General features: G+C 43.3%; 2 protein-coding genes and 1 long non-coding RNA gene across 9 annotated transcripts; 1 reads left to right on the plus strand and 2 right to left on the minus strand.

The window, feature by feature from the left end:
• Window positions 1–1,432: 1,432 nt before the first annotated feature.
• REV3L (REV3 like, DNA directed polymerase zeta catalytic subunit) lies at window positions 1,433–190,074 on the minus strand. 3 transcript variants are annotated; one of them, XM_053305716.1, is made up of 32 exons: window positions 189,632–190,074; window positions 158,735–158,924; window positions 145,490–145,564; window positions 132,876–133,036; window positions 127,173–127,269; window positions 125,596–125,690; window positions 124,972–125,076; window positions 114,539–114,623; window positions 114,291–114,439; window positions 107,385–107,510; window positions 106,520–106,760; window positions 96,372–96,511; window positions 91,700–95,831; window positions 90,385–91,304; window positions 90,055–90,137; window positions 87,970–88,095; window positions 85,414–85,612; window positions 81,709–81,820; window positions 63,470–63,585; window positions 60,440–60,558; window positions 57,453–57,571; window positions 46,335–46,476; window positions 35,703–35,947; window positions 33,878–33,986; window positions 26,069–26,275; window positions 22,064–22,173; window positions 21,107–21,221; window positions 13,612–13,749; window positions 13,181–13,371; window positions 10,896–11,142; window positions 9,479–9,688; window positions 1,433–2,551 (listed from the first exon to the last, which is right to left on the minus strand). In XM_053305716.1, the coding sequence occupies exons 1-32, from the start codon at window positions 189,768–189,770 to the stop codon at window positions 2,411–2,413; spliced, it is 9,384 nt and encodes a 3,127-aa protein (XP_053161691.1). In that variant the 5' UTR covers window positions 189,771–190,074; the 3' UTR covers window positions 1,433–2,410. The 3 variants fall into 3 exon arrangements, with proteins under 3 accessions (XP_053161691.1, XP_053161604.1, XP_053161779.1); XM_053305629.1 differs by having other exon boundaries at window positions 90,061–90,137; window positions 189,632–189,891; XM_053305804.1 differs by lacking the exons at window positions 1,433–2,551; window positions 9,479–9,688; window positions 10,896–11,142; ... (2 more) ...; window positions 21,107–21,221; window positions 22,064–22,173 and adding an exon at window positions 27,930–27,988 and having other exon boundaries at window positions 26,168–26,275; window positions 189,632–189,891.
• Window positions 47,119–53,245, plus strand: LOC128349965 (uncharacterized). The gene is made up of 3 exons (XR_008319099.1): window positions 47,119–47,441; window positions 50,456–50,611; window positions 52,979–53,245. It is a non-coding gene; the product is annotated as an uncharacterized LOC128349965 (long non-coding RNA).
• Window positions 190,075–229,874: 39,800 nt separating the features above from the next.
• On the minus strand, window positions 229,875–285,061 carry TRAF3IP2 (TRAF3 interacting protein 2). Of its 5 annotated transcripts, XM_053306024.1 has the most exons (13): window positions 285,001–285,051; window positions 269,003–269,131; window positions 264,463–264,512; window positions 263,544–264,266; window positions 258,504–258,693; window positions 257,141–257,322; window positions 256,341–256,429; window positions 253,683–253,751; window positions 249,905–250,021; window positions 245,126–245,200; window positions 239,730–241,542; window positions 235,191–235,323; window positions 229,875–233,586 (listed from the first exon to the last, which is right to left on the minus strand). In XM_053306024.1, exons 2-11 carry the CDS (start codon window positions 269,029–269,031, stop codon window positions 241,396–241,398), a joined length of 1,671 nt encoding a protein of 556 aa, XP_053161999.1. In that variant the 5' UTR covers window positions 269,032–269,131; window positions 285,001–285,051; the 3' UTR covers window positions 229,875–233,586; window positions 235,191–235,323; window positions 239,730–241,395. The 5 variants fall into 5 exon arrangements, with proteins under 5 accessions (XP_053161999.1, XP_053162170.1, XP_053162240.1 ...); XM_053306195.1 differs by lacking the exons at window positions 269,003–269,131; window positions 285,001–285,051 and adding an exon at window positions 279,789–279,890; XM_053305936.1 differs by lacking the exons at window positions 229,875–233,586; window positions 235,191–235,323 and adding an exon at window positions 265,178–265,377 and having other exon boundaries at window positions 235,508–241,542; window positions 285,001–285,050.
• Between the last annotated feature and the right edge of the window lie 3,297 nt (window positions 285,062–288,358).

A 288,358-nucleotide genomic window follows, 5' to 3' on the forward strand; every position in this document is an offset into this window, starting at 1 on the left:
ATCTTGGGGTTGTGGTGGACAGCTCGTTGAAAGTGTCGACTCAATGTGCAGCAGCTGTGAAAAAAGGCAATTCCGTGCTAGGAATCATTAGGAAGGGGACAAACTAAAATTGCTAATATTATAATGCCCTTATACAAAACTATGGTGTGGCCACACCTGGAGTACTGTGTACAATTCTGGTCACCGCATCTAAAAAAAGACATTGTAGAACTGGAAAAGGTGCAGAAGAGGGCAACCAAGATGATCGGGCCTAGTGCACTTTTCTTCTGAGGCAAGGCTACAACACCTGGGGCTATTTAATTTTTTTTAAAAGGTGACTGCGGGGAGATATGATAGAGGGCTAAAATCTTGCATGGTGTGGAGAAAGTGGGTAGAGAGAAATTCTCCCTCTTACATAACATTAGAATGAAATTGATTGCCAGGAAATCTAGGACCAACAAACGGAGGTACTTTTTCACACAACGCATAAACACAATTTGTGGAATTCTCTGCCACAAGCTGTGACAGCCAACAACCTGGATGGCTTTAAGAGGGGTTTGGATAACTTCATGGAAGAGAGGTCTAACAACGGCTACTAGTCGGAGGGCTATAAGTCACCCCCAGCCTCAAAAGCAGGATGCCTCTGAGGACCAGTTGCAGGGGAGTAACAGCAGGAGAGAGGGTGTGCCCTCACTCCTGCCTGTAGGCTTCCAGTGGCATCTGGTGGGCCATTGTGTGAAACAGGATGCTGGACTAGATGGGCCTTGGGCCTGATCCAGCAGGGCTGTTCTTATGTTCTATGTACATAATGGACTACTAAAAACATTCTTCAATGAAGAAAGGTAAAATATATTCTAAAAGTAGAAACGAGGGCCAACGTCCCACATAGCCTCTTCTCATGACAGGTGAGAAGGGCTTCAGAGCGGGCTGTGGGGAAGGCGAGTTAGACATACTTTCCCTGCAGACAATCACTGCTCCTGTGCTGGATGCATTCCCCACGCGCCCAGGAGTGGGGAGGGCTGGGATGTGTCATACTGGCCCCTAGGAATACCATAATCAAGTGCACAGTGCTTCATGGGGATTCCCCCATACCCTCCCTGGGCTCCCTGTAGTTTGGTAGCCATGGCTGCCAGATGATTAAAAAAATGAGGTTTTTAAGGGAGTGAGCACTTCCGCAACCACGTTTTAAAGGGTGGCTGTTTAGGTGGGTTTGCTACTATGGTGTATCCGAGATCGGCCCTATCCTGGCAGTTCACACACACGTGCAAAAACAGGCTGGGCTTCCTTCGCCCAGTTTTGCACGGACGTGTGAATAGCTTCGAGGTGTATTAACTCTGTTCTGTGTATCATTCCCATGAATCATTCCTGGATATTTCAGAAAATACCATAACAACTGATTTGGTTCAAATGTCTATATAAGGCATTTGTTAAAAAAAAGTATATTAGATTACAGTTAAGTTTAAAAATGCACATACATTTATTTTATTCAATTTTACTATGGTTTCCATGAACTTTTAAAACAAAATGATTTCCAATTTAAAAAACAATACACTGACCACATAATTTCTTTTAAATTTTATACAGTTATACAAATATTCTAAATACACTTTCTCAAGATGATGGCAAATAAGATTTAACTGTACATTACATACTGAAATAGTAAGCATATTTAGAAGCAATAGAAATGTTTATACAAAAGCAAAAATGGAATAAAATTTCTTATTTAAAGTATTGCAACAGTCCCACAGGTTTGTAACAAAAATGTCTTTGCACAGTTCCTCACAATGCCCCATTAATAGCTAAAGCAAGACAAGTGATTTTTCTTTTTAATAGAAAATGTTTCAAAAATGCTACACATACTACTGTTTGCACAGTCTGGTCAAAACAACAAATCTACTTGGAATCAAGCAAAACTTAATACCCCAACCAACTTTAAAATTGTCTGTATAAAATCCATTGCACATTATTTTACTCAGTTGTTTGAAAAGTAAAAAAGTGTATTTACAAAATATTCTGCAGTCAAAATTATAAAGTGAGTGATATATCTATAAGTAACACATCCTGATATTGACAGTTCAACAACACACAATGATATTTCCCCCAAGAGGTTTTCAGTACTTCAGAAGCTGACTGGGAAGTAAACTTCTATTTTGAAATGGATTTACAAGTTGTTAACACACAGCTATTTCAACATCCGCATTATAAAACAGTATGTTAAAAAGGCAGAATAATGAAGATTGTAAATCTTAAAAAGTGTATTAGATTAACAAGTGTATTTTTAAATTTACTTAGGACAAACATTCATCATTTTCAGAATATGCCAACAGTTAATGAAATCCTGGACAAGATGGAATTGAAGGACCATGCATGATTGTTTTAGAGTAGTAAACATGAAAAAAAATAGCACCTGAAATCCTGTGACATAAGTAATTTAAAACTGGTCAAGTAACTGGCGAAGATATGGTGCCTTGGATAATTCTCTGCTCACTCTAGAGACTTTGAAAAGTACTGGACAGTTCAATGAAACACAAGGTATCTGTCGATCCAAGCAGCCTGTACAGTTCTTGCATATCTAGAGGTACAAAGAACAGATTCATGTAAAATACATTTTTACTGGGAAAATTATAACCAGATACAAGGCAGTTGTGACTAAAGTTGTAACATTATGCATACTTACTTGGGAGTAAGCCCTACTGAACACAGTGAAAATCCTTCCAAGTAACACACAAAGGACTGCAATCATATTTTAATTTTCTTAGTCAACCAAAGAAGTACCCAAACTACTTCATAACAGTCAATTTTTTGGTACAATTCCCCTTTAAAGAAGGGGTCAACTGGGCCTTTTCACATAGGAACTACCACAATCTGGGTGCCACACCTGAGTTTATCAAGTTGTACTTTTTGGTAATACTGAAGGCTGAAGTATCAAATTAACAGTTGGTGGTGATTATAGGTTTAAATGGCAGAATTTTAGCCAATTCTTACTGAAAATTGGATAAAGTTCCTTTGATAAAAAGGGGACTTCAGTAGTATATGAGGCCAAATTAATAGAATTAGCAGATGTATAGATTAGCCAGAATCAATAATAATAATAATAATTAATAAAAAAAAATTGATTTCTATACTGCCCTTCCAAAAATGGCTCAGGGAGGTTTATACAGAGAGATAATAAATAAATAAGTAAATAATAAATAAATAAATAATAAAGGATGCTTATAGGTAACAAGGTTCTTGTGTAAGATCTTGGGTAAAAACAGGTTGCTCACCTGTAACTGATGATCTGGTAGTAATCCGTTGATATCCATTAGAGTGGGTTCTGCGCCTGTGCGGAAGCCTCTCGGTATTGAGTTCTACAGCAATTCCACGGCGCCTGCACCCCGCCCCATGTGACCACATGGCTATTTAAGGCAGGAGGAAGTGCAGGCACCTCAGTTCCTTGTAGACCGACGAAGCAGTCGAATAAGTAGGTAAGTTCTACTATAGTGAGGTAAGTACTACTGCGGAGGGGAGGTCCGGGAGGGCCTAATGGGTATCAACGGATCACTACCAGATCATCAGTTACAGGTGAGCAACCTGCTTATCTGGGTCGTGATCTGTTGATACCATTAGACTGGGTGACTAGTTAGCTCCGTAAGGAGGCAGGAGCAGTAGAATCATTGCAACACCCTTTTTAGGACAGCTCTCCCAAAATTCGCCTCCGCAGCAGACCACAAGTCTATGGCGTAGTGTTTTACAAATGGCTGCTCAGATGACCAAGTAGCAGCCTTGCAAATATCCTGAAAGGATTTGCCAGCCAGGTGAGCGGCTGAAGCGCCATATGCCCTCGTGGAATGTGCCTTGATGGTCTTTGGGGGCTCTATCTTTTGTAGGGAGTATGCCAGATGGATGGTCTCCCCCAGCCAGTGTGACAGTCTCTGTCTTGATAATGTCTGTCCTTTGTTCTTCCCTTTATAAGAGATGAACAATCTCTTAGATAACTGGAAAGGTTTAGTCTTAGAAAAGTAGTAAAGAAGAGCCCTGCGAACATCCAAAGAATGCAGAGCCTTTTCCAGCGGTGTGGTTGGCGATCTAAAGAAAGTGGGCAATATCACATCCTGGTTGATGTGGAAGTCCGACACAATTTTAGGTAAGAAGGAGTTATCAGGATGAAGGAGAACCTTGGGTAGAAACGTGCGTAGGGGACATATTTATTTATTTTATTATTATTATTTACTACATTTATATCCCGCTCTTCCTCCAAGGAGCCCAGAGCGGTGTACTACATAAGCTCACTCACCCTGCGCGCAGTGGTGATTGCTACCAGGAAGGCAGTCTTTAAGGACGTTAGCTTCAGTGAGGTCGATTGCATGGGTTCAAATGGGGGCTCAGTGAGAGCGGAGAGGACCAGTGAAATACTCCACTGTTCAAGCGGTTTGCGGACAGGAGGGTACAGGTTAGCAAGGCCTTTCAAGAAACTTCTGCAGGAGGGATGGGAGAACACCGTCCTGCCATCCCACCCTGGATGTCTAGACGATAAAGCTGCTAGCTGTACTCTAATAGATACATTTGAGAGTTTTGCCTTTTTAAGAGAGATCATATAAAGTAGAAGCTCATGGACAGTGGCTTCCTTAGGGCGAAAAGCATGACGAGAAGCGTAGACAGCAAACCTCTTCCACTTGCTAGCATAATTCCATCTCGTAGATGGTTTGCGTTGATTCAGCATGATCCGTCTCAGGAATCGAACCTCCATGCTGTCAGTTGCAGGGTTAGAACTCCGGGATGTAGCAGGCACCCGTTTTCCTGAATCAGGAGGTCTGGTTGGCTGGGAAGTCTCCGAAAGTTGTTCGAAATCAGTCTGAGTAAATGCGGAAACCATGCTTGGTGGGGCCACCATGGTATGATCAGGATGCACTTTACATGGCCTGTCAGTAGCCGTGCTACAACTCTGCCTACTAGTGGTAGAGGGGGGAATATATAACTCCAACTTTCCGACCAGTCCAGTTGGAAGGCGTCTCCCAAGGACTGAGGGTCATGAACCGCTCTCGAGCAGAATAGCTTGCACTTTGTGTTCTGCCACGTAGCAAATAAGTCGATCTCCGGATGACCCCAAAGTCGGAATATCTCTCGCAGGCAGGTGTCGTTCAGCTCCCATTCATGTTGGGTTCCCGTCGAGAATGAGTGACTTAGGCCATCTATTATTATGTTGTCTGTGCCCTTGATGTGGATGGCCAGTGGCGTAATACTGTTCCTGATGCACCAATGCCAAATTTGCAAGCTGAGGGCGCAGAGAGATCTTGAGACTGTCCCTCCTTGTCTGTTCAGGTAGGCTATAGCCGTCGTGTTGTCCAGCTGTAACTGTACAACCCGGCCCCGTAGCATTGGAAGGAAGGCCTTCATTGATAGGAAGACTGCTAGTAGCTCTAGAAAGTTTATATGTAGCTGGCTCTGTGCGCGCGTCCAGAGTCCTTGAGACGTGGTGGCATTCCAATGACCAGCCCTCCCTAGTAAGGAAGCATCTGTCGTGACCCAAACTGACGGAGACTGTGTCTGAAAGGGTACTCCCCTGAGTAGGTTGGCCCTCTGGGTCCACCAGGACAATGTGTGTAAGACTGGTATGGGAACCAGTAGGCGCTTTTCTGGGCTGTCCCTCAGCAGGTTGAAGGAAGAGAGGAACCATATCTGCAACTTCCTCATCTTCAGACGGGTGTACTGTACTCTAGGCTTGCAAGAGGCCATTAGGCCCAACAGGCGCTGTACTCGACGAGCTGGTTGTGAGGAGTCGTTTTGAAATTGGTGCACTAGACACGCTATGGTTTGGTAATGATCCTCTGGAAGAAAGCTCCCACCCCCGGGGTGGCATCCAGCACAGCCCCAATGTACGTCGTGATGGGCACTGGTGTGAGGTTGGACTTCTTCCAGTTGACCTGTATCCCGAGGTCCTGGAGAAGGCTCAACAAATATTGTATCTGTGAAAGGAACTCGCTTTTGTCCCAAGACGACAGGAGCCAGTCATCGAAATATGGATACACTTTTAGCCCTTTCATTCTCAGGTGGGCCACCACCACTGCCACGCACTTTGTAAAGACAAGTGGGGCAGTGCAAAGTCCGAATGGTAGTACTTGGTACTGGTAAACCGCATTTCCTACAGTTAATCAAAGATATTTCCGGAAGGACGGATGGATCCCTATATGAAAGTAAGCATCCTTTAAGTCTAACGTCACCAGCCAACGCTCCTGGTGTAGAAGCGGCAGGATATCCTGTTACGTTGTCACACAGTATTTCTTTACTCGGACGTACTTGTTTAGATGTCTCAGGTCCATAATTGGCCGTATCCCTCCATCCTTCTTCGGAATTTGAAAATAACGGGAGTAGAACCCTTCCCGTCTTCGTGCCCATCACACTGACACAACAGCTTTCTTGCGCAAGAGTTCCTGCACCTCTTGGAATAAGGCCGGTGTCTCCTTTGTGAAGTGAATGCCCCGAAAATGTGGGTGAATTTTCAACTCCATCGTAACCATGCTTGATGATTTTTAGCACCCAGCGATCTGATGTTATGTGGCGCCATGCTTGCGCATGACTTGCCAACCTGATGGTGTTGGTGGCTATTGGGAACGGCTGGGTGTTGTATGCCGGTCCCATTTCCCCCAATGTTCTGGGGAGGTGAGCAAAGCTGCGGTACAATGTAATGCGATGGGCTGTCCTGATTTTCAAAGTCGCTGTTTTCTTCCGACGTTTTTTGTTGACTAGATCGAAACTTGCCCTTTTGTTGGTTATTACACTTGTTGTAAGGCTGGTATGACTTGCGGTAATTCCAGCGGTCCTGTTGTCTATACGAAGGACGCGGACGATAGAATGACCTCTGTCTTCCCCCATATGATGTTGAGGTGGATGCAGAGGTTGTAAATGTCTTGGCTGTAAATTTGGATTTTTTCATTTTCTCCATGGTAGTATCAGTCTCTTCAGAGAAAAGGCCTTTTCCATCAAAAGGCAATCCCTCTATTTTGTCTTTCATATCTTGCTGGAGGGAGGCAGATCGAAGCCAAGTAAGTGATGGATCTGGATTCCGATTCTGCCAGATGTTTGGCCATACTCAGTTGCTGGCAGGTGAGGTCAGCTGCCTTCTGCAAAGTCTTGCGGAATCTATGTTTGAACTCTTCTGGAGATAGTGCATCCAAATCCTTCTCCAGATCTTCCCAAATGCAATAACTATATTTCGCCATGCAGGCCAAGTAATTTGCCACTTTCACAGAAAGGCAGGATGTAGAATAAAGCTTTCTCCCCATAACATCAAATTTCCTCCCTTCTTTATCTGCTGGGGTGGTGTGTCTCCTCCCTGATTTCGAAGTGGTTGCACAATCTATGACTAAGGAGTTTGGAACTGGATGTTTAAACAAATGCAAGTTATCTTGCTCCTGCACCCGATAGAGGCCCTCTAGGCGCTAAGATGTGGGAGTAGAAGTGTGTGGTACTTGCCAAGCACATTGTGCTGCGTTAGATATTATGGGTAGCAGTGGTAAAGGGACGGGCCGGGCAGACTGAGATCGCTGCATGAAATTGTAGACTGGATCGTCTATGGTTTTTAGTTGAGAAGACAGATCCAGACCCAGAGCAGAAGCCATCTGCTTAACATGCGAGTGGTAGGCTTTTAGCTCTTCCGTCGGCGAAACATGGGCTGAAGTCGTCACATCTGGAGAAGGATCCGCCTCTACAGTTTCCGTATCAGACTCAAAATCGGAAGAGCCATGGTGACTATCTTCCGAGCCATCTTCAGAATGGGTTTGACACGAAGATGGTGTCCCTGGAGAAGCAGGGGGTGGAGGAGGTAGAGTTGGCAAGGGTTCAGTTTGTACTGCCAAGGTGGTAAACGTGTGAACTGTCGTGTGGGAACCCCTGTTGGAAATAATAGGTCAAGGGGTCTGAGTGGAAGCTGCTTTTAGCACCCTAACAGGCACAGCCGGCGCATCTCCTGCTGATAACGGACGGACATGGAGTGGTGTAGCACTCAAATCCAGCTGTCGAAGAACTGATTCTTCTCGATGCAGAACCGCAGAGTTCACAGGCCTCCAACAACGGTCCTCCTGGAAGTCATATGACACCCCCAGCGAAGAGGCACCTGGAAGGGCTGTTTCGTTCGATGGTGATACGGCATGGCTAAACCCGCAAGTGTGCCATGGAGTAGGCGTGGCGAGCTGCGTAGAAGTCAATAGCCCAGTAGTCGGGGTTGAAACAGGTGCCCTACTATCATCAGAGTGTGGAAGACCCTGAAAAGTTGAAGGGATTGTAGCAGTCGAATTCAGCATCTTCAGGAGAGGGTCCAAAGAAGTGGGCTCCGCATTCGAGATATCTCCCTCTTCTAAAGACAATGTCAATGGAGCACGGAACCGAGGAATTTCAGTGGTGAGGTTAGCAGGCATGTTCAATGTTGACAATTGTTCTCCATCTCTCGACGTCGAGGGGATCTAATTGGAGTCATTGCGGGCCCCAGATCCCGGGCTGATAGAATTGCGGGCATCGGGTTTTTCGGCGGACGCCATTTTATCACCCAGCCTTTTCAAGGGCTTAGGCATCTTTTTGGCGCGCATGGAGGTTTAGACTGGGCCGAACCCAGGGCCCTCACGCCTTGAGGAGACTTTGCCGAAGTGGAGGGTGCAGTTAATGCATCATCATATAGAGCTGCATGTAGACGAAGCTCCCTATTCCTCCTTGTCTGCTTGGAAAAAGACTGGCAGACTTTGCAAGTCGAAGTTAAATGGGCCTCCCTCAAACATAACAGGCACAAACTGTGGCCGTCCTGAGAGGGCAACTTGGCTCTACCTTCTTTTTTCCCTTAGGGGTGTCCATTGTACTCACACGAGACAAGCTGAGGTCAAATAGCCAGAATCAGTCCGATCTTTCAGCGGTTGAAAACGGCGCGCAACGGGAGGTCCAGAAAACAGTCCGAGGTCAAGCCAATATCTGAGCAGTCCAAATCACAGATCCAAAGAATAGTCAACGAACAGTCCGGGTCAAAACGGTCGTAGAACTTTTTTAAAAAAACATGAATTTGCAAGGAACCAAAACAAAGGAGCCGCAGAAATCATGAGTGATCCCTACGGCGGTCGAAAAGGAACTGAGGTGCCTGCATTTTCTCCCGCCTTAAATAGCCACGTGGTCATGTGGGGCGGGGTTCAGCTGCCGTAGAGGAGCTGTAGAACTCGATACCGAGAGGCTTCTGCGCAGGCGCAGAACCCACTCTAATGGTATCAATGGATCACGACCCAGATCAACATATTCTGATGACAATTAGTATGTACCGCAGCATGTCTAATGGCATCTTCTCATAGCTGTGTAATTCCTCTTATAAACACTCAAGTTATTTTTATGTGAATTTGTGTTATGTAATTTTAGAAAAATGATCACACATTTCTTAAAAATTAACCTAAGACGAGCTCAGTTACCTTCGGTACTGATTGTTTTTGAATTCTGTTCAGTTTACTAAGATAAAATTTAAGTTGATGTGTCCTGCTGGTTTTCTCCCTACCTTGACCAGGTGTTCATGTTTCCGCTCCAGCTCTCGAATGCCTTGATTAAGAATCACAACTACATGCTGTGGTTGGCTCCGACATTTACTGCAGATTCCATGCTGAGTCAGTTCATTACACACAGGACAATGTAGAGTGGTGAAATACTGGGAAATTGTTCCTTTTCGGCTTTCCTGATCATTGTGGGAAGTGGTGGCAGCTTTTTGAATCTATAGGGCAAATCACACACACAAAAAACTGTGCATATAAATAACATTACCTGGACAAAAATAAAGCTATCAATTTTATGCTTTCCCAAATCAATATTTGCTGAGCCTTGGCATCATGTGTCCTTCAAAACATTAAGAACTGCAAATGAAGCTCAATCAATATTTTCTAACCTAGAGGGGTTTTCTTCAAATCCTCACTGGTATGTTTCCCAGACTATGGGAAACACCTATATCAGGCAGCAGCAATATAAGAGGAGGATGAAAGGCATCATCTCTTACTGCGAGGGAGATGGCAATAGTAAACCCCTCCTGTATTCTGTCAAAGAAAACTACAAGGCTCTGTGGTCGCAAGGAATCAACACCAACTTTACGGCACAACAACTTTACATATACTAACAATCCTGCCCACACACAAAGTTGTATATATCTGAATAGAAAAAGACAACACTGCTCATGGCAGCACAGGATATACCAGCAATGTGTGTTTCAACTCTTTATAAAGGTAAAGTGTGCTGTCAAGTCGATGTCAACTCCTGGTAACCACAGAACCCAGTGGTTTTCTTTGGTAGAATACAGGAGAGGTTTACCATTGTCATCTCCTGAGATGATGCCGTTCAGCATCTTTCTATATCGCTGCTGCCTGATATAGGTGTTTCCCATAGTCTGGGAAACATACCAGCGGGGATTTGAACCAGTAACCTCTAGCTTGCTATTCAAGTCACTTCCCCGCTGCGCCATTAGGTCAACTCTTTATACCAGGAGATAAACCCTAGATAGCAACAGAATACTATTTCCAACTGGGGGCAAAACAAACAAACAAACAAACAAAGTGTGTGTGCATGTATACACACACACACATAGTACAGCAGCATCTAGGCCAGGGAAAACACTGTGCTTGCAATGCTGTCTTGGCTAATTAGCTGCTCTTTTCAACTTTAAAGAGCCACATCATGCTTTGCTGGTGGTTGGGAGAGGGAGTAAGCAGATGTAGAGCAAAAAGAGGTAAGAGTGGAGGCAGACAAGTTGGTAGTCACCCATTCCACAGATATCTGCAAGGCTGCCCAACTCCAGGAAAGGCATATATCTCGCTGCTCATCATCTGTATTCATCTTTTGATTTGTATTACAATAACTTGACAAAAAGTACAAATTCCTATCCTTTCATAGCTGCAGCCATGTATTGGATATACTCTATTTCACATACTTACCCTTGGTAATTCACGATACCAGCTAAAAACATCTATTCCAATAAGTGATAAGATCCTAGCTAGAGGAGGAAGAATTTGCTTGGTGATGTAGTAAGCAGCATTCAGCCTTAGGCTAGGGTCCTGTAGAACCTCAATGGGCCGCCTAACCAACTGTATGAGAGGCAATCCTGGCATGCCATACACAATGACATAGGGTACCCTTTCTCCAACTCGAGGCTCAGACCGCCGGTCATGTGCAAGCATCCTCCTGTTTGGAGAAACAAAATCTATCTTAAACTCAATTTTTTTTTAATTATTAAAGAGAGTTAACTAAAACATATGAACTGCAGTCAACAAATGCAACCACATCTATACACTTTCTTTATTATATGAAACATTTCATTTTCCATTAATAATGCCACATATTGCTACAATCTTTCCCTTCAGTTCTTCCAATTAGCACAACTATATCAAACACAAAGGAGAGAAAAAAACCACATCTTGCGGACCCAGACAAAATACAGATGGAAGCATTCTTCTGAAAAATCTCTGGAACTCCTGGTTTAGAGAAAAGAATGTGAAGTCCCTTATCTTCAGACAATGGCTACTTCCCACTTCTATTTCTGATGGGATAATAGGTCTGAAAACTCCCAGCAAAAAAAACGTTCTGAAACTCTTTATTCCCTGAATTAGACAGCTCTTTCTTTATTGTCGGGGGGGGGGGGCGGCAAGGGGTAGAGGGAGCACCATTGGGAGCACCCTAGCATAAGCAGCTATTTTATGTCACTAAGGAAAATTCAATCTCGAAGTGTTGTGCTGTTGTGCTGTGCACTCCCTTGTTGTGCTGAGCTAGACAAGTGGAGAAACAACCTGAAAAGAGGGGGCAGACAAAAGAAATGTTAATGTGTTGGAGAGCATGGGAGACCACAGTAGCCTCTTAAATAAACTCTTTATTTAAGAATAAGTATTTTCCAAAGTTAGCCCTGCCATGGGCTAACTCACTGTGGTTGACTGGCTGGGAACCTCAGTGCTCCCCTTGCTTGCTGTGGGCTTGCACAAAGCACAGCCTTGGGTGCTGTGCCAGCAGCACCCCATCGCCTATCCTTGCCTTCCACTAGTGGAACCTCAAGAGGAACCCCAATTTCTCTTTTCTCCCAATCTGTGAGCACTCTTGCTTTCTGCCCCCAATTTGGCTCACATAGCTATTTCTCTCCCTTTACCTGCATAGGCATCATATCTCCCCGCTCCCCCTCCCTGTGTGTGTAACCTCAGGAAACTGCTTATGTTCTTTGTACTATCAAGGTTGTCAACTACTTTCATTTGCACTGTGCTTCGGTGATATAAACAACTATTTCTTTGCTAAAAAGCACTCTGTTGCTCTTCTGGGATACCTTCATGTTGACATTTGACTTTGTCCAGATTGCAACCCCTTCTTGTGTACATGTGCAAGATTGCTTTTTAGAGCCAATTTCCCCAACTCTAATCAAAGCACAGATCTGAATGTAGGTACTGTACATGTGTCTCAGCAAGTGACACACACGTGTAGTAATAGATCGCAGATACTTTGTTTTTGTACTCAGATATCTGGTGAGGTGTAGCGATGGAGTGTGCTATAATTAGACCAGACAAACATGTATTTCTATCCTAATTCAACCATGAACTTCACAATATTATGACTGGCCCTCTACAGAGATTGTTTAGCTGTGAGATTCAGGAACAATGTATTACGGCATTCAATTTCAGTCTTTTCTGATGCTGCTTCCAGGAAGAAATCTCATTGACTTCACAAGGGCAATATTTTAGCAGAAATTTTACATTTATACCTTGGTTTTCACTCAAGATTGACTCCAAAGCAGCTTATAGTTATTCACACAACAAGGTACAATTAGGTATAGATTGGTGTGCATGTGGAGTGCCATTTCTTCTGGCCCCCACAGTTGATTTATACAGTTTAGGAAGTTGGCAGTTGATTTATACAGTTTAGGTTCTTCCCTCAAAAGGGAGTGCACAGAGACAGATCCAGTGACTGGCTGATGGTAAAGGGGTCAACACACAGAAGCAACTTCTCTGTTGATCTGCAGTTTTTTGGTCCTAGGTGTAGTCCAGGTTTGAGACTCCAAAGGGAAGGAGCAGAAGGAACTTCAGATATTCTCATGGACTGGTTGATAGTAACGAATGATCTACTTTTTATAATTTTAACACAATAAAACCTTTTTACACTATTGAAAGGAACCAATTTGTAAAATGTTTATTGAACCCACAATGAGGCTGATTCAATCTTACATTGCCACTATGTGCTTTATTACCTTGTGATTTCTAGAGCAGGTACACAGGATCCAGGTCTATACGCAGAAATTCCTCTATACTCTTTTGCAAAGATGAAGTCCTGCATGCTAGCCTTCCCTTCTAATAACTTCATGCATTGGTTTTGCACATACTGCTTGATCTGACTGATATCACGTGTTTCAAACAGCAGCTTGATAGACCGCTCAAGTATCTGAAAAACAAAACAAGTGTTCAAGAATCACTTGCTGCTAAAATCGATCCAAAAGAGTTGAAGTTATTCTGAAACACTGAAGACATTTTTACTCTTACCTGTGTTCTCTCTTCTCTGCCCCTCCCAACATCTATGTTTTTTCAGCCTTTGGAGTTGTTTTCCATGTATAGAACTGGTACTTCATGCAACCAAGAATGTTGAATGTTTTAACACAATATCTTACTAATATTATAACTTTACCTTGGAAACCGCAGGGCAAGAATCTCTTCTGACAGTCTCTATACCCTTTGCATCAAATATTGGGTCCTTCTGGTCCAGTGTCTCATACATGTAACCAACATATCTCTTCTTGGTTTGTAGAATGCATGGCAAATAGACCTGTGGTGTAAAAAGCACGTTTTAAGTCTAGCAGTAGAAAACCATGTGAGGGCTCACCCTACTTTAGCCTACATTTGTTGCCACCACTCAGATCTGATCAGGCAGGATCTGAGACCAACTTTCACTCCCCGCCCCAGCGCCCTGTTTGTGAAGTAGCATGGGAGCGGGGAGGCCTCTCTTCAGCTGATGTGATGGATGAAATAAAACATACTTGTTAAAACAAAGTAACAGGATTTTATTATTTAACAAAAGTTATTTAAGTGTGGTGGTTACGAGTTCTAAAGGTGCATAAGCATAATTATTTCAAAGTGTTGTCATAGCTTACAGAGAAGTTTATTTTTATTCATGTATGCATGCATTCAATTTATATACCACCCTTCCTAAAGTGGCTCAGGGCTGTTTACATTAAAATCAGACACATGTAACAAAACAAAAACCAGAAAGCATTTAAACCAGATTAAAATTAAAACCAGATATCATTAAAAGCCAGGTTAACGGTCTTTCTCCACTCCTTGGTTACAGCGTTTCTGCTCAGCCTCCCTCCCAAGGACTCTTGATTCACACATGGAGAACAGATTCACTCCTGCCTCCACCTAAGCCCTACTTCTCTCTTCACCAGGGAAATCTCCCCTATTCAGGACTCTTCTCTCCCCCCATGCCTCTGGCTCTTCACCATCTAACCAGCTGATTTCTCTATCACCTCTCTCTAATGGCCATTTTTCCTGCATTCCAAGCAGAGTTTCCTTGTCCCTCCTGCAGGAAGTTCACTTCTGCAGCTGCTGTCACTCAACCTCCTACAGACTTACACAATGCTATGAACACCACACATAAATTTACCAATCAATACTAAAAACTGCAAACTGTCACAAATGCCAGATTTCAGTAGGACTAGATATTCTTTATGGAGATAATCTGAAGACTTAAGTCAAATGGAGGTGACAAGAGATAAAATTCTAGGGCTTATCAACAAATTAAAAATGAACAAAATTACTTGAGAGTTCTTGCTCAAGTGTAAAAGGAGCATTGATCACTTACCGTGAAGGCTTCTTCTTGCTGCTGAATTTGACATCTTATGTGGGTTATCCTTCCCACATGCTCCAGAGGGCAGGAGAAATCAATTAAGGAAAGCCTTTAAGAGACTGGGAAGAATAGCCCCTCACTGTTTGGTTTAGCCAAGTCTAGGTTCAGAAAAGAACTTAGTACACTGACAGACTGAAGGACAGAATAATAGTACAGTACACCAGTAGCCGTGTATGCCTGAATTTGAGGGTGATATCCTCAAATTCAGCAGCAAGAAGAAGCCTTCATAGTAAGTGATCTTTCTCTGCTGCTGGATGAGGACATCTCAAGTGGGATATGCCACAGCTGAAAATGGGGGTGTCACTGGCTACTGGGGCAGAAGGACATGTTTGTTTGTTTGTTTGTTTGTTTTTACATTTTATATCCCGCTCTTCCTCCAAGGAGCCCAGAGCGGTGTACTACATACTTAAGTTTCTCTTTCACAACAACCCTGTGAAGTAGGTTAGGCTGAGAGAGAAGTGACTGGCCCAGAGTCACCCAGCTAGTATCATGGCTGAATGGGGATTTGAACTCGGGTCTCCCCGGTCCTAGTCCAGCACTCTAACCACTACACCACACTGGCTTTCAGACATGTTGACATGTCTGCCAAAGGAGCCCTGTGAGGACCTATGAACATTCAATTTATAGTGCCTGGTAGATGTGGATGGAGATGACCATGTGGTTGCTCTGCAGATTTCTTCCAAAGGTGTGTTTGTGTGGAAGAGAGCTGGTCTTGTGGTAGCAAGCATGACTTGTCCCCTTAACCTAAGAAGGATCTGCCCTGGTTGCATACGAAAGGGAGACTAGAAGTGTGAGTGCTGTAAGATATTCCCCTTAGGGGATGGAGCCGCTCTGGGAAGAGCATCTAGGTTCCAAGTTCCTTCCCTGGCATCTCCAAGATAGGGCTGAGAGAGATTCCTGCCTGCAACCTTGGAGAAGCTGCTGCCAGTCTGTGTAGACAATACTGAGCAAGATGGACCTATGGTCTGACTCAGTATATGGCAGCTTCCTATGTTCCTATGTAGAGAATGCGGCAGAAGTAGCAGCTGTCCTGGTGGACTGATCAGTCAACCTGAAAGGAGTAGGGATGTGCTGGATTTTGTATCCCAAGGTGATGCCGGCTTTTATCCACTGTGCAATGGTAGGAGAGGATATTCACTGGCCCATGAGGATGGCAGAAAAGAGATGAAGAGAGCTTCTGCAGCTCAGAACAAGGCAGTCCTAGACAAGTAAGCCTTAAGGCAAAGGTGGACATCCAACTTGTGCCATTCCTTTTCTTTAGTGAGAGTCTGATTGGGACAGAAGGACAGAAACACTACATCTTGAGAGCGATGGAATATGGAGGTAACCTTAGAGAGGAATATTGCGTCTGGAATTAGTCTAATCGCATCAGAGAAGAAAATGCAGAAGTTGGGATTGGCAGAGAGGGCCCGCAGTTTGGACACCTTCCTACCCAATACGATTGCTATGAGGAACGCTAATTTGAAAGACAGGATCTGGAGTGGCATGGAGCAAAGAGGTTTGAAGGGTGGGGCGTGAAGCACTCTGAAAACTTTATGGAGATCCCAGGAGGGGAAATCTGTGTACGGTGGGAGGTGAAGACAGAGTTACATTCCGTAAGAACCGTTTGAGGTGGGGATGTGAATACAAGCCTCAAATTTTAGATGGAGAGATCAGGTTGGCCAGTGCAGCCATGTGTGTTTGATGGTATTTGCCTTGAGGTCCTTGTCCTGGCAGTCCTGAGGAACAGTAGGAGTTCAGAGATCCCACATTGGACAACTACAATGCCACATTGGCAGCACCAACGCAGAAATACCCTCACGTGCTTTGGTAAATTATGTTGGTAGAGGCTCTCCTGGAAGTGTAGCCGTGGAGTTTCAAGATGTTGCGTTTAGTCTCCAGGCAGCAAGCCTGAATCATTCTGGGTCGTGATGTAGTACTGGGCCCTGGCTGAGGAGATCCCAAGACACTGGGAGAAACCAGGGACTGGCAGCGAGGTGTAAGATCTCTGGAAACCATGGCCTGAGGTGCCAGTAGGGAGCCACTAAGATCACCTGCATTTTAAATAGGTGTATCCAGTGGAGGAGGCAGCCAAATACTAGAACTGGTGGGAAAGTGTACAGGAGTATGTTGGGCCATGGGATTGACAAAGCATCTACTGCCTTGGCTCTTGTGCAAGGAAAATGGGAGAAAAATCATGGCAGTTTCTTGTTGGCCAGGAACGCAAACAGATCCAGCTGGGGGGACCTAGTTCCCTGGTGAGAAGCTTTAATGTGTGCTGTTTCAGGCTCCATTCCACTGCGTGGATGTCCTGTCTGCTGAGCTAGTCTGCCAGGCTGTTCAGAGACTTGCTGACATGGTGTGCTATGAGGGATGAGAGATGAATTTCTGCCCTTTGAAGCAGTAGAGTTGCCTCCTCATGGAGTGATTTTGAATGTGTACTGCCCCAGCAGTTTACAGATGCTTTGGCTGTGATGTTGTCAGTCCTGATCAGCACGTGGTGGCATAGGAGAAGTGGTTGGAGTCCTGAAACGGTAGGGATGTGCACGAACCTGTTCGGAAGCTCTTTTATGGGCCTCTGAACAGGTTTGAACATTGGGGGGTTCAAAGGCAGGTGTGTGTGTCTCACTTTAAGGGCAGGGGAGGGTGCACTTACCCCTCCATCCACTCCCCCCCCCAACGGCGGTTGGTATTTTTAATGTCCTACGGGGCGGCAGCATTCTTCCCTGCCAACCCATCTGCTCTTATGTGTTCTTATGTTCTTATCCTCGAGGCCGAGGATAGCCTGAATGAGGGCTCTATGTTGGTAGTATCTTCCGGCGTATTTGAATCGCAGCAGGTGCCAGCTGGTCATGTGGATAGGTATGTGTAAATATGCTTGCCCTGTTGGGGAACCAGTTCTGGCTCTATTGCTGAGATGTCTAGTAGGTGTTGTATGGCAAGGAGAAGATCATTATGTTTCTTGTGGGAGCGGGACTGAAGAGTGGGGAGGAAGTGGTCATTGGGGCGGGCAGTCAACTATTTTGCATCCTGGAGAATGGTGACCAGAACCATGTTGTCTGAGATGGAGACATTCCAGGTGTGGAAGAAGTCGGAAAGTCAGTCTCCCATGCCCTGATGTGACAGGTCAGGAGGCTTGTCGGGGTTTTGGTTGGTGACCAAATTGCTGTCTAGGCTGATTGTGGTTCTGGTAAAGGTTTGTTGTCTGTTCCAGTTAGGGTGTTGATGTCTTATGTCTCTATCTCTGGGTTGAAAAATGGAACGAAAGAGTTGATAAAATTTCCATTGTGGGAGCCTGTCTTCCCTGAACAGAGCTGATGAGAGCGCCTTTTTCTTGTCCTTAGTTTCTACCAGGATTTCTTGTAGGGCCTCATCCTTAAAGAGCTTGGAGGATGTATATGGGACTGTAGCAAAGGTTTTTTGGGATGCCATGTCAACTTGCCAATGCTTCAGCCATAATGCACACCTGGCTACTATAATGGATGCTGTGGATTGTGAAGCAAATCTTACTGTGTCCAGTGTGGCATATGCTATGAAGGCTTAAGCAGGGTTTGCCTCTTGTGAAGCACTTCTGTTGGTGATGTTTGCAGAAGCTCATCTGTCCAGAGAAGAGATGCATGTGCAATAATGGATGCTGCTGTGGAGGCATGGATGGAGCTGGAAGCAGACTCGTGCCATTTTACAGTTGGGGTTTGAGTTTTTTCCTCTGTGGGGTCCTTCAGTCTAGAGTCCCCATCACAAAGTAAAATGGTGCCTGATGTCAAAGCCGCCACGGGAATGTCGACCAGTGGAATCTGGAACATGTCTGAGGCTGTGGGTATAAAGCTGTAAAATTTATTCACCAGTGGAGCAGTCTTTTTAAAGAGCAGATGGGGACTGCCATTCATGTTTCACTGTCTTAGAAGGAAGGGAAACAATTCATGTGCTGCACTAGTAGGAAACACCAAGGCCTCCCTTGAGGGGAATGATTGCTCTTGTGATTTCGCTTGCTGTAGGTCCAGTGTATGTATGGCCTTATGAAATAGATGGGAGAAGTCATCAGATAGGAATAGTTCGCGTGACTGTGAGGAAGGTTCTGCTGTTTGGTCATCCAACCATCCCCCTTCTTCTCTTGAATCTGCTCCCAGATCAGGATTATCTGGAATGTCCACAGGAGTATCAATAGGGACTTCAGGCCCTGAGGGCAATAGTGGGTCAGCGGGCCTTGCAGGGTGTGGGTTAGGGAGTCATGATCAGAAACAGCTTATGAGAGAGATGAAGAAGCCTGTTTATTTTTGCACTTAGCCTGTTTTTAAAAAATCTGATGTTTTAGATTTCTTTCTGTGCTTTCTTATGCTTCTAAGTCTTCCTTGTGTTTTTAGGGGCATTATCAGAATCAGATGAGGAAGATGACTTAGAAGAGGAGCAGGATAAAACCTCCCGGGCTTTGGAGCATTTTTTAGATGATTTATTCTTGGCATGCTGTTGGAATAATTGGTTAATCCTCCCCTTAAATCAAGATTGCCAGGCCACAGGTACCTCCCCCAGAAAATTTAGCAACGCTGGGTTTTGAGTCCCTTGGGGGTGGGTAGGGGAAGCGAGACCATCAGGCCCCGGTCTAACTGGTTTAGGTGCAGCTGGGTCAGGAGTTCCTCCATCCCTGATTGGTGTAGGGGTTGCTAGCTGCGGCAGCTATACAAGTGCTGGCGGATCCCCAGTATTGTCATTGGGCTGCTGGCCTCTTGGTGGCTCCGAGGAGAAAGGAAGCGCCAGTGAAGTTGAAGTGGCTGGGAGCTGAAGGGGAGGATCGCTCACATTCGCAGGGCCTTCCCTGCCCATTCTAGGATTGCTTGGCCCGCCATGAGGAGGGCCCACTGGAGGCTCCTTGTTTCATGCCTGCTGCTTAGTGCTTGTGGTGGTGGTGTGCTGGGGCCAAATGGCAGGCTGAAAGCTGGAGGTCTTCTTCCCCTTCAGCATAAAGATGTGTTGCACGTTGCTCCCCAATCGCTCCATCGAAGGTAGGGAGAAGGAGAAATAAAGCTTTTTATTTTTATTTTTTTTAAAAGGGCAGCATGAATGAATAAGGGCAGAATGAAGAGGAAGAGTGGGTTACAGGAAGGAATAAGCACGGACAGGCTAGTTGGTAAGGGGGAAAAACTAACAAACCAACCAAGGGAAAACTTAGCTAGAGGCAAGGGAGACCTTCTCAGGAGCTGGTGCAGAACAAGCTGAACTGGGAGGGGCTATCCTTCCTGGCCTCTTAAAGGCTTTCCTTAATTGTTTTGTCCTGCCCTCTGGAGCATGTGGGAAGGATAACCCACGTGAGATGTCCTTATCCAGCAGCAGAGAACTGCAGATTTAACAAAAATAGGTAACTTGTACCAAAACTGGCCTCTATACCAGTGGACTGGAAAGTAGCCAATGTAACAATTTCAAAAAAAGTTTTGAGAAAATTGTAGGCCAGTTAGCTTAACATCTGTAAATTGATGGAAAGTATTATTAAAAATAAAATTATCAATTGTATAGAAGAACAAGACTTGCTGACAACAAAGAAGAATTGCTTTGGCAAATAGAAGTCTTGCCTCACTAACCTTTTAGGAGTTCTTTAAGAGTGTCAACAAGTATATGGACAAGGGTGACCAACATTGTATGCTTGGACTTTCAATTTTTTTGAAAAAATCCATTATGTAAGGCTCCCGAGTAAATTTAGCAATCATGGTATAAGAGAAGGAGTTGTCTTACTGATTGGTAACTGGTTAAAAACAACAGGAAGCAGAAACAGGAATGTGTGGACAGTTCTTACAACAAAAGGAAGAAAGAAGTGGGTTCCTCAAGTATCTGTATTGGTACTGTTGCTTTTTAACTTTAGGGATGAGCAATGAGCTGGCCAATTTTGCAGATGATACTAAATTATTCATGATGGTAAAAACCCAAGTGGACTGTGAAAAGTTCCACAAGAATCTCTACATACTGGGTGAATGAGCAACAAAATGGAAAACGCGGTTCAACAGAAATAAGCATACAGTGATGCACACTGGGCAAAGAATCCAGCTTCACATACATTGATGGGGTCTGACTAGAAAACAGATCTTGGGGTTGTGATGAGTAGTCAAGGAAGATGGCAATGCAATGTGCTGCAGCTGCGAGAACCACAATTCCATGCTAGAGATTACTAAGAAAGGGATTAAAACAAAACTGCCAGAATTGTAAAAACATTGTGTCTCCTGGAAAGGCGTCTAGCTACATCTTGCCAGCTTTCTAAGAAAGATAATTAACTAGCTCCATCCTGTGCTGTGTAACAATGCAAGTGTTCTGTTACCTTTTCAAACTTCAGTTTTACTGGTTTGGGGTTGGTAGCTGTTACAGCTTCAGCAATTTCTTGGCCAATCTTAAATGACTGCTCCTTGGTAGCTCCTTTCAGAAGTACAAACATGCTGAAATAAGAGTTTGACAATCAGGAATCCAATATAAAACTTTGTCTTGAAAGCATTAAGCAGTATGGTGACATTTCTGCTTATTTAGACTGAAAACAGAACATCTATTAAGTAAGCAACTGATATGTTGCGATATGTCCTTTAGATAAAAACTACTGCTGTGTATGTTTGCCTCTTTTGCAGGAGTAGTTGAGTGTTTTCATATAAATATATTTTGAGTTCAACTATGCTCAGATACTCTGCAGGTGTAATTGCTGACAATGAAGAGGCGCCTCCAGTGCCAGCCATGCTAATGTCAAAGCCCTCTTACTGGCTCATGAAGAAAGAAAGCAGCTTTCATGTTAATTTCTTGAGATTAAGAAATATGACCCTTCTATTGTGTGCTTTAAAACTTTAATACTAGTTCAAAGGCTCCCACGTATCACACATCAACTAATTTACAGCATGGGAAGTAAAAGCAGCTTATTGCCTTAATTCAGATGTTACATTCCTGGTCCAGACTACTGTTTGTTGGATTGGAAATGAATGATGAACTGAAGTGCTCCCACCTCCTGGTTTCATAGAAGACTTCCTGGTTTGTTAAACCACAGTTTGCAGTGACATCCAAACAGGAAACCATCCCTACAAACCAGGATTGCAAACCATTGTTTCTTGTCTGGATGTCACTGCAAACTGTAGTTTAACAAACCAGAAGATCTACAAAGAAGTTGGGCATATTAGGAGGCGCTTGAACTCATTCCCAATCCAATGAGCCATGGTCTGTTGGACTGGGAATGTAACATCTAAACTGAATTGTTAGGGTTGACAAGCTTCCCAAAATGAGATATTAGTTTATAAATTACCTGTCTGTGTCCCCATATACAACTCGTGCTCCCCATTTTTTTGTGTCATTCACCAGTTTTATTGCTCGTTCCAAGGTCTCTCTGGCTTTGTGCACAATACTATCACCAATCTGTAGATACAAAGATATTACAGAAAATGCTTTACTAGAGCACTGAATTTATACAATCTCCCCCCGCCACCGCCAGATTGATCACATATACCACAATCACAATGGTCACAATCAGAACTGTATAAGAGTTCTGTATAACTAGCTGAGCCAGAGCAGAGCACCTGCAACTAGTTCTCCCTGCCTCTCTGCCCCACTTTCTCTCCCCTCCCCCGCCTTAAGTCACTCCATCATCTGGGATGGTGGCAGAAGTGGCAAAAGCTCCTTCCATGGGCCCTCTTGCCGCCCAAATGACAGGTCGGGCAGTTTTAGGCCCATTTCAGGGCTATCTAGCTATCTTTTGTGAAACCTTAACATTGCTGCTCTTGTTTAAAACAAAACAAAAATGTCCGAAACATGTACAGTAGTATTTGTATCCTGCATTTGAGGCGGTCTGTGTCCAGGTTTACTTTTTAAAAGAACCACACATACAGACATTCGCACAAATGCACGTACATGAGTATTTGCATACTATACAGTATAGTGTCTGAATAGTTCTTCTGTGCTCCATTCCATTGCCTTGTACCTCATTATTGCACTATTTACCATTTGTCACTTTCCCCATTTAAAACACACACCAAGTAAGGGATTTCTTCTAAGTATTCCCAAATGGGGTCCCTTCACCTGCATAAAGGTTGTTTTATGTACATAGATGCTGGTTCTTAACATTAAGAAGTGCTTCTTTCCAGTACTCTATTTCCGTCTGCCCCCTTTTTTCTTTGTCCTTCTCTACTGCTCCCACAACACACATGAAATAAGTGAATGGATAGATCAGTGTTCTCCATGAGATGCAAGGTAAATATTCATGTTCTTTGATTGGTAGGAATAATAAAAAATAATAAATAGAGTACTGTTTCTAAGCTAGTTGCAGAGATTGGCTAAAAATAAGAGTAAAAAGTCAACGAGAGGGATTAGTGAATGACACCTGGGCTCACTTCCCATTCCTGCCGGGCCTCCAGTATCCAGTCATGATAAAAACGTACATGAACTATCATCATTTTGAGGAGGGGAGAAGAAATTTTCCCTACAGTTTTCTCTTAAAGAGGAAACCAGTGTTTCACAAGTGGGTCTTAAATTCTGTTTTAAGAGACTCTGTTTGCATTAAGTTCAGATTAATTTTTTATTTATTATTTAACTTATATACCGCTCAAACTTTCATCTCTGGGTGGTTAACAATGACATAAAAACAATTAAAACAAATATAAAAGGTTAAAACATTTTAACAATTTAAAAACAGTATAAAATTAAAACCTAAAATTTAAAAAGCTGAAAAAGCTTGGGTGAAGAGATGGGTCTTCAGATGTTTTTTAAAAATAGTCAGAGATGGGGAGGATCGCATCTAAGCAGGGAGCGTATTCCACAATTTCGGGGCAGCAATCGAGAACCATCTCCGTGTGGCCATAAGACGAGCTGGCGGTAACTGGAGACGGACCTCCTCAAGTTACCTCAATGGGCGGTGAGGAACATAACAAAGAAGGCATTCTCTTAGATACCCAGGGCCTAAGCCGTTTAGGGCTTTATAAGTTATAACTAGCATTTTGTATTCTGCTCGGAAACCAATTGGCAGCCAGTGTAGCTCCATCAGCAAGGGTGTAATGTGGTCTCTCCAAGATGACCCGGAGACCAACCTGGCTGCTGCATTCTGAACCAACTGAAGTTTCTGGACTACGTAAAAAGGCAGCCCCATGTAGAGCACATTACAGAAGTCCAGTCTGGAGGTTACCAACAGATGTACCACTCTTTTGAGGTCACTGATCTCGAGAAACGTACCTGTTCCTTTTGGGGAAGTGTGACCCCATCTAGAACAGGTAGGTCAAAATGGTCTCTGGAGTTCTGACCCAGCACAATAAGTACCTCCGTCTTATCTGGATTCAGCTTCAATTAATTCTCCCTCATCCAGCACATTACTGCTTCCAGGCAGGCATTCAGGGAAGATATGTCATCTCCTGAATAAGTTGACATGGAGAAATAGATCTGGGTGTCATCAGCATACTGATAACATCCCGCTCCAAATCCCCTGATGATCTCTCCCAGCACTGTCATGTAGATGTTGAAAAGCACTGGAGAGAGTACAGAGCCTTGAGGGACACCATACTTAAGCTCAGATTTTGAAGAGCAACAATCTCCCATCATCTGGAATCTGTCCGAGAGGTAGGAGCGAAACCACTGTAAAACAGTGCCTCACACCCCCAACACCCTCAGACGTTCCAGAAGGATACTATGGTCGATAGTATCGAAAACCGCTGAGAGGTCCAAAAGGACCAACAGAGTCACACTTCCTGTGTCAATACCCAATTGGAGATCATCCATCAGGCCAACCAAGGCAGTCTCTACCCCATAGCCCGCCCGGAAACCAGTTTGAAATGGGTCTAAATAATCAGTTTCCTCCAAGACCGCCTGGAGTTGAGAGGCCACCACCCTCTCAAGTACCTTGCCCAGCCATGGGAGGTTGGAGACAGGCCTATAATTGCTCAACTCTGAGGGTCTAACGTAGGCTTCTTTAGAAAAGGTCTAATGATTGCCTCCTTGAGACAAGGAGGCATCCTGCCTTCCCTCAGAGAAGCATTTATGATTTCCACCAGGCCTCCTACAACAGCTTCCCTGCTAGATCGAACAAGCCATGTTGGACAAGGGTCAAGAGAACAAGTGGTAGGCCTCACCGCTCCAAGCAGCTTGTCCACATCCTCAGGAGTCACAAACTGAAACCGATCCAGTCGAACCACATAAGAGGAGTTGTCAGACACCTCCAATTCAGACATCAAATTAATTGTGGCGTCTCCGTCTAAGTCGGCCCGAATCCGAGAGATTTTATCCGCGAAAAATTCTTTAAACACATCACAGCAGCTAACTGATGACTCCAAATTCTGGTTCAGGGGAGTGGGGGCAGATACTAGTCCCCTCACAACCCTGAACAACTCTGCTGGACGTATGTTCGCAGAAGCAATAAAGTCAGAAAAGAACCGCTTCTTCGACGCACGTATTGCCTGAGCATAGATCTTTAAATGTGCTCTATGACATAATCTGTCGGATTCAAGTCAAGTCTTTCTCCACTTGCGTTCCAGCCACCTAGCATGCCACTTCAGCCCCCATAGATCTTCTGTATACCAAGGGGCCAGTTTTTAAGCAGGTTGGAGGGGACGCTTAGGAGCAATCGTGTCTACTGCCCTGGTGAGCAAGTTGTTCCGATTCTCAGCCAGGCCATCAACAGGATCACTGGCAGAGCCAACATTAAATCCCTCCAAGGCATCTTGGAATCCTACCGGATCCAATAACCTCTTCGGGTAGATCATTCTAATAGGCCCCTCACCCCTGCGGAGGTGGGAAGTGGCTGTAAGTCCGACCTTAACCAGATGGTGGTCCGTCCAAGACAATGGGAAGGTCATAGGTGTTCCCAGGCACGGAACACCGCCCTGATCAGAGTAAAAGACCAGATCAAGCGTGTGACCTGCATTATGCATCGGTCCAGAGACCACTTGGGATAGGCCCATAGTTGTCATGGCCACTATGAACTCCTGAGCCGCCCTGGACAAATTGGTCCTGAAATGAACATTGAATCCCCCAGCACCAAAAGTCTGGGAGACTCCAATACGAGTTCCGCAACCAAGTCTGTGAGCTCAGTAAGGGATTCCGTTGGGCAGCGGGGCGATCGGTACACCAACAGAACTCCCAATCTATCCCTGGTCCCCAAACTCAAGTACACACATTCAATATTTTAATCCAGATTATTTTAAAAAGAGAAAATGATAGCTGAAATTTAATTTCCCCCCTAAATTTACCTTAAGAATTCATTGCATTATAGTAAAGACTACTTTATTTTCTTTTTTGTGAATCATCTTAGCTTTCTATTTTTGTCGCTCACCTCTATGCATGGCATCCTTCCAGAAAAATTAGCAGCAGTATAACCAAATGTGACATTTGCTATAAGTTTAAGGCCAAGCTGACGTGCCTCAAGCATTCTAGTGATAGCTCTGTCATGCTTATAAGCTTTCATGGACTGCTTCACCATTATTCTAGTCTTCAGAATTTCTTCCAACATTCTTGGCAACACACCCTTTCTTACTGAAGGCTGCAACAAAACAGAAAGGAAAAAAACTCATTAATTTTTTTTTTAAACAAAAAAGTGCTTTGGTTACATAATGGTTAAAGGTTGACATTATATAGGGACAGAAATTCCTGTACAGTTAACCTGAGAAGGATTTTCAGAATTCTATCATTACAAAGCACACACAAAAATCTATTTATCATATAATCGACTTATTTGTCCAGCCTATGTCAAATTTGTAATGGATGTGGTGAAGGGTATAATTTGACCACATTTCAGAACATTCTGTGAAGAATGGCTGTGTTAAAGCTATTTTTAAAGTTTGCTTTAAACTGGACCACTCACATTATTTGCAACCATTTTTTCATCCAAAAAACAACAGCAGCAGGTTGCTTACCTGTAACAGATGATCTGGTAGTGATCCCATTGTTTATTACTGATGTGGGATCATTATCCAGATCATTAAGTTGCTCCTTCTGACAGTCCCAATTGTGTCAAAAAGTCAAAGGTTTTGCAAAGATAGTTTGGTGGTAAAAATCGGTTAGGCACCCCTAAAGTTATGAGATTTCAAAATTCCTACTATAAATCACTCATTTAACTAAGGTTATGATATTACAACTTATGACAGCTTGGTATATTTAAGCTGCCCTAGTGGAACCTGCTTTTCAAAAACAAAAAAGTCTATTGGTGAAGTGAGCAGCCTGTAGCAGTATGTATTTGCAGATGGGGAAGAGGAGCTGCTGCATCTGTATACCATGTGTTTCTGCACACACTACAGAGCACGTGTTTGTGAATTATTATTAGTTATTTTAAACAGTGCCACCTGTGTGCATGGCAGTGTTTTTGCACATTACTTGTTGTGGTCCATCTATGTTGACATGTGCCTGATGTACTAGCTCATTTGTGTGCTACTGCACTGTTTGCATGTGGTGTGTGTCTTATTGCAATGTTTATCCAAGACATGTTGCTGCACACTATGGCACATGTTTGCATCTGAGGTTCTAAGAAATGTGAAGTGTGGTGATGAGAGTTTGAATATGGCATGGTGTACATTTGCATACCAAGACAGGCATTGGCATTTGCCATGTGCATGTCTTGCAGTGCACTTGTCTGCCATGGCATGTGTCTGCATGTGGCATGGTATCACCTGAAGCAGTTCTTTGTCATGTAGGGTGCTCTGTGGTACACACTTCCATGTGGTGTGCTGCTATGCCTTTTCATGAATTTGAATTTTGTGGTGTATTTGCATGCTTCATACTTGTGATGCATTACAATGGATATCTGTATGTAATGTGCCTATTTGACATGCTGTAGCATACACTTGCCTTCTGAGGTGCACATCTGCCTATTGTTTGCAGAAGGACAAACAAGATTAATATATTGCAGACTTGATGTAAAGATTGAGAGAGCATGTATGAAGTACTTTTAATACCTTAAAGCACAGATACTAAGCATTATAGAACCAAAGTGAAGTTAAATTCCCTCTGCTTCCAAGTAACTCAATGATTTTTCCTTCCAAAAACAAGGATATTCTAGAATTAAAAACCCTTGAGTATAATAAAATACTACAATGTCCATGCTTTTTGGTACTTGTGAATTCATGTTGAGGCACCCCCATCCCAGTTTCCATATATTACAAACAGTAAACATGTTATCCAGTTTCATATATCGTGCTCACTTAAAACTTAGCCTTCACTTCAAGCATTCCCTTAGTCTTCCAGCCCCAATCCTCTTCCTCTGCAGGTTGAAGGCAGCAATGAAGATGGGATCAGCAGCACAATATCAATGTTTAAGAGAAGACACATTTTAAAATTCTAAACTCTTAATTCTGAAAACCAATCACTTGCATATCTTAAGCTGCAGAGTATTTTTAAAACAATTTGTTCTAGTAAGAACTAATCTGCCTACTTTTCTTTCACTATCCCTACAACTGGACTAAATTTGGTCCACATCAGTTAGGCAGTTTACAAGTTAGCGCACTTGCACCTCAAACATTCATGCATCTGCAATCTTGAATTGAGGTGGATGACATAATCACAAACTATGCGTTTGAGGTGTCCCTATAACTGTACCAAATTTGGTCCAAATCAGTTTCCACTTGCATCTCAAATGTTCACGAGTCCACCATCTTGAATTGGGGTGGATGACATCATCACAAACTACGCCATTGAGCCATCCCTATGTGTCCCTACAGCTGTAGTAAGTTTGGCTCAAACTGGTTAGGTGGTTCACAAGTTAGCCCACTTGCGCCTCAAACATTTACACATCTGCCATCTTAATTGGGGTGGATGACATCATCACAAGCTACACCACTGAGGTGTCCCTACAACTATACTCAATTTAGTTCATATTGGTCCAGGCTTTGTGAAGTTGATGGGGAGGGGGGCACAAAATGCTGGGTGATCTCATAAGCCTCCTGGAAAATAGGCTAAAAACTTGGTCTACTTTTTGAATTTACTAACACTTTAATTCTGACAACCAACCTCATGCATAGTTTATCAACTGCCATCAAGACAGCTGTGTCTAGCAGTATCTGTTACATCAGCAAGGGAGGAGGGCAACTCCATCAATCGAAGGCAGTTAGTAGGATTCTAACTGCCACTGAGCCAAAAGTCTCTAAGAAGATGTGCATGGCAGAAACTGCCAGAATCAGCACTGTCACCAGTGAAGGAAAGAGGATACTCCAAGTCCCTTTTCATGACGAGTGACTACCCAGTCCTAATACCATACTGTAACTAAGCTTAAGGATGTGTACTTGAAAGCCTCTAGTGGTGAAATGTGTTGGGCTCCAATAAATGCTTCACAGCACCTTGAGATTCTGTGAAGAGGAATTAGCAAAAAATCACCCATTTCCCCTTGTGTGAATAGAACTTCTATTCATGGACATACTAGTTGGCATTCAGTATGTTGCTGCATCTTCAGGACCAAAATCTACCAGACCGCCAGACCGTAGTGGAAAACGAGACCACCCTGCCTGGGACAGAAGATCATAGCATTGAGGGAGGTGAAGATGGTTGCCCCGGGATAGATGGAGGAGAAGAGGGAACTATGGATGTGTTGGACACCATGGAGTGGGAATGATGCAAGTCATTTTGTCATGTAGCATCTTGCTCAGGACACAAAAGCAGCAGAAACAGGGGGAAAGGTAGAATGTTTGGTCCTTTCATGGAATCTGGAATGTGCCCAAGCTGACTTAGTTGAATTGATGAGAACTGACAGCATGGGGAGTGCTGCTTGTTGAGTCACAGAGGAAGGCAACATAAACTCATATAATGGATCTTTGACTTCGGGAATTTGGAACTTTAGCTCCAATCCCAGAACTCTGGCTATTTCAGTTACTTGCACGTAGTAGGATTTAATCTACTCCTTGGTAGAGTCAGGAGGCGGGTTAGGGACTTTCTCATCTGGTGATGGATCAGAGGGATTTTCCATTAAGACAGAGTCTGCCTCAGAATCAGAAGATGAGGTGGCAAATGCAGTTCATGGCAAAATGGCAAATGCAGTTCAGTGTTAGCAAGTGTAAAGTGATGCACATTGGGACGAAAAACCCCAACTTCAAGTATATGCTGATGGGATCCGAGCTGTCGGTGACGGACCAGGAGAGGGATCTTGGTGTCGTGGTGGACAGCTTGTTGAAAGTGTCGACTTAATGTGCGGCAGCTGTGAAAAAGGCAAATTCAGTGCTAGGGATCATTAGAAAGGGGATTGAAAATAAAATGGCTAATATTATAATGCCCTTATACAAAACTATGGTGCGACCACACTTGGAGTACTGCGTACAATTCTGGTCACCACATCTTAAAAAGGACATTGTTGAACTGGAAAAGGTGCAGAAGAGGGCAACCAAGATGATCAGGGGCCTAGAGCACCTTTCTTATGAGGCAAGGCTATACCACCTGGGGCTATTTAATGTTTTTTAAAAGGTGACTGCGGGGAGACCTGATAGAGGTCTATAAAATCACGCATGGTTTGGAGAATTTGGAGAGAGAGAAATTATTTTCCCTCTCATATAACACTAGAACCAGGGGTCACTCTATAAAATTGATTGCCAGGAGGTCTAGGACCAACAAATGGAAGTACTTTTTCACACAACGCGTGATCCACTTGTGGAACTCTCTGCCACAGGACGCAGTGACAGCCAACAACCTGGATGGCTTTAAGAGGGGTTTGGATGACATCATGGAGGAGAGGTCCATCAATGGCTACTAGTTGGAGGGCTGTGGGCCACCTCCAGTCTCAAAAGGCAGGATGGCTCTGAGAACCAGTTGCAGGGGAGTAATGGCAGGAGAGAGGGCAAGCCCTCAACTCCTGCCTGTGGCTTCCAGCAGCATCTGGTGGGCCACTGTGAGAAACAGGATGCTGGACTAGATGGGCCTTAGGCCTGATCCAGCAGGGCTGTTCTTAGGTTCTTAGGTATAGTCATCATCCATATTTGTGTTGCAGGAGCTTGAGGTTTATCCTGCCCAGTTGGGGCATAAATGATCTGAACATCTGGCAATGCAATGTGAATATGTGCATCCCAGTTAGGAACTGGGGGCTGCTCTGTAGAAGACTGTGAGGGAGGAGGTGGATCCAGAGACCTCTTAAAAGAGGTATCATGTGCCTTCCCAAGAATATAATTTTGGGGAACAGAGTTGGATCTCAATTTCCGTAGTTTCCATAAGCAAAACTCATCATAGTTGTAAGGTAAGTCCGTGGAGGGCATATAGTAGGGAGTCCTGCACCTCCCCATAGTACCAATATAACCATGGTCTATGGCTCCAATGGAGCTCCAGTAATCCATGCATCTATTTAGTGAGGAGTAAGCTGGGTCTGGAAAGTGGTATTGCTCCCTACGAGGTATGTCGGGAGGAAAGGATGTTGGAGTAGCTCTTGTTGGAGAAATGAGAGTCTTGGGAATAGTTGAGGCCAGAATCCATGTTGTCTTCGATATCCAAGCCATGCAGCAAGAAACCTTTGAAAGTTGGCCCAGATGGGGTTGCACAGAAAGAGACCAGAAGGGATTCAATGTCCTGTAGAAAGAGTAGCTCCTTTGACATGGATAGTGTTGTAGCTAAATCAATCCCAATATTGATTGCCATAGAAGGCCTCTGCATCAAGATGTAGATGCAAGAGCCGTGGGAACCATCCTTGACCTGTTACTGTGATCCGTATGGCATTCATAATCCTGGGTTCTACGTCTGCACATCTCTAAGTGCATCGCATGCCTAGCATTACTATTTATTTGATGGTTAGAGTGCTGACTCCCTCAGTTCCTTTCTGCCCGCCTTTGTGTTTGCCTCAGCAAGATTCTTCTCCACACTGGATGGTTGAAAATTTCAAAAGGTACTGGTGACGGGCGATCTGAAGTCGAAGGCTGGGTTAACATCAGTGTCGACATCCAAGTTGAAGAAGGCAATTGCACCGGTACTGAAGGCAATGCTGGTATTGACACCGGGGTCAAAAACAGTGCCCGCAACTGTACCAAAGTTGATGCCAGAGTCAAGGGAGGTTCTTCAGAAATTATAAGTAACTCTGGCAAGGAAGATGTTAAAGATTTTGATGTGGCCAGTGTGATGTGCTGGGCCACGGAAGGAGAGGGAGTGTGATGTTGAGCTTGAAGAGTTATAGCTTCCAGAGTTGGGCTCGTTGTCGGAGATCAAGACAACAGCGGAATAGCTGATGGATGAGTTTTGCTCTCAACAGTCATCAATTTCGACCAATGTGCAGTCTCCGGCATCAAGGTAGTCAATGTTGACGAGGAGGTCTTACAATGCTTGGACACCCAAGTAATCTTTTTGCTGTTTCTACTTTTTCTAGTGTATATGATGACCACACTTAGAAGGGCCATGTGGCTTCTTAAAGACCTCCTTAGAGCAAGCCAATTCAGCATGTTTGGAATGGGAGGCTCTCTCTGGCAACAGCTTAGGCCCCAACGTTGACTGGGCATGTTGACTGTCAGATGATACCTATGGGGTCACCGGTAAAATGGAATGCAGCATAGGAGTAGCGGGGTGCAAAGCACTTTTGTACATGGCAGCCCTCAGTTGCAACTTCCTACTTTCTTGAAAGTAATTTTACTTGCTTGCAGAACAAAAGAAATTTTACAAGTACAAACGTTGTAGTCCTCTCCTAAACACAATAGGAGGTTTTCCAATAGCCCATTAGGACAAAACACTAACCAATGAAGAATCCTTAAAACAGTCAGAGTCAAAAGCAAAAATGATCAAAACAAACTTTTTTCTCTTTTTAAGAACTGAGCTCGAATGAGGAACAAACCTTCAGCGAGGCGAATGCACTGGCAGTCGAGAAGGAACTGAGCAAATGGCACTCTGCCATCAAAAACACTGAGCGCACCTCGCATGCAAAGGGCAGAGCTACAGAGCATTTGGGGGAGCTGTGAAATCCTTCTGCAGAGGCTACTGTGTAGGTGCATTAAGCATGTTGGGAATGATCCTAGATCACTTCAAAGTTCATATGATTTCCTCTGAACATGCTAAATATTTAGTTCATTTTAAATCAAGAGCCAACTTGTTGCAAACGTCAATCCTATGCATTGTAAGTTTGATGTTCTGAAACGTATCCTGCTTCTCCTTTCTTTTGCTGATTTGTATGTGTCACCTCAGAAGACAGACACTTACCCAAATTCCTCTCTGCCCCCAGTCTTTGGTCTTTCTCCCCCAGTCTTTGGTCTTTTCTCTGATTTTCTATCAACCTTGTTCCCTCTATTTACAGTCAGTCTACTAATTGATGCCATTTCCCCTATTCCAAATGGAAGCATATAGATAAACCAGGGGGTCAGCTAGGTTTCTATTGCGCAGGCACGGCGGCCTCCAAAATGGCCACCACGCCAGGGTGAAAGGCCGAAGAGCGGCCAAAGAGCAGCCAAACAGCCGATTTATGGCAAAAGGGAAGCCGGCAGGGGGAGAGGGAACCTCCACTGACACACCCCCCCACACACACACTGCCTCAGACAACTCCCCTGGAGGGAGTAAGTTTAAAATTTTTTAAATTTAAAAACCCCAACCCCCTCAACAGAACCTCGTGAACCCCCACCAGACCAAGGGGTGCTGGACCGAACTGGTCCGGTCCAGTTCAGGTCCAGTTTGGACCCGAACCGGACCAGGCAGTTCCATGCACACCCCTAATGCAAACTAAAAGCAGGGTGTGAAAAATTTCTCTGTGGAGGTGGTTGCAGTCTACTGAATGCCTTCCTGAAGGAGTAATACAAGACTTGTTTTGGGGCTGAAACTTAAGTTTGATTTGTTTCTATTTGTTCCCATGTAGACTAACAAAGTATCCATGCTCTACAAAAAGAGCTCTCCATGGTTTCAAGAAGGCGTTTTTCCTAGCTCTGTCTGGAGATGCCAGGGATTAAACCTGGGACGTTCTGCATGAAAAGCAGATATGCTACCACTGAGTTACGGCCTCATCCCTTTTTACTGTGTTACTCTAACTCAACAGCAGTGCCTGTGCAGCATCAGTGCTTCTCACGAAGTGCTGATGCTTCATTAGTCTGCATGTCAAGCTTTTTTTTTTTGCTGGAAAGGAAAAGCAGACAACAAATATAAAATGTATTTAAGCAACAAAAAGCAAAATCACATTATTTTTGTCAATGAAACATTTCCATTTTGAATAAAGTATTACCTTGACAAAGGCAACTCCACTGGGAGATACTGTGATATCATGCCGAAGCTGATATAGCAAATCAGGACATACTCTCAGAGAGGAGCAGCCAAATTTAAATTCATCATATCTAGAAAATAACAGAAAGGCAAATGAGCAGATAGGACTTATGTCCACATGACACATTGCTCAAGGAAATAAGGCAATATTTTTTTTACTTTTAGGCAGCAATCCTATATTTCTCAGATTCATGCCCCAGTCACTCCTCTCTCTGCAACATCATCATCATCAATTTTATTACAGCCATTGGCCAGCAGAAATAGAAATAACAAACATATTATTATTATTACATTTCTATCCCGCTCTTCTTTCAAGGAGCCCAGAGCGGTGTACTACATACTTGAGTTTCTCTTTCACAACAACCGTGTGAAGTAGGTTAGGCTGAGAGAGAGTGACTGGCCCAGAGTCACCCAGCTAGTATCATGGCTAAATGGGGAGTTGCACTCGGGTCTCCCCGGTCCTAGTCCAGCACTCTAACCACTACACCACGCTGGCTCTCATATATATCCAATACAACAATACTAAAACACAATAAAACAAAATACAGTCATTCATTAAAAAATTAGTTTAAAAAGCATAAACAGCTCCCACAGTTAAGCACATAATTGAGACCTTAACCTAATGGCAATATAAAAAAAGTTTGCTACAATTTTTGTAATATCAGAGCTTACATACGCAAGACAGTAATATGTATAAAAATGCAACATCTATCTTGTTTCTCTTGTGCTGTCTTGCCTAATCTCACGTCTTTTCATCTTGAGTCTTGTCTGCCTCTTGTCAATTTTTAATTGATATATGTATTTAAGGGATTTTTAGCCTGCCTTTCCATTAAAAAAAGTGGGCGGAGACAGCATAATCAAATTTAAAACAAAAAAAGGAATATAGAGATTAAAACCAGAATAAACAGCAGCATATAATAAAAAGCATGCTGCTTAATTAAAAGCCTTGGAAAATAGGATGGTCTTAGCTTGATGTCTAAAGGACAGTAGCAACTGTGCCAGGCAAGATTACCTAGCAAAGAAGCTTGAAAGTGGGTGGCGAGGGGAGCAGAGAAAATAACCTCTTTTCATTAGCCACTCTAATTTCTTATTCCCTTCCATATAACTACATCAGGATCCACTTTCAGGAGCATGTGCAAAGGCCCTGAGATTCCAATTTGGAATCTTAAGAGTTGTATCTAAAGCTTGCATTCAGTTTATGGAAGGTGGGGAGGAGATTCCCTCCTCCCCTGCAGCTCTCCGCTCCCAATTCCTAAGGGGTTCCAGGCACTCAGGAGTGGTTTTTGGGGAGTTGCATGAGACTGCAACCAATAGAATGCTGAATTTGTGATGCCATTTGTATAATTTATTGTGAAACCAAACAGCTTCCTGCTAACTGAGCAAAGAGGCACCTTCTTCTGTTATCTTCCTCAATAAATCTTTAATACTCATATCTTTTGCTCAGATCTCCCCTTATTTACTTCCTCAATCCCTTTCTGTGTATGTACATACGTTCATTCATCACACAGCCAGATGCAAATGCATTTTGATGCATTTCCAAAACTTGTGTGCATGTCATGTCATTTTGAAATGCAATTTGAAATGCAATTTCAAAATGCACCCAGGAAGGGGGCGTCTATGTGTGTGCGTGACACCCAAAAAGCTGACACCCAAGTTATTTGAAATTCTAATAATAATCTACGGGCACACAATGGGCTAAATTTATTCCATTAAACTTCTGAAGTACTTTGGTAGTGGGGGGAAATGCTAATCTAACTGTATCAGTATTTTTTTAAAATCATACTTACTTCCCCAAGTTCTCAATATGTCCCAAGCACGTGGAAAAACAGTAGTTGTATGCTATCACTATAGATGGATATAAAGACTGGAAATCTAGTACAAGGACAGCATTACTGTAGAAACGGGACTCTGGCTCCATTATTAAAGGAATACACTGCGGGGCTCTCATTTGAGCTCGCTGCTGGACGCTGGGTGTTACAGCAATGTAATTCATTGGTTTAGCAATACGTAACATCATTGACTCCACACGATACTATCAAAGGAGAGAAAAGTTAAGGATTACTAATCAAACCTAAGTACTACTTGTAAAATTCAACACTGTGCTGGAAATATTATTACATTTAATATTCTTAGGCAAGGCTATTGATAACGGGATTTGTAATTTGTATTTCCCAATTCTTTGTCCTGACTCAGATTCAGAATGTGGGAGAAATACTGTGAGATGGAATAGAACGGAGTAGGAAGGGACCTTGGAAGTCTTCTAGTCCAAACCCCTGCTCAGTGCAGGAGACTGGCCATTCATCCTCTGCTTCAAAATCTCTAGAGAAGAAGAGATGGCAGGCTTTTCCACTGCTCTTACAGTCAGGAAATTCTTCCTAATATAATGTCTAACTTAGATCTACTTCCTTGTAATTTCAATCCATTGGTTTGAGTCTTCCCCTCCGGAGAAACAGAGAATAAGTTCACTACTATGTGACAACCCTTCAGATATCTGAAGATGGCAATTATATCACCTTTAATCTTCTCGTGATCTGGATGCTATACTTCTGTTAATATAACCTAGGATCTGGAGTTATACTGGGTAACTATCTGATTGCTCTAATGAACTCTTGCTCAGTGAAGAACTTTACACAGCTCTCAATTGTTCAAGACCTTTCCATTCACATACATAAAGATCTCCATTCAAACAGAGCTGCACAAAGGTATTACTCTTATGTGGGGCCCCCAGGGTTGGCACTGAGAATGCTTTCTGACAGTAGCAGCAGTGAACAAAGCTATACCCACTGACTCTAAGACCTCTAGCAGTGTGTCTAGTAGGAAGATGCCTAGGCTTCAGGGGACAAGAATGAATGGAGACAGGAGCATGGTGCGGAGAGAGTAGTCAGAGAAAACATTTTTTTAAAAAACCTCACAACACTAGAACCAGGGGTCACCCCATGACACTAATTGCCAGGAAATTTAGGACCAACAAAAGGAAGTACTTTTTCCACACAGGTTTAGTGAAATATGGTTTCGATTTCTATATGTTGCTTTGTGTGGGGATTAGTGAGTTTAGCATGGCAACTGTTGTCAGGTAATTAGATTGACAGGAGGTTTTCTACAGATGTGGAATGAGTGCTATAGTATCAGTTCAAAGTTAACTGTCAAGGACGAAGCTGGTATAAAGGGACACAGACTGAAGGATAGTAACTGGTTGTGCTTTGAACTGTGTATTTCTTGGAAAGGACCATCTTTTGTTTTTCTTTGTGAGACATAAATCCTCTTTACTTTAAAAATATTTGGACTTTCTCTATTGGAGTAACCCCCCCCCCCGCCCCAATCAAGGGCAGTAGATATTATAGGAGAGGACTACTGAAGATAAATGGTGGCAGTGGATACAGAATGTGTCACAGACACTAACTTGGATAGCTTTAAAAGCAGCTTAGACAGGTTTCTTTTTGCTGACATAACCAAGGGTACCCATTGTGGGTTCTCTCCTCCCACATGCTCCAGAGGCAGGGCTATGTTGATGATGAGAGCCTTTAAGAGCCTGTGGAGGAGGTCTCCCACTCAGTTCTGTTGACAAGCCATGGTAGTAAGAGAGATGAAGCATTAAAGAATCTTATATATATATGCATGAATGAGGGGGAGGGGGTGGGGAGAGGGAGAGCCCAACGGTGCAGCAACAGTGAAAGCCACCCTATGTGCCCTCCATTACACCAGCAAGAAGAAGAAATGTTCATGGTGAGTACCAATGTTATATTCTCTGCTGGAGCAGGAGGGCACCCATTGTGGGAACTACTACAGCTCAAACCCCTGGGGAGGAAGGCTAGGTCTACTGGGGAGGCAGTACCTGCATGAGGGCCCTTCACTCGAAGGTGGCAGTGGCTGATGCATACAAATCCAGCTTCTAATGACAGGTAAATGTAAAGGGTGTTTTCTAGGCAGCAACCTTTTGATTTTCCTCTAGAAAATTGATAGAGAATGCTGCTGAAGTTGCTGATGCCCTTGTCAAACACAATGTAATTTGGGAAGGCAGAGGGAAATGTTGCAGCTCCTGTGCCAGAAAAATGCATGCTTTAATCCATCAACCATCGATACAGATACTGACTAGTGTCTAGTGCACGGAATGGGATTTGCATTCCTTTTCAAGCTCAGAAAGAAGCGCAAATCCCTAGAATGTTCCATTGGAACAACCGGTCGAGCCAAGTGAAGTTGATTTGTATGATAACAAGCCAACCAAAAACCAAGGAGATTGCAAGCTAGAGAAGCCAATGCCAAAACCAGCCAAGAAGGGAAAAACAGGCCTCCAAAATCGCACTTAGGACACGCAAAATCTTCCGAATCAGAATGGGGTGATTCCGTTTTGAGTTGGTATGTTTTGAGCTTGAAACATTCTGCACATCCCTAATACTGACTGTCCCATTGTGGCTGGTAGGAATGAAATGAAAAAACTAGTCTAATTTGCGGAATGGGGCTGTTCAAGTGATGTGAATCTGATGTGTCAGTTTGATGTCAACTTTGTGCCACTGCTTTTCCTTGGGATGAGTTGGGCGAAGACAAAATGAGGGTAAGTAGACATCTTGTGATCTGTAGAATGCTGAGTTGATCTTAGGAATGAACATCTTATCTGGTGTCACGTGAACCACCTCAGGAGAAAAAAATGCACAAGTCTTTGATAGAGACGGTATGCAGCTCCAAGACTCTCCTCACAGATGTAATGGCAATGAGGAATGCCAACTTAAGCAAAATAATCTGTTAACAGAGCCGAACACATGGACTCAAAGGGAGGCATGCATAGAATCTTGAGAACTGTGTGTAGCTTCCCAGATGGGAATTGATGCACAGAAGGCAGAGCCAGGCAAGATGCTCCAGAGAAAATGCTTCAAATGTGGATGGTGTAACAAGATAACAATGTTTTGGTGGAAGAAACAGGCCCATTGCTTCTTGAGTGAGTTTGGTTTCAGGCCTTTGTCCAAGCCATCTTGAAGGAAAGTTAGGAGCTCTTTGAGCCCACACAGGTGCAGGTGAACTAAACTGCATGTCATCCACTTTAGGAAAGACTGCCATGGTAAATGTGGTTAAGTAGAGGGCTTCCTTGATGCTAAGAGTGTTGTTGACCCTAGGTCAGGGCTGTTTAACTTCCTTTCTGCAGATGTTGGCCCACAACTCCCATAATCCCTGGCTAAAAGGCACTATGGATTATGGGAGTTGTAGTCCAAAAACAGTGGGGGGGGGGGCTAAGATGAGCAGGCCTGCCTTAGGTGAATAACCCTTTTTTGTCATTAGGTTTATTTATTTAACATACTTCTATACCACCCAAAACTTGCATCTCTGGGCAGTTCACAATTAAAATCATCCAAACAGTAAATCAATTAAAATCATTAAGCATTAAAATCATTAACATTAAAATAATTTAAAACCCCACATTACAAATATTAAAACTATAAATCTAATTAGAAGCCTGGGTGAATAAATGTGTCTTCAGTGCCTTTTTTAAAGTTGCCAGAGATAGGGAGGCTCTTATTTCAACAGGGAGTGCATTCCAAAGTCCAGGGGCAGCAACTGAGAAGGCCTGTTCCCGAGTAGCTGTCAGACAAGTTGGTGGCAACCGCAGATTAACCTCTCCAGATGATCTTAACAGACGGTTGGGCCCATGGAGAAAAAGACAGTCTTTTAAATACCCAGGGCCTAAGCTGTTTAGGGCTTTATAGGTTATAATCAGCACGCTGTATTTTGCCCGGAAAGGTATCGGCAGCCAGTGTAGTTCTTTCAACACAGGAGTAATATGGTCTCTCCTAGATGACCCTGAGACCAACCTGGCTGCTGCATTCTGAACCAACTGAAGTTTCCAGATTACATACAGAGGCAGCCCCACATAGAGTGCATTGCAGTAATCCAGCCTAGAGGTTACCAGCATATGTACCACTCTTTTAAGGCCATTCATCTCAAGAAACGGACGTAGCTGGTGTATCAGCCAAAGCTGATAAAAAGCACCTCTGGCCACCGCCTCAATGTGGGACAAGAGGAGAAATTTGGATCCAGAAGCACTTCCAGACTGCGTACCTGTTCTTTCTGGGGGAGTGTGACCCCATCTTGAATGGGCAGATCAAAATCGTCTAGTGAGTTTTGATCCTGCACAATAAGTAAAGTAAAGTTGTGCCGTCGAGTCGGTGTTGACTCCTAGTGACCACAGAGCCATACGGTTTTCTTTGGTAGAATACAGGATTCAGCCTCAGTTTGTTATCCCTCATCCAGCCCATTTACTGCCTCCAGGCAGGCATTTAGGGAGGTTATGTCTTCTCCTGATGATGTTGACATGGAGAAATAGATTTGGGTGTCATCAGCATATTGATAACACCCTGCACCAAATCTTCTGATGATCTCTCCCAGCGGTTTCATGTAGATGTTAAACATCAGAAACAATATGGAGCGCCCTGAGAGATACCATATGAAAGTTCAGATTTTGAAGAACAACAGTCTCAAGAGACACCACCTGGAATCTGCCCGTGAGGTAGGAGTAGAACCACTGCAAAGCAGTACCTCCCACCTCCAATCTCCTCAGATTATCCAGAAGGGTCAATAGTATCGAAAGCTGCTGAGAGATCCAAAAGGACTAACAGAATCACATTCCCTTTGTCAATTCCCAATTGGAAATCATCCATCAGGCCGACCAAGGCAGTCTCCACCCCATAGCCTGCCCGAAAGCCAGTTTGAAACGGATCTAGATAATCAGTTTCCTCCAAGACTACCTGGAGCTGGGAGCCCACCACCTTCTTAATCACCTTGCCCAGCCATGGAAGGTTGGGGACAGGCTTGTAGTTGCTTAACTCAGAGGGATTCAAGGCAGGCCTCTTCAGAAACGGTCTAATGATTGCCTCCTTAAGACAAGGAGGGACAAGGTTGAATTCCAATGCCATGTGGCAAGCCGCAACCAGGCAGAATTGTGGTGATTTACTGGTCGCTGCATGAGCTAGTCTTCTTGGACTGGCAGGAAGAGAGAGGAGAGCTGATATTGTGGTAGTGAGCATCAACTGTTTCCTTTGCTAAGCACTGGTCCACCCTGGTTTGCAACTGAATGGGAGACTACATGTGAGCACTGTAAGATATTCCCCTTAGGGGATGGGGCCACTCTCGGAAGAGCATCCACATGCTTGCATGCAGAAGGTTCCAATTTCCCTGCCTGGCATCTCCAGACAGGGCTGGGAGAGACTCTTGCCTGTAACCTTGGAGAAGCTACAGCCAGTCTGGGTAGACAACAGTGAGCTATATGGACCAATGGTCTGACTTGGAATAAGGCAGCTTCCTATGATCCGGAGTGGGGTGGGGGCAACATGGCTAGCTGAAGTATGTCTGGAAATCATGGAAAACGTAGGATGATATGAAAATGGTGTCTGCTTCTCTAGACATAATTTAGACCAGAATCTGGTCAGGACAGGAACAGGCAGATAGGTGTATAGAAGGTCCCTGGGCCAAGCTGTTAACAGTGCCTCCACTGCCTCCACTGTCTCTCCTGAAAAATGGGAGAAAAATCTGGGTTATTTATTTGCTGGGGATGCTAAGAGATCTATGCTCAGTGTCCTGAGTGACCCAGCAAACATTTGAACGTTTAAGCTCCATTGTGCAGGGTGAAGGTCTTACCAACTCAGCCAACCTGCCTTTGTGTTGAGAATCTCACTGATGTGATTATTGATGCCAGGTATATTTCTCCCAATGAAGGAACTGTGATGCTTCCAGATGCAGGGACCTGGATCTTGTCCCTCCTTGCTGACTGATGAGGGTTTTGGCTGATACACTGTTGATCCTGACTAGGAACCCCAGAATGGGGTGCTTAAATTTCTGGAGAGCAAGGTGAATGGCATGAAGCTCCAGCCAGTTGAAGCTGTGGCTCTGTTTCTCACCTGTCCATCTGCCCTGGGTGTTCACTGCCAGCTTGAGAGGCAATGTGCCCCCCCATGCCTGAAGTCTCACACCTGTTGTAATTAGAACTCCGTGGGGCTCCAGGAAGGACTTACCCCAGGTCAGGTGGTCTTGGCATGTCTACCAAGCGATTCCCTCGTGGTGGGGTGGAAAGGGAATTGGACCTCTACATTTTTTTTTGGCCACAATGGCCACTTTATGGGGGACTGGAGCCCTAGGTAGAGACCGTAGGTACAAGTGGGCCCATGGTACCAAATTCATGGAAGCCACAATCAGGCTTAGGTGGTGTGCTAAGGACTGGAGGTCTGCTGCTGACAGTTCAGGAAGGGAAAGCACAAGGGATTACAAGGACTGTATCTGGTCTTGCAGAAGGAAAAGGCAATCCTATATAGTGTCTATCCTCACCCCCAGGTGTTGAATCTGATGAGCTGGGTGAAGGTGGCTTTTCTTCTGATTGATAAGAAAGTTTGCTGAAGCCAGGCAAGGGAGGCCTGATTGTACTTGTTTGACTGATGGAGAGCAGAGCAGGATGTTGTCTAAGTACACACAAATTCAGATTCCTCTGAGGCACATGTGAGCCACCAGGTTTGCTAAGAGCTTCAACAGCCTCAATACAGATGATAGACTTAATGGTAGAGCTATGTATTGAAAGTGTTGTCTCTAATAACAGAAGTGGAGTAAAGGTCTGCTGTCTGGATGAATTGGAATGTGAAAGTATGCTTCCCTGAGGTCTATGAAAGTGAGTACGTCCAGGTGCTGAAGAGCTGCTGAGATGGAGTGAAGTGTCTCCATCCATTAGAAACTTTTTTTAAAAAATACAAATGTGCTGAAATATTTGAGATTAATTACCACTCTTAGGGATCTGTATTTTTTTGGAACAGTGAAGAGTATAGAATAGAGCCCTGTTCTACGTCGATGAGCTAGAACCGGTTCTATGGTCCCTCTGTTGAGAAGGTGCTGGATCATTTGGAACAGATCCTGGTGTTTTAGTGGAGAATGAGACTTTGGTGATGGGTGAAATCTGTAGTTTGGTCAATGAAATAGCTCTATTTTGCAGCCCTGTTGTATGGTTTGAAGTACCCACTTGTTGGATGCTGACTGCTCCCAGGCGTGAAAGTAGCCCATAATACATGCCCCTCACAGGGGAGGCCAGGAGTCAGGATTGCTGCCTAGCAGGCTTGGCTTGGGAACTGAAAGACATATGGAATTGGTCCTGTCCCTGTTACCTGGAGGAAGAGTGTGATCTGTTTCAGAAAGGGAATTGTGCCCAAAAGGTCTCCCTGGTGTGAAAGGAAGGGCGTTATCTTTTAAAGGTTTGGGCAAATCTCCCCTGCTGCCTTCTGTTCTCCTCTTTGGAGCAGTGGGAAGGACCTTCTGCTTGTCCTTAGTCTCCACTAGAATATCTTTAAGGGCTTCATCCTTGAACATCTTAGAGTCGTGAAATGGTATTGTAGCAAGTGTCGGGGGGTGCTTTGGAGGTAGTGTCTACCTGCCAGGGTTTAAATCAGATACTACATCTGGCTATCACATTAGCCCCCAATTGCCCTGGCTGAAAACCTAACACTATCCAGCATTGCATTGGTTGAGAAGGCCACAGCCCTTTGAATCTTTATCAGGGAACGATAAGCTTGGAGGGGTCAGATGAAGGGTTGTTAAATAATTCATCTATCCAGAGAATGGATGCTGAAGAAATAAGGGAGGCTACAGTGTTTGCTCTAATGACTAGAGCTGTGGTCTCATGGGCTTGGCACACAGATGCCTCTGCCTTTAGGCCAGTGGGTTCCTTCAGGGTGGTATTGCCATCCCAAGGCACAATAGCTCCACTGAGGAGAACCACCACTGAAGCATCGGTGAAGGGAACCTTCAATAATTCCATAATCTCTGCCATTCCTGCTTTAGAGTCTGCAAGAATCCTTCTAGAAACGGTAATTTTGTCTGTACTTGCTTGGTTTTAGGCAGTACTCTGAGGCACTGTGGACTGAAGGCCGAGAGTGACAATAACTTTGGATAAAAGAGAGTTAAAGTCTTCTGAAAGAAATAATCTCTGAGAAGGATATGATGAATTGGCATCCTGGTCATCTGGCCATTTCCTTCATCTGAAGTGCTAGAATAAGCCTACTCAATTTAGCCCCCGCCCAGCCGTTTTTGGACTACAACCCCCCTAATCCCCAGCCACAGTGGCCAATAGCCAGGGATTATGGGAATTGTAGGCCAACATCTACAGGAAGGCCGAAGCAGAGCTGCCATATGCTAGAGTCTGGGTGGGGAAGTGGAAATTGTCTGTCTTGTCCGTATGGACAAGGGAGACCCAGACATACCAAAAGGAGAGGATGGGGCAAGCAGATTGGGAGATTTGTCCCGATAATTCAGAGGTGTGGGGAGAAGGCTGGGTTGGATTGGAAGGCTCAGAATGTTTGTACCTAGTGAACTGTTTCTGCTTTCTAGCTGGGCAACCAGCTGGTGTGTCTGCAGTAGCAGAGCCATGCCCCAGGCCACTTGTGCCAGATTGCCTGGCCCTCTCCAATTTTTGGCCTGTAGCACTATTCCCTGGAGCCAGAACTGCCAATTGTGAGGCACAGACTGCTCTATAGGGATAGACAGGGCACGAAGGAGAGTGGCCCAAGGGATCTCCAGGGGCCTGCCAGGAAGGCTCAGGTCTCACTGAGTCTGGAGGTTCATCTTCTGCTTGCTGCTGCTGAACAGGTGCTGGGAATGGTGAAGTTGTTGGCATCTCTCTCTCAGGCAGCTGGGTAGGACTTGGAGGAATGCCCCTGTGCCATGTTTGCTGCTGTGGAGCGAAGGACTCAGTGGCTGTGTCAGCTAGGGCCAGGAGCTCTGAGGCAGACCCGCTCTTGCTGATTGACACATCCTTTAGTTTATTCTTTTGCTGGAGCCTGGCCTCCTTTGCCGGAGGCCTGCTCAGTGGTATGATTTTTCATCTGAGAGAAGTGCAGCTGGAGCTGAGCTTCCCTCTTATTGGTTGGCTGCAGAGAGGAAAGTCAGCAAGAGCCCAGAGGTGTTCAGTGAGCTCCCTCTAGTGGCTGTAATAGTGGCAGGCAGCTGAAATGTCAAGGTTTTCACAGCAGGAGATTCTTGCTCTTCTTGTGTTGGCTTCTAAAAACCAACAAATTTTGGATCCTTCAATGTTCCAAAGCTATACCCAGAGAAGGGAAAGGGAAATGAAGGGAATGGGAAATGGAGGGAACAGATCAGATGAGGTAGCAGACTGAAAAAGGGAAAAGGGAGAACGATATAAAATTGTAAAAAGAAAAGAAAAGAGAAAATAATAATAACAGTAGAGATAGGCAATGGAAAGTGTCACGATAAGAATATAGGCCTCAAAAGCAGCAAAAGCTGAAAAGGAGTGGTTTTCTGGAAAGTAGGCAGGACTGAAGAACTGAGTGGGGGACCTCCTCCACAGGCTCTTAAAGACTATCATTGACACAGTCCTGCCTCTGGAGCATGTAGGAAGAGAACCCACAATGGATGTCCTCCTATACTAGCAGAGAATCATTGAGGTCAAGTCTATTAATGGCTACTAGCCTTGATGGCTGTAGGCTACCTTCAGGTTCAGAGACAGGATGCCTCTGAATACCAGCTGCAGGGGAGCAAAAGTAAGATAAGGGGCATGCCTTCATCTCCTGCTTGTGAGCTTCCCAGAGGCATCTGGAGAGCTGTTGCGGGAAATGCTGGATGACATAGACCTTGGGCCTGATCCATTAAGGCTCCTTTTATGTCAGAAGCCCTCTTCAGGTTTACAAAAAACTGTATTCAAAAACTGGATATGCTGTACCCAAGAAAATGAGGAATGGAAACATGCTGGCTAGCCATGCATCCCTCTCCATCCCAAGCAAATACTCTGTAATTGTAAACCCCTGCTCTTCCAGTGTTCAGAACTTGTCTGCAGAAGTGCTGAACTTTGGTAGTTTCGCCCAAGGCTCCAAGCTTGCCTCTGAAGACAAGCACTGAACAAGAGGAGAGTAGTGCTCAAATAGTGTATTGGTGTCAGGGTGGCATAGCTAGTTGGCTCACTCCCACTCCTCCTATATCTGGGGGGGTTCAATGCACCTAACTTTTGAACACTTGAAGTCTGCCTGTTAGAAACATCCTGCTCCAAAGAACAAGATCGTTGCACAGGAGAAGAGAGTGGGTCAGAGTTAGTAGCAGTTACCAGAGGGAAATTCTGTAAGAACTAGAGACATGCAGATGAAAAGAAGGGATATCCTAGAACTGATTCAAAAGAGAGGGTTTTTTTTCCTGGTTAGGTCCCCTATTGGTAGTCTGTTTAGGAAATTTTTACCCTCTTCAAGCAGACAGACCTGCAGCCAAGATTGATAACATTTCACAAGGGCTGTCCCTTGAAATGTGTGTTCTACCTATAGTGCAAGAAGAAGGCACAACTCAATAGTCAGATCACCTTCTTCTAAGTAGGTGAGAACAGAAAAACTTCAATTTGCCATTTAGAAAAAAAATTAAAAAGGCACCTCTTAGGCATTTTGAAAGATTTAAGGAATTCCTACCTGTGATCCCCTTGTTAATACATGCAAGAACTGAATTCCAAACAATCTTGCCATTTCACTTGTTCTGCCAATCAAGTCCACTTGTTCCAACAGCTGTAGATTCCCACGAACACGACTAATATAATAATCAACCATTTTCCACCTTAAAAGTCAAACAAACATGCAATAAATCATAAAGTTTGAAAACAAAGGAAATTCTGGGGGGGAAAGAACACTAGAAAGTAATGTTGGTACTTACTGTAAAAATTTATTCTTCTTGATGTTATGGAGGCCATCCAGTGTGGGTTATCTCCTCCCACTACTCCAGAGAGGCAGGACTTACGCTAATGGGAAGGCTTTATAATAGAGGAAATCCTTTGGTTTTCTTCCATACCCAGTATGGCCAAGAGACCAGCCCAAGTGGGAGATCAAACAATGTATAGAGAGATTGTGGTGTGCAAAGAGGTAAGGGACATACAAAATTAGGCAAATACGCACAAACAGCATAAATAGTGAAGTGGTTGAAACAGGAAAATAGATTAATAGTCTTGCCATGAAAATGCATGCTTCAATCCATTTTGCAATTATAGCTTTGGATGCTTTCTGACCTATACTGGAGTAGGTGTGTGTGAACCAGTTCAAATTCGAACCAATTCACACTTGGACTGGGCCGGTTCCGATGCTTGACCTCGGATCAAACAAGGTCCAGTTCAGTCCGAGCTCTAACTGAACCTTTCAGGCCAGCTTTGGCTCAGTTCAAGGGTAGTGGTGGGCATTAACATTGGTTTGGAAAAGTAATGACTCACCGCCAAGGGCTGCGGTGGCCGGGGGGGGGCGCCCTCTGGCAGTGGGGAGGTTAATATGTATAAAAGATGGACCAGGTCAGAGAATTACTGTGTTCTTAGTAAAGGTATATAGATGTTTCCTGACAGAGAACACAAAGATCTCAGAGATATGGAATGCTGAAGTAACTGCCACCAGGAAAGTCATCTTAAGCTAGAGAAGCCTGAGAAAGTGCTTCATAGGGCCAAGAATGTAAAGCCCATAGAACTTTAGGAGGGCTCATGTTAAAAAATTGTGACAAAAAGGAAAACTGAGGAGTGCTAATACCCACAGAAAGCACTTGAGGTGAGTGTGGTTGGGATAAGACTGATAACAGAGTAGAAACCTGCCTACTAAGCATGTTGAGGGCACAGGCCTTCCTGAAGGAAGTCCACAATAGTTCTTAAGACTATACTATACTTATTTTTGTAGTCTATTTTCCATAATGTATACTACTTGGTGGAGGTCCACCAGGTAACTTCACATTCTGTGTAGAATTTCTACAGAATCTCAGAATGGCATCAAGGACTCAGGCTGAATATCTGTATTTGCCTAGTTGTCTTCACAACCTCCAGGTAGTTAGACTGAATCTGTGGACTGAACTCTGTATTAGCTGGCTCAGAGCTTGAGAGAGTGGGTGGTCAACAGACCTATTAGGTTGGAGAAGCCAAATGTATGGATCAGAATAGTGCCACTAGAATCACTTGTGCCTTTTCACGTCATATATTTAAAATGTGAGTTCTTGCCACTAGTTGGGATGGTGGGTAGGTATAAAATAGCTTATTTGGCCAAGTTAGAGTTAGGACATCTGCTGCTATGGCCCCATATCAATGGAAATCGAGAGATGAAGAGCAGGAGCTTAATGTTCTGTGGTGATGAGAAGAGATCTACTCTGGGCCAGCCAAAGCAGTCCTGAATGGCCTGAAAAATATCTGCCATCTTGCAGTTCACTCTGTTGGCATGTGGGGATTTGCAAAATGGCCACGTTTGTCAATCTGCTTGCCCACCTGACCGGGCTGCCTCAGTTCTTGTGCTCCTCAGACCAATCTGAAGTGGCTGTATCCATTCTAGAGATTTCAGAGCCTGGACTCAGAGTGGCACACCAGGTGGAACGGAGCCTTGATACAACTCTTTGGCCCTGTGGGGTATTCTGATCGTGCTTCACCATGACCATTGAGCTCTCACTCTCCAAGGACTTGTGGGTGGTGGTGATGGTACCGGCAACAAAGGAATGACATGTTGCTTTCTCGAAATATGAGTGCAGTTTGCCATATTGCTTCTGTCCTTTGAAACACTAGAGAAGAGAGGGTGAGGAGGGATTGTGGCCCCTGTCTTCCATGGCATGTAGCCAGGGAGGGTCAGAGTCAAGTGGCTTTTGCAGAACACTTGTCTCACTTGAATTTTGGTGCCTCTTCAGACTAGTCTTTGCCTTGGAGGTTTGCTTGCATGTAGGAAGCCTTCACAGGCTATTTAGAGGCCATGGGTTTGAAGAGACCATGGATGCCATGAAAAGCAATATTAGGAGAGGAGGATGCTTGAACCAAAGTAGAATAACTAATACAGGAGAACCTTGTTATCCATGGATTCGGTATCTGTGGATTCATGTATCCGCGGTCAGGTAAAAGACACCTGACCTCGGCATACGCGGGGGGGGGGGGAAGGGGGAGGGACATGTTGATCTCATGTATCTGCAGGTTGGGAGTGAAAGTCATTTCTGGCCACCATTTTGTTTGTCAGAGCCACAAAATAGATCTGTTTAAGTAAAAAGGAAAAAAGCCCCTGGTGGCGCAGTGGTAAAACTGCTGCCCTGTAACCAGAAGGTTATAAGTTCGATCCTGACCAGGGGCTCAAGGTTGACTCAGCCTTCCATCCTTCCGAGGTCGGTAAAATGAGTACCCAGAATGTTGGGGGCAATATGCTAAATCATTGTAAACCGCTTAGAGAGCTCCGTCTATAGAGCGGTATATAAATGTAAGTGCTATTGCTATTGCTAAAAGACAAATCAGCAATTTTCGGCCGATTTGGAGGCATTCTAGGACACAGCATGACTTGCGGGGAACAGCAAACCAGAGTAAGGAGCTACCCCCCCCCCGCATTTCTCCCCAACTAGGAACCTAACCCCCACGATCCCATAGCCCCAATGCCTCAATATTCGCAGTTTCCATATCCGTGGTTGCAGCCAGGAACAGAACCCCCGCGAATATTGAGGTCCACCTGTAAGGGAAGGAATCAAGTAATCAACAAAGAGAACAAAGGGGAAAAAGATCAAAAAGCAGAATGTTACTAGAGATAGGTTGCACAAATCAAGGAGACATGAGTGAGGTCATATTTGGAGCAGGCATGAAATGAAACTAAAGAGAGCGTTATCCTCCCTCTATTATAAAGGTTTCTCATTAATGTAAGTCCTGCCTCTCTGGAGCAGTGAGAGGAGATAACCCATGCTGGATGGCCTCCTACATCAACAGATAATTTAGGCAACACTTTATCCTCAATAGGGTAGAGAACCCAAAAGGTCAAAGCTGATAATGCTACTCATTGAAACAAAACTCCAAAGAGTCTGGGGATCAGTGAGTTCATGCTACACTGTGCGCTACACAGATTATGTGAGATTGGGCCCAAAGTGTGCAGTTACATTTCTCTGTTGAAAGATCAGATAAGCACTGGCTCAGGGGAGTGAATTTTCATCTTTTCAAAGAATTCTTTAGGTGATCTGTATGAAACTTTTCTATGTCTAAATTGCCAGTTTGTCACTAGGCCTAGAGGTCTGTTGAGAGCAACAGCAGCCTTGCACTTTCTGTTGAGGTAAACCACATCTGGAAAGTTGGAGAAAGGGGCAGGGTCTTAGTGGCAGTCTCAAATCAGTTCCTATTATATAGCATGACTCCTACTGGCCTAAGAGGCCAGTATAATCTTGTCTGATGGAGAATCATCTTCTGGAGCAATTAAATGTTTTGTTATAGATTATTCTGCTTCATTTGTCTATAGAACATAGGATTAAATTTTTTTTTTTAAAGTTGAGTGTTTACTATACCCCATTAATTGGTTGCATTATGGGCTAGGAAAGCAATGTAAATAAACAATTTGCTTAAGGCAGTGTGCCTACTTTTTATTCAATCAGATTGTTTTATAAACGTCAGTACTTCCAGTTATAAGTCATTCTTATTGCTGGTTTTTGTCTCCATTGTGCTGCCAGGATACATAAGAAGGTGTCAATAAATAAGATTAATTTAAGTATAGCATCAAACAGGTTGCTCACCTGTAACTTATGAACTGTTAGTGATCAATTGACATTCATAAGCCTGAGTTCTGTGTCTGCACAGGACCTCGCAGGTGGAATTTCCCAGTTCCTCATGGCACTCGTGCATCATCCCTTGTGCTCGGCAACTGTTTATTTCAGGGGATGGAGGACCATTCCTTTGGTTCCCAGATGACCGCCTTCAAGCAACGATAATCCCATAGAGTCTTTCAAAGAACCAGTTAAGTCTTTTAACTTACTTTTAAACTTACTTCAAATTTACTGCTGCAGGGAGGATGGAGGGTCTTATGAATGTCAACGGATCACTTACAAATAAGAAGTTACAGGTGAGCAACCTGTTTATCTGCAGCACAATCCATTGCCATTCATAAGCCTGGGTGTTTAGGGAGCATTTCCAGGTGGAGGATGCAGTAACTACTGCAAGACCCTCTTGAAGACACCTCTCCCAAGGTTTGCTTCTGCAGGAGAGCATAAGTCAATCACACAGTGCTTCACAAAAAGGGAGTTCTGATGACCAGATGCAGCTTTATAAGTGTCCTCTGATGGTATACCTGACATCTCTCAGGTATATCATCAGGGGACACTTGTAAAGCGGCACCTGGTCATTGTTATGCTGATGTTGCATAAGCCCTAGTGGAGTGGGCTCTCACTGTGCGTGGTTGTTCTACCTTCTGAAGCTTTAATACTAAAGAGCATTTAAAGAGATCAACTCTACCAGCCAGTGGGGCAGGTGTTGTCTTGATACAGGGTTGGCCTTTAGACCTACAAAAAGTTGCTTACTCTTATGAAAGCCCTTAGTCCTTTTAAAGTAAAATAACATGCTTCCAAAGCATGCAAAGATGTCTCCAGAGGTGGTGTTGGGTTTCTGAAAAAAGTGGGCAGTACTATATCCTGATTCAGGTGAAAATCTGATACCACTTTAGGATGGAACAAGGGGTCCATCTGCATAAGCACCTTGTCAGGATAAAATCTAGTGTAAGGTGAGTCAATCCTTAGAGCTGTTAACTCGCCAACTCTCTTTGCAGTAGTTATGGCCGTTAGAAAAGCATTTGTCAAAGAAACTAATTTCATAGAAGTAGCAGCCATTGGCTCAAAAGACAGCTCAGTCAGAGTTGAAAGAACCAACAATAAATTCCATTCTTCAATAGGCTGTTCTACTGGAGGGTATAACTGATTTATCCCCTTTAAAAACCTCTTGCATTCTGGATGAGAAAACACAGTCTTGCCATCCCAACCCCTTATGCTTTGAAGATATCGCTGCCCAATGAACTTCAAGGAAACATTTGCCAAACCACTGTTTTTTAAGCTTGTCAGATATAAAAGTACTTGTTTGACCATTGCCTCCTCAAGAACGAAACCCTGTACACTGGCATAGGCCTTAAATCTCTTTCACTTGTAAGTTTAATTACATCTAGTGGAAACTTTTCTTTGATTTAAAAGTATTCTATCTAGAAGCTGACTCTCCATGCTGTCAGCTTTAGAGTTCTTAGACTGGGATGTAGGATCTGTTCTGGGATAGTAGATCTGGATATTGAGTCAGCTGCCAGTATCTGCGAGTTGATTGTCTGAGTAGAAACAGAAACCATGTTTAGCACAGCCACCAGGGGATCAGCAGTGTGCATGTCACATTTTCTTCAATAACTTTGGCCACTACTTGGCCCAGCAATGGATAAGTTAGAAACATGTACAGCAGTCAGTTTCTCCAACTTTGTTGGAATGCATCTCACACTGAACACTTTCCTTGGCCCACTCTGGAGCAAGATCTGAGGCACTTCTGTTGCAAACAGATCCAATGTTGGTTTTTCCCAACAGTTGAATATTTTTGTTATGTATTTCAGATGAATCTCCCACTCGTGGTATTGTAAGTCCAGTGTTACTCTGCTTAAATTGTCTGCCAAATTACTGTCTCTTTTAAGTGCAAGCAATGGGGTAAATGTGATGAGCAATGCACCCATTCCACAACTCGACACAGTGTGCAGAAAGATCAGGAGACTGTCCCCCCATGTCTGTTCAACTAGGCAGTGGTATTGTCTAGTTCTATCTGTACCATCCTGCCTTGAAGTATAGGAAGGACTGATTTTAAAACCTGGAACATACCAAACATTTTTTTTAAGAAGTAAAAAAGTGAAGTTTTATTTGCTGTCTTATCCATATTTCCTGTGTTTGGCATTCCCTGCAGTTCACCCACCGCAAACCCAAGAGGAACAGATTAGTTGTGATCCATGCAGCAGTAGTTTAATCCTGGAACAGAACTCCCTCCAGTAGATTTCTGTTCAGAGTCCACTTTCTCAAGGAGTGTAGGACTGAGGCAGAGATATGCGGGTTCATCTGTTAACTGTCTATATTGGGTCTGAATACAGAGAGGAACCATAACTGAAGAGAGCACATCTTCATACGGGCATATTGGACAACAGCATTGCACAAGGCCATAAGCCCCAGCAATCTTTGAATGTGATGTGCTTTCTGTGTCAGTTTCCCCCAGAAACTTTGAACCAATTCTCTTATCAACAGGCACCTTTCTTTTGGTAAGTATGTCCTTTTGTTTGTGTGTCCAAGATAGATCCAATGTATGGTATTCTCTTCACAGGTTCCAGATGTGCCTTTTGCCAGTTAACCTGGATTCCAAGGTCTTCCAGAAGATGCAGTACCGATGTTATCAGAGAACACAACTCATCTTCCTCCTTTACTGTTATGAGCCAATCGTCGAGAAATGGAAATATTGTAATACCTTCTGTTCTCAGATGTGCTATGACTGCAGTCATGCATTGTTTTTTGAGTGGTTGACAATCTGAACGGGATCACATTGTACGGGAACACTGCATTTCCTATGATAAACCTTAAGAACTTTCTGTGATTTTTTTTGTATGCCTATATGGAAGTATGTGTCCTTCAAATCCAGGGTTGCAAGCCATTCCTCCTTGTAAAGGAGCGGCAGGATTCCTTGCAGCGTTATATAAAACTTCCTGGTAAAATTTCCTGGTGGTTGTTTAACCACTTTAAGTCCATTATGGGATGTATTCCACCATCTCAATTTGGAATTTGAAAGTAATGAGGGTAGAAGCCTTCTCTCTGACATATCCACCACAGAGGAGCATTTTCACCCTTTCCCAACAAAACCTTCACCTCCTCTATTAATGTAAAAGTTGCTGGAGTATATCTTATGCCTGTATAAACTGGCAGGATTTTGAACTCTATCGCATAGCCAGTAGTGACAATACACAGTAACCATGATCTGATGTTTTGCCATGCAGTTGCATAGTGTGAAAGTCTTGTATAAGTGGAGGTTTGAATTGAAACTGGTGGAATGGCTGGAGCAAAGATACTGTTTATTGGGATCTTGCTGTCTACTGTGGGAACCATGCTGTTGCTTTTGCCATAACTATGCCAAGAGCAGTCATTCTTCTGTACCTGATCAAGAACCTAATCTTTTAGAGGTTGGTGTAGAAGTACTGAGCATCTCCCAGGCTGACTGAGCAGCTTTGGATATAACTGGGAGCATAGAAAGCGCAACTGGCTGAGCTGATTGGGATGTTGCCATACAATCATATACAGGATCTTTTACTTTAAATACAGGTCTATTTTTAAAATGTCTAGCCCCAAAGATTCAGCCACCTCAGATACCTGTACGTGCTAGGCCTTCACTTCCTCGGTGGGGGAAATGGAAAGCTAAGCTGGACATTTTCCTCTGGTGAAGGATCAGATGGGTGCTCAATCTTAGCAGACTCAGCTTTAGAATCTAATGAGGAGCCATAACCATCTTCTGATGGTGCTATTTCTTATTCCTGCACCCCCCTGTGCAGAAGTTACTGTTATTTTTGAATGGCTGGTTCCACATGTCTGGGTAGCACAAGACACAATCTCTGGTGGTCTAGTTACTTGAGATGAACCCAGAAATGTAGTGGTTATTGTTATTGGTGCTCATGTAGTAGTGGAGATAATCACTGATGGTAGGGTGACTTGAATGGGACCCAAGGATGAGGAAACTTCAATAGGTATTGGGGCTTTAAAGACTGGAGCTCTCTGATGTGTTTGAGAAGCTCCTAGATCTATTGAATGGAGATGATAGCCTCTCATATGTTCCACAGAGAAAACCTATTCTGCTTTCCACAGGTGATATTCTTCACAGTTGTATGGAGTCTTGGAGATGCAGTACAGGAATAATTGCTGCCTTAATTTCACTCTAGCAATTTGCCGAAATGCAATTTGATGTTATTCGCGATTTGGCAAATAACAGGCACAATCCCTTTAAAACCAAGGGCTCACACAGCCTCTTTAAAATGGAAGAGAACAGATCTGTACCCGCTCCTCCTCTGCTCACCACGTGTAATGGCAGTGCTCCCCCTAACAATGACCGCATGTCAGCAGGGCATCTCCAAGCTGCCCCTGCATGACGCTGGCACACACATGCACGGTGGCCATTTGCGTGGCGGCACTGCACAGGGGCAACTGGGAGATGTCTGGCCGGTGTGCGGTCATAGCTGAAAGGAATGCCACCATTAAGGAAGTAGTGGTGAACAAAGGAGCAGGTATGGACCTGCTCTCCTTCAATTTAAAGGGGCTGTGTGAACCCTCAGTTTTAAAGGGATTGTGCCCATGACTCGGATGCCAAATTTCACTTTAGCACATCCTTGTCCCACTCTCTAGGAGCTCTATGGCTGCATGAGCAGCCATATGTTGCAGACTTGTGCAACATATTGCAGCAAAAGGTACACTGGGAATAATCCCTACCAGCACCCTCAGTTAGAAAAACTATTTCTGGTGTGTGTGGTAGATCAAGGAGCGTAAAATATTGTGGGTGACATAGACTGTGTATTTGGCACAGCCACATCATCATCAAATTCTCTGTCAACTTCCAGTTTTTGGCTGAAAAAGCCTTTAAATGTGGAGGCAGATAGAGTACTCTCCATTCAGTCAAAGAGAGATAGTAGGGATTGTGTAGTCATTTGATCCAATGCACTCCCCATCTCTTGAAGTGGATTCTGTTCTTCGACACAGACAATCAATACCAAAGAAGACACCATGTCTCAGGGTCGAGGCACTTCCTCCTTCAGTGTCAAAAAGGTGTATGATGCGGCATCCCTTCTTTTGATGCCATGGGCAACTGCTCTTTCAGTGTAGGAGACATGGCTGTTGAGGACAACAACTTCTCTTGACATCAATGTGTATGCTCTCTCAATGCCAAGGGAGATTTCTTCCTCTGTTCAATTGGGCTCAAGCTCGGCATCGACTTCTCTGTCGACTGTGTAGTGGCCGTGTCTCATGCCTTCGATGTTGATGAACTGTGCAGTCCTGATGCCAAAGAGGAAGAGATAATTTCTTCAAGACCAGTAGGGGATGGAGTTTGAATGCCCATGCCCAAAGTAGAGGTGGTGCTTCAATCTCTAGGCCGCTTAGCCAAAGGGGAGGTAAGCAACTCCTCCTCCAATATTTTACATTTCTCCTTATGTTTCCTATGGTATGTTGATGAGGAAGAATGTCGACTTCAGCAGGATGCTTAAATGGAAGCTCCACTTGGTGTCGAAGACTGGGACTGAGCAGCCACTGCAGTCCCCGACACTGATCTCAATGTCAACATTGATAGATGGTTATGGAGATCGAGGCATAGGAGTTGGTGGTTGAAGTGCCTGCTTGTAGAATGCTGCGTGAAGACCAAGCGCTCTATTCTTCAGAGTCTGGCAAAAAAATGACGTAAATATTTTGCTGTGTTATAATTCTCACCCAGGAACAAAAGGCAGGAGTCATGGTGATCTGTAGATGGCAATTTGTGCCAAACTCAGTACACCTTTTAAAAGTCTTTTAAATGTCCATTAAAAAAAAATCAAAATCAAAAGCCAAGCTGTAAATCCCAATTGCAGATGTCCAACAAGAAAAATAATAGTCAAGAAGATGCAGTCCAAGCTGAAGCCAAAACTTATAACTAAAGCTGTCCAAGTTCACTCATAGAACCAAAGACCGAGGAGCACAGTATGATGAGGTGAACGCTAAGGTGGTCGGAAATAAACTCAAGGAATGGCGCTCCAACTGCTGAAATAAATGTTCACCGAGTGTGAGGGGTGGTGCCACAAGGAGCTTGGAAATTCCACCTGCGAGGTCTTGCACAGGCCCCAGGCTTATGAACAGCAACAGATCATGCTACAGATCTATTTATTCCAGAAACATGAACATACACTATTTTCAGTGCGACCACCTCCTATCTCGACAAACTTATTCTAGCAGCTGACAAGCTTTTTGATTCGATCAAAGAAAAAAAAAAGTTTGGTAAAGAGAGTAGCCAATTTTGTACTGGTCTATCAGGTCGATGTTCATCCACCACTTGCACAACTATTTATGAACAGTTCACACTACTTGTACACATTTTTTTATGATGTGACATTTTTGATGATATTATATGATATGAAACAGTGAACTGTTTCTTTCTACCTCCTAGAAATCAGGAGATAGTCTTAAATTCAGTCTTGTTCCTTTTGAGTAAATACAGGTATAACCTGTATTTAACCTCTACTTTTTAAGGGGTCAGCTTAAAATTCAGAATAGTCGATTTGGGTAATTATGGTAAATCCATCTTTATTGGCCCCACCCCTCGTATATTACTATCTAACAAATGAATTCAACTGCCCTAGTCATTGAGAATGAATAGCAATTTGTTCATTAATACTAGATGTTTAAATGAACCAGAAAAGAGACTTGACCATGAAATTATGTTATAAAAGAGATGGGGCAATGGATCACTTGAACAACAGGAGTACTTCTCACATCAGCATTGAGTCTGTTGAAGTAATCATTTGATCCACCTCAGATATCCAATCAGACAAAGGAGTTGATCAGCAAGAATGATATCCAAACTGCAAAGCTAACATGCAAATTCATCCTAAATGACTGACAACTGAATGACACAGAGCTGAATTATGCACTTGGGACTGGCAGCACAAATGTATTATTTCCCTCCATCAGTCAATTTCCTTTCATTTTTGCCTTGTTAATTAAAGATTTACCCCCTTTTTGATGTGTACTAGATTTTTACATCAGCAAACATACTTTAAAACATAAGAATAGACAATTACCTATAGATGTCTGCCTTGTTGTCAAACCAATCAGACAGAACACGAGGAGTAAACAGTGGAAAGCGTTGATGGAGTATATGAAAACTCACATTTTCAAAGGTATAGTTAGTTAGAGCCACCTGGAATAAGAGAAGATTTGTGATAATAATTGCAGGTTTTATATAATTGTTCACCAAGAATGATCTTAATATCGTATTTGAAAGAGTAAATTTATGAACTACAATGAACTGGGGCATTACTTTGTCACTGCACATTTTAGAAGGAAAGCTGTGTTCATGTCGATAGAAAAACAGGTTGCTTACCTGTAAGGGATGATCTGGTAGTGGTTCCATACATTCATAATTAGTGGGTTCTGCGCCTGCGCAGATCAGCTTCGGGCAGAATTAGTTAGCTCCTCGCGACGCCTGCAACCGCTAGTTGCACATGACTGCAGTACCCTCTAGTGGCGGTTGGGCGTCCCTTCATTCAGTTTCTTGATGGCTGACCAGTAAGCATGGCCCACAGCATTGTCCATTTCCTCCTGGCACATGGCGGTACAGTAGCTTGACACATACGCAGTGGGGATGGACGGGAGGGTTTTATGAATATATGGAACCACTACCAGATCATCTGTTACAGGTAAGCAACCTGTTTATCTGGATAGTGGTTCCATACATCCATAATTAGTGGGTGAATTACAAGCTTCCCAGATGGTGGGGGAGTGCGTTGCAAGTTACTGTGGCACCCTCTTCAGGACCGCCCATCCAAATTCAGCGGCGGCCACCGTTCTTAGGTCTATAACGTAGTGCTTTATAAATGTCTGATGTGAGGACCAGGTGGCTGCCGCACAGATATCACTGAACCGAATGCCAGCCAGGTGTGCCGCAGACGTGGAATAAGCTCTAGTAGAGTGCACCTTAATCGCAGCTGGTGGGCGGATCCCGTTGGTCATATGCCATATTTATCAGTTCCACCAACCAAAAGGAGAGTCTTTGGCGGGTGGCAGGGCATCCTTTGTGTTTCCCCTGCAGGTCCACAAACAGAAGACGTGTCCTACAGACATGCAAGGTGGCCTTTAAATAGTAGAGAAGTGCCTTACAAACATCTAGCGAATGCATCGCATGGTCCAGTGTTGACGAAGATGCACGACAAAAAGTAGGCAGCACCACTTCTGTATTTAGATGAAAGTTCGAAACAATGTTTGGTCTGAACTACGGATCTAGGTGCATGACGACTCGGTCCAGATATATCTTCGTGTATGGTTCATGTATATGGAGTGCACCTAGTTCACTCACACGCCTCGCCAAGGTTATTGCCACTAAAGAAAGAATTTTTAGAGTTATGAGCTTCAACGTTGCTGCAGCCGTCGGCTCAAATGGGGGTTCTGTCAATGATGAGAGCACTAAAGAGAGACTCCATTTTTCCGCTGCCAGCCTAACAGGCAGATATAAATTATTGATACCTCTTAAAAAGTCTTTACATCTTGGGTGTAGCCCTTAAAGCTACAACCCCCCCCCCCGTGCCGAGCCGCCGGACCGGTTCGGAGGCCTCCAGAATGGCCTCCGAACCGGTCCGGGCACACCCCTAGTCCCATCCGTCGTGGTGTGCTGATACAGCAGCCATATGCACTTTTATGGAAACATTCGCCAGGCCACTTTGCTTTAGGGTAGTCAGATAGCGGAGGACTGCCCTTAGGCTAGCTTCCTTGGAGCTATATTCCCTGGAAGCGGCATGTGTGGAAAACCGACGCCATTTTGCCTTGTAATTGCGTCTAGTGGATGCTTTTTGGGTATTAAGGAGTATCTTCCTCAGAAGCCTATCCTCCCTGCGGTGAGATTCAGTATGGACAAGCTGGGGTGCATTATCCTGCTGTGGCCCTGTGTTATCAGATCTGTCCAGTGAGGGAGTCTTTTGTACCTTCCTTGGGACAGTCTGAGTAGCTGTGTGAACCATGGTTGCCTTGGCCACCACGGCGCAACTACAGTCGCACGTGTCTTGTCATGGAGGAACTTGGCCACTACCCTGGGCAACAGAGGTGTCGATGGATAGGCATAGAACAGTTCCCAGCTCCACTGATCGCCTTTGGACCTTGACCTTTCTCCCATCCTGGAGCAATACTGTTCACATTTTTTGTTCTCGGCTGTTGTCTTAAGTCCATTCCCAGTTGTTGATTAAGGAGAGAGACAGAAATCGTACTAATCCACAGGAGTTTCCAAAAGAATTGTCAAAGTCCGTTTCCAGTAGTCAAAGGGCCAAGCTAAGAGTAATAAACTTTTCTCCGAGGAGCAAACTGTTTCCGAGGACTGATCGCTATGGCAATCAGAAAGAAACGGAATGAAGGGATGCCCAACCACCACTAGAGGGTACTGCAGTCATGTGCAACTGGCGGTTGCAAGCGTCGCGAGGAGCTAATGAATTCTGCCCGAAGCTGATCTGCGCAGGCGCAGAACCCACTAATTATGGATGTATGGAACCAGTATCTAGAGCAGATGTTTCTCTCACAGAGGAAAAGAAAGGAATGCGTCAGTTTCCTGCTTTATGAACCCTCAATGGTGCATATATACTGTACTAGGTCTTGTTCTCATCGAGGTGGTAAAGCTAGGTCTAAGTTTTCTCTGTGGAAAGAAACCTTTTGCATGGAAGATGTGCCCGTCAGCAGTCTGATGTAGTAGTTATGCAATTTGGCCAGGAACTCAACACGAAATCTGGTTGAGTGGGATGTCATATAGAATAATTGCTCAGCCAAATCAAAGGCTGCAATCAACATATCCACAGAATTTACATTTACTGAGCTGATAGTTTCATGAACTGTTCCTAAGGGAAAGGAAGAGATTTTAAAAATGTGGGCACTACATGAACAGAAAATATTACCGAAAAAAATAAGTTTGTTTTAAAAAAATACTTTGAAGTTGTAGATGGTATGTAGAAAGTGGAGACAATATACTATAGATCAATTTAATTACAAGATCAGCCTCCCCAATCTTCAATATAATTGTGCTAGACTTTACCTCATTTCTCATAATTCTCCAAATATTCAGGATAACCCGTCCAACAATATTGATTTCACTCATTGTATCAGAGCCATATTCATCATGTTCTGGAGCAAACCTGTTCTCTTTTTTGTCATCTAAAACGTTAAGAAAGAATATTTCAATAATTTAATCAATTACTGCTAAAACGAAGCAAAGATTTATCAGAAGAATATAGTCATGCTATGAACCTCTACACTACAAAAGTGGTGGCCAGTTTTTTGTTTGCAAATGTGCCACAACTTCAGTGAACAGTATGAGAATCTATCAGTTTAGGCATGTGACAAAATATATACAATCCTCTGTCTTGTGTGGTTTTCCCTTTAGCCATGGAACAGGCAGCAGTGCCCTGCTGGGAAAGTGATACACAAATGTAGATCTGTTCCTAAACCATAGCTAAGTTTACAGGCTCTCTCCACCCCTGTTCACACATGCCAAAAGTAGCACAATGATGAGAAAAAGTTTGTGAACTCCTTAGCTTATGTATGTTCTTATTCAAAAAATGATTTGATCATAAGCTAAACCCTGATGAGAGAAAGGCAACATCACTGAAAAAGTAACTTGGACAAAAATGATATATTTTGAATATTCACCCAAAAGATTCAACAAAACACATGTGAAAGATATGTGAACCCTTCATTCAGTAACTGGTGGCACCTCCTTGAGCAGCAATAACTGCAATTAAACATTTCCTGGAACTGGTGAACTGGTAACCCTGTTCACATTGACTTGAAGGAATCTTGGCCCATTCTTCCATACAAAACTGTTTTAGCTCTGTGATATTTGAGGGTTTTCTTGCATTAACAGCTTGCTAAAGGTCTTGCCACAACATTTCAATAGGGTTTAGTTCACGACTTTGACTTGGCAACTCCAAAACATGGAATCCCTTCTTCTTCAGCTTTTCTGTGGTAGAGTTACTTGAATGCTTAGGGTTGTTGTCTTGCTGCGTGACCCATGTTTATTATTTATTATTATATTATTATTTTTGGCTCAGCTTCAGCTCTTGGACAGATAGCTTGCTCTCTAGATTTTTTTGATATGCAACTGAATTAATGGTTCTATCAATGATGGAAAGCAGTCCTGATGACCAGGTCCTGATGCAGCAAAGCAGCCCCAAAACCATGATGCCTCCACTATCATGATGCCTCCGCCAAGCTTGACAGTCAGGATGAGGTTCTTATTTTAGAAGGCAGTGTTTGATTTCTTCCAAATGAAACATTTGTGATTGTATCTGAAAAGTTCAATTTTTTATACATCTGTCCAGAGAACATTATTCCAGAAACCCTGTGCATTATCCAGATGCTCCTTAATAAACCTGAGCCAGGCAGCAATATTCTTTTTAGAGGGCAGTGGTTTCTTCCTAGCTATCCTCCCATGAACACCATTCCCATTCGTCACAGTGAGACAGACCTGCAGATCATTAGATGTTAGCCGGGGTTCTTTATGACTTTGTTGACGATTTTCAAAGTTGCTCTTCAGGTGATCATGGCAGGATGACCACTTCTGGGTAGTTACTGTAGTCTTCAACTTTTTCTATTTGTAGACTGTGCAACAGTGGATGGATGGAGACTCAAATGCTTAGAAATTGTCTTGTAATCCTGTTCAGATGAGCATCAACCACTCTTTTTCATAAGTCCTTTGGAACTTCCTTTGAGTGTGGCATGACCAGTTCCCACTGACTGTCATGATACAGATCTGACCCAGAACCATTATATAGGACAGGATGCCCAGTCATGCAGTTTTCTTCTACAGGGAGGACTTGTTATCCAATTAGGCACCTGAGTGCGATTAGCCTGTTAATTGTGCCAAGGTACTAGGGGTTCACTTATCTTACACACTGATCCTGAATCAGTCGCATTGTTCCCACTTTGTACATTATGTTTCAAGAAAAACAGCATTGTTTAATTCATGCCTTTTTATTCCATTAGGAAAGACTGCTTTCAATTACAAAAGAGTATCATGGTAAGACCTTGCAGTGCGATTCTCATTCTATTTGGGGTTCACTAACATTTTCTTAGCACTATAAAAATCTGTACTGCTGGTTGGCTATCCACACATTAAAATAAATGATCGCATCTGCTAAAATCATATATATATTTAAAATCTTTGCTCTTATAACATTATTTACTTATTATACAGGGCCCCAAGGTTTCAGCAAATATGTAAGTTTTGAACCAACATATGCCACAAGTCCCTCCCCCACATTTCAGATGTAACACTTATTTATTTATTTTTTTGGTACAGGTAAGTCCTAACAAAACAACCAAGCTCTAAGCCAAGTTTGAAGATGAATGCACTGGTGCTGTATATTTATCTTCAATGCACTCAATTTTGAGAGTTAACAAGCTGAAGGGTTATAGCTGGTCTAATAATAGTAATAAACCAAAATGGATGTGGAAGCATGGTAAAAGCAGGCACTAATTTAAGAAAAAACAAAACCAACTGAATTCAAACACAGAGCATCTAAAGTGAACAATTAACAGCTGGTCATACCTGGCAAGAAGGCTAGCTGATCAGGTGGCTGAGGGATTCATTGCCTTGGATTAAACAATGAACCCTAAACAGATTGAGACCCCCCAGGTGAAAAAATCTTTACACATTAAAAATCTCTCTCAAGAGAGCACCCTAGTGACATATCAAGATTATATAAGCACATCCATGATGATAACAATTGGAATGAAATTATATCAATAGGTGTGAATAAGCTTTTCAAGATACTGTAGTTTCAGAAACCAGAGTTAGATTCTAGTTTGTTGCCCTTAGCTGTAGTCTGAACAACTGCAGATCCCCAAGCTTGTATGTGATGGGAAACTTGGTGGGTTTTTGTTTTGTTTTCTTTCGGCTCTTGTCATGTGACTAGTCTTTACTTCTATTAATATTTACCATTCAATTCTGAAATGCACAGTAGAATGAGGCAGGAGCTAGAATATCAGTGGTTTTATATACAAATAATACAGAAGTAAATTTACAGCTTCTCACAACATTAGAGTGTTAGAAACGCAAACACACCTGGAATACGAGAAATCATCTGACATAAATCAACACCTAGAGCAGCAGCTCTCTGCAAGAGGTATCCCCAAGAATGCATTTGGACTTCATAGCCTAATAAAATATCTGGATCATACCTAAAAAACAAAATATATTTTGTTTATAGAACAAAAAGCATATAATGATTTTAAAACCAGCAATACAGGATTTATTTACAGTGCTGGTTTTAGTCCTAAGAGTATCAAAGAAAATGATGCAGAAAACAATGTACTAGGTACATAAAAATCTGCCAAGTTGCCGGGTTATGGGGAGAAGTATGTTCAGCCACCCAGTAACTATATGTAACTGCATATGTATCCCCATGTGGAAACCTGAATGCAAGTTTGTGTGTGACATATGGTACATTCATGCTTCTATATAATACTCCCCAGGTCTTCTTTGAATTAGAGCAAATGCTTGGTTCAACAGACAAGTGTATAGTTTGAACTGAAACATTTGTTTTGCTATTCTTTGTAATCGTCTGGATATCCTTGGAAATCCACTCTTCTCTAAACCCTGCCTTTAATGAATCAGAATCAAGCTTTATTACGGTCAGAGACCAGCATAAAATTACACATTAAATGAAGGTAATACTGGAGAAAAGTTACAAGTTGATAGAGGTGATTGCAAATATGATGATAGCTATTGTGAAAAGGCTAAAATTTAAAATGATTACTATTTAAAAAGAAACAAGCTACTAAGAAACTAAAACCGCTAAACATACTTTTCCATAATAAAATGCACAGAAAAGATAGAAGGGGAATTTAAATAGTAGTAGTAATGTAGCTGAAAATGATTTCATGTGGTAAAAAGCTAGAATTAAAATTAAGAATGGGTAAAACTATAATGGTTGCCGTAAGTTGGACTATTACTAAAAGTGATAAAGTTACATGGAGTTACTAAATGGTAAAATACACTAAAATATGCTAAATGGTGAAGTTACACTGCATTAATCTAATAAAATATTATGCATTGCCATGGCGCAGTTAATATGATATGAAGAATATGGAGGCGGGTGTTATCAGGACTCAAATTGGGGGAGCCCATTAGCTATCATCTTTCGCCAGATGACAATCGCAGCCGCGCAGAACTTGGCAACGATCTTTGTGGTGTGGGGGTTAGAGTCAGATAGCAGCAATTGAATATAGAAGTGATTCGTACGCCCCAGAAGCTTGTTCAGCAGTGGGGAAATAAGGGCTGCATGCATGTCTCTGTAGAACAGGCAGTATAGAAGGACATGCTCAGTGGTTTCAATTTGCTCTGAGCCGCAGGGGCATAATCGCTCTGCGTATGGGATCTTTCTGTATCGACCCTCTATTACTGCTGAGGGGAGACCATGGCAGTGGGCCAGAGTGAACACCCTTCTGTGGTTTGGGGCTTCCACTTGAGAAAGGTATGCTGCCAGAGAGGCCATATATCTAAGCTTCTCACTTGTACAAAACTTTGGGACACTGCTGAGATCTGCTTGACGCTCAGTGTCTGTGATGCGCTGTTTGATGATAGCTTTTGCCTGATCATATCTCATGTTGATAAGGGACAGAGGGGCGAGGCCCAGGGTAGCTAATTTCATCTCAATTGCCTGAGCCCATATAGAATGGTAATCGTCATGAAGGGTTAGAGGGGCAAGACCAATTGGACTGAGGGATAGTTTAAGCCAATAGGAGTGGCCACCCATACCCTAGCCTCAATCTTAATCAGGCCTGTCTCCAGGTGTAATGTAGCACTGGAAACACATGCTGTGTTTACACATTGGAATTGCAATGACAACTTGATACTTGAATGGCTTTCTGAAGGCCACCACTGACTAATGGTGGTAGGCCACCACCAACTACATACATTCCACAGGGTGCTTTAAACATAGTTGCCATTATTATGATTTCACCTTTTGGGAGTGTCTGGCACATTTTGATATTTGAAATGTTGAAATAACTTGAAATGTTTGGAACGAACCCTCCTATGTATATTTATGTGTGGGTGGAGAGGGGAGGAAGAACATCTACCTGATTCTGTAATGGAATCCACATTCCATAGTTCACAGTGTAATAGTGTTCAGATTTCTGGATCCTCACTAGGTAGTTTACCATAACCAAAAGAGGTGATCTTTCTCCTACCCTCTCCTTGCATTCATCTACAGGTCAGATTTCTTTTTATCTCTGAAGAGGACTCAGGACTTTCCTAAGCAGCATGGTTTAGGCTAAAAGGAACAGGCTATATATATTCAAATATATAAAAACAAGGCATTCTGTACAGAAAATATACAGCAAGATTATTCCATTAGTAATATTAAGGTACAGTATTTTAGATTCCTTGGGTTTTTGGTACCATTAAAATATAATTTCCACTAGAGTTGTTTTTTCTTTTCTTTGAAAGCTTCCCAGTTCTGGATTAACTTTAACCATCAGTAATACCTGTTTTGGATCTTCTCTAGTGTCAAACAGTGGTTGGCCTTATTTGTGCATATATGCAGCTGGATTAAATTTAACATTAGAAAATGACAGTTTTAAAAGAAAAGATTCTATAATATAATGCCCCAGACATCTCAAGGAGTATTTTTATGTTTGTGTTTTATTTTTAATAGTAGCTCACTATAATAGCCACTAGTATTTTAATCTTTCTCATTTTTTGTTCAATTCATTGAGGTTTTACCAATCCTTACTGGCCTTTCCGCCTAAAAAAGATCTCTAGATCAATCACCCCATGATGACATTTTGGTATAGAAGTATATAAGGGTTAGCTTGATCAAGTTATTGAACTTACAGTTCATTACAGAAATATTACACTGACTAAAAATACTGAATCACCCAGACATTAAGAAGTTCCAAACCACTTGGTGTGGAATTCAAGCAATCAATGTGTCTGTACAGGGCCTCGATATCTGCGGATTCATGTATCCATGATTGGGTAAAAGACGCCCGACCTCAGCATATGCGGACCCCCCACACACACATCAACCTTGTGTATCCGCGAGTAGCGGGTGGCCAGAAATAAGTTGAAGGGGTCATTTATGGCCACTATTTTGTGTTTTGGAGCCTCAAAATGGCTCCATTAAAAAATAAAGAAAAAACGGCAATTTCCATCTGATTTGGGGGCATTCCGGGGCACAATGCAAAAGGTGGAGCAGCAAAACATGGTAGGAAGTTTCCCCCTGCATTTACCCAAAGTATTTGGCCAGTTTGGGGCAATTTCCCTGACGACTTGGAACCTAACCCCCACAATCCCATAGCCCCCAATGACTCGATATTCACTGTTTCCGTATCTGCAGTTGCAGCCAGGAATGGAATCCCCGCAAATATCGCGGTTCTCATGAAAATGAATGTTTCTAGTTAGCACACTTTCTTCATTCCATCAAAATTTATCAAATTAAATTAAATTCAGAAAATCTAAGGAAATCTAAGGAAACCTACCACAGCAAAGCCACTGTGATTCAACTGATTCAGTGCTCTGAGATACTTTATGAAAGTATACCAATCTATTCCAGCCAGAAAACTTATTCCTTAGGAACTTGCATCTCAAATTAATCTATCCTAGAAAATTAACAGATAGGCAAGAGGTGGAATTAATCTTTCTCCCCCCAAAATCAATTTTCCTACCCTATTTGTCGGCAGGCATAGTATGTCGGTGACCAGACTTAGAGGATGAGGGAGTAGCTGGATGCTTTAGAAGATTTTCATTGTTTTTTGGCTAAACCAGATATAAACTCTCCAGTTGCTTAGACATGGGGCTTGAGGTGTGTATTACCTCCCATAATACACACCATGCAGTCTGTGAAATGACTGGGAGAACAGGCAGAACCACGGGCTGAGTTGGTTCAGACCTAGTCATAAAATTAAAGACAGGGTCATCAAGAGTGGCTAGTTCGGATTTGAGATAGAGATAGTGCTTTAGCCATCTCCCTAATGTGACGGTAATAAGCTTTCATTTCCTCATTAAAGGAGACGTGGGTAGTTGGAGGCACATCAACTGGAGGATCTACCCTGTTGTCTGGGTCATCTGGATCAGACTCGAAATCAGAAGAGCCATGGTGATCAGAAGGTGAGTGAGAAGGGGGAAGGAGGTACGTATGCTTGTGTTTCAATAGTAGTTGTCTTTCGTGGAATGGGGAAACTCAGTGTTTTGTCCCAACCTCCAGGCTTCTGTAAACAGTCTGTGCAGCCGTATCTTTTAAAACTTTGACAGGAGGCCAGGAAGCCATTTGTTTTGCCACCAAAACAGTTTTCATTGTAGGTTGTGATGGCATGGCTAAATTATTACCTCCAGCCATGGTGTGTACAGTATGGATTGGAGTCACCCGTTAGCAGTAGGTAAGGTTTATTTTGTGAGGACTTCCAGGGTTGGTCCTCTTGAAAATCGTTAAGGGAAATGGGGAGATCTAGTTCTCATAGGTGCCGATGCCAGTGTCTCCCCCACAGCCGATGAATGCGTGAAGCCACATGTATGCAACGGTGAGGAGTCCGCCAAATGGGCAGCAGTGTACCTGGTGTCACAGTACGGTGGACCAAGGACTGAACTGCAACTTTCCTCCAGAGTTCCCCTCTTATGATTGAGGAGGAAAACCTTTAAACGTGGATGCCGAGGAAGTGCTGGAGCTGGAATGAGTATTGACTTCAATTACCCACACATAGACTGGGTAAATTCACTGTCAGGTAATGACACAGAGGTCAAATTTCTATACGCTGAATGACTGTGCCCTAGAACAGTTGGTCTTGGAAACAACCAGAGAGAAGGCGACCTTGGACTTAATCCTGAGTGGCACCCAGGACCTGGTGTGTGATGTCAATGTCATTGACCCTTTAGGGAACAGTGACATAGTGCGATCAAATTCAGCATACATGTGGGGAGAGAATCACCAAGGAAGTCTAACACAGACTCAGAAGAGGAAACATCTCCAAAATGAGGAGCATGGTGAAAAGAAAGCTGAAAGGGAAAATCAGGAGAGTCACTACGCTCCAGAATGCAGGGAGTTTACTCAAGACCACAATACTAGAAGCCCAGTTAGACTGTATACCCAAAAGGAAGAAAGGTACCACTAAGTCCAGGAGGATGCCAGCATGGCTAACAGGTACAGTCAAGGAAGCCATAAAAGGGAAGGAGACTTCCTTCTGAAATTGGAAGGCCTGTCTAAATGAAGAGAACAGAAAGGAACACAAACTCTGGCAAAATAAATGCAAGGTGACAATAAGGGAGGCAAAAAGAGAATTTGAGGAACATTTAGCTAAAAGCATCAAGGAGAATAACAAAAACTTCTTTAAATACATCAGATGCAGGAAACCTGCCAGGGAGGTGGTCAGACCATTAGACAATGAGGGAGTGAAAGGGATTATTAAGGAGGATATGGAGATTGATTGCAGAGAAGCTCAATGAGTTCTTTGCGTCCGTCTTCATGGCAGAGGATACTGAGCATATACCTGTTCCTGAAGCAGGCTTTTCGGGGATGGAGGCTAAAGAACTGAGTTAGATAGAAGTGACAAGACTCAATGTTCTAAACTGTCTGGAAAAACTGAAAACTAGCAAATTGCCATGGCTGGATGGAATCCATTCAAAGAACTCAAATGTGAAATTGCCAACCTCCTTGCTAAAATATGTAACTTATCCCTACAATCAGGTTCTGTACTGGAGGACCGGGAAGGAACAAATGTAACACCAATTTTCAAAATGGGATCCAGGGGCGATCCAGGAAATTACAGGCCGGTTAGCTTAACATCTGTCCCAGGCAAATTGATGGAAAGCATCTTCAAGGATAAAATTGATAAAATCCACCCCTGCTAATTTGGCGATTCTCTTTATTTAGCAGGGGGAGAGTAACTGGCCCTATCCACCCACAGCACAGTACCTCCAGTGACTGTTGCTGGTGTCTGTCATATGTTTCTTTTTAGATTGTGAGCCCTTTGGGGACAGGGATCCATCTTATTTATTTATTATTTCTCTGTGTAAACCGCCCTGAGCCATTTTTGGAAGGGCGGTATAGAAATCGAATGAATGAATGAATGAATGAATGAATGAAATTGTAAAGCACATTGAAGAACAGGCCCTGCTGGGAGAGAACCAGCATGGCTTCTGCAAAGGTAAATCTTGCCTTGCGATCCTTTTGGAGTTCTTTGAGAAAGTCAACAAGTGTGTGGATCAAGGTGATCCAGTTGACATAGTACACCTGGCCTTGTAAAAAGCTTTCGATAAAGTTCCTCATCAAAGACTCCTGAGAAAACTTAGCAGTCAGGGGATAAGGGGACAAGTACATGTGTGGACTGCTAACTGATTGAAGGACAGGAAACAGAGGGTAGGGATAAATGGAGAGTTTTCACAATGGAGGGAAGTAAGAAGTGGGGTCCCCCAGGGATCTGTACTGGGACCGGTGCTTTTTAATTTATTCATAAATGATCTAGAAGTAGGGATAAGCAGCGAGGTGGCCAGATTTGCAGATGATACCAAACTCTTCTGGGTAGTGAAATCCAAAACGGATTGTGAGCTGCTCCAAAAGGATCTCTCCAAACTGGGGGAGTGGGCAACAAAATAGCAAATGTGGTTCAGTGTTGATAAGTGTAAAGTGATGCACATTGGGATGAAAAAACCCAACTTCAAGTATAGGTTGATGAGATCTGAGCTATTGGTGACTGACCAGGAGAGAGATCTTGGCGACGTGGTGGACAGCTCGTTGAAAGTGTCAACTCAATGTGCGGCTGCTGTGAAAAAGGCCAATTCCATGCTAGGGATCATTAGGAAGGGGATTAAAAATAAAACTGGTAATATTATAATGCCCTTATACAAAACGATGGTGTGGCCACACCTGGAGTGTGTGGAGTACCTTTCTTATGAAGCAAGGCTTCAACACCTGGGGCTATTTAGTTTAGAAAAAAGACAACTGAGGGGAGACATGATAGAGGTCTATAAAATCTTGCATGGTGTGAATAGATAGATAGAGTGGATAGAGAGAAATTCTTCTCCCTCTCACATAACAGTAAAACCAGGGGTCATGCCATGGAATTTAGGACCAACAAACAGAAGTACTTTTTCACACAACACATAATCAATTTGTTGAATTCTCTGCCACAAGATGCGGTGACAGCCAACAACCTGGATGACTTTAAGAGGGGTTTGGATAACTTCATGGAGGACAGCTCTATCAATGGCTACTAGTCAGAGGTCTATAGGCCACCTCCAGCCTCAAAGGCAGGATGCCTCTGAGTACCAGTTGCAGGGGAGTTACAGCAGGAGAGAGGGCATGCTCTCAACTCCTGCCTGTAGGCTTCCAGTGGCATCTGGTGGGCCATTGTGTGAAACAGGATACTGGACTAGATGGGTCCTTGGGCCTGATCCAGCAGGGCTGTTCTTATGTTCTTATTGAAAGCAAGGTGTGGGCAGTAGTGAAAACTAATATCGCGTCCCTGTCCTCCTCCTCGACATTGAAAGTCGGTATCTGGGCTTGGCACTGTGCAGTCACCGACATCTACAGCACTGGCGTATTCAAAGTCAAGGATGGAACTTGCACTTTTGGAGTTGATAGAATTTGGGTTGATACTGAAGGGGGTCTCTCAGCATTGATCTGTAGGTGTTGATGGAGCCAAAGAATCTACTGGAGTGGGAGTTAGCAACAGAGAGCGCTCTCTTGACATTGACAGTCTTGGCGTCGATGTGCAATCGTCATCGAGGACTCCCAGTGTTTGATGTCGGTTGTTCTTTTCCTTTGTTGAAGTTCTCAACGTTGAGTGATGTTTGTCCACCTTGACATCAGGGGTCGAGGACTTCAAGGGTAGGATCTGTAGGCCTGATGGAGATGGTGTGTTGTCCCTTATAAAATCCACTGTTTTTTTATTTCTTTGGTCTCAGAGAAGAGGAAGAATCCACCAATCCATTCCTGACTGTTTGCGTTTTGACTTCGAATCCTCCAATGTCAAAGGGGGAACAGACTCCGAAGAGATCTTTGGAATTCGAAACAATGCCATCGAGCTTGATGTCAATGGCTGCGGTCTCACAGGGGGAAGCTTAGATACTGACATCAAAGTCGACTATGAGGTCGCAGGGCAGAGCAACCCCTATGTTGAAGGACTTAGCACCTCGTCATAAATGGCAGCACGAAACAACAAGGCCTGGTTTTATCTCATCTGCTTTGAAAAAGATAATCATATCTTGCACGAGGAGACATTGTGCTCCTCTCCCAGGCAGACTGAACATATGTCATGGAGATCTTTTGAGGGGAGCTTGGCATTACAGTCTGTGTACCTCTTGAAGGCCCATTTCTTCTCAGCCATTTTAGGGATATCCCAACCCATAATCAAAGTCCATTCCAATTTATTTTTTTGGGGGGGGGGGGGGAGCCAGCTAATTCTGAAAGCCATTTCCAAGTCAAACACGATAATCAGTCCTATGTATTTTACAGATGAACTCAGAAAGAAGAACTTAACCGATGAGTAACAGCCCAAGGACTGAACGCAATGGCGGTCAAAAAAGAACAGAACGGGCATCCGGCCTGCCCTTAAATAGCATGCTATAGGCATGGGGGTGGGCCTCGGTCACCTCGACGAGCTGCGGCATTTTACCACAAGGGTCCTGAGCAGGTGCATTACCCATTCTTATGGATCTCGATCCAGATCATGACTTTGTCCCAGATATTTCTTTCAAAACATTCCCTCCCTCCAAGTCTTTTATTCCTTCAATTTTGAAATTAAACCATTAAGGCATTTCATTAGGTTTAACATCAGTCACAATAATTAAACCAATTGCTAAAGTTACTATAATTGAAGTAGCTACATGTCCAACAATATATTCTAATTAGTCTTTTACTAGTCTTCTAATCAGTCAGTTATTAGACCGCATCTGTGAAACACAGCCATCTATTATAGGGCTGCACAACTTTGGCCCTCCTGCAGATGTTAGACAATAATTTCCAAAATCCCTGACTATTGGCCACTGTGGCTGGGGATGAGAGGAGGAGTTGTGCAACAACAGCTGGAGGGCTGAAGCTGTATAACCTTTATCTTTTATATATTGAAGAGTTTGTGTGTGTGGTATGGTTTATGAGAAATAAAATCATACTTCCCCAATTTAGATGCCAAATTTAGCATACACAATCCTTCCACTGAAATTAGCTGAACTACTTTTTACACTAGAATATGCTAGGTAAACATTTAAATATTTTTGTGGTATTTTTTAAAGAAGAAATTCCGAATATCATACTTTCCAATTACCTACTGCCATCAAATTTTGCATAACAATCCTGCCACTTAATAAATTAGCTGAATGCACTACTTTTTAATACCAGAATATGCTCAAGGAAAGTTTGTATTTTTATTTTTTAGATGGAATTCTGACTATAATAATATTAACTATTATTGTTAACATACTTTGTTAATATACATACATATTTGTTAATATACATACATAACATACATATTGTTAACACTCAATAACCAGATCGACAGGTTGCTTACCTGTAACTTGGGTTCTTCTAGTGGTCATCTGTGCTCTTACATGAATGGGCTTTGCGCCTGTGCAGAGACCACATCGGAGCTTCCAAGCTAGAATTCTAACGTTTGGAGGTAACCCCACCCCCTCGGTATATAGGCGGCTGCGCGGGCTTCCCTCTCCAGTCTTCTGAGTCCGCAATCTGAAAGAGACTAGCAGAAAAGACATGAGAAGAGGGGAGGATGGGTGGGCGTGTAAGAGCACAGATGACCACTAGAAGAACCCAAGTTATAGGTAAGCAACCTGCCGTTCTTCGACGTGGTCTCTGTGCTTTACACGAATGGGCACATAGCAAGCTGCACCCGTGCCGTGCTCACCTGGAGGTGGGATCAGGCGAAGATAGATTGCAGCACCACCCTGCCAAACGCCGTGTCTTTTCTGGCTTGGACATCCAGGGCATAGTGTTGTATGAATGAGTGCTTTGACGCCCACGTAGCCGCCTGGCAGATGACATCCAGCAGGATAGACCTGTCAAAGGCAGTAGACGCCGCAACCGCTTTCGTTGAATGTGCCTTAACAGTAAGTGGGAGAGGTTTCTTGGCAATATGGTACGCTAGGGAGATGGTGCAGACCACCCATTTGGATATGGTTTGTGCAGAGGCCTGCTTGCCTCTGTTAGGTCCAGAGAATTGGAGGTTCAAAGGGCGGAGGTGCGGTTGACGTAGAAGGTGAGCGCCCTACGAATGTCCAGCGAGTGGAGACGTCGTTCGGCTGCAGTCGACAGTTTGGCGAAGAATGAAGGTGAGATTGGTTGGGAACGGTGAAACGATGGGACTACCTTCGGGAGGAAGACAATGTCCGGTCGAAGGACAGCTTTTTCCTTGTGGAAGACTAAGCATGGAGGATCAACTCTAAGAGCCCTGAGTTCACTGACCCGCCTGGCCAAGGTGATAGCCATGAGGAAGGCCTCCTAGGAAAGGAGGTCGAGAGACATGGTAGCCATGGGTTCAAAGGGAGGGTTCATGAGTGAAGAGAGCACCAAGGTCAGGTCCTAGCTGGGGCCATGACTGGTGGATACGAATAAAGGCGAGTGAGTCCTTTAAGGAAACACTTGGCAGTAGGATGCTAGAACCACGAGGGTGTGGAGGGAGGAGAGTTAGCCACTATGGCTGCGAGGTGAACCCGCAAGGACGGGATTTTAAGTCCGGCCTGTTTGAGGGACAGCAAATATGAACAAACATGTTCTACAGAAACAGAATGTATGGGAACATCCCTGTCTTTTAGAAAGTTCTGGAAACAGATCCACTTGTGGGAATAGGAGACAGTGTAGGGTTTAAGCAAGGCATGGACTATACGTAGGAGGTCCGCTGGGAGGTCGGGGTTATGTCCCAGGTTGTGAGATGGAGACGCTGTAGGTCTGGATGGAGAAGGCGACTGTTCTGCAAGGAGAGGAGGTGAGGGATGTGCGGCAAGCGGTGGTAGCAATGGTTGGATAGACGGAGTTGGGGAAACCAGGTTCTCCAGGGCCATGACGGGGTGATGAGTATGCAATGTGGGCGGTCCTGGAAGATCTTCTGAAGGACTCAAGGAAGTAGAGGAATTGGAGGGAAGGCGTAGACTAGGTGTTCCGTACAAGGTAGGGCAAATGCGTCTCCCAGGGAATTGAGTCCGATCCCGGACCTGGAGCAATTCTGGTGGCATTGCATATTCGCCTCTGATACGAAGAGATCTATTTCTGGGAGGAACCAGCAGTGGAAGAGGGAGTGGAGTGTGGGGGAATGTAGCTGCCATTCGTGCGATGTTGTTTGAGTCCTGCTTAGCTTGTCCACCATGACATTGTCTTGTCCCTGTATATGGACCTCCAGGGGCGTGATGCCGTGGTGAATGCACCAGAGCCATAGTTCCATGGAGAAGAACAGGAGGGAGTTGGAGGAGGTGCTGCTTTGCCTGTTCAGGTAACTTTGGCAGTAGTATTGTCCGTTTGAACCAGGACATGGGAGCCCCGTATCAGGGGAAGGAAGGCTCTTAAGGCTTTGAATATGGCTAACAGTTCGAGATAATTGATGTGGTGGGCAGCTTCGGTCGAGGTTCAGATGTCGTGGATGTTGTGATTGTTGGCGTGAGTGCCCCAACCGTCCATGGATGCATCCGTGGTGAGTAGAAGGGCAGGACGCGGAGGGTGGAAGGGGGAGCCGACTGACAGGTTGATCGGGTCCGTCCACCACAGGAGGGATTGCAGGACCCGAAGTGGGAGCGTTAGAATGGTGGCAAGGGAGTCCTCGTGTGGAGAGAACACTGAAAGGAACCAGTGCTGGAGAGTCCTGGCCCGTAGCTAGGCATGAGGGAGGACGTGGGTGGTGGAAGCCATATGTCCTAATAGGCATTGAATTGTTCACGCTGACTGGATAGGGTGGTACAGTAGGTGGGATGACAAGTCCAGGATGGCCTGAGTTCTGCGCGGAGGCAGGAAGATTTTGGACTGAGCAGAGTCGAAGAGGATTCCCAGAAATTCTATCATTCTGGAAGGGGTGAGCTTTGATTTTTCGTAGTTCACCTGGAGGCCCAGGTTGGAGAGGAGGTTGATGACTGTGTGGAGGTCTTTGAGCAGGGATTGTGGGTTGTGGGCCATCATGAGCCAATCATCGAGGTACGGAAAAATGTGAATGTTTTGTTGTTGTAGGGCCACCACCACCGGGGCCACGCATTTGGTGAACACCTGGGGTGCAGATGCCAGTCCAAAGGGGAGAGCGCGAAATTGGTGTTGTCCGCTATTTGGAAGTGGAGGAAACGACGGTGGTGGGGTCTGATGGTGATGTGATAATATGCATCCTTGAGGTCGGTGGAAACGAACCACTGGTTCTTTTGTAGGAGGGAGATGATGGTAGGAATAGTGACCATACGGAACCTACAGTAGGTGATGTAGGAGTTGAGTTCTCGGAGATCCAGGATGGGGCGAAGGGAGCCGTCCAGCTTGGGAACAGTGAAGTATCGGGAGGGTGAAGTATCGGAAACAGTGAAGTATCGGAAACCCAGGGATTGCGGATTGTGAACCAGTTCTATTGCGGATTTTGAGAGTAGAGAGTCGACCTCCACCAAGAGAGCCAGGGTAGGCGGAGTGGATAACAGGGGGTTGTATGAAGGAGTGGATGCAAATTCTATAGCATAACCGACCCTCACTATGGTCAGAGCCCAGGAGTCCGTGGTGATATTCTCCCAAGTGGGAATGAAAGGGGAGAGCCAGGTGCCCCAGCGGGGAGGAGGGTGCAAGTCATTGTCCTTTGGCTGGGGGCTGAGATCCTTTGGATCGCTGCTGCATCTTGGATACGGTGAAGTTGGAGCGCTTTATGTATGGCTGATATCTATTGGAGTGAAAGGACTTGTCCTGCGGTTGATAGTATTGCTGTTTAGAAGGGTAAGGTTGGCGTTGCCGTCTTTGTGGTTTATAATGGCAGGTTGTAGATTGTTGAAAACCCATGGAGTGGGCTGTGTTACGCAGTTTCTGCACTTTTTGAAGAGTGTCATCTCTTTTCTCCCCGAATAGAGAGGAACCATCAAAGGGAAGATCTTCCACTCTGAATCTAGCATCAGGCATGAGGCCGGAAGACCTGAGACCTGGCGACGGAGGGCAACGGAAGTTGCCATTACTTTGGTGGCACCTTCTGTGGAGTGGCAAATCGCATGAAGTTCCTGTTTAGAGACCTGTGTGGCTTCACGGAGAAAAACTTTGGCCAGGCCCTGCTGTTCTTCGGGGAGGTGGTCCAAGAAGGGGGCAATATGGTCCCAAAGAAAGGACTGGTATTTGGCATAGTATGCCTGGTAGTTTGTGATTCTTGTCAATAAAGAAGCTATGGAGTATAAACACCTTCTAAATGAGTCTAATTTCTTCCCCTCTTTGTCGGGTGGGGTGGAGGAGGAATATCCCCTGAATTTAGAGAGGAAAGATTCAACCACAATCGAATCCATAGATGGATGTTGCCTCAGAAAGGAATCATCTTGATCCGCGGAGGCATGAACCTTGTAAAAGGAGTCAAGTCGTTTAGATGTTTGTGGAAGAGAGGAAGGCTTGATCCAAGAGGTCTTGGCCACTTTGAGAATAGATGGGTTTAACGGTAGCGATACTGATGGACAGGCATCATCCTCGATTAATTGGAAAAGGGGATCAGGTTCAGATTTGTCCCCTTGAGAAAGTTGGACTCCCAACGAAGCTGCCATACGTGAGACAGAGTCTGTAAAAATTCAGAAATCCTCTGAAGGAGAGTTGGGCCTAGGGTCCAGCAATAAAGAGGGAGGCGAGGAGCCCAAAGATATTCTATTGGATAGGGAGGATTCTGGGCCTTCTTCATCTGAGGAATCGGTCGATACCGGAGGTTGAAGTGGCCGAATCTGGAGCCAAGGTGTTGGTCTGGAGTCGGGGGCAATAGTAGCCGTAGCTGCCTGCGTAGCTGCCTGAGTTTCTGGGTGGAACCCATGGGGGTAGAATAGATGTAGTTCAGAGTGGAGGAGGCGGCGGCAAAGTTTTCGGGATCAAAGCTGAGGTCGAGTAAGCCAGTATAGAGGGACGCGGAGAGGCAGAACGTCGAAGGGGCGGCTCTGCGGCAGTGGAGACCTGATGGCGTTGGCGAACTTCTTGATGAGTGCAGAAATAGTCCGCTTCCTCCTCCATCTGTCTGGCATAGCGCTCATCCAGAGCAGCTTCCAAGTCTTGGTTGGCCCAGTGACATGGTTGCTCCGGAGGGAGCTGCTCAGGCTCAGAGTTGTGCTTGGACTCATACATGGGATCATGTGGGCTGGAGCAGTAGGCAACCTCAGTATCAAGGATAGTTTCAGTATGTAGAGTTCGGGATCGACATTCGGTATCGTGAGTCGACTTCTGCTTCTTTGTTGGTGGTTCGGAAGGAGCGCGACGGTCCTTCTTTCTCTTTTTGGCTGGCTGGACAGAGCATGGCTCAATCAATGCCGCCGCCAAAATCGACACTACTACCAAACTCCTCGGTATCGACGGGTATATTCACCTTGAGGGTAGTCGCCAAGACTCCCAGAGGGGACGAAACGGGCTGTAAGCCCCGGGCTGCAGGAGAGGCACTGGATGAGGCCTGCATAGTGGACAGTTTGTCCGAACCTGTAGTCTTGAACGCTTGTTCCCAAAGCCAAGAAAGAAGTCGAGAGGCTCGATTTTTGCGCGCCTGTTTGGCAAAGGCCGCACAGTGCAGACAAGAGCCAACCTTATGGGATTCACCCAGGCAGAAAAGGCAGACCTTGTGGCCGTCGGTTGAAGGGATTTTGGATTTGCAGTGACCACAATGCTTAAAATTTTGTAGTCTTTGCCATAGGCCGAAGTAGCTATCGGAAAGGGAACGGAGGCAAAGGATCCGTAGCATGCCAGGCCCGAAGGCCGCGACGGGGCAGAAAGCGAAACTAGGGAGATAACCAAGGGGGTGACCGGGGAAGAAATAAAAATGCTAAGGAAGGGAAGTACTGAACGAAAATGAGGGGGAAAGGGAAGGAGAAACGCAGTACTTGCAAAAGAGTCTAGCAAGGAGCAGCTCAACAATGTGTCTTCGATCGTGGACGAAGAAAGACTGGAGAGGGAAGCCTGTGTAGCTGCCTATATACCGAGGGAGCGGGTTACCGCCAAAAGTTAGAATTCAACTTGGAAGCTCCAATGTGGTCTCTGCGCAGGCGCAAAGCCCATTCGTGTAAAGCACAGAGACCACATTGAAGAACAATAACTCCAAATTGACATCATGCGCAAGAGAAGCAAAAGATCTTTCTCAGATTCAAATGTACTAAGATTCAAATTTACCATATATGGTAATTATTCAAAAAATGAATAATGTTTGAAGTTGAAATCCTACAAATTTCAACTTGTTCTTACAATTCCCTTTTGCAAGCACATTCATAATACATTCTATTACATATATTTAATTTCTTGAACTTTCCTATAAGTGTAATCTATGCAAAATGACTTTATCTGATCATCAACAGTTCCGATGATCACTGTTATTGATGAATAAATAAAACAAAACACACTTTGAATTTTTTTGGTCCAATTATATATTTATTAAAGTTAAAATTATAGTTCGACTCATAGCAAAATTGGAAACACACTTCTTTGGAAGTAAATCCCATCAATTTCAAAGGAAATTGTGGCAAATAATTTGTCCCAAGAGAATTCTATTAGGCATTGATTGCTGTTCTTCATGAGACCAAGACCTCTGCATTCTATATGGACTGCTGCCGAAAGAATTGCCACAGAGTTATAAATATATAGTGTTGTCATTAGCATTCTTACGGGGCACACAACCCTCCCCCACAAACCTTGCAAAGCACCAGGTCCATGGCTAAGCAGCCTTTATTATATATATACAAAATAAATCCAGCCCATGCCTCTCTGCATATTTGGGTCGTTGGCAAAAAGCAAGTCTGGAAACACACTTAGAAGTCAAAACACTGCTTGACTGAAAAGGGTGTTAAGAACAGCTTTGACCCTCCAAGTTGCCAGCTGACAGACCTTAAAAGCTATCTTCTGGTCAGGATGAGTCTGTTAGAGATAAGGATGCTTGAGTGCTCCAGCAAAAATGGGCAATCATGCAACTATTTCCCTCCTCCTTAAGTAAAGGAAGGGAGGTAACTAGAGGGACAATTGACTTTAAACAAAGGACTCTGCATATACACCTGTTTTCAGTAAGGCAATCAAACATATAACTGCTCCTAAATAATCAAAACCAACTTTGTCTCTTTTCACCACTCTGTGCTACATAGGAATGTGCACCCGTGCTGATTAGCTTAACCTAGTTATTGACACCATTGTAATGTCTCTGTCTTCCTGCCCACTGGGGAGAGATAGCCACTCAATAGACCTGCTGTAGCTCAGGGGCAATGTTGCAGGTATATCAATCCTTGGCATGCTCAAGCAAGCTGGCTGGCTCCTGCTGGGCTAGCTGCTCGTGTTTCTTGATGATCTCCCCCCACCCCCGCTTTCCACACACACCTTGCCTTGCCACACGTCCCCTTCTTCAAGGACTGCCAGATCAAACTTTTTTCAAGGAACGCACATCAGAAGGGATAGGTAACTTAAAGCTCAGCTCTCCTCCACCTTTTCTCTCCAACCCTAAGGATCTCTTCCCCTATCTTCTACGCCAAGCACTCTATTGAAGATTCCTTACCAAGTTCCTTCTTAATTTCTGTAAACCCCCAAGCTTGTTTTCAATATAGCCTTAAAACTCATAGTTGAGCCTGTCCTTTTTGGATCTTTTCAGTACACCGTGCTTGTTTAATTTAATGCTGTTTTGGGGGCTGTACCTCAGTTTGAGTTAATTTCCCCACCTGGCCCAAAACGTAGCTGGAGTGTCTAGCCAATATCACTCCTGTGCAGTCTTGTTAACATTATTAGGAATAATAAGGTGATTACTTTCAAAATCAGCAACTACACAGAATTTTTAAATTTGGAGTTTCTGAAACTTGCCCTGTAATTTATGAAATGAATATGAAAATTCCTTTTACCATCAAGATCAAAATAGGAACAAGACTGAAAAAATGACTTTCATTAACAAGGAATGAAAAAAAATATTTTGGAAAAAAACTGATGGAAAGAGTCCCATGTCTACTTCTAGAGAGGGATTATAAACTGCTGCTCTTTCAGGGGTAAAACCAGCTTTGTCAAAACTTTGAAGATACATATTGTACTCCAATATAGTTATACAAAAACTGCATGCAGGAGTACAGCACCTCAACAGAGGTTTGTCAGCTAGCAACCCAGCTGCTACAACTTTCCATCACAAAAATCTTTCAAATCTGTATGTGTTCTTCATTCAATAAAGCCTTCAGTAGTCAAGTCTTCATTTGGTGATCTTCAGAAATAAAAACTGTAGCATGCTATTCTTTAGCATGTTTTATGTGCCATCAAGTGAAACTTTCCTCTACCACTCCCAAATGGTGGAAGATTTTAAGAAAAAATACATAAGTGGCTTGATACTTTCAAGCTGTTCCCCAAGCCAGACGGAGCAGCGGATTCCAAAAAAAGAGTAAGATAAAATTAATTTTCCTTACCTGTAATTTTGTCTCCTCTGAAGAAGGAATCCGCTGCTTCGTCAGGACCCACCCTGTGTTGGTTGCTCTCAGCAACTCTTTTGTATTCTGACTTCCTGGGTTTGGTCAATGCCATTCTCATCAGAAGTTTTCTAGTTGGAGAGAGAGAGAATTGCAAATGTACTCTGCCTAGTACACATTTTCTTTGAGAATGTATTCCAGCCAGATGTTTCAAAGCTTAGTTTTCTTGGTAATATTAGGACTTCAAGACTTTGGCAGTTGACCAGAAGATAGATGTATCTGGAATTCCACAGATGTATGATCAGAGGGTACTATAAAAACAGATGAGAAACTTGGCAAGAGAAGACCAAGCAGTTTTCCAAACCAGGGAAAGCATGAGTTTCCCATTGGGAGAAGACATTTTATATGTAAAGAATCTACTTTTCATACCTATTTATGTCTGTTCATTTATTTCACTGAGAGGAATGAATTTTGCCACTTAAAAAAAGCCCGATACAGTTTTTTGCATTTCTGATGCAAAATGAACTAAGCCTTAAGAGAGTCTTCTAGGTTTAGACAGGATAGGCATTTTGGACATTGATGGGGGCAACATAACTTCAGAAATATTGATGTGAAAGATCTGTTTGAAGACTTATGTAAATAACCTTAGAAGATAAATATATCTGTTATGAGAAGGGAAAACATATTTTTGTTCAAGAAATCAGGTTGTTTAAATGAGGGGACAGGAAAGAAAGGAGCAGAGGCTGAAATACAGTAGGAGAACACAGATGCACTACCTTTTAACAATATTCACTACCTCCTGGAAAAGTGCTCTCTCATCGGTAGCATAGGTGACTTCCAGTCCTGAGATACCAGATCTTGTAAGCAAAGGGGCATGTTCTCGGTTACCTAAAAAAGGACAAATTAAAATTTTAATTTTTAGAAAAACATCATTATTTTGAAAAAATAAAACTGAAACCATATTTCACCCTTGTTCAAGTTGTTCCCCTCACTACTGTTCTCAGAGAATGAAATGGTTTTTGGAGATATCTTCTGAAACTTATTTCTGTAGGAAAGAGTACATACACTTTTGAAGTTCATAGATCTCGTATTTTATCCTAATATTTCATTTAAAGTAGATTGAGATCTCACATGTTCAGGTGTGCAAACATTTCATAAGCAGAAATCTGACACAATAAGATATAGCAACCACTCAAGCTTATTTTTCTTATCTCTGAAAAAACAATTGGTTCTACAAGCTGTAAATTTTATTAAATCATCTCAAACGTGTGTTTTTAGTTGATAGTGTCTGTTTGTTTATATTATGGCAGACTGAATAAAAATAAGCTTTATATTGAGTGGCAGCCCTTTGTTGGTTATACGAAGTATCAATATAAAAGAGATATTAATACTTTTTTCAGAATTCTAAGATCAATATATATGCTTTATGTTCATATTTACTAAAGACTGAGTTTTGAGATTGCATATTTAAATGCTGATTATGATTAATGACTCTAAAGTGGTGTTCATAATTTGTAGTATGTAACCTAATGGTGCAGCGGGGAAGTAACTTGCCTAGGGAGTAAGAGGTTGTTGGTTCGAATCATCCCCACCGGTATGTTTCCCAGACAATGAGAAACACCTAATCGGGCAGCAGCAATATAGGAAGATGCTGAAAGGCATCATCTCATACTGCATGGGAGATGGCAATGGTAAACCCCTCCTGTAGTCTACCAAAGAAAACCACATGGACAGTGACTCGATGACACAACTTTAAGTGTATTGAAAAGTGAAAATGTATTAATGATGTATTTGCAGTTTAATAATAAATTTTAAATTTTAAAATAGTTTGTTTTTATATATTTTTCAAATTTTGTGCTGAATATATTTTAGCAGTCCTTAATTTGTTTAATCCAAAGAATAGTTGCTTTAAAAACCACAACAGTGAGAACAATGTTTAAACAAGAGCTGCACTAATTATATGCAATGAAACTATTTGTTAACATTCAATTTAAGATATTTTGTAATAAATTAACCAAGCAGAAATGCACAATGAGCATAAATCCTGTTTGCCTCACATGTAGAGGGCAGACAGCAGAGTGTAGAGTGAGTCCATCAGAAGCCCAGCCCTTCCTGCACTGTTCTTTATGCAAGTTCTGGCACGGTCTATTTCAGGGAGAGTCCACTCGTGTTTTACATGACTGCATTCACAACTGCACGCCCCTTGCCCAGACAGGAGCAATCTCTGATGGTCTTCAGGCTACCCTTGACAGAAGCAAGAGAGCAGCTGTATGCACAGGAGGTTGTTGCTCGGTGCTTCATGGGAGGGCCTCTCTTTGAAGTGAATGCTCAGAGTGCAACAGAGAATATAGAGAGCAGTAGTGATGCTGTAGTGGCATGGGAATTGCGCTATGCTAGGGCTGCACAACTTTGGTCCTACAGTTGTTGTTGGACTACAATTTCCATTTATCCTGGACTACAGGATATATTGAAGTCCTATAAATGGAATACAATTTCCATTATCCCTGGCTACTGGCCACTGTGATGGCCAGTTGTAGTCCAGCAACTCCCAGATGATAGGAGTTGTAGCCCAACAACAGTTGGAGGGGGGCCAAAATTGTGCAGCCCTACTCTATAACCTGCTACTTGCACAGGTAGGTAAGACTGCATCCAACTGTCCCCTTTCTTTGGAGGAAAAAGCTCTTTCCATTCATTGGAGGTTGAAAACCTTTAGGTGCAACCCAATATTTAAAATGCTAAAATTGTATTTGCAGTTAGATCTAAACAATTACTGACAGTTCCACTTTCTAACTATTCTAATTAAATGATCTGAGTTTTTTAAAAGCAGCCATACAAGATGGAAAAAAGACTAAGAGTCTTACATAAAGACAATATAGAAAGCCCTCTCTGCCCATTTCAGTCTCTTTGGTTTTGCCATGAGAACAAAAGAGAAGTCAAACATATTTTTAGAATTTAAAGAGACACATGGTAGGCATACTAGATCTCACTTTGGGGTGTTTTGGGGTGTTTTTTTTTTTAGGTATATCAAGAAAAATGCCAACACCACTTAACACTAATAAAAGGAAGACCTCTGCAACGTTTACTATTAGTGCAGCTTCTGTTTTCTAAATAAAATGTTTAACATGACTTCACAGCCTAGTCTGATTCATACATATTTTTTTCCAGAATTTATCAAGGCAACCTCCAAGAAGTCAGGACAATTTAGTACAGTGATCTACTGCTTTAAAAAGTAAAGTCTGTTAAAGAAAAATGCTACCACAATATTACAATAAAGTATTGTACAGAAAATTAATTTTCTTAGTATCTAGAAATAAAAGTGGATGAAAGATGGTTTTGCCATAATGCTAATTTCTTATTTTACTAAGACCTTAATGATAGGCAGCATACAGTTGTTTAGTGATAAATCATCTCACAGAGTTTAACGTTTTATTCTCAAGATCAAATCTAATTATTTTCTTACTAGCCTAAACCAGTGGTACTCAACCTTTAACAGCTGGAGAGCCACTTCACCATTAACTGTAGTTGCAGAGTATAACATTAAGTATTAACATCATGCCCTTTGTATCATGATGTTACTGCAATGTGTGATGCACTGTGTCACCACAATATATCACATATGGAAACATTATATGACACATCTTCCTTTTCCCACCACTGTTATTTTCATTTCCTATTGGCTGCTGGGAAAAAGAGGGAAGCTTCCCCATTCTCCCCCTGTGGCTGCTGGGTTTGAGGTGATTTCTATTCTTACCTGTGGGGGGGATCCCAGCAGCTCCTTGGCTTTCCTCCTATGGGAGGAGGTACTTCAGCGACTCCCACACTGCCGATCCTTTGGTCAGTGCTCCCCGCGCTGCCTGATAGAGTGGAGCGCCGATCAGATGCCTACACTGCGAAAGCCGCCTGTAGGGCCTCAAGAGCATCCGGCTCTAGAGCCACAGGTTGAGTATCACTGGTCTAAACAAAGCCAAAAAGGTACAATACAATAAGGGCCCTGTTTAGACCCTACAAGATCAGAGAAAACCACAAAATAACCCTTATGCAATAATTAATAAAATTAACTTTCTATTTCTACTTAACCAGTTTTGACAGTTTACTAAAGTTGCAATTCTTTAACAGCCCCACTGAAAACGAAAAGGGACTAAACCAGCACAGCTTTTAAGGACTGCCATCTGAGACATTTTTTCCTCTTTATATCTTCAGAACTTCTGCAGGAGCATGCCACAAAGTATGTAAACACAGGAATAATGTATTATTAGTGGATACAAGTAGAATATTATAGCCCTTGCAAAGGTTCGTAGGAAAATATAAAGGTGGAGACCCCTACTATGCTTCCCAGGTTTCTACAGTGAGATGACATGAATTTAACACTAGCAAAAATCCTTCAAAACCACATTTTGCCATATTGTTTATTAATACCTGAGTATGATAAAAACAATATGTTGGAAATGAATTTCTAAAAAGAACAAAAGTGAAATAAGAACCTTGGCTTGAGATTGTTCTTGTTCTGTCTTTGTCAATCACTATAGCACCAGTGAGTTCCATTTTATCAGTATTTGGCAATAGTGTGTCAGATGAGATGCAGTAGAATAGAGCACTAATAGGATCAAACTCAGGATCGGCCTCCAAATCTCTTCTGGTTCGAGCATGTAACTCTATACTGAGGAGCGCAAGGTGTTGGACCTACAAAGTATAAATATACATTGTTAGAGTCTTTTAAAATACATTTGAAATGGACGTTACAAATGAAAGCATTATAGATAGTGATCAAATGTGCTCATCTTAATTTATTTTAAACACAATTTAATCAAAATGGTTAACATCACATTTACTTGGAAGACTGGGAAGAACAGTGCTTACTGTATACCCCGATCATTCACATGGTAACTAGGATTAAAAGGAAGCAAGTATACATGATCTGGAATTAGACTGCTTGCTTCTTTATACTACAGAAAATGTATGCAACTGTTCTAAAAAAAGGTTTGAAGCTCTATTATCTGCAGCAGGAATCTGATACTTAGCAAGAGGAAACTTTTATTTACATGTTGTACCGTATTACATTCTGTTAATATTTTGTAATGCTTGTGCCCTTTGCTGCCTGGCAAAGATTTGGCAGATATTAAAATATTTATTTTGTGTGAAGTTTGGATTAAAAACTATTACCAAACAGCCAGTCACACAAGAAACTCTGAACAAGATATCTAAAAGAGTAACATCATCTGTGATTAGTGGAATCATAGTTTTCCTAATGACTTTTTAGTACTTAGGCAAACCGAGTTAAGAATCCTTAAACTACAGTAGATTAGGAAACATAGGAAACTGCCATATACTGAGTCAGACCATTGGTCTATCTAGCTCAGTATTGTCTTCACAGACTGGCAGCGCCTTCTCCAAGGTTGCAGGCAGGAATCTCTCTCAGCCCTATCTTGGAGAAGTCAGGGAGGGAACATGAAACCTTCTGCTCTTCCCAGCTTCATCCCCTGAGGGGAAAATCTTGCAGTGCTCACATATCAAGTCTCCCATTCATATGCAACCAGGGCAGACCCTGCTTAGCTATGGGGACAAGTCATGCTTGCTACCACAAGACCAGCTCTCCTCTCCAAAATAGTTCCCAAGAGGTAGAACATAGGAAACTGCCATATACTGAGTCAGACCATTGGTCTATCTAGCTCAGTATTGTCTTCACAAACTGGCAGCGCCTTCTCCAAGGTTACAGGCAGGATTCTATAGTTACATTTGGTTTTTGCCTAATTCATAGTATTATGAATGCACAAGAGAAGAAAATGGAATATGTATAAAAAATCATCCTGGTTGAATGGAATTTTTAAGTTTCAGATTTTATTTTAAAGGAAAGTGCCTAAATTTTAAGGTTCTGAGACAGAGAACAAAGTATATTTTATTGGACCAAAAAAGTTAGTTTTGCAAACGAACAAACTTCAGTGATCTTCAGGCAAAAATTATCTGTGCAAAAGGTAAAAGGTCTCATTTTATGTCGAAGCTGCCAGCTATACCTGTTGGGTCTTCTTAATAAGTATGGTCCCTTAATTCCATCACAAAGAAATAGCTAGCAAATATATGACAGAGCGTGAAGTAACTAGTTCCTGTTTAAAGTGAAGTAGAGTGACTTGCGCTGTATTTTCAGATATGCCTACACTACATATTTGCCCTGGGCATTTGGTTCTACATGCCTGCTCAGTTGCTTCAGAATAACTCAACTGCAAGGGGACACTGCCTGAGATTCTAGTTCAAAGGAACAATACAATTTATGGACCCGCAGCAGACAGGTCCTCCTTCTGTGGCTTTGGCAGTGCTGCACTGCTAATCTGCTACACATTAGCAATGGAGTCTTATGAGCAAGGAAGAGACCGAAGCAGAGGCTTTCACTATTAGGTGAGGTAAATAAATGATTGTAAACACTGCTGTTTTCAAGAGCCTGCCAGAAACCTGTTGAACACAGGAGATGAGAGAGCAATGATGGCCAAGTATGATGCACAAATGATAGGGGTCTACTGCTTGGGAGTAAGCTTTCTGACTGCAATTTACCCACCCCCACATATGTACATCCATTTTTGGCTTGGTGTCATGAAAATAGGCATCATTCTAGCTTAAAATGAACTATGCTCCTATAACTCACTTCAAGGACCCAAATAAATAGTGGGGAAATTAGCACCTAAAAGAGGGAAGGGATGAAGGCATGCATGATTCATGCCCTTCTTCTAAACTTAACTGTATATCTGTATGAACCTAAGAGTTGCCCCATGCTATGAGTCGTCCCAAAGGAATCCAACTTTCATCAAAAGTAGAGACATTCTGTATCTATTTCAAAGGTTAATTACTACAAAATAAATAAAACAAGTCCCAACAGGAGTGATTGACTTTCATGTTAAACAGAAGCTAAAGTTATATAGTAGGAGGCTTCAATCCAAGTTACTGTATATTTAAATTAGAAATAAAGTCAGAAATTAATTGCTAAAACTGACCTGATAAAAGAAAATAAATGTAACAGTAGGTAAAGCTTCTAAAATGATGCCATAAGTTACCTCATGCAAAGTCTTTGCTTCCTGAAGATTTTGTACACTTATTTTAAAACCGTAGGTATTGTTTAAGGATGGCCCTTCAATCTGGGAAGTCTCTTTCTTTGGGGAACTTAGGGCAGTAAATTGATTCTGTCAAAAGAAAGCAAGTAACTAGAACATTTCATTGGCAGAGATATTACTTTACCTATGTCTATCTACTAGACAAATTGCACTACATCATTCATGTTTATAAAACCATCAATAGGATTTTTGCTTCTCATACACTTTCCTGCAAAAGAATCCCTTTCATAACAAACTTACATTCTATTTTTATAAAATGTCTCTGGAATGAAAAGTCATTACTGCTGTGTCATCTCACACTGCTAGGAGTTTTGTGAATGAAGCAACCAAATGGGTAGGGTTAATCTTTCTCACCTGCCTCACTAGATTAAAAATTGCTTGAAATCCAAAGTAATTCCAGAATTCACATCACATGCATATTGCAGCCACATGGTACTGCACCGCAAAGAAACAGCTAATCAAGCAAGTCCTTAGTCTAAGTTGGCTCTAGATGCCAAACATGTCCCACTACTTTAAGAGTATTGTTACTGAATTTTGCTTGAAGAAGTTATAACATTCTTCACAATCGCTGTAATTTTTCAATTTATTTTATATAACATAACATTGCATAGTTGTATATAGCAGAGTTAACAACTAATTTTGAACTGATATATGGTTGGGATGGATCCAGTATGTGTTCTTCTGCATGCAGAAGGTGATACAGGCAGACCACTTTACATCTCAAACGACAGCATTATGCAGTACCCAAATATATTCTTTGTATGTAAGCAGAGCCTACTAATATAGCATGGCACAGACTCTTTCATTAGCTTTTGTATTTGTATTATTGGAATAGTGCTAGCTATTTTCTTTCTGATCATAGTACTTTTGATTCAACCTATAGCAAAATTCTAATTCCTATCTCAGCTAGTATGTGCTGAAATATGCCCCTCCTGTATTCTACCAAAGAAAACCACAGGGCTCTGGTGGCACACTCTACTTTACTTTATGGTGGCAGAATGTTACCTTCTAGATATAGTAACATTCTACCATAATATCCCCGATGTCTTTCAAGAACTCAGATTCACACTGGTCTACCTGGACATTTTCTCTTCTATATATTTGTATTAATATGCATAAATGTTTAAGAGCGCAAACACTGAGATAGTATATTTCAGGTACTGAAAGAGCTGTGTGTGCCCTAAGGGGAAGGCAGAAGAGCTGCCCAAGCCAGAGAGCTCATCACTGGCTCCTATAGAGACCAGCATTGTGGTCTGTAAGAACTGCTGGGGCAGCCCCTTCCCAAAAGGTACTGAAAGACTCTGTGTCCTGAGAAGGCAAGAAAGGAAGCACACAGGCCAAGGAGCTCATCCTGACAAGACCAATGGCTTGAAACAACACTGATTTTAAAATCTTCTGTGCCATATTTATTTTTAATATCTATATATTTAATCCTCTAAGGCATACTCGTGGCTAATCCCATGTGTGGCAGCTCTTGCGAGAGTTTGGAGAGCTGCCGGATAGCCACGGGATGGGTGGGAGGTGGGGAAATGGCTGCTGCAGCCAGCGAAGAAAACGCTGGCTGGCCAGAAAGCAGGGTGGGGTGGGGGTGGGGTGAAATGGGGGAGGGAAGCCCGCCCTCCCAAAAGCGGTGGGCGGGAGAAGAAGCTGGCTAGAAAGCAGCGGGGGGGGGGGGAGGTGGCATGCAGATCAGCGGGGGCAGAAGGCAGTGGGGGGGGGGGGCTGGCAGCGCAGATGCTCTGTGCCTGGCCCACCTAGTTGTAAATATTGCACAAGGCAGAAAGGTGATATATAAATGCAACAAGTAAATAATAAATACAGAAGACCCAAAAAATATTTTGTAGTGATTTTGATAAGAAAATTAGATTTAATAGTAGTAGCAGATATACAAGTATTGTATAGAAGTATATTTATAGAAATATATTTATTGGGATATTAAAAGGTAAATTGTTTTTCTTCAGAATTAGAAAAATACCTGAAATAGAATAAAGAACAACTAATTCATGGATAACTGCTGCCATTTTTTACCTTCACCTGAGTTGTTAAGAGTACTTTTCTAAGAGTATCAGCATTACTTCCTCTTCTGTGATTCAATTTCTGGAGTTTTGGTCCTGAGAATGTGTAAAGCAAGGGAAGTTAATGAGCTTATACATCAACTGGAAACTCATTAAAGCATCATTTAAAAATACTAAATAACTTGCACTGAAATTACAAAATGCTTATTCTGAATGATTACTGTGCAGTAATGGTAATACAATGCCAGAGAGCTCATCACTGGCCAATGTGTCCGATCTGACACACTATCCAAGATTTTTAAAATAAGCATATATCTATATGGTATTCCTTGCATAAATTTACCTGGTAATAATGGAGTAAATCCAAGTGCTTCTGGTATTCTTCCTTGACATATTTTCTCCCTAATAGGTGTACTCTGCAGGCAAACCATTTCAGAATTGTCATCATTTTCTTTATTCAACAGTGGAGAGACACTGAAGGGTCTAATTCGTTCTTCTTTGACAAGTTTCTGTACTCCCTGCATTAGCATTTCATTATCTTCCACAGAGGACAATATGTCCTCAGAGTCTTCTGAGCTAGACTGTTTGGAATCAGGAGATGCTGCTTGCTGCCAAGGATGAAGTATTAGTGAATCAGGGGAACTATAATTAACATAATCCTCCACATCTTGGTTAGTCTCTACCACTGTAGTGACAAGGGACACTGTCCTTTTTTTGACTGCAGTCCTACTCAGTTCTGAGATATTTGTCTCACAGTTGTCCACTGTTTGTGGTGGTATGGGACTTGAAGATGAAAAGCAAAAATCTTCTGAATGCACAACAGGTTTACTACCTTGAGGGTTTGGTAAATGTGAATTCTCAGCGGTGCTGGCAATTTCAAAACAGAGATTTTTAGGCAAAGTCGTACAGTTCAAACTCTCAGCAGCCTTTTCCATTTCAGCTGATTTAATGACAGTTCTTTTCCTGATGTCTTCATAATCTTCTTTGGCCTGAAGCCATGATTGAACTTGTTGGCAACTTGGCGCACATTTACAAGGCATGATCACTATCTTTTTGTCTTCACTAGTCTTACGGTCATTTCTTTGTTTTTTGTCAGTAGTGGACTGGTTATTGCGAAGGGGAGACCCTGGTCTAGGACTTTGTGCCATTGCCAAAAATGCCGTTTTCCATAACCGTAGTCCTTCCAATGAGAAGTCTCCCTCAAACTCAAGCAGATCATTTGGAAGTCTAGTTTCTACTGTAAGTAGTTTCCCTCCAATCTCTCTGTGTGAAGATAATGATTTGAGTTATTTTCTCTTAAGATAGTTTAACATTTTTTTGTTTTATTAGACACTTTTAATAAAAAGAAAACATATATAATTTTAGTTTTTATTTAAATATTTTCTCCATAATAATGGCTAAAGGTGACCACATCCAATTCTTCACAGTGCCCAGAAGCTATGAAACTGCAAAAATAAAGTAACACATTTTCTTTCTATGAATCAAAGCACTCATTTGAATCACAGAGTTCTGGTACCTTGTCATAAGACCAGGAGATAATACTATATTAAAACTATATCTGAATTCACCATTTATACATGGAAGTTTAAAATTTACAGAAAACTATAAGAATACAAATTACTGAAGGCTCAGTAAGTGTACTTGTGCAAACACATTACCTGGGTTTTTCTGGTGCATCAGAAGGATTACTGCAAAATGGTTCCTGATAAATGGTTTCTGCAAGGTCATGATCGAATAAAGTTGCCATGATTTCTTCACGACTTGGAGGTGACATAAGAGGTTTAAGGATGTGAGCAGCACGAGGTGTAGAACTTCCATTTTTTGATTGCGAGGGGGAATTTGTAGATCTTGGTGAACTATCTGGGGTTGGTGTTAATTCTTCATTGTTTCTTGAAATATACATCTCTAAGTCCTCAGAAGCTGCATCCATAAGTTCAGCATCCGGTGAAGACAAAATGGAAGAAAAAGAGATACTAACTGAATCAAGGGACTGACTTGGTTCAAAATTGGCTTCCTTTCTAAAGTGGTTTTGATTCCAATCACCATTTGGCGTTGAAAGGTTAAGAAAAATCCCTTTTTTCACTGCATTTCTATCTAGCTGGAATTGCTCCTTCTGGCATATTTCTGCTCGTTGCACATCTACAGGTGAGCTAGGCTGAGATGTCGATGGAAGTATATTATTTTTCCACTGGCTATGGAGATGAATTTCACTGTTATCCAGGCACCTTTTATCAAAAAGTTGAGGACTTAGTGGACCAGATCTTAACCATGTTGTAGGATCTGAAGAATAATGATTTTCTTCCTTAGATATTTTGCCATTATGACTTAAAAGTTCAGTTTCTGCTATTTGTCCTGGAAAAAGATCTTGAGCTGCATCACTCAGAAACTTCTGTGGCAGATTTTGATCTGCTGGAATAAACTGACTTCCAGAATATAAACTACAAAATCCAGTTTGCCCTATGGTATTAATATCAAAACTGTAATTATGATCAGGTGATAGGCTGTCTTCAAGTGAGTAACAGCTTTCAAAACCTGGGTCTGAATAAAAAACAGGGCTATCAACAGACGTAATATGGCCAAACTTACTGTTTTGCTGCTTTGCAGAATCTTTTACAAACTTAAGTGTTTTTTCTTTAGACTTTTTATCCCTAGGAGTACGAGGTTTTCTTGGTGATGTGACTGAACGAGATCTTTTAATTGATTTGTTTTGATCAAGAGGGTAGGAAATATCTCTGTTCAACTGAGTTTTAACTGATAATTGTTCATGCATATTGTTCATGTGAGCTTTCTGTTGTCTCTTTTGCAGTAATTCCTTCAGAACAGCTAAGCCAGAATGTCCTTCACTGAACACTGAAGGAGTAACCAGAGTCTTACCCTTACACTGGGAATCAGCTTTTGTTTGAGAGATTGTTGCTTCTGACAGAACCTTTTGATTTTTGTTTTTTTCAGAGTTAAAATGAGACATATCCAAAATGAATCCTCTTTGTTTCTGCTCCCATCCTAACTTTCTAACTGGACTTCTCAAAGCAGCTACAAAACTTTTTGGCAACTGAAAAGATCCATGGCTTTCCTCAGAAGTTTTAAAAAAAGAAGCAACATGATCAACTTGTTTTGTTGCTTCTGGTAGATAAACAATCTGCTGCTGATTATCTTTATAATTCAAGAAATTACCAGGATGAATCTGATCAGTCTTCATTGTGTCAGAAGAAATATAATTATCATTTACCTTTCCAACAGAAGATAAAAGCCGGCTTTGTGAATTTGTAATCTCTTCAGCCTTTTTAGGTATTATATCCTTAGAACTGTATGCATTCAGTGCTACCTGAGATATATGGTTAGACTGGTCAAATATATTATTTTGCATTAAGGTGGATTCTTTTGCCCTAAATATACCACTCTGACTGTTAGATCTTTGGAAATTTATTTTGGCTTTTTCCTTTCCAGAACCCATGGCTGGATGAAGGTCCTCTTGTGCCAGGGAAGAACCTTGGTGCCCTATAGCCTTCTCGTTTTCTAAAAGTGAATGGAAATAAATCAATGGATTTCCTTGTGCATTAGCTGTCAATGGGAGCTGTGCTGATGGTAGATGTCCTGAAGTGTAGCTGGTTGGTGGAATATCTTTGTGCATATAAAGCGGCTGTGAATTTCCCAGGCTGTGAGCATTCTCAGCTAAATCATGGTGCTTCAGCACAAGTTTAACTTCTGCCGTAGGAGGAGTATTACTTTTTTCTTCTATAACTGTCATCAACTTTGATGCTTTTTCTATTTTTTGTTTCTGTTTTCCTCTAGGCTTTTTCTTTGCTTCATTTCCCAGTTTATTAGTCAGGTTACGCTTACTCTTTTTATTACTTCTCACAGTAGCTCTAGCAAATTGCTTTTTACATTTCTTAACCTGAGCTTTTAACTGATTATGTTTTCCTAGGGAGAGATTAACAGTCTTGCTGGTGTATGCGTTAACATTTTTAAAAACTAAAGTTTCTTTTTCTAGATTAGTCATAATTTCTTCTGCATTTGGATCTGTAGGAGACCAGCAACGAGGTGGGGATACATTAACTGGACTTGCACTTCTTTCTGACAGAAAACCTAATTTAGACATAACATCATTATAGTTCACATCAGTGTCTTCAGCTTCAGCACTGTATGACGGCAGAGGGGGGGAAAGAAATGCATGCGTTCTTTTTCTAAAATACAGAGTTCTTTTAATGTTTTTATTATCCGTATTTTGTAGCGTCCCAATCTTTTTCTTGGTAGACTTGCACTTTGCTTTCCTTTTGTGACTTTTCTTTGGTGTTAATGGATAGATAGGATATTTGGTTGCAGGAGAATCAGGGACTTTTGGCCAAAAGTCCTTTAAAGGTGCAAGTTTTTTATATAGATTCATCTTTTCTTCTGTAAGAATAACTTGTTCCTCACTAGAATCTATTTTTCCTAGTTTAACAAGCATATTTTTCCTACCTCTAAATCTATTGATAATAATGTACTTTATAATAACAGGTGGTAATTTTTTAGAAAGTTTTCTTCGTTTTCGAGATTTTTTAGACTCATCCAAATTTTCATCACTTTCCACAGAATGAGGTAGACTAATTTTTGAATTGTGCACTCCAAAGCTAGATTCACTGTCTTCAGTCTCATAGTTTATTTTGCGTTTAGCTCGGAGTGTGTATTTATTTCCACACAGCCCAAATGATTGCTCAGATTCTCGAGCTCTATCTCCAAAATGGCAGTCAATACAATTACTAGTATCCATAGACATTTTGTTTTCAAAAGCACCATGAGGAACTTGAATGATATCATTTGGCAACAAACTATCTTTCTCAGGAATGTTATTACTTGCATTACCTTGTATATAGCAGCTGTCTTTTGTGGATGCAGTATCACTGAAAGATGCAGATTGCTGATTGGCAAGATCCTGCTTCTTTTTACTTATTTTTAATCTAGACTGTTTTTTGCCATGTTGCAGTTTGTATGTCACGGGACCTAATTTCTGTGGCTGACTGAGACAATTAGAAAGAACAACACTAGGAAAGAACATGTAATGTGCTGCTTGTTGATTAAGGTTTGCTTTTTCTGCCTTGTGCTCCTGAAATTCTTCATATCTAATTTTAAAATTATTAAGGCCATCTTCATCAGTGCCACCTTCAGCAGCATGTATGATACTTTGATTACCTTCTGAGCAAGACACAGATTCACAATTTTCTGGTGCTGGAAAAAGACTATCTATACTTGTGCAAGCGGCTTTTTTATTTGCTTCAGAGAATGCTTTATTTTTGGAGTAGTCAAAATCTGAGAAGTTAGAATTTTTAACCAAAATACTTTCAGCAACTTGATTGTTCGTATGCAGAGATGCATCTTTTGTAGCTTTTCTGATTCCAGTGTACTTCCTGCTAGGCAAGTGTCTGTTTACTGAAGAGATGTCTTCATAAACTGTTTCACCCAACACTGGGAGTTTTTCACTTTTATTACTTTCCTTGTGTGAATTGTCAGAATGGAGGCTATTGTTAAAGGATGTTGGGAATTTCATACCGTAAGTGCTTTCCTTTGTAAGAGAATTGACTGAAAACTCCGGTCTTATGTCCATCTTGTTTGGCTGAGAAAGCCCTTCTAAGTCATCACTGTTCAAAACAAGAGACGGAAGAGCACTTGTGTGTTTACACTGAAAGCTAATCTTAGTAGAAGATGGAGTTTCCAGAGTAGCAGCATCTTTGTGAAAAATTGAAGTCTTTACAGAAGTTTTGCTTGTTGCAATTACAGAGGTGTGAGTTCGAGAACTCTCATTGTTTAAAGGATTGTCTGAAATAGAACAGATAAAAGCAGCATTTAAATTTTTTTTTCTAGTTCTCTCTCGCAGATAATACAACTTAAGACATCTGAAAGATACATTGGGACAGAAAATGGAGGAAAGTATAGGTAGGAGCAGCCAGGAAGGCAAGGGGAGCTGTAAAGAACAAGGAAACTGATCCCTAAACTAAGCTCCATTTTTAGTGTCTTCTCCACAGAATTGTGAGACTTATTTACTCCATAGAACAGCAGTTTCTCCTCTCTCTTCTTTTATTAAAATACTCAATTTGATTCATTAACAGAATCATCATCTGAACTATCTAGCTGTAGATGACAGCCTGAATAGATTATAAGATAAATTTAAAACCGTAGTGTCATCTGTTTAAATAATTAGACTCTCAGATTGTGGGGTAGCTGTCACAAACTAAGAGGCTTTAAATCACGCTGGTTGCATAGGTTATATTGACAGGTATGAAAATGTTTATTACTATGGATATGAGTAATCAAGTCATCAGTTATCTTGATATTCCAAAGCTGTTTAATCTTACTTACCACTGTTTTCATCAGCAGTTCCATCTAACTGAGGTATAGATAGATTTGCTAGAAGCAAACTATTACCACTCCAGTCCATCTCATCTTCTGAAGAGCCATCATCTTCAGTTGAACTCTGATTCCTACTTCTGCCCACAGACCTAAAAAGGCAATTTATTTTAGATATCTAAAAACCTTAACTTGATAGTTTAAAGTTTATGGTGCTAGTGCATGGTAGCTTGTTTGGGAGGGAAGGGATACAAAGCAGTTGAAAAGCTGCTTACCAAAAAATAGAGTGTGGTTTTATACAACAGGCTAGTTGAAAAACAAGCATGCAATTGTGCATTCTGGTGAAAAATGAAATGAAATATCTTGCTTTTATACCACTAATTTCCAGAGAGGGTGCAAGAGCAGAGCACTTGAGCACTGAGGCCCCCCTTCTTTGTGGTGGGACATGGTTTTTACAGGGGGATATGGCAGCAGCTCCTCCCGTTCCCCATGGCAAATGGAGAAAAAATGGCAGCTTCTCTCCCCCACCCCCTGCTTTTGGAGCATAGAAGAGCTGCTGATGCCACTACCACATCCCCTCAACTGCTGATGAGGAAAAGCTGCTGCCATGAAACCTCCTCCTCAGTGAACAAGGGGTCCTGTAGTGGTGGCAGCAGCTCTTTCTCCTCCTCCTCACCAAAAGAAGGTGGGAGAAGAAGCTGCCGTCACCCCTCTATTGCCAAGGGGGAGGAGCCACTACCGGGTCTTTTGGCAGCAGCTCCTCTCTTTCTGTTCGTGAAAGGCCTTTCCTCCCAGAGGCCCCCTGCATCATCCATCATAGAGGGCTGTAGCAGGAAGTCTATTTGCAGATGGGGAAGGTAGAAGGAAGGAGCAGTACCACAAGTCCTTTGCGCTGCTGTTATCTTATCCCACTTGCCTCCCCATCTGCAAATGTGTATGTTCCCCATATGCAAGGATGTTCCTGTCTGCAGATGGAGAGGCGAGTGGGAGACGATAGCAGTACTTCCTCCTCCCAGTATCCCCCCCATACAGGCCTTGGGGCCTTTCACTCCACGCATATGTAAAACTGAACCTTAATGGAGTACTTTTTTCTCTGGAGAGTTGAGGCAGTTTCATACAAACTGCAGTAATAAGGTATAACACGTTATGGATTTGGTAATAAGCTAGAGAAGATAGCACTAGGAGACAGCTCTGGTAAACAAAGACATTTAAGAGAATATCCAGCTTATTCTGTTCCAAGAAAAACAGGTTGCTTACCTGTAACTTATGATCTGGAGGTGATTCGTTGTCAGTCATGAGAAATGGGTTACTGCGCCTGTGCAGGGACCTTCCAGATGGATTAATCAGCTCCTCTTTGGTGCCCTCCCCTGCCATGCATGGGCTCTGTGCCTTCGTTTTCCCAGCAGTTGGGCGCCATTTTGTCTCAGTTTCTTTTTGTCTGATGATAGATGATCCACACATTGTGTGATTATCAAGTAGGTAAGTCGGTCCTGTCCCAAAAATGCTGCAGTGGGGAGGTACGGGTGGGTCTCATGACTGACAACGGATCACCTCCAGATAATAAGTTACAGGTAAGCAACCTGTTTATCTGGAAGTGATCCGTTGTCATCATAAGAAATGGGTAACTAGCCAGCTTTTACCTCCATGGCAGAGGGTGCAGCCGTTTCAGCCACTATTGAAGAACTCTTGAGCACCTCTCTTCCAAAGTTGGCTTCCGCTGCCATTCGTAAGTCTATGGCATAATGCTTTATGAAAGGTAAATGTGTAGACCATGTAGCAGCCGCACATATGTCCTTAAAATGAAGACCAGATAAATGTGCAGCAGAAGTAGCATATGTTCTCATGGAGTGCGCCTTTATCAGCTTGGGAGGTTGTTGATTCTGTAACTTATACGTTAGGAAAATGAGCTCCACCAACCAATGTGACAGTCTTTGTCTAGACACAGACAGGCCCTTATTCTTGCCTTTGAATAAGACAAAGAGCATCACAGTTTGTCTAATACGCTCTGTTCCTTTTAGATAATACAGAAGCTATCTCCTCACATCTAGAGAGTGCAACGCTTTCTCTAATTGTGTTTCAGGCTCCTGAAAAAAGGACGGAAGCACGATGTTCTGATTCAAGTGGCAGTTAGTAACTACCTTTGGTAAGAAAGCGGGGTCAGTATGCATGACTACTTTCTTAGGATAGAACTGCATATAAGGCGCATCTGCCCTTAAGGCAGCTAGTTCACTTACACGCCGGGCAGTAGTGATAGCAACTAGAAAGATGGTCTTGAGCATCAAGTAACATAGGCTTGCTTCACAAAGCGGTTCAAAAGGGGCTTCCATCAGGGAAGCTCCATTGTTCAGTCGGGTGTCTTACTGGGGGGTAAAGGTTATTAACGCACTGCAAGAACTTCTTGCACATTGGATGCGAGAAGGCAGAATGACCTTGCCAGCCTTTATGCTTCACCAAAACAGCGGCCAGATGGACCCGCAGAGACATATTAGCTAAGCCTGCTTCTTTCAGGCTGGTTAAGTATAACAAGACCTGACTAGTAGTGGCCTTGAATGGGTGGAACTCATGTCCTCTCACATACATTATGAAGCGCTTCCACTTACTCACGTAACTCTTCCTGGTGGAGGCTCGACTAGAGTTCAGAAAGATATTTTTCAATAGCCTACCTTCCATGCTGTTAGTTGTAACGTCCGTAGGGAAGGATGTAATATTCCCCCCGTCTCTTGACAGTAGATCGGGGTCCAGTGGAACGTGGCAATAGTCGTTCCCTGTCAGTCTGAGTAGCGACATAAACCATGGCTGGTTTTGTTGTTGCATTGTCCACAGACCTTGAACCTGATGGGCTCCGCAATGGGCTCCCCAACCCATCAGAGAGGTGTCTGTCATTACGCACTGTGTTGGGGTTGGAGAATCGAAAGTAATTCAGTTCAGAAGGTTCTCCCTCACTTTCCACCACCTCAGTGACTTTAGAACTTGTGGGGCAATGTCCAGCAGCATTCCTTGACTGTCGATGTTCGGGCAGAACGAACACAGGTACCACAACTGAAGATGACGCAAGATGTGGAGGTCTGTAGCTTTGCATGAAGCCATTAAAGTGAGCAGTCTCTGAATCTGATTGGCCCATTGTTGGGGGTGAACCTCAAACAGGCGCTCAAGTGTGTAGATTTGCTGGTACCTGTTGAGAGGCAAATAGGCCCTTTTCATTTGAGTATCCAAGACGGCCCCTATAAAGTCTATCGATCTGGCCGGTTGGAGCTTGGATATGGCCCAATTGATTTGGACTCCCAAATCTTTCAGTAGTCGCAGGGTGAATTCGATCTGAGATTCCAATTCCGATTTGTACCAAGAGCCAATCGTCCAGGAAAGGAAATACAGTGATCTCTCATGTTCGTAGGTAAGCTATTATCGTCGACATGCTGTACTGGAATGCTAAATTTCCTATTGCAAATCTCAAGAACTTCCAGTGATTGTCCTGAATTTTGATATGAAAGTATGCATCCTTGAGATCTAACATGGCAAGCCACTCCTCATTGGCTAGGAATGGAAGAATTCACTGCAACGTTGTCATAAGGAACTCGCATGTATCCACATGTTGATTCAGGCTGCAGAGATCCATAATCGCTCTGAGTCCTCCATCCCTCTTGGGGACGAGGAAATAATGTGAGTAAAACCCCTTCAGTCAGTCTGTCCACCGCACAGGTACTATTGCACCTTTTCCCAACAAAGCATGCACTTCTTGCCACAGGGCCAGGGTCGGGGGAGTAGTCTTTATGTCCTCGAAACTTGGCAAAGTTATGAACTCGATAACATAACCAGTGTTGATAATTCTTAAGAAAAACTGGTCGGATGTTATCTGGTGCCATGCCGAGGCATGACTGGCCAATCTGATGATGCTGGGTGGCGAACAAGTTGGTATTGAAGGTATGCCATTGGCGGCCAGTACACTGGTGTTTAAGGCTTCGGCTGGCACTGATGGTGCAAATGGTGGACATTCTCTGAGATCAAAGAGACTGTTTAATACTGTCGTTGCCAGTATGAGGGCCTTGGTTTTTATTTCTTTGGGCATAGCCCTTTTTTAAAAATAAGGTTTAAAAGGCTTCCTATAGTCCTTGTGGTCCTGGTACTTGAAAATGGAACACTGACGGTTATAGGACCGATAATGGGAGGAACCTTGGGTTGAGGCAACAGCAATCGAGAAACTCTTGGTCATAAATTTGAACTTTTTCAATGTTTCTATCGTTGCATCTGTGGATTCGCTAAAAAGGCCCTTTCCATAAAATGGAAGATGTTCAATCCGATCTTTCATATTGTTATGCAATGTGGTAGATCGCAACCAGGCATGGCACCTGAGGGAGACCGCAGTGGTCACTGTTCGAGACTCAATCTCCACCAAGTGTTTGAACGTGCTTAGTTGTTGTCTGGTGAGGTCACTCGATTTATTAAGCATTTCATCAAATTTCATAACAAGTTCCTCTGTCTTCAATGTGGTAAGATCTTTGTGCAAGGAGTCCCAAAGACAATAATTATAGTGGGTCATGCAGGCTGCATAATTCACTATGCAAATAGAAAGGCTGGCCGTGGAATAGATGTGGCACCAAAGGACACAGAGTTTCCCACCCTCTTTGTCAGAAGGGGTAGTATGTCGTTGTCTGGACTTAGAAAATGACGGGCTATAATTAAGGAATTCGGGACGGGATGTTTCAATAAATAGGAATTATCTTCATCCTCTATACGATATAGAATCTCTAAATGTTGTGATGTAGGCGTGGATGTTTGCAACATGTCCCACACAGTTTTAGCTGCCTTAGTAATGACTGGCAGCATCGGCAGAGCAATTGGTTGCGTAGATTGTACAGCTGTCATCATTTTATAAATGGCGTCTTCGAGGTTGGTAGTAGGGCGCTTGACCTCTAGGCCCAGCATTTCCGCCATCTGCTGAATCATCTTGGTGTATGATTTCAGTTCTTTGTTTGGAGAAGTGTACGGCTTCGGTGGAACATCCGAAGGGGGATCCAAAGGACTTTGTGGGGTGCCATTGTCCCCTTCCGTGTCCATATCTGAGGACTTTGAAGAATCATATGAGTAATATGATTACTCCGAGGTGGAGTAATCATATGAGTAATATGATTACTCCGAGAGGACTCCGAGGGTGCACCCGAGGCCAGTGGTTTGGCTGGGTAGGAGGGTGGAAGCGAATCTGGAACACGTCCAAGGGGTGCAACAGGAAGCTGAGGTGGCAGCTCCATGGGTGCCGGGCACGTCCAATGGCACCGGCATAGTTTGAACACATTGGCTTGCAACTACTGGAGCTGCAGAGGACTTAGGAGGTAAAGGCACCAAAAGTTGTACCAGGGGCACTCGTTGTTGAACAGTTCCCACTGGTTGATGCGGAAGAAGGCCTTGAAGCATGTGTTGCATCTTCCACAATTGGAACTCTGCCCAATCTAATTGTGCCACCAGTGAGAAGTTATGATGAAAACCGCATGCATGAATGGGATCTTTTTGAAGCACATTCTGTTGAGGGGGAACAAACGTAGGCATTGGTTTCCACGTTGTAGTAGCAGCAGGTGGGGCTACCAATGGCACCTGGCAAGATGAAGGCCTGGCCCCTGTTGCAAAAGGAGACATGGAGGAACCCCTGAAACGTAGAACCCAAAGGCATACTTGTGGAGAAATCTAATACTCTCACAACAGGGATTTCATAGTCCCTTGATCCAAAAGGGCATAGTCACTGGTATCGAACAGTAACAACGGCAATTTCAGAGGCATTCCCGCCGGAGAAAGTGGCAACGGTTTGTACGGTTACGGAACAACAGTAGCCCTTGGAAAGGTGGGCAGAGTACGATGAAAGGTGCCAATCTTGGTATCGAAGGATGACATTGAGGAAGTCAGGCACACAACTGATGTAGATGGCACCGGAAAATTCGGTGTCGACATCTATGATGTAGAACTCGCTGTCAGTACTATGATGTAGAACTCGCTGTCAGAACTCGCTGTCAGATGGAAGTGTATATGTCACCGTATGTGTCGATGCTGACATTGGGACAAACGGTCCAGATAACGTTATATTAGTTGACGGTATCAATGAGTCTGACGATGGCAAAAGTGGTCGATACTGGACCACTGATGGCGAAGGCGTCCTTGACGAGTGAGTCAACTTTGACTTGTGCTTTTTTGGAGACGGTGAATCGATATCCAACGTAACACGATGTCATTTATACTTCTTATGCGGTAGACTTATCGGTAGACTTGGGCTTTTTGAAGACAATTGCTTCAAGATCATCCCTCAAGGTTCGAGACTATGTGTGCACAGACTCTGGGGCAGACACCAAGAAGGTAGATGTCAATGTTATTGTCGATACCGAGATCGGTGTCAACTCTGGTCTCAGCGTCAGAGGACAGAGCGTGTCTCCATTCAGCACTGCCCTGAGGCTCAACGAGTGATTCTTTAAAGTCTGCTTCGAAAAGGATTTACAAATCCTACAAGAAGCTGGGACATGTTGTTCACCCAACCAGAGCAAACAGAGATCATGTTCGTCAGTTGAGGTTAGTTTAGCCCTACACTGAGAGCAACGCTTAAATGTAGTCTTTTCCCTCTCAGCCATGAAAATCTGTCCGAAGTAACTGTAATAATCAAGTCCAAAGTCCAAAATACTAAGAAGAGTCAACCCACAGTCCAAAGTCCAAAACACTGAAAATCTGTCTGAAGTAACGTTTTCTTTTCTATAAACTGAGGAGCAATAAACCATAGGTCTCAACGCATCAGCAGTCAAAAAGAAACTGAGACAAAATGGCACCTGACTGCTGGGAAAAGGAAGGCACGGAGCATGTGCACAGCAGGGAGGGTCGCCAAAGAGGAGCTAATTAATCCACCCAGAAGTTCCCTGCGCAGGCACAGTAACTCATTTTTCATGACGACAACGGATCACTTCCAGATCTAACTTCTTATAAACAGTTGTGTGTCATCTTCTAATTTATATCATTCTGCAGAAATACATTACAGGGTAGTAAGTTCAACTTAGAAAGTTTTGTTTTATATAAGCTAATAACTTAGGTGGCTACTACAGAGTACAAAAATGATCTGTATTTCAAATCACTTTTTCATTCTCCTTCCCATACCAGACACCACTGTATGCTCAGAATAAAGCAAGTTGCTTACCTGTATCAGGTGATCCTTTAATGGGATCCATGGCCACTCACAACTAGGGATGTGCATGAACTGGTTCAGCATTCTATTCCTGGAATGCCAAACCAGTTTGGAAATCCCATATTTAAACCAGTTTGAATGTGGGGGTGGGGGTTTGCTTTAAGGCACGGGGAAGGTGCCCTTACGTCCCTCTGCTGCGCTTCCCTCTTCGGTGCTACTTCAAAAAAAGCTGGTGTGGGGGTGGCTGTATACCTTCTTGCTGCCCCGGTCAGCGTAAAACCGGAAGTGGTGTGTGTGCGCGCGACACACACGTAAGACTGCCACTTCCAGTTTTACGCTGACTGGGGTGGCAAGAGAGTATACAGCTGCCCCGCATCAGCAGTTTCTGAATCAGCGGCGGGGGAGATAAGGGCACCTTCCCTGCACCTTAAAGTGACCCCCCGCCTCCCGGGTATGCACAGAACCGGTTCCGTGCACACACCTACTCACAACTGGGCTTTGTGCACATGCGCAAAATAACCAAGGAAGAATCACAAGCTCCTCTGGGGGGCTCTTCATCCTGCTGTCTTGTGTTTGCAGTACGCCATTATCTAGGTGGAAAAGCGCCCAACAAGCCTCACTTTTGAAGGCGATGATGTGTGCATTTTATGTGGAGATAAGATATCATACAGGTAAGAGAGTTCCATCAAAAAATGTGGAAGATCTTATTTCCTCTTTTATGTTTTAGCAGAATCATCCTAGTTGAGGGGATGGTTGGGAAGATATTGTGAGTGACCATGGGTCCCCCTAAAGATCACCTGTTACAAGTAAGCAACTTGCTTATCTTTAAGGGGATGCATGGTCCCTCACAACTGGGTGAGTAGAAAACTCATTATTGCAGAGCAGGAAACTAGGATGCAGCTAAAGAATCTTTTAAAGCACTGCCTGACCAAAGTTTGCTTTGGCAGAGCATATATCCAAGGCATAATGCCCAACAAAGGGTAAGTTTGTAGCCCAGGTGGCAGCTTTGCAAGTGTCCTGCATGCTAATTCGAAACATGTGGGCAGGCAAAGTAGCCATGGCCTGAGTGGAATGAGCTCTGATGCAAATAGTGTGTTAGACACCTTGCTACTTGAAACAGAGGTAAATCAATTCCACCAGCCAGTGGGATAAGCATTGGTGTGGAATAGGTAAGCCCTTGTTACTACCCTTATAGGAAACAAAGAACTTATTGTACCTTCTGAAGGAATTTGTCTTGTCTAGATAATACAGCAACACTCTTCTCATGTCAAGTGAATGCATGGACTTCTCAAGTGCAGTGGAAGCATTAGAGAAGGTAGGTAGGTAAAATAATGTATTCAATTAAATGAGATTCAGTCACAGTCTTAAGTCGAAAAGGAGGGTCAGACCTAAGGACCACTTTTGTGGGGGAAAACTTGATGTAGGGAGAATCAGCCTGCAGAACTGTAAGCCCACCCATTCTCCAAGCTGTAGTGATAGCGATAAGAAAAGCTGTTTTTAGAGAGAGCAGCTTGAAGGAAGTCGAAACTAGAGACTCAAATGGTGGCTCAGTGAGCAAGGATAAAACAATGGACAGGCTCCAAGGCTCTACTGCTGACCGGACAGGAGGAAAAAGATTTTTTATTCCCTTCAAAAATCTCTTTGCATCTGGGTGAGGAAAAAAACATCCCAACTCAACCTGGATGTCTAGATGAGAGGGCTGCAAGGTGTACCTTTAGAGAGGTGTTGGAGAGTCCTGTGCACTTAAGAGAGGTTAAGCAAAGCAGCACCTGGAGGACTGAGGCAGCCAAGGGGTCAAACCTTTTGGTGACAGCATAGGAAGAGAAACAGGTCTACTTGCAGTTGTAATTTCTACGTGTGTACTCCTTCCTTTCGTTCAAAAGGAGGGTATCTAGAAGTTTAACCTCCAAGTGGTCAGGTTCAGAGTCTGGAGGTTGGGGTGGAATATCTTTCACGAATTCAGAGACAGGAGGTCCTGACATTGGGAAAGGTGGAAATGGAGGTTGTTGGCAAGGCGAAGGAGAATAGGGAACCAGGGTTGCCTGGGCCACCACAGTGTGATAAGTGTGCATTTCATGGATTCCTGTAGAATCTTGGCCAGTACTCTGGAGATCAGTGGGAGAGGGGGAAACAGGTAAAAGATTCACCCTTTCCACATGATGTGGAATGTTTCTCCTAGAGCAGAGATTCTCAGCGTTGGGTCCCCAGATGTTACTGGACTTCAACTCCCATAATCCCCAGCCCCAGTGGTCTTTGGTTGAGGATTATGGGAGTTGAAGTCCAATAACATCTGGGGACCCAACATTGAGAATCCCTGTCCTAGAGACCTATCATGGCCTCCGAACCAGTTTAAACTGGCTGTTCAGCTGATTTGAAGGTGGTGGGGAGGGGATTCAGACTTTAAGGGTGGGGGAGGGTGCACTTACCCCTCCCTCCACATCTCCCCCGCTGGCACTCCATTATTCAAGCCTCCTTGGGATGGCAGCATACTTCCCTGCTGCACCTTCGAGGTGGTGGGACAAAAAGTGCCCCAAGAGTACCCTGTGATTCTTCTGCAGTCGTTTTGCACATGTGCACAAAACCCAGTTGTGAGGGATCATGAATCCCCTTAAAGATCTTACATATACTGTAACTTAACCAAACTAGGTAAGGGTAACCACAGTTTGTACTGGTCCTTTTGACAAGCATATTTTGGAAGTCTCTTGTAGGGAGCAACTAGTATGAATACACAAATAATGAATTCATGACACAAGCAAAACCTAATAAACATCTCAAGTCCAATGTTCTGTACTAGAATGTAGATTAACTGATACACAACATTTATGTGACCCTAAGACCTGTGCATCATTTGATCAATTTAGGTTTGCATCACTGATCATATTTCTTGGTCTACACATCTTCTTAGTGATGGAGTGTAGTCACTTATGTGGACTTCTTTTAGGAGAACAGGTAGTTCAGTGTAAGCCAGTTTGTACTGTTTCCTTCAGCCCTACAATTCAAAACATGAAGGATATACCTTATTTTTGCATTGACATCATTAGCACTGCTGTCCCATCGTTGGGACATCAGCAAACTGAGCTCACTCTCCTCTTTTTCTACTTGTGGTTCATTTTCTTCATCATCACTATTCTGGGGATTTCTATAGCTTCCAGGAGAAAAATGTTGTGACAAGGTACTAATTTGATGTCCAATTTCATATCCATCGTCCTCTAAACCAGCCAACAGATGTATCATCGCTTGATCAGCACTATTGTCCACTGCAGCAAAAACAGAAATTCAGACATATCCTTTTAGAGTACAACTTGTATGTTAAAGGATATCATAAATTAATTTGTTTCTTTTTCTTTTAAAAATACCAATTACTATCTTCATACTCAGACACACAGTTAACTATCATTTTTCTCAAGTGGCCTATATGCTTTATCTTTGAAGACTGAACACAGTGTTTTAACAAAACAAATAGTTTGGGGCAGTTAAGATGGGGACAGAGGAACAGCTTGAAGCAGAAGCACTGCCAATCTAATCCTTTTTCTTATTATCCTGACTGGTTTGGTTGTTTTGCTGGTCCCACTACTTTCATTATTGTTTTTAGGACAAAATATTAAGTTTTTGATATTAACTTCTCTGCCCTTCGAAAAACTGGCTTATAGTAACTTTTCACTTTTACAAACATATGTTAATATAAAGCATGCATATTTTAATTTCAAGTTTCCATCAGAAAATGCACTGGAGTTCAAAGGACAATACAGGACTATTAAAAAACAGCTGAATTAAACACTTTACAGAAAGTTTTTTGTGTGGTAGATAAAGTCTCAGTTTAGACAAACTAGGGGCATTAGAAACTTGTTGAAAAGGACAATATGCTTTTGGATTTTACTTACTGAACACTGGAGTCTTATTCAATCTCTGTGACAAGGGTTGAAAATGCTGACTATTTTCTATGATGTTCAAAATGGCTTCTTCATTAATAAGTGCATCGTCCTCTTTGTACTTCCTGCTGGATTCCACTAAAAATGAGATTAAGAGCTCTGCAAATGATCTGACAATGCAATGTTTTCTCTCTCTTAGAAACAGTTCATGGCTATTAAACACATTGGCCTGGTTCAGAAGTAACAGTAAACCATAATTTAGCACTATGTGAATGAGCCTGAGAAAACTGTGGATTTGCATGCTCCCCCTTCATTCTCTGTTGGTGGGAGGGGAACACTTTTCCTTTTAATACAAACTACAACTGTACATTATGTATTAACTTGAGAAACAAACTGTGGTTTGATTGCTAAATATAGTTAGAAGAGCCAGGATAGGTCTGTTCCAACTCTAATGACTTAGCAGAGGTTCCCTATGGTACAGTTCTATTGGGCCTAAATTTTATAGCAGTCTGCTCTCTACTGAACAAGCCCTCCCTTAGCCATTCAAATTTAGATAGCTACCACTATCTCCAATCTGCCATTCTTGGGCATATTACTGGAGCGTGCGGTAGTGACCCAGTTTGAAAGGTTTCTGGACAAAGCCATCATTTTGATGTTTTTCAACTGACCTTTGGTCCATTTATGGGACTGAAACTGCTTTGCTCTACTGATGACCTAAGACTGGAACCGGATAAGGGAAGTACATCTTTTTTGCTGGACTTCTCAGCAGCATTTGATACCAGACCATTGTATCCTTCTGGAGTGGCTTGTGGAGATGAAACTAGGATACACTGTTATGGTGGTTGTACCATCTTAAGAACAGTCCTCTCAAAATTTTCCTCCTCTGCAGAGTGAAGATCCAGAGTGTAGTGTAGTCTGTTGTTCTTCCAAAGGTACAGGTATCTCATGAAGATGTTTGTAATGCTGGCTATATACTATTAAACTCCATCCAAGGATGGAGTTTTTCACTATTTGCTGTTTTCATAGCTGCAGTTTCTGCATCCAAAAGGCACGCAAATCCAACAGTTGAAGCATGGGAGGCTTATTGGACTCAACCTCTGAATGGTGTCCAACTTCTGAACTGGATTTGACCAAATGGAATGGATCAGCTCTGTGATCTGCTGGCAACGTTCTAAAGGCAGAAATGCTCTCTGAGCATCCACATCAAGCACTACACCAATACAGTCTATTCTCTTGGCTAGAGTTAAGTGAGACTTCTTCCAGTTTACCTGGATCCTCAAATCCTTGATCACCGGATCTAATAATGTAACTCATTTGCACTTTTTCCCATCAGAAGCCAGTTGTCCAAATACAGAAATAGTGTCACTCCCAGTGTGCACAGATGTGCCACTATTACAGCCATGCATTTGGTGAACACATGTGGTGCTGTTGCTAACCCAAAGAGGAGCACACTATATTGGTAAACTGTGTTCCCGACACTGAAGTGTAAATATTTTCTGAGATTGTTCTGGATTCCGATGTGGAAATAACCATCTTTCAAATCCGTCACAAGCCATTCCTCCCCGTGAAGGAGAGGAAGGATGCCTTGAGTTATCTGAAATTTCCACACATAGATGTACAGATTGATCAGCATTCTTAGAACATTGGCCTTGTGAATTTTTTGACTTCTGGTTGTAGGGCTTGTGCTGATAGCGCTGATAAGACTACCTGTTGTCTTAGACTCAGTTTCAGCCCAGTGTTTAGCATTAGTTAACTGCTGATGAGTGAGTGTAGTAGTTTTTTTGCATAGGTTTGGGCAAATCGCTTCTGAGTCTTCTGGTGATAACGTAGGTTTTTGCCTGTATAAGGTGTCCCATAAAGAATGAGTATACTTTGCAAAGCATGCTGTACAGTTTGCAATTTTCAAGGAAAGGAATGCTGTGGAGTATGCCTTCCAGCCTGAAACATCTAAATTGTGACCCTTCTTTATCAGCTGGAGTTGTGTGCTGCCTCCCAGACTCAGAAGGAGAGACAGAATCAGTTACAAGGGTGCTTGGTGTAGGATGTTTAATTAGATATTCATTATCCTCCTCTTGTATTCTGTACAGACTTTCTAGGTGCCTGGATGTAGGTGCTGTTGTTTGTAGCACCTCCTTAAGCGTATTGTGTTGCTTTTGAGATGACAGGTAATATGGGTAAGAAGACGGGTTGTGAGGATGAAGAAGTTTTCATAAAGCTATATACAGGATCACCGAGATCTTGTATCTTATGTTTTAATTCTAACCCCAGTACTGAGGCCATTTCTTCAATTTGCTGGTAATATAGAAACAAATTCCTCTCTTGGTGAGATTGATGGATTAGAAGGAACATCCTGAGGTGGGTCTGTAGGATGATCCGTCGAGTTTGATTCCAAAGTACCATAGTCTGTATCTGATGATTCCACAACAACAGATTGTGTAGTTAAAGGTGCCGATATAGAACTAGTAGACAGTGCAGGAGGCACAGCTGGAAGATTTCCCTGCAGTATAGAGCACGTTTGAGTACTCACTGCTGCACTGTGTTTAGGAGCAAGTTGTTGAGGTGGAATGACAAAGAGGGGAAGTGGTTCTTCAACAATTGGTGGAGTCACCTGAGTTGCTGTTTGTACAAAATGCTTGGATGCCTGTTGCTGAGCTTTCCACAACATGTAGTCATAGTAATCACTAGGGAGTGCTGGGGACTCCCTGTCACAGTAGTGATTAGAGTCACACCATCCCCCTTCAGAGAGGAGATATTGTGTCACAGTAGTGTCCTTTGGTGATCTCCATGTGTTGTTTGACCTCTAATATTCAAACTACATTTCAGGCTGTAAAAATGTACGGTGCACTGGGGCATGAAATGCTGGTGTACACAGTGTTCCAGTTAAGAAAGGCTTTGGTGGTGACATAGAAGGGGTGTTAGGAGGCTGGACTGGCACCTCTTCAATGTCACCTTCATAATCTAAACCTTGGCTCAAGAAGCCATGAAACATCAAGGCTGAAAGAGTGCTTTCATTGAGGCTGAATAAGTGCTTTGATTAGAATTAGTGGTGTGCACGGAACCACGCGGCGCGGTCCGGCACTGAGGGGGGGTCTACCTTTAAGGGCGGGGGGTTAGAACTTACCCCTCCCGCTGCTCTTCCCCCTCCGGCGCTGTGTTTTAAATTGAAGTTTTCGGGGCGGCAGCGTTCCTCCCTGCCACCCCTGCCCCCGTCGTTGCCCGGAAGAAGCAGTAAGGCGGGGCAGGGGCAGCAGGGAGGAACGCTGCCGCCCCGAAAACTTCAATTTAAAACACAGCGCCGGAGGGGGAAGAGCGGCGGGAGGGGTAAGTTCTAACCCCCCGCCCTTAAAGGTAGATCCCCCCTCAGTGCCGGACCGCCGGACTGGTCCGTTTCCGAACCGGTTTGGAGGCCTCCAACATGGCCTTCGAACCAGTTCGTGCTCATCCCTAATTAGAATCAAGGAGATTCTAATAGGTTCTGTGCTGTCCTCAAATCCAGAGCAGCATCCATTCTGTCAGTGTCATGATCGATGTTGAAAGTCACTGGAAATCGGGATGGAGTGCTCTCTCTATGTTGTGGTGTTTGATCCCTCAGTGTTGTTGGCCTGGGATTCCCTCAGTGTCAATAGTGAATGCTGTGGAGTTGGAGCTGGAGACAGTGACGATGCATGTGGTCTAGCAATCTGTGTTGTCGGTATTGTGTTTGATGCCAGGATCAGGATCAATGTTGTTACCAATGTCGGTATTGGTGGAGTTGTTCAAGTTGACTGCAATCCCGAAGGGGATGGAGTTGATGTAGTAGGCAGTACTGCTGGTACTGACTGCATCACAATTGAAGGTTTGGAGCTTTTGTTCTGATGTTCTTTTAGGAGCTGGCTCACTGGTATCCTCCAAGGATTTGCGCTTTTTCCTGTGCTTGTGTCAACGGGTTACTTTAAATATAGGGTCTGCTTTTGAGGTGGAAGCTTACGATATAGAGGGTTTAGATTGTGTTTGAATAGCAGCCCTGGACACTGATAGTAATTTTTTAGGGGAGTGAGGCATCTGAGTAGCCGGTCTTAAGACTTCCTCATACAAAGCAGCCCGTTAACACAGAGCCTGGTTTTTTGGGGGGGTCTGATGCGAGAATGAAAAGGCAGATGTTGCACGGGCTTGTGTTATGTTGATCACCCAACAGACAAAAATCGTGACCATCGATTGAGGGGAGTTTACCCCTGCAGTTCTTACACCTTTTAAAGTTTTCTTTGCAGCCCATGGAACTAAGAGATACTGCAGTCTGAAAGGAATACTCAACCAGTCTGATGTTAAAGCCAAAAATATCAATAATTTTGTAATGCCGATGTCCATAATAATTTTAGAATAAGCCAGAAACGATCCAAAGTCAAGTACATGATAAAATTTAGCCAAGAATCAATTCTGTTTTCACAGGAAAATAAACCTGAGGAGCTACTCCACCAAGTTATGAACGCTATGGCAGGCAGAAAGTCACTAAAGTAAAATTGTGCCAAACTGCCAAAAGTAACGAACGTGCAGCACATGTACAGGGTGGTTCTAGGTACCACAAGGAGCAACTGAATTCCACCCAAGTGGTCCTTAACAGGCGCAGAACCCAGTATTATGAATGCCAACAGAATATGATCCAGAAATCCTATCAATATGTAGATGACATCCAAATGGGAGGGTGGGGTGGGGAGAGCTCATCATTTATAAATATGAGTGCCATCCTCAGCTGAAGAAGCAATGTATTCGTGAACCAGTGCTTGGAGTCAGTGAAGGCTGGACGTGGGTCAACTGAAATTAATCTGGGGAATACAGAAGTTCTCCTGGTCAGGAGAATTACTGATTCTGCAATGGTCTATCAATGTGCTCTGAATAATACTGGGACTCCCCTTTAATGATCAGACTCATATCTTTGGAGTTTTCCTGTACTTGGAATTGCATCTTGATAACCAGGGTGCTTTTGCCCAGCTTCAGCTGACAGGCCAGGAGCATCCATTTATGTGTCAATTAGGAATGTGCAAACTGGCTCAAGTTGAACCGGGCTTGAGATCAAACCGGCCTGGTTCATCTGGTCCAGGTTCGACCTGGAGTGGCCCCATAGAAATTAGGCCGGTCAGTGTCCGAACCAAGCTGGGTTAGATTGGAAACCAAGAATCCACACTACAGAAAAATTCCTTTAAAATCACTCCTCTGTCCGATTGCTTTGCGGCTTGGGTGGTAGTTGGCACCCATGGGGCCCTACCACCCAATCAGTTTTGATGTCCCTAGGGGCTACCCTCAGGAATTATGGGCCAGTTCTAATCCGCATTATTCCCTACGGCAGAACCTTTTAGAACTGGTTTGAGCTTGAACTGGACCAGGGGTTGGTTTGACCAAACTGGTACTCAAGCCAGTGGACCCAGTATGAGCCTGGTTTGAATTCAAAGCGAACCATAATATCCAGTTTTGTGCATATCCCAAGTGTCAATCAGATCTGGCCACTGTAATTCACATTTTGTTCTATTTCACCTCAGTTACTGCAACATGTTTTATTTGCGGCTGTCCTCCAGAAATGTCAACTGATCCGGAAAATGACTGCAAGAGTCCTGATTGGTACATTACATCAGTGCTCCTTCAGCTGTGCTGGTTACCAGTTTGTTTCCAGACATGATTCAAGGTGCTGGTTATTAAACTTTAAAGCCCTAAATTGGTTGGGTCCAGGGTACCTGCAAGACAACTTATGAATCTACCAGCTCAATAAGACCAAACAGAAAAGCCCTTTTGTATGTGCTCCCTCTGTCAGAGATTTATCTAACAGTCACGCAATAGAGGGCCTTCTTGACAGTGGACTCTGTCCTGTGAAGCCTACTGCAGGAGTTCCAAATGACACTCTTTCCACCATAGCAGTTTTTGGTGAGAGATACAGACTTTTCTCTTTCAATAACCCTTCCTCCATGCTGGTATGAGTTTATGTTAGTAGTTGATATTTTAAATTAATTGACTATATTTTATTTTACTTTTTTGTACCGTGCTCTTTTCTCAACTATTATAAGCCACGCTGGTTGGTTTTGTTTTGTTTAGAAAGGCGGTGTATGTATTTTTAAGAGTAAAACAAGCCACAGATTCTAAGTTCATCTGTAATGAGGAATTGCATTTTGTGAAAGCAAAAGTTTTCATTCTTCTGTCTTGTGCATGAGAGGAGTAGGGAGAGCATGTGCTTTTCTTATACTCATTCATGTTGTGCTAAACAACTGGTCTAGTGCTGTATCTTTACCAAGCCATATGAATATTCAAATTACTCTAACAGAATTTTCAAAAGAGCTGGTTAGAGATATCTTGTGCTGCAGGGACCATAGCTCAGTGATAGAGCACATATTTACATGCTTTGTATGAAAATGTCCCAGGTTTGATCCCTGCCAAAACACCCCAGAACAGAATTCTATCACTTGAATGTTCTTTTGATTCTTTCCCTGGTTGACTTGGTTTGGATGTGAACTTTCCCTTGCCCCAGTCAGAGAAGCGAGGACATGAAATGGGGAGATCTATTTCATATATGCTTTCCTTTTCTCAGTTGGAAAACTGCTTGGAGAGGAGAGAGAGAGAGAGAATGAACACACGCACACACGCGAACACACACAAACACATTAGGGGGAAAACTTTTCCTTGGCACCCAACTGCCACATATACCCAGGCAAGGGCAAGGGGGAAAAAAGGACACATCTCTCCCTTTTAACTTTTCCCACAAGTTTCATGACAAGGAAAAAAAACAAAGGGTAGCGGTTGCAGAAAGGCATGCAGAGAAATATCATTCCTTCTACTCTGGATGTCTCTCTTCCTCCTCCTTGGCTTTTTCCAACTGGAAACAAACTTAAGAGCAAGATTTTGCTATACTTATTCACAAAGGCAGTTGGATTTAGCCTAAACAGTACCAGTAATACTAACCTTTGTTCATCTCTTCATCTCTATGCACTTCTACCATATTTGCTGGTGAACATGCAACCACTTTAGGAGACTGAAGTTCAGAATGTAGTGTCAACTCTGCAGAGAATTCCTGTGATCCATTACTGTAGTCTACCGATCCTGATAATGTCCTAATTAATTAAAAAAACTTTTTAGAATAATTGTATTGCTAACAAACAACAATAATTGTATTGCTAACAAACAAGATTAAGAGCAAAATGAATGCTTACAAAGAGAGATCACTTTGCTTGAGGATTTCTTTAAGTCTCTTCTGAAAGATTTTTTCACTCTCCGTTGAGGTCACAAATCCACGATCTTTAGTCATGAAAAAAAAAGGTTGTTATATATGATGTTATATATCATATATATGATATGAGTATTTCTATATTATATATAGAAATAACAGAAGAGCTCACAAATAAAGGACTGAAAGCGGAACAGTTTATTAAGAACGATTTCTTCTCTTTATGGAATATGTTACTTTACGTTTAGAGCAAGCAACAAATAGCATACGAATTTCAAGAAGCCCTGAGTCAATTAAAGGGTTGAATTTCTTTTTACAACAATTATATAAATCACAAGTGTATTCTGTATTCCTACAAAAATATTACAGCGTATAATCTCTCTCAGTAAAAGGAAACAGGTATTGCAACAACTAGCACTATTTATTATTGGTCACAATTCAACTTTTTAACCACTTCTCAGTCCAACTTTAATAGTATTGTGTTAATTATACACATAACTTTCTCTTATTTAAATTAACGGAGTTTAATTTTGGCTGGATGGCACCCATTGTTAGTCAACTGGTTTCATCAAAAAGCCAGTTTTTCATAGCAAGACATGGAACACGTAGGGTCAGAATTAACCATGATAGTCTAAGTGCTACAAGACCTCACACATAGGAACACAGGTAACCAAGGATCCTCATTTCATTGAGGTAAAAATAGGTTGCTCACCTGTAACTGATAATCTGGTAGTGATCTGTTGTATTCATAATGAATGGGTTCTGCACCTGCGCAAGAACCTCGCAGATAGATTGACTAGCTTCTCATGACGCCCCCTCTGCCCTGCACATGCTCTGTGCTTCTGTTATTTTTGGCAGCTGGGGCGTCCTCTTACCCAGTTTCTTGTAGACCGCCATGTGCTGATGATCTTTTAGCATCCTTGTAAGGTAAGTATGTTTGCTTTAAGCTACTGTTGCGGGGAGGTTAGGGGAGGTCTTATGAATACAACAGATCACTACCAGATCATCATTTACAGGTGAGCAACCTGTTTATCTGGATCGTGATCCATTGCATTCATAATGAACAGGTGATTAGCAAGCTTCCCAACTGGTGGTGGGCACAGTAGCCTTTGAAGCTATGGCAGCATCCGCTTTAGTACACTCCTCCCAAAGCCTGCTTCTTTTGCCAATCTCAGGTCAATGGAGTAATGCTTTATGAATGGCTGCTGAGATGTCCATGTAGCAGCTTTACAGATATCAACCATTGATATTCCTGATAGATGAGCTGCAAAAGATGCATAAGCCCTTGTGGAATGAGCCCGAATGGTACATGGGTACTTCCCCTGTTGTTTATATGCTAACACAATCAGTTGCACTAACCATTGGGCTAGCCTTTGTCTCAATATTGGTTGCCCTTTGGCCTTTCCCTTATATGCAATAAATATCCTGTTTGTTTTTCTCATGTCTCTTATGGCTTCTAGATAATACAGCAATGTGTGCCATACATCCAAGGAATGCAGTCCTACTTCTAAAGGCATTTCTGGGTTTTGAAATAAGGTAGGTAGTTTTATATCTTCATTTAAATGGAATTCCATCAGCATTTTTGGTTGGAATTGTGGATCCATGCACATTAGTAACCTCATGAGTAGTAACCTCATGAGGATAAAACTGAGTGTATGGCCTGTCTTTTCTCAGAGCAGTCGGTTCACTCACATGCTTTGCAGTAATAAGTAACTTCTAATGGAACTTTTGATCACCTTCTGACTCTAACTCTTGGGACTCTTTTTTGCCACTGTATGTTTTTTCATTGTCAGCATGTCCATACAACTGTCCATTGTGATAATCATCACAGATGTGTAAGAAATTTGTATGTATGGCATGTTTTTGATACCATGGTGTTTGTTTTGGCAATATGATAATAATCTATGGTGTGAAACCTTTCTATAGATTATATACACGGTTTATATTCATGTTTCTATGTATATGGTTTCTTTCCTTCTTTATCATCCGTGTGTCATCCTCATTTTAATTTCTTCATACATCCAAGGAATGCAGTCCTACTTCTAAAGGCATTTCTGGGTTTTGAAATAAAGTAGGTAGTGTTATATCTTCATTTAAATGGAATTCCATCAGCATTTTTGGTTGGAATTGTGGATCCATGCACATTACCACCTTATGAGGATAAAACTGAGTGTATGGCCTGTCTGTTCTCAGAGCAGCCGGTTCACTCACATGCTTTGCAGTAGTAACTGCAATTAAAACTGTCTTCAAAGTTTTCTACTGCAAAGATTAAACTAGTTGTACAACACCCAGAGCCCTTGGATAGGGCGGTTTATACATTTAACTAACAAACAAACAGGCATCTTTTATTGGTTCAAATGGGTGCTCTGTTAGTGATGACAATACTAGTGATAAGCTCCATTGCTCCACTGATTTTTTAACTGGTGGATATAAGTTGTTTAGCCCCTTTAAGAACCTCTTACAATCCCAGGAGAAAACTGTTACACCATCACATCCCTTGTGTTCTGAAGAAATAGCTGCCAAATGTACACCTTGAGAGACACATTCGCCAACCCTTTTATTTTTAAGGTTGCCATATAAAGTAAGACTTGTCTTGATGTGGCTTCTCTAGGGAAAAAGCCAAGGTTTTTTTAGCATACACCTTGAATCTTCCCACTTATTGTAGTAATTTCTTCTTGTTGACTGCCTATTATTAAGTAATATCTTATCTAGTAGCCAACCCTCCATGCTGTTATCTGCAGAGTTTTTATTTGCGGGTGAGGTATTGTCCCTCCATCCCGGACCAGTAGGTCCAGTCAGAGTGGGAAACTGTGGTAGACCCCACTTGAGAGCATGAGAAGGTACGCAAACCAAGGTTGTCTGGGCCACAGTGGAGTTATTAGAATTTATGACGTATTGTGTCTCAACATGTGTACCAGTACCCAATACATTCATGGTTGTGGTTGGAAAGGTAAAGAAGTCCCCTGTTCCATATGTGTTGAAATGCATCGCCCAAAGATCGCTTGCCGAGTCCTGCACGCGAGCAGGATCTCAGACACTTTCTGTTGGCAGCAATCACAAACAAGTCTATCAATGGGTAACCCCAACGACTGAAGTCCTTGTGGTGTTGGATCTGTAGACTTCAGAACACGGCTGAGGTCGTCTGCAAGTACATTTTCTACACCCCTTATGAGGATAGCTAAAGGGTGAATCTCTCGGGCTATGCACCATTTCCATATCTGCAGACTCAGTTGACAGAGGGAGCGAGATAATGTTCCTCCCTGTCTGTTTGAATATGCTATTGCTGTAGTACTGTATAGATGGATTTGCACCACTCTCTTCTGAAGCAGCTGTTTGAATGTTTTCAGCGCCATTAACACAGCTAGTAATTCCAGGTAGTTTATATGCATTTGTCTCTGGTGCTTTGTCCACTGACCTTGCACTTGATATTTGTTGCAATGCACCCAGCATCCACACAAGGAGGCATTCGTTGTCACCCATTGTGTAGGGATCAAGGGCTCGAATGGGACCCTGGACTGTAGATTTGAGTGTACTGTCCGCCACCGCAGTGAGTTCCATACATTTTGTGGAAATGTTAGCATCTTTCGTTGGCTGTCTACACTGGGGCGGAAGTTTCTTAGATACCACATCTGCAGTGTCCACATCCGTAGATATGTTTAACATTGTGGTGCTGCACATCGCTATCAAACCCATTAGCTGGTTGTTGTGGATTTAAGGTGATTTGTTGAATTAGGTTTCTGATTTGCAGATATCTGTCCATTGGTAAGAATGCCCTTTTTAACTTCATATCCAGTTCTGCACTGATGTAACTTATGCGTTTCTGCGGTTTCAGGTTCAGCTTCTTCCTGTTGACACTGATGCCCAGGTCCTCTAGAAGGCGCAGCACAAACTGGATCTGCGAAAGTAACCTTTCTTTGTTGTTGCCAACCATTAGCCAATCATCAGAATATAGGAAGATCTCTACTCCTTCCGTTCTTAAGTATGCCACTATGACTGCCATCACCTTTGTGAACACATGCGGTGCAGTTGACAAACCAAATCGAAGGAAAAATTGGTATGCTACATCACCCACTGTAAAAACAGGTTGCTCACCTGTAACTCTTGATCTGGAAGTGATCCGTTGTATTCATAACAAATGGGTTCTGTGCCTGTGCAGGGACCTCATGGGTAGATCAGCTAGCTCCTCGAAATGCCCACTCTGCCCTGCATGGGCTTCATGCTTCCGTTGAAATCGGCAGTTGGGGGCGCCATTTCCTCAGTTTTCTGTAGACCGCTCTTTTTGACAATCCGTACACACTGCTGTTTCCGCATTTTCTTTCCTACTGTTGTGGGGAAGGTCTGGGCGGGTTTTTATGAATACAACGGATCACTTCCATATCAAGAGTTACAATTGAGCAACCTGTTTATCTGGATCGTGATCTGTTGCATTTATAACAAATGAGTGATTAGCCAGCTTCTCCGTGGTGGTGGGCACAGTAAGCCCTAAGCTTACAGCAACACCCTTTTTAATACACTTCTCCCAAACCCCACCTGCTTTACCATTCATAGGTCAATAGCATAATGTTTTATAAATGGTTGTTGGGAAGACCATGTTGCTGCTACACAAATATCTGACATCTTTATGCCCACCAAATGTGCCGCTGAGGTTGCATACACCCTAGTTAAATGTGCTCTTATTGTGTGTGTGGGGGTGTTATCCCCTGTTGCTTGTAAGCCTGCACAATCAGTTTAACTATCCAGTGTGCCAACCTTTGTCTCGACACTGGTAAACCCTTGTGTTTTCCCTTGAAAGCCACAAACAGTTTTCTTGACTTTCTTATTGGTTAAGTTCTCTCTAAATAATATAGGAGTGCATGGTGGACATCCAAAGAATGCAGAGCCTTTTCAAACATCGTTTCTGGCTTTTGAAAAAACGTGGGTAAGACAATTTCTTGGTTTAGATGAAACTCTGTTACAATCTTGCGACAGAAGTTTGGAACCAATTGCATGACCACCTTATGCGGACAGAACTGCGTGTATGGCTTGTCCACCCTCAAAGTTGTCAGCTCACTAACACGCCTCGCTGTGGTAATTGCAATTAGAAAAGCTGCCTTGAAGGTGACCATTCTGTGGCTTGCACTCTCCCTTGGTTCAAAGAGCACTTCTGTCAATGAGGACAGAACTAACAACAAGCTCCACTGCTCTATAGGCCTTATAGGTGGGTATAGATTATATACTTTTCATAAATCTCTTACTCTCCGGATGTGAGAATACAGTTGTGCCATCCCATCCTTTATGCTGAGATGAGATGACAGCCAAATGTACTATTGATACGTTTGCCAGCCCATTCAGCTTTAACGTGGTCATATACAAGAGCACCTGTTTAACAGTGGCCCACTTTGGAAGGTAACCCTGTTTCTGAGCATGGGCTGAAAATTTCTTTCATTTGCTGTTGTAGTTGCATCTCGTAGACGGATGTCTGTTATTCAGTAATATCTTTTTCAATAGCCGATTCTCCACACAGTCATCTGTAGAGTTTACACTTCCGTATGCCTCGCTCACCCCTCTTCTCGCACTAGAAGGTCCCAGTGAAGTGAGAACCGGTGGTAGATCCTTTTCGACAATTTGAGTAGTGTGGTAAACCCTGGTTACTTCGGCCACCATGGTGTCAGCAGTATACAAGTCACATTGTCCCTCAGTATTTGAGCCAGAACCCAGTTGATTATGGGCTATGGCGGGAATAGATACAGGAGGCCACTGTTCCACCTGTGTTAGAACGCATCACCTAGTGATTCGTTTCCTATTCCTGAACATGAACAGTATTTCTAACACTTTTTGTTGGCAGCAGTCACAAATAAATCCACTGCAGGATGCCCCCACATGTTGAAGACTGTTTGGATATGCATCCTTGATCTCTCACTTGTGGTGTTGATCTTGTTAATACATCCGGCTGAGGTTGTTTGCTAATACATTGTCTACACCCCTTATGTTTATGGCCACTGGGTATATTACATGTGCTATGCATCAGTCCCATATCCTGATGCTTAGGGTGCACAATGAGTTGGATACTGTGCCCCCTTGTTTGTTGACCGCATAATTCGCAATAAATATTGCAAAGCTAGAGGGAGAATAGATTTTTCTGCCTAACACATCTAATTTCCTACCTTTCTTGTCAGACGGTGTTGTATGGCGATGTCCCCCCTTGGATGATGATGCGCAGTCAACCACCATAGAATTTGGCACCGGGTGTCGCAGCAGGTAAGTATTTTCTTCCTCATCAACACGTTGCAAATTCCAACCGCTTTGATGTTGGTATGGAGGTAAGAAGTACTTCCCAGGCTGATTTCACTGCTTTAGTAATCACTGGGATCATTGCCAAAGACGTCTTAGCTGCAGCCACCATTTTATATACCAGATCCTTCAATTCTGTCTCTGGCAATCTCAAGTCCATACCTAACTCCTCTGCAATTTCCCAGATAAGGGCGTGGTAAGCTTTCAAATCCTCAGACAAGGATGTTGAAAGTTTGGGTGGGATGTCGGAGGGCGAGTCAGATCAGCGACTGGCCCTATCAGAATCCAATTCACCTGAATCCGACGTGTAGACCACCACCACCTCCGAAGGAGATGCTGGAACCACAGGTGGCGTCGCCTGCCTCTTCCTTTTACATGGCCTCTGTTCCACTTGCATAGGGCCTTGTTTTCACTCAAGTGGTGGGCCAACTGGTTGCATAGCTTGTGTCTGCAGTCGAAGTAAAAGCCGTTTCAGTTAGAGGTGGGCCAGTAGCCTGTGTTGCTTCCGGTGGGTGAAGCTCTCATTGTGCCTTCCACTGGAGGAACTCAGTGTAATCATTCAGCAATGCATGCCTGAAGCTGGCATGAGTGTGTGGGCTCTGTTCTGCTCTGAACTGGTGGTAGTCCAAGCACCTGCATATTTGTATAGTGACCTGAAGATTTCCAGGAAAGGGGCACATACATCGCAGCAGCAGTTGTCTGCACTGGCACAGTAGCCTTCCTTGTATTAATAACGTTCTCTGAAGTGGTCTGCTCCAGAGAGTGTATTGGAGACACTATCTGGTGTGGACACACCCCATAAAGTGGAGACATAGATGGGGTCTTTGGTGGAGGAATTGGAGAATCATCAATATCCTGCTCAACATTCAGTCCTGTGCTTAAAAACTCATGGAAAATAGATCCAGATGGAGTGCTTGACGTGGAGTCCAACAAATCTAATAGGGCATTAGCTGTATTCTGGTTTAATAAGAAGTCCGCATCCTTGTCAAATTCAGCTATCTTCTGCCCCTTATTTGTTCTGTTTTGTAATGGGGTAGAAGGAGACTGCACAGATGTCTGTGCTGGGGAAAGCAGTAGTTGTCTTCTCGACACCGAGGCTGTCAGTAACCAAGTTGTATCCAACGATGTCTTCAACATCGATGTCGGTTTCAAAGTAGTGTCCAGTGCTGCCGTTGACATTGAAGTCGACGTTGAAGTTGCTGTGCTAGGTTCACCTAACCTTGACATCGATCTCGATGGTTTAGATGTCTTGGCATCGGTGGTTGCGATGTCGAAACCGCCTCTTTGGGTATTAATGCCGTCATAGGCTCAACTGATTCTCCAATGGGGCTGTAAGTCTGTACCACAGTTGGAGATGGGGTACCCTTTCCAGACTTTTCACGGTGCTTTTTCAAGGGAGGTGTCGAAGCATCCTCCTTTGAGTCTGACATTCATTTCTTTTCCTTATGCCTATGAGCATACTTCAATACCTCTCTCGAGAGTTTGAAGACAGGTTCTGCTTGCTCTAGCATAGTTTTAAACTGGGGTGAAGCAGATCCATGCAAAGTTGGTCTCGAGTAGGGCACCTCGCTCGAGCATGAACCCCGACGTCAAAGGATAATTTGGTCTCGGGGTCGGGGGTTGCAACGCTTCATCGTATAGTGCTGCCCTAAGGTGAAACGCTCTGTTTTTCATAGTTTGCTTGGAGAATGAGCAACATATTTTACATGAAGCTGTATTATGTTGCTCACCAAGACATAGGAGACAGGTATCATGATGGTTAGTTGACGGCAACTTCACTCGGCATTCCACACATCGTTTAAATGTGTTCTTTGACTCCATAGCAATCGGGTGGGCCAGCAACCTGCCGTCCACTTCTTTCTCCTATCTTTTCTTTCTTTTTCTTCTTTTCATTTTTATACTTTTGTTACAGGTCCATTTTGCAAAAGAATGGTCAAGCAGTTCCGAGGTCAAACCCATGGAAACAAACTATTTTCTTTCTCTCTTTAACTAGTCAATTCGAGGAGCAGCTTCCGAGGTACTGACGCATCGGCAGTCAAACAGAAACTGAGGAAATGGCTCCCTCAACTGCTGATTTCAACAGAAGTATGAAGCATGTGCAGGGCAGAGTGGGTGTCTCGAGGAGCTAGCTAGTCTAACTGCGAGGTCCCTGCGCAGGAGCAGATCCCATTTGTTATGAATGCAACGGATCACTATACAGATGTGATAGCTTTCCCGTATTCCCACATGAAAATATGCATATTTCCAGTCTAACATTGCCAACCACTCCTCCTTGCAAAGGAGATGTTATATTCCCTGCAACATAGTCATTCTGAACTTGCATGCCCACACATACACACTGAGTTCTCTCAGGTCCATAACCGCCCGTATATCCCCATCCCTTTTGGGGATTTGTGAAAGTATCGGGAATAAAATCCGGACATTCTTTCCATCCACCGCACTGGAACAATTGCCTGTTTTTCTAGTAACACCTGAATTTCCTCCAGTAACACAGGAGTTGATTTTGTGTACCTCATTCCGGTAAATGGAGGTAAAGCTTTGAACTCTACTGCGTAACCAGTCTCCGTAATCTTTAGTACCTACTGGTCTGATGTTATGTGGTGCTATGCTTGAGCATGACTTGCCAACTTGATGGAATTGCTGGCAACCACAAAGCTGATGTTGTGTGCTCTGGGAAATGATACTAGCGCCTTTTGTTTTAAATTGCAGTGGATGGATGTGCCCATCAAAGTGTCTGTTTATTCTGGTCCCTATTAGGTAGGTCTAGTAGTCTGCCCCTTGTGTTTTCGTTCAAAACTCTTGTTCCTTTGATAGAGGCAGTATTGCCTCCTAAAATCCTTATTTTCCTGATGCCTAAATGTAGAATGCTGCTGTTGTCGGCCATATACATGATAATGGGATGTAGTATTTGTGAGGCTTCATGGGATGCCATGGCATCAGGCTAAGTGATGAAAAGGATGGGCTACTCTTTCTAGACAACCATCACTTCACCTTGCTCCTAGGCCAAATGGCAATGAGAGGAGAGAAGATATGGAGCAAACAGTGATGCTCACTAGCCTCTTTTGCTTCAGTGCCAACTGCTTTCTCACTTCAAGTGAAGGGGAGAAGTCTAATATTCAACGTTAAGCCAGAGGAAGAAAGGTCATATCCTCAGGAATGCTCATTTTCCCAGGTATTGGGAAACCTCTCCCAAATCAGTCAATAGTACCTCTCTGACTGTGTAAACAAGAAATAATTATTATTATTATTATTATTGTTATTGTTATTACTACTACTATATTTTATATCCCGCTCTTCTTCCAAGGAGCCCAGAGCGGTGTACTACATACTTATGTTTCTCCTCACAACAACCCTGTGAAGTAGGTTAGGCTGAGAGAGAAGTGACTGGCCCAGAGTCACCCAGCTAGTATCATGGCTGAATGGGGATTTGAACTTGGGTCTCCCCAGTTCTAGTCCAGCACTCTAACCCCTACACCATGCTCGTGTGGTGCTCTCTATGCTCTCTCTCAGAAAACAAATAAGCATAGTTCAAATCTGAGTTATGTCAGAACCCTATTGCATCTTAATCAAACAGGGCTACTTTAAGAACTGAGAGAAGCTCTTCCCTTAGTTTCAGTTTTGCTGGTGGACCCTGCATGTCAATCAAGGAGACACTGAAGGCTGCCCCATCATAGAACCACTGGAAAGTGTAAAAGTCAACACCCCATGCAAAGTCTTCACATCTATATGCGACACTTCTGTGTGCAACACTTTACAGAGAATGAGAAGACTGTTTCTTGTACCAGAGAATCACAGGAGACACACAAGGGAAACAACAGAGGAAGGGGATGGAAGTAGAATCAGAAGTAATGCAATTATTTGAAGTGTATGTACTTAGGCTCCATTAAAGTATCATACTGGCCATTATCAGGTCAATTGAGGGTGCCTTGGTGTCTCACCTTAAATAATTGTATCAGTAACTACACTATTACACTGTGGGGGGCGGGGGGAGATAAAGGTAAAGTCTCTAGATTTCTTAACTACTGATAAACTTGACAACCTACTTATAAGATACTGTATATACCTTCAGTGCTAGATCAAGGACTGACTCACTGTGTTGTTCTTTAGTGACAGTGGCAGAATGAAATACAACAGCCTATCCTTGTTTACCTTGTGATTCAGGAGCACTAATTTGAGAGGACTCCTTGTTCTCTCTACGACGTTGTTTCTCATCCTCCCATATTGCTTGTAAACCTGGGTTCTGACCTATCTGAGCTGGAAAATAAAAAACACAGCAGTATCAACAAGACTATCAACTTAATACCAAAAAAATACAGTGGGAGCATTTGCCAATATAGCCCCTGCTGATGAAGAATTAACTTCATCCCTGCAACTCTAAGTTAAGAGTTGCATGTATCCATTATTTGAAAGTACAGAATTAATAAGTGTCTACCTCTGTATCATACAAACCAAGCCTTCTACAAAGATCATGTCACGAAAATGTTTATAAAGAATTATTATGCAAATCTTTCCATTACCTTATTAAGGAGCAAGATCTTCTAAGTGGTACTAGCCAAAATTCTTGTTCGATTTTGATACTTTTATGTTTCCCCTAATAATTCCCTTCTTTGCATTCATTACTTTTGATCACTTCCCATGTATATATCAATTCCTATTATAATATTCATATTGCTTGGTTTAATGCAGAAGTCTTAAACAACATTAAGATTGAAGGGGTGAAGCACTGTAAAAATATCAAAGTCCTGAATGACAACACATGGGGAAATCATTTACCTTCAATATCCAACCTATTTAAAATATCAGCAGCCACTGCATCCACCTCTAATTCGCAAGTACTCTGTGGTTCAACACCCTCCAGTATTAAAGAGCTGCATTTAAATTAAAATGAAAGAGGATTAAAATATAGTATTTCTAATGGGCACCTAGCAATGTAGGTGTCCCAGACAAAAATAAATTGGAAAATTTGACCTACATATGCAGTAACACATACTAAAGCAGCATATTAATTCCACATGTTGTATAAACATCACAAAATGTTTCAAGCAGCAGTACTGAAATACTGTATTTGATTTGAGAGGAAACCACCTCCCCCACACACCTTAATGTGGTTTAAATGTTAGATTCCAACAAAGTTGGAATCTAACTTGGAAATTATTTTGCTGTTCAGTTTTTATACCACCTTTCATAAGACATGCCATTATAAATATTGTACCATGGCAGCTCAAAGGAAAACAGATTTAAACAATTATATATAGAAAACATACAACCCTTGAAAAAAATTAACATATATTCCATTTTAGGATGCCCAAAGACATGCTGTTTATTATCTGTTAATTTACTGTTCTGATTTCATTTTCTTTCACTAAGGGCACCCATCCATCTCATTATCAGTAACTGTCTGTCGAAGTGCTTATACTACTAATTCTAGTTCAGGCTGAGTCAAACTGATGCAGAAGAACTGACTGAGCTACCATTCTCAATCAATAAAGGTTGGTGGTTGTGCTTGAGCCTGCTTCTCTGACAGCAACAAAAGGTTTTGAGAAATAGAAACAAGATTAACAATCCATTCATTTTGTTAGTCTATTTTTCTTCCATTCACTTGCACTAAGTTTTAGAAGTAACTTTCCCACAGGAAAATATATTCTATGAAAAGTATTCCACAGAAAAATCTGATAGTGAGCAGTTTTCTATGGAAAATTTGCTGCCACACATCACTGTGGGTACTTCTTGAGTCACAGTGGTGTGGAGCCAGAGGAAACTGATCCGGCCATTGGACCTAGCCATTGAGGAAAATCAGAAATGTTAATACTGCTTCCTAGTTTTGATTTGCAAAATAATTATTCTATAATTATATAGTGAGTAGTGACCATTGTTTGGTCAGGATACATATTAATTGTGGTTAAAAGATCATGAATGGGACCAGGAGATTGGTGCACTAGTGAATGCTGCATTGCTCCTGCACCCAGTTGTTCCCAGGAGCAAAACTACATACTGCTCAACCATAATTCAACTGAAGCGGCGCAATTAACTCCAAACATAGGAGGGATTTATGCATTCTCTAACATCTCACAAAAGAAGTGTACATCTAAAAAGGTCCATTATTAAAAGGTTATATTTTTCATTCCCCAACACACTAGAGCCAAAATGGCCTCAAATTTATAGTGTAATCTTCAATTTTAGTCTCACTGATTAAACATTTGCCTCCACTGATTAATAAAACTAAAAGGTTTAGTTGGATAAACATATTAAAGCTTGCAGCTATATTTAACAGTGATACTAAAAAATATTATAGATAAATCTCCATTTTTAATTGTACTTTATTTCAAGACATCTTATTCAGAAATGCTAACCTTGGTATTTGATTATCTTCCCATTGGAAAAGGGTATTGGTAGATGAATGTCCTAATGAACGATTTCTACCACATCCAATTTCTTCAGATAAATCATCTGCAAAAAGAACACAACAGAACTTTTGAGTTCTGATAATTTTTTCTTTACATTACCTCTTTAAATTCTGCAGGTTTAAAATAGCAGTTTTTGTTCCTTGATCTAAGCACTCAATATATTCCTCTTGCAGTACTATGAATAAATGCAGAATCCTGTAATGAAAGTAAATGTCAGCTAACTTAGGGGGGGGAATCATTATTTAAGATTGTTCACAAGTCAGTTCAAGAAGTCTGAGGTCATGTGAGAGAACTCCTTTGAACTCCCACCTTTGTTGTGTTTGCCCCCTAACTTGGAGTAGATATTTTCAGATTAAGGGAACACAGGAAATTACATCAAAGAAAAAGAAGCTGGCAACACCACAAAAACAACTTTTAAATCCCCCAGTACTGTCATGTATCCACAGTCTCCCTTGCTCTGGAATAAGATACCTTCAGAAGAGAAGATGCCATTCAAAAGAGAACTCTCCTCCTACAGACTGGGGGGATACTCTACATTTTCCTGTAATCTACTCTCAGTAGAGATTGCTCTGATCCAAAGTTAGGAGCACGCTGCTACTTCAAGGTAGGCTGCCACCAGTTGAAGACTTATCTAAAACCACTGAACAAGCTCAGACACAGCTTCAACAACCCTATAAGAGCTGCCTGATTTGAGATTTAACTGGCACTGTACAGCTAGAGTCCACAGAACCCAGCTCTAGATAACAATACATAATCCTAGGAACAAAGTATTCGGTAGTTCAAAATGGCCTATGGGGAAGAGTTTTGCAAGTAACCTTCCAGAACCTTTTAAAACCAGATTGAAACCACTTCTAATTATACAAAATAAAGTAAGAGTTGCACACGGAATAAGGAATTGGGGAAAATGAGAGTGAAGAAAAGCACACAGGAATTCAAAAAAACAAACAAACAAAGAAGTTACCTGCCTATCTAAAACTACCTGAGTTCAGAAATTAGGCAGGTCCCTGGCTGAGGGCGTGTTAATATCTATCAGCATCTCCCTTTCTGGACAACAGTAGAAGATGGTAATTGGTAACAAAATGACTAGGGTCTTGGCCCCTATTTAGAATGATTAAGGGCAGGGAGGGGGACTTTCCCACCCCTCAAGCGATAGACAGCTCTGGGATCCAATGAAAAGAGCTAGTGTACCTCGGATGTAACACTGGTCTTGGGTGAATCTAGGGTTGAGGTTTTAGGAACAAAGGAAGCTGCCATATACTGAGTCAGACCAACATTGGTCTATCTAGCTCAGTATTGTCTTCATAGACTGGCAGTGGCTTCCCCAAGGTTGCAGGCAGGAATCTCTCTCAGCCCTATCTTGGAGAAGCCAGGGAGGGAACTTGGAACCTTCTGCTCTTCCCAGAGCGGCTCCATACCCTGAGGGGAAGATCTTGCAGTGCTCACACACCAAGTCTCCCTTTCATATGCAACCAGGGCAGACCCTGCTTAGCTAAGGGGACAAGTCATGCTTGCTACCACAAGACAAGCTCTCATCTAAAAAGAGACTTTATGTTCCAAATTCTTAACCCTGTGTTTAGAACTTGATACTTGCCAACATTTTCCCATTTAGGAACATAGGAAACTGCCATATACTGAGTCAGACCATTGGTCTATCTAGCTCAGTATTGTCTTCACAGACTGGCAGCGGCTTCTCCAAGGTTGCAGGCAGGAATCTCTCTCAGCCCTATCTTGGAGAAGCCAGGGAGGGAACTTGGAACCTTCTGCTCTTCCCAGAGCTGCTTCATCCCCTGAGGGGAATATCTTGCAGTGCTCACACATCAAGTCTCCCATTCATATGCAACTAGGGCAGACCCTGCTTAGCTATGGGGACAAGTCATGCTTGCTACCACAAGACCAGCTCTCCTCTCCGTTTTCTCTCCATAGTGAAGATTCCTCTTCTTTAATGGGTCTATTCTTGCACGTCTAAAGGTGGGTATGGTTTGAGCTGGTTATCTATTGTGAAAAGTGGTTAGAGCGCTGGACTAGGACCGGGAGACCTGAGTTCAAATCCCCATTCAGCCATGACACTAGCTGGGTGACTCTGGGCCAGTTACTTCTCTCTCAGCCTAACCTACTTCACAGGGTTGTTGTGAAAGAAGAAACTCAAGTATGTAGTACACTGCTCTGGGCTCCTTGGAGGAAGAGCGGGATATAAATGTAAATTTAAAAAAAATACTCTAATGGCTCTGTCCCTTCAATTACAAGAGGCAAGAGATTGCACTCATTCACTAACAAAGGGAGAATGTCCCGCATTCAGAGTGCAGTGGAATTGTAAGACATTCTAAGATGGAGACCTGCATTTTGTAACATACATTATCAACATAAAGATCCCACTGTGAATGTTTGCATGGCTATCTCACACGTAGCCCTGACAGGGAAAGTACCAACAGTTGCTGCATTGATACCACAACTGTGTACCACCCTCATGGTGGTTCCACAGTACCCTCTCATGAAATGGTTATGATACTTGCTCCAAAACTCATGAGCTCCTGCTGCCTCGTACAATTTTTTTGCTTATTCTCCAACACACATTTTATAATCACTGTCATCACCAGGTTGATTTAGAAGTTAAAGCTCACAATCAAACATAGATAGTAATTAGATTTTAACATCATATGCATAAATTACAAAGAAAATAAAGGCTAAATATTATTCAAATATTTCAGCTTCCAATGTTAGTAATAGTTGGGTTTCAAAGGTTGCAGTTCTGCTGAGGACAGTGAATTCTTCTATACAAGTACAAGAGATGTTTAAAAAGAATTAAAAGCAGGCTTAAATTATTAAGTTAAAAATTAAGGCTATTCTATTTTAGCATTCTTGAAACTGTCACTTCACCTCAGAAGTCATTCCTATTGAACAAGGAATAAAGCAGAGAGTGTAGGAACAAACCTTCCCACGTTCTTGAAGCCCACACAGGGCTCTAAAGTTACTGCGTGTGCTTGAATTGTTATAACTGAAACAAATTCAAAGCTAGATGTGGATTTTTTTTTTACTGAAATACTAAATAAATTAGTAAAACATAGATATAATCCCCTGAAAAACATTATTACAGTAAATGGCTGAACTTAATGTTGCATTAGCATCTGTGAAAGAGTAAGGCCTGAACCTCCTCTTTTTGCATACTGTATAAGACTTCTGTATTGAAGTCTTGGTCTGCTTACTCCCTATGTTAAAAAGCTGAGCAGATGTCAAAAGTTCACAGGTCCTGTTCTACAGTTTGGTTTTGGAGGGAGAAGAAATATACTGGTTTGATTTTGGAAGGAAGAAAGGGTTTTATTTTACTGGGTATGTTTTAAAATAATGGAGGGAACTTGAATTGTGTTGACTGGTTTGTTTGGAAAGATTTAGAGGGGAAAAGAATACAAGGGCTACCTTCAGCAGAGTTTAGTGCCGTGCAAGTTGGAGAGCTGATGAGAGTTCAAGAGAAGGAGTTGTCACAGTTAGAGAGAATCAGAACTGGTGCTGAAAAGAGAGCTGAGAAATCATTGGGAGAGTTGTGACTCTCTGGAGGACCAAATAACTCCTAAAGGAGATGAACAAACAGGGTGGGACCGAACCCCCAGAACTAGGAAGGAAGAGCAGGATCTGAGGCTGAGCAAGGAATAAGCCAGGCTTGCTGCAGAAGCTGACTAAAGGTGATTGCAAGAGGACTCTTGGTAAGTACTCTTGAGTTAGAGCCCAGCATTCGTGCAGGATAGACTGGATGCGTTTTGCTAATATTTTATTTCTTTGTGCTCATTTGGCTGCTTGTCTTGTACAAGAACTATTGTTTTGAATTGAACTATTTTAAAGTAAAGTTTTTCTTGCTTCTAAGTTAAAAATTTGTAGTTGCAGTCTATTTTTCCCACCCCACGCTTAGAAGCCTTTCCACCCTAACTAACTTTGAATAGGATAGGAGATTTGGAAGGATGTTTTAGTAGACCCAGCCAGAAAAACAAAATACAGAAGACTAGTTGGTGGCAGCGGTGAAGCATAGGATCACAGGGCTGGTTGAGACCAGTCTGTAACATGTGCTAACAGCAAGGTGGGATCCATGACAGCATTCATTCATTGTTACTAATGAATTTTATGAAACAACTAGTGGTTTTGTAGCCCGTTGGTTAACGGGCGCTAGTGGAGCTCTGCGCTCCAGACGTTCGCCGCCATTCCCTCTCCCGCCACCCCCCGGCGCTCCGGCCGGGCCCGCCACTCACCGCCGCCCGCGGCTCCGGCTGGGCCCGCCATCTACCACCGCCCGCGGCTCCGGCTGGGCCCGCCACCCACCGCGGCTCCGGCCTGGCCCACCGCTGCCCGGGCCCACCGCTGCATTGTTTTGTTTGCCGCCTCGTCCGGCAGCCATCCTGGGCGGCCAGAAGCGGCCGCCCCGAAGAAGCCGGGTAAGCGGCGGCATGGCCAGGCCTCGGCCATGGCTCTGCCGCCTCCTCGGCTGCGCTGCCTCCTCTGGCCGAGGCGGCGGCTTTGCCGCCGCCTCGGCCAGTGTCCCCCGCCGCCGCTTACCCGGCTTCTTCGGGGCGGCCGCTTCTGGCCGCCCAAGATGGCCGCCGGGTGCTGGCGGTCCTGCCTCCCTGGCTCCTTCTGGCCATGCGCTTTGCGCATGCCCAGAAGAGGCCAGGGAGGCACGGACACACGCTTGGTGTCCGTCCACGGACGGACACCAAGCCTTTTATTAGATAGGAAGGATGCTGGACATCCAGACTAGCATTGTGCATGTGCAGCAATGTCAGATCCAGATCACCATAGCATTATCTCTTGAGCAGAGGAAAGGGTGACTTTCACCAATCTTCCCTTTTCTCTGAAGCCAACTGTTAGTCACCAAAATATGTCCCTGAAGGTTGTGAAACCCTGAGGGACATATTATAACAACACACAGTAAGCTTTAGAGGGAAAGGAACAGTGTGGCAGTGATCTGGAACTGACATTGCTACTCTGTATGTCAGCCAATGAAATTTTAGATACTGAAGATTTCCACCCCACAATCTCTGGTCTGTACCCAATCACTGAAGAATCCCTTGAAGAATCTTCTCAGTTGATCTCAGCACTTTTTAGAAGAGTTAAAAGGATACATCCCTGCCACTTATGTTGCTGGTGGCTCAGATGACCTTAACGTGCAGTGGGGATCATGTAGAAGAAAGCGCTCTCTAAAATATGCCATGGCAAAGTACTCAGACTGCTCCTTTTCATTTCCATTTTCACTCCACAATGAAAACTGAGCAAAGAGGCACCTTTTGAAAGTGGCGATTCTCTTTATTTAGCAGGGGGAGAGCAACTGGCCCTATCCATCACCAGCACAGCACCCCTGCAGTGGCTATTGCTAGTGTCTACCTTAAGTTTCTTTTTTAGATTGTGAGCCCTTTGGGGACAGTGAGCCATTTTATTTATTTATATCTATGTAAACTGCTTTGGGAACTTTTGTTGAAAAGCAGTATGCAAATATTTGTCATATTCATATATTGGTACATCACATAGAACTTAACACCAGTAAGCATTACAATGAAATATACACAATTACAAAGGCCAACTCAATTCTCCTCCAAGGTTTCTATCAAGTAAAACCTATTCCAGAATGATCTAACTACAGATTTCTTTTAATGAACTGAGATTTTGACATACCTTTTTTCTTTGCCTTTCTGAACTTGACAGCAGCAAGATTTATTAAATTCATTCCATACAAATTGTAATCTATAAAGAGCTGGAGGAGGTAGGGAATATGAGCTTCATGAGGTTGGTGAATTTTATTCATTATGGCTCCACCTTGCAGAAGCTCACACACTCTATAGAAAACAGGTAGAAAGGTTACTATATTATTTCATATTCCAAGTCAATGCTACATTTAAACAAGTTTCAATGTGTGTTAAAGTTAAGAAATATGTTTTTTTGTTGTTGATTTAGTACAAAAGAGACTTTTCATTACATTCAGAATTTTATTATTTATTTAGTACATTTATATATCGCCCCGTTACCAAATCCTAAAGGGGTTTACAAAAAGAATGATGGCTAAATTAGCTGTTTTAACCACTAAAGCCATGGCCCAAATACTCCACTTCATCTGAGGTATTTGCAAGTGCATCACTGTTCAAAGAAGATCAGTGGCATCCAATACTATCGACCATAGTATCCTCCTGGACTGCTTCAGGTAAAGGGATAGGGGTAGTGCTGGGAGACTTCTGCTTGATTACCTGGCCTCTGGGGTCCCATAAAACTCAGTATTGTCCCCCATGCTGCTTAACATCTACATGAGGTTTGGACTGAAGTGTCATCAATATGTAGATGACATTCAACTCTACCTTTCTATGGCATCAAATCCTAGGGAATCAGTGGATGTACTGAACCGGGGGCTGCAGGTGGTGATGGGCTGGATGGGGGCTAGCAAACTGAAGTTAAATCCAGACAAGACAGAGGAGCTGCTAGTCAATAGAAAGGCCAATTGGGATAAGGGGATTCAACCAGCACTAGATGGGGTTGTACTCCTCTTGAAAGAGCAAGTGCACAGCTTGTGAGTATTGCTGGACCCAGCCAGGGGACTTGGCAGTGGCCAGGGGTGCCTTTGCACAGCTTCAGCTAGTGCACCAGCCGAGGGACACCCTTTCTCGAGAAGGCAGATCTGGCCATGGTCAGATCTTATTCTGTCATGCCTTATTCATGCTGTGGCTTGATTACTACAATGAGCTTTACATGGGGCTACCCTTGAAGAATATTCAGTTGGTGCAGAATGCAGCTGCCAGGGTTCTCTCTGGAACTGTTCACTCGGAGCATATTACACCTATTTTGAAAGAGCTGCACTTAATGCCAATTTGTTTACAGATCCAATTCAAGGTGCTGGTAAATATCTTTAAAGCTGTTAACAGTTTGGGATCTGGATACCTGAAGGACCGCCTGCTCCCAAGGGTTCCTGTCCACCCAACAAGGTCATCAGAGAGATCTTCACTCCATGTGCCAATGTTGAGAGAGATTAAAACAGGGCGTTCTCTGTTGTTGCTCCGAGGCATTGGTATGCTGTCCCAGTGCATGTCACCTCTTTGACACCTGTGGCTGCTTTTAAAAGAACTAAAGACCTTTTTTATTTGTTCAGGCCTTTACCCCTTAGGGGCTGCCAGGTCTCAGCTCTCCTGCTTCTGTTTGTCTTTTATGGTTACTTTTTGGTGTTTTATAGTTTTTACTGCTTAACAACTGAAGGTTTTAAATCTGATTTTTATGGAGTTTTATTGCATTTCAATTTTTGTAAACTGCCTTGGGATGCCTTACTAAAGGCGGAATACTAACTGAATAAATAAATAAAATAAATGCTCACATCTATTTAAGAAAGATCAACTTGTGGAATTCTCTGCCACAAGATGTGGTGACAGCCAACAACCTGGATGGCTTTAAGAGGGGTTTGGATAACTTCATGGAGGAGAGATCTATCAATAGCTACTACTCTGAGGGCTATAGGCCACCTCCAGCCTCAGAGGCAGGATGTCTCTGAATACCAGTTGCAGGGGAGTAACAGCAGGGGATATGGCATGCCCTCAACTCCTGCCTGTAAGGCTTCCAGCGGCATCTGGTGGGCCACTGTGTGAAACAGGATGCTGGACTAGATGGGCCTTGGGACTGATCCAGCAGGGCTGTTCTTATGTATGTTCATAAAGAGGAATCTGGGCAGGCAATGGAACTGTAATTGCATTTTTCACTGAAGCAGCTCTGGAGAGAGTTATGGCAGGCATTTGTATGCACACACACTTACCAAAATGCATACAAACAGTATCTTTGAATCTCAGTCAGACTCCAAATTACAACAAAAAGAAATACAAGCATGTCCTGCATAGATTTGCAGCAAATAAAGAACTGTGCTATTAGCACAAACCAAAGGACTCAGATGTTGAGATTCTGTAGTTTGAAAAAATCCTCAATTGCAAAAGCTCAATCAGAATTTCTCATCAATAAAGGCAACTTCACTTTCTATTCTGTATGCTACATTAAAGCATTTCTATCCTACCGTGCTAAAGGAGGCTTAAAACACAGGTTGAAAAACCACACGCACAAAATCAGATACCATAAAATTTCAGAACCAAAATACAAACAGCAGGATACAGACACAGAGACCTGAGCCAGGTTCTTTCCTTCTCCTATCCAAAGCTTTCTTAACAAGTTAGTCTTGTGTAGCTATCTAAATGGCCAAAGGCAAAGTACATTTTGAGGGAAATAAAGGTAGTGTGCTGTCGAGTTAGTGTCGACTCCTGACGACCACAGAACCCTGTGGTTGGTCTTTGGCAGAATAAAGGAGGGGTTCACTATTGCCTCCTCCCGCGCAGTATGAGATTATGTATTTCAATATCTTTCCTATATCGCTGCTGCCCAATACAGGTGTTTCCCATAGTCTGGGAAACATACCAGTGGGGTTTTGAACCAGCAACCTCTGGCTTGCTAATCAGGTCATTTCCCCATTGCGCTATTAGGTGGAAGTAATTCCACAAAATTGGGGCAACCACTGCAAATGGTTCTCAACACCAAAAATTGTTTTCAATAATATAACTTTCCTAAGAGACAGAACTTAGAGCAGGGCTCTTGAAAATGACTTTAAAAGGGGAGTGGGCTCTTATTGGGAGAGCTCTTATTGCCTTTGTGACAAACTTCAGATTTCAGAGTTAGTTCAAGAGCACTACCTAGAGTGTGTGCTCCCTGCCACTTACTCTGAATAACCCCATCCTTTCCATTTATCCTTCTGTGGATTCAACCAGCCAGATACAACTTAATCTCTTTTTCATAAAGTAGGAACAGACCAGACATCTTTTGTTATGTAAGTCAAACCATATAGGAGGATGACAAACAGGTTGCTCACCTGTAACTTATGATCTGTAAGTGATCCATAGACATTCATAATCCTGGGCTCTGTGCCTGCACAGGACCTTGCAGGTGGAATACTCTAGCTCCTTGTGGTGGTCTTGCACCAACCTTTGCACTCAGCATGGCCCTTTATTTAGGTGGTTAGAATGTCCTTCCTTTGGTTCCTGGCTGACCACCAGAGCATGACAATCATCCAGGGCAGGTCTTTTCTGGTAAGTCTCTTTCTTCAACTTACTGTCACAGGGAGGTTGGGAGTGTCTTATGAATGTCTATAGATCACTTAAAGAGCAACCTGTTTATCTGCAGTGTGATCCATAGCAATTCATAATCTTGGGTGTTTAGCAAGATTTTCCAGGAGGAGCAAGCAGTAAGCTCTTGCAAGACCCTCTTTAAGACATCTCTAAATTTGCTTCTGCAGCAGAATGAAATTCAATTGCATAGTGTTTCACAAAAGGCAGTTCAGACAACCAGGTGGCTGCCTTACAAATGTCTTCAGTTTGAATCCCAGAGAGTTCCACTGCTGAAGCCACAAAAGCCCTAATAGAGTGAGCCCTAATAGTGAAAGGAGACTCCACCTTTTGGACCTTATATTTCAGTGAGATCAACCTTACTAGCCAACAAGATAGATGTTGCTGAGATATAGGGTGACCTTTTGACGTGCCCTTGTAGGCCACAAAGAGTTGCTTGCTTCTACGGAAATCTTTAGTCCTGTCCAAGTAAAACAGGAGTGACCTCTACACATCTAAGGCATGTAGAGATCTCTCTAAAGATATGGACAGATTTCTGAAAAATGTAGGAAGTATTCTGTCTTGATTTAGGTGCAAATCAGACACCACCTTTGGGCTGAAAGAAGGATCCATCTGCATGAGAACCTTTTCAGGAAAAAAATTTGTATATGGCTTACAGGTGAAACTCGGAAAATTAGAATATCGTGCAAAAGTCCATTAATTTCAGTAATGCAAATTAAAAGGTGAAACTGATATATGAGACAGACGCATTACATGCAAAGTGAGAGAAGTCAAGCCTTAATTTGTTATCATTGTGATGATCATGGCGTACAGCTCATGAAAACCCCAAATCCACAATCTCAGAAAATTAGAATATTACATGGAACCAAGAAGACAAGGATTGAAGAATAGAACAATATCGGACCTCTGAAAAGTATAAGCATGCATATGTATTCAGTACTTGGTTTGGGCCCCTTTTGCAGCAATTACTGCCTCAAAGCGGCGTGGCATGGATGCTATCAGCCTGTGGCACTGATGAGGTATTATGGAAGACCAGGATGCTTCATTAGCGGCCTTCAGCAATTCTGCATTGTTTGGTCTCATGTCTCTCATCCTTCTCTTGGCAATGCCCCATAGATTCTCTATGGGGTTAGGCCAGGCGAGTTTGCTGGCCAATCAAGCACAGTACACTGTATACTTTTCAGAGGTCTGATATTGTTCTATTCTTCAATCCTTGTCTTCTTGGTTCCATGTAATATTCTAATTTTCTGAGATTGTGGATTTGGGGTTTTCATGAGCTGTACGCCATGATCATCACAATGATAACAAATTAAGGCTTGACTTATCTCGCTTTGCATGTAATGCGTCTGTCTCATATATCAGTTTCACCTTTTAATTTGCATTACTGAAATTAATGGACTTTTGCATGATATTCTAATTTTCCGAGTTTCACCTGTATCAACCCTTAGTGCTGTGAGAACCCTTAGTGCTCCTTCCAGTAGTTATTTCAACAAGAAAGGCAGTCTCTTTAATGTGACTAATTTCAAAGAATTGGTTGCCATTGGTTCAAATGGCTGCTCTGTTAGCATTGACAGAACTAACGAAAGGCCCAGTGCTCAACTGGCTGTATAGTCAGAGAACACAGATTTAAGCCTTCAAGGAACCTTTTGCAATCAGGATGAGAAAACACAGTCCAGCTATCTCATCCCTTATGTTTTGAAGAAATTGCTGCCAAATGAACCTTCAAGGAGACATTAGCTAATCCACTGTTTTTTAAGCCTGTCAAGTACAATAACACTTATCTAGGGGTGTGCATGGAACCGCACAGCTGCGGTCCGGCACTGTGGAGGAGGTTCCTTTAAGGGCGGGGAGGGTTTACTTACCTCTCCTGCCGCTTTGCCCCCTCCAGCGCTCATATTTACTGTAGAAATTGGGGCGGCAGGATACCTCCCTGCCGCCCCTTGCCCCTCCGCAATGCAAAAGGCTCCGGCAAGCCTTTTGCGCACGCGCACATCGCGCACGAGCTTTACGTCTCCCCGACGCCGGAGACCCGGTCTACCCGGCCTCGGCCCCTGCCTCCTGCGTCGGGGAGACATAAAGCTCGTGCAGGAGCCTTTTGCATTGCGGAGGGGCAAGGGGCGGCAGGGAGGTATCCTGCCGCCCCAATTTCTACAGTAAATACGAGCGCTGGAGGGGGCAAAGCGGCGGGAGGGGTAAGTAAACCCTCCCCGCCCTTAAAGGAACCCCCTCCACCCAGTCCGAACCTGTCCGGACGGTCCAGAGACCTTTAAAATGGCCTCCGGACCGGTCCAGACCCATCCCTAGTCTTATCGTTGCTGCTTCAGGAGTAAAACCCTGATCACTTGTGTCACATAAGACAAAAATCTCTTCCACTTGCTGGATAATTATGCTGAGTGGACACTTTCTTTCATTTAAAAGTATCTTATCTAGAAGATACTCTCCATACTGTGAGTCTCATTTTCTAGGTTGGGATGCAGAATCTGACTCCCTTTCTGGGACAGAAAGTCTGGGCATTGTGGTAGTCGTCAATATGTTTCCTGAGAGTTGAAGCAGTGGAAATTACACTTGGCGTGGCCACCACGGGGTCAGTCGAATGCAAGATGCATTCTCTTGTAGAACCTTGGCTACTACCCTGCCAAGCAAAGGCTGTGGAAGAAATATGTAGAGTATTTGGTCCTCTGCAGCAGGCTAATGGCACAACGGGGAAATTACTTGATTAGCAAGCCATATCTGTATGCTCAAGGCCCAAAGGGATCACGAACCTGTACCCCCTGTCTGTTTAGGTATGCAATGGCAGTTGTATTGTCTAGTTCCACTTGGACAACCTCCCCTTGTAGTAATGGTAGGAAGGATTTTAGAACTAGAAATACAGTCTGCAATTCCAGGAAGTTTATATGGAACTTCCTCTGCTGTCTTTCCCAGACACCTTGCATTCTGCAACCCACACAGTGTGCACCCCACCTTGTAAGGGATACATTGGTTGTGACTCTCACAGTAGGAAGTGGAACCTTGAATGGAACCCCCTGTAACAAGTTCTTGTCCAAAGTCCACCACCACAGAGAGTGGTGATACATATGCTCTTTTTATCTGCACATCCAAGTTTGACCCAATGTATTGTATTCGTTTCACAGGATCCAGATGGGACTTCTTCCAGTTCACCTGGATACCTAGATCCTCCAGACGTACACACTGAATTCAAGAACAAAACTTGCTTCCACTCTCTGCCGTTAAGAGCCAGTCGTTGAGGGATGGAAACACCATTATGCCCTCTGTCCTCAGCTGCGCTATGAAAGCGCTCATGCACTTTGTGAAAATTCTTGGTGCAAGTCAAATGGAAGCACATTGTATTGGTACACTGCACTTCCTACAGTAAACCTTAGAACTTTCTGTGGCTCTTATGTATGCCAGTGTGGAAGCAGGCGTCCTTCAGATCCAACATTGCAGGCCATTCCTCCTTGTAAAGGAGTATGAGAACACTTGAGTACTGCCAGTGTTATAATATGAAACTTTCTGGTATGGACATACTTGTTCAACCACCTTAAATCCAATATGGGATGGATAACTTCATCACTTTTCGGAATTTAGAAGTAACAGGAGTAGCAGCCTTCTCTCTGACATATCCACCACACAAGGGCAATTACTCCGTTTCCTCCAATAAAACTGTCACTTCCTCGATTAGTGTACAATTTGCAGGAGTATATTTTAAACAGGTGGGTTTTGAATTCTATCACAAAGTCAGTAGTGACAATGCACAGCACTCAAAAATCTGATATGTTTTGCCAAGCAGGTGCATAATGTGCTAGTCTTATGGTAGTGCAGGTCTGAAGGTCTGAATCTGAACCGGTGGAATGGCTGACGCATCAAAGATGCTGCTTATTTGGATCCTGCTGCTTACTGCAGAAGCCATGTTGTTTACTCTTAGGCCCAGAACTCTTGCCCTGAAACTGACAGTAGGACCTTCTGTAATTCCTTATTTCCAAAGGCTTGTATGATTGCTTTTGATGACCATAGGTTTTGTTGAATTTAGAAAAATAGGACTGGCAACAGAAGATGCAGACATTTACTGTATACTTTGACTTTAACTTTTCCATAGTGTTATCCGTTTCCTCACTGAACAAGCCCTTCCCATCAAAAGGAAGGCCTTCAATCTTCTCATGCATTTCTGTTTGCACGTTTTCAGAGCATAGCCAAGCATGTCTTCTCATTGATACCGCAGTTGACAAAGCCAGAGAGACTGTTTCTACCAAGTGCTTGGCAGTACTCAAATGCTGACGAGTGGTATCAATGGACTTTGCAAAGGTATCTGCAAATTTCTTCCAGAAGTCCTCTGGGAGATCCTAAATATCCTGGTGTGACTTCTCCCATATAGAATGGTGAAGTTTTGCCATGCAGGCTGCACAGTTTGCAATCTTAATAAATAAGCATGCTGAATACACCCTTCTTCCCATGTTATTAATTTTGTGGCCCTCTTGACTATTGGCACAGAATGTTGGCAGCTAAATTTGGGTAGAGGTAGTGCAGTCTATCACTAGTGAATTCGATGTAGGGTGCTTCAACAAGAAAACAAATATTTGTTGTATTTGTTAGAATGAACAGTCATCTTCCTGCACCTGGTAAAGGTGTTCTAACCTTTAGTTAGAAGTGCTTGGCAGTACATGTTGACGAGTGGTATCAGTGGACTTTGCAAAGGTACCTGCAAATCTGGAAGAGTTGAGTTTCTCCCATATGATGAATGTTTATATACCACTTGGCAGCTAATGTAGCACTTTCAAAATGGGTGTAGTATGATTCCAGCGAGCAGTCAATGTAGCTCTTTCAACATGGGTGTAGTATGAACCCAGCAGGATAAAAAGGTGTCTGGAAAGACTGCTGTGGGGTAAGGAGTTCTTATCTGGCTCCTACGCTCCATTTCCCCCTGGGTAGGAGAAGGATCTGGCCAAGGCTTTTTCTGTGCTCTTTCCCTCCTCTTTGCAGCCTGTTTGTTATCAAGGGCTGAACTCACTCTAATTGTGTTTTTTATATTCCGCACCTGGCCAAACTGCCTGATTAGTGTGGGCATGAGACACCCCCATTGGGCTTCTGATCTCCTGGCCTTTATTAGGGTGGGCTGCAGCCAGCGGCGGCCTTCAGGGGTGGGACTGAGGGCTGAGACTACTATTGCCTTGGAATGCTGGAAGGCAGATTTTATTGTTGCCTAGTATTTAGTTAGGCCTGGCACAGGTAGGTGTCTTGGGTTAAACAGAGATGGGGAGGTAGGAGATAACCATGGGGCAGCTATACCAGTGGTGGTGGGGAATCGATGAAGATATGGCATTGGCAGCCCAGCAGGCCATTATAGGGGAAGGGAATACAGAAATTTAATTGCTGTTTCCTCTTCCAGCAGGCCTACCACCTTTTTGATTTTGGAGAGCAACGCCACACACCCACAGAATCTCACCTTATTACTCTGTACTGCCAGGTTGGTTCAAAATAAATCTGCGGTTGTCCATGACTTGATTATGGATGAAGGAGCTGACCTGGTCGGGAGACGCTAGTAGTCTGGTTTGGTCCCAGCTTCTCCCAGAAGGTTACTCCATGGTAGAGAAGATGAGAGAATGTGGTTGGGGAGGTGAGGTGGCTGTGGTCTATAAGAATACAATCTCCCTTACCAGGATCTCTGTCAGGAATTGGGCCTATACTGAATGTGTGTACCTAAGCCTAGGGACCCAGGGATTAACTGGGACTTTTGCTGGTATACCGATCACCGGCTGCTCAGTGAACTCCCTAACTGAGCTGACGGACCTGGTTGCTGAGCTGGCATTGGAGTTGCCCAGGTTGTCACACTCCTGGTGGGGGACTTTAATGGTCATTTGGGGACCGGGTTGTTGGAGGCAGCTCAAGAGTTCATAGCAGCCATGACAGCCGTGGGCCTGTCCCAGTTGCTCTCTGGTCCAACACATGATGCTGGTCACACGCTTGATTTGGTCTTTTGATCTGATCAGGGTGGTGTTCCGTGTGTGGGAACCCGTCATCTCCCCATTGTCATACATGGATCACCATATGGTTAAGGTAGAACTTACAGCCTCAACCCACCTCTGCAGGGGGGTGAAGGACCTATTAGATTGGTCCGCCTGAGGAGGTTATTGGATCCAATAGGATTCCAAGAAGCCTTGGAAGGGTTCAGAGTTGGCTCCAGGGGCGTAACTATAATAGGTCAAGGGGAGACAGTTGTCTGGGGGGCCCCCAGAGGCAAATCACATGACTGACTCCCCCTAGCCACGCACCTGCCCAGGCTTCTTTCAGTTGTATTCATTCTCCGAAATTGATGTGAGTGTTAAGACCTGGAGCTACCAAAACAGCATGTCTTTCTCTAGCACCATGAAATGACTTGCATTGTCCACAAGTTACAAAACCTTTAAAAAATAATTTAGGATGATGTTCTATTGTGGCATATCTATCTATCTATCTATCTATCTATCTATCTATCTATCTATCTATCTATCTATCTATCTTCAGTAAGCGGGCGGCTCATTTTAAAACCTTGTCTCTGGGCCCACTCCAACCTTGCTATGCCCCTGGTTGGCTCTGCTATTGATTCTGTTGATGCTCTGGTACAAAGATGGAATAATGAACTTATTAGAGCAGTAGACACAATAGCTCCTAAGCATCCTCTCCGATTTGCCTTAAAGATAGCCCTGTGGTATTTGGAAGAGTTACAGGAGCTGAAGTGGTGAGGTAGATGATTAGTGCGCAAGTGGAGGAAGACTCAGCACAACTCTGATTGGGCACAACACAGAGCATGTTTGAAAAGCTATGCTCTGGTAATGTGGGCGGCAAAGAAGCGGTTCTTTTCTGCCCACATTGCTTCCACAAATTCACATCCAGCTGAGTTGTCTAGGGTTGTGAGGGGGCTAGTATGTACCCTTCCCCTTAAATTTAAATATGGAATCATCGGTCACTCACTGACTTTTTAAATGAATTTTTGCTGATAAAATCTCTCAGATTCAGGCTGAACTGGATTCCACAGTTACTGCAGAGTCTATTGTGGAGGTGTCCAGCAACTATTCTCATGGGGTTAGATTAAATCATTTTCAGTTTGACTCCTGAGGAAGTGGACAAACTGCTTTGGACTGTGCATCCTACAACCTGTTCTCTTGACCCTTGCCCCTCATCTGATAATCATATTACCAGAGAGGGTATGGTAAAAATTATAAATGCTTGTCTGAGGGAGGGCAGGATCCCTCCTTGTCTTAAAGAGGCTATTATTAGACCACTTTTGAAGAAAACTACACTGGATCCCTCAGAGTTAGCTAATTACAGACCTGTTTCTAATCTTCCATGGTTGAATGATGTCATGGAATGTTGTGACTCCGACATCAACATCAAGGATGGAGACTTCACTACTTGAAGACCCATGAGGGATGGAGTGCAAATACAATGCTTGAAGCAGAGGTTGATCCCTTTGCTTCTTAGCCAAAGGGGAGGTAGACAGCTCCTCAGAACCTTTATGCAGCTTCTTAGGCTTCCTGTGGTGCACTGATGAGGTAGAACTCCTTGAGTCATCCGGACACTTAAAAACATGTTCATTTGAAATAAAAGCTCCACTTGGAGTCGAAGGTTGAGGCTGAGCAGCCGCTGCAGTTCCCAACAGACATCAACATTGATACTGATGGTTGTAGAGACCGAGGCATAGGAGTTGATGGCTGAGGTACCTGCTCACAGAGCGCTGCTCGGAGACAAAGTGCCCTATTTTTCAGAGTCTGGCGGGGAAAAGATGTGCAGATCTTGCAAGTCCCTGTACTTCAATTCTCACTAAGTGCAAGGGATGGTGGAAGAGTGCCACAAGGAGCTGGAGTATTCCACCCACAAGGTCTTGTGCAGTCGCAGAACCCAGGATTATGAATGTTATATGGATCATACTACAGATCCTTAAAGTGTGGAGAGAAAGCCCTAAAATCAAATTGGTCAGAACGGATCTCATCATAGATGCATCAAGTCCTCTCATTGGCTATAGGGCCTGTTTTTTCCCTGAAAAAGTGGGGAGAGCCTTCCCTCTCTTTAGTTCCTCTAAGTATTTGAGAATTATCCTAAGAAAGTTGTCACCACTTGTCATTTTCCATTGGTGTTAAAAGAATGGAGATGCAGCAAAAATCCATACTCTCTCAGATAAAGACCTCCTATCTGCTGAACTCAATGTTAAGTTGCTGTTTTGTACTTTCTTAATTCCTGTGTGTATTTCTTTACTCCCATTTTCCCTATTTATTTTTTACTATGTGCAACTCTTCCTTTTTAATAAAACATATACACAGTAGTGACTTCAGTTAGAAGAGGTTCTAGAAGAGCACTCACAGAACTATTCCCCATGTGCTGGTGCACAGTAATCGCACTACAGTATAGTATGGTCTTTAAAATCAAGCTTGACAATTTTGTTTGTCTGGAACTCGGCTTGTCTGACTGTGCCGTGTCAAAAGTCCCAAGTTGGACAGTTCTAGGATTTGTTGGAGCCTTGTTTGAATTTGGTTAGTGACTCAGGATCAGTCATCAACTGGTAGCAGTCTACTTTGAAGGAGCATTGTTCTAAAGTGAGATAAGACATTTTTTAAATGGGTATGGATCCCAGGAAAAAGTAAAGATTTTGTACTTTGGCCTGGATGCTCACCAGCACACAATGCAATTAATGCAGACCGGAGAGGTTCATCTGCTGTTGTCACCGGCTCATCTGGTAGCTACTTAGGGACAGGTCTTCCTTGTTGCTGCTCCAGGGCTTTGAAATGTGCTTCCGTCTAAATTAAGAGCCTCCCCATCTGACAGCTTTTAAAAAGATTCTCAAGACACCTTTATTCACCCAAACTTTTTAACTAGAATTGTGGTTTTAAACTGTTTTAAGTGTTTGAATTTCTGGTCTGGATTTGTCTTATGTTTATTATAAATCACCCAGATACACAAGTTTGGGGCAGTATACAAATATACTAACAAAAAATATATATAAAATACAGAATTCATTGCTTCTTCACATTCTAAGGCAGACAGGTTGCAGCGCTGTGCACAAGCTGAAGCTTCTGAATTGCCTTTAAAGGCACATTACAGTAAATAACTTTCACTGAACAACATCAAAAAAGTATTCTTTTCTGCTTCACTAACAAAGGAAGAGGTATCAGACTTTTACTACATAATTACCTTTTCACCATAGCAGGATTGTAAAGGTAGATCTTCATAAATTGTCTTTCCTTTTCATGGTAACCATAAAAAGGCCTGGGGGAAATAAAAACATCCAGCAAAGTTTTACATCACTGACTGTCCTCTTTTATATGATTACCCTAATCCATAGGTCCATATGGCCAAATTCACCCACATTGAGGTAAATGGAATCCTATACATTTAAACACACAGAACTCTGCATCTCTCCCAGGTGACCATAGCTACAATAATTTGCTAGTCTCATTTGAAGCTATACATGGAAAACCATAGAGATGTGCCTGAATCACGGTCCAAGCACCTTTAGAGAAATTAAAAGGGGGACTTTATGAAAAAGGGAGAGCATGTGCTTACCTGCTCTCTGCTGCCCCTTTCAGCTTCCTGCTGGAGTGATGCTTGTTCTAAAAAGCCCCATGCACTGTCGGCACACACACATGGTGTCTGTGTGGGTGCCATTTGTATGGTCAGAATGGTGTTGCTGACCACACAAATGGTGCCCATGCATACTCGGATGCTATATGCGGGGTGATGGTGTGCAGGGCTTTTTGGGACCAGCATAGCCCCAGCTGGAAGCTGGAAGGTAAGCACCTGCTCTTTCCCCCCCTTAAAGTCCCCTTTTTAATTTCCCTAAAAATGCTTGAACTGTGCTTCGAACTACGGTTTGGACACATCCCTAGAATACTGCCATTTAAAATTATATGGAGATGCCAAAGTGAACCACAGAAGGTCTAATAAGAAAAGGACATGTTAAGAGAAATCCGGAATAGAAGTTTTCCACACATGGTACGGGAAAGGTGAAATACATTTCCTTTTGCCAATGTAACAAAACTTAACCAAAACAAATACCATAACATATTTAAGTATATAGAATTCAGTGGCTGACATCCTGACTAAATTACTCAATAAAAGTCCTATTAAAATTAAGTAGTCCTTTATAGTAGTCATTATTTCATACATACAGCCCTTCAGAATAAATTCAGTGTATAAAACAATATATAACAAGATACATTCTTAATTTCTGATTTGATTGTCAAACTGGGAGTTGATTATGGTTGAAGATCACAGTACCCTTAAAACCCAACTAATCTTACTTATTTCATATTACAAAAATTGTGAACATATATATCAGTGTTCCTTGGCTCAAGCATCAGTAAACCCAGCTGCCTCCTGGCCTGTGGCAATAGTCCCTCCCTTCTCTGGAGATTCAAAGATCTCCCTGCTCAGTGCTGCTAGATGGGTGTTAGAAAAACAAAGACTAGATTTTTAGCCTACTTTCCTTAAGGAAAGTAAGCTAATGAGGTCACCCAGCTCTGCATGTGTGCATGTCCCTATCAACTCTGAAATGCTTGAACCTATTTGGACCAAATTGGGCAGAGTGGTTGGGACACCTCAATGGTGCCATTTGTGATGTCATCCACCCCAATTCAAGATGGCGGATGCATGAACGTTTGAGACACAACTGGGCTAACTTGTGAAGATGGTAATAATCAATTAAAAGCATAGTGAAAGGAAAATAGGCAGATTAGTTCTAACCAGAACTTCTTGGGCTTTTTTGGCAGGGGTGGGGAGGTAAAAGAGTCTGCGTTCTCTAGTTATATTTTGTGTTTTGCAAAAGTCTAGCCAGATTCAATATTGCTGAAATCATTCGTATAGCCAGGGAGACATGAGAAAGAGAAACCACTGCTCATTGTTTTCACAGACTATGTGGGGAAGGAAAATAGGAAAGGCTTCTCTTCTCTCTTTCAGGCTGAGGCAAAGATAAAAGCAGCAGGAAGGCTCAGCGCTTTTGTTTCATCTGTGTACCTGCATGCATACACACATCCATTTGTCTGCCATCAGCCCTTGCGTAATTTGAGTACCAAGACATACTACTTTTCTCTTTCAACACCATTCTCTCTCTCACTTGTTCTGCTGTGCTGCCCTTAGTGCCAGAAGAGCAAATTGGCAGATTCACAGGAGGTGCAGGAATGCTGTTTCAGGATGGGGTGAGTACGCTTAGTGTTGTTCCTCCTTTCCCTTCTAACCCTGATGTTGCCAGGCAATCCCAATTCTTGCCTACCCACTGGCTCCATTCTAAGTGTACACACTAGAAATTTAAAAACAAACACAAACACACAGCAACACAAAGCAAGTGGGTAAAGTATCTTCATAGCTAATGAAGTTTAACTGAATTTTCTTGTGGATAGGATCATGTGAATATCTTAGTCTTGCTGTATGAGAAACTAGGCTCTGTGTAGCAAGATTTCCTACACAGAGGAGATACTTTTGTTTTCTACACTCTGTGTAGCAAATATTTTTTAAAGAGGGTAAAAATCAGATTTTGCACCAGCTCCATGTTGCCCTCCCAAGGCTGATTAAATAAAGTTTAAAAAATTGCAAAAGCAGAACTGCTGTTGGGATTGTGGACTGGCACAAAAACTTAGACTTGGAATACTTGTGCTCAATAGCCTTTTTAGCCCTTGTGATGAGAAACAGATTATTGTTGGACTGTGCTGTGCCACAAATTAAGCCCTGGATCTAGGTGAGTGCAGAAATTGAAGAGCCTGCCTGTGGTAAGAAAGCTGCAGAATTAGGGGAAGAGGAAATCATTATTTTAATTCTGAAGAACTGGTGATGGAAATTGAGAAAAATTGTTCTGGTAAGAACTAATCTGCCTACTTTCCTTTCACAATAATCTTAATTGATAATTACCATCCTCACAAGTTAGCCCACTTTAGCCTTAAATGTTCACACATTCACAATCCTGACCTGGGGTGGATGACATCATCACAAACTACACTATTGAGGTGTCCCTATGTGTCTCTAAATCTGTACCAAATTTGGTTCAAATCAGTTACAGTCCACAAGTTAGCCCTACTTGCGCCTCACATTTACGTGTTCGCCATCTTGAATTGGGATGGATGACATCTTCACAAACTATGCTGTTAAGGTATCCCAACTGTACCTAATTTGGTTCATATTGGTCCAGGCATTGTGACATTGGCTGGGGTGGGGGTGGGGAGACAATGTCGGGTGATCTCATAAGCTTACTTTCCTTAAGGAAATAGGACTAAAAAACCAGGGATGGGTGTATTTGGACTGATATTTGTGGACCCTTGACCTGACCTCTAACAGCATCCCTTAAAAGAATGAAGTTCTTGGATATTACAGAAACAAAACAGGTTGCTCATCCGTAACTCTTGATCTGGTAGTGATCCGTTGTATTCATAATGAATGGGGTTCTGCACCTACGTAGGGACCTCACGAGTAGACTAACTAGCTCCTAGAGACACCCACTTTGCCCTGCATGTGCTCTGTGCTTTCGCTGTAAATGGCAGTTGGGGGCGCCATCTTCTCAGTTTCTTGCAGACCGCCTGTTCTTGATGATCTGTCCTCTTACTGGTAAGTGTCTTCATCTACTATAGCGGGGAAGGTCTGGGAGAGTTTTATAAATACAACAGATCACTACTAGATCAAGAGTTACAGGTGAGCAACCTGTTTATCTGGATCGTGATCCGTTGCATTCAAAATGAATGGGTGATTAACCAGCTTCCTTCATGGTGGGTACAGTAGCCCTGAAGCTTATGGCAGCACCTCTTCAACACATTTATCCCAGACCCTGCCTGCTTTGCCAATCGCAGGTCAATGGCATAGTGCTTTATAAATGGTTGTTGCAAGGACCATGTCACTGCTGCACAGATATCTGCCATCTGTATCCAGGACAAATATGCAACTGAAGCTACATATGTCCTGGTCGAACGAGCCCATATTGTGTGTGGGGGATTTATTCCCTGCTGCTTGTAAGTTTGCACAATTAACGCAACTAGCCAATGAGCTAGTCTTTGTCTTGATACTGGTAGGCCCCCTTTCCCCCCTTGTATACCACAAAAAGTTTGTTTTCCTTATTGTTCTTGTCTAGTCTAAATAATAGAGGACTTGTCAGAAATCTAGAAAATGTAGTGCCTTCTCTAACGCCATTTCTGGTTTTGGGGGAACGTTTGGTAGAACTATTTCCTGATTAAGATGAAATTCCAACATAATCTTTGGGCGGAAGTCTGGATCCAGCCGCATGACCACTTTATGAGGGTAGAATAGAGTGTACGGCCTATCCATTCTCAAAGCTGTTAGCTCACTCACCCGTTTTGCTGTGGTGATTACAATTAAGAACACAGTCTTTAGTGTGACAAGTCTCAAACCTGCTGATTCCAACATTCGAAGGGAGCTTCAGTCAATGACGACAAGACTAATGATGAACTCCACTGCTCCATTGGTCTTTTTACAGGTGGGTAAAAATTGTTGAGGCCCCTCAAGAATCTTTTACATTCTGGATGAGAGAACACAGTGGTGCCATCCCATTCCTTGTGCCTTGATTAAATGGCAGCCAAATGGACCTTTAATGACACATTTACCAAGCCACTCATTTTCAAGGAGGTCATATACAGGAGCATCTGTTTCACAATGGCATGTTTTGTATAGTATCCATGCCCTTGAGCATGGGTTGCAAACCTTTTCCATTTGCTGTTATAGTTGCGTCTCGTAGACAGCTGTCTATTATTCAGCAATCTCCTTCTTAGTATTCAATTCTCTAAGCAGTTAGTCGAAGAGTCTTTACATCTGGATGCTGTACTTGCCCTCTCTCGTACAAGAATGTCCGGGCAAAGTGGAAATCTGTGGTTAAGTCTCTTTCGAAACTGAGTAGTCGCGCAAACCATGGCTGCCTTGGCCACCATGGTGTCACCAGAATGCAAGTTGTGTTGTCCCTTAGTATTTGAGCCAGTACTCAACTGATTATCGGTTGTGGTGGGAAAAGATACACGAGCCCTTTGTTCCACCTGTGCTGCAACACATCGCCCAGTGAGTTGTTGCCTACTCCTGCACGTGAACAATATTTCTTGCATTTTTTGTTGGCAGCAGTGGCGAACAAGTCCACAGTTGAATGTCCTCATAAGTTAAAGACACTTTGGAGACAAACATCCTTGATCTCCGTGGAGTTGGTTGTGATGTAGCATCCAGCTGATGTTGTTGGCTAAAACATTGTCCACACCTCTTATGTGTATGGCTACTGGATATACTACCCAAGCGATGCACCACTCCCATATCTGGCTGCTCAAGATGCACAGGGGGCTGGACACTGTGCCCCCTTGCTTGTAGAGATATGCAATTGCTGTTGTGTTGTCCAAGAGCCAGTGTGGTATACTAGTTAGAGTGCTGGACTAGGACCAAGGAGACCCGAGTTCAAATCCCCATTCAGCCATGATACTTGCTGGGTGACTCTAGGCCAGTCACTTCTCTTTCAGCCTAACCTACTTCACAGGGTTGTTGTGAGGAGAAACTTAAGTATGTAGTACACCGCTCTGGGCTCCTTGGAGGAAGAGCAGGATATACAATGTAAAATAAATAAATAAAATAAACTGGATTTGTGTTACTGTTCTCCTGAGCATGGGTTTGAATGCCTTTAGGGCGAAAAACACTGCCAGTAACTCCAAATAGTTTATATAGTGTTGGGTTTGTGGTTTGGACCATCTTCCATGGATTTGATGTTCTCCCCAAAGAGCTCCCCAACCTGTTAGGGAGGCATCTGTTGTCACCCATTGAGTTGGTATTACTGTTTCAAATGGAATACCTTCCAAGAGATTTCCCCCCAATATCCACCAATACAGGGAGTTCAGCACTGCTTGTGGTATCGTCAGCTGCATCTTTTGGCTGACCACAATGGGGTGGAAGCACCATAGATACCATCTCTGCAATGGTCTCATACGCAGTTGGATATATTGAACAGTAGTGTTGCAAGATGCTATTAGACCCATTAGCCGCTGTATGTCTTCCGCAGGTTGCAAAGGGTTATAAATGAACTGCTGAATTAGACTCCTGATCTGCTGTTAATGCTCTGCTTGTAAGAATGCTTTCTTTGTTTCCATGTCTAGATTCACTCCAATGAAACTTAGATGTCTCTATGGCTCTAATTTTGACTTTTTCCAGTTGACATTGATCCCCAGATCCTGCAGTAGCTGCAACATCAAGTGGATCTGCAAAGTAAACTTTTTTCGCTATTACTCACCAGAAGCCAGTCATCCAAAAATGGAAAGACCACTATCCCTTGTGTTCACAAGTATGCCACTACTGCAGCCATGACCTTTGTGAAAACATGTGGGGGTCCTGACAGTCCAAAGGCTAAGACAGCATATGGGTACACTGCAGTTCCTACTATAATTCTGAGGTACTTGCAGTGAATCTCCTGAATCCCTACATGGAAGTAGGCATCTTTCAGATCTAGCTTTGCTGCCTACTCTCCCTTGTTTAAGAAGGGCAGTATTCCCTGCAACGTTGTCGTTCTGAATTTGTGAGTCCACACAAACCAATTTAGCCCTTGAAGATCCACGATTGCCCTGATTCCTCCACCCATTTTTGGGATATGGAAATAACGGGAGTAAAACCCGGACAATCTCACCATCCACTGCACCATACAACTGCCTGCTTCTCCAGAAGCACTTGCACCTCTCCCTGTAGCTCCGGGGTAGCTTTGGTGTACTTCAGACCCAAGAATGGTGGCAGAGTTTTGAATTCTATAGCATAACCAGTCTTGATTATACTGAGTACCCATTGATCTGATGTTATGTTGTGCCATGCTTGGGCATGGCTTGTCAATTTGATGGAGTTGTTGGCAACTACAAAGCAGATGTTGGGTGCTTTGGCAATTGTTAAGTGTTTGTGCAGTGGACTGACATTGTAATCAAAGAGTCTGTTTGTGATTGTCCTTGTTTGTCCTGAAGTTTTGATTTTTATTTCTTTGCCCGAAACCCTTATTTCTTTGAAAGGGCCTGTACTGACATCTGCAATTCCTCCTATGCTGATATTTAAAAGGTCTTTGGCGGCCGTAGTTGTGATTATGAGGGGCCGCTGTTGCTGTAGACGTGGTCACCATAAACATTCTTGCCATGTATTTTGACTTTTTTTAATGTTGCCATTGCAGAATCTGTATTCTCATTAAATAGGCCTTGCCCATCAAAAGGCAAGTTATCGACTTGCTCACGCATATCCTGCTGTAATGGATGACCTTAATCGAGGAATTGACAGAAGGAATGTGACTCTGTTGGTTCTTTTGGATCTCTCGGTGGCATTCGATACCCTCGACCATGGTATCCTTCTGGATCGCCTGGGGGAGTTGTGGATAGGGGCACTGCTTTGCAGTGGTTCCGCTCCTATCTCTCAGGTAGATTCCAGATGGTGGAGCTTGGTGACAGTTGCTCCTCAAAACAGGAGCTGTTATATTGTGTCCCACAGGGCTCCATTCTGTCACCAATGCTTTTTAATATCTACATGAAACCACTGGGTGGGGTCATCAGGAGATTTGGTTCTGGGTGTTATCAGTATGCTGATGACACCCAAATCTACTTCCCCTTTTCATCTTCATCATCAGGAAGTGGCACTCATCCTCTAAATGCCTGCCTACTGGCAGTAGTAGGCTGGATGAGGGATAACAAACTGAAGCTGAATCCAAGCAAGAACAGAGGTGCTCATTGTAGGGGCTCAGAATTTGAGGGATGAGTTAGAGTTTCCTGTGCTGGGTAGGGTTACACTCCCCCAGAAGGAGCAGGTGTACATCTTGGGAGTACTCCTGGACCCAGGCCTCACCCAGGTATCTCAGGTAGAGGCCACAGCCAGGAGTGCGACAGCTGCACCCATTCCTTGAAGAAGATGACCTCAAAACAATGATGCATGAGCTGGAAACCTCCAGGCTCGACTATTGCAATGTGCTCTACATGGGGCTGCCTTTGTACGTAGTTTGGAAACTTCAGTTCAAAATGCAGCAGCCAGATTGGTCTCTGGGGCAAACCGGAGAGACCATATTATCTCTGTTTTGAAATAGTTACACTGGCTGCCGATATGTTTCCGGGCAAAATACAAAGTGCTGGTTATTAACTTTAAAGCCCTAAACGCCTTAGGATTATCTCAGAGAGCGCCTTCTTCTACATAATCCCCACTGCATGTCATCTGAGGAGGTCCATCTCCATTCGCTCCTCAGACTCCATCACGGCTTTTAGAGAGCTCGTTAAAATTTGGCTTTTTATCCAGGCTTTTACATAATCGTTTTTACTGCTGCTTCTGTGTGTTTTTACCTGTTGTATTGTTTTTATGCTTGTATTATGCACTTTGTATTTTGCACGGAAACATAATCCTAACCCTAAACTGTGGAGTCTGATCTGCTCCTTGGTTTTCCTCGGAGCTTAGGGCGATGAAGCAACTCGGACGACGGCTGGAACGACGCTGGAGGAAGAGTTGTGACGAATCCGACCAAACACGGTCTAGAGTCCATTTTAGGGACTAATCCGTGGCGGTGGGGGCGGTGAAGAAATGCTTTTTCTCCACCTCCAGTGCGTCTGCTCAGTGCAGACAAACAGAGCTGTTTCATGTGGTAAAAACCTTGCTCCACACATCCCCCCAGACAATGGGGGAGGAGTCATCTACAGCTCTTTGTGATCAATTTGCCTGTCACTTTGCAGATAAAGTCGCTCGCATCCGTGCTGACCTGGACTCCAGAGTTTTGGAAGTTCCAGCAGACATGCCTCTGGTACCATCTGGTCCCGTTGTGTTGGATTCTTTTTGGTTGGTGCGGCCTGAGGATGTGGACAAGATCCTGGGCAGTGTGCGGGCGACTTCGTGTGCTCTTGACCCTTGCCCTTCATGGCTAATAAAAGCTGCCAGGGAGGGGACAGGTAGATGGTTGGAGGTGATCATTAATGCTTCATTAAGGGAGAGCAGGATGCCATCATGCCTCAAGGAGGCGGTGGTAAGACCACTATTTAAAAAGCCCTCCCTTGATCCCTCCAACCTGGACAACTATAGACCTGTGTCTAACCTTCCCTTTTTGGGCAAGGTGATGGAGTGTGTGGTGGCGTCCCAGCTGCAGAGGGTCTTGGATGATACGGATTATCTGGACCCTTTTCAATCTGGCTTCCGCCCCGGGTATGGGACTGAGACTGCCTTGGTCGCTCTAGTGGATGACCTACGCCGGGAACTAGACAGGGGGAGTGCGTCCCTGTTGGTTCTGCTGGACCTTTCGGCGGCGTTCGATACCATCGACCATGGTATCCTTCTGGGCCGCCTCTCGAGTATGGGAATCGGAGGCACTGCGTTGCAGTGGTTCCGGTCCTTTATGGGGGAAGGGTCCAGAAGGTGGTGCTGGGGGACTACTGCTCGGCCCTGTGGCTGCTGGCCTGTGGGGTCCCGCAGGGATCAGTCTTGTCCCCCATGCTGTTTAACATCTACATGAAGCCGCTGGGAGAGGTCATCCGGGGACTTGGACTGAGTAATATGCGGATGACACTCAGCTCTATCTCTCCTTGTCATCTGATCCTAGGGAGGCGGTGGATGTCCTGAATCGGGGGCTGGAGGCCGTGATGGGTTGGATGTGGGCTAATAAACTGAAATTGAATCCGGATAAGATGGAGGTACTGTTGGTCAGTAGGAGAGCCAATCGGGATGAGGAGATTTTACCGGTTCTGGATGGGGTTGCACTCCCCTTGAAGGAGCAAGTACGCAGCTTGGGGGTACTACTGGACCCGGCTCTGCTTTTGGAGGCTCAGGTGGAGCCGGTGGCCAGGGGTGCCTTTGCACGGCTTTGGCTAGTGCGCCAGCTGCGTCCCTCTCTCGAGAAGGCAGATCTGGCCACGGTTACCCATGCCTTAGTCACGTCGCAGCTGGATTACTGTAACACGCTCTACGTGGGACTGCCCTTGCAGAATATCCGGAAACTGCAGCTAGTGCAAAATACGGCAGCTAGGGTTTTATCCAGAGCTGCCCACTGGGAGCACATCATGCCCATTCTGAAAGAGTTGCACTGGCTGCCGGTTCATTTCCAGGTCCAATTCAAGGTGCTGGTTTTGACCTTTAAAGCCCTTAACGGTTTGGGCCCAGGGTATTTGAGGGACCGCCTGTTCCCAAGGGTTGCTGCCCGCTTGACGAGGACATCTGAGGGGGCCCTGCTCCAGGTGCCGACAATGAGAGAGGCCCAGCTGTCGTGTACTCGGGACAGGGCCTTCTCTGTTGCTGCCCCCAGACTTTGGAATGCTCTCCCAGTGGCCATTCGCTCCTCCATATCACGGCTTTTAGAAAGCTTGTTAAAACTTGGCTTTTTATCCAGGCTTTTACATAATCATTTTTACTGCTGCTTCTGTGTGTTTTTACCTGTTGTATTGTTTTTATGCTAGTATTTTATAGATTTTAAATTTGGTCTGTTTATATATATATATATATTTTAGCTTAATATTTTTATTGTCTTTTATTGTATGTTTTAACTTTTGTAAACCGCCTTGGGGTTGTCTTTTAACGAAAGGCGGTATATAAATGCAACAATAAAATAAATAGATAAATATCTCCAGTTACCACTGGTTCATATGGTGGCAACTCAGAGGCAGGCCTTCTCTATGGCTGTCCCCGGGCTATGGAATGCACTCCCAGCAGAAATCCGTGATCTGAATTCATTGCTGATTTCCTAGAGAGATCTTAAAACCTATTTGTCTGGCCTGGCCTTCTAGGGTTTTTAATTTATTGTACGTTGTTAAGTGCTGTAAGTGTTCGGGCTGGTTCTCCAGGGTTTTTAACTTTTTAAATGTTTTAACTGTAAATTAGTTTTATGCTGTTTTTATAGTTTTTATTTTAACTGTTAAATTGATTTTAATTCTTTTTATTTTGATGTAAACCACCCAGAGCCTTTTTGGAAGGTCAGTATATAAATCAAATCAAATCAAATCAAGATGTGGATCTGAGCCAGGCATGGCAACGCATAGTCACTCCTCTCTTGGACTCAATACAGATTTTCTAAACACTATGATGTCGTTGTAGAGGCCTGGAGTACTTCCCAGGCTGCTTTTGCCGCCTTGGTGATCACCGAAATCATTGGCAGGGCCACAGGATGTGATGTCTTCGCAGCAGCCATCATATTATATACTGGATCCTTTAGATCTGCCTCTGGCATCCTCAAATCCAAACCACGCGCTACCACGATTTCCCTAATTAAGGCATGGTAGGCTTTCAGCTCTTCAGACGGGGATGTAAACAGCCTGGGAGGCACATCTGAGGGCAAATCAGATGGGTGACTGGCTCTATGAGAATCCGATTCCGCAAATTCTGAAGTGTATCCTTCACCCTCCTCCAAGGAAAGTGATGGTGGGGCCACAGGTGGCACTGCCTTCTTTTAATTCTTACTTGGTCTCTGAGCCAACTCCCCTGGCGCATGTTGCCGCTCAGGAGCTGGCTGCAGTGTCTGACATGCAATAGAGGTAGTCTGTATAGCAGGTATCGTAGAGTAAGTAGTCTGAGTTACCGCACTCAACGTGGCAACATCTGTATTAGTAGCAACCTGTACTGTTGTTGAATTTCACGTTGTGCTTTCCACTGAAGGTACTCTGCATAATCATCAGGTAACGCATGTCTGAAACTGCAAGAATGCATAAGTTCTGGTCTGGGTTTAGTTGGCTGTGGATGGAGTCCCTTTGAAGCTACATATTGAACAGGGGACTTCCAGGAAAGGGGCACAAAGGCTGAAGTTGTCATCTTTGGTTTAACAAGGCTACGTACAGACCATGAAGTCGCTTGTTTTAGCTCATGCAATGGTGATGCTACACGGTATGGTCTTGTGCCATACAGTGGTGACATTGATGGGGTTTTTGGTGGAGCCACTGGCCACTGATGGAGCCACAAGATCTACATCTCGCTCTGTATCAAGGCCAGTGCCTTGAAGAAGTGCTCGATGTGGAATCCAGCATATCTATTAATGTGTTAACAGTATTTTGATCTAGAGCAATGTCTTCATCTTTGTCAAAGTCAGTGTCCATATCCAGCATCTCCATCACCCTTTCGTGTCCTTTGCTCTGTTGCGGAGTGGATGGAGACTGTATAGGAGTTTGAGCTGGGGACAACAGAAATTGTCTCCTTGGTGGCGTGGTAGTCGGCCTCGAGAACACTTCCGCTGCTGACGTCAACGCTGATGTCGACCCCTCGGATCTCCAGGCAGCTGACATTGAGGGTTTCGACCTCGACGGCTCCAAGTCCAACAGCATCGGCATCATTGAGCCCGGTACTGTGATCTTCTATACAGGTCTCGCTGACAGCATGGACTCCTCTGACTCTCTTGCTGGGCTATATGTCTGCACTGCCGTAGGGGACAGAGTTCCATTCCCAAATGTGCTATGGTGTTCTTTGCTGGTGGGGAAACCTCTTCCTCCTCCGAGAGGAATCTCCGTTTCTTTTCCTTATGCCTGTGTCTGGGCTTCAAGATTTCCTTTGGCTTTTTGAAAACAGGCTCTATCTGTTCCGGCATGGTTTTAGACTGTGTTGATGCACAGTGTTAACTGAAGTTTAACACTACATTTAACTGAAGTTTAACATTACATTTAAAAAGATCTTGAAAATCTGTGCTATCAACATTTTTACATTAGAGAAAAGGGGGTGGGGTCAATCTAAGAGTCTCTTAATCACCCTTAAGGACATTAGATTTTCATATTGGCATGTAAGGCACAAGTACTGTATAGTGGGCAAAAAACAAGAAGATCAGTTGAAATGGTTGGCGAGGGAGCAGTGGGGAAAAGTTGGCTGTGTATGAACAAAAGCAGCTCATCCATGAGGCAAGGTGGGGCGACAGCCTCAGGCCACCCTCCCTTCTCATTTCCCCCTAACTTCTCTGTCCATTCCCATCAACATAGGAATGGATTTTAAACAGCAGGTTCAGCAGCAAGAAAGGAGCTTATTCCTCCTCATTACTGATCTGCAGTTTAAAGTCAATCCCCATGACAATGTGAGGGAGGCAGTGCTACCCTAGCACTCTACTGCCAACATCTGCATCAAGGGGTCATGCTGGCCCTGCCTTCCTGTAGGTTCAGCAGAAAGGGTGGCAAAAAAGGAGCTTCTTTCTCCCTTAGTGTCAATCTTCAAGTTTAAAATCCATCCCTGTGGCTCTGGAGAAAGGTAAAGGGAGTGTGTGAGAGACGCAGTCTGGCCTTGCCCTGATGCTGCTGTCAGCATCTGGTGGCATGGCCAACAGCACATGGACATCATCTTAGGCTGCAACAGCACTCAAGCTGGCGCTGTGTGTGAAGACACTAAAGAGCTTGTTGAAGTCTTTGTACAAAACTGTTTATTATGCAAAAGCACTTTAAAACCTGAACATCTGATTAGGTTCTTTCAATTTAGACAACAGCAAAAACCAGGACCATACCTAATTTTAAAAAGGAATAATAAAACAATACTTACATTCCATATACTAGCAACACTTTGAACACATGCTGAACAGAAGATGATGGATTTCCTAAAGCTACATTGAGTGCTCGGTCAATGCTGAATGCCAAATGACGAAGATAATGTTCTGGCTGTTGTCCATAACCATCATATGGCACGTATAAGTAAGGAAATATACCATGTAAATGGAGGCAGGTCTTCTGACCTAGAGGAAGAGAGGTGAGTCTTTTATAATAATAAAATGTAAGTAACCTAAAAAGCACCAACTCCAACACTTGCTACAATGGAAGAAATATCCATATAATTAACCAACTTTTAGGAAAGATCACAACACATAAGCGTTATTCAAAATATTCTGCAGATAACAGATTTAAAAGAATATATGAGATGTTTACTAGTGATGTGTGAGTGGGATGTTAACCTGGTTTGGCTTGAATCTAGACTAGATTTGAACCACCCTGGAGAACTGTTCCCTCCAAGGCGTGCGTTTGCGTGTGTACGCTCACACGTTTTTTGATGCATGCTCAGTCAATTTTAGATGCTGCTCAGATTGAATCAGGAAGACCCCACTCTGAAAATACGTGCAAACACACTGCCTTGATACTGCCACCAAGAACAAAATTCATTCTGCACACAGATGAAAAAAATTAGAGAGAGCACACTGACCCTGGGCGGCTCGGGCTGGGATGTGTGTACTTGTAAAAGAGAATCCAGCTAAGATTCCTCTTTACAAGTACAGGGGATCTCCTAGCCTAAAAGGGCTATCCTTCTTTAACTTTAAAGTGGGGTGGTGGGTGAAATGCTTAATATTTACTTTTTAAATGAACCACCACACAGCCACTGTGTGGTGGCGAATTGGGAGGCAGCAGTGGGGGCTCCTCCAACCACCCCACTAGTGGGCAAAATGCTTAATTTTTGTGTTTAAATGAAGCCCCACCAGTAGCAGGAGTGGCCACTGTGGCGGCGGCAGCTCCTCAAACTACCCTGCTGCCCTCCCAAATGATAGTCCAGGCTGGACTATTCAAATCAATATATTTGAGGACAAAACTGAAAGATGTATACTTCTGAACTGTGACTTATTTGCTGTTAACCTTGAACGTGATGATCAGTTAAAGAATGGTTAAGTTCAGAGACCTTGAATTTCTTTTACTAATTCATGCTTATATATAATTAAGGCTTCCATGCTATGATAGAAATTGCTTAATGTTGTTGTCTTTTGCTTCTGCCATTAAAGTAGACATAACCTTAGTCATCTAGGCAATTTTTGCTATTGATTAAACATGCTACCCTACAGTGCAGGTCTGTTAGGATGAGCGAGATAGATTGTACATTTTATGTTAGTAGAAGTGTTATAAAAACAAAACATATATATTCAGTTATATGGGTTCAAAAGTGACAAAAATGCTGTGCAAACATTGCGGTTGCTAAATTTTGTTATAGATTGACCAAACTAAGAGAAGCTAGAGCACAGCAATAGGTTACTGTCAAAGATTCCTGATTTTATATATTTGATGACATTTTAGACTTTGTTTCCATTATTGTTTTCTCTTTGTTTTCTCTTTCTCTTATTGTTTTCTCTTTGTTTTCTCTTTTTACTGTGTATATTGATGTTTGATCTAAGATCGTAAATAAACAATAACAAAGCTGTGCAAACATTAGGAATGTGCGAACTGGTTTGTATCAAGCCAGCCCAGTTCAGGTGATCTGAGGTTGAACTGGCCTGGCCCCCAAAGAGGGAGGGTTTCTAGTCCGAGTTGGGACCGGACCACCCCTCCCGGTTTGCGGAACTGCTTCACAGGGGTGGGGTAATTTTTAAAGGGGAATCTGGCTATAAGAGTTTTCCTTCTTTAACTTTAAAGTGGGGGGAGGGGAAAAATGCTTAATATTTACCTTTTAAATGAAGCCATGCTGGCAGCAGGGACAAGTGCTGCACAGCAGAGACTCAGGAGACAGCGGTGGTTCCTTCAACTGCCCTGCTGGTGGGCAAATTGCTTAATTTTTATATTTCAAATGAAGCCCCACTGGCAGCGGGAATGGCCGCTGTGGTGGTGGAGACTCAGGAAGCAGTGGCTTCTCCAACCACTGTTCCTTCTAAGGCGAGTGAACGCTCACGCGTTTTTGGATGTCCGCTCAGTTAGTTTTAGATCCCACTCAGGTTGAATCAGGAAGGCCTCATTCTGAATATATGTGCGGACACACTGCCTAGATACTGCCACTTAGAACAAAATGCATTCCACACAAAGATGAAAAATGGTAGTCTGGACCAGCTGCTGCTACGGCTTCATTTTAAACCATAGAAATTAAGCATTTCAGTCACCGGCGGGGCAGTTGGAGGAGCCCCTGCTGCCATCTCCCGAGTCTCCACTATGCAGAGGCCAACCCCACTGACAGAGGGGCTTCATTTAAAAGGTAAATAATAAGCATTTCGCCCACCCCCAACCACTGCTTTAAAGTTGAAGAAGGAAAACCCTTTTAGGCTAGGAGATCCCCTGTACTTGTAAAGGGCAATCCTAGCCACATTACCCTTTACAAGTATCCTCCCACCCCACTGAGCCAGTTCTACAAACCAGGAGATGGTCCAGTTCAACTTGAACCGGTGGCCCCCCTCTTTGGTGGCCGGTCCAGTTCAACCTTGGACCACCTGAACTGGGCCGACTCGATGGTGAGCCTGGCTCGATGGCAAGCTGACTCACACATCCCTAATGTTTACACAGGCATAGGACAAATTACAAATGTGTTCCTGAAGATGTTTTCATCACTTTTGAAGCCTACAGAATTGTCTGTGTGTGTGCGCGCGCGTGCACGTTTAATAACACTTCCAATAAGGTAAATTTTACAATCTGTATTGCTCATCCTAACAGACCTGCACAGCAGGGTAGCATATTAATCAATAGCAAAAGATGGGCAAGGTTATGTCTACTTTAATGGCAAAAGCACAAGACAACAACATTAAGCAATTTCTATCATAGAATGGAAGTCTTAATTCTATATAAACATGAATTGGTAAAAGGAATTAGTGGTGTGCACGGAACCGCAGAGTTGCGGTTTGACGCCGGGCGGGGGGGTGGCTCTTTAAGGGCAGTTGAGGTTGCACTGACACCCCCCACCCCCGCAGCTCTTCCCTCACCAGTGCTCTCTCTCTCTTTTTTTTTTTTTAAGTATATGGGGTGGCAACGTACCTCCCTGCCGCCCATTCGCTCGTTCTCGGCCAGAAGCGGCCGGAAGTAACGTCTGTGCATATGCCTGCCCTGCCCATGCACACGCAGCGCACGCACACATCATGCATGCCACATGCGTGGCGTGCGTGCACCGGGCCAGGTACATGCACAGACGTTACTTCCGGCTGAGAAGGAACGAAGGGGCAGCAGGGAGTACGCTGCTGTCCCATATATTTAAAAAAAAACCCGGAGCGCTGGTGAGGGAAGAGCGGTGGGGTTGGGGGGATAAGGGCACCCTCCCCCGCCCTTAAAGAGCCACCCCCCCGGCGTCGAACCTTCAAACGCCACCGCATTCAAACTGGTTCGGAGGCCTCTACAAAGGCCTCTGGACCGGTTCATGCATACCACTAAAAGGAATTCAAGGGGTCTGAACTTAACCATTCCTTAACTGATCATCACATTCAAGATTACCAGTAAATACAAGTCACAGTTCAAAAGTATACTTCTTTCAGTTTTGTCCTCACAAGATATTGATTTGAATTTTAACCCAACTCGACAGATCTACTGTATTGCCACATGTCTAAATGTCAGGATTGATGGAAGGCTAATTTCTTTTTGGAACATGTTGCAATGAAAAAAGAACACAAAACCCTACAGTGCTGGCGCATAAAGGAAAGGAACTGCTTAATTCTACACTGACTCATTTCTTGGTGCTCAAATGGGCCTAATGACTTGCCCCAACTCTGTAGAAGTAAGTTGCCTGCCATTTTCTCTAAAGTTCATATACTAGTATACACCAATGTGGGTATTTTGAGCTAAAACTATAAGTGATGCATGACACTGAGAAGATTTATATGAACTGGAACATGCTGTCAATTGAAATATCAATTTCCATCCATTTCTTCATCTCTTCCCACTGGATCCCTTCTCTTCTTCCAAATCATCTCTTGCTTTTCCAAACTCTTTACTCTTAAGAGAGCATTTAAGCCCCTTTTAATTCTGAAGGAACATTGTGGTGCTCACTTTCTAAACAGAATATTGATGTGATGTATAGACAATAAAAGTTGTATTGTGTGATCATTATGTTCTGTAATCCTCTGAACAAAAAGCAACACCACTGTAGAGTCAGCGTGGTGTAGTGGTTAGAGTGCTGGACTAGGACCGAGGAGACCCGAGTTCAAATCCCCATTCAGCCATGATACTACCTGGGTGACTCTGGGCTAACCTACTTCTCAGGGCTGTTGTGAGGAGAAACTTAAGTATGTAGTACACTGCTCTGGGCTCCTTTGAGGAAGAGCGGGATATAAAATTTATTTATTCGATTTCTATACCGCCCTTCCAAAAATGGCTCAGGGTGGTTTACACAGAGAAATAATACATAAATAAGATGGATCCCTGTCCCCAAAGGGCTCACAATCTAAAAAGAAAAATAAGATAGACACCAGCAACAGTCACTGGAGAAACTGTGCTGAGGGTGGATAGGGCCAGTTACTCTCCCACTGCTAAATAAAGAGAATCACCACATTTAAAAGGTGCTTCTTTGCCAAGTTAGCCAGGGTTAAATATAATAATAATAATAATAATAATAATAATAATAATAGTAGTAGTAGTAGTAGTAGTAGTAGTCGTCGTCAAAATGGAAGGTTGGCACAAACATCTATGACAACAAAACTGCTGATATTAAGGAAGACATTATGTCTATTTTGATTATCTTTCACCCCTAGAAAGAGACTGAGAGCAGGGCTTGAGGTAACACAAGGTGGTGCTGTAGTTCAGTGGTAGAGCATTTGTTTTGCCTTCAGAAGGTCCCAGGTTCAATCCCTGGCATCTCCAGGTTGGCCTGGAAAAGATTCCTGCCTGAAACCTTGGAGAACTGCTAGCAGTCAGTTTAGACCAGGATTTCTCAACATTTTTGGAGTCATGGACCGGTACATTATTCATGCACAGGTTCCTGGACCAGCAGTTAATAAGGGGGTCACCCCCCCTTGCCCCCACCCCACCCCCAGGCATGACCCCAAAAAACAATTTCGGGCAGCTCTCCAGAGCTCATTTCCAGGCAGCCCTTGCTGCTGGATAATGTTCATTTCGAAGAAGTGAAATGAACGTTATCCAGCATAGAGAGATGCCTGGAAATGAGCTCCAGAGAGTTCTCGGTGGTCCACGCCAGCCCAAAATTCTTTTTTTTTCCTTGGGGGGGGGGGGAGCAGTATTAGTGATGCCTCACAGACATCACTAATTCCTTATGGACCGGCACCAGTCCACGGACCAGTGGTTGAGCAACTCTGGTTTAGAAAATACTGAGCTAGATAGACCAATGTTCTGACTCTGTATAAGGCAACTTCCTATGTAGCCTCTTCTGTAGTCCCCTTAACTGTGGGATAACATACATATAATTGAACATGGCTTCTCCATAAAATCACTCATTCATTTTTACCCACGATGAGGGAAATAAGCCTAAAACTTACCACCACCAGAACACTAGAAGCTGCCGTATATTGAGCCAGCACTGGTCATCTAGTTCAGTATTGTCTACACTGACTGGGAGCTGGTTTCAGAGAGGTACCTTTGGCAGCCCTACTTAGAAATACTAAGGATTGAACTTGACCTTCCATGTGCAAAACCTATACTCTTTCCTCAACTAGAGAACCTAGGACCAAGTATTGTCTGAACAAACTTGTTTATTTTCATGTCGGTCAAGCTCTCCTACAACTAATGGGTCTATCTTTTTTATTTATATTAATATATCAATTATAATATCTAAGCGATTATAATTTACAGTGTAATTGAAAACTAAATATTAAAAACTAAATATTAAAAACAGACACAAGCAATCCAGTCCAACCTCTCCTGTTTTAAAGTTTTCTCCCACCAGTCAAACATATCTTGAACCAAAAACCTTCCCAGGTATGACATATGCTGAAAATGTGCACTTTATAATCCACCAGTATAAACCATGTTTTACAAAATATCTTGACAGGTCCTGGAGATAATGTTCAACAAAACAACTAGTTCTCTGGCATACATAGTTCTACATACTTGTATAATTAAATCCTTTTGATCCAAATCCTTTTTCATTGTGGGTTCAAAGAGTCAGTTTTATCAATCTATGAGATTTTACACAGAAGATTCAGATCCTAAGTTACCTAGATGGTCTCCAGCTACTCCTGTTTCAGGACACAAATACTAAAATCAGACACTGAACATCCAACAGAAAGTAGATTCATTTTTTTTGCAGAAATTCTTCAGTCTGACTGCAAAAGTAACTTACTGAGGAACATTAAAATGTTGGAACTATGCAAGACCTATAGTCTGCACTTATTTTAAAAGAACAAGAAAATACAAGTTGTGTTCCAAAGCTTTATGTTCGGATGGAAAATGTTCTATAGCATGGGAACCATTAAAAATGAGACACTCTCATGTGACCATAAGACATGCCTTTGAGGGTCTCTCTGAACATGTATGAGAGCCTCTCTCACAATCTTACAGGACAGACAGATTAATCTGGGAGAAGGCAGTCCTTCAAGTACCCCAATCCCAACCTCTTTTATAAACTTCCAAATAATTAGGCGACAAAGCAGTTCTCCATAACATTACACTATCTGCTGTTAACCAGAGTCACAAAATCAACTATAACAGAAGCCCACTTACTCTGGCTCTGGTGAACATAGAAACTATTCAATAGGGCTCAGAGAAAATTCTGATAAAGGAAATAAGAAGTTTGTTTACAGCTGTTTGATCACCATTTTTCTTCAACATATAATAATGTAATGCTACCACATTAGAAAGGCTAAGGAGTCTGCCTATAAATAAGGACTATGAAGATCCAGGTTGTTCTTTAAAAAGCTCATACAAAATGACAGTCATAAAATCATTCCAATTCTTTTCTAGTTCTCTAGAGTTTAGATGTTTTGTTTTAAACATGACAAAAGCTTTTCTGTAACTTAAATTTATATGCAAAGAGGATTTACAGTTTAAACTATAAAACAATTCTTACAAATAATGGTAAGCCAAAAGTACAGATTGTCATTGGTGCAGAAAGATAGCCATGAACTTATTAGTTACAAAATGCATTGGGCAGCCTAATCCTATCCATGTTTACTCACAAGTAACCCCTATGTTCAATGGAATTTACTCTCTAGTTAGTATGCTTAGGACTGCAGCCATAGAAGGAACAAATGACATTTTAGCCCTGTTTACTCATTACTTTCTCAGAATAAAGCTTAACCCAAGATCTCTATGCTCCTGTGCCCCACATCATTACAATTTGGGGGGAGGGAGAGGGAAACTGGAATTTACTTTATTTGAATACAGTATCTTCCTGTCTCCACAATCCATCTCAGGATGAGTTGTGAGGTCAAAGGGAGTCTACAGTCAAATAAATATGGTATAGCCCAGATCATTTGCTACTTTCCCCATATGGTAAGGGGTTGCAGTGGCAAAAACATACATCTAAAATGCATACAAACATATGAAGATGCTTTATAATATTACTAAACTGGACCATTGATCCATCTAGTTCAGTATTGTCCAGTCTGATATGGGGCTGCACTGCCCAAAGTCAGGTTAACAAACACCATGGCCTCTCTTGCAGAAAGGACACCCCCCCCCCCTCAGGAAGAGATGCTCCAGCCTCCAATAAGGCTTTTGAGTTCACCCATGCAGTATCCTACACACACCTCTCCACCAGCCATTCCAGCTTTTGTTTCTTAAAAATCACACCCACTTGACTGGTTCATGTAAACATAAACTTCTTTGTTACAAGCTGGTTTCAGCCCCTGCCGTAAGGGTGTCTGACTTATGCATTGCCTCAGGATAGGTTTCTGAGTACAAATATCCCTGGCCCAGCCACATGGCCTCGGGATCAGATTCCAAATGGATCTTTGCCCTGCTGGTTCTCAAGGGTTCAAGTGGTAGCTCTTCGCTCCACACTCTTTCTTCTTCCTGCTTTTCTGCTGCCTTTCCTTTCCTCTACAAGGAAGTATATCTGCATACCCCAACCTGCAAGCGTAACCAACACAGCAAAAGATCGGGACTGGTAAGAGTAACTGCCTATCCCTTGAAATCTCCTTGCTCTCTTCTCTCTCCTCTTTAAGCCTACATCTCAAACAAAGCCCTAAGCTGATTTAATTGACAATTTGGATCCTAAGCTAAAATGCTTCTATGCAAGACTTTAGTTAATACTGTTGGTTAAGATTTTATTGCCTCCTCACCTTGCTTAATCAATCTTTTTCTTTTCCTGTACCCCGATAATCCCTAAATACATTTGACTGCACCACATTTCCATCTCCTCCTCATTTTCCAGATCAAAACTTTGCACAAATTTATTCTGTAATGAACTGTTCCATATAATAATGCCGATTCCCCATGTTAGCCTGATTTGAGTATTTAGGCAGCACTCCAGAACAGTCTCATTAACACAAGCAAGCAAGCAGTTATCATTTCCCAAAGATCTACTCTGGGACTAGTGGAACTCACCTTGTTAATAAATGATCTGAAGTTCAAACACAATGTCATTGAACAGGAAAATGCACAGAAAAGGGGACAACAAAAATTATCAGAAGTTTAGAGAATGTGGGTAGGGCTAAAGCATTTAGAACTTTTTAGTAGTTTGGTTTTTTTTAAGTCAGTCAAGAGAGGATTTTATAGAGGTGTATAAAATCCCTAGTGTGAAGAAAGTTCTTTTCCTAACACTAGAATTCAGTTATTAGCCACATTTCTATCTCATCTTCCCTTCAAGAAGCTCAGGATGGCATACAAGATTCTCCCGTGTTTCCTATAACAGGGATTCCCACATGTTGTTGACAACTCCCATAAACCAACCATAGGCCATTGCAGGATTATGGGAGTTGTAGTCAATCACATCTGGAAATCCCTATTACAAGGAACACTGCCCCCACCACCCCATACTATCCTAACAATACCATAAGATTAGGTTGAGAGACAGTGATTCAGTGATGCAACATCTTTTACCAGACAGCCTCCGCTCCATCTTTGAATTTTAGCTTTTATCCTGAGCAAGAGTGTTGCAGATGCATGTGCGTGGTGTCAGGAGGGAAGCAATCTCCATCTGGACCAAACAGCAGAGTCCTGCAACTTGAACCAGTGCAAGCAGCCTAGAGGGGCAGAGTACCCACTCTGAATCCTTGAATTCTTAATAAAACTGGGTTTTTCCCCATAAGGAGCAAACGGCAGGGTTCAGGAAATAAGCTCATCTACAATGAGTGAAAAGTGAAGGCTGATGAGTGAAAACTGCTACAGATCCAGCCTTTCTTCCCCACTTCCTTTCCCTCGCCTAGCCTCTTCCTTCTGGGTCCAAAGCCTGAGATCACAGCAGCAACTCTGCAAAGGCATGCGCAGATGTCACATCATAGCAATTTTTTAAAGTTGTTGCTGTGCCGTTCCATGAGGCTCTTTCAGTGCTGCTGAGACTCTGCCTGGGATCTGCTTTTTTCCAGTCTCTCCTCAGCAGGATAAAGAAATTGCCACCTCTCCTTTGCTTGCAGTATCAGCCCACTCCAGTCACCTGGTGAAAGTAAACTGCAGGTGGGGACTCCAGGAAAGGTCTGGAGGGAGAGAGTTTGAAAGTGCTAGGGGGATGGGACTCCAAAGTGAGTACTCTGAGGCTATCCACTAAACTCAGAAGGATAATCTCTTCTTTCAGAGAGGGTGGTGGGGAGACTGCCCCTGTCTCCAAGCTGCTCTTCTATCCCAGTTCTGTGTCACCCTTTCGTAGGGTCCATTGGTTTTTGCCGAGTTTCCTCCCCACACCTTGCCTCACTTTGTGTTTGTTTTACCAGACACATTGCTAGAGAGTTAAGTGTGTTGTGCTTTATGCAAACTCATTCTGCTGCAATTGTTCTGATGCACTCTGGTCCCAGAATAAGCTGTTAGTAGCTGCAGCTTGACCAGAATCATTTCACATCTGTTTTGATTTTTTGGTAGAGAAATTGTGAAGTATAAAATTGTGTGAGAGAGGGGATGCTCATCATAGATGCTGGGAAGCACATGCACAGAGAAACAGGAGTGTGAGGGTCACACACAGGCCCATCCTTAGGGCAGGGCAACCAGGGTGATTGCCCCGGGCCCCATGCTGGGACAGGCCCTGCAGGGGAGCAGCTTGCCCCACAAAAATTAACCTCTCCCCCCTCCCCCAGATTGGCCGATCTGTAGCTCTGCAGCCTGCAGGAGTTGTATGCAGGCTTGCCTGCTAAAGGCTCCCTCTGGAGAGGAGAGAGATGCTGCTACAGCTCCCTTTCCCCTACCCGATTCTCAGCTGTTCAACGGGTGGGCGGAGCTTCCAACACTCTTAAATGTTTGCACTAGTCTGGCTTTCTAGTCTGCACGAAAAGGCTAGCGCTGCTGCTTGTTTCCCTGGTGGGCGTCTATCTAAGTGTTAAGTAAAGGAATCCACTTTCCTAGAGGCACAAATGGGAGGAAAGGGAGGGGCCAAGGAACTCTTCCTCTCCTGCTGTGTTGCTTTCCTCCCCTTCTTCCGAGGTAAGACTCAAGCATTTTCCATTGGCAGCTGCTTTCCTTTTGATTTCTGTCTGTCTCCTCCATGCCTGCCTTTATTCCAGCACTCAAAGGAACTCATGGGAAGGCAGTGAGAGCAGGAGGAGGGTGGTGGTGGTGATAATGTGGGACAGAGTCGCACTGTACAAATCCTCTGCCCTCCCTGCCTTGCAGCCCTGGGCTGTGCTGAGAGCCTTCCTTCCTCCTCTACCTCAGAGCCAGCAATGGAAAATATGGGATCTCCCTTTTTTCATAATCCCGCCTTGCATATTTATGGGATGGCTTCATATAGAGCTTTGATATCAGGCACAGATATAAGGCAGGGTGGGAGAGCTCTGAATGTTGAATGTTTGAACAAACTGTTCTCTTGTTTTGCATTTTTTCTAAAAATATATATTTTTAAAAGTTCTAGAAGTGGCTTATTTCATAGCAGAGAATTACAAAAACTTCTAGAACTGAAGCCCCACCTTGGACCATCATTCCATCCCCATGTGGAGGAAACTACCCTTTGCCTTCATAAAGAAGGGTAAAGGCAGGCCACTTTTTGCCTCAGGATCACCTGAAATGACTTGGCATAGGGCTTTGATATCAGGCACAGATATAGGGCAGGGTGGGAGATTCAACAATTCCTGAATGTTGAAAATGAAATGTCCTACAAATGGCTTGTTTCATGACTTAATAATTTTCCCTTCTGCAGTAAAGCTGCCAGAAAGAGTTCTCTCTATCCATAGAGTACTTCACAGCTAGTGAAAGTAGGGCTAACTGTAAACATCTAAATAAACTTTATTTTATTTGTACATGCACTATGTTCAAGTTGGCTTGCAATCCAGAATGTCTGAGTGAGAACTATGTCCAAGCTGGCTGGACATGTCCAAAAACCTCACTCACATTATTTACACAATATGTCATCAGTCAATATGATTTTGTAATCATACGAGATGTTAAGGAGCCCCCACACATGCTGATTCTCCCCCAGGAACAGCCCTGGTCACACATGGACAGTCATGAAGTTGAAGCCAAGGCAGGTAATTTAGGAGTGAGTTCAGAGAGATTGTGTGTGTTGGGGGGGGGGGGGGGTGAGGAGAATCTGCAAGTGACTCCTGCTACACACAATTTGATGTCTGTACTCCCAATTAATTTGGAATTTTAGCCCTTGTTCCATTCTCAATAACACAGGTTTCGTTTCTTGACAATAAAATGCTTAAAATCCAGTAAATACCTGGAAATCAGGGGGAAGATGGCAAACTCATTCCCAACCTCTCACCAGCTGCATCCCACCAACCCTTTTCCTCTCCTTGCATTCCAGAAAATTGGAGATATCAAAAACCAACTTTTCTGAGCAGGAAGGAGAAGTCTTGCAATTCTTCGATCTCCCTCCCTCCCCCACCACCATTTTTCAGGCTTCAACTCCTTCAAAGAATGAGTGGTAAGTGGGTATTTTTTGGATAGGGATTGATTGTGTAATCAGAAGAATTCTGCCATGCTCCCTTCCTTAAGTTAAACAAAAAATAAAAATCTTAAAACCCACCAGTTTAGAGAGGTTTTTAAAAAGTCTTAACTATAGTTTGATGGGTTTTTAATTGGGTTTTAATTTTAATTGATTTTATTCTTTGCTGTTTTACATTCTCTTTTAATTTTATATTCTATTGTTGCGAGCCACGTCAAGAAGTATTATACTGGAGGGGCAGGATATAAATATTTTAAACACACAGCCAAATAGGAAATTGAATAGATTGGGGAGTGTAAAATTACCCAGGCAACAGCCAAATTGTCAGGGGTGGTTACTGTTCCTTGATACAGAAATATGGCTTAGAGAGAATGATATTGAGAATAGATGGATAGAAAACCATCAATCAAACAGTTAATCTTGAACAGCAAGTCAGCATATCAGCATAACAGGTGATTAAAGAACAGCTAAGTGTTGAATGTTATACAAAGTGCTAGAGGGGTTTCATAAGGAGAGCAGGCAGAAGCTGAAGAATCAGTTAGAAAGAATGGCTATAAACTCCCAATGGTTCAATCCAGGAAAAATAAATTTGAGGAAGGGTTACCTATTCTTAAAGTTCCTTATGTGACTGATAGATTTACATGGAAACATGAAAGATCCTAAGTAAACATGGCTTGAAAACTAATGTAATTTGTACAGCACCTATGACTTTAAAACAGCATCTGATTAAGTCCAGAATTTATTATAGTAAGTGCGAAATGAAGGGTTGTGTGATATTTAAGGAGGAGGAGGGTGGGTGCCAGCCAGGTGAAGGAAATAATGTACAAGACTGTATGTTTGGAATGTGGGGAATTTTACATTGGGGAGACAGGGAGGCCCCTGTTAAGGAGGTATAAAGAACATTTAGCACACCTGCAATATAATAAAGATCAACTGAAGCCCCGGGCAAACATATGAAAGCGTGGTGTAGTGGTTAGAGTGCTGGACTAAGATCAGGGAGACCCAAGTTCAGATCCCCATTCAGCCATGATACTAGCTGGGTGACTTTGGGCCAGTCACTTCTCTCTCAGCCTAACCTACTTCACAGGGTTGTTGTGGAGAAACCTAAGTGTGTAGTACACCGCTCTGGGCTCTTTGAGGAAGATCGAGATATAAATGTATAACAACCCCCAGTGAGACACTACCTCGGCGTGGTTGTGGAGCTTGCATGCTCTGAGGAAGGTGAGAGCTATGCCAGAGGTCCAACCATACTGGACAGGTCTCACCAGAAAAGCCAAACAAAGAGTGCCTCTCCCATCAACAATATGGTGAGACGTAACTTTAATAAATCTATACCGGATTGGTCGTCGCCTGGGTCAACAAGGACCACGCCAGGTGCTGGAGTCCCTGGACATCTGGTGGCAAGTGGGCAACAGGACTCAGGATCTTCAGTTGAGCAACCAGGGCTGGAGACTGCAAGGTTACTGGAAGAAACGTCGCTTAACCGGAAAAAAATATACAAAAAATGCCAACAAGGAAATAATGATCTGCTATTACAAGTCTAGTCCAACTAGAAGAAGTTATTTAAAAAGAATATACCAAAATTGGAAAGAGAAGCATCCAGATACAGAAATAACAGAACAAAGGCTAGCAGACCAGAGAAGATTCATAATAAGAAATAAAGTATTCACAGGAGTTGAGCTGGAAGAACTGCAAAGAGCAACACAGGCTCAAGATATGGAAGAAGAATTACCACAAACTGAAGAAGTTGCTCAGGCGCAGGTGGAGGAGGTGTTGGAAATAGAGGATGCCACTGTTGCTGAACTGTTCCAAAATCAAAACCAGGCAACCTCCCCTTTGCCTTCACCTCAAAAACCCGAATGCCGTTTAACAAGAACTAAAGCAAAAAATAACTGAGCACATGAACCAAACAACCACCAGGGTTCGACTTCCAGCTCTAAAAACAGTTGCCCAAAAACAACTTGTTCAGGCATTAAAAGATGTCAATGCTGCACTTGCAGAAATAACAACCAATAATTTGCAAGAAACAAACCAACTAATGTACAGTGCAGCAACAATTACAACACAAGAGCTCGGATATAAGATCAGTGGACCTATAAAAAAAGAAAGCAGTATATCACCTAAATGGAAGATTAGATTAGAAAATAAAATCTCCAGGCTTAGATCAGATGCTAGTAAACTGAAAGATATGAAAGACAAGAAGTTAAAGAATGAAAACGCCAAACAGTATCTGATCCAAAAATACCACCTAGATTCAAGGAGAATTAGAGAAGTCCTGGAAATAATCAAGCAGCAAATAACAGCAGTGTCAAAGAAGATTAGCAGATACGAAGCCAGAATCACACAACACAGGCAGAATCTCCAATTCCAGTCGAATCAGAGACGTTTCTACCAAAGCATAGAAGGAGAAACTGCAAGAAACCTAGAAACACCAAATAAAGAAGAAACAGTGCAATTCTGGGGAAAATTGTGGGACAATCCAATAGATTATAATAAAAAAGCAGGCTGGATGAAAGAGGTCAAAAAGTGTAACCAACAAATGCAAGATCTAATAACAACACCAGAATTAACAAGGGAAAGAGCAAAGAAAATTAAAAATTTGGCTGCTCCAGGCGACGATGAACTGCATGGCTTGTGGCTTAAACGCCTAACAAGCCTTCATAAACAACTATCAAAACAGTTCAATCACATTTTGCAAGGAGGTGATATATTGAACAATGGCTAACAACTGGGAAAACTCATCTCATCATGAAAGACCCAGCAAAAGGTGCAGTTCCAAGTAATTATAGACCGATCACCTGCCTGCCAACCATGTTCAAATTATTAACTGGAATAATAGCAGATGAAGTGATGCAACACTTATTAACAAACAAACAGCTTCCAGTTGAACAGAAAGGAAATTGCCCGAACACCAGACGCACAAAAGTCCAGCTGCTGATTGACAAAATGATTTTAGAAAACTGCAAGAGAAGAAAAACAAATCTAAGTGTTGCATGGATTGACTACAAGAAAGCCTTTGATTCATTGCCTCACACATGGATACTAAAATGTTTAGAATCAACTGGTGTCAGCAAAAACATTCAGATATTTATTTTAAAAAGCAATGAGCATGTGGAGTACACAGTTAACAATCAATGGCGAGACACTTGGACAGGTTAGCATTAGAAGAGGTATTTTCCAAGGGGTCTCACTATCCCCTCTGTTGTTTGTAATCGCCATGACCCCACTTTCACAAATACTAAACAAAACAGGCCTCGGATACCAAACATCTAAAACATCAAGTAAAATCAACCATCTGCTGTACATGGACGATCTGAAGTTGTATGGAAAGTCCCAGTCAGAAATTGAATCACTGCTAAACACTGCCCATATATTCAGTAGCGATATAGCAATGGAGTTTGGACTAGACAAGTGTGCTGCATTAATAATGAACAGAGGAAAAATAAGAAAAACAGAAGGAATAGAACTGCCCAATGGAAGCAAGATCAAGAACCTGGAAGAGAAAGAACATTACAAATACTTGGGCATTCTCCAGGCTGATAAGATTGCACACGCTGAATTTAAAAGAAAAATGGGAAGTGAATACATCAGGAGAGTTAGAAAAATCCTCAAGTCCAAACTCAATGGCGGCAACACCATACAAGCCATAAACACCTGTGCTATACCTATTATCAGATACAGTGCAGGAATAATAGACTGGACCTAGGCAGAGCTAGAGACGTTAGATCATAAGACCAGGAAAATAATGACCATCAATCATGCTCTGCACCCCCGCAGTGATGTAGATAGGCTATACCTCCTGTAGATGGCTCTTGTATTTGCCATCTGCAACTGCCATCATGCTTTTGCAAGTCTGCATTCTATCCAGGGTGCCTTGCATTTGCACCTCAACATCGGATGCTGCATCCCACATTGTCTGGGTGCACCTCAATGAGTTCATTTTATGCTTGAGTTCCCTGGAGAGAAGGATTTCCACAGCTAGATTCAAGCATATATGACCAACACGTTTTCTCTTTTCTTTCACCCTCAAGCTTCTACCCCTCTTCCTAGTAGAGCAAGTTGGTACTATGCCTAACCAACCACTTTTTTATTTTCTGTACTCCTAATATCCCTCAATAATATAACTCTTTGTTTTCAGTCACATCTCCAACTTCTATATATATAAAACGCTAAGGGCGTATTTTATAAATCCCGTGGTACATGGCACATCTAGCAAGTGTTGTGAGAGAAAGGAGGCACGATGTAGGGCTAAGCAGTGGTCAGAGGGGCAGCTGCTGCTTCCGCCGAGGAGGATGAAGGGCTGAGGTGGAGGTAGAAAGAAGAGACATTGAGCAGCAAGTCGCCCCATCGAGTCTCCTTGCGAGGACGACGGCCAGGGTGGAAGAGTGCACCAAGGACCGTCCATGCAGGCCGTATGGCAAGCCCCAACTCAGCCATCCTCCTCAAAAGGAGGCAGGGCAATGGAGGCCAGCTCTCGGTGCGCTCTCCCACCCTGGATTGGCCGTCCTCCTCACAAGGAGACTCTCGCGGAGTGAGCAAGCCAGTGGGAGGGGGAGAGGGGAGGCTAAGCAAGAGAGTGAGCTAGCAAGCAAGCAATAAAGTCTTAGCACACAGATGCTCTGCGAGGGATATGCTAGTTCTCTTTATTCCCCTTCCAATATGTTAACTGGCCACAATCCTGCTAAACTGATAATTTTCTTGCTGTTCATGGGTCTGCACCCATTTTGATGCTAATTTCTCCCACTTTAAGCAAAGCATAGAAATGGACCGCGGAAGTAAACACATGTCCAGCAGACCCTGGTAACAGCCTAAGAAATGGAAGCCCCTCCCCACTGCAGAAAATGCTGTGATGGGATGGGGGTGGAGAATATGTACCTGCGATATTAGAGCCTGTCCGGTGCTTCAGAGCACAGGAAAGAATCTTCTCAAACTAGCAACAAGGAGCCCAATTCGGACATTTTGATTGTGTTTATACAATGTGGCAGGCTGATGTTGCTTCTTCCTGACAACATACTGCTGATATGTTTCCAAGCAAAATGCAAAGTGTTGGTCATTACCTATAAAGCCCTGAACGGCTTAGGTCCAAGATACTTAAGAAACTGCCTTCTTTGTCATGAACCCTGACTCCTATTAAGATCTGGGGAGGTCTGGTTACGGTTGCTGCCAGCTCATCTGGTGGAGACTCAGGGCCAGGCTTTCTCTGTGGCTGCCCAAGGGCTTTGTAATGCACTCCCTATCAGAATAAGAGCTTCTCCATCACTGATTCTTTTTTAAAAGTTCCTTAAAACACATCTGTTTTCTTAGGCTTTTAATTGAAATTTTAAACTGCTTTGTTTTTATCCTGTGAAATTATTTTAATTGTTTCACTCTCTAAATTGTTTTTATTATGTGAAAATGTTTTGTAATTTGGATTGTGTACACTGTCTAGAGATGTATATATCAGGTGGTATAGAAATAAGATAAATAAATCAAAATGTATCAACATAGCTTCTGACCAGTAAAATTTTGTCTGGCTGGTGAAATTAGCAAAAAAAATTTACCCCTGAGAACTGGAGATATAATTAAGGGAAATTTTCTCAAATCATTTGGAATCATTTTTTTAAAATAAGCATTTCCTTAAAATAACTGGGCTAGATATGTAAAATTTCCAGAATTTTGAAGTCATGAAAAAAACCTTTTTTAATGGAAAACAAATTTGGGGGGAAATTGAAATCTATGCAATATTTATATGCAATTCTTATAACATTGATAATAGTCATTAAGATGACAGAAATGAAGCAGAAAGAAGTAGAAACTGATGACAGTGATACAGTACTACTAAACGTGATACAACAAATATCATTTGTTATATTACGTTTAGTAGTACTGTATCACTGTCATCAGTTTCTACTTCTTCTTTCTGCTTCATTTCTGTCATCTTAATGACTTATGAAAACTGAATTGCCTATATTGAGACAAGCCTCTCTACCTTTTAACATGTTCCTTTATTTCTTTATCTGGTATATTTCCACACATAGACCAGCTCCCCGCAGTGTTCCCTCTAAGGCGTGCGTGTGTGTGCGCGCGCACACACATTTTTTTATGTCTACTCAGTTAATTTTAGATCCCGCTCAGGCTGAATCAGGAAGGCTTTGCTCTGAATATATGTGCACACACACTGCCTTGATACTGCCACCCAGAACATTCATTCTGCACACAGATGAGAAAAATTAGAGAGAACAATGTTCCCCCCTCCCCCCCATACTGTAGGAATCTAAAGGAAGAAAGCTTGGGAGAGCAAAGTCCAGAACATCTTTCCTTATATGACTATATCTGAACACCTTTGCCTAAATATTTTATTCATAATTCTAGAAGAAAATATGTCAAAATCCTCCCACACTGCCACATCAATTTTTTTGGGGGGGGGGGGACAAAAGTCCTTTGGAAAAACTGGGTTTCCCCCAAATTTATTTCAGTTTCTTTCTTGTGCCTTCATAGCTCTAGTTGCAGTGGGGGGGGGGGGGGCAGAAACCTTGGTTATTTCCACATTTTTTCTGAGAAAGCTTAGGATGGAGCAACCAGTTGTGGGCAAGGCCTGCTAGACAGCTTCAACTGGGAATAAAGCTCCCAAGCATGCGCAAGGTTATCATCTGTTGCCAGGGAACACGGGATTGTCATTTCTCTCTCTTCTGAATATAAATGAAATATATTATGAACCCCCACCCAAAAAAAGTACACTCAACATGGTTTTATGCAACCACACCTTTAATTTTGCTTTCATTCACAGTTTCTAACAGATGGAATAAGTATTTGAGTTTTGATCAGACACACATAATCAAGTGAATTCATAACCTGATCTTTGGTTTGGATTATGAGTGAAAACCTTTCCTGACCTATGGGTCAGGAAAAGCACTGGGGACTGCTAATCTGCAATCAAGAATAGTGTTTTCAAGACTGAGAAGCAACAGATTCCAGGCAAACTTAAGCACCACAAAAATATTTGACAAACATTGAATAGAAGTCATATGGAGACAAGAAAGGTTTTAAGTGGACAGACACTGACAGCAACAAAAGATCTTTAAGGAAAGCGTGTTTTTTCCCTTTCCTAACCTTTCCACTTCTCACAATGCAGAGTGCAGAGTACAACCTCAGTAATTTTAGCAAGTCCTAATGGCTTGCTGCTGCTAAGCACTCCCTTTAAGTCACACCCTTTTTAGTACAACCTGATAACTACAAAACAAAAGCAAGTCGAAAGGAATGCACACTTCCTCTTTGAATTTCTAGGAAACAAATTAACCACACCTAAGAGGTATGCTGTTTTTCTGTCAACAATATTCCTCTGAGCAATTATTTGCCCACAGAGCACCTAGTTGCAGCAAGAAGCCATGGAGGGGAGGCCCCAGGACAGAAAAATTGTACAAAAGGGTTTGTGATACAGATCAAGACTGAAGGCCCCCCTGCAGCTCTGTGTGCGTGTGTGCACGGGCAATGAAATAAGAGGCACTAACACTTCAAATTACACAATTAGGTGCGTATCCAGTTTGACTCTGTGCTAGCCTACAAACAGGGAAGAAAAATGACTGAATGCCTGCAAGAGGTGCAGTACTATAGCACAGGTGCTGCAATTTACCAGGTAGTCTGCTATTAATAGAAACATGGAATCCTAAAGTGCCAGGTGGAAGAGAGGATGCTGATAAGCATGTCCCCCCTCCCCCGATCCTCATGAAACCCAACTACGATGTTTATACACCTTGCCTTGTTATCACGATGAACATTAAAGGTTTTCCGCACAGATAAACCTCTTTATTTAAGACTAGTTCAGGAAGAGCCAGTTACCATAGTCCAGTGACACAGTGGCAAAATGACTTGCCTAGCGAGCAAGAGGTTGCTGGTTCGAATCCCAGCTGGTATGTTTCCCATAATATGGGAAACACCTATATCGGTCAGCAGTGAGATAGGAAGGTGCTGAAAGGTATTATCTCACACTGCACAGGAAGTGGCAATGGTAAACCCCTCCTGTATTCTACTGTATTCTCTGTGGTTGCCAGGAGTAGACACTGACTCAAGGGCACAACTTTACTTTAGCTTTACCCTATGATCATACGCAGTTATTTTTTACTACCTTACCTAGTACTAGCTGGCTGCATCCAAACCTTTGGCAGACAGAAGAAAATTCACACAAGGAAACGTCCCTGTCCCCTCCTCCCAACAGCAGTCCCTATGCCCCCACGATAAACCTCCCCTGAAAGCCACAGCCCTGCTGGAAGGGGTATGGAGAGATGCAGAGGAAGGCTGAATCTGCCAAAATTGGGTGGAGGCACCATCTATGAAAGGAGCTTTGCTATTTAATTATCTTGCATTTTACTTAATATTTTATGAAAACTGGATCTACAACACTTAAATCTAGGGGTGTGCATGGTTTGGAGTCCCCCCCGGTCCGGCAAGGGGGGACTGTTACTTTAAGGGGGGGTGGTAGTACTTACCCCCCCCCCGCCGCTCTTCCCCCTCCCGCGCTGGTCCTTTGAAAAATCTTCTTGGGGCGGCAGAGTTCCTCCCTGCCCCCGTCATTGTTCCTAAAGGGTTAAAGAGACGAGCGCTAGCGGCGCGCATGTGTCCTGTGCGGCGCGCGTGCTCATCTGACATATGCGGCGCGCCCCCGGCAGCGTCAGAGATGAGCGCGTGCGCCACGCAGGGCACATGCGCGCCGCTAGGACACGTCTCTTTAACCCTTTAGGAACAACAACGGGGGCAGGGGCGGCAGGGAGGAACTCTGCCGCCCCAAGAAGATTTTTCAAAGGACCAGCGCCGGAGGGGGCAAAGCGGTGGGGGGCGGGGGGTAAGTACTACCACCACCACCCTTAAAGCTACATGCCCCCGCCCTCCCGAACCTCCGGACCTCCGAACCGGTCCGGCGGTCTTTTAAATTGTGCCCGGACTGAACCGTGCACACTCCTACTTAAATCTACTAAGATTTAAACGTAAAGCATGTTAGGTCTAACAATGTGAATGATCTCAACCTGTAAGATTTTAAAGCATTTCCTTAAGGCAGCTGCTACTTAATATCAAGGGATCAATCTTTTTCTGAACAACAATTATAGCAATATTCCCAGTAGGAAAAAAATCCTAACCAGAGACATAGGTTTTGGGCAGTATAAAAATATGCTAGCTAAATAAATAAATAAATAAATTTGAATTCTCGCCTAGACTGCAATCCAGAAGAGTTTTTTTACATGCACACTTAGGGAATATACCAACCAAAATTTAGTAACGGTGTTTATAGCACTTTGTTTCTGTATGTGTATGTGTGTGTCTTTAGCACAGAATCATGAAGTTCATGGATTGACCTTGAGAAGTCACTCTCAAATGGAGGGAGGAAAGATAAGCCCATGATTTCTGTGCTGCTCTTGTCAGAGTTATATATGTAACATGTTAATACTACTGTATTTTGCTCCTTTATGATGTGCCTTTAGTAGAGTTTTCTGTAAATTTACATTTTCTCCTTTGTTTCTTGTTATGTATGGGCTTTATAAGTTAGCCACCCCTCAAAAAAATAATTAATAAAATGCAAACCATAGACAATGAAAATATGGAGATCAGTGTCAATTTCAGAATGTTTGATTTACAGGTTTTCCCTATTTCCTAGTTACTTTAGAGAAGCTGACATGCACATATGCTTGCATGCAGACACACACACCTGTTCAATTACATGCTAATTAGGAATAAAAGATTCTTTCTTCCTATTATGGAGGAAGGGATATTAAACCTGTAAGAGTAACAGTGAAGGCTGATTCCATGTTATGCAGTCACAAATCCATGTTTACCAGTATGTATGAGTGGAGGAAAAAGAGATAGGAGATGACCACCAGTTGAGGCCAATTCCAACTCCTTAGCATATGCTCTCAGATCACAAATGCAGAGGGATGTATACATTTGCAGCAAACAAAGCAGCACACATCAAATGCTTTAGATATACTGAAATACTTATATGGTTAAAAATGTAACATGTTTGCTTTAGCAAACATAAGTACTTATTGCTTACATTTGCACTATATCATTGTCTCATACTAAATACGTGTCTCAAAATGCTTTTAAGAGGCACACTTACCACTCTAAGCATCCTTCCCCTCAAAAAATATCCAAGTAGAACTTGATCAGGACTGAAGCATGTGGATAGTAGGGATGTGCACGGAACTGGTTCAGCACTCCTTTTCTGTAGTGCTGAATCGGTTCGAACTGCCAGTGTTCGAGTCGGTTCAGAGGCTGGGGGTTACTTTAAGGAGCAAGAGGGTGCCTCTTACTTGCCCCACCACTTTCCCTCCATTGGCACTCTCCCAAAAAGCGTGGGCAGAGGGCTGCAGCATTCCTCCTTGCAGCTCTGTTCAGCATCACCATGCAAATGGCCAACACGCGTGTGCATGGGACGCATACGCACCGGCCATTTGCATGGTGACACTGAACAGGGCTGCAAGGAGGAACACTACAGCCCTACACCCACACTTTTGGGGAGAATGCCAGTGGGGGGGAAGTGGCGGGGCAGGGATGGGCAGGTAGAAGGCACCCTCCCTGCCCCTTAGAGTAACCCTCCACCCTCTGGGTAGTGGACAGGAGGGAGTTAAATCTTTCCACTTGTGCAGTTTTCCTGCTGAAAATCACCCTGTTCACCAAGTGGCTATTTGCCCAGAAGCAGGTACTTGCTACAACACCCTTCCACACGTGGATATTTCCAGAGGACAGGCAAAGGGAACAGGGGGGCACCTATTTCCTCTTTGCTACTCTCCATAGTCCACCACCACCAGATGCATGTCTAGTTTTGATTCTGATAAAAGGCAGTAATACGGGGTGGGGTGGGTCCGAAACATTCCAAAGGTAATGGAATTACTTCTCATTTAACTGCTTTACGAAACCAAGGGAACTGCAAACATATAGTAATATCTGATCACTTACACTAGAGCATCTTTAAAGGCTTCATATAAGAGAACACAAAACCATCCTTTCTTCTAATTCAGGTAAGAAAGTGCCTATCAGTTCGGAAACAAAACAGAGCTACCCCAAACTGAGATTGCTAAATAGCTCCTGTGCTTCCAAGACCAACAGAATGTTGAGAGCCTGAGCCAGGGTATCAGCTTAAATAAGAAAAGTGGAGGGTAGAGGGACAGAGAGAATTAGGCTGTTCAAGCCCTTTATAGTCAGTTTCCTGGGGGAGGGGAATTAAGATTTGTAGGATGCATGTCAGGAGGTTAAACATTTCTCTCCCTGTACTATACAGGAATGTTTCAAGAGTGGAAGGAAATAGGACACCTGTTCCTTTTTGCACTCTCCAGAACAACCCCATCCCCCACTAACTGGGGCAAGGGGGCACCTTTTACAATAAAGGCTCATATTTAGCAGGGAAAGATAGCAACTATTCCTATTCAGTGGCTGATGCTGGGAACTCTCTTGCATTTCTTTTTAAGACTGTAAGCCCCTTTGGGACAGGAAAGCACTTTCTCAATCCTTTTACTTTATAAACATTTTGCAATATTTTTTCATATATTGAAAAGCAATATATGAATATTCATAATAACAACATAGAAATAAAATGGTTAAGTTCTGGGCTGGCACCCTGGCTGCAAAACTGACTAACACTATATAGCACAACAGGGGAAAATTTCAAGGCCTACCAAGGAGTCTTTTCCCCTGCCCTCATGAGAGCCCCATCTCTACTGCTGATGTGTACGGCCTCTCAAGCAAAGTTACATACTCCCTTAAGTGCTGCAGTGTAATAGGAAAGCAGACAGTCCGCTAGGCAGTAGAACTGTTGGGGTCCTATCCACTGAGACTGTTTCTTCTTGTACTTCAGAAGGCCACAAACACCTTTCTCTCCCTTTCCCAACCTCTCTTGCTCTTGTAACCAATTATTCACACCATTAGCAGACCCAGAACTTTCCAAGCATCTTCATCTGGATTAACACCCCTCCCATCACCATTCCTACATAACCTAAGCAGGATAGCCATTCAGAACGGCAGCAGCAGGTAGGCAGGCTGATTAGGGGCTTTATGGCAGCACAGCAGCTAGGTCACATTGCATCAAATGGTTCTTTGAAATATGGCCCTGATGTTGTGCTCTGCTGATTTTATGATGGTTCTAGCACAGAATATATTGTTATCTATTGATAGGCAGCTGTTAACAGATTGGAGGTAAAGAGAAATGAAACAAAGCCCAATTAGGCTATGCAACAGGGCAGAATGTTAGTATTCCCAGTTTACATCCAAGAAACTGGGGCCAAGAGATCACTACTACAGGACATTTATTCCTAGTGTGTCAAGTAATGACAGATGCTAAAAATGATGCAGTCCCAGCAAAAAGGACATAAAACCTATGGGCCAATCCAGCATAGCAGAAGAGATAGGAATGAGTAAAGGAAGCCCCCCCCCCCCCAAGGCAAATCAGCATGTATAGAATGAAGGATATAAAATGCCTTGGGGGATGTGAAAGCTGTAATCAAAGACACAACTTTGAAAGGGTAGATTTCTGAAATTGATGCTAAAAGTGACACAGAACCCATACAAAGAATTAAGTAAAGGGGTATTCTGAATCAATCATGTATATGGGAACAAGAAAAGCCACCAAGACTGACCATAGTAAAAAAGCAGCCATGAATAATAGCAGGTACTGAGTTCAATCAGACTATATGCAGTTACATAATGCACCATAAATAATTAAAGAAAAGAGTATCATTTGAAGCAGGGACACATACAGTATTTCTATAAGAGGCAAGCAAAGAGGCTGGCTTAATAACAACAACTAGCATTTATACAGCACTTATATTGCACCTTTGAATGCTCACAGTTTTTCACATTTCAGGAATTTTTACAACATTCCAGTATCATATACAACTACAACCCTCGTTATCTGCAGTTTTGGCGGCTGCGGTTTTGCGTATCTGCAGGTGGGTCTTAGAGACCCAGTTTCATTATCCACAGTATTAAAAATAGGCAATCTTTGTCTATCTGTGGTTCCTGTGCCAGCAGAAGTGACTTCTGGTTGCATTTCCTGTCTGCAAGAAGCACAGAACCATTCTGTGGCTTGTGTTTACAAGAATGAACAAATTGTACTAGTAAGAACTAATCAGCCTACTTTCCTTTCACTGTCTCTACAAGTGGACTAAATTTGGTTCAGATCGAGATCCACAAGTTAGATCTGTTGCACCACAAATGTTCATGCATCCACCATCTTGGATCAGGGTGGATGACATCATTACAAACTACACCACTGAGGTGTCCCTGTGTGTCACTCACTACAACTGTACCAAATTTGGTTCAAATAGGTTAGACAGTCCTCAAGTTAGCAGCGCACGATCAACTAAACAGGGTTAGCAGAGCGCTCACTCCCCTAACCTTGTTTAAGGGTGTGTGTGTTTTGTGGGGTTTGCTGCCAGGAGCTGTGCAGCTCTCATGGCAGCACACAACCAGAAGGAATTGGGCTAGGCACCCTTAGCCCGGTTCATCCTGGTTGTGAGAATAGCCTCAGTATATATTAGATAGGCAGGGATCCACAAATATAGGCTTAGCCCACTAGCCACTCATTTGTGGTTGCCACCAATTCTCCTTTTCAGATCCTTTTCTAGCACACAGGCAAAGGTCTTAGGAGAGAAGTGGGTCTTCTGTCATTTGCCTTGGGATATGGAGATGGTAAGTAACAGTGGGAGCCATCTCCTACTGCTCAGAATGGATTCCTGCTGTTGCTTACCTTACATTAAAAAAATGCCAATGAAAAGGAGACCTCTAGTGAGGAGCTCTGTTTGGTGCTGGGTATTGCTCTCCAGAGGGCTAGGGGCACTTGCTACTGGCAAGCTGGTGAGTGGATTTGCAGATGACTATAGATAGGTAAAATACACACATACACTCTCTCTCTCTCTCTCTCTCTCTCTCTCACACACACACACACACACACACACACACACACACACACCCTCACCCAAAGAACAATCACCTGGAAAAAGTTATATCACAACTCGGAAGCTGCCCAATTTGTCTGATTTTGTATTGGCATCCATTCATTATGTTATGTTGTTTCACAAAAGTAATTTGCAGGGGTCAAGAAAGGTTGGCTCTGTTCACCAGCCAGACCCCCCAAAAAATATTTTTTAAACTTTTTTCTATATTGGTACATTACTCATCAGGATTTTTTTTTCACTTGTCAGGCATCATTTTTCACTCATCACAAACTAGTGGATTTCCTGAGCCCTTGTAATTTGTATTTTTAGAAACGGGGGGGGGGGGGGGGGAAACCTACACTCTGCATCACTGCTACACCCTACAGAAAAATTAATTACTACAAAGTGGTTCCAGAAACTTCTAGAACAACCTATACATGCTGCAAGTTTGTAAATAGCCATTAGTCTTTAGTATGTAAATATATATCCCATCCTTCCGTTTCAGCAGAAAAACAAGGCAGCTAATTAAAGAAATACACAAAACAAATAGGTCACAGACCAACAAAAACAGATCTCACCCTCCCTCGCAGAGTTGCTGGTTCTAGTTGGAATCCAAGAGGGGATAAACCAGATAGACCAAGGCACATGGTTGGTCTCCCTCTAGTAAAAACAAGGATGCACACATTCAGCCCTCCAGGGATGATGGAAGTTCTAGTCCAACATCTGAAGGCGGGCCAAAGTTGTTCAGCCCCGAGTAAGAATCAGTTCCATGCTTCCAGGCAGATAAATCTTTGCAAACTGGAAAATAACTGTGCTTTTCTTCCCTTTGAGGCCATTGATGTGCTACAAAAAGCTAGCTAATAATTTTATGCTGGAAAGAAGACTAGTGGGTTTGCATGCTGCTGTTTTAGATGTCAGAACATTCCAAGTTGGAATGTTCCAACTCGAAACGGCCATTTCAAATGTTCTGGCATGGAACAGAATGCCCTTCGAATTAAGAACCTGTTCCAAGCTCGGAACAGAATTACCCCATTCCAAGTCAGAATATTCCGAGCATCATTTTCGACTCCAAAATGGTGCTCTTCTGGCCTACGCAGAATCCATTTATGTGGTCAGTACCACCACTCAAACGGCTGCCGCATGTGTGCAGAGGCCAGAAGAGGACCATTTTGGAGTCCAAAATGACGCTTGGAACATTTCAAGAGCTATGAGCTCATTCCGACAGAACATTCTGGGGCATTTGTGTTCCGTTCCAAGATTGGAACAGAACACATGCCCATCCCTAGTTTTTTTGGGTGGGCTAATAATTTTGTGGACTTACAAGGATACTCTGCCCAGGTCAAGGTGCTTAAATTAAGCATCATGTGAACAAAACTGACTGAAGTGATGAGACATGACACTTACTGATGCTTCAATTTCCTAACAGTGCATCAGTTATAGAATTTAGCTGAATAAAGTTAGAATATCCTAAACATACGAAAGGTATATATGAAACATAGAACAGAAACTAGCTATCATACCAAAGGAGCTTAAAATGACCATTTTTGTACTGCTCAAATCTTAAAAATATTATATTATTATTAATAATATTATTATTAATTCAATTTCTATACCGCCTTTCCAAAAATGGCTCAGGGCGGTTTATACAGAGGAATAATACATAAAAAAACAAGATGGATCCCTGTCCCCAAAGGGCTCACAATCTGGCAATTCTGGCTCATTTCTATTCCAAGAAAGACACTTACAAATGGGCTACATGTTCCACCAGGAGGGTTCAGATGAATGGCAAAAGCCAAACCTCCAGTTAGGGATGTGCATGGAAGCGGGTGGGGGTGGCTCGAAGGGGTGGGGGGTAGGGCTTTAAGGGCGGGGGAGGGTGCACTTATCCCCTCCCCCCACTTCCCCCCTGCAGGCGCTGGAGTTAGGTAAAATCCCTTGAGGCGGCAGCATACCTATCTGACGTGCGCAAATGATGTGTGTGTGGCTGGCGTGTGCACGTGCGACCGGTACTTCCAGCCGAAGAAGCAGAAGGGGCCTCTTCTGCTTCTTCCCCCCCACCGAACGTTCAAACTGGCCAGTGTTCGAACCTGTTCGGAGGCCCGTAAAAGAGCCTCTGAATAGGTTCATGCATATCCCTACCTCCAGGTCCTGAAGTTTGGTGGTGGTCTTCCGGTTGGACACCTGTGTCCCACCACCATGCACGATATGCTTATATCGGCAGGTTCGGACACAACCACTGTTGGCATATATGGCCTAATCTTAGGTTCTGGACTCGACATCCGTAACCAAGAACTTAAGTCAGTTGCAGATTTCAGGTCTGAACCAACATTGGCAAGTTCAGACAGCATGACCAGTTTTGGCGTATATCCCCCTCCACCAGAAGTCATTCTTGCTGCCAGCATGGTGTAGTGGTTAAAGTGCTGGACTAGGACCGGGGAGACCTGGGTTCAAATCCCCATTCAGCCATGATACTTGCTTGGTGACTGTGGGCCGGTCACTTCTCTCTCAGCCTAACCTATTTCACAGGGTTGTTGTGAGGAGAAGCCTAACTATGTGCTCCTTGGAGGAAACCTAACTGGGCTCCTTGGAGGAAGAGCAGAATATAAACTTTAAAAACCACACCTTCTGGGAACTGGAGGTTCAGATTTTGCACTGTCGTTTGACTCTAATCACTAGATTCAAAGAGGCTTGTTCTTATTGCTGTAATTATTATTTTGGCTTTGCCACTGTTTGTATTTTATTGCAGACTTGGCTTCAATATTGTATTTGACTAAAACAACTACATTTACTTCACTCATTTGCCTTCAATCCATTTCTTTCTCCTTTCTCTTGTCTTTTTTGTATCAATTTCTAGGTAATAAACTCCATGTGACAGGAACATGTCCTCTTTTTTACACAATGTATATTGATGGCTCAACATAAATAATAAGATTTTAGAATAAATAATTTGATGGAGCCAGGGCCCACAGATTTTCTTCTTGCTTAATCACCAGCCATTATTTTCAGTTGTCCCCGTACCCTCCCACAAGTTCTGTGGCATGTAGAGAACTTGCGGTGGGTGAAGAGGTGTTTTCTCACAGAGCTTTTACAAAAGGCAACAAGGTGCTGTTTCTCCTTTTGTAAAAGCCCAGCACAAAGGAAGAAAAAAATCTCTCCCTCTGCCAGGCTTTTTGTTTGTGAATTGCAGAGAGCTCAGGGGAAAGGAGAGGTATTTTCTCTGCCTTCGTATTGGCCTTTTACAGAAAGGCAAAGCAAACATCCCTCTGTTCCTCCTTCCCCAGTATTTTTTACTGGGCAGAGGCAGCTTCCAGAGCAGAAGGAGAAGGGGCAATTGCTGATGGTGAATGGATTTGGGGGGAAATGTAACTATATTCAAATATTAAAAATTATATTGATTACAATGCTCAGGAAAAAAGGAACTAATTTTAAGTACCAATAAAATAAAATAAAATAAAATAAAATAAAATAAAATCCAGCTCACTTCCACAGAACACCAGGTTCCAGGCTTCTGAATTATGAGAACAATTACTTTCCCTTCATAAAAGTAGCTGGGAAACTGTTGAAATATATTAGCCCAAAACATGTGAAACACTAAATACATGAAAAAGATTATGCCCAAATGATCACTGTTTTACATCAGTATACTTGTGCTGTCAGCATCCTTTCTCCTGTCGCTTACTTGCCATTAGTCTGGATTGTTGTGTGCACAACACCACGTGTACATGGTCCAGCTATAATATGGAAACTGTGCCATTACCTATGTCACTTTATGATTACTATAGATAGGTCTGCATGACAACTAAAAATGGTTTGCTAAAATAGTAGTGAGCAATAATACAAACATGTTCTTATTAGGAAAAGTAAACTGGAAACAGGCACAAGCTGGACTGGGGATTCTAAGGAGAGAGAAAAAGATGCAGAGAAGGGAATACAGTTATATATGAACATTTTAGAAGGGGATTTAAAAAACACCATCTTAAGAAGTCTAAGGGACAACATGCAGAGAATAAGATATTCCTTCTACAGTGTGTCATTTGTCTTTATAGCTCTAATATATGTGATCATATTTAGCAATACACAACTCAACCCTATGGATCCTTACTCAAAAGTAACCCACACTGCATCCAATGGAGCTCACATAAGTATGCACAGGACTGCAACCTTAAACTTAAGCTTTACTACTGACTGTGGATATCCTTTTCATAGAAGTTCAATGAAGCCTTTTAAGCAGGTGCAAACTCACACACTTCATTTAGGGATTCTATGTTTTAACAACGAATAACAATGAGTTATGGCTCTGCACAGTCACTAGTACAAAAGCAGTATTTGTGCAGCTACAGTTCATTATGGCTTATAATCTACCGGGGCGAGGAGCAGAGGGTAACCGTCCACTTCCAGCAGGGCATGCACAAGGATTATACACTGCACAGAAACACACCAGCAAGTACAGACCGCCTCCACCCAGCCACCAACCACCTCCCGCTTGGGCAACCTGTTAAGGATGAGCGACCCAGCCCGGTGTCGCTTGCATGCGCTTAGACGCTGGTGGCTTTTCCCCTTATCCCGGGGCATGGACGAGTTCACTCAACCACAGAGACCGGCCGAGGCGCTGGGAGCCGGGGCTAAGCAAAGAGCAGCAACAGCGGCTGGCAAGTGAGGCGCACGCTGCAGCGCGCCAACCCCGCCGAGAGAAAGGTAAAGCGGGGAAGGGCAGCGCCTGTCAGTCAACCAGTCAGTCAGTCACAAAAAGCCCAAGCCAGCCCCGAGGAAAGGACTTGAGGGACGCTGCTGCTGCTGCTGCTGCTGCTGCAGGATTCCAGCGCCCAGCGGACCGGCAGGAAGATAAAAAGCCCGAAGGAGGAAGGCCCTGGCTGGGCGGGTTTCTCTCCGTCTCTCTTACCTGAAGGGGTGGCTCCAAAGACTCTCACCACGGGCACCTTCTTGACCGGGGCCTCTCTGAAGTGCGACTGGCAGGGGTCCAGGCCGGGCAAGGGGCTGCTCATGTAGTAGTCGGCGGTCACGACCCTCACTGAGAACATGTTCGCCGCTGCCTCGGCAAGCGCCGCTGACGGCGACTGTTGGGCGCACCCCGAGGCTGGGGCTTCCCCCCCACCTCCTCCTCCGGCCGCCGCAGCGCGGGCGCAGCCCCCTCCCTCTTTCCTCACCCACCGTGGCGCGCGCTCGCACTCATGGACGAGCAGGCGGACCACAGACAGGGTGGGGGGGCGTGTAGGAGGGACCGGCGGCGCGCTCGCCTGCGACGTGCCGCGAGACAGCTGCAACCCAGGCAAGGCTCTGTCTAGAACCTGGCGAACTGCGCGCGCCCCATGCTCAAAAACCGCCCTTTCCCCTCAGCGCGGGAGCACCTCCACGGTAGTTTCTTGACTGCAGCCGTTGTTGCCATGATGATGATGTCACGAACCCAACCACCGTCGTTGGGTGACGAAAAGGGGTGGGGCAGATTGAGTATAGAGTCCCCCTCCTTTCCTCTCTGCTGAAACACGAGCTTTTTTTGTGTTGTTTTTTTAAAAAAGCTCCTCTTAGTTAGAGAGCCGAGCTAGCGACAGATCAGCTTCCGGCTTCCGTGAGCTGGGGAAGATCGAGGGCTGCTGAACTCCGGGTGACGGACAGGCGGGGGGGCGGCCTTGGATTGGGTTGTGGATACTAGGCTTCCTGTTTAGCCGCCATTTCGGAAGCGGAGCTGTGTCGAAGCGCTTAAGGAAAGGTAAGCCCTTGGAGCCCTGCGGAGGGCGGGGAGGTGATCATAGGGAGATCTCGTATCGTTAACGCCCACGGGAAGCTGGAGCGGGACAGCGCTCCCCCGAGGAACGCCCCCGGCCCCGCCCCACCAGCCGCCTCGAAGGTCGCGGAAGAGGTGGGGGTGGAGCATGGCTCAGCCTATGGAAGGCGGTGGCTGGCTGGGAGGAGTCGGAGCCGCCGCGAGTCGCGGGTGGCAGGGATTAAAAACTCGAAACCGGCCTTGGCGTGTGGGTGGGGAGATGAGTTTCTGCTTGTTTCTTCACGAGGCTGCAAAGCTCCCATGGAGGCCTTGTCGGGATGGAACGAATGAGCGAGCAGCCTCCGACTCCCGGGTCAGGCGGTTCTGTGCGGCTGTGCGCAGGAAACTTGCGTGCTCCTGCCCAGTCGCGGCTGACTTTATTTTCCGCCTTAGTAAAGTCGGCGTGTATGTTCGAGGCTGGGGCCGCTCTTCTAGTCGAAGCTTTCCTCCTCTCCCCGCCCCCGCCCCGCCCCGCATCCCTTCCAATGCACCCCTGAGAAGGGGTTAGAGGAGTTGGGCTTGGGACTCAACGCGCAGAATGCTGCCCTGATTATGTGCACTCGCTGTCATTCCAGTGTCTTCAGTTGTCAAGGCGCATATCTGGCTGCAGCCTGTGCCTCTGCTGTGCTGCTCCTCTTTCCAAGGGCAGGAGCTCTGGTCAGCGTTCAAAGTTAAAATGTAGGCTAGTATCCTGAATTTGCACACCAAATTTCTTTCTGATATTAGTGTTCAATGGAGTGACTTGTACTATGAATTAGGAATTTCAGAGTGGCAAGTTAAACCAAAATACTTCATGCACTTGGCTAGTTAATACACAGGGGTGTAGCTATAATTGAGCGGATGCATTCGAAGAACCTGGGTCCCCTAGCTCCACCCCTCTCTATTTTCTTAATTATCTTCCTCACTCCAAGGGGCCACTGGTGGGGCAAACCTGGTCCCCTTTCCCCTGGCTACACCCCTGAGTTAATAACGTTGTAATAGTGCTTCTCTCTTTTGATCACAAATATAATTCATTTATGAGAAAACCAAGCATATTTGTTTGTGTTTTGTATACTAAAGACTTCACTGAACTAACTAAGAACATAGAAAGGAATGACCTGGACCTAAGCAACAAAGAGAAACAGTATTCAGCCACAAGTGATGAAATTGACAATGCCTGATATTCCCTGCGTTTCTGCTATTCAAGATATGTTAAGTCTCTTCTCTCAAACTTCACATATATGAATTGTTTTACATACTAATTGTTCAGTACGATGATAATTAACTGATAAATCATCTCTACATAGTCATGTGCATACTTAATCACATTTTAAATTACTTTGCAGTTGTGCATAGAGCAGTCCTTGGCAAACTTGCTTTAGAACTAGGAACCAGGTCAACAATGTAGGAGCTGAAAGATGGACACTTGACAAAATTAACCACCCAGAGGTACAAGTTTTGGACTGTATAGGAATATTTTAAATAAATAAAATTACCTGATTTAGTGACAGAAATGAGTGTGTGTGCGTGTGTGCAGAGGACTATATAAACTTTTCTTCATTCATTTGACTTGCTCACTGCCTTCCCTGCACTGTCTCCCCAGCACTTTCCTTAAAGAAAGAACAGGAAAGTGTGGTGCTGGAGAGTTAGCAGCTGTATTGGATATGCCAGTGAGGCAGTTGCTGCTGCTTGAGCACACCGGCTCCAGCACCAATGGATTCCTCCATGAGGAGAAGGGGGAGCAAAAATGGTGTAGTGGCAGCAGACTATGGCCCTGGTGGTGGGGTGGTGGGGAGCAGGCACATGCAGCAAGTTGGCTATGTCAATACAGGAACCTCACCTTCTGAAATATGCAAGCAGGACTGTGCTGGAGGGAATGGCTGTGGGCAGGAGGCATTAATTGCCACAGCCATGAAGCAGGAGAACATGTTCTTGCTGGCTGAAAGGGAATTTAGAGACCACCATGCAGACTACCAGTCACATGTGACATCACATTCACTCTCAGTTGGAGGCTGCTTCCCAGTGGGCAAGGAATGTGCAACCCAGAATTTCCCACTCATCGCACAGGATCAGCAAGCCCAGCTGTCTTCATGGCCAGTTTCCTTTCTTGCTCTCAGCCAGCAAGCACATACTCTACTCCTGCTCCAAAACTGTGGCAAGCAATGCCTTTTGTCTGGTGCAGTCTCTTCCAGTATAGAGTCTTCTTTGCCTGCACTCAGTAGCAGTCATGCTCTTGCATTCCGCCTTTTTGCAGTGCTGTTCTATGCAAAAAGGGAAGAGGGGCCCATTTGCCTACATAGTGAAGCTGGAGGAGGGGGAGGGCATGCCAAAGAACACTCAATGAGGGGAAAGAGGAGGCGGGAAGGGTTTTGCAACAGTGGAGGAGGAAGAGTGCTGGTACCAGGCTCTGGTCCAGGGAGCAGAATTGCTGTGAAGCAACCATTGCACTAGGTTCTCTAGGTGCCACAATTAAATTTCTAGGCCAAGTTGGTGCCTGGGGGTTGTCAGTCCTGACAAGCTGGATTACTGCAGTGTGCTCTGTGTGGGGCTTCCTGTGTACGTAGTCTGGAAACTGTAGTTGGTCCAGAATGCAGCAGCCAGGTTGGTCTCTGGCTCATCTTAGAGAGACCATGTTACTCCTGTGTTGAAAGAACTACACTGGCTGCCGATACCTTTCTGGGCAAAATACAAGGTGCTGGTTATTACCTAAGAAGCCCTAAACAGCTTAGGCTCTGGGTATTTAAGAGAGTGTCTTCTTCACCATGAGCCCCATTGCCTGTTAAGATCATCCGGAGAAGTTATCTCTGGTTGCCGCCAGCTTGTATGGTACCAACCAAAACTAGCAATGAACCGTGTGCAAACAGCAAATATATATAAACATGCAAATTCACATACAAAATGCTAGAATGAACACAGAGCTGATAAGTCCTTCATGAGGAAGCCTCGGCGAAAAATACTGAATATCCAGACAGTTTTTAAGGACTTACTAGTGAAAGAATTATTATCATTACAAGCTTCAGATAACAGAACGGACTATCATTATAGCACATTTCTCTATGCTGACTTTAAAGGAGTGGAACTTTGCCAACATCTTCTATAAATTTATTTACTTTGGGACATAGTGGACTTGTTTTGGTATTCTGTTGTAACATCACAGTCCTTCATATTGATTAAGCAAGATTGGTATATTTTTACCATCTTCATTATTCTGTGCTCTGGGCAACTTTGGACATTTCTTGGTGTTTTTTTGAAGCATGTATGTTTATTTAGAGATATATTTAAAGAATTTAAGACACATATATAAAAATATAATTGTTTAATTTCTGAATTTGCATGTTTATATATATTTGCTGTTTGCACACGGTTTATTGCTAGTTTTGGTTTGTTCTTTACACGTGTGGCCCTCTTGTTACATGTGCCAACTTGTATGGTGGCTACTCAGGAAATGGCTTTCTCCGCTGCTGCCCCTGGACTTTGGAATGCACTCCCTGTTGAAATAAGATCCTCCCCATCTCTGGCAACTTTTAAAAAGGCACTGAAGACACATTTGTTCACCCACGCTTTTAATTAGATTTATGGTTTTAATTTTTTAATGTTGGTTTTAAATTATCTTAATGTTTAAATGATTTTAATTGTTTAATTGATTTAGTTTTGATTTTAATTGTTTGTTTTTATTTTGATGTAAACTGCCCTGCCCCTGAGCCATTTTTGGAAGGGCAGTATATAAATCAAATAAATAAATAAATAAATAACGGCTGGTTCATGTGATCACCAGCAATGTCCATTAACAGGGGATCTGGAATTCTTAGCAGGTGCACACTCCACAGAGCGTGTCTTGTGGGTTGCAAAGTAGCTCGCGATCCTGAGATATTAGCACACCAGCTGACCTTTAACTGGGATTGACAAACTGAGTTCAGATCTCAGATTAATGATCCTGGTTAAATGTCTGGTTTGTGTGCTGCCAACCTGGAAGTGGGAGGTTTTTTGTAGCTGGTTGGGAGCACACACACACACCATGGGAGTACACGCACATCGGGAATCCCAGAATCCCAATGTTAAGGGACATTGCTGCCGATTGTGTGAACTAGCTCACAGAGTACAGCTCTATGGTGATTTAATCTGTTTGGCAATCAGTGACAACAGATACCTCTACTTTAAAAAAAATCATAGAACATGGAACTGATATTTCCAGTCCTTAACAGGAAGGAAGAAAAGCTGTCCTAAATCAAAGTGGGAGACTAGAAATGTGAGCACTGTAAGATATTCCCCTCAGGGGATGGAACCACTCTGGGAAGAGCAGAAGGTTCCAAGTTCCCTCCCTGACATCTCCAAGATAGGGCTGAGAGAGATTCCTGCCTGCAACCTTGGAGTAGCCACTGCCAGTCTGTGAAGACAATACAGAGCTAGATAGACCAATTGTCTGACTCAGTATATGGCAGCTTCCTATGTTCCAAAGTAAGACATCCATAGAGTTGATCAGGGGCGTAACTATAATAGGGCAAGGGGAGACAGTTGTCTGGGGGCCAACTGCCTTGTGGGGGGCCCCCAGAGGCAAGCCACATGACTGACTCCCCCAGCCGCGCACCTGCCCGGGCTTCCTTCAGTTATATTCATCCTTCGAAATTGATGTGAGTGTTAAGACCTGGAGCTACCAGAATAGCATGTCTTTCTCTAGTACCATGAAATGACTTGCATCGTCCACAATTTACAAAACCTTTAAAAAAATAATTCAGGGTAATGTTCTAGAAGTTCTGTTGTGGCACATAGGTTTATAGATAGATAGATAGATAGATATAGATAGATATAGATATAGATATAAATTTTACTATGCTTTTTGTTACCACTATTCAGCCTCATTTAAGATTTCTTTACTTCATGCTTCATGAGCTGAGCGGGGGTGCGCATTTTAAAATTTTGTCTCTGGGCCCACTCCAACCTTGCTACGTCCCTGGAGTTGATTGATTCTGTGCAAAGGCACAAGTATTGACACCATTAAACTATCAGAGTGAAAGGATAAGGTTAATAGCACAATTTTGGGAGCAATATGCTTTTAGTTGTGTGACAGCAAATGTGAACAGGTAAAGGATTCCTTTGCACAGGAAGAGGGAGAAAGATGCAAAAGAAATGGGTTAATATGATCAGAATCTGCCAGTTACTCTGATATCACCAGACTCGCATTCCAGGAGTGGGGAGACCGGCTTGTAGCAGATGGCCAGGAAAGATCAAATGATAGTGCTGCTCTGTAGGGCTCTTTCTTTAACTATATTGGTCAACAGACAGCATGGATTAGCCAAGGATGTGAAGCTAATAACGGTGTACTAATGACCTGTTAACTTCATCTCTTGAAGAGGCCGGTGACCTCTCTAGAATAAATGACAGTCTCATTTGAATTTAATGTTAACTGCAGGCTCAGAGTGCCCTAAGAATCTTCATATGATAATAAAGGACAATAGCAGAATTCATAAAAATGTAAGGTGACTAGATGATTCACTGTATATATGTGAGCAATTTTTCCTAACAGAACACAAGCAATGTTTGTAGCACGTTTTCATTGTCCAATGTGCATATGGTCCTATATAGAAAAACAGGCCAATTGACCTCGCTCTTAGGGCATGTGATTGATGGATCATTCTCATGCTGGCCCCAAGAACTAGCCTTTTGATACTCAATAGGGTTGGTTCTTGCCTCTTCTATGAAGTGGCGTAAGACTTTGATAATGGAAAAGGAGAACTTTAGGAGTTCTGCTTGGAAAAAATGGCTGGGCTTCCCAACCTACTTCACCTTACCTGCCTAGAGAGCCCAAAAGGTATATGGACTTAGAAGGTCTGTAGAGCTCTTTGCTACTCCCAAGTAGTCAGTTGCTTCTTTATTCTCTGGGAATAAATGTTGTTTAAAAGTTATGTATGCAGGGTTAGGCAATGTTTTCTGTTAACTGGGACTATTTTTATGCTTTTTAAGAATTAGTTGTGTGGTTTTGTTGTTTTGTTTTTGTTTAAAGATAATAGCTTTCCCCCCCTCTTTATTTTTTTTTAAGAGCAGCCTTTGAGAATTTGAGTTGCAGATCGCAGGCACCTAAAAATTTGGAGCTGACTGCTAAAAATTTTGACCTTTTAAAAATGCTATCTCCTCCTGAAAATTTGAATTATAATTTCTGATTTAGGAACCAATCTTTTATGCACTTAAAGCCACAAACTAACAACAAGCAAATTTAAGTACAGTACCTTGGAATTAACGGGCTTTAGCACATTTACCTTTTGCTGTGCTGAATTGTCACTACACACTGGAATCAGTTCCTTCAGACTTCTTGGTCACTAGGAGCATAGTTATATTTCATGTTTGCTAACATACAGGGGCAGAATGTGTTCTACTGAGACACTGTGAATTAGTATGTACATTAGTAAGATTTAACTTTACTTCAGTAAATGAAACAGATGCTAATCAGAATTTTTGTAGAGCTAGATTTCATAAGATTTGGTTTTAGACTTTACTCCGGATTTTTCAGGCAACAGCTAATGCATTTTACACATTTTGGGTGGCCTTAGTAGCCTAGCCAAAATTTGTGGTCACCAGGACTCTGAACTGGCCTTGTTCTCTGCATCTGTGTGAGAACTGCAACCCCCTGCCCCATCTCCAAGTTTGGGACTGGCAAGAAGAACAGCTGGGGATCATCTCTGAAGTTCTGCTAGGCTGGCAGAGGCACTCCAACTGCTTTGGCTAACAGCCAAGGCTCATTTTGTTATTGGATGTCCAAAGCACTTGGAGCACTTCAGCTGTCAATCACCTAAACAGCAGGCCCCAGCCTTCCTCTCCTGCTTGGAACTGGGGTGGGGGCATGGGGCAGAATCTTCCCTTTTATACTGAGCCCTCTGAAACTCAACATGTAGGGATAATTCCTGCCCTCCCTCTAGCTCCAAGTTAGAGAAGATGACTGTGGCTCTTTCATAACTCTTACCAGAGGGCAAGGAAACTGTTAACCATAGTGAGAATGGTGAAAAGAATTGTGGACCCTGCATTTCATATAATTGCTGAATCCCTTCCATATGCATTTTTGTTTCTATTCATACTTCCTTAGACAACTTGTTGTTTCCACTCTGATTCAGCTCAATTTCTTCATCTTATTTTCTGGGAGCAGCAAAATAATGTATCTAATGTATAGCTGTAGAGTCACTGAGCTGATATCTTATATTCATTCAGGTATAGGTGTCAGTAATAGAATAACAATATTATGATGTATTCTTGCTATAAAACTTGGTTTTCATTGCAAAAATAATTGGTTTTATTTTACTGTACAACAAACAAGAATTTTAAATCAAAACATCTCTACAATTCATTTTTATTTGTGTTTATGGTTGAAATAAAAAACAATAATACAGAGGTGTACCACCTTAAGTGGCGCAGCGGGGAAATGCTTGACTAACAAGCAGAAAGTTGCCGGTTTGTTTCCCCGCTGGTACTATATCAGGTAGCAGCAATATAGGAAGATTCTGAAAGGCATCATCTCATACTGCGTGGAAGGAGGCAATGGTAAACCCCTCCTGTATTCTACCAAAGAAAACCACAGGGCTCTATGGGCACCAGGAGTCGAAATCAACTTAACGGAACACTTTACCTTAATATAGAGGTGTAATGAAAATTATGCTGGGATGGGTTTAGGGACACGTCTTTGCAACAAGAACCAGGGGCTGGGTGAAACAATTTTGACCAGTGGTGTGAAGGCAAGACCTAAAAACGCACAAGAGGACTCTTACTAGGGTTACAATCACAGATGGAGAAATATCAAAAGCCCTATTCAGACATTACTGAGTACTGTGGAGCTCACATTTACAGGAACAGAAGTGGGGAGGAAGACCTGGTCCAGAGCTGTCTCTCACCCACTTCTGCTGGGTGCTCACAGTTAACAGTGCTATTTATCTGAAAGGGGAAAGACTGTAATCATGATGGCTGAGACTTCAGTGAGCAGCAATCTGGATCCCCCAAGGTTGCTGCTCACGGAAGCGCAGACCATCATGGTTACAGCATTTCCCCCTTCAGACAAACACCACTGTAACTGTGAACACTGGGCAGGAGGGGGTGAGTGACAGCTTTGGGGTGCAACATCCTCCCTGCTTCTGCTCTGTAACCATGTGTGCTGCAGTACTCAGTAACTTCTAAATAGGACTAAAGAGTAGCTCAGTTCAGATGATCATCTGAACCATCATTTATATTACCATGAATGAGCCACAGAAAACCTCAGGTTTGCATAGTCCCCACCTTCCATGAGTGTGGTTTTATATTCTAGCTTGTTCTAACTCTAGTTAGTCATAACAAACTGCAGTTCTCCAAATTTATACAGTACTAGCTTAACCCACGCAGAGCATCTGCGCTCTAGTACTTGATTGTTCCCCTCTCTTTCTGCCACAGCCCCCCTCACCTCAGAGATTTCTGTACCTTCACTTGAGCTGCACTCCTGCTCCTCCTCCATCTGCTTGCTTCCATCCCCCTCACCCCTCTTGGTCATTGCTCCATCCCCCTCACCCCTCTTGGTTGTGACTGCAGAGTTGCTGGCGCCTATTGGCCAAGTTGCAGCCCCCTATCCACAGAGACCATCCCACCAGAGCCCCACTACTGCTTCTCCCCACAGGATCATCATCAGCAGCAGCGGTTTACCGGGCCCTTCCTCGCTGCCGCCACCACCATGGCCACTCATTCCCCTCAGGCCACTGACAGGCCCGGGCCTGCCCCTTGCCTGCCTGTCTCCCTCCGCCAATGGCCTCGGTAGCCCCAAACAGCAGCAGTGGTTGACTGGGCCCTTCCTTGCTACCGATAGACACCGCCATGGCTGCTTGTTCCCCTCAGGCCACTGACAGGTTTGGGCCCATCCCTTGCCCTTCCTCCTTTCTCACTTCTCCTCCCTTCTTTTTCCCGCTTTCTCCTCCACTCTTTCTTTCTTTCTTTCCTTCCTTCCTTTCTTCCTTCCTTCCTTCCCTTCTTCCCTCCCTCCCTCCCTCCCTGAGTTAACAGATCTTGTTCATCTTGTTTTCTCATCTAATCCACACAATGGCAGCCTCCTTCTCCTGACGGGGCTCTTTTCTCCCTCATGACCCCTATCTTCGTAGACAACTGCCTGCTATCCTTTTATATAGAGAGATTCCTCTCCTCTACAGTCAAGAACATCTTCCTACCAGTAACAGTTGCATTCCAACTGACCTTAACCATCACAGGCTCCTCCTCCCTATCTGCATATGGAATCCCCACTGCCCAATTACCATGGTGCTTCTGCTTGCAAACTCTCGTGAGAGCTGCCACACAGGATTAGCCATGGGAACGCCTTAGAGAATTGTATAGATAGATAGATATAAGGCTAAACTATGGTTAATTCTTACACTGAAGTCAAAAGCTTTCACTGACCGCTTTTTGCGTGTGGAGGAGGGTAGTGTGTGAGCCTACAAATGTGTTCTCTATAAACTAAACTGTGTTTTAGTTGATAATCTAAACCTGGCCAATATGTTTTAAAAGGACTGGGACTTTTCAGACCTTGTGGTGCCAAGCTTCCTAGCAACAAGGGTTCAGATGTATGGAATTGTAGAGTTCACAGGCACTGGAGGAACTCTGTCAGGGGACACCTTTAGCTTTGATGCTGCTTTAGCAGTATTAGTCCTGCATATCCTACAACCCAGATTGCTTTCTTCCAAGGAACCTGACTTCAGGAAGTGAACTCCTTTGGTCCTTCATATCAGAGGCTTCTGTCATTATTGAAGAGGGCCTTTTATTTCTCCCTCTTTCTTCAAGCAGCTATACATCACAAAGGATGAAAGAAAATCTCACTGAAGTTTATAGTGAAGTTTTTCTCTAGACTGTTTGTGTTCACAGACTTTATCTGGGAAGCCCTTATACTCTGGTCCCCCTTCTCCAAGCAATTTAAAAAAAAAAAAAAAAAAACCCTCCCTAGTAGCTGAAAGATCCTGTGCTCCTTAGTATGTTCCTAGCCACTCATAGAGCAAGGGGAAGGATTGAGTTACTCCACATCCTTGGAACCTGGGCATTTTGATTTGATTTATTGATTAAGAGCCATCAAGTTGGTGTCGACTCTTAGCGACCACATAGATAGATTCTCTCCAGGATGATCTATCTTCAACTTGGCCTTTAAGGTCTCTCAGTGGTGCATTCATTGCTGTTGTAATCAAGTCTATCCATCTTGCTGCTGGCCGTCTTCTTCTCTTTCCTTCAACTTTCCCCAGCATTATGGACTTCTCAAGGGAGCTGGGTTTTCGTATAATGTGTCTGAAGGATGATAGTTTGAGCTGGTCATTTGTGCCTCGAGTAAAAATTCTGGATTGATTTGTTTTATGGCCCATTTGTTTATTTTCCTGGCTGTCCATGAGTCGTCTCCAGCACCAAAGTTCAAAAGCATCAATACATTTCCTATCATGCTTCAGCTTAGTCCAGCTTTTGCATCCATAGAGCATCATGGGGAAAACTATTGTCCAAATGATTCTAATCTTTGTATGTATAGACACGTTACGGCATCTAAATATCCTTTCCAAGGCCTTCATTGCAACCCTACCAAGTGTTAGTGTGCGGCGTATTTTCTAACTGCTGGATCCTTTACTGTTGATGGTCAATCCTAAAAGGCAGAAGCTCTCCACCACTTCAATGTCTTCATTATCAATTCTGAGGCTGGTTGCTGTACCCATTGTCATTAGTTTAGTTTTCTTTACATTTAGTCAAATTTTGATAGCCACTAGTATTCAAGGTGGCATTTTGATAGCCACCTTCAATACTAGTCAATCTTCCCACCCTCCTCCCTGAGAGAAATGTTTCATTAATTAATGTCTTATTGTCCGAGGAGGCTTGATCGCTGCTACAATCATGCCATGTTTACAGTTATGAACACCAACATTCAGTCTAGCCCAGATTTAATGTGATATCCTTTTCATATTTGTATTTCCATTAAGAGTTTTTCTCCTCATTTTCTATACTCCAAGCCTTTGTTTTTCCCCACTCACCAATTTGATCTTTTTGTTGTTGTCATTGAATGTTAATTCCTTGAAATTTGTCATGAACTAGGGGTGCCCTTGAACATTTATCTTTTTCATTTGCATTTGAAAAGAGGCAAATCTGAATTGCACAGATTGTTGTGAATTTCCTCAAGACAGGACTCAAGTAGGTCTGAAGTAGATGGCTCCTAATCTGGAACCAATTATCCCATTCAAGATGATTTCTCAATTACTCAGCCATTTTGTAGATTCAGAATGCAGCTTAGTTTCATTTTTAAATATATTTTTAAAAAGCATGTGAGGCCTTTACATGCAAAAAGAGTTCCGCAGCAGGAGACCATGCACCATGATAGATATCTGTTTTGAGTGAAGGCATTTAGCAAACGGCAAGCATTACATCCATTTGCTAGATTTTTGCTGAGTTACTTCTGTATGGGTTTACATTGTCCTTATTAAAATTCTCCATCTTCTGAAATTTCTGATACAGATGTACTCAGTACAGATACAGTTTAGAGCTGAAACAAATTTTCTGATAACTTGTTGCCAAAATTATTGTATTTTGAATTTGCAAATGGACATGGGTGTCTTAAAACCTTCATTCCTTTAAAAAATAAAATAAAATCTCTAGGTTTTTTTTAATATAGCTAAGATATTCAAGCAGAAATTTCATAGAAAAGTATTGGTGAATAAGGCAAAAAAGCAGGACTGTCCCATATTATGCAGCATCCAAAAGCTCCAATCAAATTCTACCTAAAACACAGAACTTCTATCCTTTGCTCCTTCAGAACTTCCAACATGTGTTGCTAGGCAACATCTACAGTCCCCAATAGTCAGCAGCAGATTTGAATATACAACTGGTGTCAATCAAATAAAAGTAAATAGCTCTACTCTACATTTATTTATTTAGGCATTTCTTAACCACCTTTCTGCTTTAATGACCCTAGAGCAGTGCATAATAATAAAAAGAAATAAAATGGGATAACACTAAAACCATTAGACAAAAGTAAGGGATGAGGAAACCCCTACACAGACCAACATAATCAGGTATCACAGCAGCATAACTAAAAAATTTTTTAAAGTGAAATCCACAGTAGATGCTTTGTTTTTTCCCCCTGTCTGCCATGTTTTTGTTCATCGACCAGAAGAAAAAAGAAAAGAAAAAGTGAAGGACAGGGCCAGTATGAATTGGAAATAAAGTTGTATGCCGGATGAACCCTTTCCTGTCAATTTAGACTGCATTCATTATAGAATGAATCAGTTCTTACATATAAACAAGAACAATTTTATTAATATGTATATTAGGTAAATGCACCCTGTTCTTCCACTGACAAGGCTCTTGGAGCGACTTACATGAAACCAATGACTAACATGATGCACAGTGTTACAGAGACATAGTGTTCTGCCCTGGGGCTGCTGCAATTTCTAAGCAACCCCCATGCTGCTCTGAATGAGGCTGTTCTCACACACAGCCTAACCCAGGCTAGGGACGCCCAGCCCAGGTTAGCTGTGTGTGAGAACTGCCTCAGTTGTGACCAGTCCCGGCAAGGCAGTGCCACCTAGCCCCACTATTTACCCCAGAGTGAGCACTCCCGTACCCCTAGCGACTTGCTCATGTGCATGCACAGGCTGCTCCCAGCCTGGCTGCACACAGAGACAGGCATATAGAGTGCCCGTCTCTTGAGGGAATCCCCCAATGCATTATGTGTGTCGCGCAGTGCACTGTGGGATTCACGGAGGCTGGGACAACAAGTCCCAGCCTCAAATCTATCCTCCCTGCTCTGCACGGAGAAGGGCTGACCGTGTGGGAGCACACCACATGCTCCCACCAACAAAACAATGATCGTCTCGGGGGGATGGCAAGGTTTGGGAAGCCTTCCCCCTGCCTTCCCATCCTCTAAGTCGTGTGAATGGCCCCAATGAGTGGTTTGTGCAAGCAACACTACCACAGTCCGCCCCCCCTCCATTTGCCACAGTTTGGAAAACTGCTGTAGCACTGCTCATTCAGAGCAGTGTCAGTGCTGCTTAGGAAACTGAAGCAATCCTGGGGCAGAGCTTTAAGTCTCCATAACACTGCATGTCATGTAAGCCAATAGAACACATATGATCGGTAAAACAATAAAACCACTATTAAATAAGGATCTGGAAAAGTATGGATAAATACCTGGCACTGAATATAGAGTCAGTGCTAGGCAAACCTTCCTACAGAGAACATTTCAAATTTAGGATGCAGAAACTGAGAAAGTCCTATGTCGAATCGGCACCCACCTTGCCTCTTACTGCCCAGAGAAGTGCCTCTGAGGAACATTGGAATACCAGGCAAGTTCATGTACTACTTTGTACTGGTCCAAAGCTGTTTAGAATGGTGTTTGAAAATGGACCTAGCAAGATATGATCCATATACCCAGTCTCAGTTAACAATCCAGCAGCTGTATTTTGAACTAGCTGCAGTTTCTAAATGATCTTCAAAGGAATCCTCTCATACAGTGCTTTATAGTAGTTTATCTGGAATGTTCTCACAGTATGAATAGCTGTGGCTAGGCTATCTCTATTTAGGTGGTGCACCGCAACTGGTGCACCACCCTTTGCTAGCTGAAATTGCTTCATGCCAAAAGGGCCACATGGACTTTCAAGGACAAGGCTGAATCTAATAGCATCCCCAGAATATAAACCATGATAGAATGCAGCCCTGTCCCACCTCCCGAAATGATCCACCCACTAACAGTATCTTTTTCTTGTCTGGACTGAGCTTCAGTTTGTTGAACTTCATCAAATCCATTATCAAATCCAGACTTCAGTACAACAGCTCTATAAGTTTCACTTGAACTTCTTGAAAAGAAGTAGTAGACTGGGTGTTACCTAATATGAAGCTTCACTCAGTTTCATGTAGATGTTAAACAACACAAGAGCCCTCCAGCCCATCACAGCACAATTGCCATGGGGCAGAGCAGTAAGCCCCTGCACTGTCTTACGGAAATGGCCATCAAGATAGGAATAGAACCACCAAAGCATGGCACTTCCAATCTCTATGTTGGACAGATGCTCAATAGGGATACCATGATCAGTGATATCATAGGTCACTGAGAGGTCAAGGAGAATGAGTTGTTATACTCCCTCATCCTTCCAGCAAAGGTGATCCCTCAGGGCAACCATAGTTGTTTCTATACCAAATCTAGACTTGAACTTAGGTTGAAATGGATCCAGATAATTTGTGTCTAGAATGCCTAGTGTTTCCCAGCAAATACCCTTTTCAGCATCTTGCTCAGAAATATTCACAATCGGCTGATAGAACAGTCCTCCAGGCCTAGAGAGGCCTTCTATAGAAGTGACTTAATGGCTGCCTCCTTCAAGAAGGCTTGAGCCACCCACTCTAATAAAGATTTATAATCTCTTGGTCCTAACCAGTCAGTTTGTTAAACATTATAAGCTGAGAGTCAAGCACACCGTTGGTGACCATACTCCTCCACACATCCTGTTTACATTGAAAGCAATTAAATATCAAGGCAAAATTAAGCACTAAAATCTCATTGATCTCAATGTGGTTTGTGCTTAATTGTCTTTTGGAAGGTGTCAATGGTGATTTGATAATGGTGTTAATACAAGTACATTTCAAAAGTGCTTCAAGGACATTCACACAAATGCCTTGATAGATAGTATAATGTGGGTAAATATTTAACAACAGCCTGGTTGCAATTCCAGTTAAGTAACTTGGTGACTGTGTAGATAGCTTTAATTTGAATAACAAGATGGCAGAATAATTACTGCTTTGGGCACTAAATTGCTCCATTTGCAGTGCTCTGTGTTCTGGTACCTACTGGATCTACCCACCAGTTCAGAGTGTTTGTCCTCATTGCTTTTGTTGATCTTGGTGACATCGCCATATATTGAAATCTGATAGGCAAAGTAGTGCTTTGATAAGTATTTGTTCACATAACCTTTTGGGGATGGGTAGGAGCCCAGGCAGGCTGCTACCCTGCCATCAGCAAACAAGCATCACCTCGGCTTGGTGCTGCAAACCCAGCAAACACATGAGCACAACTGCCAAGGGCTCTGTTGCTGAACTCGGCAGCTGCAAGCCTCGCCCCTCCATGAAAGGACCTCCAAAGGTGTGTATGCCTTCCCAGAATGCTTTGCATTGCCAGCAGACTGGAAAAACTTCATGATTTCAGCTGCTGCCCTCCCATTGGCCATGATGGTTCAGGAGGCAGACACAACCCTGCTAAATGTGCTCCAGCTTCAGGATCATAAAGTGTGCTTTGCAGGGTAGCATAGACAGTGTATGTTGACATGTACATAGACAGTGACCACTGTATGCACAGCTCTCTATGGTTTCTGTGTGCCACTGACTGGGTAGGAAAGGCATGAGGATTCTCATGACTTGGGGTAGGAGGGCTCTCCTCTCCTCCATCCTTGGTTAAAAGCTGGGTACAAAGGCTGGATAGCCCTGCTGGGAGCAACCTGGGCTGGAGGGGAGAGTGTGAGTTCTCACAATCATGCAAATCAGGGTAACCCACTTCCTACTCCAATTGTAATGCTTGGATGAACCAGCCTACTGACTAGCTAGGATAACACAGTAATAAAGCCCATTCAACTTTGGCATCAAAGGAGCAGGTTGTAGACTAGTCCTACCCGTAAAACAGCATATTTCACAAAAACACACAAACTTGGAGCAGCCCAAGACAAAATCATATAGCCAGTCTCATGCAACTATACGGTAGCATCACTGGTAACTATGACAAAGAAAAATGTGAAGGAAATAAAATGGTAAGCAGCTCATAATGGAGCCACTATCTGAAGACCAGGAAACAGGAGAAGAGATGGAGGATGGGTTCATGAGAGAAAAGAGGAGCCTTCTCTCTGCAATGCAGCCTTACAAGAAGAAAAATTACTGCAGGGGGGCAGGGAGGGATCCAGCACAAATGTGGGGGTGCTCTTCATGGAGAATCCCACCCACCCCCCATTAAAAGTGCTTTACCTTTAGTTCAATTGTAGTAGCTTTAAAGACAGGACTGCAAATGTTAAAATAATGCCTATCAGTCTTTATTAATACAGCCAATGGCCAGAATTACAAAAATAAAATCATTTAGAGTTAACAACTTCATTCCGAATAACACCGCAAATATAACAGAATTTAGCAACATTGAGTAAGTTCTCCTCTTTACAATCCTTTAAAATTAAGTTTAAATAATCAGTTTCAGTTAATCCTGGAAACAGGATAAGTTGAGGTGAAATGTATTTCTTCCTAATATCACTGTAAAATTGGCAATACAAAAGAACATGAGCCGTCGTCTCAACTTCTCCCGATCCACACGGACAAACACGGCAATGATAAGGAATATTTTGGAATCTCCCCTGCAACACAGCTGTATTCAAGGCGTTACAACGGGCCAAAGTTAAAGCCCTACGAAATTTAGGTACTGTAAGAAGAGATACATATCTGGCTGGGGAATAGCTTACGGTTTCGACATTCAGGAAAACACCCCTAGGAATTAAACTCCTGTCAATCTGAGATTCCATATCGAGAATCCTTTCCTTAAGTCTGCCCCTAGCCTCCTCATAAGGCAAACTAAGAATGGCTGCAGGTGAAAATCCATAGTACTGCAATCTCGCTTCAATAGCTTCCAACCAGGCTGAGCGATAAGAATCTTGAAAAATCAATGAGACAATACCAATAGGCCTAAACATCAATTTGAGCCAATAGCTCAAAATGAAAAGCCATGCCCAGGCTTCAACTTTAATCAATCCTGCCTCAAGGCGCAGCACTACTCTGTGCACACAGCCAGGTACTTGAAAGATGTTTTTCAGGAAGGTTGATTGTATTGCCTCAACTTTCTCGAAATTGGAGTATAGCCCCAACTGAACACCATACAGTAGTTGAGCCCTTACCTTTGCATTAAATAGTTTGATGGCTGCTGGGACATACTGAGCACCTCTAGAGCGGAAAAAGGACTGGATCAAATTAGCACTTCTTCTTCCACTCTGGATAACATAATCTCTGTGCAGTAGTCGTGATCCAGTAGCAGAAAAAACAATCCCGAGATATTTGAATTGTTTCACTTGTTCAAGTTGGACTCCATTAAAAAACCAGCGATGTAAAATAGGGCGTCTTGCAAATACCACAATTTTAGTTTTGGAACAATTAACTTCCAGCAGATTCAACTTACAATAATCATCAAGGGCACGCATAGCTCTCCTTAAACCCACTTGAGTTCTAGATAAAATTACCGCATCATCAGCATAAAGCAAAATGGACAAATGTCTTGTGCCTAACTTAGGTGGATGGTGATGCAGTTGATTCAAGTGAGCGATCAATGAATTAATATATAGGTTAAACAGCAAGGGAGCCAAAATGCATCCCTGTCTAACTCCTCTAGATACCAGTACTTCCTTAGTAAGATGCCCAACTCTAGAACAACGAACTCTGATCCGAGAATTATTATGAAGCTTGCGAATGAGGCATAGAAGATGACGATCAATTGTGGATTCAGACAGCTTAGACCATAATTTATCACGCGGGATCAGATCAAATGCAGCCCTAAAATCGATAAAGGTGGCAAAAAGAGCAGCCTTATGAGCAAGCACATATTTCCCAACAAGATGTTGAAGGATTAAAGCCGGATCCAAAACTGATCGATCCGCTCTAAATCCAAATTGCTCATCCGATAGAATGTTTTCTCTATCGCACCAATCCACCAATTTGCCATACAGATGCCTAGCATAGAGTTTAGCAATAGTACTAAGCAAACTAATTGGACGATAGTTCTCTGGGAGTCTCCTATCTCCCTTTTTGTAGAATTAAAATTACTGCAGGGGGGCAGGGAGGGATCCAGCACAAATGTGGGGGTGCTCTTCATGGAGAATCCCACCCCCCCCCATTAAAAGTGCTTTACCTTTAGTTCAATTGTAGTAGCTTTAAAGACAGGACTGCAAATGTTAAAATAATGCCTATCAGGAATTCTGGTGGCACTTCACCAATTGCTGTTCAGCTATTTATTCTTTAGTCAGCAATTATTCTGTGTTATGTTTTAATACAAACATATGTATGATTTTGAGGGTATTATTTCTTAAGATACTGTGGGGAATACTGATGGTCCTCTCCAAACATTCTTTTTTTGTGTGTGAGGAAATATTTTTATTTATTTATTTGATTGATTGATTGATTGATTGATTGATTGATTGATTTCTATACCGCCCTTCCAAAATGGCTCAGGGCGGTTTACAATTAAAACAAACCACTAAAACAATAAAAAGCTAAAACAAATTAAAAACAATATAACAACAATTAACAATTTAAAAACATTTTAAAACAACAATTAAACAATTACAGTGATTAAAAGCCCCAAAATCGGGTTAGAATATTAAAACAGATTTAAAAACCCTGGAAAGCCAGGCCAAACAAATACGTTTTAAGGGCTTACCTGAAGGCTAATAGAGAATTCAAATTGTGGATTTCTGCAGGGAGCGCAACCCAGAGCCCCGGAGCAGCCATAGCGAAGGCCCGCCTCTGAGTTGCCACTAGACAAGCTGGTGGTAACTGGAGACGAACCTCCTCAGACGACCTTAATGTGCGGTGGGGATCACGCAGAAGAAGGAGCTCTCTAAAGTAACTCGGGCCTAAGCCATTCAGGGCTTTAAAGGTAATAACCAGCACTTTGTATTTTGCCCGGAAATATATCGGCAGCAAGTGCAATTGTTTCAAAATAGGCGTAATATGGTCTGTCCGGGTTACCCCAGAGACCAGTCTGGCTGTCGCATTCTGAACTAATTGAAGTTTCTGAACTACGTACAAAGGCAGCCCCACGTAGAGCGCATTGCAATAGTCAAGCCAGGAGGTTACCAGCTGGTGCACCACTGTTTTGAGGTCATCCTCCTCAAGGAATGGGCGCAGCTGTCGAATCAGCCAAAGCTGATAGAAAGCACTCCTGGCCATGGCCTCCACCTGAGACACCAGGGTGAGGCCTGGGTCCAGGAGTACTCCCAAGCTGCGTACCTGCTCCTTCGGGGGGAGTGTAACCCCATCCAGCACAGGGAGATCTAACTCATCCCTCAGATTCTGAGTCCCCACAATGAGCACCTCCGTCTTGCTTGGATTCAGCTTCAATTTGTTATCCCTCATCCAGCCCATTACTGCCTGTAGGCAGGCATTTAGAGAGTGAGTGCTATTTCCTGAAATGAAAAAGAGAAGTAGATTTGGGTGTCATCTGCATACTGCTAACACCCAGCACCAAATCTCCTGATGACCTCACCCAGAGATTTTATGTAGATATTAAAAAGCATTGGTGACAGAATGGAGCCCTGAGGGACTCCATATAACAGCTCCTGCTTTGAGGAGCGACTGTCACCAAGCTCCACCATCTGGGATCTACCCAAGAGATAGGAGTGGAACCACTGCAAAGCAGTGCCCCCTATTCCCAACTCCCCCAGGCGACCCAGAAGGATACCATGGTCGATGGTATTGAACGCCTCCGAGAGATCCAAGAGAACCAACAGAGTCACACTCCCTCTGTCGATTTCCCAGTAAAGGTCATCCATCAGGCCGACCAAGGCTGTCTCAACCCCATAGCCCGTTCTAAAGCCAGTTTGAAATGGGTCTAGATAATCAGTTTCATCCAAACCCACCTGGAGCTGGTTGGCCACCACCCTCTCGATCACCTTGCCCAGCCAGGGGAGATTGGAGATTGGCCTATAACTATCTATTGCTGAGGGATCCAGGGTAGGCTTCTTAAGAAGAGGTCTAACTATTGCCTCCTTCAAACAGGGAGGCATCCTACCCTCCCTCAGCGATGTATTTATGATATTAACTAGGCCATCTCCAACAATCTCTCCGCTAGATCGAAGCAGCCAGGTTGGGCAAGGATCCAGAGAACAAGTGGTAGGCCGTACCGCTCCAAGCAGTTTGTCCACGTCCTCAGGAGTCACAGATTGAAACTGATCCAACCTAACACTGCAAGAGGGATCGCTGGATACCTCCCTCACAAACCCTGCAGAAATAGTGGAGTCCAAGTCGGCCCGAAGAGGAGATTTTATCCGCAAAGAACCCACCAAAAGCATCACAGCAGAGTATCTCCGGGAACTGATTTGAGGCAGCAGGTGCAGAGATTATACTCCTCACCACCTGGGATAACTCTGCCATACGTGAACCCGCAGACACAATGTGCGCCGACAAAAAACACTTTTTTGCTGCGCGCACCGCCATCGCGTAGGCCTTCAAATGGGTTCTATGCTGCATCCTGTCAAATTCGAGCCTAGTTCTCCTCCACTTGCGTTCCAGTCGCCTACCAAGCCGCTTCATCCCCCGCAACTCCTCCGTGTACCAGGGGGCCATCTTAGAAGCAGGCCCGGAGGGACGCTTAGGAGCAATAATATCTACTGCCCTGGTGAGTTCTCTATTCCAGGTTCTCACCAGGGCATCGACAGAATCACCGGCCACACCAACATTGAAACCCCCCCAAGGCCTTTTGGAAACCTGCTGGATCCAGCAGCCTTTTGGGGCGGACCATCCTAATAGGTCCATCACCCCTGCAGGGGTGGGTTGTGACCATGATACCAACCTTAACCAGGTAGTGGTCCGTCCATGACAATGGGGTAACCATCGGATCCCCCACCTACGGAACACCCCGCCGATCTGAACAGAAGATCAAATCCAGTGAGTGGCCGGCAACATGAGTTGGTTCAAAGATTAATTGGGATAGGCCCATAGTTGTCATGACCACTATGAACTCCTGAGCCGCATCAGACAAGCCAGACAAGTGGTTATTGAAGTCCCCCAGCACCAAAAGCCTGGGAGACTCCAACACCAACTCCGCGACCATCTGCATCAGCTCAGTTAGGAAGTCAGTTGGGCAGCAGGGTGAGCGGTACACCAACAGAATCCCCAATCTATCCATAGTTCCCAGCCTCAGAAATACACACTCAATATAGGACAACTGTCTAACCGGGGCCCTGGTAACCAGGTAGTGGTCCGTCCATGACAATGGGGTAACCATCAGATCCCCCACCCACGGAACACCCCCCTGATCCGAACAGGGGCCCTGGTTATTATTATTGTTATTACATTTCTATCCCGCTCTTCCTCCAAGGAGCCCAGAGCGGTGTACTACATACTTGAGTTTCTCTTTCACAACAACCCTGTGAAGTAGGTTAGGCTGAGAGAGAAATGACTGGCCCAGAGTCACCCAGCTAGTTTCATAGCTGAATGGAGATTTGAACTCGGGTCTCCCCGGCCCTAGTCCAGCACTCTAACCACTACACCACGCTGGCTCTATAATAATAATAGTTGTAATTCAGGAAATTACAGGACAGTATCTTCCTTATAATCCTTTTATTATTTTGTTGGGTACATAAAAAAAGTGTAAGACCGGAAAATAGAATTGGTGATTAATATGCTAATTATGGCAAGATCCATAATTGTTTCTCAGTGTAATATAGAAATGTTGTGTATTCATTAGTTATTGTTACAGTTTTCATTTGTATTTTGTGACCTCTGTGAGTGATAATAATTGTGATGTAATTATTGGATTTCCTTTATGCCAATTTTTGATGACTAATAAAATTGATATAAAAATACACTATAGACAACTAGTAGGTGAGGCCCACCATTGACCTTTAGGGATATGCATGAACCTGTTCGGCATTCTATTCCTAGAACGCCAAAAAGGTTCGGAGCCCCACATTCTAACAGGTTCAAATGCGGGGGCAGGGACACTTTTAAGGACGGAGGAGGGTGCACTAACCCCCCCCCCCGCTGTGTTTCCCCCACCGGCGCTCCCTTGAAAGCCAGACAGGCAGGGTGGCAATGTGCCTCCCTGTCACCTCTTTGGTCCAGAAGTGACCAGAAGTTGTGTGTGTGTGCGTGCGCGCGCGCCACATGCCTCTTCTGCCTCTTCTGGAGGGTTTTGCTAGTCCTGTGGTGCCTCTGAGTCTGGGTGCTTAAAGAGGACTCCTTGGGATATCTGGGAGTTGAGACCCATTCTCAGGGACTTTATGTACCTGGTGGTTTTGGGGTGGGTGTCATAGTATGAACTGTGTCCTCCAGAGGAAATATTGAAGCTGTGGATGTGGAAGGCTCCAGTGGCCCCAGGATCTCTGCTGGGGTAAGTATGATGTTCTCGGGGTCTTCTGGGTGGGTGGTAAAGGGTAGTTCCTGTGAAGATTCTAGAAGGAGGACATCCAGCCTTGAGGACTGGGTGTAGTACTTGGGGGTTCCTCAGATATGGCCTTTTCTTAAGAGTACAAGTCATCCTCCTTTGATTGGGATTCATTAGGCACATTATATTATTATTATTTTATTTAAAATATTTATACCCCACTCCTTCAGTGCACTACTGCTTGGGGCAGCTTACAACATTAATAAAATAGGTAGAGTATAGGATAAAAAACTAATAATGTTAAAAAGTTAAGACCAGGCTAAAACCACAATTAAAACAACCAGCTTTAAAAACGAAATTAAAAGTTACCAGTAAAAATAATGTTTACTGGTAAAAATACCACCAAAGGTGAAAAACCTTTGGTGGAATTCAAATAGTCAGAGGGTGATGTGAAACAGACTCTGAGCCCTAGTGGAGTGCAGAAGTGGTAATGCCCTTCCCCTTGAATCCATTCCCCAGTGTACCCCAAAGCCAACTGAGGTGAGGTATAAGCAGTGAAGAGGGAAAGTCCTTATCTCTTGCCCCTCCTTACCAAACAGAGATTCAGCTGCCTTTATTGAATAGCCTTTAATGAACAGCAGCAGTGATGGAGTGGGTTCTGAAACCAGGACAGATTAATTGGGTGCTCACCTTCAAATCTCAGTAGGACTTCTGTGCCCTTGAAAGCTGTGCAGCAGAGTAACAGGTGTCATTTTCCCCACTCCATCCCATGCTGGGTATGGCTACGCTAATACAGAACTATCCATCAGGCACCTTGAAAATGTACAGGAGCACACTAAACAATGTGGGTAACTCGACATTGAGGTTAAATAGCTGGATGCATGTCAGTTGCTGTTGCTGATGGTGGTCTTGCTATAGGCCTCATTTGTGGTCTGCATTATATTGGGTGGAGGAAAAATTCTTGTCTCTGCACTTTTTGGGAGGTTTCCTGAAAAGAGACACAAGGACAGTAATGAGCATTGGTCAGCAACTGCAATAGATAATGCCCGGACTAGATGCTCAGTAAGAGGGGCAGCCATTGAGAGTGGGAGCATGTAGCAGATTAAAGCCTTTGTCTTAGAGCAAACCCACATGAGGGGAAGAAAAAAGCTGAATCATCTCCTCTATTCTTTTCAAGCAAGGCTTTTCTTTGCTTTCCTGTATTTCCTTACTTTCCTGTATTTCAAAAATGGCTGCCACTGCCACGCTTCTTTATCTCTGAGCTTGATCCTCTCTGGGCTTGGGGTGGAAATCCCAGGGAAAACTCCCTTTATGTTGCTTTAAGCTAAATGCCAAAACCTTCCATGTGCAAGCCTACATGTGGTGAGAGAACTGATCCAAGTGGACCGAGACTGAGGTGTGTTTGCACCAGGGTAAAAAAAACCAACCCTTTTTCCTGAGCCAAAAATCCACTCAGGCTTGTAAAATGCAAAGAACAAAAAGAAAGAAAAGCATTATTCAAATGCTACAGACTGCTTCCATCTGAGGCGCTCTCAACTTTTAGTTATAGGTAAAAATACTCCATGGTTACAAGAACACTTCAGAAAGCACTCCAGTTGCAGGGAACAGGGATGTAGGAAGATACAAAAGTACCTTTAAAAAGCTTACAGAGTCTTTTACAATGCCCTGGCTAGATGGGTGAAGACTAGTGTTTCTTAGTTTAGTTACATTACAGGTAAACAACAATAGACCAGTTTCAGGGATCTACAAAGCACACACAAAAGAAAACAGAAAGTCTAATGCAAAATCTGACTAAAACTTTCCCTAGACTAAACTTCCAGAAGCCAAAGTCCTGGCTTCCTTTGTCTTGAACTCACCAAATCCTGGATGAGAATTCAAGTTTCTTACCCTCCTGTCTTTCAAGGAGCTGAAGAGATCCTTCCATGAGAGAAATCTCCAAGCTAGCTTTCAGCCATAAGGCAGCAAAACTCCATTGCTCCGTCCTCACTAAGCCTTTCCACCCATGCTTCTCTCACCTCCAGCCTGCTTCTTCTAACAAAGGAACCGTCTCTTCCAACAGCTCTCTAGGTCCCACCCACCTGGTGGACTGTTTGGCTCATTCCTGGAGTTCACCAGCCTGTCAGTCAGGACAGGGTTCACTTCCAGTTTACTCTTTAGGGGAGGGGTGGCTGATCACTACAGAATACCCAAGTGCTTTGTTGTGAACCGCCCAGAGACATGAGTTTTGGGCAGTATAAAAATATGTTCAAATAAATAAATAAATAAATAAATAAATAAATAAATGCTTTTTCAATGTCCTTGCCTCAGCCTCCATCCCTCAATGGTAGGGAATCCACTATTGGGGGAGAGACTATAGAAAATGAGATAATAGTTACTCATCTCATGTTGGAAGCTCCAGCAGAATTCTGTGTGCAGTGACCATTCTGCTCCTTGTGTCCAGGCTGTGATCCTGGAAGGCAAAGGGGATCATAATGTTTTGTTAGCAGTAGCAATGATTAGAAAGGAGTGCCTGGCTTTAGCCAATAGAAAGCTTATCTGCATGTGGGAGTTTGTGGCCAACAGCCCTGCTGCTCCTTTCAGTACAGGGCATGCTCTGTGGCTCCTATATGAGAAACACTCCTATTAGCTGTTGAAGGAAAGATTAGTTAGTCAGTATTAGTGGAGGGGTTTCTAGCCTTGAGTTCCCAGAGGTTGTTGGACTACAACTCCCATCATCCCTTTGTCCATTGTGGCTTCAGGTTGGGAACCCCTGGTTTAGCCCATGCACAGTTTTCAATTTTGCAGGAAGGAGTGGGACAGGAAGACATGGGGGACACTGAAATAGTCCTGCTTTTGAGACACAGAGTTCTCCACCCTTGCTTACCTGTGTAGATAGAGTACCTTGTCCTTTCACTGGAGAATCAAGGAGTGCAGTCCAGAGGCCTAAGGGAGGTGGAGTATCTGTAAGGGTTTTGAGAAATGCAAGCAATATGCTTTCCCTATATTTGCTATGAATTCAGGCTGTTCGCACATGCTTTTTGTGCCAAGTGCTCTTTCACCATAATTCCTATTGCCAGAGCCCCCTCTTTTGTGTTTTAAGTTTGGTCCACATGAGGCTATAATGTTGGGAACCAATGTTGTGCACTGAGGCATAGATTCCCTGGCAGGCATACTGTTCTATTGTGCCGTGTTTGGTTATAGAGTTAGTGGTAATCCTATGATTCATCATGGCTGTGCAGACAAGAGGTTTGACTCTTCATCTGCTTTAGCAGGAGGGTTTTTTTGTTTTTTGTTTTAACTCGTAGCACCTTTTTGATGGTGTAAATAAAATGATACTGTTGGGCAGAATTAAGGCAATCCCTCTCACCACCCCCACTATTTTTGGTCTCTGCACTGATTGAAATCTTGCTGGCAGCAGGGCTATGGTGCCAAGATGTAATTGGGATCCTAAGGCTCTCCATCTGGTGTAACTGGACCACAGGATCACACTGTTAAAGGTGTAAACAGCGTACTTGGTTGCTTGAAGGAAGATAGACTTCCAAGAAGCGGTTACACTCTTCAAGCACATTCTTTATCTTTAAAAGGAAGCAGAACAGGATCAGTCAGATCAAATGAAGTTCCACTCTTTGCTATAATCTTGCTGTTCAGAAGCATAGCACAAAATCGGAAAATAGCATGTTCATCTGAAACAGGAACTGTGTTTTGAGGGGGGCAGGGTAGGATAAGTAAATATCTTGCCAGTATTTTCACCCTTTATTCTCAGACTTCTGCCTTGAATTCTTGTCTGCCAAACTTTTAAACTGGCAGTTGGCAGACTATTGTATTTTTTTTAGAATGCTAAACATCTTTCCAATGATGCTACAGATCCTTTCATTGTTACATTTTCACAAAAGTGGAGGTTGTTTTGGTGATAATATTCGATAGTTTCTATAGAAGGGCTGAAGTTTGCTTACACAACTAGAAAGATAGGGCAAGAAAGTTTTGGGCTTCAAGTTTTGCACTTTAAACTATAGAGGATACAGTCTGATTCTATATAAAACCCTTCAGATTGATTTGTTGTAACTAACCTTCTTGAAGAAATAAAGGAGTAATAGTAAGGTATGCAAAAAGGAAATTATAGGAGCTTTAGATGCCTGCCATCAGCAAACTGTAGTTAAACAGTGTAATATGATACTTCATAAAAGCAACTTTCCTTTATGCATCTGAGATGGAATGTTATGCTTGATAGTGTGAGTCTGAATGGCCTGCTATGGTGTTCTGGCGTAAGATGGAAATACACTGTATCAATATAATTCCATCCCAGCACATTTGCTTTTAATCTATTTCCAACACTTTGCAGTGCTCTATTTCTCTTTATTCCATTTTACCTTTTAAAACATTAAACTATGATTCATTGCTTTATTGTGCCAGTCAGCTGTTTTGGCATATACTGTATTCAAAGATGACTCTGAATTTATGATGACCCCCTTAAAAACTAGAGGTTAAATACAGGTTATACCTGCATTTACTCAAAAGGACTCTGAATTTAAGATAACCTCCTGATTTCTAATATTAAAAAATTCCTAGTCTTGGATTCAGGTAAATACAATCCTCCTCCCACTCCCCGCCCACATAAGATCTAGCAGGGTACTCAGGTCTTCTTCACTCCATTTTAATTAATTAATTGAAGAAGATAGCTGGCTTGGTGTTTGTTTTGAGTTTGATACTTCTTACTTCAGAAAAAAGGCATGCAGCACAACAAATTCCCCCCCTCTTGAATTATCTGTTTTGAGAGTGTCATACAGATTTAGACAGAAAGGTTGGGTGTTAGAATGCAGTGGTGGACTGTATACAATGAAGGACAACGGGGAGATATGAGCCCGATTCAGATATCACATGGAGCCAGGACTGAATTATAGTTTTAACACAATGTCCCCTAGTATCAGGTATGCACATCCCCCCCGCCCTCCACTTCACACTCTAGAGGGTAGAAATGATTCTACTGCTGATCTTGACAGTACCAACTGAGACCAGCTTCAAATCCTGATTTATTTGCAAAGTTTAGCTAGAATAAGCAGGACATCACAACAAATCTTGGCTTGTTCTCAGGCAGGATTGGGAGTAGCATAGTTTCTACCTTTGCATGTGAAGTGTAGAGGTTAGAGGATATCACATGAAACTGGAATGCAATCCTGCCTCCTCATGACGTCTGAATTGGGCCACTGAAGAGGATGGGCCAGATCAGATGGAAACTTTGTCCAAATGATTTCCATATTGGTATACAAATGAGGGCACCATCTTATGAATATATGCCATCCTTCAGTGCCTATTAATTATTTTACTAGCCTACCCACACAGAGCATCTGTGCGCTCTTTGGGAACGGCTGTTCCCTCCTGCCCCACTGTCTCTTGCCCTCCCTTCCCCTCCCTCCTGCCCCACTCTCTCTGCCCCACAGTCTCTTGCCCTCCCTCCTGCCCCACACTTTCTTGCCCTCCCTCCCCCTCCACTCTCTCTTGCCCTCCCTCCCCCTTCCTCCTGCCCCACTCTCTCTTGCCCTCCCTCCAGTCCTGCTCCCTCTTTTGTCCTCCCTCCCCTTTCCTCCTGCCCCACACTCTCTTGCCCCACTCACCCTCCTGCCCCACACTCTCTTGCCCTCCCTCCTGCTCCCCTCTCACTTGCCCCCTGTCCCCTCCTGCCCTTCTCCCCTTCCTCCTGCTCCCCTCTCTTGCTCCCTCCCCTCCTGCTCCACACTATCTTGCCCTCTCTCCCTCCTGCTCCCCTCTCTCTTGTCCTCCCTCCCCTTCTGTTCCTCTCCTCACCCACCCCCGCACTGTGCATCTTACCTCAGCGGGTGGTGAACAGGGAACCTCCTCCTGGGTGGTGAACCGCCTGTTTCCCTCCCATCCCGGCCTCCAACAGGAGCCCAGGGCTTCGTACTGTTGGCTGTTTCCCACTCACCCCTCTCGCCGGCGCCTCCTCCAGCCGTCCTGCCACCAGTGCCTCCTGCTCCCACGCCCGGCGGCCAGGCCGTCCCGCTGCCTCCTGGCGGCCAGCTGAGTCCGCCTCCTCAGGGTGTTTTGCAGCCCGCCAATACCACCCGCTGCCATTTTTTATTGCCCGCAACTCTTGCCCTTTGGTGGCGGAACTCTCACAATGTGTCACGAGAATTCCACTGCCAAATCCAGGACACGCATGCTGGCTAAGAGAATTAGATATATAGATTCTTACAACATTAGCTTTTCTGCAAGCCAATTGTGTGGATTATTTACACATGAACATAAGAACAGAGCGAGCTATTTTCTAGGCACCAGATATCCAAAGTCGGTAATGGGTATTTGTACAATACACAAATGGCCATTAAGTTTAATCTCATCTTTGGTACATCATGGCCCCATTTGCTCTTTTGGTGTCAGCAACTTATTTATAAAGCTGTAACATCCCTGTATATGGTCTTTGTAGGAGATTGAATTTCACCTGCCGCGTAGCAGTCCTTTTACGCCTACATTTGGTATGCAAGGTTACAGACAGCTGGTGTGGATTAGTGATGAAGAGCATATGTTATGAGCTGGAAGTCCCTTAGCTCAGTCATGAAGTGCTACATGACCTTAGACTAGCTACCTTTAGGACTGCTAATGCTTCAGGGTTGACCTGGAGTCTCTGTTGGCATCAATCTCCAGGTGAATACTGAAAGCAATCCTGGAGATTTTCATAGCATGATATTATCTATCTATCTATCTATCTATCTATCTATCTGGGTGGGATATCCAGAAATAGTTTCATTCATGAGTTGGTAACCTTAAGTACCAGCCCTCTGCACTTATTATTTATTTATTTATTATTTATTTAATTCTTATACCGCCCTACCCAATTCAGCTCAGGGAGGTTCACAAACAAAACAAAAACAGGTAAAATCAATCACCAATAAAAACAAAAAAAATTAAAATACCATAAAACAATCAGTTAAAAACAATTTAAAAAACCCTAAAAATAAAACAACCCCCCAGTACATTAAAAAACAACAAACCTACAACAATTTAAAAACCCTGGAAGGCCAGGCCAAACAAATAAGTCTTAAGGGCTCTCCTGAAGGTCAATAAAAAGTTCAAATTATGAATTTCTGCAGGGAGCGCATTCCATGGCCCAGGAGCGGCCCGCCTCTGAGTCGCCACGAGACGAACCGGTGGTAACTGGAGATGGACCTCATCAGATGACCTTAATATACAGTGGGGATCATACAGAAGAAGGCGCTCTCTGAGGTAACCTGAACCTAAGCCGCTTAGGGCTTTAAAGGTAATAATCAGCACTTTGTATTTTGCTCGGAAACATATCAGCATCCAGTACAACTGTTTCAAAACAGGCATAATATGGTCTCTCTGAGTTGCCATGGAGACCAATCTGGCTGCCGCATTTTGAACTAACTGAAATTTCCGAACTACGTACAAAGGCAGCCCCACGTAGAGCGCATTGCAGTATTCGAGCCTGGAGGTTACCAGCTGGTGCACCACTGTTTTGAGGTCATCCTCTTCAAGGAATGGGCACAGCTGTCGAATCAGCCAAAGCTGACAGAAATCACTCCTGGCCATGGCCTCCACCTGAGACACCAGGGTGAGGCCTGGGTCCAGTAGTACTCCCAAGCTGCGTACCTGCTCCTTCGGGGGGAGTGTAACCCCATCCAGCACAGGGAGATCTAACTCATCCCTCAGATTCTGAGCCCCCACAATGAGCACCTCCAACTTGCTTGGATTCAGCTTCAATTTGTTATCCCTCATCCAGCCCATTGCTGCCTGTAGGCAGGCATTTAGGGAATGAACACCATTTCCTGATGAAGCAGATGAAAGAGAGTAGTAGATTTGGGTGTTATCTGCATACTGCTAACACCCAGCACCAAATCTCCTGATGACTTCACCCAGCGGTTTCATGTAGATATTGAAAAGCATTGGTGACAGAATGGAGCCCTGAGGGACTCCATATAACAGTTCTCATTTAGAAGAGCAACTGTCACCAAGCTCCACCATCTGGGATCTGCCCGAGAGATAGGAGTGGAACTACTGCAAAGCAGTGCCTCCTATTCCCAACTCCTCCAGGTGACCCAGAAGGATACCATGGTTAATGGTATCAAATGCCGCCGAGAGATCCAAGAGAACCAACAGAGTCACACTCCCTCTGTCAATTCCCTGGTAAAGTTCAACCATCAGGCCAACCAAGGCTGTCTCAACCCCATAGCCTGTTCTAAAGCCATTTTGAAAAGGGTCTAGATCAGGGCTGCTCAACTTCGGCCCTCCTGCAGATGTTGGCCTACAACTCCCATAATCCTTGGCTATTGGCCACTGTGGCTGGGGATTATGGGAGTTGTAGTTCAAAAACAGCTGGGGGGCCTAAGTTGAGCAGGCCTGGTCTAGATAATCAGTTTCCTCCAAAACCGCCTGGAGCTGGTTGGCCACCACCCTCTCGATCACCTTGTCCAACCAAGGGAGATAGGAGATTGGCCTATAACTGTCCATCACTGAGGGATCCAGGGAAGGCTTCTTAAGAAGAGGTCTAAGTATTGTCTCCTTCAAACATGGAGGCACCCTACCCTCCCTCAGCGATGCATTTATGATGTTGACCAGGCCACCTCCAACAATCTCCCTGTTAGATCAAAGCAGCCAGGTCGGACAAGGGTCCAGAGAACAAGTGGTAGGCTGCACCGCCCCAAGCAGCTTGTCCAAATTAGAGGGAAGCAACTTCCCTCTAATTTGTAGTATGAGGATACGGGTATACTGTTTCCTTTTCAGTATTGTTTGCAAGGGTTACTGAAGTGATGCATGTGAAGGACCTTATACTTCATTACTACGATGGGTTAGATCCAGAGAAGTATAAGCAGACATTTGCTCATGCAAGGGATCTTTGCTGCCCCTTTCCAGTGCAGGTTGAGTGGAAGTTCTGCTCAGGCACTGTGTCTTTGCCCCCTCCCCCTGCAGTCCCCCATGCCATGTGTGTGTACGTGTGCGTGCACTGACTCTCAGAAGCAGCTTATCTGAAAAACAAGGGGCTGCAGTGGGGAAGTGGGAACAAGAATGTTCCTTTGTGTGTGTGTCCTGTTCACATTGTGATCCAATTCTATGTATTGTATTAAAAACTTTGCAATGGCATGATAAGCCATATTATTGTATGACAAATTCCTAACTTAGAGCATTTTTTTGCTGGACTAATTTGTGTTTTTTAGCCTACTTTCTTTAAGGAAAGTAAGCTTAGGAGATCACCCGGCAGAGTTTGTGTATGTATGTCTGTTCATGTGTGTGCCCCCCACCCCCGCCCATCAACTTCACAGTGCCTGGAGCTATATGAACCAATTTGCTACAGCTGTAGAGACACATAAGGACACCACAGTGGCATAGTTTGTAATGATGTAATCCACCCCAATTTAAGATGGAAGACGTGGCAACATTTGAGGCTCATGTGGACTGTTTTAACAGATATGAAGCAAATTTGGTACAGTTGTAGTGGACACATAGGGATACCTCAAGGGTATAATTTGTGATTATGTCATCCACCCCAATTCAAGATGGCGGATGCATGGACATTTTAGGTGCAAGTGGACTAACTTGTGAACCGTCTTATTGCTTTGAATCAGATTTGCTACAGTTGTAGGGACATATACAGGTGAAACACGGAAAATTAGAATATCGTGCAAAAGTCCATTAATTTCAGTAATGCAAATTAAAAGGTGAAACTGATATATGAGACAGATGTATTACATGCAAAGCGAGAGAAGTCAAGCCTTAATTTGTTATAATTGTGATGATCATGGCGTACAGCTCATGAAAACCCCAAATCCACAATCTTAGAAAATTAGAATATTACATGGAACCAAGAAGACAAGGATTGAAGAATAGAACAATATCAGACCTCTGAAAAGTATACAGTGTACTGTGCTTGATTGGCCAGCAAACTCGCCTGACCTGACCCCATAGAGAATCTATGGGGCATTGCCAAGAGAAGGATGAGAGACATGAGACCAAACAATGCAGAATTGCTGAAGGCCGCTAATGAAGCATCCTGGTCTTCCATAATACCTCATCAGTGCCACAGGCTGATAGCATCCATGCCACGCTGCATTGAGGCAGTAATTGCTGCAAAAGGGGCCCAAACCAAGTACTGAATACATATGCATGCTTATACTTTTCAGAGGTCCGATATTGTTCTATTCTTCAATCCTTGTCTTCTTGGTTCCATGTAATATTCTAATTTTCTGAGATTGTGGATTTGGGGTTTTCATGAGCTGTACGCCATGATCATCACAATTATAACAAATTAAGGCTTGACTTATCTCGCTTTGCATGTAATGCGTCTGTCTCATATATCAGTTTCACCTTTTAATTTGCATTACTGAAATTAATGGACTTTTGCACGATATTCTAATTTTCCGAGTTTCACCTGTAGAGGTACTACAAAGGCATAGTTTGTGATAATGTCATCCACCCCAATTCAAAATGGAGGATGTGTGAACATTTGAGATGCAAGTAGGCCTAACTTGTGACTAGGGATATGCACAAATCATCTTGATGCCTCTAATTTGGGACGCCATTTATGTGTTGACGACACCCATGAGATGCTTCCCAGACAGGAAGTCTCCGGCATGATATGGCTTATCTGCAGAGATGGTGCAGCTGTTTGGAAGCGACAGCACTGTAGTGGGCTGGCAGAGGAGCACTGGAGGGGCAGGTAAGACCTTCCTCTGTCCATTTAAAGTGCCACTCGCTGCCCCTGTGGATGTGCATGAAGCTCTTGGTGCTCATCCCTACTTGTGAACTGCCAAACCAATTTAGACCAAGTTTAGTCGAGTTGTAGGGATAGTGAAAGGAATGTAGGCAGATTAGTTCTTACTAGAACAACTTTTTTTTGGTATAAGTATAACTAAGAATTAAAACCTACCCAAACATTATATACAGTATTCTTGTCTCTGCTGCAATATTTCTATAAGTGAAGTGCCTCTGATGTTACACTCATTTCATTTTGATGATTGCATTCACCAGAAATTTGGCTTCTGTAGACTAGAAAAACATCTTCTACTTGAACTTTGGGGACCTCAGTTCTTATACCAGCACAGCCATCGGCTTACTGGCCTTGGACAAGTCACAATTGCTTAGTTTCAGTGTTCATCTCTGTAACAATTAAAAAAAGAAGGGCGGGGGAGCAAATCTCTCTTCTAGCTGTGAGGAGTCCCGGATAGGCTGCCCCCATCCACTTTGTATGAGCATGTTCATCCTTCCAAGGGAATATTCTGGGAGAGTAAAATGGAAAACCCCTCCCTACAAGAAAGGCTTGAGCAGTCTTAGGCCTTCAGGAGCAGGACCCAATTAGGAGTGACACTCTTTAACAACAATAAGGATTTATTAATAATTGGCTGATAAAGAAAACTATAGAGGCATCAACAATCATGGCTTCCATTCAAGTAAAGGCCATCCCCAAGAACTACAAGAACCATGCAGTAAGATCCAAGCACTTAAACAAAAATAAGTTCCCTGTTGCGTCTAGCTAAACTGGTCTTGATCCTTCCTACTTACTTCCAGGTAAGGAACTCCCAGTTGATTCCCAGCCCAAGGCTGTTAGGCTCCCTTTGTCCTACAATAGTTGCTGATCAGACCTCTTTCAGAGGCCTCCAGGGAAGAACTGAACTCTCACATCCCTACCCTACTCCTCTATAGGCTCTTGTCCAGTAAACCCTGCCCCTCACTCCACAGGGATTTGAATCTCCCGGGCTTTCTTCCTTATTTGGAAATGCTCATTCTCCAAGCAGTTACTGTAATTGAGACCTAGTCCTCCCTCAAGCCTGACTATTGCTACAATCTGTAAAATGGAAATCAGCATTAATTTTATACATCATATTTTTATCCTTCCCTTCAAGGATGTCAGGGTGGCATATTAAGCTGATCATATTTTATCCTTACAACAGTCTTGTGAACACAGTCCTGTGAAGTAGCCTATGCAGAGATGGAGCCTTCCTGAAAAACTACACAGAGCTGCTGCTCTTTCTCACAGTGAACTGTAAAGCAATGTAACTTTTTAGCTCAAGGATAACTTTAAAAACAAACACTAAACATGTGGTTTTCATTGAGAACTAAACATATTTTGGTAGTGTTGGGTAATTGACTGAAACCCCTTGATTTTGCAAGTTTTCTGTTTCAACTAAGAGTCCCATTCTTAACTGGTTGTAGAAAATAACATGAGGGGCCTGGAAGTTTATTTTAAAAAAATAAAACCCAGCAGTACAGTAGTTATCTGAATTTTGATGATGTTGTTATAAATAAAGAGTGATTAACTAGTTGAGCTATAGTTACTCTGCTATAGCTCCAAAGCAGTAAAAAGCCACATTTAGAATTAATTACAGTTTTGTTTTCATAATTTGTTCTGCTTGTGGTTTCTTGAAGTAAGGCTGTCCTTCAGCAGAAACTGCACAGTGCTTCATGTTACATTTGGAAAAGTTACACATTTTTTCACTGAGCAGCAGAAAACAATCCTTTGTGTTCTATCAGGGCTAAATAAGGAGTCTGTTCAAGTCTAAAAATAGTCACTCATATTGGTCTAGTTATATAGCAAGAGTTATAATTCTTTTCAGATCTGTGAAGACTGCAGGTTCAAATGGGGACACAGAAGCAGAAGCACCAGATCTGAATTTGCCATGTTACTAAGAAGTCATATTCATTAAATTGTTCAGGCCTTCCTTGCTTACTACCAGCAGAACTGAGATTACATTTCCTTGCTGTGTAACTGAAAAAGTGCTACTTTCTCACAACTACATAATTATATACAATTATATAATATTAATAAAAGTTGTTCCAGTAAGAACTAATCTGCCTTTCACTATCCCTACAACTGGACTAAATTTGGTCCAAATGGGTTAGGCAGTTCACAAGTTAACCCTTTTGCACCTCAAATGTTCATGTGTCTGCCATCTTGAATCAGAGAGGATGACATAATCACAAACTATATGTCTGAAGTATCCTTGTGTGTCCCTACAACTGTACCAAATTTGGTCCAAATCGGTTCCCACTTGCACTTCAAAGTTCACGTGTCTGCCATCTTGAATCAGAGAGGATGACCTTATTACAAACTCCACCATTGAGGGGTTCCTATGTGTCCCTACAGCTATAGCAAATTTGGTTCAAATTGGTTAGGCGGTTCACAAGTTGGCCCAATTGCGCCTCAAACGTTCATGCATCCACCAACTTGACCTGGGGTGGATGACATGATCACAATCTACGCTGTTGAAGTGTCCCTATGTGTCCCTACTGCGGTACCCAATTTGGTTTATATTGGTCCAGGCATTGCCAAGTTGATAGTGGGGGACACACACACGGATGGACACACACATGGAATGCCGGGTGATCTCATAAGTCTACTGGAAAGTAGGCTAATAAATGGATACATATGTAAAATATTATGAGCTAAGAGAGGGTGAACATTTTTACATTGGTCAGTACTAGAGGCAACTTGTGCCTTGATTTGTGTGGATGTTTATACCTGTAGTCTTTTCAGATCCAGGGCCCACTTTTTATCTCTAGTCTGCTACATGGGATCTGCTTGAGCCAGGATTCAAGGAGTCCCGTGAGCATGTCTAAAGTGCTTCCACGTGTCCCTGAGAAGTCTGCCTGTTTTTCTCTTCTCACCACAGCTCCTTGCACTGCATCAAATGCTGCCCTGATGTTCATATGCTAGCTTTATTATTACTTCCAGCTGGTTTTCAAGAAGCCTTATTTGTTAGAATATCTTATGTTCTTATATCACAAGTTTGTTCTGCCCTTTAGGACTAGAAAAACTAGATGCAGTTAGCTTGTACAAGTCTTGTGACTTGTGAGAAGTTGTTATATGTCCGCAGCTTATAACTAGAACATGATTTGCCTCACTGATGATGGGCAGAATGGTTTATTCTGTTTCTGTGTTAGCCTTGCACTTTGCCAGTTATCAAGCCTGTATGTCACACTACCAGTATCTCCTCTGGGAAAAGTCCACATCTTTCTTTGAACATCTTCCACATTACAAATCTTGGTCTTCATTATTCCAAATGAAGCCTTCACCTTGGCCAAGGAGCAAATACATTAATCTCACCATATGACAGGCTGTGCCTTGAAAGCTGTGGCTGGAGCAATTGCACTGCAGTACACCAACATGATCTCTCTGCTCCTCAGGCTTGTTCTCAAGTACTCTCTCCCAGTCTGCTGTTTGACAGAGAAGCCCTCTTTGGCCACATGCCAGTGACACAATCAAACAAGCCTAGAGATGTTGATTTATCACTTGTTCCATGGCATTGGCCAACCCCAATCCAAGGTATTCTAATCCCAAGATGACCAGGTTGCATGTTCAGAAGCTGTTGAGTGAGCTCAGGGGTCTCCAGTCCAACCTACCTTTTCTGATATTTCACTAGAAATACCAAACAGAGACAAGGTTGTACTCTGGATATATCCAAGATAGTCTCTAGATTCCATATGACACAGAATGGAGCTGTTCTCACGACTAGAGATTCCTGGGTAGAACAGGAATGTCTGGTCGTCTGTAGCAGCAGGAGCTCTCCTGAAAAGCAGCTCTGTCCCCGGGTAGCCCATACTTGCTACCCAGGCGAAATGTAAGGTACAGGGGCGTAGCAAGGTTGGAGTGGACCTGAAGATGAGATTTAAAATGGGCCCCTCACTGCTGATTAACAAAGGAGACTTTCAACCATGCAATGCGATCCTATGTATGTTTTCTCATAAATCCTAACAAATTCAGTACAGTTTGCTTCCAGGTAGGTGTGTAGAAAATTGCAGCCTCAGGCAGTAAATCTAACCACATTTAGCTGGAAGTACATTTCACTGAAACCTAAAGGACTTTGTAATTTTTTGTCACAAAACAAGCCACTTACAGGACTTTTTAGATTTTTTTTAATTAAAAAAATATTAAAAACCAACAATTTGTCCAATCCACTTCAATTTAAATATACACATTCCTCCCACATCTCTCTGCTCAAAACCAAAGCCCTATGCCCAGTCATTCCAGGTGATCTAAAGACTGGGGATGAAATGGTTTGTTTTTGTTTTTTTAAATGAAGGCAAAGGGCATATTCTTCCATATTGGGGTGGAACTGCTTTTTAATTTTTTAATTTATTTTTAATTTTAAAAAAAGTAAAACCAGCAAATGCCTCAATCTCTGAATTAAATATTCAGAGTCATTTCAATCTGCCCTTCATCCTCCCCACCTTATATTAAAACTCTATGTCAAGCAGTCCCTAAATATCCGGGGCAGGGGAATAACCACAAAAAAGAAATCACATCCTACCTCCATTACTAAGCCTGAAGAGTCAAAAGCTGGACAGAGCTGTGGTGGGCAAGGGCAGCCAGTGCTGGCCACCCTGCCTCCTTCCTGCCTGCCTGCCAGCCTTCAGCCTTCAGGGAGGCCTCTATGGAAGCTCCACCCACCCACCGAACAGCTGAGAGGTGGAGACTGAAGGGGTTGCAGCAGCTTGCAGGCTGCTTCATTCCCCTGGCCAGAGCAAGAGGGCTAGTAGGAGAAGGGGCCAGCAGGCAAGGCAAGGTGGACTGGCTAAGGGGCCTTGGGGGGGGGCCTAGAGACATTTGTCTCCCCTTGTCCAAAGACATTTACACCCCTGGTAAAGTAGGACATAAAAGTCCATCCTACCTTTAGTTTGGTTGTCTGCAGCACGAGGACGTTTTAAATTGCTCCTGAGCTTCAGGTGGCCATCTTTATCATAAAGTTGGGTGAAAAGAGGGGCCAGGCAGGGCAGAGCTGCTGTAATACTGAGGGCTGCCTCTGCTGTTTCTGCAGTGCATTGTAGTATAGCTAGAGGACCCCAGCTCCCAATTTTAGTACTGGCGTTCTCAGATCGTATGGGCACACAAGCAGCAGAGCCCAGCAAGCTCTGGTTGTCTGGGAGGAGGCAGGTAGGAACATGTCTTCCCTTCAACTTCCCCTCTCCACCTGGTTTAGTCATGAAAACTATCTCAATATCTCATTTCCAGTATTTTTCCCTCCCCAACCTCTGATGGTTAACACACCCTGCATTTTCTTGATATCTGCGGAGCCATTCCCTAATGTCTTGTTCTGACACACCCCTCATCGTTTCCTCTGCTATTCCACAATCTTGCAAAGTTCTCTGAGTCTCCTTCAATATCTGTTCAGAGACTGGCTTGGAAAAGCCTCCAGAGGTAAAAGGTTCCAGGGTTAAAGTTAAACCAGAGCCAGGGGAAAGAGGTAGAGGGGGAAAGAGAGGCAGCAGCAGCCCAGAGAATCCCTTCTCTTTTTTCTCTTTTGGTGAGTGCGGGCATGGAGGCAGTGATGGGGCGGGCATGGGAGGCCCCCCAGAACATTTGGTAGGCAGGATTGGACCTACCTTCCCCCAGATGACTGTCCTGCTGCTCTTTGGCACACCATCACAAGCCGACATGCTCCATGCTGCTCTGAGCAGCCAGAGGTCGGGAAAATGGGTCCCAGCTCCAGGAATCCCAAGGTGCACCACACGAGTAGCACAGTGCATTTAGAGATTCCCCCTTAAGCCAGGTGCTCTAGGCATCTGGTTCCAGGCGTGCTGCATGAGGTTTGCCTGAAAAGCTGCATATAAATGCCAAATGAAATAAATAAATAATACACACTATCCTGGACCTGGGATTGAGGGGGTGCTCGCACCCTCTAACGCTGGTTAAGGGCCAGGTTACATGGGCTTGCAGGGGCAGAAGTGCCAGGATCGGCCCCACTGGGCTGCCCTAGCCTGGGTTGGGCTGCTCATGTGAATAGCCTCATTATGTGATAGTAATATATCTTTGCATAAGAAGAATGAGCAAATGGTTTGCTGAAGAATCTATGTATCCCTCCCCCTGCAATAGCAGCAAAGGTTTTAGAAATATAAGATGGCATATTAATTAGCAACTTGCTATTTTTCATAAATTTGTATGAGGTGTCCTGGACTGAGAATGATTCAGCTTGATGAGTCACAAGGTTTCAGGTGGAAAGCACTAAGATGTTTGCTAATTCTGGTTTGAAAAGGAAGCATCATCTAAATGACTTTGCTTCTGTGTGATCGGCTTGTTATGCATATAGTGATGCCTGTGAGATTTCACATTTTATCTGCTTAGGATTTCCACTGGCAACTCGAAAACTCATTATGCACATTTATCACATGATCCACTTCATTAAACAAATGGATCCGGGAGAATAAGCTATTCTTCTGCAAGAGTCTTCAGAGCTTCCACACAAAACTGTATACTGATGTATATTGGTCAGAAAACAATGAGTTTCTTTGTGGTGAAGTGAATGATTCAGGAAGTTCATTCTCTCTTATCCTAATTCAGGAGCACAGAAAGGAAGTACCCAAAGAAAAATAGTCTTACAAAGAAGCTTCAGAGAACTTACAAAGGCTTTAATAAGAGAGTGTAAATCAATGTACAGTTAGCTGTCTGCAAAAGCTGTAACATTTGTACTGGCATATCTGCCCCTACAGTTGTTGCAGCGTCTCTGTAGTGCTCTGTCTGCAACTGAAGTTTGTGTAAGCTGTGCTTGATAAGATGTGTTTCTTGTGTGCATAGACACGAGTCCCTTCTCAGTGTTTTTAATTATACAATTGATAGTACAGATCTTGTGTGTTTTGCAACCTAGCAACACGTTGTTCTTGAATGTAATAAATAGTTTCCTAATATTGTAATATGTCTTTATAGGTAGCCTTCCTTCTCCTAGATGAATTTGTCAGTTTCCCTATGTTCATTCTATCTAGTGCTTCCTTTGAACCAGTCTTGATATTCCAAGGATTCAGGGCATAATACATCCCCAGGGCAATTCCCAGATTACATGCCCCACCGTATTGCTTGTGTTTCCACATTGGTGTCGCTGTGTTGTTAGCTGGGTGCCGTTCACATTTCCCATGCCTTGAATTTTAATGATGCATTTTTGCCCTATAACATCGTAAATGCGCTGCAGGAAAGTAACTGTATTCTTCCATTGTAGGGAACCTTTCCCACATTTTATGCATTGTAGCGTTTTGCAGTATGGACAGTTCTTTGCCTTCCCCTGCCCGTGCTTGCTTCCTCTGTCCCCTTAGCGCTGCGGGGAGAGAAACAGGCAGGGAGAAATCTCGGCTTTCCCCTCCTTTCCTCCCCACAGATCCCAAACCCCACACCTCCCTCCTCTTCCACTTGCTCCCAACATAACTTGAGCTTGTCAACACAGAAGGGGAGGGGAGAGCAGCTGAGCAGATTTCCTGAATCCAACCCTTTCTCGTGCACTTTTTACTAAAGAGGAAGCCCATTGAACTAAATCATTTACTTCTGTGCAATCCCACTTGCTCAAGAACCTCCCCATCTCTTACAACTTTTAAAAAGGCAGTCAAGACACATTTGTTCACCCAGGCTTTTAATTAGATACTGTTTTAATTGTTTGATGATTTTTAATAGTTTTAACATTTTAAAGTTTTAAATTGTTGTAATATTTTAACCTTTTTATTTGTTGTTTTTATTGTTTTGTTTTAAACCACCCAGAAACTTGCCTTTTGGGCGGTATACAAATATGTTAAATAAATAAATAAATAAATAAATAAATAAATAAATAAATAAATAAATACTGCAAGGCAAAGGGCAGGGAGAGAGAACAGTCACTTACTAAAAAGAAGCCCATTGAACTGAATCATGATTCATTTACTTCTGTGCAATCCCACAGCCCTCACTGGAAGAGCGCTCGCCTCCCCTCTGCCTCTTCCCTCCTATTTATTCATTTCTCTGGAGGTACGCCGCTGCCATCCTCCCTCCTCAGGAGAAGGCCCGGCAGGAGAGAAGCAGTGAGGGCGACGGTGGAGAGGAGAAAGGTTCCTGACCTCCACCGCAAGGCTCCCCGGCTCAAGCGAGGCTCTGCCTTGGGCACTGACTAGGGAGGAGTGGCAGAGGCTGCTGCTGCTACAGCTGCCCCCACCATGGAAGAGAGCACCCACCCAGCCGTGCCAGTTCCTTTCTTCCCCCCTTCCAAGCTCACCAGATGATTCCCTTTCACTCCCCAAATAATTTTTTTTTTTAAAAGTCACGTCACACACACTCCACTCCATTGGCCGAAACAGAGTAGGAGGAGGGGCAGATAAATGCGTTTCATTGAGAATATGGACACTCCTGCCTGGAAAATATTTTAAGCAGATGGAAAATATGAATGGCCACCAGCTTCCAATGAAGCATTACACAACCTTTACTTTTGTTTTGAAACTGTTGCACTATTCCGTCACAGTTTGCAACGCATTAACCGTTGCAAATCTCGTAGTCCGGAAAATGCCCAGGAGGAAGAACCACCTGAATGTGGAGAATTAGCATAGCATGAAATAGCCCTGCTTCCCCTCCCTCTTGGGTACACGTGCACTGCAACTTTCTGGGGCATTTCTGACAATGGGAGGCCCATGCACCCTGCTCTCTTTCCCAGGTGCAAATATGGAAGGTGCAAATGAACCTCCAGTTGCTGGTTAATGGCCTGGCAAACTGCAATGTACATACACCAGTAGGGGAGAGAGAGCTCATGTTTTATTTCATTAATTGTTTTAATTATTTTTATTCTGTTTTATATTTGTTGTGTTTTGGGTTGTTTACACATAAGAATAGCTCTACTGTATCAGGCCCAAGGCCTATCTAGTCCAGCATCCTCTTTCACACAGTAGCACACCAGATGCCTCTGGGGAGCCCACAGGCAAGAGGTGAAGGCATGCTCTCTCTCCTGCTGTTGCTCCCTTGCAACTGGTATTGAGAGGCATAATGCCTCTGAGGCTGGAGATAGCCCACAGGCACCAGACTAGTAGCCATTGATAGACCTGTCGTCCATGAATTTGTCTAAGCCCCTTTTAAAGCCATCCAAGCTAGTGGCCATCACCACATCCCATGGCAAATAATTCCATAGATTAATTATGTGCTGTTTGAAAAAGTACTTTTTCTTGTCAGTCCTAAATTTCCCGACCTTCAGTTTCATGGGATGACCCCTGGTTCTAGTATTGTATGAGAGGCAGAAAAATTTCTCTCTATTCACTCCATGCAAAATTTTATAGACCTCTATCACATCTTCCTTCTTTCCAAAATAAAGAGCCTCAGATGTTGTAGCCTAGCCTCATAAGGAAGCTGCTCCAGGCCCCTGATCATCTTGGTTGCCCTCTTCTGTACCTTTTTCAGTTCTACAATATCCTTTTTAAGATACGATGACCAAAACTGTATGCAGTACTCCAGATGTGGCCGCATATAATATAAGGGCATTATATTAGCATTTTTATTTTCAATACCCTTCCTAATGATCCCTAGCATGGAATTGGTCTTTTTCACATCATGCCATGAATCAACACTTTCAACAAGCTATCTATCACGACCCCAAGATCTCTCTCCTGGACAGTCATTGACAGCTCAGATCCTATCGGATCCCATACAGGTCACTGCAGTCTTTTACTATCTTTGCCCTCATTCCCTTGTTTGATTGTGTAACCTTTCACAATACTTGTCTAGGGGGTAACCCAAGCCTGGCAGATGCTTTCTTCAAAGATCAAGGCAAAAATGTACTGCTTACAGAAATGAAAAACAGAACATCCTTGGATCAACAATACTATGTGGAGATCTTGAGTAATTTTCTTTGACATGGACCTGCTCTTGAGAAATATGCTTTTTTTGGCCCAGAATTGCTTTAGCTACATTAGGCTTGAAATCCCTTAAAGTCAAGTCTACAATGTAGACTCCGTACATTTTTGTACAGTGTATTTTACTGCATTGTATTACAGAATCATTGCTGCAAGTTATAACATCAGGGCTGGCCCTAGGGGCTTTGGTGCCCTGGGCAAAGTTTGACTTTGGCACCTTGCCAGCCAAGAACTGCTTCTCATTCTCAGAGTCAAATGACCAGCCTGCGTGGACAACCAGTAATGATTAGCCCATGCTGGTTTGAGGATACAGTGGGAGAGAGTTCCCACTCTCTTATGGGGGCAAAGCTCACACTTCAGAGATGAAACGATGCTGCTGTTAACCTGGAAATCCAGTCTGAGACCATTGCTTTCTTTCTTTTTGGAAATGAATGCTGAGGCAGGCAATTCATATTCAAGAGAGAGAGAGTGCAGCCTGTACAATACAAGAGGGAGAGAAAGAATAATTGACAGTGCTATATTCTGGTACCATTAATGTGCCCCCCACCAATGGGAGCCCTAGGCAATCACCTAGGTCTGCTTAGTGGTCAGGCCAACCCTGTATAACATGAATGGGACTTTTTAAGAATGGGGCTTTTAAACACAAGAACCCTGTACACAAGACCAACTACTTTCAAGAACTATCCTCTATAATAAAAGGCTAAAGTGTAATCCCGTGTCTGCCCATGTCTTTCTCAGCTGTTCTGGGCATGTGTGGAGTGCATGCCCAGAACGTCCGAGAAAGATACGGCCGCAGGCACCAGGCAGCCATGTTGGCTCCCAAAGTGAAAGGAGGAGAAGCGGGGACTGGGGAGGGCGGAGGTGGCAGCGGCGGGGCCGGCCCTGCCGCTGAAGCGGCCGTATGGAGCTTGGCGGCCATGAGGGAGCAGAGTCCAAAAGATGGCTGAGGTTTGGATGGCTGCGGCGGCGAGTAGGACCCATGGCGGCGGTGGCGGCAGGGCGACGGTTGGTGGTTGCGGGGCTGGCCCGGCAGCGGAAGGGCAGCCCGCAGTGGGCCCCGATACCAGGGGCTGAAGATGGGAATGGGGGGAGCGGTGGCTGTCCGGCAGCCGCCTGCAACGACGAACAAGCTGCGGCAGCGGCCACGGCATGCCGTGTGGCGTGGCGGGCCCGCCGCGGCCGGCATCGGACCCAGTCGCCGCCTCCTGCTGCTGCTTCACCGCCGCTTCCAAAGTAAACTGTTTGCCACCTGGGAGGAGGAGCGGCGGGCCGGTGGGCGAGGGGAGGGGCAAGAGGGAGTGGGCGAGGGGGAAGGGCAAGTGGGAGTGGGGCAGGGGAAAGGGGCAAGAGGGACTGGGACAGGAGGGTGAGAGGGAGGGGAGGGTGAGAGAGAGGGGTGAGAGGGGGAGGGAGGGCAAGAGATTGGGGTGGGAGGGAGGGGAAGAGAGGCAAGAGTGTGGGGCCAGAGGAGGCGGTGGGCCCAGCCAGGTGGAGGAGAGGGGAAAAACGTAAACCAACTAGCGCCCGTTAATTTAACGGGCTTAAAATCACTAGTCTATATAATAATTTCACTAAGCCAGTGCGTGGCGGGTGGAAATGCGTGCAGATGTGGGGATGCGTGCAGGAGCCAGGCCCAGGACCAGTTACCGGCAGGGGGAAAAAGAAAATGTAGAGGCAGAAATGGGCGGCAGGGAGGCGGTGGCGAGGGGAAGGAGGCGGCAGTGGTGAGGATAGGAGGCTGGGTCTGGCTGGGTGGGTGGCAGAGCCGCACAGGCCTGACCCGGGCCGGCCACTGTGAAGAAGTGGCGGCGGCGGGAAACAATGTGGCAGAAGAGGCAGGCCCAAGCCCAAGCCTGGGAAAAGAAAGATGGGGGGCAGAAGCGGGCAGCAGCAAAGAGGAGGTGGCAGTGGTGGTGAGAAGTGGGCCCGGACCAGCTGTGGTGAGGTGAGGTGGCACCAACTTTGCCTGAAGACTGAAATCTGGATTTTACTCCCTGAACTCTGGAATGAAGGTTGCAGTTGGAAGAATTTTGTGGCAAAAATGTGTATATAAGCCAACATGCAAAGGCAGAGACATACATAAAGGGTGGCGGAGCACAGGGAAGGCTGGATTTGCACAGCTCCATGGTAAAGCATCCAGTATCCCACCAAAGCCCACAGTGCTTCATTGGAAGCCAAGATTTTTCTTCCCCAGAAATCATTTCTGGATGACCTGCTGACAAGAAACACTGTCAATACACACAATAATCCTGTCCAAACTTTAGTCTGAGAACTTGACTGAATTGTAGCCTGCCTTGTTGACTTTAACATAAGGCCAGTTTATGCTAAAGTGCTCATGCATTAAATGGATTGAATTGCATAAAGTATAAGCAAGGAACCATATATACCAAATGGAAGCAAGTCCCAAATGAAAATTTTAATGCAGAGGTGAGCAAAGAGGCAAAGGAATAAGAAGTGATGGGTTCCATGTACAGAAAATGGTCATGATATCCATTTTGCAGCATTTTTGCTGTCTTTTTTTTTTTGCTGGAAACTGTAGCTGAAAACCTGACTTTGTGCAATGTTCAGTGTAACAGCAATGCATTTACAGAAACAGTGAACACTGGAATGACACGCATAAAATGTCTCTCAAATCAACACTGATATTCAATAAAAGAATGGCATAGCCCTTGTCTAAAAAGATGTTTTAAGCATGATGAATAAGAACAGTCCTGCTGGATCAGGCCCAAGGTCCATCCAGTTTCACACAGTGGTCCACCAGATGCCTCTGGGAAGCCCACAGGCAAGAGGTGAGGGTGTGCTCTCTCTCTGCTGTTGCTCCCCTGCAACTGGTATTTAGAGGCATCATGCCTCTGAGGCTGGAGGTGGCCTATAGCCACCAGACTAGTAGCCAATAATAGACCTGTCCACCATGAATTTGTCTAAGCCTCTTTTATTAAGGGTGTGATTTCCCCACCCCCACTACATTTTTACTTTATTATTACTTATTACTTTAATAAGAAGAATGTGATGGGTTTGATTTTTGTACTGCAGGGATAACTGAAAGTGATATGCTCTGTCTGTGGTTGGATCAGAGCTGCAGCTAGAGGCAGCACCCGTTATGCAGCTTTGTGGGTAGGGGCAAGCAGAGGAAGAAACGTCCTTGTGCTTTGGACAGATAGGGCACAGAACCAAAATACAGTGTTCTAGAACTGTAACGGCAATGTTGCTCAAATATGAACAAGTGTGCATATTTATGTCTGCCCAAGGTATCAAAAGATCTAGCAATCCTGGATAGAGATTGAACAATCCTAGACAGCTGCAGTCACATTTGAACAGAGATCTAGTATATGGCTCAGTACAGGAAAGTGGCTGACATCCTGACTTACGAAGTGTGTGTGTGTCCAACAAAGGAAGCATGCACATATTTGCTGTGTTCCAGAATAAAGCAGTGTGGGCAGTCATGCAAGGGGCGGGGGTGAGTTTTGCCAATTTTCTCTTTCGTTTGAAGCAGTCTGTGACTTCTGGTAATATGTCCCTGAAGATAGTGCAGCTCTCACTGACATATTTTGGGGGGGTCATGGAGTACTTCAGAGGGAAGGAGAGCAAGGTGAAATTCCCCCCTCATGCAACCATTCATGTTGCTCTACTCTGGAAAGCGGCAAATGTGGTATGCTTTGTAAGTCAGGATGTTGGCTGATGTTTCCTTTTAAATCCACCTATATTTTAATAAAGCATCTATTGATATCTGATTCTGGTTTTACAGAGTTTGGTCCAAGCTCTGTGCTTGCCACTTATGTGGCTTAGTATAGACTAGGAAAAATAACCATAGTTTGATGAAGAAAATGATGGTTATTACAGGATCCCAAACAAGGGGATGAGCTATTCTCTCTGGAATAGAAAAATTGGAATGATGGAGAAGTTCTGGCAACAGCTGTATTTAAGTGCAATTGTAATGGAAGGGTAAACTGATCTGTGATCATAGTGCAATGGAAAACAGATCAAGTTCAAATGCCAATTATCACGGTGACAATTATGGTGGAAACACAGCAGCAACAACAAATCAGACTACTGATCGGGTTTAAACACAATTGGGTTGTGCACTGTTGGAGAAAGTGACCTTTCTTGCTAAACAGCCGGTGGAAGGCTTTTATATATGCTTAGAATCTAAGCTCTGCCCCTGCTTCTTGACTGCACAAATACTGAAGTTGTTCACATGACTCCACGCCACTGCTGGGGAGGTTTGTGGGGAAGGCAGGAGCTTGCCTGCCTTCCCCAGCAGATGAGCAGTGGTCACACAATCATCTACTGATGATCCACAGGTCATCAAGACCTGTGAAAAGAACCACAGGTTCATTTTACCTTGTTAAAATGCTAGGTTAAAAAACCTTGTTAAAATGCTGGGTAAAAAAACAGGGCTACCCTCTTCTGGAGCAGCCAGGAGCATCATTGTCTTATCTAACAGTTGTGGTTACAGTGTAACTCATGAGCTTCTGTACAGTTTCTGAGAAGTTCAATACAGTGTGTAGAAATCTGTGACAGAGGAACACTAAAGGAACAAGTGCTACAAGTATTGGCTACTTCGCTCGTCCTGTTCAAATTAAAGAAACTGTGTAAAAGTAACAGACAGGGTTGCTAATTCATGTTTTAGCAACATCCAGATGCTCAGTGTACAGCATCAGTGCTTAGGTCATAGATATAAGCACTTCGGAAGCTTGATCTCATGTGGCCTGAAATATTGGGGCAATTGCCCCCACCCCATATTTATTTATTTATTTATTGTTAAATTTTTATACTGCTTTTCATTAAAATAATGTCAAGGCGGTTTACAAAACATTTAAAACAATATAAAACCATAAAAACTGCACAATAAGAAATACAAAGGAATATAAAAATAGATAACTAATTAAAAGCTTAAAAAACATGTACAATCACCCCCAAACTGACAGCACTGCAATTTATCATTACCCAGGTTAAGGGTTTCCTGCTATTATGAACCGAACCAAGAACAATATTTGAATGAACAGATAAGAGTCTCTGGCTAGTGATCAGAGTGACAGGGGGAACCACATAGAGATAACTACTTTAGTAAGGCCTGCCCACAGGGTTGATTTGAGTACATGAATGTTTACTTTCAATTGTAAGTCAAACCTACTCTGCCCCTACAATGATAGAGCACGACAAGGGGTTCATTTTCTGCCTGTTGCCATGGTAAACTTGTTGTACAGGGAAGTATAGCTTTGTTTCTTTTAAAGCCAGGTATTCACCCGAGCTTCATTAATGTGGACATGTGATAAATTATAGTAATTATCTTTCCCCTTCAACGGTCTGTCTCGTTTGTGTATTGCACAGCTACAAACTATTTCTGCCTTTGAACTTTACTACGGTTAATCGTAGTCATCTTATTAACATTCCCGATTTCTGCTTTACTGTTCACCCTGCTAGCTAGAGATAAGGACGGCTAGACTTTTAACAACGGTCCTTTTCAATTATGCTGCTCTTCTGGTCAAAGTTTCACGTTTCTCTTGTTACCCATATAGCAATAAGTCTTGGCTTTCTTATTTTAAGGGTGCCAAACTGAGCCTAAATATGAAGGAATTGTACGCAGTGGTGGGAAGCGAGCAGTTATTGGTAAGATATATACCAATATATTTTGGTTATATCTGCAATAGTTTATGTAAGGGATTAGTATGATATACATACCTTTTTGAAAGCTGGCTATCGCCAATTTCTCTGCGTGAAGTCTAAGGACTGATTTAGAGATAATAATAGCCACACTTGTGAGGAACCCACTTGTAGCGCAGCTGTTATGGGCGCAGTTTTGCATCAAATATCCTTTCTGTGGCTATATTTTTTTAAATTGTCCAAGCTCTTTGAGGAGCCATTTGTAACAAATTTGTAACAACAAAGAGTTTGGACAATTTTTAAAAACACAGCTACAGAAAGGATATTTGATTCTCCTGGTTAAGGGCTCACTCAGAAATGGTGTTTGTAGCTTTAAGAACATGAGACAACTAGACAATATGCTGCAGTGTCCTCTCCTGCCCCAGTGCATGGACATCTATTCAGGTTCCTTTAATCCCCCTGTTGTGAGGCAAGATGAGAGTGTTACAGGAAGTGGTACATTCAAAAATGTGTGGAAGCACTGAACTGGGCGCAAAGGATGAGGAGTCATTTTCAGGGAGCAGAAAGATGCATCTAGACAGACATCGCTGAGTGGTAAGCATATCTGCACTCACTACTTTTGAACCAGGCATACAAACTTCCTCAGATAGTTGAACTTAAGAGCAACCGGTTGTTTCCATTTCCAGCAGCAGCTGGCTGTCTCAAGCGCTGACTGGTTGCCTGCTTGTGACAACCGCTAAGCAACTCCTGCCTTGCTCAGTGCAGAGTTTCAATTAATCTCTCTCTCTCTCTCTCTCTCTCTCTCTCTCTCTCTCTCTCTCTCTCTCTCACACACACACACACACACACACACACCCCATGGGCTGGCTTTTTAGAATAGTTGCTGAAGCAGTAATTGTTGCAGGTGACAGCAAGGCATGGTGTGTGTGTGTGTGTGTATGGTGGTGGTGGTGGTGGGTGTCATTCACACAACCTAAGCTTTGGGGCGGGAAGGGGAGGCAGGATCGTTCCTACCTTCCCCCTGAGATTGTCCTCTTCCTCTTCTTGGCAGTGCCACTTATGCACCCACACAAGCAGCGCTGCCAGGAGAAGCATGGAGATCTGGGGAAATGCAGCCTGGTCTCCAGAAATCCTTCAATGGGTTCCTTGGAGGAAGAGTGGAATATAAATGTAAAAATAATCAAATCAAATAAATAAAATTCTTCAATATACCGCATGAAGAGCATGGGGCATTGAGGGATTTCCCCACAAGCTGAGCACTCCAGGCACCCAGATGTGCCCCTGCTCGGGCTGCAGGTAGCCTGATCAAACTAGGGCACACTCACACCCTTCTGCCTGGGTAATAGCCCAGGTGGAAACCTTGGGCTACCCAGCGGAGCAGCCCAGGATCGGCCTTGATCCTGGTTCACTACACAAGCAGGCCTACCTGGGTAGGGCTGTGCAAGCCTGGGTAGGGCTGCTTGTGTGAACAGCATCAGTGTGTGGTGGTGAAGGGGAGAATCAGTGTTCCCTCTAAGGCATGCGCATGAGCGTGCGCTCACAAGTTTTTTTATGTCCGCTCATTCAATTTTAGATCCCACTCAGGTTGAATCAGGAAGGTCCCACTCTGAATGCATGTGCGCGCACACTGCTTTGATACTGCTGCCCAGAACAAAACTCATTCCCCACACAGATGGAAAAAATTAGAGAGAACACTGGAGAGAGTAGCACTATTCAGGTGCTGAATGAGCAGTAGTGCCTGGCCCAGGCCCTTTGGCCCATGCTAGGTGCTGCTAACCATTTGGCAGGCATGTGCTTCCATGGTGCTGCTCCAACCTCTGCTGCCAAACTGCTTGTTGATAAGGGCATGAAGCCTCTTGTTACCCTCTGTACTATCTCACCAGCCTCAACCACAATATAGTATAAGTGATCTTACATTGTATGGGGAAGCATTTGACATGGGGGATTCTATGTAGTTCCACTTTAAGAGGGATGACGTTGTAGATTGTTCAGATTGTGCAGAGGTGAGCTTGTACACATGCTGTCGAAATACAGCATAAAATGACTATGCCATGCTTTGCAACATCAGCAGTGATAAAGTCTTTATCAAGCATGAAAACACTGATCAATGTGCATAATCAAACAGCAACCCTGAGGTTCATATGTGTGTTTACCCACAATGAAATATTAAAAGCTCATGTGTTTCTCTACAATGACAAAGATGGGAGTCCATCTGAAAGGCAAATATTCTATTGTGTACATGAAATGATTGTGGGAGGCCATCGTGCAATGCAAGAACATCTGGCTGACAACAAAAGGAACCCAGAGCAAACAAGGGGATGGCAATTGTGTTGCTCATTGCAGCATCATTTACAGTATTTACTCGCTCTGCCACAAACTTAGAAAGCAAGTTGCTAGAAACAGAAGAAAAACGATGGGACATTCTTTCCATCTGCACTTTGTTTAAACACTGAGAGAGAAGTGGTGTGCCTGATCAGTCACAGAAGGAAACATTCAGAATAAATGAAAACACATGGGCTTGCATTACCCAGGACAATTCTATTAGCAGGGAGGGGAGGGAGGGAGGGAGGGAGACCAAGTGCACATGCTTTTCATCACCCAGAAAGGGAAGCCAAGAGAATCCTGGCTTCCAGCCAACAGAACCACACACTAAAGTGCATATGAAGCAATTGTTGTATGTTCATAATGGCACAACCTGGAGAGTCGGCAAAGGTCCTATCGGAGGAGCAACATATTCCTCTTCTCTCAGCAACCGCAACAAAATATTCTTTTTATTCTGGGGCCAGTTGTAGATGTGAGTGTTCTGAAGCCAGGTAGGCACATGCTCCTGTGAAGAAGGAAGGGTGGGAGGAAAAGGATCGGTGGAGAATGCCATATAAAATCCCTTGCTTTCTGCATTGCAGTTTTTCCAGAAATGTCCAGGCATTTGACTCGCCTCCCTCTCATGGGTCTTTGCCAAAACTCAACAAACAATTAGTCATGCTTTGGATTGCCTCTTTGGGTTTATGATGCACTCTGAATAATTCATTGTGGAAATCACCTGTGTATAGCATTTTTGTCAGTGCATTGTGGTATGAACCATCAATCATATTTCAATGCCCTTTAACTATCAGCTAGACATATTCCTAAAATGCACTTCTCAGTCTTATGCAGTGAAAATTATATAGTTTCACATTAGCATAAAGCAGTAGTTTTCAAAGCAGCCCACACACGCCGCTACTTAGGTACTGTGGAGCACCTACTGAAAAAATGCACAGTTCCAAGGGATCACAGGACCCTGAGGCAGTGCATTCCTTCCCCTCTAGCCAACAACTGATGGAATACCTCATCAATGGACCATCACTGATCCACACTGGATTTGTAGGGGTGACTGTACTCTTATTAATGCTCTTATTACCTGATTTGGGGGGGAAAGCAGCTGCTTTGTTCTTATGTCTTAGGGTTGGATAATTAAGCACAAGATTCACCTGCTTAAATCAGTAGGACTAAAATGGCATTGGCTTTGGCTGGATTGTACCCATTGATTGCAATACAAGAGGTTTAAACATGTGCTTAATTTTGCCATTGACATCAGTGGGAGTTATCGGTATTTAATTATTTGCTAGATCTATGCCCTTTAAAAACAAACAAAAAACCCCCAATTTTCATGAATGAGGTGTGTAAGGCAGGTTTATGTCTTGAAATGTGTTTCTCGGTGGCCAGAAGGGATGTGCACAGAACCAGTTCCGTGCACTCCCAGGAGGGCAGCGCGTTGCTTTAAATGGAAGGGAAGTGCTGCCTACCTGCCAGCCCCCGCCTCGCCACTTTTCCCCAGCTGGCGTGTCGGCCATTTGCATGGTGACGCTGGTCTGGACTCCAAGGAGGCAGGCTGCAGCCCCACGTGCCCACTTTTTGGAAGAGCGTCAGCGGAGGAAAAGTGGCGGGGCGGTGGCTGGCAGGTAGGCAGCACCTTCCCTGCCATTTAAAGCAACCCCCCAGGGTTGCCAGAACCTAAGGGGTATACTCGTGGGCCAAATGGGCCGTAAGCCAGAATTTGGCTTTTTTAAAGCCAAATCTGGCCACCTAGACCCCCACCCTCTGAACTGGTTCAAATACTGATTTCTGGAACTGGTTCGGTGCTCCTAGAATGGAGTGCCAAATGGTTCCATGCATATCCCTAGTGGCTAGTCTCTGACATGTTATCTGCTGGCCATCTGTGTCCTGGCCCATCAGCAAACCAGAAAGATAACCTTTATGGATCCAAGGTGCCCTCTGGGGTGCAATGTGAGTACTGTTTCTAGTTTGATTGTGGTCAGCTGACCCCTTGGCTCTATAAGGCTCTTGCTTCAGCCCAGCCTGGCAGTCTAAACAACTTGTCTGAGGAACAAATCAAGCTATCTTGCTCCACCCACTACTTGACCCTGTCCTGTCCTGGATTGCATCTTGCCTGCACATGCCTGAATTAGACCTTCCTACTGTGTTTGATCTGGGTGCTTAGCCAAGGAACCCTTTATTTATTTGTTTGTTTATTAGAAACATTTGATATACCACCCACTTTGAAGACTCTGGGTGGTGTACAAAAACATGCAAAACAAGATAGCATTAAATTTACATTCTAAATAAAACTAAAGTAACTAACAAAAAAGAAAACGGGAGGGGGGAAGCAAATAGGTAAACTACAGGGTAAAAGCCTGGTGAAAAAGAAAAGTCTTCAATAGAGATTTAAAAATCAACAAGGAAGGAGCTAAACGAATCTGCAGGGGAAGGGAATTCCAGAGATGTGGGGTGGCAACTGAGAAGGCCCTTTCATGGGTTCTAGCACCCCAAACCTCTTGGAAATCGGGGACCGACAAAAGGGCCATCTGAGCAGATCTGACCAGAAGGGATGTAACTGAGTGGGAGAGGCAGGTCTGTAGGTAAACAGGTGCCAAACCCTGCAAGGCTTTGAAGGTCAAAACCAGGACCTTAAATTGAACTTGGTAGCGAATAGGCAACCAGTGCAATGACTGCAGGAGAGGTGTTACCCTGTCATATTTCCTGGCACCCATAAGTAAACGAGCCGCTGTATTCTGGACCCGTTGAAGATTTCCGATTGTCCTCAAAGGTAACTCTAGATGGAGGGCGTTACAATAATCTAGGCGGGAGATAACAAGGGCATGGGTCACCGTCATTAATGCTTGCCGATCAAGGTAAGGGCATAATTGACAAATCAGATGGAGCTGGGCAAAGGCACTTCTGGCTGCAGCCTCCACCTGCTGTTCAAGCAGGAGGTGCGAGTCCAAAAGGACCCCCAAATCACATACAAGCTCCTTCGGGGGCAGCGCCACCCCATCTAAAACAAGGTTCACATCCAGCTGTTGGCCGGTATGAGGGCTGAGTAAAGGTAGTTCAGTCTTCTCACGATCAGTGAGAAAGGGCTTCAGGGTGCAAGGGAAGGGAGCCTTAAAAAGTTTACCTCCCCGCATATGATCCCTGGTCTGGGCCTGGGCGCGGAGATAGCGTGCCCAGAAGTGCAGCTGCCTCCTCTGCCAGTGCGGAGAGTCGGGGACCAAGACGCGTCACCCCATCCCCTGGAACTCCCATAAAACACCACACAAGTGTGCGGTGCATTATGAGAATTCCTCCAGCACTGGCCAGGAGGCTGCTGCTGTGTTGGAGCCGTGCGGTGCCTACACACCATCATTTAGCCTGGGTTAAGGGTGCACTCCACTTGTGTCTTTAACCTGACTAAGCGGCGGGCCTCTTTGGCAGGTTTGCTGATTGGCTTCCTTAGCCCAATTTTGGCTGATCGTAAGAACAGCCTCAAGGTGTGACACAGTGGGAAAGTCAAGCTTAAGTAACTGTTAATCTTTTATATTTAGAGGTTGGTGACAGACAAATGTTTCCTGTTGCTGTCTTTTTGAAAACAATATTAGAAGGAAAAATGGACTCTCTTGCCATGTCAATGGGAGCTAGAGGAGGCTCTTCTACTTAGCCCAGTATGAGAGGCCTCCCTTTCCCAGCTGTCATCTTACACACTTGGGGACAGAAGCCCTCACTGTTCCCACCTCTGAAATAAGGAAGATCTGTGCCAGACCAATATTTGCCTCTGCAATTCCTCAAGATTGTTTTTAAATAAAACAGTTTTTTAAAAGTATATGGGCAAAATAACAATAAACCATCCTCCAATCCAATTCTCATGTTTTAAACTGTTCAAGAAAATGAGTCTTAGCTCTCATACATACCACTAAAAATGCTTTCACATTAATATTCTTTATTCAAAATATACATTTATCTAAAAGTGCTGTAAAGCATTTCTGTAAGTTGTTGATTAGAATATTAACAACATTTTATCCAACCTTCAGAAGAGACATTTGAAAGCTTTTTGTATCTCAGCTTGGGCATTCACAAAAAATGGAGCATAACTCATTTAATCAAAATTTTGTTTTTACCTTTTTTGCATTTGGGAAAAGCACAGGAATGAATCGAAAGTTCATGCTTCCTTGCTGTATAAACTCAATCTGCATCTTAAAAAAAAAAAAGCCGAAATGTAGTGTAAGAATTATGCTTCTGTGCTCTAAACAACCATTCCACATGTAGAAATAGATTTCTGTGTACAGGTCTGCTGAACTAGATTGATCCCATTTAGCAGTGACTGTGCACTAATGCAAGCAGGTTAGTGTGTGCACTGTTCCAAATTGTGAATTGCACGGCTGTCACAATGGTGCATCCTGGCACTGGGTCAGAAACTATATGTACTGCCCTGATCAGTTCGGCACTACTGGAGCTGACAATATCAGTCACCTGTTTAGAAGTAGCTCATGTAACTCCGCACTTCATCATCTTCATCTTGGAACAGCAGGTAGATATGAGCCAAAGTACATGCACCACAGTGTGCAGGCAATGGGGATGTGAGAATCGATTCGGGTACAAATTGTTTTTTACCCAAATCTAGCTGATTCGGGCAATTTGGAGACAGAACAAATCGCCCCTGTGGTCCATTGGCTAGATTCGGATCCAAATCAAAGCACGCCAGATTCAATTCAAATCATTTGAGATTCTGATACCTCCTATTAACCCCCCAGATTCCCAACTTTCATTTTAAAAAAAAGGAAAAGGGAAAAAAAGCTAAGCTCTAGTCCTTGAAGTGGAGTTATGGAGCAAAATGTGTGGTCACTATTTTTCAAGTGTTTGGATTCTTTGGTGTATAATAACTTTTTCTCCATGGATCCCTATGAGGATTCTTACACACCTTCATTTCTTCTATTCATTTTGACTGTCTTTGCACAGTGCCGTCAACTGCCATGTGCCAACTACCCCCCAACCCACAAGCCACTGGGGACTCAGTTTATGTTCTAGGAATTTTTTCAAGTGTTTAGACTCTTTGGTGTCTAATAACCTTTTCTCATAATGAATCCCTACAAGGATTCATTGCACACCAAAGAGTCTAAACACCTAAAAAAATCCTAAAATATAAACTGAGTCCCCAGTGGCTTGTGGGTTGGGGGGTACTTGGCACATGGGATGCCACTAATACCCCACCCCCACCCATAAGCAGTGGGATCAAAATGAACAGAAGAAATGAATGTGTATAATGAAGACACCAAAGAATCTAAATACTTCAAAAATTCCTAAAAAACAACAACTGAGTACCCCTGTGTGTGTGTGTGTGGGGGGGTGTAGTTGACACATGGCAGCTGACGGTTGGCGCTGTCCAATGACAGTCAAAATGAACAGAAGGAATGAAGGCATATAATGAATCCTCATAGGGATTCATTATGAGGAAAAGTTATTATACATCAAAGAATCTACACACTTCAATATTCCTACAAAATAAACTGAGTACCCCGCTGCCTTGCAGGGGTGTGTGTGTGTGTGTGTAGGTAGTTGGCACATGGCAGTAGACAGTTGGCACTGTCCAATGACAATCAAAATGAACAGAAGAAATGAAGGTGTGCAATGAATCCTCATAGGGATTCATTATGAGGAAAGGTTATTATAAACCAAAGAATTCAAACACTTGGAAAATAGTGACCGCACATTTTGCTCCATAATTAAAGCTAGGGATCCATGTTAGGGTTAGGATAGGGCGACTTTGAATCCCCAATATTTCCTATGGCGGAAATATAAAAAATCAGTAAAAACTAAAAAAAATCATTAAAAAGCAAACAAGTGTCCCACTGCCTTCAAATTTGGGTGGTAGGTGGCACCCATGGGGACCTACCCACCATCCATATTTGGTGCCCCAGGACCTTTATAAGTGTTCCAAATCAATCTGAATCCATATTGAATCAAATCAAATCCAAAGTGAATCTGGGGTGATTTGAGGGGACAGATTCGGACTCAAAACAAACCAAGGGTGAATCGATTTGGGCACAAATTGAATTTAAAAAATCGATTCATGCACATCTCTAGCAGGCAACCCACTGAAGCATACGGGTATGTCTGGATTTATATTTATAGACATTTAACTTTTGTGTTGGATGATAGCCTGTGTGCATTTTCATGTCTGTTGTATGTTGTTGAGCTATATTTAAAACGTTCTCAGCTGATAAGTTTTTCTTATCCTCTGAACACTACCCCCCACCCCATTGCATTGCTTTCTATGGAATTGTGTTTTGTTTACAAGCAGTGAAAATGAGAGTTGCATTGGAATTTTGAAATAATTGCAACTTTTGTTCAGCTTTGGGAAGTTCGGTTCAGTTCAGCCTGGATTTCAGACCATCCATGTCTGACCTGAAATGAATCCAGATTAATGGCAGCTCTAGTGAGGCTCATGATATGCCACACACACACACACACACACACACACACACACACACACACACACGAGCATTCAAGGTCCTGGTGAATCCTGTGACCTCAAGGCTGTGAACTGAGTCCTCTTAGGCATTCCCTCAGGTGACTAACCCAGAGGTAGGCAAGAAGGGCCTGTTAAGGTCACTGTTGTGTGCAGGTCATTAAGACCTATATGCACTTGAGATATTACTTTAGATATCAAAAATATCACATTGGATTGCTTAAGGCATTTGAATACGCAGTGTGATCCATCTGAAGTTTTCTAACACAAGTTAGACATGACTAAATTTACTGAGAGCAAAGAAATGGGACTTAATTCTGAATAAGTTCTGCTTGATTATGAGCTCACTCACAAGAGCAGCCCTACCTGGGCTTGCACAGCCCTACCCAGGTAGAGCTGTTCATGCGGAGCGCTGCTATCGGTCCTGCTCTTGGCACTCTTTGCAGGCATTCGCTGGGTTTTTAACCTGGTTTTATACTGAGGTAGAAGGGCACGAGTGCACCGTTCTACCTCGGTCCCCGGCCATATGAACGCTTGCGCTGCCTGCACAGAAGCAGGCAGCTAGAGCACCCAGCAGCAGGGGAATGCCCCAATGCACCATCCACCTTGTGCAGTGCAATGAGGGATTTCTGGAGACCAGGCTTTGTTTCCCCAGCCTCCAGGTCTGGGCACACGAATGGCAGGGCTGAAAATAATCCTGGATCATCTGGGGAGGACAGTAGGGCCAATCCTGCCTCCTGCCCCACCCCCACCCCCGTGGCCCTCTGCAGCAGTCATGTGAATGACCTTCATGCCTTTTGATTCTAGACAAAACATGGTCTTATGCTGACACAAAGCAATGCTAGAAGCAGTTCGCCATTACTTTTGGAATGGGTCAGAGAGTTGTCCTACCCTGTTTAGTTTAATCTCATTGCAACAATACAGGTGAAACTTGGAAAATTAGAATATCGTGCAAAAGTCCATTAATTTCAGTAATGCAAATTAAAAGGTGAAACTGATATATGAGACAGACGCATTACATGCAAAGCGAGATAAGTCAAGCCTTAATTTGTTATCATTGTGATGATCATGGCGTACAGCTCATGAAAACCCCAAATCCACAATCTCAGAAAATTAGAATATTACCTGGAACCAAGAAGACAAGGATTGAAGAAAAGAACAATATCGGACCTCTGAAAAGTATACAGTATACTGTGCTTGATTGGCCAGCAAACTCGCCTGACCTGACCCCATAGAGAATCTATGGGGCATTGCCAAGAGAAGGATGAGAGACACGAGACCAAACAATGCAGAATTGCTGAAGGCCGCTAATGAAGCATCCTGGTCTTCCATAATACCTCATCAGTGCCACAGGCTGATAGCATCCATGCCACGCCACATTGAGGCAGTAATTGCTGCAAAAGGGGCCCAAACCAAGTACTGAATACATATGCATGCTTATACTTTTCAGAGGTCCGATATTGTTCTATTCTTCAATCCTTGTCTTCTTGGTTCCATGTAATATTCTAATTTTCTGAGATTGTGGATTTGGGGTTTTCATGAGCTGTACGCCATGATCATCACAATGATAACAAATTAAGGCTTGACTTCTCTCGCTTTGCATGTAATGCGTCTGTCTCATATATCAGTTTCACCTTTTAATTTGCATTACTGAAATTAATGGACTTTTGCACGATATTCTAATTTTCCGAGTTTCACCTGTATTTAAAACCACCCCCTTCCCCCAGAACATATGTCTCTTCACGGTCTGGTCTAGTTCTACACTTGCAAATGTTCAATTGTTTCACATGAAGAATCCTTATTAACTTGAATTGGTGGCGGTTCTTAGGACTGGCATGATATTGTATTTATCTCCCAGGAGAAGGAGGAACTTGCTTTGTGCCAGCTTATTAGATCAGATCAGATGGAACTCCAGCGAGAATCTTTAAGGTGCTGGCAAACGGAATTTCTGTGGCAATGAGAAGGCCACAGAGAGACAAGATCAAATATACTGAGAAAGAGAATACACTGGCCCAGAGGCTTATGAAAACACACAAATATGAATTTCCTTCCTTGCATGCCTTATGATTGATTTCTACAGGTCTGGCAGTCAGGTTCACTGTTTGTGGGTTCCAGTGTCTTTATGGAGTAAATCAATGTAAAGAAGCACAGACATGAGATAAGATCATATTAAGAGGCTTTGCAAAAGGGTATAAAGGGATTTAAACAGGCTACAAAATCATTACGAAAGTGAAGTCACACAGATTTTTATCTAAACTTCTGAGCCACTACTTATAAAATCTGTTCATTACTAGCAGGGAGCAGAATTTAAATACCAACAAAACAGTGCTTAACTGCAGGATTTACTGAGGACAAGACACAAAGGGCACTTATTTGGGAGAGGAGAAGCTGCAGACCTCTTTTGAAATGGCAAGCACATGTCCTCACTTACCATTCTGTGAATGTACTTAGTATGTAAGCCATGTTCATCCTTGTCCAGCTGGGATTCAGCCCCTTCAACATCCTGTTTGTATTTTGGACTGATTGCTATGATTATCATCACTGTCTTCTGTTGGGGAGAAGGACGCTTTTATGAAATTGTAAAATGCAGTATGGTTGGGCAAAGCCACTTGGAAATCTGCCAGTGTGTATTTTACGTGATCTGATGTTCTCTGGAAGCATAAGACAATCCAGTTCATTTTGGCAGTGAAGCGACTCTAATCTCTGCACACTGTATTTCCTCATACCAGATTTCCTGGATCACTCCACTCGTAAATTAGAAAAGATACTTCAATGCAAAGCAGAAAATTTATATTTCAGTGTTGACCAGGTTATTTCCAAAACCTCAGCAATCAGCAATGCAAAAAATATTTCTGAAAGGCACATTAGTTAGCAAGTCCTGGCTGTTTATTCACTGAAACTCTGTTACCTACTAGAAAACAAACTTTCTAACCAGGGCTGTGGATTAGGGATGTGCAAAATGTTTCAAGTTCAAAATGTTTTGAGCTCAAAACAGGCTGTTTTGAGTGTTCCAGGCTCAAAATAAAACACCCTTAAAATAAAGGGCCTGTTTTGAACTTGAAACAAAACAACCCCGTTTCAAGTCAAAATGTTTCGAGTGGAGGGTAGACCAGTCCTCTGGAGTTGGCCTACTCACCAAGTCTGGAGTGGAGGTCTTGTCTACCCATTGACACCAATCGGTAGTCCAGCTCTCTCCAGAAAAACAAGCCTCCAAAATGCCACTTGAAACACTCCGAACATTTTGAGTTTGTTTCATCGAAACAGCCAGCTTGGCTGCTGTTTCAACGAAATTTTTTGAGCATTTTGTCTTTCATTTCGAACTCAAAACGAAACAGAAAATCCGTTTTGTGCACATCCTACTGTGGATATTTGGGTTTCAGATCTGGATTCTGTGCCAAAGTAAATCAAGCTTCTGTCACTGCATAACGTTATATAAATTAAGACATATTTGGGTTGGGGAGGGGATAAATTACTTTGGTCCTGCTTAGTTGCCTCTTTGCCTTCTGAGCAGGCGCGGCTCGTGAACTCTCCTCCGGGGGGGGTGGGGGCAGCGGGCAGCTTCTTTAAGGTAAACGGAGCCGGTGCTCCATACCGCCCAGCAGCCCCCATGGCAGGGAATCGCCTCCGCCACTCACCTGGCTCCCACGGAGGCAAGCCCCCGCCAGCAGCCAGGTGAGTGGCGGAGGTGATTCCCCGCCGCGGGGGCTGCTGGGCGGCATGGAGCACTGGCTCTGTTTACCTTAAAGAAGCCGCCCGCCAGCCCCCTGGAGGAGAGTTCATGAGCCGCGCCTGCTTCTGAGGTTTTGCTGGACATTGCCCACATACTTGCAAGCCAATATTCAAAGCCAGAGGGTCTAGAAACTTGCTTAGTTTAAACTCAGAGAGTGAAGAGTCTCAGGATACTTAGTTCTGTGCAGCCAGTGTGGTGTAGTGGTTAGCATGTCAGACAAGGGCCAGGGGGAGCAGGGTTCAAATCCCTGCTCAGCCGAGAAGCAGCCTTGACTGTCTCTCTCAGCCTAATTTTCCTCACAGGGTTCTTATGAGGGGGGAGTTATAAGTGGAGGGAGGAGAGAACTTTGTATCTCTCCCAGAGTTCCTTGGAGGATGGGTGGTCTAAAAAGGTAACAAATGAAGGAATAATAAATAAACCAATGGTGATATATCCACAGGAGGGCTGGCATGCATGTTTCATGAGAGTGGGCAATGCACAGAATAAGGATCAGTTAAACATTACTACTTTCATGTGGTGGGGCAGGCAATTAGAAGAATTGGTATTCTTCTAATTGAAATGGTAACAGGGAAACTAGCCCTCACATCCAAGTAAAATGGACTCTGAACTGATGTACTAGTAGAATTAAAGGAGTAAAGGGATCTTATTTCTTGCAGCTCCTATTAGAATGAAATACAGTAATTGCTTTATCCATGGATACAAACACAGTAAGCAATGCTAGCTTCTAAGTGATGTTGCGGGCAGAGCAAATCCAACCTACCAGTTTGGGATTATGGTCAGGGGTGCATGGTTATTACTGCCTGCCTTGAAATGCCTTTCATGCACCAATAATTAATACCTCATATTTACATGTCATTTCAAATCTGTACTTGGAGCAGGAACTGTCCGTTTATCCCAAATGGAAGGGACCTTGATCAAAGATCCTAAACTGGTCTACATAATCTCAAAGCTCTTCCCACCTACTACCACAATGAGACAATTTTGAGTGGAATGACAAAAATGAACAAAAGCCACCGCCACACCTCATACTGCTCGGTTACTAATGCCTGAGTGCTGCATATGACATGTTGTGCCCAGTACAAGTACCTCTATACTGCAAAAGTAGAAAATAGCAGTTGGCAAGCAGAACATGCATGAAGTTATGGTGCCTGGGGCAGGACTGACCAGTGTTGACAGGATGGAGGCGCAAGAAGGTAATCAGTCATGGGACAGAAATGTGCAAAGCTGTGGGAAAGAAAAGGCAGCCAATAGATCACAAAATCTTGGGTCTTTCCAGGCAGCAGTAAGCTGCAGGATGTGAAAAGCTTTTGTGCACATTCTAAGCCTGAGTGTACTCACCTTAAACACACTCATAGGGTTCTACCCAGGCTGTTCAGACATCCAGCAGGGACCTCGCACAATTTGTGCAGTGCCACCTACCAGCCAGCTCTTCCTTTCTGAGAAGAACTGAACCTTGTTCCCCATTCACCAGAAAAGCAGTAATGCAAAAGGGACTGATTCTTCCTAGAAAGCAAAAGCTGGCCAGCAGGTGATGCTGTGAAAATTGCATGATGTTCTTGTTGGACATCTGATGAGAGTGACTTCTCATTGGGAAGGAGGACATAAGCCTGCATGAGTGTGTTAACAGTGAGTAAACTCACACTTAGAATTTGTGTGAAAGCTTTTCACATTCTGTTGTTTACTACTGTCTGGAAAGAACCACAGAGAAGGCAAATGTGGGAATAACAGTGGGTAAAATGGGACCAGACTGACTCTTAATTGCCAGGAGACAAAATGTTGATATGGCAAAGGAGATGTAGGCACAGACTGGGAATCAGCTACCCACACAAACTTGTGCTCTGTACATAGTTTCCTGGAGTGGATTACTGGTTCATCTTGCGGGGTCAGGAACTGTTTTCCAGCCCCTGACAGATGGCTAATTTTGTCAGCTTGATGAATACAAGAGCAGCTCTGGTTTGATCAGCTGGATGCTTCTGGTAATGGTGAGCACTTCTTTGGGGATGAGCTCCTTTCCCAAACAGGCAATTGGCAGAGTCAACACAGACAATGCCCACCACTGTCACACACACAGACATGTGCAGACCAGTGTTGTTTGATTGCTCCTCTGAATTTAGGGTGAAAGTGTACAATGCATGAATCTGTTTAGTTAGGTATGCAACTTATTGTGCTTTTATTTATAAATGCAAAACACTTGTGCACTTAATCATGCATGTAACTTATTTAGAAAATAATAAGGGCTCAGGGCAGGGATTTTACTGATTTAAGAAAACCACGGCTCCCTATTGCAAAGTTCACATTTTAAATTGGAAGGGGGAAGGGAGGCAAAGACAGGAAAAACACAAATAATTAACCCACAAGGGGGTGGGATAGGTTTCTATTTCAGTTCTTGGTTTCTTAGTAGGCAGCCTTGAGGATTTTCTTTCAGTGCCTTGTGTAGAAAAATGCACGTGCAAGGTTATCCCCCTACCATTTTACTTACATCACTTAAATAGCGTTCCATCCACTTAATTATGTCAATACCTCGCACTGTGTCTTCAAATATATCAATCTACAAGAAAGTGAAAAAACATTAGCATGATTTCTTTGTCTTTGACAATAGCTAGGCAGTAACTATATCTATCATTTCAAGATGCCTTGTTCTTAAATGTCCCTTCATTTTATATCCCAAAGGTTTTGATATATACATGTGTGCTAACAATACTCTTTCTTCTCTGTCTATAGGGAGCAGTCAGTAAATTTCTGCAGCTTGGTCTGTCCTTTGACAACTGCACAAGCTTGCTCTGTCCTGCACCTGAGAAGGAATCTTCAGGGTCTGCATATACCTTTCCCCCTTCCTGACATCTGAAGAACTGTTGGGGCTTGGGGTTAAGAGAGGAGGCTTTTACTATGCTTTTGCCATCGCCATGGGATGAATACAATGATGCAGGGTCAGTTTCAGCTCTCACATGTGTCACATTAGTACCATAAGTCAGTTCAGACAATACTGCTCAACAATATTCCCTGTAACAGGAATTCCCAGATGTTGTTGACTACAACTCCCATTACTCCCAGCCAAAGGCCATTGCAGTTATAGTCAACAACACTTGGGAATCCCTGTTACAGGGAACACTGCTGCCCAACTAGCCCACCCAAACATGCAATGAACCATGTGCACACACATCTTCCTCCCAACCAAGTGTGTCATCCTGCTGCTACATAATCACACAGATGGTAGAACATCCTAACTGCCCCTCATCACATGATTTAACTAATATTTTAAAGTCATATGTAAACTGTATGGTGGGGGTGGCTTGCACAGCCTTTGGCCATTGTGGCTGGGGATGATGGGAGCTGTAGTCCAACAAAATCTGGGGACCTAAGGTTGGGAACCCCTGGTTTTGATGACGACGTGAGCTGTAGCAAGCTTTGGGCTCCTTCTTTTCATGCACGGAGGAAGGAGACTGAGGTCTTCTCCTTTTGGTTCTGAATAAGCTGTAGTTTTAAGGGTGGTTTTGGGTGGGGGAAGTGGACAAGTACCCACTCAGAAAAGTAACTGCCCCCCCAACTGCCCCCACCATTTCTGTTTCAGAATTCTAATATGTGGGACACAGCTCACCAATCCAGAAATGTATTATGCCCCTTCTGTGACTCCCCTCAATTTTTTTATCTCTTGCCACAAATACGAATATGACAAATATTTATATACTGCTTTTCAACAAAAGTTCCCAAAGCGGTTTACATAGATAGATATAAATAAGTAAATAAATAAATTTTTAAAATGGCTCCACTGTGTATTTTCCTGTTATGTCTGAACTCAGAATAAACCACAATTTCCTAACTGTGGTTAGTTCAAACAAACCTGGATCAAATCATATTTGCTAACAAGCCATCACACACACAGGGGCTGTGCTGGGGGGTGGGTTGGGGTGGGGTGGGCAGTGCCGACAGCTGCACCAGCCGGCCAAGACCCTTACTACATCTCTTGCTGGGCCCCCCTAGAACTGTATGTGTTTCTGGCTCACCACAGCTCATTCACTATCACCCAAACTGTGGTTTAAATTACTGTGTCTGAACTGATCTATTGAATCCCTTGAGCAACTCTCAGTCTTGTGGCTCCTCATAAGGTCATTGTAGGGATCATTTAACTACAAAGTGATACTGCTAACTAAAAGTGCCATAGAAAGAGTTTACTCAAAGGCTTATCAGGATAACCTCTTTCCTTAAGAACTGCAATACATTCACTTAAAATGGATATGGGAACTTTAGTATATACAGCTTAAACCATAGGTGGCATAAATTGTTGCTGGGGATGATGGGTGCTGTAGTCCTACAACAGTTGGAGAGCCTCAGGTGAGTCTCCCCTGACTTGAACCTTTTCAGCAGTGGGGCCACACTTATGGGACACCTTCCTTGAGGGGATTCAGTAGACCAGGGATTCTCAACCTTGGGCCACTAGATGTTATTGGACTTCAGCTCCCATAATCCCCAGCCCCAATGGCCTTTGGTTGGGGATTATGGGATTTGAAGTCCATCAACATCTGGGGACCCAAGGTTGAGAACTAGGGCATTAGACCACTACACTCATATTTTAAACAAGCTGTGAAGACCCAGCTGTTTCAGCTGGCTTTTCATTGCAATTTTTGACTGAGAAAATCTTGCAAGCTGGCTTCATAGTATTTTATTCTGCTGCTGGTTCTTTTATTGTCTGTGCTTTTTCTTGTGATTGGATTTATTGTGAGTCAATTTGAATACATGTATTTTATTTATTTATTTATTACATTTATATCCTGCTCTTCCTTCAAGGAGCCCAGAACGGTGTACATGGTTATGTTTATCCTCACAACAATCCTGCGAAGTAGGTTAGGCTGAGAGAGACATGACTGGCCCAGAGTCACCCAGTGAGTTTCATGGCTGAATGGGGATTTGAACTCGGGTCTTCCTGGTCCTAGTCCAACACCCTAACCACTACACCACACAGCTATAAATGTGTTTTAAATTAATAAATAATAAACAATTAAGCCAGGGAATTAGGCAAGGACATTAAGCAGAAGGAAAATAAACATTCAACCTATGAATGACTTATTTCATACATTCTTCCTTCCCTGTTCTCCATTGGTTTAATTTGTTGCAATTGGTTCCTGAAGAAGGGAGTACTTACTGCAGTCTGAAATCCATTTACAAACAAGAAGTTCACAAATTTCATGACCTCCACAGCTGTGTCCACAGAATAGGTTATAAAGACTTTACCTAGGAAAGATGATCATTTCAATATGTTGAGTCAAAATAGGCAGGAAACAAAGCGCTCTGATTTTTTTCTCAGCAAATTTGTCCCTAGTAGACCATAAGCTTGATCTTGTCTTATGTATAATGAAACTGAGCTGCCTTGGTGGCCTTGTGATCATGCAAAGCACCTCCATCAAAAATCTTGGGGTTATTTTTTAATTTGCACCACATCCTGTTCCAGGCAGAAGCACAAAGACATATTCAATACAAAAGTGTTGCTCCGTCTCCTTTACTTGTTTACTTTTATATTACTGCCTAATGGTTCTAATAACAGAATACATGCGTATTAATAATAATATCATGATTTGGAGGAATAAGCCACTGACAAGTCACTTATTCCTCTGGACTAGGTATCCTGATCCATCTGTCTGATCCCCAAATAAATATATGGTGCCCAGTGCTTTGAAATGTATACCATTGTGCATGTGAAATGGGTGAGATCAAACCCCATAACAATAGGTAGACCCAGTCCTATAAGCTGTTGAGCTGATGCAGCACTAGAATTACCATGATGGGCTTGAAGGAGACCATTGTGTAGTGCAGGTGTGGTTCCACACATGGTGATCCTGCCAAGAGACTGGACCAGAAATCTTCTTCCTGTTCTTTCCAACCCAATGAGTTTTCAAAACAGTTTTCAAAACTTGTAAAAAAAATAATAAACTGACAAACACTTACGCAGCTCTTCTGGCAAATTACTAGTCCTCAGTGCTCCCCTGACTGCAAAATTACTCAGTGGTCTAGGGATAGCAGCTGGACATGGAGGGTTGTTAACTTGAGGGCACCTATACATATCATCGTAAGCACCATATGCTTGTGATGTCGCTTGTCCATCAAGTAATTGGTTCTGTAACTGGCCACTAGGAAGAAAATGAAAGACTGTCTGTAAGATATTAGAAGTGTAGGATTCTAAAAAGGACACATGTCAAAGATCTGTTTTTTAATAAAAAGAAAATTATTTTTGCAAAAAAGACCCTTAGCAATGGGAGAGATAATTAAAAGAAAAAGCAAACAAAAATATTCTGATGGTTTAACACATGGCCAAAGGGGCGTGTCATGAAATTCTTGAGAAAAGTGAGGCTCAAACCATATATGCAGATGGTAGAGTTAATTGTTTAAACCCAGATCAAATGCAACCAGACTCCACACAATTTTTCAACTTTTGACATCTTTAAGAACACAGCTCTGGTCCACAGATCACAGACGCCCCCAAGTTCCTTTGTGTCTCTCTCCCATTCACTTCAATGGGGAAACAGCTCTGCATATACATCCCTTTGTACAGTCCACCAGCCCTATCCTGTCCAATTTGGCTGTAAGGAGCCAGGATGAGGGAATGAAATGAAGTAGGTGAGTCTGGGAAGCTGAGAAAGGTAAACAGGGAGCAAGATGGGAAGCAACCAAGTGGAGCTGGAGTGCATGAACAATACACAGGATCTGTTTTGCATGGAACAAGTGTGGGCAGGAAAAAGAAATCTGAGAGCATGGATGAGCAGTGATCAATGATGTAAAGGGGATGTGAAACAAGGAAAGCAACTAATGAAGCCACTTGGGTCTCAGATGTATGCTGCTTGCAAAAGAGTTGTCCCTCTTGCTCTGGCTCACAGATTAACATTCAAGCCCAGGTTCTGTTTTGAGATCACCTGAATCCCATAACACCTCATAGCTAGACACAGAACATCTACCCATTCCAGAGTGCAATATGGGCAGCAAACATATCCCAGGAAGCTATATAGAAATATCTAATCCCATTCAGAGCCAGGGAACTACAGAGCCAGGGACTGGGCTATGCTACAAATTCACATAAGCACAGTAGAACTGTGACAGAAAGTGACAAAAAGCCATTTCAGACAGACAGAGGACAGTTTGCACAATAGCCTTATTCTCATCTCCCTAGTTTCCTAAAATAGTAGGCAACTCTAGAGGATGACAAGAGCAAAAATCCTTAGTAATAGTTTCACAAATTAGGACAAGGAAGTGATTTTGGCTGTCATGAAGCCTCCTTGAGATATGCGGAATCACAACAACCTCACTCCAAACTTACTAGTATCTCTGAAGTTCTGCAGAGGAGGTCTCTCTCTGGGGAAGCCATTCTTCATTGCACTTGGGAGAATAAGGACTGGAATAATTTGGGATTATTTGCCGAGCAGGATGGACGACTCTTACACAAGGGCCAGGAATAGGGAGCTGTAGTTGAGGTGGCTGAATGACATGTCGGTAAGGTGCTTGCCCACCTAAGAATAAAAGAAAAGACAACGTAAGCCTAGTTAAGGGACCTTTTGTACACAGTAAGGCAGTTCACACGACCATGAACTGTGTAGGACAAGCACCCTACCCAGTTTCAGCAGCTGTGTGCACTCCCAATTTTTGGTCATGTGTGAGTTAAAACGCTAGATCAAAGGAGCAGGAAGTGATCATATGGGAGGCAGGCACAGGCTCTGATAGGGTTTTCTCCTAGCTTGCTAATATGCTGGGTAAAAGTGCTGGGCCAGACAACGCCATCGGAGCCTGCGCCTGCCTCCCACATGATCACTTTCCCCTCCTCCGATCTAGCTTTTAACTCACACATGTCCAAAAACCAGGAGCACACATAACTCACAAAGTTGGGTAGGACACTAGTTTAGGGTAGGACAATAGTTCAAGAATAGCCCTACTACATGATGAGGACATTCACACAATCAAAATCTGTGTTCTACCCAGGTTTGGGAGCTGTGTAATGCAACCAAAGTTAAGTGTTTCTAAATTCCGTTGATTTCAATAGCAGAGATACATGTATTTGCTTAACCATTCTACTTAAATCAATGGGACTTTAAAATGTTTTGCTTTGGCTGTATTGTGCCTTACAGCTCTCATAGTTTTATGGCAGTTTTATATTTTAAAGGGCATGACCCAGTCAAGTTAATATTTTCCAGTTCAATAGATTCCAGGGGGAAAGAGATGTAATGCAATCCTATGCATATGCTAACTTGATCCCTGCTAACTTGGCAAAGAGGCACCTTTTAATGTGGTGATTCTCTTTATTTAGCAGGGGGAGAGTAACTGGCCCTATCCACCCCCAGCACGGTACCTCCAGTGACTATTGCTGGTGTCTATCTTATGTTTCTTTTTAGATTGTGAGCCCTTTAGGGACAGGGAACCATCTTATTTATTTGTTATTTCTCTGTGTAAACCGCCCTGAGCCATTTTTGGCAGGGCAGTATAGAAAATAAATAAATAAATAAATAAATAAATAAATAAATAAATAAATAAATAAATATTGAGAAGTAAGTTCCACTGGGTCCGTCCGTCCTTCCTTCCTTCCTTCCTTCCGGGATCATGCATGCCCTAAAAATATTACAAGACTCATAAAAATTAAAGATCAGGGAATGCTACATTGCCAATGCCATAACAGTTTACTGGGAGTAAGGACAGGTTTACTCCCCACCCCCTTCCAGCAATCACATATCTGTGATTTTGATACCAAGAATCTCCTTATAGCAGTAACATTATTTCCAAAGAATGACTATTGAGACACTGCCTTTGAAATGCAACAGCAAGTATGTTATGAATATCAGAGAGTAGGTGCTCACAGCTAGATTACTGCCTGGGAGCACAGCATATTAGATTGTTTCTGTCGAGAGGGTAGGCATTAGAATACACTAAGTGCAAAACCCTATTGTGAGTGATGATTGCTCGGTAATCACTGCAAACGGGAAATCTGTCAGGAAGCAATTTTATGCCTCGCTGTAGATGGTGGGAATTTAGCAAGCAAATAGTGTCTCCACTTCTGAACAAATCATCTGGTTATTATTATTATTATTATTAATTATTATTATTAATAATAATTTATTTTGTGAGGGGAGCCTTAAAATATGGCTCAAATTACACAATGGTTCCTGATTTAAAGAAAGCTTTGTTAGCAGTGCTATTAAACCAGAACATGTTAAAGGGAGTGGGAAGAAATGAGAGGGGCAATATGAATGTATGTCCGATTTAACGATTGACTTTTGGTTTTCAAGTTCTAGATTTCCCTAGTTAGAACTGAAATTAAAATGGTCATGTCTGCACTGCAGACTAGTTATCTGGTGTGATTTTTTGCTTAAATTTCCAGCATACCCACAGAAGATCCCCTGTATCTGACTCCACACATACTGGAGGCTTAGGATATAGTGTGCCTTCCATTATCCTCCGAAGTACTGTTCATAGCTTTTCAAATACATTGTATGAATTTACTACTGTGTAATTTTCAAACTGCAGTTGTACAAATTGCATCTTCTGTTATTTCTTATTGTGGAGATTGTCATCTAGTGAATCTGAAGCAGTGAGAAAGAGGAGCATGTATTGAATGCCTAGGCTGGGATTGCTTATAGCTAGAAGTGACATGCTGTAGGAAACCAGAAGCTGCAGAGGTGAAAAACTGAGTGGGGCAGCAAGAGAGGACCAGAAATGGGCAAAGCAACCTGTTGGACAGCAGCCCTTTGAAACCCTCTACCCTTGGATGCCTGAAAAAGCCATGAGACCCTGAGACAAGATAAGGCATAGAAGCAAACTAGACATGGCTTCAAACACATTGTTTGGCCTTTTGTTTTTTCTAAAGAGCAGCCATGATCTGGATTAGAACTCAACAGGGTTGAAGAGCCACTTTATCAGTATGCTCTTCAGCAAAAGACAGATGGAAAATATCAACTTTATCTCACCCATGTCATTGTTTCAATGAAGATGTTAAGCCCAGTAACAAAAAAACAGATACAGCTTTCACCCACATAAAAGAAAAATAAATTACAATACTTGCATAAATACAAGTCTGCATCACCCCAAGGAGAGGAGAGCTGGTCTTGTAGTAGCAAGCATGACTTGTCCCCTTAGCTAAGCAGAGTCTGCCCTGGCTGCATATGAATGGGAGACTTGATTTGTGAGAACTTTAAGAGATCGTATTCTCCTCAGGGGATGGAGCCACTCTGGGAAGAGCAGGTTTCAAATTCCCTCCCTGGCTTCTCCAAGATAGGGCTGAGAGAGATTCCTGCCCGCAACCTTGGCAAAGCCACTGCCACTCTGTTAAGACAATACTGAGCTAGATAAACCAATGGCCTGACTCAGTACATGGCAGCTTCCTATGTTCCTATGAACATCTAGCATAGTTTTGGGTGTGGCTAAGAAGAACATAAGAACAGCCCTGCAGATCAGGCCCAAGGCCCATCTAGTCCAGCACTCTGTTTCCCACAGGACCACCAGGTGCCTCTGAGAAGCCCACAGGCAAGAGGTGAGGGCATGCCCTTTTTCCTGCTGTTGCTCCCTTGCAACTGGTATTTAGAAGCATCTTGCCTCTGAGACTGAAGGTGGTCTATAGCTACCAGACTAGCCGCCATTGATAGCCCCCCACTATCTCTGGTAAAAGATAGAGGTTTTGCACTGCAGACCCCTCCTCCACTGGGAAGCGTTGCACAGACCCAAAGGAGCTTTTGACACTCCATGTATCAGAGCCTAGCCACGTGTGTGGACAGGTGAAACACTGGGTGTGGGGACAGATCTTTATTCCCTTTCAAAATTCCTGGATGTGGGCTGTCGCTGTGCCATATGCAGATCAGCCACCACGGGGAATCATGAGAGAGGAGAGACCCAATATCCAGTGACCCCAGGAAAGCGGGGTCACTGCTTTGGGGCACAAGCAAGGGTGCACATGTCCACATAGGTGGGCAGGCTGGCATGGGGAACGCCGTGACAGCATCTGGTAGTCACCAAGACAGGGAAAGCAGTTGCTGCGATAACCTTCCCCTTATGGCCTGACAGTCTTGTGTTTTGTTGTCACACATTAGTAGAGATTCTGCACGACATATCGGTGCACACAGACAGTTCTTCTCGAGAGCTGTGAGCGGGTGTCCCCATGGCCAAACACTCTCATGAGAGAGCAGTCTGCTCGGGATCAGTGTCCATCGTCATTACAAATGTCGAATTGCTCCTTTCACTGGAGAAATGCTGATCCTGTTGCCCAGCCCTTCTCACAAGTAAGCCTAGGGAGTGCATACGTCCCCAAAGGGAAAGGAACTGGGTTCTCCTTCCGCAACTTTTAAAAGCAAAAAGTAGAATTTGACTGTCCAAGAATCCCTAGGTGTGGCTGCCTTTTAAACCCGAGCCTGGGAAACTCTCTCTCTCCCCAGCAAATGTTCCAATTCTGGCGCTTTAATGGGGTGACCTGCTTATGTTGCCACCTGGAGTGTTTGTGCTTCTGAACACACATCAGTCATTTTATGCTCGGGGAGCAAAGCACTTACTTCCTGTCCTGTCATACCATTCCCTTCCCCCCCTGCTTGTCAGGAGTGGAGAAGCAAGGGACAGAATGAGAAGAGGCAATGTCCCTGTGCTACTTTGCCGCTTGACAGGCTGACAAGTTTGGATGGGATGTGGCGGTTTCCCTGTTGTTGGGCAACTGCATAGCTGCATCGGAGACAGCAGGAACAGGGCTGGTGCTTGGAGAGATGGCCAGTGAGAAGCACCGCAGGTATGGAGCAGGCTCAATCCTGGGCGGGTCTGCACTGCCATCTCTATGATTATGGTTCCAAAAAATGCATGGAACCACAATTATGGTGCCATAGCGCTTTGGCAGTCAAACCTCAGGTCTCAGCGGTGAACCTGACTGCAAACCAAAAGTTCAAATTGGGAGTTTGGCAAGGCAAACCGCATGTCACTTTCAGCTCAAAACCGTGGTTGCATGAATCGGGACATAATGGAGTTCCAACCTCTGCCACGTTTAACTCCGGTTTCGTGTTATGCCTGAATTCAGCCCCAGTTAGGACAGATCCTTTTGGAGCTCCTCACAATCTGTTTTGAATTTCACTACCCTAAAGAAGTAGGGTAGTGAAGCTGAGCTTTAATGAGCTCACTGCCATAGCTAAGAACAGGAACATAAAAGTGTTGGCAACATATACTGGAAATAAGCTATATTAGCTATATGTACAGACATAACCCCTCTGATGAAATACAGTAGGAAGATCAACTGCAACAAAAGAAAGGGGTGTGGGTGTGCTTTTTAGCTTCCTCTTAGCTAAAAAGAGGAAGAAAATATATGGGGAGCTTGAAAAATTACATGGATTGCATCTCCATATATTACCTGGAATGTAGTATCTTGGATGCCACTGAGCCTGTGGGGAAGTATTAAGATGAGGCATTTGTGGAAATACAGGATATGGCTGAGGATCCATCTGTGGAAATTCTTTGGACATCAGAGGCCTTGGAAGGTCCTGCAGGTTAAATACAGATGTAAGGGGTAATGGAGGTTCTAGCTGCCTGATGCCCATAACATCCAGAGGCTGAGAGTCATATCCTGCATCATCGGTTCGCTGATCTAGTGGTCTGTTATCCAGGGGTTGACTTGATTTTGCATTTCCTTGACTTTCACCAAGTGAATTTTGGGGAATGTCAGATGTAACCCTCTGCAAACTATTACAATTGTGTCCCATGTCAGCAGAACCAACTGATGGTTGAGACCTGAACAACTTGCTTGTTCTGTCTATAGGTAAAGGATGAAGCTCTGATGAGGTGGCTGCTTCACTGGATGGGCCAGAAATAATTGGCCTTCTAGAATCTGGGCATCTTTGGAGATTGTGGTCATACTTTTCCAGCACTGCATTATGATAATTTACATGGTTAAGGTGCTTGTAAAAACATGATTGCCCAACCAATGAATGAGATGACATCTGATGTGGAGAAGACCCCAAGTTTTCTATATTTTCACCAGAAGGCTTCAAAGCCTCTTCCAATGAGTGTTCTGGGAACGGGGACCAGTTTCCTGTTTCATCAATTTCAACTGGTATGCTTCGAGCCACAGGGGTGCCTAAAAATGGGAAAGAAGTTCACTGTAAGGCACAATCTCATGATTTGTTATATTTTATATCTACTATTTGCATGATTGATGACTAGACAGCCAAAGGATCATCACAATTATTATGTATTTTATTATCACAGTTTGAATAGGGTTTTTTTGCGGGGGGGGGGGAATAACTGTATAATAGTGGTACAAAAGGACTAACCTTTTAGAGAGTTCATTTCTGTGGAAATATATACCAACAGCAAATGGCAACTGGGGGAAAAGTAAAATCAAGGATAACATTATTATCACTGAAGATCACAGCAATAATTCAAGAAAAACCAAACAACTTCTATTACACTCAAATCTTTTCATAAAGTATACAGGAAAATGAGTATTTTCTCAACAGTATCCTTTTTAGGTGGTATTTAATTCAGCATTCTTTCAAGCAGTCACAACAGGAGACTGGTGATCTTGAAGGTAATCAGGCTTTCTTTAACTGTATCCCTAGATATGGTACATAAATGGCACATTAGGCAATCTTTCTGAGCAGTCATCAGAGGACTACTAACTTGAGGAAGCACTGAGCTCATGTGCATTCCACCATCAGCTGCTGTGGACAGTAGGATAGAGAACAATCCAACCAAATCTGAGAACTTGTGAGTCCTACTGATTATAACAGGGGAGAGTTAAGCAAGTGCTTAACTCTACTGGAGAGATCTATAGGACATAAATCGTGCCCATGAATGATAAATGGGAAATTATGCTACAGTAAAATGTGACATGTTATGGCTAATTTAGGTTAGCTGAGATGCTATACAAAAGCAAGTGATATCAGTGCTCTGTACCAAATACAAATGCAGATCTACTACTAAATATTATACACTGAAACGTTAGCTAAACATTACACACAAGTGCATCAAAGAAATCCCAACAACCTTTGTTTTAGAAGAGGGAAATTGCTTTGGGAATTGATTGAGAGTGGCAACGGAGTAGCAGGCAGTGTGCATCTGTGATGGAAGGGTGCCCTTAACCCTTTTCTTCTCATCACATATCTGCTCCAAATTGTATCCTCAAAGCTGATCTGCTCCACAGCATTCAGAACACTTCTTTATTCCCGGAGACATGCATTTGGAACCTTGAAGGTGAGGAGGAAAGCAAGGTGATTTGGAGCAAAGAAGTGACGGGGAGGAAAAGGTTAACTGCCTCCCTGCACACCATGGTGGTCCCAATCCAGGTGGGAGCCAGTGTTCTCGCTAAGGCGTGTGCACATGTGCACGCTCACAAGTTTTTTGATGTCCGCTCAGTTAATTTTAGATCCCTCTCAGGTTGAATCAGGAAGGCCCCACTCTGAATGAATGTGTGCACACATTGCTTTGATACTGCCGCCCAGAACAAAACTGATTCTGCACATAGATGAGAAAAATTAGAGAGCACACTGGTGGGAGCCCCATGCCAGTTAATTGTTTAAAAAGAGATGCTGTTAAGCATATCTTGTGATGATGTAACATTTTCAGGGCATTTGTTTTAGCTGTATTTATTTGATATTGCAATGGCCTACAGCTGAGCATATTAAATATTGACTGACTGATGGCGTAACATGTAGTTTGTCCCTCAGCTCTTTGGTTGTTTGGTCAGATTTCATTCTTCACTAGGTAGTTCTCCATATCAATGCTATTTTTATAGAATAACATGTATTTTTATTTTCAGATGTTATAATTATAGATTGCTGATAAAGCCAGACACCGTAACCGCACAGCTATAATAAAACTTTTTAAAATGTATCTATCCAGAGTAAATGCAAACAAGAATGTAGTAGGAAAGAGTAAAAAGAGATCGGAAAGTTGACCAGCCATCACAACAAGAGATAGCATTGCTGGGTGTGGCTCCATAACCCATGGTTTGGGTCCACTGCCAAATGTGAAACACAACTACCATATGTTACCGGGGGCTTTTACGCACAGCAGGTTTTACCTCGAGTTTACGGGGAGGCTTTACTGCGAACTTGAAATTGTCCTAAAAAACCGACACAAATAGTGGATTTTTTTAACCCCAGATATAAATCAGGTTACACTCTAATGCACAGTGAAAAACCCGAATTGTGCGTGAACTGCTCCCCAATAACTTGCAGGGACTTCAGGGTAAATCTAGCCGATATGTGAACGCACCCCCTCCATTCCATAGGAGATGTGAGTAAAAGGGCTTCAAAATACCCGGGTGAAAAGCTTCCAGGAGGCAAGTCCTGGAAGAAGAAAAAACTTCACACATCAGACACACTCAAGTATAACCATAGAAAGAAACAGCTCAGTGGCAGAGTGCCTGCTTTGCTTGTAAACTGGTTTAGGCTTCTTTGACAGAGGTCTTACAGGCTCTACTATCCAAGATCTCTTCACTCAGGATGTCAGAGACTAACCATAAAACTCTATCGTTGCCACAGCTTGGAAAGGCCACAGTCCAAGAAATCTCTACACCAATCCTATCTAGTTCTTTGCTGTGTATGAATTCAGTTGATCTGGATATCTTAGAGTAGGGGTTGTCAACCCTGAGTCCCCAGATGATGGACCACAACTCCCATCAGTTACTATGGCCAAAGGCAGGGAGTGATGGGATTTGTAGTCCAACAACATCTGGGGACACAAGATTGAGAACCTTTGCCTTAGATCCTGGCATTCTGATATCTTTCTCTCTCTCTCTGGTTAAAATGGGTTCTATCTGGGAAGGAATTAATAAAAATTTCATAATGCAAGAGTTTCATTTCCAAAATACTGTTCCTGAGTGTTTATAACAACCCATTTTTACAACAATATCATTTTTTAAATGGCCATTCTGGACTGTTCCAATATGGCTTTTCAGTCTTCCCAAACAGAAGACATTTAACAGTTTTAGTGAACCTGCTGTATAAACAAGTGCATTTTGCACTTTTTCTCTGGTGCAGTGGTTAAAGTGTAGGACTGGGGAGACCCGAGTTCAAATCCTCATAGGGTTGTTGTGAGGACAAACATAACCATGAATATAAATGTAATAAATAAATAAATAGATAGATAAATAAATAAATAAATAAATAAATGTTTTTAAACTTTCACAGGCCTTGGTGTAATACTTCAGAATTGATAGTTAATAAATGATGTTTCTTACAAAGTAAAGAAAAGCCTCTTATAAGTTAGGGCAGAGCATTGTACTATATGTTCTTAGGTAGTCCAAGATATACTACAGTAATTAGGTTATTTTTAATTTTAATTTTAATCAGTCAATTAATCACTCAAACACACATGCACAGCAAAAAAGTTGATTCTTCTTCTCTCCATCCTGCTTTTCAGTTAATCAGTATAGAATCAGTCTGTTGATTATTCATGGCTCCCACCTCACACAAAATATATTTATTTCCCAATTCACATACACATACCAAATAGGCATGCTCAAGATAAATTAATATGGGTCAGTTAGTTACCCCATAACTATACTCATTATGAAAACTTTCATCTTTCATCTTCTCTGATTGGGAGGGGCAGGGGCTTTGGGAAGATGAGAAAAATACAGAAAACGTAAAGATTTGGGATAGACAGAAAGCTGAGAAGACACACAGTGGGGAGCATTTGGGCAGATGGAATAGGGGAAATGGAGAGGAGGATTTGAAGTAGATGAGAAGTTGGGAAATATAAGAAAAAGAACTGGGGTGGATAGGTCTGGAAAGTATGTGGAAAGAGGGGATTTGAGGCAGAGGGGTGCTGGGCAGGAAGAAAAATGTAGTGAGAGAGTCTGGGTTAGATGGAGTGCTGGGAAGAGAAGATTTAGGATGGATACACAGAATCTTTTGAAAACTCATAAAATGATTAATTCAGTCTAGAAAACTTGGAGAGAAGCGCTCTCTCTCGCTCTCTCTCCCTCCCTCTGTCTCTCTCCAAAGATCTCAACTTGGAGTTGCTCTTCAGCCATGGGGGACAATTAACATGTAAAAGAAAATTGAAGGAGGAGAAGAGATCCTTTCTGATGAATGGCCATTTGGGGCTCTTCTCTCAACTGACAATCAGAAAGCATTGCAGCTTTTACATGGCCCCAGGTAACTGAGAAGCAGAGGCGTAACTAGGGAAAACGGCGCCTGGGGCAAGCACTGAAATGGCCCCCCCTGCGCCCCCCCAACATACTACATTATACTTAGGTTTTTCCTCACAAGCGCCCGCCGCCGCTGCCGCCAAGCCACGCCACTGACTGGCCTCCAGGCGCCAGCAAAGCAATGGGGGGGGCGTGGGCGGCGCGGAAGGGACCGTTTGTGGGGGAGGGGGCACCGACACACTCCCTTGACTGCTGCAGCGCTGCTGCACTGAGCAGGAAACATTTGTATTAACAATTTTTTTTAAAAAAAAATTTAAAATTTTTTTTTTTTGTCATGGCGGCGCCCCCCACGTGACCAGAAAAGATGGCGCCCGGGGCACATGCCCCCCCGCCCCCCTATAGTTACGCCTCTGCTGAGAAGGCAGGTTGCGAAAGTGAGCGAGCGAGCGAGCGAGCGTCAGAGTGTGTGTGTGTGTGTGTGTGTGTGTGTGTGTGTGAGATACCCCTTGAAGTCTTGGATGATGTTTGGTGCATTATTGTTGTGTCTCTGGGTGTGTGGATAAAATATCCTGTTTTACTACTTTGTAAACAACGATTTAGGACAGAAATCTGAACTAGCAACTTCTGATTTGACCTTGTACTTCTCTGACTGAGTAAGCAAATCTATAAAGCTGTGTTTCTGACAAGTGAATTTTTTGTTTCTCCATTCTGACCTGTGTAGCTCTCTGGTCCAAAAGTCCATGCATTTAATTTGAGGAAGCACATGTTCTTGCCAAGTTTGGAAGCATAATATTGTGTTCCAGTACAGTTGATTTGATGAGTCCCTTCAAGCCTTGCTCATTCTGCAGTTGCATAATGGGGAAAGTTCAATATAACACTGAAACAAATCCAATTTAACTTCTTCAGTTTCTGCAGAAGAAAACCACTGAGAATTGTTTGCACATATCAAGAGTCCTGTGCATTTCAACTTTAATAACCACATCTTCAGAAATAATCTGTTCAAATGTATTTGCCTCTGGAGCAACTCATAAGGGTGTGCTAAAATCCACCACTAAATAAAAATACGTAGAAAATATGCTGACAAGGTTCGAAGACTTTTACATACACCTTATATTATCTATGCAACATGACAGAGTCTTGGCCATCCCATCTTGGTCATATTGCCCGCCACTGCAGCAGATTTTCCAGACAGGAGGTGTCCATATTCCACCTGGATCACATTCACTGCCCCCGCTCCATTTCCAGCCAACAGGTTCATGGAGGGGGTGGGGAACCGCTGACACAAGGAACTCTTTATCTTTTAAAAAAATTCTCAGTGCTTTTGTCAAATGTGCAACAACTTTCTCCTTTGTGCAAGCAGAAGCACCAAACATGTGGGCCGTGAGACCAATGGGATCAAAAGCCAAGGACGAAATGAAACGGAGCAGAAATACATTAGATTTTATATATATATATATATATATATATATATATATATATATATATATATATATATATATATATAGGGGGGGGAATGGCTTTACATATCAGATTCCAGAGACAATATGGTTGCAGAGGGGGTGGGGATCCGCTGACACGACAAACACAAAAACATTTCTAGGTTCTTTTGTGCAACAATTCTCTCCTTTGAGCAAGCAGAAGCACCAAACACGTGGGATGTGAGACCAATGGGATCAAAAGCCAAGGATGAAAGCAGAAATGAAATGGAGTGGAAATACATTAGATTTTTTTTAAAAATCAGCTTTATATATCAAATTCCAGAGACAAATGTGACCAAAACCTAGGGCTGAAGGCAGAAATTAAAAACCAAGCTGCAACAATATATATATATTAAAAATAGTGTGGCTTTACATATCAAGAGAGCCTCGATCTGCCAAATGAGCCAGCAAATCCATAGCATGAATGTGTCAAAAAAAAAAAAAGTCTTAATGAAAAACATGAGCGATCAAAATCAAAAGCTGAAAGCAGATGAGAAATGAGTTGCACCCTTGCACCATTATGGGTTGCACCCTTGCACAAGAACTTGCACTGAAAATTTAAAAAAAAATTTTTTTACATGAGCAGCAACATTATTTCAGGAATGGGTGGAAAGAGGCTATAAAAACTGGCAAATCCAAGTGAACTGTCTAGACCATACCATGTTGCAACACATCAAACATGGGGCAAGCCTCTGTACAACGGAAAAACACAGCACTTTCCTGCAACAGTTTTACAATGTTATAGGGCCAAAATGCATTAATAAAACCCGAATCAAGGCATCGGAAATATGGATGGCACCCTGGTGACAGCCCAGCGACTGCAATGCCACAACATGAGAAATGTGGAGGGGTGCTTAACGGACATGTAGCGAAACTGTTGCAGCCTATAATCTGGAAAATGCCTGGGTGACCTAAGGCCAGCTATCATTCAACCTAAACAACCTCACAAGGTTGTTGTGAGGATAAAATGGGCTGTGTGCACACTACCTGGAGCTTCTTGGAGGTAGGGCAGGGTAAACACATAAGGCAGCAGGGGTGGGGGACAGGGACCTCTTATAGTGCCAGTTAGCTGTTGTGGAAAACAGAGGAGGAATCTACAGTCTTCCATTCCCCAGACTTTTGCTTTCAAATCTCACAGCACTGATCCTCTGTACATATGCACAGATCCTTGCAGGCAACTGTGCACATGAGAAGTGTGCATGGAACTGCACACAAAGATTAGGGGAAGCATATCTTAATTACTGGCTAGTTCAGCAAGCCTTAAGAATAAACATTAGCCATGTATGCATACTTGCACAATGTTCCAGAAATGTACAGTAGTTTCCTTTAAAAAAAAAATCTTGTTTTTTCCATTTGTTTTATAACAATGTGCTTTCATAACAGAAAGCAATTATAAAATCAAAGCAAGCAATAAACAATATGCGCTATTGCACTTTGCAGTCTCCCTCTTAAGCCTGTGACCATGTTTGTGGGTTCAAAATCTTAAAACAGGGAACAGACCTGAATTTCAGTGATCATGATTATCAAGCTAAGAAAGTTATGGAGGGGGACTTAAAAATTACATGTTTCTGGGCAAAATGTGTGCCGTATTAGGAATGTCCTTGGCAATGCTTAATTTCTAGAAAAAGATGCCAGACCACTAGTGTGACTGGAAACAACACCCCCTCATCTGGAAGCACTTCCTTCTAATCTGTGGGGACTCTGTAACTACTCAGCGGTGAGAGAAATGCATCCTCTACTTCTCCAGATCACTTTCCTCTCTTCCAGGGCTCTTCCCTCTATAGTCATATATTCCAGGACTAAGTCCCAATATGGAAAACTGATGTCAGAGCTGAGCCTTCACAAGTCCGGGCACTAGTTTAGCCCTGTCATTCAGCAAGGCATGGGTTGATAGCAGGGGCTGTGGGAATATTTTGACGATGGAGACTTTGCGGACCGGAAGTTAGCAGGACCAAGAGCATTATTCCATTAAGTAATAGCTGTTAGGTAACTTCCTGACAATATCTGAACCACTGTGAAAGACTCAAGAGTCCTCCTTGCAACTGAGCAAACAACTGTTGGGGTGTCTAGTACAGGATTGTCACTTCTTTGTGTCTAGTACAGGATTGTCACTCACTTTTTATGCGCGGGGGGGCGGGGCTCAGACAATATCATCATCCATCCGTTGTTAGCCTTTACTTTTCCCACACTTAAATTGTCACATTGCCTATTGGAGTTTTTCTGACTTTTGTGAAAACGGTAGTGCAGCTGCACAAAGACTATACACATGGACGTTTTTTAGCGCGACTGCTGTGTTTTTACCTAGGTGATAGCCTTTATGGATAATGGCTTTTAATTAGATACTGTTTTAATAGTTTGATGGTTTTTAATAGTTTAAACATTTTAAATTTTAAATTGTCATAATGTGTTAACCTTTTAATTTGTTGTTCTTATTGTATTGTTGTAAACCGCCCAGAGACTTGCGTTTTGGGCAGTATACAAATATGTTAAATAAATAAATAAATAAATAAATAAATGCTTTCATAATGCCTGAACAGGGCTGGGGTGGCAAATGAAAGTAAGGCAAAGGCAGTGGCCTGAAGAGCCAGACACATAGGGAAACAATGGCTGGTCAATACACAGACCGGAAGAAGGACAGTCAAGGTGAAAGTAGAACTGCATACTACTGTACTCCTGCCTGTGGCTTCCAGCGGCATCATGTGGGTGACTGTGCGAAACAGGATGCTGGACTAGATGGGCCTTGGGCCTGATCCAGCGGGGCTGTTCTTATGTACTAGCAGGAATAAGTGAGCAGACAAGGGACATTTGGAGGGTTGAGGACTGTGAGTGAGAGAAACAGGGGATGTAGGGTCAGTAGGCTTCTGTCAGTTATGGCATCTGCTTTTATTGCAGCATGAGCCCTTTTCCAACCTTTTGCTCATGTGTAAATTAGATGGCAGGGAATGGGACTGCATTTGCTGGCCCTGCACCAACCAGACCTCATGTGTTTGGCTGAGGGTCTGAAAGGGGCTTCTATATACATAAACTTTATATACTTAGAGGCCCCTTTCAGACTTTAGCTGATCATATGGAGAGCTGGTATGAGAAAAGGGGCCATGGGGAGGCTGGTGGCAGGGACAATGTGTGTGATCTCTCTTCTATGTGTGAGCAGAAAGTCTGCAATTCAAAGGGGGCAATAAGGGCTGAGAAGCAGCACGTGTGTGTGGTTGTGAAGGGAGAGTGAATTTCATGCACTGCTCTGAATTAATCATATTAAGAAAGAGAAAATCAAGTATGCAGTACACCGCTCTGGGCTCCTTGGAGGAAGAGCGGGATATAAATGTAATAATAATAATAATAACAACAACAACAACAACAACAACAACAGGACTCAGGGTCTTCAGTTGAGCAACCAGGGCTAGACAGCAAAGTTACTGGAAGAAATGTCGCTTAACCGAAAAAAATATACGAAAAATGCCAACAAGGAAATAATGATCTGCTATTACAGGTCTAGTCCAACTAGAAGAGGTTATTTAAAAAGAATGTACCAAATTTGGAAAGAGAAGCATCCAGACACAGAAATAACAGAACAAAGGCTAGCAGACCAGAGAAGATTCATAATAAGAAATAAAGTATTCACAGAAGTTGAGCTGGAAGAACTGCAAAGAGCAACACAGGCTCAAGATATGTAAGAAGAATTACCACTAACTGAAGCAGATGCTCAGGCGCAGGTGGAGGAGGTGTTAGAAATAGAGGATACCACTGTTGCTGAACTGTTTCAAAATCAAAACCAGGCAACCTCCCCTTTACCTTCACCTCAAAAACCCGAATGCCATTTAACAGAAAAGCAACAAGAACTAAAGCAAAAAATAACTGAGCACATGAACCAAACAACCACCAGCGTTCGACTTCCAGCTCTAAAAACAGTTGCCAAAAAACAACTTGCTCAGGCATTAAAAGATGTCAATGCTGCACTTGCAGAAATAACAACCAATAATTTGCAAGAAACAAACCAACTAATATACAGTGCAGCAACAATAACAACACAAGAGCTCGGATATAAGATCAATGGACCTGTAAAAAAAGAAAGCAGTACATCACCTAAATGGAAGATTAGATTAGAAAATAAAATCTCCAGGCTTAGATCAGATGCTAGTAAATTGAAAGATATGAAAGACAAGAAGCTGAAGAATGAAAACACCAAACAGTATCAGATCCAAAAATACCACCTAGATTCAAGGAAAATTAGAGAAGTCCTGGAAATAATAAAGCAGCAAATAACAGCAGTGTCAAAGAAGATTAGCAGATATGAAGCCAGAACTACACAACACAGGCAGAATCTCCAATTCCAGTTGAATCAGAGACGTTTCTACCAAAGCATAGAAGGAGAAACTACAAGAAACATAGAAACACCAAATCAAGAAGAAACAGTGCAATTCTGGGGGAAATTATGGGACAATCCAATAGATTATAATAAAAAAGCAGGCTGGGTGAAAGAGGTCGAAAAATGTAACCAACAAATGCAAGATCTAATAATAACACCAGAATTAATAAGTGAAAGAGCAAAGAAAATTAAAAATTGGACTGCTCCAGGCGACGATGAACTGCATGGCTTTTGGCTTAAACACCTAAGAAGCCTTCATAAACAACTATCAAAACAGTTCAATCACATTTTGCAAGGAGGTGATATTAAACAATGGCTAACAACTGGGAAAACTCATCTCAACATGAAAGACCCAGCAAAAGGTGCAGTTCCAAGTAATTATGGACCGATAACCTGTCTGCCAACCATGTTCAAATTATTAACTGGAATAATAGCAGATGAAGTGCCACAACACTTATTAACTAACAAAAAGCTTCCAGTTGAACAGAAAGGAAATTGCCCCAACACCAGAGGCACAAAAGTCCAGCTGCTGATTGACAAAATGATTTTAGAAAATTGCAAGAGAAGAAAAACCAATCTAAGTGTTGCATGGATTGACGACAAGAAAATGTTTAGAAACAACTGGTGTCAGCAAAAACATTCAGATATTTATTAAAAAAGCAAAAAGCATGTGGAGTACACAGTTAACAATCAATGGCGAGACACTTGGACAGGTTAGCATTAGAAGAGGCATTTTCCAAAGGGACTCACTATCCCCTCTGTTGTTTGTAATCGCCATGACCCCACTTTCACAAATACTAAACAAAACAGGCCTCAGATACCAAACATCTAAAACATCAAGTCAAATCAACCATCTGCTGTACATGGACGATCTGAAGTTGTATGGAAAGTCCCAGTCAGAAATCGAATCGCTGCTAAACACTGTCCATATATTCAGTAGCGAAATAGCAATGGAGTTTGGACTAGACAAGTGTGCTGCATTAATAATTAACAGAGGGAAAATAAGAAAAACAGAAGGACTAGAACTGCCCAATGGAAGCAAGATCAAGAACCTGGAAGAGAAAGAACATTACAAATACTTGGGCATTCTCCAGGCTGATAACATCGCACACACTGAAGTTAAAAGAAAAATGGGAAGTGAATACATCAGGAGAGTTAGAAAAATCCTAAAGTCCAAACTCAATGGCGGGAACACCATACAAGCCATAAACACCTGGGCTATACCTGTTATCAGATACACTGCAGGAATAATAGACTGGACCCAGGCAGAGCTAGAGACACTAGATCGTAAGACCTGGAAAATCATGACCATCAATCATGCTCTGCACTGCCGCAGTGATGTCGATAGGCTCTACCTCCCTCGCAGCTCAGGTGGAAGAGGAATGCTGCATGTCCATCAAACAGTAGAGGAGGAGAAAAGAGGCCTTGAAGAATATATCAAGGACAGTGAAGAAGATGCACTTCAAATGGTCAAGAACAAGAAACTATTCAACATCAATGAAAGAAAGCAGGCCTACAAGAAAGAACAAGTCAAGAACCGAGCAGAAAAATGGAAAAATAAGCCCTTGCATGGTCAATATTTGCACAATATAAGTGGAAAATCAGACATCACCAATACCTGGCAATGGCTTGAGAATGGCAACTTGAAGAAAGAAACAGAGGGTTTAATACTAGCTGCGCAAGAACAGGCACTAAGAACAAATACAATACGAGCAAAAGTCGAAAAATCCACAACAAACAGCAAGTGCCGCCTTTGTAAAGATGCAGATGAAACAGTGGACCACCTAATCAGCTGTTGTAAAAAGATCGCACAGACTGACTACAAACAAAGGCATGACAAGGTAGCAGGGATGATACACTGGAACATCTGCAAAAAATACAAGCTACCTGTAGCCAAAAATTGGTGGGACCATAAAATTGAAAAAGTTGAAGAAAATGAAGATGTAAAAATATTATGGGACTTCTGACTACAAACAGACAAACATCTGCCACACAATACACCAGATATCACTGTAGTCGAGAAGAAAGAATAACAAGTCAAAATAATCGACATAGCAATACCAGGGGATAGCAGAATAGAAGAAAAAGAAATAGAAAAAATCACAAAATACAAAGATCTACAAATTGAAATTGAAAGGCTGTGGCAGAAAAAGACCCAAATAATCCCAGTGGTAATTGGCGGCGGCGCCCTGGGTGCAGTTCCAAAAGACCTTGAAGAGCACCTCAACACCATAGGGGCCACAGAAATCACCATCAGCCAATTACAAAAAGCAGCTTTACTGGGAACAGCCTATATTCTGCGACGATATCTATAACAATTGACAATAAAATTCAGCCATCCCAGGTTCTTGGGAAGGACTCGATGTCTGGATAAAACAAACCAGTCAATAACACCTGTCTGTGTAAACAAGAAATAATAATAATAATAGTAGTAGTAGTAGTAATAATAATAATAATAATAATAATAATAAATCAGCCAATTATTCTGCTATAAGCTTCTGATAGTAAATAATACCTTTAAAATATCAAAGGCCCAGTGCTCATAAATTTACCCAATCTAGCAGGAAACCTGACTAGTATAAATATAGCTATTCTAGGATGAGCATCCTTGTTTGGTGAAAGTGGGAACCCTATTTCCTCCTGAAATGTTTTGAGATTTCATTGTACTTCAACATTTATTCTCTCACTTCTTTTCCTTGAGTCAGATTGTAATTCTTCAGCCTTCTCAGACTTAAACAAAAATGCAGAGTATCTTATACAAAAACAGCTGTGCGTCCATGATACATCAGTACCTCAAAATACTTATTTCTGAAATGTAACCTCTCCAAAACTGACATTAATATGAATAAACTTCTCTGTTGTAAAATCTGTGAAGTTGGATAAAAGACAACCAACAATGCCCTATTAACAGCTCCTGTGCTTTCTTCCCTTGTCCTGTCTAAAGGACAAAGTTATATAACCATTCTGTAAATAGCCTTGGAGTCTTCCGTGAGCTGCTTGGCAGAAGACTCCCCTTTTTGAGGGCGGCTCTTCCAGATCTGACTAGTAACAGGCCCAGCCTTAGAGGCCATCTTCCATTTGGCCTGCAAGCATGGTTCAAGGAATTGCAAGCGCCAGAGCCAAGGGAACAGTTTCCTCTAATCTAAAATGACGATACACAGCAACATTCACAACTAAATGACTGTGCTGAAGGATTAAGAACAGCACCCCATCAGGGAGAAGAGAAAGAGATGCTGAGAACAGACACACACTGTTTGTCTAATTTATTTTGGATGTGTCCACACTGACAGTTCCAATTCAGAAACCTAATAGGTTTAGCATTCAAGGAAGCTCAAATCTAACCAATGCACCCCTAAGCCCATCTTTACAGTACTGAATGGGATTCTTCATAGCTCGTTTTGCAATGTGTGTAGTTTCCTGTTTAAAGATTTGTGTCAGCCTATGAGCTCCCCAAAGAACAAGTCTGACGAAACGAGCCTGCTTTTGATTAAACCTTTTCTGACAGGAGAGAGAAAGAATGTGCAGTGAAGAATGGCATACTAGGTAAATTCCCACTTCAAAGGCCTTCAGTTTCATGCCATTTAAGACTGCTAAGAGATAGGCCCATAGCTAGGATAGTTCTCGTACGGGAGAAAAAGTGTGTGTATGTCGTGGGGGCAGGGAAGGTTACAAGATGCGTGCGTGTGTGTTTTACACTTTCCTCCAGAGATTTTTATCAGAAGCATTTTTCTTAAAAGAGAAAAGGGAAAGACTTAAGTTCTTCCTAGACTTGCCCTCCATAATATACTGCTGCTCTTTGGGGCATGTCCAGGCACTGCAGCAGGCCCCTGGAGTCCTTAAAGCCGTAGCTGGGTGAGTCATTGGCTTTCTTCCTAATCAGAAAGAAAATTGAATAGAAGAACTTCCTCCCTGAATCCAGCCTTGTCTCAGTACTAAGGTCTGTTTGTCGTTGATGTTTGCCGGCAGAGGTGCAGGGGGAGTCGTTCTTGCTTGATTCCTGGCTGTCTGCTTGGCTTGACTTCTGGTATGTTCCTCACATTTGGATACTGGCTTCTTCCCTGATTCCTGACCGCCTACCTGGCTTGACCTCTGGAGTGACTGGCCCCAGTTGTGCTTCCCCCCAGCCAGGGGAAGTGGGGAGCTCAGCAGCTCCTCCCGGAGGCTTGGCAGCTCCTGCAAGCAGGGCAGAAGGATTCTTTGAACCCATCTGCTCTATTCACCTGCTTGTCTGCTCTGCTCTTGTGGTCCTGTCCCCTTCATCCTCCAGGTGAGCTGCTGCCCATGACCCAGCTGTGACACAGAGGGCCACAGCAACAGTATTCTGTTTTCAACAGCACTTGTTTCTAGGGACATCACAGAAGTTTATGATAGTACAAAGCACTAATAAGACACTCAGTTTTAACTTATAGAAGTCTTAGGCCATGCCCCCTTCAAAAAGAGGGTGGATGCAACTACTAGCCTACCTTAGGTGGTGCAGCAGGGAAATTCTTGGCTAACAAGCAGAAGGTTGTTGGTTCGAATCCCCACCTATATCAGGCAGCAGTGATATAGGAAGGTGCTGAAGGCATCATTTCACACAGCACGGGAAATGGCAATGGTAAACCCCTCCTGTATTCTACCAAGGACATCCACAGTGCTCTGTGGTCGCCAGAAGTCAAAATCGACTTGACAGCACACTTTACCTTATGCAACTACTAAATATTAATATAAACCAACATTACAATTTATGTTGCTATTTTAATTCGGCAGCAATGAAGTCCACAGATAATTTGTAAGCCATGTTTTTTTTTTAAGCCTCTGGATCTTTAAAATACAAAACTTGTTGCATTTTAGAAGCCATTCGTACTTCATATTTTTGCTTTATTTATGTCAGAGTTTAGCAGATGGATCCAAAGCATACTTTCTAGGAAGTAAGTCCCATGTACTATAAGTCTTAGTTTCTAATTAACATGCTTGGTACTGAAAGCTTGATTTTCTTTTTCATTTTTCCTGATAAAGAGTTCTGTGTTTCTCAAAAAGGCCAAAAAAAGTGACTGCCTTCTTTCTTTCTTTCTTTCATCATTTAACATTGTGTTTGCTCTTTGGTTGCAGCAATGTCACTGAATTTCTAGGAAGATGCACTGCTGGGTCTAAAATCTCCATTGGGTTGTATTTTGAGTGGTAACCATTTCAGGGCAGCTTCAGATACATGTTACTAAATCATCATCATCATCATCATCATCATAGACACACAGTTAAATCCGTGTGTGTGTGTGATTATGACACTGAGACGGCTGACACCTTCCCCATATAGGAAACCAATGTGTGACACTGCCTTTCCTGTCAAGTAAACACATTTAGCACTGGGGTATAAGGAGCAGCACAGCATGAGCAGAAGGGATCTCAGCCAAGATTTTCTCCCGTACAATGCACGAGGATCGGTTGCTCACTTAGGCCTCTTGTTGGCATTTTCCAGACAACAACGCACCTATTTTGGATGACAGAAGCATGTTCTTTTATGCAATGAGCTCTTATTCAGTCATTTTGCTCCTGGAGCGAGTGAGCAATCAAAAAGGAAAGAGACCCAAGCAGAGAAGGACAAACACCAGCAGAGGAAGTGGGTCAACCGCAGTAAGAAAAACGTTGGGGAGTGAGGGAGAAGGGCTTTCAAGAGCTTACCTTTGACCCCCCCCCCAAAGCTGACCAGGGAGGCAGTCTTTCCAGTCTCCCCTGCCCGCTTCTTCTGGGGCTTTCACTCCTTCTTCTTTCTTCCTCTCTCCCAGTCCCTTCAGGTAAGTGGCTGAACAGGCTTCCTGTACCAGGAAGTAGAGCTCATATGCAAATCACGCCAGTGCAGAGTGGGACGCCTCGGTTTGAAAAACCAGCAGGGCAGCAGCAGTCAAGGAGGGAGCTAAGGGAGAAGAGCTACTCTGAAAGTTAAAAATTCTAGAGATTCTCTCCGGTGGCAAAGCTGTTTTTCTTTCAGCTGGATAGAGCCATAGGGGAAAGGGAATCCACTTTGATTTCTGAAATCAAAGTGCATGTATGAAAAATAATCCCTCCCTTTGGAACAAAAGCAGAATGAGAGAAAGATAACAGGCACATAAAATAATCGTAGTTAATTATTGCCATTTTGTCTACTTTTAAATAACAACGTGAAACTTTTTCGAGTGAGATCTCATCGCTGTTCATTATATCTTTAAGGTTCTTGATGATGTGTGTACATGGGTGAGGTTTTTAATGTTGCAACTAGACTGGAGTTTTCATGAAAAGTCCAAAGGAATACAGAAATTGCTGAGTATACATGCTTTTTGCTGACACTTGATTTATAAATATCCCAAGCAATGAGACTTCTGCGTCTTTCACTATAAAGCCTGGGGTTTAAAAACATTAACCACCTGGATTGTAGTGGTGCCAGTTCTGGAAAACCTAGAAGACCTTGAAAGCTACATGCAGACTAGAACTTATTATTTAGGTTCTGGTCGCCTGTCCCACCAGCACCATTGCAGCATGGTTAAAGAAGAAGTTACAGCTACTGAATGTCTCCCTTCCAGACATTAATTATAGGTGTGCCCACCTAGCACACCTAGGTCATTTTGGAGCTTGGACCTAAAGGGCTTTGGAGGCCCCCCCCCACCACCTCAAGCCCCCTCCCCACAAGGTCCTACCTCCGCCCCACCACTGCCCCGCTGCACCAATCTTTGCCATTTTCAGCTTAGGGGAATGAAAATCCTGGTTATTCATCTGAGTAATTAAGTTATTAATATAGAAATTGAATAACATTGGGGCTAAAATACACCCCTGCCTAACCCCTCTACTCTTTCTGATTTCATTTGTAGATGCCCTTTGTTACTGCAACGCACCCTTATTCTTGAATTTTGGTAAAGTATGCTGTCAAGTCGATTTAGACTCCTAGTGCCCACAGAGCCCTGTGGTTTTCTTTGGTAGAATACAGGAGGGGTTTACCATTGCCTCTTCCTGCACAATATGAGATGATGCCTTTCAGCATCTTCCTGTATTGCTGCTGCCCGATATATCGTCCTGTATTGCTGCTGCCCGATATAGTACCAGCGGGAATTCAAACTGGCAACCTTTTGCTTGTTAGTCAAGCATCTCCTCACTGTGCCACTTAAGGGAGTATATTAGGCCAGTGCTCCCTCTAATAGGGATTCCCAGATGCTGTTGACTGCAACTTCCATAATCCCCAGCCAAAGGCCATTGCAGCTGGGGATGCTGGGAGTTGTAGTGAACAACATCTGGGAATCCCTGTTAGAGGGAAGAGTGTATTAGACATGTATTATTTGTGTGAAAAATGCTGTGTTTTTGTAGAATTATCACATCCTATTTTTAAAAATATATATTTCATTTTGATAAGTGAGAAATTAGAATAGATACTCTTCTAGAAATCTCATTTCACTTTCTCAAACAGATGCATCTTTTTAATAGGCCTACACCATTTTTGGAAATATTGCATATCTAGTAGTGACTCAAAAACAACCTGTGACCCCCTTCAACTCTCTAAACAGTTTATGTATTTTAAGGCAGTGTTTGCAGACAGCAAATGTTTATACTACTTTGAACACTTTTGTTGAAAAGCAGTATATAAATATTTATAATATATATATGAAGCAAACTGTGCAGGGAAAAACAAGGTTTCTGTTTTTACTTTGCTTCACCACGGGAATGGTGGGTGTTCATTCGCACATTGGGGGATTTATCTCGAAGTCAGTGCAGGTTACCAAGGTGCACGCCATATATGATTTGGGTTTCACCCTGTGCATTGGAGCTTGGTCCAAATTATGCCCGTGCTAAAAAGTTCCATTTTTTACGGCGGCTTTTTGAGATACTCCAAAATATCCTGACGTTTCTCTGAGATGTATGGAGGGGCCATAGTGATAGAATGCCTTTTATTAAAGCCTCACACACACCCCTTTCAATAAAAAATAAACATTTGTTTGGTGATCTTGCAGAACATCGTTCTATGAATGGGGTGGGTGCATATGATGTTCTGCATATGATGTTCTGCAAGATCACCAAGCAAATAATAATAATAATAATAATAATAATAATAGCACACAGTTAACAATCAATGGCGAGACACTTGGACAGGTTAGCATTAGAAGAGGTATTTCCCAAGGGGACTCACTATCACCTCTGCTGTTTGTAATCGCCATGACTCCACTTTCACAAATACTAAACAAAACAGGCCTCGGATACCAAACATCTAAAACATCAAGTCAAATCAACCATCTGCTGCACATGGACGATTTGAAGTTGTATGGAAAGTCCCAGTCAGAAATCGAATCACTGCTAAACACTGTCCGTATATTCAGTAGCAATATAGCAATGGAGTTGGGACTAGACAAGTGTGCTGCATTAATAATGAACAGAGGAAATATAACAAAAACAGAAGGACTAGAACTGCCCAATGGAAGCAAGATCAAGAACCTGGAAGAGAAAGAACATTACAAATACTTGGGCATTCTCCAGGCTGATAACATTGCACACACTGAAGTTAAAAGAAAAATGGGAAGTGAATACATCAGGAGAGTTAGAAAAATCCTCAAATTTCAAACTCAATGGCGGCAACACCATACAAGCCATAAACACCTGGGCTATACCTGTTATCAGATACACTGCAGGAATAATAGACTGGACCCAGGCAGAGCTAGAGACGCTAGATCGTAAGACCAGGAAAATCATGACCATCAATCATGCTCTGCACCCCCACAGTGATGTCGATAGGCTATACCTCCCTCGCAGCTCAGGTGGAAGAGGGATGCTGCAAGTCCATCAAACAGTAGAGGAGGAGAAAAGAGGCCTTGAAGAATATATCAAGGACAGTGAAGAAGATGAACTTCAAATGATCAATAACGCGAAACTATTCAACACCAATGAAACAAAGCAGGCCTACAAGAAAGAACAAGTCAAGAACCGAGCAGATGCATGGTCAATATTTGCACAATATGTGGAAAATCAGACATCACCAAGACCTGGCAATGGCTTAAGAATGGCAACTTGAAGAAAGAAACAGAGGGTTTAATACTGGCTGTACAAGAACAGGCACTAAGAACAAATGCAATAAGAGCAAAAGTAGAAAAATCAACAAGCAGCAAGTGCCATCTTTGTAAAGAAGCAGATGAAACAATGGACCACCTAATCAGCTGTTGTAAAAAGTTCACACAGACTGACTACAAACAAAGGCATGACAAGGTAGCAGGGATGATACACTGGAACATCTGCAAAAATACAAGCTACCTGTAGCCAAAAATTGGTGGGACCATAAAGTAGTAGAAAATGAAGATGCAAAAATATTATGGGACTTCCGACTACAAACAGAGAAACATCTGCCACACAATACACCAGATATAACTGTAGTCGAGAAGAAAGAAAAACAAGTCAAAATAATCAACATAGCAATACCAGGGGATTGCAGAATAGAAGAAATGGAGGGGGGGGGAATATCACAAAATACAAAGATCTACAAATTGAAATTGAAAGGCTGTGGCAGAAAAAGACCCAAATAATCCCAGTGGTAATTGGCGCCCTGGGTGCAGTTCCAAAAGACCTTGAAGAGCACCTCAACACCATAGGGGTCACAGAAATCACCATCAGCCAATTACAAAAAGCAGCTTTACTGGGAACAGCCTATATTCTGCGACGATATCTATAATGATTGACAATAAAATTCAGCCATCCCAGGTCCTTGGGAAGGACTCGATGTCTGGATAAAACAAACCAGTCAATAACACCTGTCTGACTGTGTAAATAAATAAATTAATAATAATAATAAAAAGCGAGGCTTTACACATTTTTTTGGTGGTTTTGCAGAACATCGTATTCACCCGCACCCGCACGGGGTTGGTGCATACAATGTTCTGCAAGATCACCAAGCATACATTTAAAAACAAAATAGCAAAAAGCGAGGCTTTAAGAAAAGCCTACTTATGTTCTTATGTTCACCATAAAGTACCACTCTGGGAGTGGTATACCCTGCATGGACTTGAATGTTGTGTGGTATCAATGGGGCATGGGGAAAATTAAACCGACAGGAACCCTATTAAAGCAGCCCTATTCGAATGGCCTCCGGGTTTCTTCAAATTATCCTTATTGTGCTTATATACTTTATAACTCATTCTACTTTACCCCACTTAATTCCACAGTTAAGCCCACTGTCTGGGAAAGGCCCAGGAATTGCCAACCTCGGGTCCCCAGATGTTCTTTCTCTACAGCTTCTGTCATCCCCAGCCACAGTGCTGCCATTGTGGCTGGGAATGATGGGAGTTGTAGTCCAACAACATCTGAGGTCTCAAGGTTGGGAACTCTTGCCACAGACAATAAAGAGGATGACATCACCATTTTGTATCCAGAAGAGACAGCATAGTACTACAGATAGAGCAGGTTTTCATACACCCCCCCCTTTTTTTTGCACCTACGGACCCTCCCAGATCCTCAAGTATTGCCCATGGACCCTTACACCATTTATATATTTTCATAAAGCTCCAGTAAACAATTAAGAAAAAATAAGTACTCAGGTTGGTTCTTTAGGGCATTCTCTGGCGGTGGATTGGTGGTGGAGCAATGAACTGTCCATACTGCAGAATGCTACAATGCATAAAATGTGGGGAAAGACTCCCTATAATGGAAAAATACAGCTACTTTCCTGCAGCGCAGGAATTGATTCAAATTTTAATGATGCATTTTTGCCCTACAACGTTATCGTTGTAGGGCAAAAATGCATCATTAAAATTCGAATCAAGGCATGGGAAATGTGAACGGCACCCTGCTGACAATGCAGCGACACCGATGTGGAAACACAGGCAATGCAGATGGGCACTTAATGGATACGCTGCAAGTATGTTGGTGAGTATGTTGGTGAGTTTTCACTTACCAAGAAGCAAATTATATGTAGTGCAGCAACGATTTTCCATGGACCACCAGACCCCAGGTTGAGAACCTTTGAGGCAGACACAAGAGCTCCATTCTGGTACCTGGATTCAATTTGCACTTCCACCGGAGGATTGATGTGTGGCTTTGGATGCCACTACTTTTCAGATTCTAATTTTTCACCTATACAAAAGGAGTTACAATGACCTACCCAGCAGGGTTGTTCTAAACATAAATCCAAGGTTCTCCAGTACTTCACAAAGTAGGGCTGAAATCCTGCTTGCTAGGGAGTTAGTCCCATTGTACACAGCAGAGATTTAGTCCCATTGTTTCCTTACTTCTGAGTAAATGTGTTTAGGATCACACTGCACAATGCTATGTAAGTCATCATAATACACATGGGGCAAAGCACTTCTAAGTTGCACTGATTTCAGTGCGGAGAAAGAGCGAAGCTGATCTTTTCTACTGAAAAACATGTGCTGGGTTTCCAGTTTGGATGTCAGTGCGAAAAATGCTCTCTGCTTGTTGCAAACCTGGCATGTTTATTTCTCAGGCAATTTCTCGAACAATAAAAATGGGTATTATACAAGGCTAGAGTTCTCATGTGAGCTGACAGCTGCCTGCTGGTTCCCTGATTGCTCCCAGAAGCTTTCCAGACTGTGTGTGCAGGAGCACAGCAGCCAACAGAGGGAAACTATTTCCAGTTGTTGGCCTTGTTAGTATTTCATGGTCCCATTGCCTGTTTAATGGGAAAGATCGTAGACTGGCAGAATGCAAGGTGCACACTCTGCATTTGCAGGACAGAGCCCAAGTATGACAACATATGTAGGCAGATCTGGCTGCAGTTACGGATGGCGTGGTCACCTCAGGGGAGGTTGTTGTAACCTACTCAACATGGGGTTGACTTTGAAAAGTGTTTCTAAACTGCAGCTAGTACAAAGTGCTGCAGCCAGATTACTGTTTTCTGTGTGCTTCTACAAGCATATTACTCCGGTGTTATTCAAACTGCACTGGCTTCCAGTATGTTTATGCGCACAATTCAAAGTGCCCAATTCATAGTGCCTATAAAGCCCCAAACTGTCTGGGACCAAGATATCTGAAGGGCCATCTTCTCTCGCATATGCTTGCTGGCCCACTGCATTCATCATCAGAGGCCTTGCTTCACATCCTGTTGCCACTGGAGACCCATCTGGCTAGGCTGTATCTCTGTCATGGCACCCAGATTGTGGAATGCCCTTCCGCAGAAGCCCGCATGCCGCCTTTGTCTGCTGGAGAGTTAAAACCTTTCTATTCTGCCAAACCTTCCGTTTGTTCTGAATTTGTAGTCTCTCCATTGTTGCTAGGATGTTGATGGCTATGGTCTCAGTTTTATTGTTTTATAATATTGCATTTTAAATGTTCTTGTCAGCTGTCATGGGGATCTCTCTTAGGGCCATAATGCGGGATAGAAGTGTTTTTAATATAAATAATAATGGCCAACATCTAGACTAACCTTGCACCAATGAATCAGGGTTTCCCAACATGTAACAGGCAAGGGACAATACTTGGTGATCTCCCTACTTCCCTCTGCAGCTACTGGTGCCTCCCAAAGCTATGCCTCTGAGGATTCTCCAACTCCCAGGGACATAGTTTGGGAGGCAAATGTGGCTGCAGATGGAAGGGTGGATTTCTGAAAATCACCCCTATGTGATGGGAAACCCTGGTATGTCAGGTTAATCTGGATGTCGCTCAATCATAGTAATAATAATTTAGCATAAGTTAAAAGTGCTGGTGTTAAGATTTAAAGTCCTATATCATAGCCTGGAGCCAGAGTACCTGAAGGACCACCTGCACTTATAAGAACCTTTTGGATTTCTCGGCGGCTTTTGATACTATCAACCATAATATCCTTCTAGAGCATCTGAGGGGGCTGGGGCTGGGAGGCAATGCTTTGCACTGGTTCCACTCTTACCTCTCGAGCAGATTCCAGGTGGTGTCCCTCGGGGACTGTTGTTCTTTAAAAACTGAACTTCGGTATGGTGTTCCTCAGGGCTCCGTATTGTCTTTGATCCTGCTTATTTAATATTTATATTATTTATTTATTAAATTTATACCCCACCCAAAACTATGTAGGCTGGGGCTGCTTCTGGACACAAAACCCTCCCTGGTGTCCCAGGTTGAGGCAGTGGCCAGAGGTGCCTTTTATCAGCTTCGGCTGATACGCCAGCTGCGTCCATTTCTTGAGACAAATGACCTCAGAACAGTAGTACATCTGCTGGTCACCTCCAGACTTGAGCCTTGACCTTTGCAATGTGCTCTATGTGGGGCTGCCTTTGTACATAGTCCGGAAACTGAAGTTGGTCCAGAATGAGGCATCCAGGTTGGTCTCTGGGTCATCTTGGAGAGACCATATCACTCCTATCTTAAAAGATCTACACTGACTGCCGATAAGTTTCCAGGCAAATACAAGGTCTTGGTTATAACCTATAAAGCACTAAACAGCTTGGGCCTTGGGTATTTAAGAGAACACTTTCTTTGCTATGAACCACACTACCCATTGAGATCATCTGGAGAGGTCCGTCTGCAGCTGCCACCGGCTCGTCTGGTGGCTACACAGGGACAGGCCTTCTCCATTGCAGCCCCAAGGCTTTGGAACACACTTCCTGCTGAAATAAGAGCCTCCCCCTCTCTTACAATTTTTTAAAAAGCAGTCAAGATGCATTTGTTCACCCAGGCTTTTAATTAGATATTAGATATTGTTTTAATTGTGTTTTAATAGTTTCAGTGTTTTAAATTTTAATTGTTGAAATGTGTTGATCTTTTTATTGGTTGTTTTTGTTGTCTTGTAATCTGCCAAGAGAACTTGCATTTTGGGAGGTATAAAAATATGCTAAACAAACAAACTTGCCTGGACCTTAATATCTCCTTCACAAGTCCTGCTCTCTGGCCCGCCGTTTTCTTCACCTTGTATGGTGATAACCAGAGGCAGGACTTCTTCGGTGGTGGTGCCGTGACTATGTAAAGTCCTCTTTGGGAAGATCTGATAAGCTGTGTACTCAGATATGTTTAACAAAAATCTGAAGACCCACCTTTTTAGGGAAACATTTGGCCCTTATCTGCTCTGTTTTAAATCTTTTGCATGACTTCTAGTGTGGTGTTTTAAATTTTTGATCACAGAAAACAGGAAACAGATGTAAATTGCATTCAACTGCACTTTCTGATCACTATGAAACATCAGAAGCTACTCCAAGGGGTAGGTGAAAGGCATTTTATAGACCCCCTCTTTATTAAGATGTAATACAGATTTTATGGCTGAGACCTGATGCTCAATACAGGTTCTGTGGCTGAACCCTGACTGCATAGAAGCCAGACTCTGGGCCCAT

The sequence above is a fragment of the Hemicordylus capensis genome, chromosome 1 (assembly GCF_027244095.1).
Source record: "Hemicordylus capensis ecotype Gifberg chromosome 1, rHemCap1.1.pri, whole genome shotgun sequence".
Lineage (NCBI taxonomy): Eukaryota > Metazoa > Chordata > Lepidosauria > Squamata > Cordylidae > Hemicordylus > Hemicordylus capensis.

Coding starts and splice junctions, on each gene's coding strand:
- REV3L (XM_053305716.1), bottom strand. CDS start 189,770: ATGTTCTCAGTGAGGGTCGTGACCGCCGACTACTACATGAGCAGCCCC. Junction 107,511..114,290: donor AGATGAAGAGATGAACAAAG/GTTAGTATTACT, acceptor TCTCATTTTTAG/TGGAATCCAGCAGGAAGTAC. Junction 60,559..63,469: donor GATGATTTCTCGTATTCCAG/GTGTGTTTGCGT, acceptor TTAACGTTTTAG/ATGACAAAAAAGAGAACAGG.
- TRAF3IP2 (XM_053305936.1), bottom strand. CDS start 265,287: ATGAGAAGAAAAGGGTTAAGGGCACCCTTCCATCACAGATGCACACTG. Junction 258,694..263,543: donor TCCAAGATACTACATTCCAG/GTAATATATGGA, acceptor TTTTATTCTTAG/GTGGGCAAGCACCTTACCGA. Junction 256,430..257,140: donor TAATTTGCCAGAAGAGCTGC/GTAAGTGTTTGT, acceptor CATCTTTCCTAG/GTAAAGTCTTTATAACCTAT.